Source organism: Achroia grisella, unplaced genomic scaffold (genome assembly GCF_030625045.1).
Source record: "Achroia grisella isolate CSIRO2021 unplaced genomic scaffold, CSIRO_AGI_Agris_v1 utg1186, whole genome shotgun sequence".
In the NCBI taxonomy this organism is placed as follows: Eukaryota; Metazoa; Arthropoda; class Insecta; order Lepidoptera; family Pyralidae; genus Achroia; species Achroia grisella.
Window position 1 is genome coordinate 1,479,864 of NW_026712592.1, and position 235,541 is coordinate 1,715,404.

General features: G+C 31.1%; 3 protein-coding genes and 1 pseudogene across 11 annotated transcripts; 2 read left to right on the plus strand and 2 right to left on the minus strand.

Annotated features, from left to right (window-relative positions):
• Positions 1-10,779: 10,779 nt before the first annotated feature.
• On the minus strand, positions 10,780-204,157 carry LOC131853636 (furin-like protease 1). 7 transcript variants are annotated; one of them, XM_059204632.1, is made up of 15 exons: positions 204,023-204,157; positions 198,583-198,796; positions 43,944-44,121; positions 43,539-43,699; positions 41,668-41,796; positions 37,503-37,668; positions 34,482-34,654; positions 31,258-31,467; positions 29,803-29,941; positions 28,399-28,622; positions 27,825-27,964; positions 26,538-26,656; positions 23,040-23,221; positions 18,287-18,389; positions 10,780-12,262 (listed from the first exon to the last, which is right to left on the minus strand). In XM_059204632.1, exons 2-15 carry the CDS (start codon positions 198,736-198,738, stop codon positions 11,613-11,615), a joined length of 2,730 nt encoding a protein of 909 aa, XP_059060615.1. In that variant the 5' UTR covers positions 198,739-198,796; positions 204,023-204,157; the 3' UTR covers positions 10,780-11,612. The 7 variants fall into 7 exon arrangements, with proteins under 7 accessions (XP_059060615.1, XP_059060623.1, XP_059060608.1 ...); XM_059204640.1 differs by having other exon boundaries at positions 198,583-198,817; XM_059204625.1 differs by having other exon boundaries at positions 198,583-198,866.
• LOC131853694 (uncharacterized) lies at positions 81,227-82,364 on the plus strand (annotated as a pseudogene).
• LOC131853685 (putative nuclease HARBI1) lies at positions 83,713-85,247 on the minus strand. The gene is made up of 5 exons (XM_059204689.1): positions 84,978-85,247; positions 84,616-84,884; positions 84,294-84,449; positions 84,051-84,207; positions 83,713-83,975 (listed from the first exon to the last, which is right to left on the minus strand). The coding sequence occupies exons 1-5, from the start codon at positions 85,226-85,228 to the stop codon at positions 83,723-83,725; spliced, it is 1,086 nt and encodes a 361-aa protein (XP_059060672.1). The 5' UTR covers positions 85,229-85,247; the 3' UTR covers positions 83,713-83,722.
• Positions 204,158-210,296: 6,139 nt separating the features above from the next.
• LOC131853669 (uncharacterized) lies at positions 210,297-230,594 on the plus strand. 3 transcript variants are annotated; one of them, XM_059204662.1, is made up of 8 exons: positions 210,297-210,623; positions 215,066-215,280; positions 218,791-219,032; positions 220,602-221,048; positions 222,669-222,933; positions 226,455-226,554; positions 227,711-227,897; positions 228,621-230,594. In XM_059204662.1, exons 1-8 carry the CDS (start codon positions 210,510-210,512, stop codon positions 229,124-229,126), a joined length of 2,076 nt encoding a protein of 691 aa, XP_059060645.1. In that variant the 5' UTR covers positions 210,297-210,509; the 3' UTR covers positions 229,127-230,594. The 3 variants fall into 3 exon arrangements, with proteins under 3 accessions (XP_059060645.1, XP_059060653.1, XP_059060662.1); XM_059204670.1 differs by lacking the exon at positions 210,297-210,623 and adding an exon at positions 210,834-211,247; XM_059204679.1 differs by lacking the exons at positions 210,297-210,623; positions 215,066-215,280 and adding an exon at positions 218,346-218,553.
• The last annotated feature ends 4,947 nt before the right edge of the window (positions 230,595-235,541 follow it).

The following is a 235,541-nucleotide window of genomic DNA, read 5'->3' on the forward strand; positions in this document are numbered from 1 at the left end:
CCTCTACAACGAAATACCATGAAAGTAAACTTCTTGTATATAGTCATGACATCTTTAAAATTTATCGACATTTTAAAAAGTTGTCAGCGTTTGTAAGTCTTTCTATTTATTTCAGTTTACATACTATATTTCTGTTTAAGGGTAACATAAGGTAGTAAAATTACAGATTAAGAGGCGTAACATTTTAGTCTTCCTGAAATGGCGGGCGTCACATGATAATTTGATATTATTGTGTTCCTCTTATAGTCGTATATAACAATTCGTCATAACAACTAAAAAAAATCTGTCAAGCCAAAAAAAATCAAGAAATTTATATGTAATAATACTCTCAGGATAATTCACATAGTGCCTAGACCCAAGTTAAGATAGCTAAAGCTTGTGTTATGGGTACTAGATAACTGGTACAAATACATAGGTATATTATTATGTTGTATATGATAACATAGAAACGATACAAACAATCATACTAATGTACACAAATGTTTGCACCCTGCAGAGGAATCGAACCCGCGACGATCGGAAGTAAAGCGGTGTGCTAGACCGTTAGACCAACGAGGCGGTCATAGGTACTTTAAATTTTCATATCTTTAGTGTAAGCTGTACTCTAATAGGCAATCTATTTATAGATTAAGTAAAGTATTTCTATTAAAATATCAATGCTGCTCAAATCAGGTAATTAAGTTTATACCTGATGAAGCAGATATAGCATAACATTATTTACAATTAAATTAGCTTTTAAACTAGTTGAAACTTACGTAGAGAGCAGGCAGGTAATTACTTATAAAGTTCAAAATCAGCGGTAAATGTTGCATCGATAAGCGAAACTATACAACTTGTTGGTTTTAAGTTTCGTTTACTAACAACTTAGTTTTGCTATATCCTCTATTTTATACATGGTAAACTATTTCCGTATTACTACTACTTCTAAATATATACATTTATAATTATATCTATGTATCTATCTATACAAAGTTCATCGTCGTATCTGTCTGTACATTAACGATAGTCTTAAACTACTAAACAGATTCTCAAGTGGGATTTATATATCTATACTATATAAAGTGATTTTTGAGGTAAGATTAGGTTGCTAAGGTTTGGTGTAATTTAAATACCCATTCGAAGTCAAGGTGTGTCTCTAGTAGATTTATTTTTTAACGTAAGGAGCATTAGTATAATCATTAATTCTAAGTCTTGGAATTTATTTATTAGAGATATTTATATACAAAATGAAACTTGATAGCACTCCAAAAGGCAGAAATTTTATAAAGTAAATCTAGAACATCTCAAAAGAAAATTAACTAACGAAAATTTTCATCGTTATAATTAATTACATACTAAAATATTGTTTTGGTTTAATTTAGTCCAAAATATGTTAAGTTCTTTTTTTTCGTATCACAGATTCGTATTCGTATTACAAAGTCCGTATAATAATAATATATAGATATTTGATCCTTTTGAACATTGATCTGAAAAGCGTAATCTCAGCCTCCTCAGTAGCTAGTTAAATACAAACTTAATAAACGCAAGCCTGAGAGATTTCCTTTTTCGGGACAATTATTTACATAACCCACAATTTTAATATTCCATTTTTACTTTTATGCCAAGCTTACATTTCATCTTTACCTTCAAGATACCTACCATAATTTTTTATCTAAAATTGTAATAAAAATATGATATGTGTTGTAAAAAGTGTAAAAGTAGTAATAAATGTTAAGTCACAAATATTTATTTTTAATGTTGTATTACAACTTAGCCTACTTGTTGTTATTTCGGTATTAGCTGCCCCGCTACTTATATATATATATAGGCATATTTTATATATTTATATTATTTTATTAAAATCAAATTTCATTAATTTTGCCATTAGTCGAAACTGACACACTATTGAATTTACGAGTATAATATTACTATGTAAGTATGGATGAATTGTTTTTGAAAGAAGAAAAGATTTTAATTCATAGAATTGCCTCGTCAAACAAACTGAACTGAAAACTATATTAAATTTAATGTTAACTTATACTTTTATAGCTATACTGAGGTGTCAATGATGTCTTAAGTTCTATTGCTTTTCATTTGAGCTAAAACTTGTTATCTGTCGAAGTTTGCAGTGAGTTCACAACTTATCTTTCATTCATTCGTATTATAGAATGAATGAACAGATAAAATATTTATTTAACTAAAAATAGTAGCTACGAATAAATGTTCTGTTCTTTTTTTTTATTCTTTCTCTTATATATATACGTAAATACTTACTTATTCCTGTAAAATAGGATAAACAATAAAATTGATAGATGAAAAATATAACAATGAGAAAGATATACAATTTAAATACCATATAGGATTAAATCATTAACTGAAATACACCAATTTGATGATAGTTTCAATAAAGATGCAGTTTTAGCATTCGAAACAATTGTAGTGCTCAGAACTGTAACTAATTCATTACATACATATTTTTTTAATTCATATAAAACCAACAGTAACTGTTTACATTATTAGGTTAACTTTTAAAAATTATAAGAGTATCGTGATTGTCCCTAATATTCTTTTGAACATTTTGCGTATCATACTTTTAATAGGGATATACTTACTGATTACATTCTTTGCCTTTTCCTCTCTTCGACAACGACTCCCAACTCTGTCCTTTCTTATACTTCTCATTAAAAATAAGTAAATATTTCAGTTAAAGAAGCTATTAGACCTGAACAGAATGGTCTTCGATAGTAGGGTATTTGTAAGTAGGTTGCATAAAATCTATATAATAGAATTCAGTATTTCTGTCTGTAATATGTTTGGACAGGTTTAGTTGTCGACGACATCGTAAATTTGACCCCTGTCGAATATATATCACTGACAAAACGTGCTCGAGTTTATAAAGCTGCAAAAAGAGAACATAAATAATTAACCTCTTATAGACAAAGAGGTCAGGGTCTCAAAGAACCAATTTTAATCAATGGACAAATTATGATTCATCAGAGCAGGTACCCTTTTGGCAAAATTATTATAAATACCTACTTCATGGACATGTACTACTATTATAACAAATTGGGTATGCTTTCAGCATTAAAAGCCGCTGCTTATTCAAAATTTTAGGGAACCTCTGGTACTTCTACCAACCCTAGGAATTTTTGGTAATCTCTCATGGTAATCTTCAATAATATAATAGAAGTATGGGGTACAAGTTGGCATCCAAGTCAATGTGTTTTCTATGCAGTCGTAGTTATCTCATCGCATAATTGTTAGGTACACTATGTACAATATGTATCCATAGTACAAGCTCAGCTTAGTTTGAAGCTAGATATATCTGTATGAAAAAAAAAACAATCGGTGCGGTGTGCATCGAGTACTCTCAGGAAATGACGAAAAAACTATATAACAAAATTAGTACGAAACCAACACGGATGTAGTCTAATCTTAGAAAACAGTCATCAAAAACGGCTCAGTATTGGCAAAATTATCTTGGACACAAAAAAAAACACACGCACACACACATATACTCACAATATATTGTAACCCATATATGTACATATAGATCACAATATACATAAAAATATAGGATAAGTAATTTACTAATACAATATGTTAGATGTGAATTTAAAAAGAGAGAAATAAAACAATTATATCTCAATAAACAACAATATATTACATGCGAAACACACGAAGTCCTTTATAAACCTTTTCTGCTTTTTTAACAATCCTACATTTCATTTATTAAGTGGATCGAAGCTTTTCCTTCGCATTCGCTTTCTGTATGATTGCTTTTTATAATAATTTTAAAAGCTTGCTATTCCCTGTACCTACATATCAAACGGATATTTTTTATTTACTAAAAAGGGCTGTCTACATAGCTTTCTGTTTTCTTTTTTTATTTTATGAGAGTAAACTTTTGAAAATCGAATACATAATCGATTGTTGGCAATATTTTATATTTAAAAAATGTGTATAAAAATTCTTCAGTTCTTTGACGTTCACATTTGAGTTTTTATGGGTTTTGAAATAATATTTTACATTGCATATATGTAAATATCTAAAGATGTTGCAATCATGAATAGGATGTATTTTTTTTTATCGTTGTGTTAGGATCTTGAAAAAATATACAATGAAAATACAGGAATCCCGTCCAAGCCTTCCTTCCAACTTATAAAATAACTTTCGAACTTTATCTGCACATACATATCGTGATAACGGAAGATTAGATCGGTGGGCATTCTCCCGGTTGACCAGCCAAGCGGGTTATAAAAACCTTCAGTCGATAAAAGACTTCAAGATAGGCTTATACGAGTTGTTTTATATCTCAACCTCGTTGGTACGTGGACAGATATCTTTTATGATCTGTTAAATCGTACATAAGGCGAAAAAGTGATTTATGAATGACAGATATGCTCTCTTGTGTGTGATAGAAATACGCTGCGCTCAGTATCGGATCTTTGGATTAGGCGGCGCATTATATAAAAAGGTTTTCATTGCAAATTTATAAAATCTCAACGGTATTAAGCAACGTCAGCCGTTCGAAATTTTGTTTCTAAATTTAATTCAACATTTTCATTTTTACAATTTAACGTGACCTTTCTTAAAAACATAAATGCTTTCCCTGTTAAATTAGATACCCCGTATTTAATCTTGAATTATTTTGTATTTATAAGTACCTTATTCTAAGTTTATTTAAGTATTTATTTTATTAATCATTATCATTACATAGTATAAAATTCGCTGTCGCTGTCTGTCCATCCCTATGTATGCTATAAATCTTTAAAACTACACAACACGGATCTTGAATTTGGATCGGTTTTAATAGATAGAGTGATTCAAGCGGAAGGTTTATGTGTATACATGTACATCCTAGTACAATTTAAACTTACAACTAATTGCTATATTTCAAAATAATCAGAATATTACTTCAAATTAAATATTACTTAAAATTATTGAATATAAATAACAATGTACAAGACTTACATTGTTATTTCTATTCAATAACTTTTAGAAGTTCCTTTTTAAACTAGCAATCCAGATAGCTAAAGTTGCAAATGTATTTTCTCCTAATTTAGTTAGTACAGTAGGTAACAATACTATTGATATATATATATATATATATATATATATATATGTAAAGTAAAATAAACACAGTCTTATATATATGCATGACTGTAGAATTCATGTCTTAATTGTTTATTTTTAATTTAGATACAAAGCTGACTTAGCAATATTCTTATTGATTCTCAAAATAATCTTTGAATTTGACGAACAAATAGATATATGGCTTATTTTGTATAAAGAATATACCTACACAAAAAATGCAATCCTTTTCTGAAACTGTTTAAACTGAAATATACAAGGGACCTGGTGTGTGGTGAGGTAGTAGGTAGATAAGCTAGGAATTAGGTCACGTGTTATAGAGCATGAGGGACATTAGAGAATTTAAAGCATCCGGAGTCTATTACCAATAACTAATGAATTGGAAATGAGTTTTAGTACTATTAAATTAAATTTATTTAACACCCAATACATTAACGAGTGTGTGACGGTTTATTTGTTATATTCAAATGAACCGCCAACGAAATCGTTTTTAGGGAAAACAAATTGTTGACCGGCATATAACTCTTTTATTTGGAATACATACCGTCGTGTTCCAGCGGTCATGCGGCTACAGAAATACAAGGAGCATAATTTTACCGAGGAAGATTATTAAATCTACCTCGGGAAAATTATGCACCTTAAAGTGAAAGTAGTCTGAGTGGGTACTTCTGTCACCTATTTCAACCACTACACAGTTTACTTTATACGCTGTGTTTTGATTTGAAGGATGAGATATGGCAGTGAAATTACGCCTTAGGAGTACAAAACGCCGACATTACAAAATAACGTGATGTTCGTACTTTACGGTTACTTACGGTTGTCCTCATCCGATTTTAAAAAATCTTTAACTGTTGGAAATTGTCTCCGAGTGCTATAGGTTATAACATTACGCTACGACCAATAGGAGCGGAGTAGCAATGAAAAATGTGGCAAACTTATTCAGTTTGAGTACTTCTGCTGCTAAAGTTACGCATAAAATATGTATGACAGAATTGTTCCCATTTAGTAGTCCTAAAAAAGTCCACGTTTCAATATTTGTGTGATTTTTTACATCTATCTAAGGTATAGGCGAAAAATCTTTTAAGTATTGAATTTTTATTTTTTTTTAAGCTACCAGGGTGGCAAAAACATCGTCCATACATTGTCAACTCCTTTTTTTAGTATAACCGATGTAACAACTTACATCGGTTTTCATAATAAAGTTTTCCAAATAATTTTGATAAATCTATCTATCTTTTAAAGTTAACTCATTATAACTTTTTTTTGGTAATTAAATTTCTTCTAAAACAATAAATATTTGCGAAGCTCTATTTATAAACATGATGTTAATCCTTATCCAAATAAATACGTTATTTATAATAAATAATACATGTACACTCGTGCGAAACCGGGACGAGCAGCTAGTTCTGTGTATGTATAGGCGACGGTTGCTTCATACCATTAGGTGGATCTGTGTTTGCCATTCCAGTCCCAAAAAAAGAGATAGTAGTATGCATGCACTAACATGTTCCCTATGTGTACTATGCCGCCCGCATAGGTTGCGCGTGTTCATTTATCGCATGTTATGCAGTTACTTGACGCATTACAACTGATAACACTGAATACATAATTACTGCAGGTAATTATACACACAGTCATATGTCATATGTAAACATTTAACTACCTAGCCGTGTGATGTTATGGACAATTCCAAATATTTTAAAGTTTCATACGTTATCGAGACTAGATACCAATATTTATTGAAGTAGGCTAAGTACTGATTCCATGGTATAATTGAAATCATTCAGCCCAGATATCTGCTAAATATTAGGTAAAATACTTTGAACTGAGGCGAGCTGCGTCAGCATCTTTCTTGCAACATGTTTTCTAGTCTGAAAGGTAATAAATTATGGTAGTAAAATTACTATGTACCTACGTTACTACTGGTACTCACCTATTACATTTTATGAGTTTGGAATGACAAACTATGAGGTTAACACGTAATGTGTGTGTTTCCTGTATAATGCTCATGGTTTTATCGACTATATACACATATAGACATAAGTTTGCAAAGGTGCTCCCTCAAATATGGTTGAGAGCAATGATGTCTAACTCATCAGTCATACTCGTAAATGGGTACTGTTTGTAGGAACTGGTTTGTTCGGGTTACGGCCATGAATAGGTATATGAATAAAGATATTGTGATTTAATTTGATAAAGGTCTGTAATATTTAAAAAAACATTCTTTAATTAACATTTTATCAATTATTCCATTTCCTCATCTTACAAAAACAATATATCTAATATTACTAAAATAATTCAAATGACTACAAAAGAAAATAGGAAAATATACTAGGAAATAATTTTAGATATTTTTTTATTCTATTCCCGGTAAATTATATAGAACGATTTTAAGTTTTGTCTACAATATTCCACGTAAAGAAACATAGAAATATTTATAGGTCAATATTATTACGTCATTATAGACTACACTAATTATGCAGTAAGTAGGTATACATAGACTTTTTTTATAATAAATGATTAAAGAATGGTCCATCCGTCTACGCGCTCACCCCTCCCCAGGGCTAAGGATGAGGCGTATTAAGGAAGAGGAGGAGACATTTGGTATAGTATTCATACTACGATATTATCAATTTAAAACTATATTTGATTGGTCTTATAGGTATATATAACTTAGGTATTGTTGCTTTCAATAAGTTGGTACATTAACTATAGTTACATACATATTTTTTTTGTACACTGTACAGTGAATACGTTAGGGGAGCAAGAAAGTAAATATTTTCTCCCCCTCGTAATTATTGGTATTTTTGAGAGGAATCCCGAGTTTCGAAGGTGACATTAATATGGGGGACCGGGGGAACTTTGCTAAAACACGATTCTAGAACGGACAGTAACTCGCAAACATTTGTAATCATGAGTACGATTATTTGCATTGGCCTGAGTATTTTCTATATATTTACAGTAAAAAATATATTTAAGTAATTCTACCAGTTGTTTAGGACCCAGAAGACAAGCTCTGCTTAGGTTGGAACTAGATGCTGTGTGAATTGTTCAGGTGTATTATTTTTACCTTATTAACTTAAATCTTAACTAATGTCTAAAATGTGAATAAGAAATAAAAAAATATAAAAGATAACCAAAAATGACCTAAGAAATAATGTCTAAAATTCGATGACCTCAGTAGTCAGCGGTAGGTATTAATGAAAATAATAAACATCATCTATATCATGATGTTTATTATTAACGATGGTGATACCGCCGCAACTGAATCCACCATGGCGAAAATTTAACACGATATTTTCAAACTGTCATGTAGATAAGCTAACAGGGTACTGTACAAAAAATTATTTGTTAGTACGAGCAAATCTTCAGTAATTATTATAGAAGAACATATTAACATATATACCTACTTACTAACAGCCTCACCAGGTGCGGTAAATTGAAAATATATATTGTGTTTTTTTAGGGAGAAATATTGGGGATCCGTTGTCATTCATAATCAAACTTAACTACAATTTGTTAACGACATATAAGACTAATATAAAAGTAGTTAAGAATTAGAAGTAAAACAAAATGTAATGTAATGTTAGATATACACAAAACATACAGTATAATTGAGAACCTATTCCTTTTTAAAGTTAGTATCAAGTAGTATTCAATGACTGAACTGATGGCCTTTCTAGTAACTTTATGCCCATAAGAAGGGCTTTCGTTTCCCAATACATTAGCTTTATTGATCGCTCCACGCGAACGCATTTATTTCAATAGATTCAGCTTAATAATTGCGTTAGAGTGTAATATATTATATTAACATAAATATTGCTTTACCTGAGAATAAGATATAATTACTCATTTGTTCCTCGAAATATATTTTAAATTCTATTCAGAAATGAATGATGTAATATGTACCTAATAACCTTGTGCCAAGAATTTTTATTTATTTAATGTAGGGATTTACACCTATAGACACAGGAAATAGAATGAAACAGTGAAATTGTATTATAGAATATTTTAACTAAGTATCTAACTCAATTCAATAAAGTTATTTTTATTTCCATTATATATAATAGAAGGTAGCACTTATTTTTTAAAACTATACCAATTACTAAGAAAGCAGTCTCATCAATAGAGGAACGAGCAATAAACGTGTTGTTCTTTTAACCCCAATGTCCTATTTTTAGGACACTACCTTTGATATTTTTTTTTCAAAAATCTATGCATTTATACTATAGGTACTAATGAAATTCGTATTTCTAAACGTTTTTTCTATTAAAATATTTTTTTTTGGTAGTAAAATATATTTACGTCATTTTAATACATATTTTTAAAGTTGATCAATTTTGGTTACATTTGATCACTTTAGTTTTTTATTTTACATATTGTATAACGAAAAAAAATACTTAGTTTAAAGTACATAAAAATAACTTTATTACCTTTACTAAACATGTAATAACTAAAATCAGAAACAAAAAAATTATGGAAACATGTTATATATTTTCAAAATGAACTGTACTATAAATATGACAATGGGAACATGTGTTTACTATTTGGCGCGCAAACATGATCAACAGTGTAATATGTCTTTTGACTAATTTCGATACTATTGAGCCTTTTGTGAAAACTAATAGATATTTTAAGACAGAAAAGTCTAAAGTGGCCGTAAATCAGGCAAGACTAATCCACAATTACACTAAAAATATGGAGGGAGTTGATAAACAAGATTGTTTGATTTCTAATTAAGTATGTGTGAATAGAAACTGAAGACATTAATTTGGCATATGCTATGTTGTTATATATTTTATTGAATCAATCAAGAAATCAATCTATCACTCAAAAATCGAACCAACGTGCTGATTTAACCCATGAGTTACCCAAGATAAAGAGAGCCCAAATTTATTTATAATATAATAAATAAATTATTACACACGGATGTGTGAGGTATGTGGATACATACCTCTATAATAAGCACATAACCATTTGAATAAAAAACTGATTCAAAATAGGAACTCATTTATTTACATACAAATATTTACATCATACAATCTGTGTTGAATATACTTACAACGAATTAATGGCAACTTGAGTCAATGTAGGTACTTACGTAATATTTATACCTATTTTTCATTTATTCATACTCATAATTACATATATATATGAATATAAAATATGTAAATTCATAAACATATGTTGAAATTATTTTAGAAGAGTAAAATTTTGACTTTGCCTATATGGCCTAAGAAATATATTTTCGAACATGTAATGTAATTTTAAATGTTCTTTAATTATATCCATTATTAAATTGATAAAATTTATATTTAACAGCAGTCCAGTCAATCTGCAGGGATGATCTAAAGCCGTATATCTTACCAAGCCAGGGCGAGACCGTTCTTAATTTCACACCAAACGGAATGTTGTCAGATGGAAAATTTCTCAATCATATTATTGTAGCATCATTAAGTAATTATAAAGGCACTCGGGAATCTTCGAATATTGAAAAGTTATTAAACAGCTGAGTGTTCTCATCATTCATCCTAATAATATATTTCTTTAAGATTACCTAATCCAGAGTTACGCATTTAGAAAAAAATAAATTTCCATCAATTAATATTACTCCGCTGAAAGCTTAGTCATTGTATTCTTTGCAATTATGACTTAAATATCTTTGGATGAAAATGAGATAAAATTTAGGTAAACAGAGAAATAGTATCTACCTTATTAAGAATGTACTAAGATCACGGAGGAATTTATTGTTCATGCTAGAGCGTCTTGGCGACATATAAATTACATCATCTTCCATAACAAATGACCCTCTGCTTAAAGAAGTAACAGCCTTATATATTTATTAACGTACTGATCAAAGTTATGTTACATTCAAATCCTTTATCATATTATTACAACTACTTACTTTTCTTGTTATAAATTGGTTAATAATAATCATATTAATGATTTACATTGAGCAACTCTGTAAATTATATTATTAAGCATTATTTATAATGTCTTCATGTTAATTCATCCATCATCTCATCCATCTTTTTCTTAAAATTATCAATTCTTGATACTTACCAGAAAGTCTAAATTAACCTATTTATCTAAAACCTATACATATGGAATGTCATTCTGAAAAAGAGTTGTAAGAAATAAGGAGATCAATTTATAATTAGAACCTCAAAAATATAAGATTTGCATAAATCAAAATAACTTTATCAAGATATCGAAGGAAATTAGTCATTATGATTGTTAGGTTATACATATCTTAGAATTTGAAACAAAATAGCTCTTTGGATTATTGAGTGCTAATCTAATAAATCAACTAAAAGAGAGTTTTGTACGAAAATATTTTGCAGTCATTTTTCTACTCCTTTTTCTTACAACAGTAAATAACTATCAAACGAAATCTATTAGAATTGTGACAATCGATTCTATAATATCACGATGTTAGGCCCTGCATTTTGTGTTCATAAACGTTATTAATCGCTAACATAATGTTGATCGACTATTTCGTAATATTCACGACGAAAACTAGCAAATTGCGAGTATCGCTATAAATTCAAATCGTCTTCTGATTCACTTTCAGTATACTCGTGAAGAGCTTTTTTAATCTCATCCTCAATTTCTAAAGCGCTTTGATTTTTATCGTCATTTGATAGTCTATCGTACGCTACATTAATATTTGAATTGTAGTGAGAACCACAACCGTATTTTCTTAGAATACAAGCAATTAAAAAGTATAAAGAAATAAAACTAATAATAAAAAGAACAATGGAAAGAGTAATATTCAGCCTATAGTGCCAGTTAGCACTGTACAGCTGTGGTACAATCGTATTAGGATAGCAGTAAACCTTCAGTTCAACGTCAGTTAAGTTGTAAATTTGAGCGTCTTCGGAGCACGATGTACATTGATTCTCATGAGGACCAGAACAAGTGGCGCAGGTGTAATGACACGGAAGACAAACTGAAGGAAACGTATCTGGACTAGCCACAGGTTCCATATCTAAAGCCTCGAATGCAGTTGGCTTTGGAGCGTTAGTGCCCTGACGTTTCATGACACTGGCACCAGTGGAGCCCTCAAAAAAGTAAGTAAGATTGCGTCTTCTTGAGCTTCGTTCAGTTAGAACTTCGCTGGCATATGTACCGGCCGGACAATGCTTGTAACACCGCCCGTCGTACAAGTGCAAACCCTTCGCGCATTCTAGTGAAAGAAAGAGAACAAAGATGTTTAATTACATAAACAAAGAGAAACTCCGCCACCACCCAGCACCTTTTTGAGTCCATGCAGCTTACGATCTCTTGCCAGCAGACCAAATGATGCAGATACGCCTCGCACGATGTAGGTACATTATGAAAATTTCGAAGTAAGTATAAGAAAAGGAAATTACGGGGGAGGATCGTAGAATCTTGTCACTGATCTCAAATAATTTTGTTTGTGAACTAATACAAATATAACAATAAGTACAGGACATGCACAAACGAAAAACGTGCTCAAAATTAAATGAAATCAGAGAGGGTTTATGTGTATTTTTACGTTAAAAAGATAATTAATGAAAGTTAATTGAAGTTATTCGTGCAAGAAGTGTGAACTAAATTATAAAGGTGGTGAAGCGTGAATAGCAAATAAATAAACATTAGAGGAAGCCTGTAAAAAGCTAAGCAAACATGCAACAATGAGAGCTAAAAACTAAATTACTCTAGTGAAATACAATCATGTGTAAACAAACAAAATAACAATATCAAATCGAGTTGCGACTAACTGCTACGTTTATAAAACGATAGTTTGATATCAGAGACAAGACTCATAATTACATTATAATACAATGAAAATAAAAATCTGTATAAATTTTGTAATAAAAGATTGTTTTTATTATTATTTTCCGTCACACCAGGTTCCATATATACAAATTATGCATAAACATTTACAATACGATTTGATTGATTGCTAATTAATGCCAATGTAGGTGAACAATTTTACATTTATACAACCAAAATGTTATAAAAATGATAGATTTCTATAGCATCGAAAGATAGTTAAGATTCGTTTTAGTTTTCTCCTAGCTCATACCGATACAACGCAATTAGGCTCAAAAGCGCTTCAATGATCCCTTAAATCTTGACAAGTTATGCAGAATAATACAATTATAGTCGGACGCTGACAATATGACTTCCTTAAATGTCGAGTTGTATCTAGTCGTGCTATGAGGAACCTGCTGTACTAAGGTTATACTATAAATTAATAGTTACGAATTTGAACATGCAAAATGCAAGTTAGAAAGTTATACCAAGCTGCCTAATTAGTATACAATTACTTAGGTTAACTATCAATCGATGAGAAATCACGATCGTTCAGTCGTTTTCATTTACATGTTTCTGAGCAAATTTGTACAAGTTTCCAAATACTTATACCGATACATACTTATTATATACATTAAATATTTATATGTAGTTTATTCTAGATGGATTGGCAATCTCTGCTATCATCACAACCACAATACGCAATTGTTTTAATATCTACATTTTACGTCGAATATATCTAGGTTCAAAGTGTCTATTGACGGCACCATTTGACACCCTACCAGTAAGTCAATTGGTCGAGCGATCTCTACATTAACCCGCCTGATGTATAGAACGTCAGTTAGCAGTGATGGTTCCAATTGGCTTTACTGATCGTGTGCTAAATCGCATCGTCTGTAGACTCTTTTACACGTCCCAATCATAACAGCATGACTAGTTTGACAACAGTCAGTTTGAATCTCATCATTGTCACGGTCAACAGTCTTCTATACAATTTTATTCTTATTGCCGAATATATCCCATAGCATAGAACATTCAACACGCATTTCTTTATTACAATAACCGTACACACTATCACATCTACAGGCGATTCCTTTAACCCTAATACCGTGACATTAATTTGGTTTAAAATAATAATTAACAATAAAAATGCTTAATATCCTGTTTCTATAAACATATACAAATAAGAACACAATAACTGCTTTATTACTTTAGAATAATAAGTTTATTTCAAATTTATAATTGGAATATAATTTTCTAATCAAATTTTTCTATGCATCCGTTAATTTTAAAATATTTGAAAGCTGTCACGCGTACAACAGTCATGCTGCTATAATCTACCGAATCTTCATTATTCATGTTTAACAGACGGTTCGAAAGCCTTCGGTACTATCTGACAACTGACAGGAACGCCGATGTCACATGGGTGTAGTTCCTTCACTCTTTGACACATCAATCCAATTGCACATCAATGACGCATCCACCTAGTGTGAGATCGGCGTAACTGAATGCGAATAAGCGAATTGCTTCCTAACAACCTCATAACTAGTAAGTTAGAAGACAGTTCGTTTATACAAACACTTAAAAACAGAGACTTTTATAAAAATAATATTTTTTTATATTGTTAGCATTCAGTGCCAGTAACAACAACTGTACACATAATAAAAATGTATCAGAATTATCTGTATATGGAAGATGTATGATGAAAACTATTATTGGAAGACTTCTACATACATAGTACTCAAAACAATGATTTTCAGAATTTCTATCTATTTGTCTGTCCGCCAATCTCAGAAAAAGCTTAACCGATTTGCTATTTTGCTGCGATTTTCATTAAATTAACATTTTATTACTTTTATTCTAACGGTTTACAAACATAATTGTTATACGGGCACCAGGTCGTCTAGGAAATATTAGATTTAATTTCGTATTGCAAATAGTAGTCTATTCAATTGTATGTTTGCTAGAAGTAAATGTGGAAAATATATGCTATTTTAATGCCCGCCACACTGAATATTTTGTGATGTTATAGACGGCACGTCTATCACAACATTGCAATATTCTCTGTATTATTATACTTGCTCCCCTACATCATTCAATCTAACTTGCACTACATTATGTAAAACTTTTTTGAAATCAAATAAAGTGTGAATTTTTTAAGTTTCATCAAAGTAAAATGAGGTTTCTGAAACTTATTTAAAAAGAATAGAAATATTTTTTTGCTTACATCTTCATACCCTTTTTTTATATATAAAACTGAAAGTATTCGTACAACAAAAATGTTATAAGAATATAAATCATGTATACCTACATATATAAATAGTGAAAGTACTAATGATATATAAATTAAACATCAACATTTACCTAATTACGCTGTCAAATAATAGATATCGTATTACCAGTAGGTATTATATTTGTCTGGGATATTACAAACATTATGCCAGATGTTTCAGGTATTAGGATATGTAAGTAAATGGGAGCGTACATAAATATTTCAATTTAAAGGAATCTTTTGTATATTTCAAATATATGAACATTAAATATATTTATTAATTATTCATGAAATGCGTTGTTATAATCCGGAGCTGTATAATTTTATAAATAGGCACTAGTCTTTAGCAGTGAGTTGAGTTCCAACTTAGGTTATAAATAGCCTCTATTAGAAAAAACTAAAATTACAAGGAACTTTTCTTTCTGTAATTTTAATACTAACTGTATTAAAATCTTGTCACTTTCGTTTATTTTTATACATAATATATTATAGAATAACTTAAAATGTATTTAATTTACGTATATTTTTAAATAGAACTGTCAAGATCGTTTAAATTATACTGCCAGCTCTAAGCTACTTGCTTAGAGCTGACTGATCACTGAGTTTTTTCTGCACTTGAATGCTAGAAAACATAGAATGAGAACAAATCGAGATTTCCTTATTATTATTATTTATATAAAAGTCTCTGAATAACTAACTACAATTAACAAATTAATATAATTTTGAAACTTATTGTAACAGATATGTGTTTTCGTAATAATTTTATGCAATTATTACTTTCTTTAATTTATATCATAATAAACTATAAAAATGTTTCAAATAATATCTAATTTGTATTACATAGCCAGAACGCCCACTACATCATAAATCAATATGAGAATCATAATTCACAATTAAAATAATTGTCCTATCTATGTCTGTATACATGGAATAAAATAAATAAATTAATAACTTAACGACATATGTTATTATACCCTTAAATGCTTTTACATATTTTGGTATCATTGTGCATTTAAAATATAGTTAATGTTAAAAATCTATACCAACTCATTAATTGTTTGCAATAAAAAAATATGTAAAGTAAAATTTTAATTATATACTTATACATAAAGCTCTTATAAAAGTCAAAAGTTCAGCGAAACAAACAACATATTGATGTTTTTATTGTGAATAGGTGAATCTTTTGACTAGAATATAGTCTATTAAGTACATGTAATTTTCTGGGCTTTATTTGACGGAAATTTATACTTTTAATATTTTGTTATACATACATAATTAAATCCGGTAATCACCTTTTTACACTCTTTATATAATGCATTACTTTACTTTCTAATACCAATGCTGACATCAAGCTACCCGTATGTACGTATTTAACATTTGCAATTACTCGATCAAAATGGACGTTATTATCTTCAAACCGTAAATATACATTAATTTAGTATTTAATTGCACTTGGTCACTAGCTCTTCGATATTATTTTTTGCCAACGCACTGTTGTATTTAACAAGTTACTTATTTATTATATATAAATAGATATAGATAATAAAATCGATCTTAATGTTCTTGGATTGGTTTTGAATATGCAAACTTATTATTATTTTATAAAACAACGATTAATAAACAGGTTACCGAGAGATTCACTGAATTTAATGCACAGCAAATACTAAAATATTTTCATATACAATTTTGTATTCAAACTAAACGTACAATGTATAAAAAAAAATGTTTCAGTATGTCTTTAGAAATAATCCATACAATAGGTATTTACATCTAAATATGAGTTTCTAAAAAGATAATAAATTAATAGACTTTATGTTCAAATAGCCTTTGGTTGTATGTAGCTCACAAAAAGTATATACCTATATAAAACAACATATTCGACATAGCTACCATAACTAATACCGAGCAATATTATAATTAATAAATTTATTAAAAAAAATCACTTATGTGTTCAATATCATTCAACTTATTAAGTCTTACAGTATGGCTTAAAATAGACTTCGAAGTCCTTTTGAACTATTTTTTTGAGTAGCTGCATGCATTTCATTGCTAATGAAAATATTGATTGACAAAAATGCGTTGAAATAAATATAAACATTTAGGAAAATATTCGATTAAAAATATTCAAATAAGATCGCTATGAGATTTATCAGTATATATGTTATCTAATAATTAATATAAATATCATAATAATATAGCAACCATGAAGTAAAATTATATAGAATAACAGCTTGTACTTATTCTTAACATGGTATATTTAACTAAAATCACATGCCGCAAGTCCGGCCAGTACAAAACATAATTCTTGTAAACGATATCATTCATATCAAAATTGTTTAAATATCCAAATACTATACATTGTTATATTTTACACTGTAATGTATTAATATCATGCATTCCATTCGTACGTAATGACAATAATAATATATAATGCCTCATGATAATTTAAATGATTTTAATATATTTAGGTACCTACAAAGAAATCCAAACGGGTTGGTATACTAACTGAATACAATGTTTAAAAACTGAACAAAGATTAATAAAAATGACCACATCACAGATATTGGATTAAATTGATAATTTAAATAAATTTGGAACGCTCTGATTTAGACTACTCTCATAAAAAGTTATTCGAATATAATATATACCAGTAAAATGATGCTTATGATAGTAATAATTATGGTGTATATTATAACTAATGGAAAATAGTACAATATTATTATGCTGTATCTTTTGTTTTATAAACGGAAGTTATCTATTTAATTCAATATCTGTGAAAAAGAAACGTTTAAACCTGTTCAGAAATTAGAAACACTGCACTCTCCGAAAACACACAACGTTGAACATACATCCATGTAAACATTATTTTTACAATTTTGACAATTTGATATAACTAGAATTGTCGTAGGTACTAGGGCACCGCCTTTGCGATCCGATGTAAGCACGGCGCTCGAGGTGGTCTAACATCTTGCCCTCTTACCTCTAAACTTAGACTAGCAGTTAGTACACAGTCGCGCTTAATTTCACAGGACACATTGCTGGAGCCCTGTGCATGTTGAGAATCTTTTCTCTCTGTGCACAAGACTCGGGTTTGCTGAGTTATAAAGGGGAATTTTATGCTGGGGGATAGTAATAGGATGAGGAATAGGCACAAACCTAGGCAGCGATGCAGCGGTGGTGTAGAGTATGACGCGCAGCCGCTGCTCGCGTGTTTTTGACCGGAAACGGCGTCCGGCACCGGTGTATTGTCATCAGGACCCTAAATTATAATATATTTATTATTTCTCTATGTAATTAGAATAGCTAATTAAGTGATGGAATAGTTTATTTGATAGAACATGGTAATTGCCTACATATATACGAATATCACAAATATTAATTGTGACGAATCAAGCACAGTCATTCTTGAAGACTTAGATACTATGCCCATTTGCCTAACTTGTAATTTTACTATCTCTTTCAGTGTATATCGCCTCTCAAACACAAAACTCAGTTTGTAAAGCAAGCTACTTGGCGGTAAAGATAGATAAGACACCTGTGGAGAAGACTTTATAAATAAAATTTACTAAAGCTAACAAAACGTATACAAGTATATATTAAATTGTTAATTAGATTTCTATTTTATATTTCACATATTTAATCTATGTATTAGATACTCGTTACATGTTAAATCTACGAAGTTTGTATCTAAACAGGAAACTGAAGAACAAGAAATATATAATTTATTAATGACGAATAACGAGATATGTAGCTAAATACAATACACTGAATGAATAAAATACAAAATTGCTTAGTTACAATTACGATTTCTTTATCATACCACATCCTAATGAGTGGTGTCCTGTTTCAACGGAATCGATGGATCTAATCGGAATATCATAATTCGCATTATTACGTGATAAAATTGTACAAAGTGTAAAGTCTTAATATAAATATTACAGTACTTAATTATACATATTATTAGCCTTTGATGAGTATTCTGAAGTAAATGGGGATACCTGAACAGTTATTTTAATGCTTTAGATATAGTTTCTCTCATCGCTTTGCATTTTTTATTATTTTCAAATCCAGAGATAACCGCCGGAGCCGAAAGAAGAGAAAAAAAATGCAGAGACAAATTAATTCTTTTAATTATCCAAGTCATGTAAAATCTTGGGTTAAAAAATTAAAAATGAAATTAATCTCTCGCCCCTCTCTCGCGAGTATATGCATTTCTATCAAACATGACTATCTTTACTGCTTTCATATAGTCATCCTTAAAACCTTAAACCTAACCTAACCAAAAAGAAAGAAGACTCTAATGATTTCTCTATGTTTATAATTCTATAAAAAAACAAGTAAACATTTACTTCCCTATCTAAATACATTGGAATATTTTCATTGTAATATTATTGAATAACAGACTATGTGATCTGACAACCTTTGTCTGCCTATACGAGTCGTAAATTGAAAAATAACAACCCATTTCTACTAGACAATATTGTTATATAATTGTCAGCTGTAAAATAAAATAAATCATAATTAGATATATTTTGGGACTATTATCGGTACATAATATATTAAGAGAGGATTACCGAAATTTCTTTCTCTCTCTTTTACGAAGGAATATATAATAAAAATAATAATAATATCTCAGGACAATTCACACAGCGTCATCTAGTCCCAAGCTAAGCAGTTTGTGTTATGGGTACTAGACAACTGATATAAATACATGGATATATTTTTTTTTTGTAAACTAAATATATTATACATAGAAAATGCCCAGACCGATACAAACAATCATTCTCATGAATACAAATGTTTGTACCGTGCGAGGAATCGAACCCACGACTATCGCATAGTAAAGCAGTGTACTAAACCACTAGACCACCGAGACTGTCAAATATTCTATAACATTTTTCGACTCGGAAAAAATAGGCTATCAAATTGTATGATTTAGATATGAATTATTAGAATATCTATGATTTAATTATGAAAAGCCACATTTTTATATATTTGGTAGTTATTACTTTGAGTTAATTGGTTATACGAGCAAAAGACGCCACGTTCAAAACGAGTTCCGCGTGAAGTGATGCCGAGTGATGCCTATATTTGCGAAAGTTACAATATTATGCGTAAAAAGTATTATCCCCTACTTTCGTAACAAAAAAACGAACACTGAAGTAATGAAAACCTTTTTATATAGACTCGTACTGAGACACCCGCTTGATAAAACGTTTCGCGTCGTCTTAAGGGTGATATGTATCATGTCGTGGCGAATTCTCCTCACAATACGGGAGTGTCATGAGTGGTAATCTCGGTTATTATTCATCCGTGGTCACAGCTGAGTGCTGTTAAGATTATTTACCTCATTATCTAAGGATATGTATCTGTCTATCACAATCCGTCAGGCAGAGTCAGATTGTAACCGATTAAAAGAACTGTTATTTAAACATAGGGTTGTTAGATGATATTTACTGTTTTTTGACATTACCTTTAGGCGATATTTTATATAATCTTGGTTTTGAGTTTTGGTTATTGGAATGATAATAATAGCTATTATCATTAGAATAGAATAGAAAACCATTTATTCAAATAAACTTACATTGAAGCACTTTTGAATAGTCATTACATTTTTTAATCTACCGCTATTGACGTACTTAACTACTTCTAGCTAGCATAGAGTTGGTAGTATTCCTTGCCATCAGATATTTAAAACTGTAAATCCAATATAAGAACATTATAGTATAAATATATGTATACTTCGATATACATGTACGTAGGTCGACGATTATATCGACAGGAGTTTACCTGGATGACATCAAAGCGACATCATAACAATAATACCTACACGGTGTGCAATGTGCATACCACTTAATATAGAGTTTTGAGCTGGTATAATTTTAGTTTGCTTCTAACTAGTATGTATATGAGTATAGCAGTCAAAAATAATATTGTCATTTTTAAAAACCTTTAAACAACAATAAATAAGGTTTAGTTGACTGACTGTATCATGATTTAATAAAATTTATGTGAAAACTTGTTTATATATTTACCAATATTCTTTAATAATTGAACTCCAGAAACACAATATTTAGCGTAATTTATAGTACAGAAAAATATTTTGTAGGTTTCCCATTGAATATTAATTTTCATTAAAATTATTTTTTCATTAATATTAATTTTGCCTGGAAACTGTACGGGCTAACAGTCAATCATAGATTATTTTTTGAACTACAATAATGCCATGGGAGATATACATTACAATGTACGAAACTGTAAATTAAACGAATTAGCAGGAAACTAAGTTATATTTTGTGATCATCTTTTTTATAATTTTGAATATAATGTATAAGTTACTTAGGACCACATTTTTTTTATCTTTTATATAACAAAAATGGTACTGATTGTTACATTGAAATTTATTTAACTATTTTTGGAAGCTAACACGCAATTTACCCCTAGTTTTATTTATAAAAATGTTCCTAAAAGAATCTCTTTCTAAATTTAATATTACCTCTATGAAATTCTCAGGACGGAGGTTATCTTAAATCAACTACCTATACTTTTATACAAGACTTTCAGTCACAAGATGTGAAATATGTTTCAAACATTAAGTCTTGTGAAAATTTCATTATTTTCTGTCTTATCCTTATTCTGCGTTCTCATTAAATTCGGCGGCCACAGATTTCCCATGAGGTTGCATGAGCTCTACCGATCTATTTGTCAATCTGCTAGGTAGGTATCATTGTACAATACGTCCACAGGGCTGATTACATATAAATTGGCAATTAGCGATCACGGCGCGATTGATTGCTCATTGTTAAAAACAGTCCATACTATTACTAAAACTGCGAGAGTTTGTTATCTGTTTGTTACTCCTTTTACTATTAAACAGTTGATAGCATCTTCCCGAAATGTATCGTTCAGATAGATTGGACCATAACACTGTATAGGCTATATAGTTATATATAAGTTAAAAAAGAAACTAGAACGTGACGAAACAGGGTATGAAATTTCATGCAGACGAAATCGCAGGCACCGAACAACACACTTTTGCATTTATAATATATAAATGCAAAAGTGTGTTGTTCGTTTGTAACCTTTACAAGACTAAACGGCTTTTTTAAATTAAACAAAAATATTTTTTTTAATTTAAAATGTAAATATTATCAAGAGAACTGATATAGGCTATATATTACCTAAAAAAATAAAAGATGTCGCGGGTAACAGCTAGTGTTTAAAATAGTGTGAAGATTTCTTGTTAAAGTAAATATACATGTTGTTTATGATCCAGATTTACGTGGGCGACCTATTCTTCGGCCTCAAAGCAGCTTAAGCATGGAGGGCCGTCTGTAGCACATAATGAACCACATCATTATTTTAAGACAATTAAACATTTGTACTAATGAATACCTACCTTTATGTTGATCTCTGATTTCTATTTAAATTTTATTTATTTATTTAAAATGATATTTATGTTGCCTAGTATCAATAGCGAAATTTGATAAACTTACTACTACGCGTTTGAATGTCTAAAGCTTTTTAGGAAACGTATATAACGTGTACCGTTAGGTGGGTGATAGGAATATCAGAAATTGTATTATTTCTGATCCTCCCCTAGCCCCCTAACCAAGACCACATATATTTTCTTTTAACATTCTATTTGAATAAAATTACTCACATTTCTTGATAACTAGGTGAAAACTAGTTTTAGGTCCTAGTTCAGGGTCTTAACATAAACTATGAGTGGTTAATGAGGGGAACTGAGCGCTAAAAAGTCAAGTAATATGAATGTACGAAAAATTTCCAATATTCTATCTAATCATGTATAGATTGAGTTAATTGACATATATCCCTACTCGTATATATAATTACTAAAAAGCATTCATATCTTAGCAGTAGGATATAAAATATAAAATCAACATACCACGTGAGAATCGTGCCACACTAAAGCGATGTCTTCATCAATATCGTTGGATCTGCTCCAAGCGGTGACCGGTGGTCCTGCGTTAGTTCCTATAGAATTGGTCTCCGATGATGCATCAAACTCCTGCGCCGGGGATTCTGTTCCGTAGAATATGAGTTCCCATTGTGTCAGTGGACCTGCTACTGAATAAAAGCAGTGATTAAAAAACATCCCTAAAATGGTAGTAGATATTATGTAATGGATTATTACATGAATTTACAAAGAGTGTAGTAAATTGTATATAAGTTATTTAATTTTTAAGTATAAAAACAAGAATGAAATATTTACGCCAAGCAAATTAAAAATAACAATTCAGTATTAAAAACGTAATTGCAGAACTGAAACAATGAAGGTTATATAGCGCATTGTGCAAAAAAAAAACTATAATAAATAAGTGATGTCACTAGATTATAAAGCGGTTTAACAAAATTAAAAAAATTAGGAATAAAGTTATGGTCCCTGCCTGTTACATGTTAATTACTCAACTGAACAAATTAAATTCAAAACGAAACACTTTCTACAAAATAAATTTGCGCTACTACGAGATACAATTTTAACAATGCAAACACAACACATGCAAAGAACGGCGGACTCTGGAACAAAGGTAATTGACGTGCAGGCGCAAACTAGGCGGCCAAATAAAACGCTCTCGACAAAACGAATCAACGGATACAACACATGCATTGGTAGTACCGTTGGCTCGAAGCGGGGCCGGGTATATCCGCTGGATTTTCGGGTATTGCTCGAAGAGACTAGACATCTTTCGCCCCCTGACATCTGCCAGGGGATCTGTTAAGTCCCCTCGCAAATTGAGGCTCAAATCCGGGGCCGATGATGTTGTCACTCTCGTTGTACTCTCGATAGGCGAGCGTGTCGCGGGTCTACCCTGTTTAGATTTCTGCGAATTTCTATTCGGATTTTTGGAATTCTTATTCTTCTTCCTTTTCACCAATCCGACAGTGTACGTAGGCACAATCGAGACCGCTTTTCCCTTATTTTTACGGCCAGCTTGCACCATTACGGGTCGCGTTGCGTTACTCTTGTTCCGTGTAATCGGATTTCGGAACGGTATTGGGTCGTTTTTAGCAGCCGGTGTACTAGTTCCGTACAATGTTAAAGACCAATCTTGCAATGTTGCCCGACCTATGGTGTCGAAATTCAATACAATATAAATAGCTCTTTTCGTTGCATACTTAAATAAATTTCGTTATATTATTCGCTTTTTATTATCAGATAAAAACAGATTAAGAAATATTAGAAGTTAGACGAACGACATTACTTCATAATATGCTTAATTCTATAGAGGGGCACATCCAATTTATATTAAATTACCTCATTACCCAATTAAGGATCCATTAACCATTAGCTACCACATCTACATTCTATATATGACATAAACATTTTCGATAATAATTAGTAAACGGAAGGCTGCGAAATTCAAGTATTGAGGTATTATATACTCGGTCCCCCAGTGCTCAATAGCTCAACAGATTGAGGCAATTTATCTATGAAAGGACTAATTGGCAGAATGGTAATACTCTAATGAATCATGAATCTTATTGAGATGTATTCATAGTCAATAACTTGGAAGTTCCCTACAAACAATACAAGATTAAGACACGTATTTGTACTACGAATTATACATTATATAAAAGAGTTTTTAAACGGTTGTAGGTACACATATCTGAGTAAAATTAGTAAGTTAGCTATTATGGTTGTCTCACGGTACAAACATGAGGGAGAGTTGTCCACGGATGAAAAAATATACATTTATGTTAGCTGTGTACTTGTAGATAAAACACAAACTTACATGTGTATGTTTATTTACAAGTTTTATGTAATTAAAATGGCAAGCATACTAACGGTAATAATAAATGTCACCTATATACATGGACAGTGTGTCTTGCTATTCAGAACTGAAGTTGTGCAATAGTATGTTGTAATTTTACACCATATCTCATCTTTCGCCTGAAATACACTTTATAACACTCCAACTCCGTTTGATCAATTTAGAAAACTACAATGTTAATCTTTTTTAGACAAAGAAATAGCTCTATCTGTTGAATTTGCCGCGTGTCTTGGATGGTATAGTTATATCACTGCCTATAATACTATATGTTACAGTATTTCATGGGAGACAAAAATATAGCAATCTCCCTCGTCTATAAAAAAAGCCTTTAAAATGAAAGTCGGATATCATAAATTCATTATAATAATGTATTCTCTACAATTCTACTGCAGCGTGCCCAACCTACATCATTCCCTGATTTATATTCATATATGAATATTTGCTCTAAAAGTCTTACATAACTAGTGTGTACTTATTACCACATTATATTATAATGTGATATTAAATAACTATTAAATGACATAGTCGGTTATTCTTGTAGAAGCATGGCTACAGTAGTCTTTTTAGCACTTGCGATAACAGTGTGATGTGACATTATTGAAATCAAAATAATAATCGACTTTTCCCAATATAAACTATTAATAATATATAACTATGTACATATATTTTAAATCCCATGACAACTAAAGCCAACCAGGTTTGTTTTCTAAGTAATAATTTAGTTACTTAGTTCTAAGCCACATAAAGCTTTAACTTGGCAAGTGTTTCTTAATGAAACCTTTAAACTTACTGAAAGGTAGTTCCATTTAACACAAAATGGAATCTGAACTACCTACTATAGATATATTACTAAATTTGCGTCTGACTTTAAGTATAATATTTAATTTATTCGAAAGAAATAGTGTTACATATATACTAACGGCATAGTAATTTAAACCCTCTTTATTTTCCGAGATCATGCTTCAATCTGACCACAGCAATAACATTTATATTCTTGAAAATATATGTTAGTCAGTCTGGGTTCTTTCTATTTATATTATATATGTATTAACAAAAAAAAAAATATTCAAGTATTGCGATATATTTAAATACATAATAACCAATAAAATTTACACAGCGCCATATGATCCCAGATTACTAAGGGCTTGCACTATGGTAACCAACCAACCCAACAACTAAATATATGTATTTACAAAGAAAATTGTATTTAAGTATATATATCTACTATATGTAGTGTATACATAAAATACCCAAACACAAACAACCATACACATAAAGACAAACATTTGTATCATCCGAGAATCCAATTCGCGACCATCGGATGTAAACCGCTGTGCTATACCGCTAGACAATCGAATCGAATCGACTAGAGGTGGTCGTGATATCGTCCTCGTATATATTTCTAAACGCTAGTAATTTAAATGACAAAAAATACGTAGAGCTTTAATACAACACCATCTATCATTTTGATAGTAAAACTAACTAAAATTGACTAGCGTATAACATATTCTGTAAAATATATTTTTTATTACTTCAGCCGATACATACAAATTATCAATTTTCGCCTAATCACGATTATGCTATTTTATTATATGTAAACATGGTCTTACCTAAATAGCGTCCTTCGTTGGAAACCTCGAGTTGCCAGATGCCCAGAGGCGACTCGCCCCACATGTGCACAGACATAAATGGCCACGAGGTGAAACCCGACCGCGAGGAGTCGTGAGCTCTGCCGGAAAATTAACTCCAATTACATTTAAGTTGTTTGTGTTACAAATTAACTTTTGTGTAATTGAGTTAGTATAAACATATCTACCAATATGTATTTTGTATATATACCTATATTAACATCAATTCACATTATATAATTGTTACACCTCGACCAGAAGTAAATCTAATCACTGATCTCTATCTTAAGGTTGACTGGGTCACATTGCTTTTTAACGATAAGTAACTTTTTTGCTCAATGTTATAATATGATTTTTTAAAATTAGTATGTAACATATTTTCTGTGAAGGGAAAAATAAAGAGTTTTCATTTGAATTGAATTATCATTGATAACGTTTATTTACTCTATTATTTTTCCTTTTTATGAGGATACAGACTATCTTATTAGAATAAATTTATAATAATGTAGAGTGACTACATGCATACTGCATGTACATGTTACTGTACAACATGTACAGTAACCAATAATTTGTATAAATAAATAAAATAATTTTAAGAAATTCCTATTGTATGTATATATATAATAGATTGAAACAATCTTTCGGTCGTAAGACAAGACATTTTAAGTGAGATATTAAAATACCGCCACTAAAGGAATGACGCCTCAGAAACACTGGTTCTAATAAAATTTATATTTATTTTCTCGAGACACTAAAGAGTTTACCGAGAAAAAATTGCCATTTTATCACAGCACAGAACAGGGCCTTTATTTATTTTTAAAAGGAGTTATTATTTTATGTACTGACATTTCATTTAGTCACAGTAATTACATTCTTTAGGCTTTTATTTTGAAATCATGGTTTGCTAGAACTATTTAGTTTGTTTTCGTAATGATTACGTAATTGCATAAATTTCCTACCGACCAGTAATGACAACGAATCTAAGGTACTTTAGAATGTTTATTTTAAAAGAAAAAGATTCTAAAGTTAACGTTTTTTTTTCTGTATTCATTATGTCTTGGGCATAATAATAAGACTTTATTCCGGAAAATAAAGTACTTCAAATTAACGAGGGAATTAGTCTTAAACTAATTAAAAAGTAAACCTTATAAATTGCAGAATCATAATACCGAATTTTTGCTTTTGCAATTTATAAGGTTTACTTTTTAATTAATTTAAGCTCTCGCTAGATGACACAACAGTCATGATGGTATAGTATATATTATTTACCTTGGTGCGAGTAGGGTGACATTAGTGCCCGCTGGCGAAGACAACGTGATACGCAGATCTCCACGACGTGACGCCGATAGTGTCACTCTTGCTTGTACATGTTCTAGGTAGTTGACGCCGGGACATGACGCGACGTCAAGCTGTACCAGTAATATTACATATTAAATAAATCAGATTGCTAAGTATGAATTTTATAAACTACCTATATGTTTATTTTTTAAACCAAAAATTTCTATTTTCTAAAACAAATCAATTTCAACTTTATTAAGGCATTTTGTCACCATCATGAATTCATACAATAGAAGGCATTAACTAGATTGAAAATAACATAATTAAATAGTTGAATACTAGTAAATATATAATTTAACGATTGACATTTTCATGGATAGAAGCATAATTAAGTCGATAACCTTAGTAAGACTTGTACATAAGATTAACTAATCAATACATATAAATAAAATTGGAGTATCTATATGAATATAAATACGATACATACACCAAAATAAGATATTAACAACAATATTAGGCTAAATTGACACAGTTTAATCAAGTATGCAATGTGTAAGTAGCTCACCTGCAAAGTAACTGTGGACCTCGGTGGCACGGTTCTCTGTACTCTAGGTGCAGCCAATTCGCATCTCCTCTGTGGTGGGACAGTTCTCCAAGTCCTGGCTAGTCTGACCATTCCTGCAGCATCAAGTAGACCATAGCCGAAAGAGTGCGACACATTCCGACCAACTCCATTAACTCTCCACTCGCCTCCTAGACTTAGGCGCTCGGGTCTTGCTGTTCTAACCACTGAAAATGAGAGTTGACTTAAGTAGGTGTCCTGCAATTATTTAGTAATATACTGACATTCTGCTTTAAAGATAATTAATATTTACGATACAAATTTTGTAGACCTGTATTCAGTCAGAACAATACACCCTGTATAAATTAATCATTGAAGGACTGGTAGCATCCACTGTACTAAACTGGTTCAGCAAATAGGCGTAATAGTTTATACATTCTGTGATATTATGTTTACGGATAAGCAATGATGCTTATACAAAATATTATCTTTTATTAGTTAGGTGTTTCACAATTTTGAGGAGGCATATAAGTTTGTATTTTTCATAGTGTAATATAGAATAAATGGTCAAATAACTAATGTATTTGTGTTCTAAAGAGACATGAAAGTAATCTCATAACACAACATATAGTAGGACGAAGTAATGAAACTTTTCTTACTTCGCAAATTCACCTTTTTTACGAGTATGTACTTAGCCGCCATTATCTTATTTTTCTTATTATCCCAAAATATATAGGTAATAATATCAGAAGTATGTTTTGTATTTGTTCTGAACAATCTGATTATAATTAGGGAGTATCATATATGACATGACACAGGATTTCACTATTTATATGTGTATTTTGCGAGTATATATTTATAAGTACTATTTCCTAGTACTGAAGATTAATAATAAATAATATCATTAATTTCAATAGTAAAATATCGTATTCCTTCTTTATTTATAAAACATTGTATTTTTAGAACTATTGTTTGAATTGTTTGAATAATTAAGATCTCTAAGGTTCAATATTCCAAAAGAAAATTATAGGCATGTTACTTCTTAGTGTATTATAATACAACATAAAATTGTACTGTAGTACACAATGTTGTATTATAATACACTACGAAGTAACAAGTGTGAATAAGAATGTAAATTACTATATCACACTAAAGAAACAATATACGAGTAATTATAGAATTTAATTATTTCTTTAGTGTAATAATTTACATCTGGTAATACTTGTTATTTTTTATAATTATATAACAAATTATTTTTAATATCATATCATAAGATGTAGTAGATTATGAAGCGTTGCGACAGAACTTGTTAATTTAGGGCATTCGAATAATAACTTTAGTGGAGGATTTAGACCTCTATCATCGAATGATGATGAAGTTGACGTCACTAAGGAGAATATAACATACCAATATGCTGCATGTCCCTCCATGTTAGGTCTCTGTTTGCTTGTAGTGCTAGAGCACAGATACCAGCCGCGAGAGGTGCAGACGCCGAAGTACCCGTGTGTCCCGCGGTACACGAATGTCGTAAGTCCGTAGTTATTACCTGGTAAAAAAATTGACACTGTATTGATTCCTTCTAAAAAATTAGCAATGCACCTTACTAAGATGTTAGTTAAAAAGTAATACTAATATTTTACGATATTTTTTTATGTAAAATGGCAAACAAACTGACTACCTGATGGCAAGTGAATAGTAGACATTATTTTTTGCTCTTACAACATCTACGAGTATAAACTTTCAATAAAGTTACGCAACTTTAGTAAACACCAATTGAAAAATACACTTTAAAATAAATTATTATCATCGTTATCTTTACCCGACTACTCTATCTAATACATAAAATAACCGTTAAGAAAAATATATACATATATGAGAGTATTATTTAAGTTGCCAAGTCTTATAAAATATAATATCAATAAAGTAAAAAGCTGGCAACTTCTTTTAGAATGAAAATCATGCATATCTATCAAGATATGCCTCATTTTCATTCAAAAAGGATCTCGCTAAAGTTGATGTATCAAATTTTGTTTGACCCAAAAGTTGCCAACTTTCTTTTGTAGGTCGGTCCTTTCAGGAATCAAATAAAGGCAAAGATGTCATTATATTGAACTATAACAGATAAGAGTGACCGTTCTATTTTATAAACTATAAGTAGATACAACCTATTTTTTTACGTAAGTGGAATCAAACTCATTGACTGTGTCATGGTAAGTAGTACTAAGTCCTCATGCTTCCTTACCCACTTGCCCTTATGTGAAGCGAATTAAAAAACGGTGAAAATATTTTTTTAATTTAAAGTATTCCGTAGAATGTATTGAATATTTTTTTTATTTGGTATCCTCATAAAAAACGTAGTAAATATTTTTTATTCTATTATTATAGATGTAGGATCTATACAACACACTTTTTTAAGTATAGCAGCCAACAGAATATCAGCGCTGTAGGTTTATCTGTGCTAGCTTTATGCTGAGTTTATTACCCGTTCCGTTTAATCACCATTGCGACATATAAAGCTAACCCACTTCTTCTATTTCTATATTTATTTTTACTGTGCATTAATAGGCTATGTGTATGTAATTTGTGAATAAAGAATTTATCCATCTATGTTTGTAAATACATACACAATACCTATATCTAGAAAACACCTGGATCGATACAAAGAATTATTTATACTCAAGAATATAAATATATGTGTCACGCGAGGAATAGAACCCGCGACCATCGGAAGTATGGCGATGTGCTATACAGTACGCTAGACCACCGAGGCCGTCATTTATAGAAATATAGTATCCTTATCTCTAATATGTTTAGAGAGAATTTGTATAGGTTATATTAGTAGAATATGAACGAAAATGTTACCTGTTTCTCATTGATAGCACCGCTGCTGTACGTGGCAGCTAAAGTGGAACTACACATCTCGGAGTACCAGGGCACCTCGCCTCGCTCAGTCGCCGAAGAGATGGACAGCGTCCAAATTGAATTGGTATACCCGTCGCAATTGCAGTTGTCATGTTCGCGGCCTCCATTTCCCGATGCCCAAACAAATATGGACCCTTTGCCGTTACGACCCTATTATGGATATAGAATATATTATTTGCATGTTGATATAATAGTTTTTCTTAGTCAAAAAGTAAAAAAAACTACTGTAATATTTTCGGGAATATAATCTATCTATCTATAACAAAGTCTTAGGCTAGGTCAAATCTACCGTAAGGGACCTGTGATATATATATTAGAGTATAAAAGTGTTATTCTCTAAACCTAATATTTACATGTAAAATTAGTTGAAGATTTGAGGTAGCGACTAATAAACAAACAAATAAACCTACAAAATTGTTAAAAATAATGCAGATAACAGCGTGTATTATATAAATTAGACAAACCGACTCTATTTGTACATTACAATCATGAGTTAAACGATGAATATACAGGAATAAATTTGGACACAACTTTCTAAAATTAAATTAACAAAATTTGCATATTTCGGTAAACGGTTGTGTCGTTTTGCAGCAGCGTGTACGTCTCCACTCCCACGTGTGCCATTAATTTGCTAAGTCTTACCGTCGTCAGACAAATTTACAAAATGTTTGAAATTATTAAGATACTATTATTATAACGTTTACGATCCTTTTTACCCTTCAGATTACATAAAATCTCACAATCATTATATAAAATGTCTTACGTTAAATATTACTGTTGATCTAATATTATAAAAAATAGATTACTTAGTGTGTAATTATATTTGTGCAGTCACACATTATTCGAGTCAGGACGATTGATGTATACAACTATGTTCCCGATTAGCGCATTTCCAAAATGGGCGGATCGTAGCAATCAAATTCGCCAATCAGACAGGACTCGCATAGGAGAATAGTACGACGAACCGAATGTGTGACCGTACTTATTTCGAGTTAAAAAAAAGCGGAAATAAAATATTTTCCAGTCTTAAAGGCAAGTACTCTACTTTTATCCTTCTTTATAGAACAAGATATATCCGTAGTGGGATCCGCTATTATGTACCTTTCCTGCTCCATCTAGATTCATATTACAGACACGGACCGAAAGAAACTGCATACGCAGGTACGATTTTTTAGTCGAGCCGATACAATTAGACCATATGTCAGGCCTCCATTCATTCGGAATCTAAACTGATTTTAAAAATAGTTGGATAGCCCATTTACCATATAGTATCACGATAGGAACAAATAAGAGAGGAGCTGCAATAAAATTTGTTGCCAAAACGGGAAAAATGTGACGCAGACGAAGTTACGCAGGTCAACTAGTTCCATTAAGTCATATTTCATAATAGCGTTTTTCAGTACAAAAGCAAATAGTAAGAAATTTACTCTTGAATTTCTTATACATTGCACATTTCGACAGGATGAGTAAGCTATGAATATCTTTTTCATGTTAAGTTTTTAAGTTTTAGTATGTTATATGGAATCAATTCTATATAAGATACTAAAATTTAACTCAATCGATGCATTTCAAAATGCTTCGACTTATAACTGTTAAGTAGTAACTACACTTGACGGGAGTTGCGCTTACAATAGTAATTATCTATAAAAACTCTTACCAGAAACGTTTTATAATCGCGGTCAATTATTTCAAAAATTTTATTATATTCGAAAACCTACATAAAAACATTAAAAAATCCAACGTACAAGAAGCCAATAAAATTTCATTCGCTAAATGAACAGTAAAGTAAACTCTATTTAGCTGAAAAGGCATACGACGTTATGTAAATTTTACGGCCGCCGAACGCTTGACCATATAGTGCAGAAAATAGAGAGAAAGTAATTGCACCATTACAGAAATTACCGGAGCGAAGTGTCGCCTCGCTAGCTGCCATGTGCACCCTTCACTAACTTAGTTATAAAATCGGCCTTTATTTATAAACTAAAAACGATCTTAGTGTCCAATAAACAAAGACGAAATTTCGTTGGGGACAGGAATAGGACAAATTAAACTTGCGAATTTAATGCAGCTGCTGTTGTATATTGGACTTTATGTACCATGACCGCACAGTCAGACTTTCATATATTTTTAAATGATATTCGCATTCTCGTTTATATGCTAAATAAAAAGAATATATTTGTATGAGTCTTTTCCCTGGGTTGGATTAACATTTGCAATTTCGTATAGTTATAATACTTAGGGGATATAAAAGGATTTTATGTAATATATAAGGATCAGTCTTGTTAGTTATTTGAATATGTATCTTGCTTTTAATTCTAAAACTCCCAGTGCAGGTGTTCCATACACCTACGCATTCCGTACACATCTGTTGTGGTATGTTCCAAAATTTAAGGTAATTATAGACTTTACAGGACATCCTTTGAAATGGTCCTTCTGTAATACTAAATAACATACTTAGCATATTTAGTATAAAAATAGGCACCTTCTTTGTTATTATGGTATAGAATAAAAATAGAAGATAATGATAACTAACACCCAGCCAAAGATAAAATAATGTACATATAACTTATGAAATGTATGTATAATAAGTACTATTATACATATTATACATACATTTCATAAGTTCACATTTCTATTATCAAAATGTACTTAATTTGGTTTATTATTTATACTCTCAGAGTTACAGAGTTTTAATTATATTATTTTTGTGTCCCTGTTTCTAAACAACTGCAAACGGTCTACTTCAAAGGACTGCAATTACACCCCTAAAACTTTGTATACAACATATAACAGAATTAACGCCTCCCAGTAGTTTGTTCAGAATCAACTTCTGACTCGAATATCATATATACTTATATATTAGTTGATTATACAGAACGCCATTTTGCTTTCGCTATAATTGAATTAAATATAATACTTTGACACGAATTTGTCAACGTGACAAGAAAATATAGCGATGACTATTCTCATCTAAATTCTAAATGCAAGTATGCAAGTATCTTTCAAGACTAACATGGCAGTGTTTACGGTATTTCATTAAGATAGATATTGTTGTTCTCAAAATCTAAATTTTTGGGATATTTTGCCCAAAATTTCGAGAAAAATCAAGGCAACAGTATCCTTGCTTAATGGAGATACTAAAACCCCTTTATAAACTCACGTACCTTTGTCACACCTTCAATAAATGCTCTAGTGGCTAATTCCCCAGGACCGTCTACTGTCTTGCCATCATCATCTGGTCCCCATGAAGCACTGTAGATGTCAACATGCTGGGGGTTAAGACTTAGAGAGCGAGCTTCCACTGCATCTGTCACGTCTCCATCCAGCATTCTTACACCTGATATAAAAACAAGCTATATTAATATGGATTAAAATAAATTGCATGCAAAAAATGTATTATTAACTGTTAGAATATGTATTTTTAACCTGGACGGTTCACACAAAAACCTATATATTTTAAAAATTGCTGCATTAAAAATGCGATGATTTTGTTTCAGTGTCCTAAATCTAACATAAAAAAAAATCCACAATACCTTGGACGGTGTGAAGGAGGATTTACGTTACAAAGCTTCTGTAGTCAGTAATTCTTTATAATTTTAATCTAAATAATTGATATCAAACAAGAATGCTATCATTAAATAACAGTAACAGTATCTGAAAATTTACAAAGTTAATGGGTCGCTCAATCGATTAAATATCATCCAAAGATAACTTGGTAATTGGATTTTCGTAAACCGAAGATACTAGGTAGGTAAATTAATATTTGACGGGCAACAACTTGATCCGCACGGGTAACTCGACTTACAGTCACTTACAATTATAATTAATAGGGCTTTGAAGTGAAATATCGTAAACTTGAGATAAAATAATCTATAATTCATCTAGTTTCCTTGATAATAAACCATTAATTTTTTAAGACGCTTACTCTGCAATGCTGGAAATGTCCAGCATTTGATAAAGTGCGATCAGTGAACTACTGCACTTCCATATACAGTTTTTGGACGTATAACCCGTCACGTAGGCGGCCTACGATTTATTAGAGACCACCACCTAGTATTTTAGATTCATTAAATATAGATTGCTATACAAATCGCTGAACTAGTCGGTCTAGACGAGGAAAATTTACTGCCCTTTCTCTACAGCCTGTCAATGTTATTTGATTTATTAAAATATCAAAAGGCACGATAATCTGTTTACTTCTTCAAGCATAAATCTGTAATTACGCAATAGATTGTTGTTGCTGATTAGATATGATAAATAAATTATATAAAGCACTCATTAAACATTAGGAAAGTATCCAAATAGATATATATATATATATATGTTTAAATTCATTTCATTTCCCTTGAGATCAGATTTCCACCCGATCCAAGCGGTGGGTAAAAAGCAATCGCGTATAGAATAATAATGATAGCAATAAATGGATCCAATAAAATATATATCAATGTTTCATAAATGCATATCATATTTTTCGTTCAGTCTATTGAAATCAACAATCATTGATTCAGAGAAATTGAACATTCGAGAATTTCAAGGCATTATTACCATTTATGAATTATTATTAAAATGAATGTTGGTTTTATCTGATAGAAATATTTGTATTCATAAATTAATAAAAATTACAAGTTTTGGGAAACCTACTTCTAAAGTTTTAATTTTAAAGTTTAGTTACAACAAAATGTAATTTTCTGTTAATACAGTATTGTTTTAATTCTGCAACAAACAAAATGTCAAACATTTCATATTCGGTAATTCACTATTCAATATTATTCATTTTGAAAAGTGTAATAAGATGACAACACATTTTATTTTCAACAAACAATTTGAATAAAGAACTACATATATTTAGAATATTCAAATCTTTTATAATATCTTCCTAACTATACTATAGTTAGGAAGATATTATAAAAGAACCAACTCATCAGTGCTATTTCTGAATATTAGTTAGTTCATTTACCAACAGAACTAAAAGCAATGTCTCATATTAGCCAACTTCCATACGGCATGCCGCCGAGCGTAATAACTCAGTGCCCTGAAGGTATTTTCATATCTGCACAGCTGGTAAATTCAGAAAATTTCACAGTTCTTATACATATATATTTACAGACACTGCAGACAGCTTCACGTATTGTATGGTTATATTTAAAGAGATACGAGTGTAATAAAAACGTATTACAACATAAAGAGGACCGAGAGAGAGAGACCAACTCAACATAGAGAGAGACCAGTAAATGTAGACATATTTTGTTGTTACTTTTTACGTGTTACCATATAGACCTTCAATGTGTTACATCGTGCGAAGCTTTTATGGCGTTTCATGAGTTTTAGATGATTTTTGGACTTAAGTAATGACTGACAATTGATTGCATATATATTTTCACTGTATACGTAAGTGCTACGTTTTTGTTATATTAAGCTAAATTTTGTTTTCAATATGTTATTATTTTGGTTTGTCATTTTACGTATAAATACATTATAGAAATACCATAAAACTAAAAACTGTTGTAGTAATATCGGAATACAGAATTACTTTGTACATATTCCTACAGTTGCAGTGGGAATAGATGATAGGTAGATATCACGTGCCAAAATTTAATCAATGATGCAGCTACAAATCTAGTTGGTTTCAGCTGCCGGCCCGGAAAGTAACAATATGAAAATAGGAAATTTTACCATCCGACCTGCTCTGACAGTTCGTCTGGCTCAATTTAATATTTTCAATTCCAGAAGGCATTTTAAATTGCTTAAAATAAATCTGTGATTATTTTGCTACAAATACATGCCCAAAAATCACAAATTCGGTAACCATTTTCCATCACTTGGCCGTATGCTTGACAGCAAAAGAATTAGTCAAATATGTAGATAACAGCTGCAGTTTGTATTATGCAGTTACTCTGTAACAGTTATGAATGTAATTAATGTATTCCTACATTATACGACATATGTACATTCAATATTAGTTTTTTTTATATTAATATTACAAATAGGAAGACATTTTGTATGTAATTGATAAAATCAAATATTACTTAAAACAAAAAAAAAACATTTATTCCTGTAGGCCTTGCTCAAGTTTTTTGGATTAATATCTTTTCTCTACCTTACATATAAAATATATTAAAAAAAGTGTCCTACAAAAAATGTTACCGTGCAAAGTCGAGACAGATTGCTAGTATTTATATAATTACCTCCAACACTAGCACCGAATGCAACACCTACTGCACATAATGAATTGTTAGCAGTCGCTGCTACTTCACCAGCACACCTGGTCCCGTGGCGGTTAGAGTCGATTGTGTCGTACCGTGGCTGCGGGTTCGAATCATGGGAGTTCACATCGTACGATGCCATTGGATCCTGTTAAATGAAAGTTATTTGAAACACTGACTATTAAAAGGCAATATGGGATTCTAAGTCAACATTATGTATGTATGTACAATTGATTGCTTGTTCGCGGTATAGTGGTATAAAAAATATCATTCAAAATTATGTTTCATGAATTTAAGGCTACGTAACAATTTCTTTTTAAAAGAAACATCATAATTTCTGACACTTTTTCTCGGCTGAAACTCCATTATAAACTAGCGCTAGATTTGACTTTTCACACTGTCTGGAAACCGTTTTGTTTCTGCAGTTCATTTCAAATCATAGAAAAAGTTGACATTGCATCTGACTACTAGATCTGTGTATTATTTTTGTAATCATATATTAAGTACTTAGTTATTATTAGTATTGAATCAAGTTACATCATGTAGAAATATGCATAATAAAAAATATAGTAGGAAATTAATTTATTGTACAAAATTATTTTAGAAAAAAAAATTGTTATTACTATTCAAAAGTGTTTAAATTAAATTTATTTGAATAATTGATTATCTATATTTACAAAAATAAAAGATAATACAGCAAAAAATATAATAGAAAGTAAAAAAATATTCAGAGGCCGTTTTATTTAAATGCTAGGTATAAAAACATTATACAGCTTCATCGTGTTATGACGTTAAATATGATTAATATTTTACAATTACAAGTATGACTCTAAACAAATATAAAAATAAAATTAAATGTAAATGAATTTCATATAAAGTTTCACAAGGATCAGATTCACTTCCACGAGTTATGATGTTATGACATCGGGCAGATAGCTATATAAATGACACATTTATTAACAAATTACAAAAGTTCCCGAAAATTTACGGGCTTTCAATTTCAAATGCATAAATTTCAATTTACAAATGGTTTGAGCTGTGCAATTGATATGTCAATCAGATTATGTACCTAACTATAAACCACAACGTATTCGCGTTCATGTTGTACTAAAATTTCATATCTACATAATTAGTGATGTCACAGCATGTCTGTGCTGTACGGACAGAAGTAATATTTAAATTGGGAACTTGAGAGCAGACCCATTAAAAATCTCTGTAAAGGTACCTTTCTTCGTTTTATCTTTGGATTCTTGAACTTATTCTTTTGTACTTTGTGCATTTGTACTCATTTGTGATAATCCTTATATATATATATAAAGAAAAGTGCGAAACAGTGAATTCTATATTTAACTTTTCAAACCATTTAAAAATAATAAGTGATAATCATTCGTTTTCTTAAAACAATATCTACTAAGGAAATGAAACAATATAATCATTATCTACGCTACTCCTAACTTGACAAATGAAATCTCGAACGTTGATCGACAATATAAATTTACTTAATTAATGGTAGACGGTGACAAACGGATGATATCTAGTGTCGGTAGCTAAGATAGAAGATCTCAATTAAAGGAGATGCGGAAAGAAGTGGCTCTGAGAGGACTTATCAGATCTCTTGGTACTGTTATTTGGTTTTATAATTTTGATTAAACTAATTTTATTTTATTTAAGTCACCTACACACATATAAAGAACATTTATAAATATATATAAATTTTTGGATTAACAAATTATTACTTTTTTAGTTTTAATCATTCATTAAATTTTGTTTAAAATATCATAGTAACCGGTTCTTATTGTGTTTATTTTTTATGGATTATAAAATTCGTCGTCAGATGCGTAATTATTAAAAAAAATAGAGATCTCTACATTAACTGGAAATAAATCTAAATTATTTCGTACATTATTCCAGAGTAAGATAGGCTATATTTTATATATTAACATAATTATACGAAACTCAGAAAGTTATGGTATAAGAACCCTATCGATGCCTGGGTGGGCCACTAATGGCCGCTATTAATTATCTACAAGTTTTGTTATGCCAGAATAATTTATGTATTTATTGTTCACTAATTGAGTGAACTAGTAAAGCGGTATTTTATTATTGAAGTATGTAAAGAAGTACACTCACCTTAAATATACAATACATTCAAAAGCAACCCGCTATAGTAATGATGAAAATTTTCTCAATATTAAATTGCGAAAACTTACTACACTTTTAATACACTGTATAATAATTAAATTCCTTTTGTGTCTGTATAAAATCCTTTCTCAAGGTCCAACTCAAAGCTTATTATACAACCGTAATTAAATTATGTAAAATATAAGTATGTCGAGATACCTACTAGGTCCCACTTAAAGATGAAAGGAAAGCGCCAACTCTGTTTCGCAATACAGTAAAGGAGGGTAGCCCGCGAAAAGGCTACCCAAATCTTAGAACAAATTTTTCGGGATGTCATTCGAATAGGAATTTCGGATTTTAAAAAACGTTACTAATATTTTTGTGACTTTACGAATCTATACTAGTAAGGTTACTCAGTAAGTTCAATCGTATAATAACCCAGAATCTAATCTAAGCATGTATTATAGATACTAAATAACTGTACTATATAGCTATGGTATGTATGTATATGGGTATGTATGTATTTAGAAACATCTGAGGTATTTACACCTCAGATATTTCTAAATATATACATACCCAGAAATACAAACTACTATACTGAATACCTGAAATATGAATGCTAAACAAATAATTGTATCGTGCGAGTATCAAAATCGCGACCATACGAAGAAAAGCGTTATACTTAACCACTAAAGCACCGAGTCCGACATCCGAATATAAAAATGTATATGTTGCAGATTGTGACTATTGGCGTCCCGCCAGTCTCTTTGCTAGGACACGGCACGCAGTTTTAAAATCGGGACACCCCGATTAAATCGAAACACTTGGCAACCCTAACCGCGACCCAATTACCCATTTTTCCGAACATCAACAGTGAAAATTAAAGGCTGCAAAAGTGAATCGTGTAATCTGAAGCTCGCTTTTATTCGTAGATGTCGCTACGAGGTTTCAACACATACTATCCATTCAACCACTCGGCCCAGTTCGTTTATCGTTGTTTCCCGAGATAATGTATGCGATTCCATTAAGTGTTCCATTAAACCGTGCTTAGCGAAACGTTTTGCCAAAATTACTCATGACACATACAAAGAGATGATCACATATAGAATTTATATTTATTTATTCATTTACTTTCATGACTCAGTAGTTTACAACTTTAACTTGGATCCATTAGACCTATGTGTCCAAAACAATTTCTGACTAATTTGCCGGTAATGGAAACACTAATATCAAACCAAATTAATCCGAGAGACGGCGATTCATTTGTCCCATTCCACTTTATATTCAAATGTATGGTACATTGGATATGGCATGGGACCTAGCGAAATGTGAACATAGCACACTTGCTTGTCGCGTTCTCTATAATATAATATCGACACAGCTGACAATGCCTCTGACTACCCCATCAGGGATTAACAGTCGTGAAGGTATATTATTATTATTAATTAGTCGATCAGAATTAGGTCTGAGATAGATAGATCATCTATCTCAGACCTAATTCTCATCTATCTAATATAGATAGTAGGATTTTTAAAAATCTTTATCTATCATACTTGTTTGGTAATATGATAAAGTGGTATAAACTAATAGTATCAATGTTGCAGTAAAATAATCTTTAAAATCTAATATTGGCGTAATAATATGTATTAGAAACGTATTAGATTGAATTTAGATATACGAGTACGTAAGCAAATGGATATTTGGTGCTATGAGAACTAATACGAGTATAATCTAAGTAACCTATTAAAAACAACGGATTGAAAGGGGTATTCTTTCTTGTATGTGGGTGAATGAGTTACCATAGCATATAATAATTAATTATTTGATAGTTACATTGACGCAACCACGACATATATCTCATCTTAGATTCACATTTAGGATACTTTCTATCCGAACTCACATAGTCAGTACTAATAAATATGTAATTCAACGAAGCAATACTGTCAGTCTCTTGAACATTCACCGGTTTGGTGCGATTTTAAAATTTAAGTCTTTGTTATGTAAATAGTACTTTTTGTATACTCACATAATTTGCGACTAAGTCCGGATGGTCAGTCTCTAATCCGTCATCCAGGATGGTGACGACCACACCACGACCTGTGATGCCTTCCCGCCACGCCGGTATCACGTTCATGTCTAAACCGCCACCACGATTCTGAAAATCAATTCTTATCAGTAATTTTTATCTTTAATTGATGAAATACAAAATCACATTGCTAACATTATAGATTATTTTTGGTATAAATATATTCAGAGGTATATATATATATATATATATTATTGAAAGAATTTGTAGAAAATTATTTCGATCTACGGATACCTATTTCAGCACTAGTTTTAATAAAATTGGACCCCTTTTGTAATGAAAGGTATATGAAAATTGCAAAAATATTTGCTACGCCAGCGAAACGAAATGAAATAACGGCAACAACGTCGACATGAAATTGCTTTGTGTAATATATATGGTTGCTGAAATCGGACAATTGATTTCAAAGTAAATTGGTTATGAATAATAAATTTTACTAAAAACTTCTGGCAATATTCATAGATAGCTGGGCCCTATCAATAGTAAAAAGAATCATAAAAAATATTTGCCTTAGATAAATTATTATTTGTCGCCAGGTTTACTTTCTTTGACCGAGTGCGTACATGATATGAGGCAGCACATTTTTTTTGCTTTAAATTGTAGAAGGTCGTCGTAAACTTCGATGCCTCAATGAAAAAACTTCTTCAAAGTCCTTGTAATTTTTTTTGTTCTGGAATCCACTGATCAACCTACCCTACCTCATCTGATGGTAATGGATTAAATCCCCTCAAAATAAAACACTCTTGTTTATAATTAAGCATACGGGCTTAATTATTAATTAATGCGGTTGTTTTCAACATTTATAAATATCAGTTTAAAAATAAATTTATTTAAATTTGTACGCATTCGAATGACTGTAATTATTTTTATCACGTGTGAGTTAAATGCCATGAAAAGGTCACAGCAAATTAAGGGTTCCAGAAACTTGTCAGTCAAATCATTATCCCAATTACCTGATACTAAACTAGGTTTGCCGGATTTGTCCCCTTTTATGAGAAACAAACAACCCACAAATTAGTTTAAATTAATTTACGCTTTATAATTTTATAAATATTTGCGCTAAATTAATTACTATAAACACAGATGTATAAACTTAATATAAATATAGCTAAAAATACCGCCTCTTTTCCAAAGTCACTTAAAAATATGATATCAGAATTTTCAGACTAATTTACGAACAAGCCTTCGGGTTCTAACTTAATTTACGAAACAAAACTTTAACAAGCAAAATATCAATTCTAATGAAAAATTCAAGAATTTTCACTTGACTACTAAAAGCGACTGGAAAATTAACATTCGAGAAAATTACGTAATATTCCGAGTGAAAAGAAAATTTTTGGCTTTACTCTCGTCAATATTTTACGAGGAGCAAGATGAACTTTTCGAAAAGAAAATTAAACTTCAGGAGGGTTTAGATGAAACCATTAAAAGAAAACAAAGCGATCTAAAATGAGTGCTTACATTGTATTACTTTATCCCTCTTCATAAACGCCTGTTTCATATTTTTTTTATGAAAATTAAAATTGGATGTCAGAGAAATCAAGAAACCAATTTGTTTTTTTCTTTATTCTAATAATTTAAATTGTCCATGTAATTGGAATAAGCAAGTAGGTAAGCCGCTATATATATATTTTTAGTAGCAATTGTGTTTATATATATTTAATGAATGCACTATATAACTATTTGAAATATATATTAATAGCAATAATATATGGCAAAAAATTTATTATTATAATTTAAACATCTTCCTTTTTTCAGGTATACTTATGGACTAATACTTTCAAACTATTATCATAATTATATATACTTACCAAATACCACATATGGGGCCATTTGGGGTCATTAAGTAGGAACTTTGAGTCAGCAAGTCGCGGCCGCCCTTTAACACGCGACTGTAGAAGATCTCTTTTGGAGCCAGCGTCGCGTTTGGTAGCAGACGATGGCGAAGGCACGTCAGATGTTTTTGTTTCAGCTGTTAAAATTATTCAGTAATGTTAAAAAGGATTAAAATTGATTTGGTTATGTAGCAATGAATTGCCGCTGTTTCATGTATACAAAAAGTAAAATAAAAAAAACAGATACATATTACAAGTATTATACTATAATTGACAAACAAGAATTATCACAATGATAATATTATCATAATATCAAATATGTATATTTTACATACTAGATATTTAATTTAGTATTTATTATAAAATGAATCCTAATATTACCTGTGGAAGAAAAATCGTGTAAAGGTATAAAATCTCTTTTTTTTCTAGAGAGAGCGCGCTGTTGTTTCGCCCACCGCACTCTTGTGTCTCCCTCCAGCCTGTCATGATGTTCGTGGGCGGCTGAGATGGACCGCTTGGCTACAGAGTTGTGATGAAAGTGATAGTGGTTGTCAAATATCTGAAACAATAATAAAAAATATTATTAATTTTTAAAGAAAAACACTTAGTATGCATTAATTTATTATGCTAATTAGTTTGTATATACTATAGATTATATAATTCACAAAACAGAGAGTAAAATCATAAATATATTTTATGTTTAAATAAATGTTGCAGTGGTAATCGGCTAAGGTGTTCCTCTTGCGGGGAAGTAATGGGGTTGTAAATGCTATCAAATATAGGCAAATCTAATAATTTTTCAGTACAAATAAATCCTCCATCTAATTATCCATAATTATTTTGATACAATTCATGCAAAAACTACTGGACCGATTCGCATAAATTTTAGTCCATATCCTAGATTAACACGTACAATACTTTTATCCAAATTCACCCATACCACACGGCGATATCCGCATAACCTTTTGGAACCAAAAATGGAATACCGCTCGTTGGTTGGTTGGTTAGTCATAAATACAACATTAAATCAAATTTAATTTTAGTACATAACTATCAATTTCAATCCATAATTAATTCCTCCACTCATTTTGCAGCATGTACCTGCTATATCACAGAGCACCACAATGTAACCGACCGCATTAAATTACCCTGTGGTTTTACTTTAACAATACAGAATGCGATTTTACGGTCATAAAATTTGTAAAGTGGTATTTAGCTTAACTTTATTTTGTGAATACGCTTATATTTTGTTTACATACGCAAAATAATTCGTATATGTCCAGCGATTTTCAATAATGTATTTAGGCAACGTTAATATGGTTAATAAAGGTTCATTATCGAGGTACCTACTACATACACGAATTGTTAAATCTTGTCGATGTTCTTATAATGATCAGTATTGTTCATGAGAAAAATAGTTGTATTATTATTTGAAATAAGAAAAACCTAGACGACTGCCTAGAAAGAATATGTCGTAAGTTCTATTCTGGTCGGAGTTTTTGTGTGTTAAGGATATCGATGGATTTGATTTTCTCCACCTACTGTGTATACCTGCCTACTAATGATGTATAGATTTAAGCCAATCTTAATTGAAATAAATATATAAAAACAATGTATTTATTGCTTGTATGTATCATCTATACTAAATTGGAGTGTCTATTTGTAATAATGAAATAACCGTTTTTTACTACGTGCATGTGAATATAAATACGGTACATACACCAAAATAACATTTTTTACAATTTTTGTGTGTCTGTCTTTCAGTCTGTTTGTTCCGGCTAATCTTTGAAATGGCTGGACCGATTTTGACGGGATTTTTTTGGCAGGTAGCTGATGTAATAAGGAGTGACTTAAACTACTTTTATTTTAGAAAAATAAAGCTAAATTCCACGCAGATGTGACACGTAAGTCGCGGGAACAGCTAGTGATAAATAAAGTTAGTATAACGATAACTAGAGAATAATAATAATACTAATCCATTGATTTAAAAAAAATCGCATAAAAAGTAAAAGTAACTTAAAATATACAATCCAATTGAGCATTTTTTGTATTAAAAGCTAATTAAAAATTCAGTGTCTTGTCTTAGATCTTTTAATATATTAATGTAGCATTGTAGAGTTGTTTACAATTGTGAATTTCCATTAATATTTAACTGTGAGAGATGTTATGTAATTTAGAATGATATCTTCACTAAGTCTGTGTTGTTATTAATAATATATATTTTTCTGTTTTGATAATAAACAACCATTTCAAGGTTATTAGGTAATAACCTATTAGGGTAAAAATACGATACTGTTATTTATAATTATCTATTAGATACTCTTATTTTCGAGCAATGTTTCAGAACAATCCAACAAACATTATGATACTGTACCATATTGACAGTCAGACATCTTTCGTTGAAATTGGTTTAAGGGTTGCGTTTTTTGCCATCTGGATACTGAACCATAATAAATTGATTGCGCGTGACTTAACTCCCTATATACTACTTATCTATGAAAACAAAAGAAGCAACGGTCATAAGTAGATACATAAATGTATGTATAATCTAACATTTCCACGAAAATACACGTCGCTTTGTATGTCCTATCTCTTACTAGGTTTGGTAAGTACACTTGTGACATAATAACGGATATAAATGATATTTTATTTGTACGCAAGTATGTATATTTTACTTGTTCAAATGAATGACTGTTTTGTAATATATCAACAGTTTTTTTGTGTTTATCTGCATGAACAAAAAAAGATACAAAACATTAGAATTTCCTCTTTACAATATTAGTATTGTATAGATATTCTATTGACGAACGTGACTAGAATATCAAAATGTTGCCATTTTTAAGATTAAAAAATGTATTTTATTTAATTTAAGACACGAGAAGTATAACTGGTAATTAACATCATTTCTTTAATGTAATGATTATAAATAGTACATTTTACTGAAAAATTACTTAAAACGTAAAAACGTTATTACGTAAAAACGAAAAAGTATAGAATCATCGATCACGTTAAATGAAAATTCTTTCAAAAAAGAAACTTAGATATATCATAATTTGCCAAGACACCAAAATATAGTCGATTTAAGAACTGATTCCTTTTCGCTCGGTTTCTAAGCCACAGCCAACTGCTTTATAATATTTTAAAGATAATAATTATTATAACCAAATTTCATCTAAAATTATCATTATAATATTAAAAGTCTCAATTGTACTTTCTGGCACGTCTTTGCGATAAAGCAAGCTTAAATAAATTTATCGAACAAAGTGGCAGAATTATTATAGTACCTGAAAATGTACTACGTTATATTTAAAATCCATGAAGAAATTTATGCGCAATATAATGTAACTTTATAGTCGTTCTTTGCGGAACATAAACTTATGTTTATAGCGAGGTGGGACCATCTTTCTCTCCTACGGATAATGTCTTTAGTCAACGGACTATTGTGCATATTCGTTATCAATTTTATTCCTTTGGGTATATTCTATTTGATATGTATTGTTGCGGATTATATGGTGAACTCTTTCATTTAATTTGTATAGGATCAATTTATAAGAGTTACATAATAGGGTAATGTATACTATCATAAAATCCATTAACACTCCATTGTTGGTTTGATATTTGATAATAGCTAATTATGTTTATGTAGGTCATCCTTTCATCATTGACCGTTTCCGCCCATAAAGTCCGTATTATATTACACAAAGTTTTATAATAAGTAGAATTGGAAAAATAAAGAATACATATTTAATAAGTCTTATGCCTAATTAAAAAATACTATGATATTAATAATAATATAACTTCGTGACTGCTATCCTAGATAGGTATCTAGATTAGACCTAGGTGGTGTACCTGACCTAGGTAAGTCAGAGGCAAAAACTGACTCTCCGCTAAAGGAAATACGGATAACAAAGTCAAAAATTAATTCAAGAGACGGCCGTAGGGTTGGCCATTGCTACTTTGGATTCAAATATACGCAGCGAAATGTCAAGTGCCGCGTTCACCAATATTCGGGATAATTAAAAATGCTCTGACTATAGAAATATTAAGTTACACCGCTTCAAATCTTCAGTGTGATATTATCAACTTATTGTACTAGCAAATGCACAATTAAAAATTTAAGATAATATCTTACCATTCATTTTGTAGAACCACAGAGCATGTTATTACTACGTTTTTGTGCAACAGTAGGTAAGCTATATAAGATCGATAGATAAAATAAATATTAACTGAGAACAAAAAGATCTTTAAAAATAAGCTTTCAACAGCAATCAAGGGAGCGCTCTGCTCTGGTTACTGCCATTATCTGCATTGCGGAGTCGTACATATGAATAATTTTATTATCCACTTCTCTCTTACGATGATGTCTTTTATGTCCCATTCTGTACTAAAATGAAGATATTACAAACATAGCCTTTTATTTCTTTTGTATATTATATACCTTTACGGTAAGGTGTCACGAAAGTGGGTAAAGTTATGATGGGAAGATTCGCTTTTTATGAAATGTAATGTAACGAAATACTCGCTCATCATAGAATACTGAAGAAGTTAAGTAAGTTCGTAATAGAAAAACAAATAAACAATTTTTATTAAATTCAGATAAAATAGAATACCCATCTACGTTTAAAAATGAGAGAAATCTGTGAAAATTAATTCGTCAAACATCGGATACGTTTCTTGTTGACTGATTATATAAAGTATGTAATATATGTATAAAATTTGCCTGATAAAAAAGTCATACACAAAATAACAAGATTTTATGCGTTACTAATATAGTTAATCGAGTCTTTATACGAATATCTTTGTAGTGGACGGGTATTTACCTCTCGACGTTTCGACTAGGTGGCACGAGTCGTAGTCTCGAGATATCTGCAGTACAGTGTGATTACCAGCTGTTTTTTCCTACTATGATCACTAAAGTATAAAATATCGCAATCTCAGTACAATTGGATTCACATCTACTTTTTGTAAACGCTTTCTTATTGACAAAGTTCAGTACCAAAATTATTAAAACTGATTTGAAATTATAGATTAATAAGTAACATTGTTATTAAGCTGTTACAAGAAATATTTCTATATTAAATCAGCTGTTATTTGAATTTCCGATTAAGTGATTCCCATTTTACCCTATTCTTCACCATTGATTATTATCTATCAGCCATCTGCTCATTATGACGGATCTAACGAGTTTAAACTCGACGGATTTACATTAACTACAGAGGAAATCCTGTGATTATCATCTGATGCTTTCTTCAAAATTGCTTCAATCGTAATAATACCGAATTTCAGGCGGTTCTAATGACGGCAATTGTTACAAAATTTACTATTAAATTTTGAACCAAAAATGTTAAAAATCGTATTAAAACAAAGTAAATTTTAGAACATATATAATAGTGTACAAATGTGTGTAATAATTGTAACATACAATTGTAATTAATTTATTTTTTTAATTTTAAATTTTCCAATTTCAAGATGGCTCCTAAACTAGTATAAGTGGTTCGTCCAAAAATTTCTTATACATAATTCATGTGCCAGACAAATTTACTTTATAATTTAATACATACAGTATTTATTTATTTATATATATCATATTCCTTAACATAACATCCTGGTCAACATTTTTAAAAAGGGAGAAATATGAATTAATATCCGATAAAAATAAAAGTTTAAATACCGAACATGCATGAATTTACAGGGCAAATATGCAATAATTTACTACAAAGCCTTACATTCAACGGCATTGATTTATTTTGTCACCAATCAAAACGTTAGCCGCACTGAAAATAGTTGAAGCTCGAAGCTGAAAGTTTTGATTGAAATATGTAATAGCAAGGCGTACTGTGCACAATACAAAAGGTTCAGGGAAAACGCCGGCCACCGCTGTTTAATTATTCTGTGAATTTCAAAGTGAAGCATTCGTTCCTGTGCATTTTGTTGTTTACCCCGGAAAATAAATTGGGAGAAAATGGCTACATTGAATTTCGACTATAGGAATAAAATAATAAAGAGACTAAATCAACAGCTAACATAGAACTAGGTAAATGTTAGAGCAAGAACAATGTATAAAATTTTAGGTGAACTCAGTAGCACAATGAAAGAATGTACTCCAAATCTTAGGATATCACGTTTCCACTCTCCATATTGGAGTTTTATGGAAAAGCAAGATGTGTATTTTGTTTCAATAATTTGACCTTACTATGGTTTATCTAAAGGCACAAAAAAGCCAAATTGGCGAATAAAAATAATATATAATAATGAAGGAATTCTTCACTAGATAGTTAAGTACTCGTAGCATAATAAGTCTTTATTTATGACTCTAAATTATACATACGTGATGCATACAATACGAGTATACCGTTAAAGGGAGCGGTAAGCTAACTGATAACCATGGCTAGGGCTACGTGAGCCACCGATCTGGTAATACGAGAATATGTAGTTCTGTTGTGTTCACCGCTTACTATAAGACAAGCCGAAACTAAAACTCCTGAGGAATTAGATTATACTATATGGATGCTACAATTTCAAATCTCGTGGCCATGAACTATGAGTTCTTTCCCAAGATTAAGTGACATACGCTTTTCCTCTGTGTCATAAGTTTGTCAATTAGTTTAAACAATTAACTAAAATCAAGCAAAAAGGCGTATGGATTACATTAATCGGGGATTAAAGTATAATTACTACTTTTATTACTTACGTCCATTGTGTATTTGTTACTCAGTTTGTAATAATGTTTTGTACGAAACGGCAGGATATACATGCTCCTACATAAAAGGAAAATAATCACAATGGCGAGCACAGGGCGACTTATTCCTTTCATGTAAGTCATCTCTCCAAGAAATTGTTCTTATAGGATAGGCTTCATATTATTTGATTGAACACAACTGCGAAACATATACATATATCCATAGCAAAATTAACATATGAAGATATATTTTTAATACATATAGTGTACCGGCCACGACAAAAAATTCTATCTTATCAATCGCACTTTAAAAGGTAAACCATCATATTAAAGCCAAACATATTAAATAAATTAATTGCGTTTTCAACCGACTTAGAAATGGATGAGGTTCCCAAGTCGACAGTATTTTAATTCTGTCGTATTAAGAACCGTAGTCATATATTTGCATATACTATATTTATTTACTTTAAAACAGACATTATAACAACAGTTCTGATTCGACGAGGTTGAATATTATCTATATGTTGCTTACGTCTAATCAGATTATTGAAGCAATTTTCCAAATAGTGTTATTTGGAAAATTGCTTCAATATTTTAATCGGTACCAAAATGAAGAATATAGAAGAACTCACAAATTTTGCAGATTTGCTTTATAATATTACTATAAATATAAATGCATATCACATTCATAAACTAAGACATGTGTAAGTGTAAATGTAATTGCACCTAATATAGGAAAAATATATTTATATTTTTTTGTATCAAACTTTCATATTATATGCAGAGCGAATATGTATTCATTTTAAAATCAGTACGATACACAGACATTGCCAATTGGATGTTAATTAACTATGTCATGCACAGGATTTCAATTGTAATTAGTACCTACATTTTCAGACTGTACGGCATTCATATGTATGCATACATTAATTATTTCTCACTCTAACTCTATAAAGTTAGGTTCGTAATTATATTTACTGTTAGCTCATCCCTTAGTAGAGGTATCATCGCAGTAATGTTAGGTACATTACTATTATGTCTAGCCAACCTACACGCGATCTCTGAAAACCATCGTGTTTCATTCCTAGTGAATTCATCACCATGTAGTAATTGCCCTGACTGATTCCATCTCGCTTTTTCCACGTATGTTTTGACAAAGCAGATGAGTGTACTATTCCAACAAAATCAATTAAAAAAATATTTTATATTCACACATAATACTGTATTTTGTATTGGGATATCTATAGAAACAGAATGTAACGGATTTGATAACTGTGGATTCACCAGCGTAAGGTACCTAAATCCGCAGTTATCAAATAGTTTGAATCTGTACACTAAAAGTACTATACACTACTAGGTAGAAATGCTTTCAAATAAAATTTTCTCGTGACATAGATCGATTCATTTTATAGCAGGCTTTCCGTCAGTGGCAGTTTGAAGTGCACCGAGTCCTGGCTTATCCCGGGAGCCATTAGGAAGTGTATACACAAGCCCATACCACAGAATACGCCAATACACTAGTGGTTTAGAAATAAATGAGTCCGTACGTGCTTCGAGGCGATTAACAATTTGTAAAGTTCGGTTTGCTTCTGTAATTGCACTATTAAGAAAATGGTTTCCTCTTGTCCATAAGTTTTTTTTACCATATTAGGTATTACTAATTTGCGAGATACAGATACCTAATTGTAATAGGTAACTTTCAATAATTTTATTGTTAAATTTTTGCTATATTTTAATATAAAAAGACTACCTCAACATTCTTTTTCTCCTTCAAAAATACATAAAGCTTATAAAGCGTCATGGGCGAAGCTTATGGGATTTTATCCTGGGACAGAAGAAAAACTGACTTGACCTCCTTCCCCAAGCCAAAGGCAAACGTACATATAAATGATTACTATTAATATTATCAGTTTAATTTGTTTTATTAATTTTACTACGGGTCAGTGCTTGAATTCACAGTTACGGGTTATTCAAAGCGCGAACATCTAACGAAACTTACCCGGGCCGCTCGCTCGCGCATCGTGCACGCACCGTTACCCGGCCCATGTTTATGAACCGGCCCGGAAAAAGGATTAATGCAGTCAAGCCGATACAATGTGCACGGCGCTTTTGAAATCGGAAAGTTAACTTGAAGTAAGTAAGGTAAGACCTTTTTATTTAACACAGTCGCCAAGGCAACTGAAACTTTGAAGAAATATACATGTATATATATTACGAATATCAAGTTTATCTATTCATCCGTGTTTGTTACCTTTTTACGATTACTCGACAGAATGGGTTTATTATGGAATATCCAAAAAAGCAAACCAAGTGCGATTAATCAAGAAAAGAGCTACTAAATATGTACTTGTTTGTATCGGTCCGAGTATTTTCTGTGTATATTACATGAAAAACCCCATACTACACAGTACCGAGATAGTACGATATATAGTTAAACAACTTTATCTTTTCAATTTTTACATAGTTTACAATTACTGTCCCGCAAAACTCCTGTCGGGATTTGCCTGCAGGCACGTAGTTCTGCTTATCTAGTAAATATGTACAAATTTATATATATTATTTTAGACACTGTTTTAACGTAAACATAAAATACAGTATTCCGCTTTTACAATATTTATATACTTTACGATAAGGAAATGTGTTTTAGGTTATTATATGTTTTAATAAATGGTTTTTACAATTTATGCAAAAGGATATCTATTTTTATTTCTAATATTTAAGGAAATATGAAACCAAACTATACATATACTAATTATTTAGATGTAAGGGTGATGTTTCATATTTCCTAATAGGTATTTATGTTTTTTTAATACAGGTAGAATGTTAAGTTTTTTTATATGTGTATAGTAGTGACGGAATGTAATTGTTTTGATTAAACGTCAGAAATATAATATTCCATTAAGATTTCGAAGCTGGCAATTTATCACATATGTGTCGCTCTACTTTCGTTCGCCATAATGTGTCCCTTATAATCAAATAGTCGCTTCTGCTTCCGCGGTACCTGCTTACTCTTCTCGTCCCAGATAAACTAACATTTGCGGTCAAAGGGTCTTTCCTACACAGGTCACGCTTTGCCTGGAGCGGTCACCATACACAGTGGCGTGTATCTACACTCTCTTAGGCATTGATTACACCTACAAGGCAACTTTTGTGGAAATAGGCACTTATAATAACTTTTCTGGAAATGGGCTCTAATAATAAATAACAAATATTATGAAGAAGAAAGTTGGCCTCGATGGCTTAGCGATTTAATACATAGCATTAGTTACATCTGATAGTCTCGGGTTCGATACCTCACATGATGTAAATATTTGTATTGATAAATATGATTGGTTGTGTCCACATACTTTATAACATAGACATACTATATACATACTTCCACGTAGGAATGGTAAAATCATAAAAAAAATTAAACAAAAATACTAATAGAATATAATATTAGATAATTTTAAATATCTTTGGATAATATAATTATTATTATAAAGATAATCTGTAGGTGAATTTTAAGACTTCTAAGTATAATAATACAATACTCAGAATTCTTAAAATTCACCTACAGATAGCTGCTTATTATTCAGCAAGTAACGTGGGCCTTTCAATCAATAATCACTTTATATAGGTATGAATACCTATATGAAGTCCATTTTCTATTGCCTGCTATATTAACTACTAGCTATTAACACAAGCACAGGTCGATCTCCACGCAGTCAACAAAAGCTATCTATTCCCTGCCACATATAGATATAAGATATGGGAGATGTGAGAGATACACACACATCTGACATATCTTACAAAACCACTCTTACTGTAAGAGAAGATTACAAAACATATAATTCAGAATGTTTATGTTAGTTTATTAGAAAAAAAAACCACTTCTTCTCCTTTACAGTAATTTAAAAATGTAAAGAAATACCCTGATATAAATATCAAAGACGATAAGTTTACTGAGGTGCTCCGTTGCTACCTGACTCCCATATCGGGTTCCGTACGGGGTTGCCATAACAACCGGGTAGGGTACACCTAAAATTGATCTCCCTTACACCATAACAGTAAATATTCGCCCTCGAAGCTATTCTGCTTCAAATTATGATATGAAAAAATAACATGATATTAATGTAATTTATATGTTACATTAGTATATTTAGAAGCGTCTTTTTTATTATAAATACTATGTTGTATAGAATAAAAAATAAGGATATTTATTCATTATAACCGCTAATTCGTTCACTTGACCACGATTTAGTAATTGACCGGACAAAAAATATGTAAGATGTAATATGTATCATCGAACTGATACAATTTAAAAACTACTTATTCAATTTTGTAGGTCAGAAAAAAAGACGACATAAATCACAAATACATCTTGGCATATAATTTCGTCGAATTAAAATTTAAAAAAAATTATAATAATCTCGACTTCGTCGCCGTATTAAATATTTCTTAAGAATTTAGTCTATATCACTCTCATTTAACAACATATTCTGTGAACATTTCATCCTAATTAATCAGTCAGTTTTCACCTGAAATGTAAACACACCAACATACAAACAAGTAAACAGCGAAAGAGATAATTTTCGCCTTGTCACGACTTTATGATTTTATTATAATGTTAAATAATATAGACGTAACAGTAAAATGAAATGACGTTAAAGGACAAACATTTGTTTGTCGTCACTCAAAAACAGTTTCAGAATATGCTATACCCGGAAACGGGCAGCAGTCGTCATGGCAACAAGCGGGAGTGCCTGAAAGGTAAACAGAAAAGTTCGCGTAATCCAAACGTAAATTGGAATGGGGCTTTTGTATAAAAATTTGCCAACTGATAATACCCCTTTCTGTAGCGTAATTGAAAATGCAGTCAAGCCTATTAGATTGATACGATTTTTATCTTGTCATGGGATTTTTAGGAATAAAAGTCCGTACAGTACATATAATGTATTTTGACCTTAGTTAAACTATATTAGTTTTTCCATCAATATATTTTTTTTTAATTTACTATAATTTACCTATATATCTAACTACATTGATATTTGATAAATATATAGTTAAATTATCTAACTATAGTTAAAAAGATACATGGGAACAAATTTACCACTATGCGTTGGTTATTGAAGTGATCTGAGGCAAGAAAAATCGATACAAAAAAGTAAATATGTATACCAAAAAATATTTTTTGCACTTACAATTTTAATAATAATTTATACTTACATAATTTCAAGTTTGACTTAATTATTTTCCATACAATCCTATCTTTATTACACTTTTGAGGGTAGACTATATCCTACCTCATTTAGACCTTTTCTCCCGGGATCGGGGTCTTTTGTGCTTTACCTTGCCTTATACCATATATTAGTATATTGTTTTGGTCTATTAACTCTATAGTGATAACATCAGTAAATGAAAAGAATATAGCCATTTACTTCGACATCTTAAACATAAATTAGTATACTTAGACATAGTAAACTAGATTTAGAGTAAGGACTAAATTCCATTAAATAAAAAATTTAATGGAATTAGACCAAAGACAGCTCTAATTATTGCTCAAAGTTTTATATAATTATCATATTTTATAATTATTATATAATTATCATTTCATATAATTATGTCTATGTTTATACATATCGCTCTTTTTTATTATATATTTCTTGTTTACAGTATTTTTATCACTGTATTTTATCGTGTTTCAACCATAACGATGAATATGATAACCACAGCTCTTGAATTTCATTTATTGAAATTCAAGAGCTTATTTATTATTTTACATTGAAGAACATCACTCTCATTTGTATACTGAAAAGCAAAAAGGTTATTACAAAAATTGTAATGCTAAAACAATAATTAGTAAATATATTATTTGACATTATAAGCAGACACTGCAATATATAGAAAAAAAAATCATGTAAATAAAAGTTGAAAATAAAACGGTGATGATATAAATAAAATAATACGTAAAATATGTGAATTTATTTATATACGCAAAATATATTAAATAAAGCTCATTAAACTCGTGTTGGAGCTAAAATAAGCTTAGAGCCAAGAGGATTAGGTATGTCTTGTATCAGAGTCATGTATCAAACAAAGAGTACTCAAAACAACGCTCTCATTTATTTAATGATCATATTATCTATTTATTTAAGGTATTTTTTTCATCAATATGATTGAACATATTATTGGAACTCTTTAAAAGAAATAATGCTACTTATCATAATAATAAACAATAACGAGATACATGTTTCAAGGTTTTTGTTATTTTTGGTACAATAAACTTAACATTCCTTTTACTAATAATAACTGTCTGTTTCTTATACATATCTACTAAATATGGATATAGAAGTGATATAAAGATTAATCGTAGATTAAAAACCTAATTATAACTTAAATTTGATCTTAGAATAACAAGAAACATTAAGAACAATAATAAATTTAATTTCTCAAAATTTATGAAGCGTGAAATCGTACACGAACATACAGCCGTTCAAATTCATTTCAATCTAATCAATTTTCAACCAACTTCAAAAAGAGTCTTAAGGATTATTTTTTATTTGAAAGCTTTCTCTTCCAGTTTTGTTCCATATAAATTTTATCAAGATTTGAATTAGTAGTTTTTTTATTTATTGCTATTTTTAATGAATAAAAGACTATATATATATATATATAAACGTAGCCTGTAATTTTATAATACGCATTTATAATATCGCTAGCTATTATCAGTAGAATGACTACATTCATGGTAATATTTCATCATAAATATAATTTTAAAATTGTCTTCCTCTGTGTACAATAATTCAGTAATAATAGCAATAAATAGGATAAGGTTTTGCAACTACCAACTTCATAATGCTGTCAAACATTCGCAAGAGTAATTCATGTTTGTTCCCAAAATAATGAGTGTTGTTAGTTTTAATGGATAATGACTACAGTGTATGTACCTAACGTATTATGCGGCAAAAGTTCGTAAAGTTAATCTACTAGAAATGTGTGGGTTACTCTATTTCCCCTTATGGTGGGATCTTTAATACGGTTTGAGATTACTTCTGTCAAATTGTAATTAAGGCACTACTAGCAATTCCACACACAGTCGGTAATAGTTACGATAATAATTACATTATGTAAGTGTGTGTTACATATATATATGTATGTGTGTTTCGCTATATATATACATATACCAATACAGGCTTTGTATGTATTGTGTATATGGGATCTCAGTCTCACCCTTTTTTAAATAAAATATATAGTATATTAGGCAATCAATTGCTTTGTCTGTAGTCATTCAGTACAAAACAGTGAAATTAATTACAGATGATCACCTTAGTAATACTGTGTTCATGTATATAAACGACAGTTACCACTTATCATCAGATGGGTCGTCAGCTTGCTTACAATTTCAATGATATAAAAAACTATAGGCCTCTCATGGTTCTTTTCTTTTGAAAAAAATTTTTTATGCATTAATATTACTAGTAGTTTGCATATTTGTGTGCTATTCTGCAGGATATTTACTTACTAAACCTATAATTATCCCATAAGTTCAGAATGGTGTCATATAAGGCAACATTCGCACTTTGTACTAATTATAAAATTTTTGTTTTCTACGTCTTTTATAGCCATATTACATTTTCTATTGCTCAACGCCCTGTGAATATACAGTGTAGGTTCTTTGTACTACTTTTTTTATTTTCGTTATTAATCCAGATGAACCAAGACATGGACATTTCGTTATCATTATTTTTACAATCCGTAGGTTTTCCGATTGAAGTTTTTTGTGCATTAAAATGGTTTTCAATACAGATTCAATTGAAACCACTTTTTCAATAGAAAACTTTTCAACACTTAACTAATTTATTAACAACAATATAAACAATAATAAATTGTGATCAATGCCAGAAAATTGCCGGTTACAAAATGTACATGGAGCAAAGAAATAGATTTATGGTACAATTTATTTACTCTCAAGGGCTTTTCCCTGAGTATTACTAAGGCATGTCATGGTCTTTGATAACAAAGTATACTCCCATAGGATTGAAGACTACGAGGAAAGAATCAAGTATGAAACTTTCTGGAGCGAGATTTACGTTCGAAATGGAAGTGTTTTTATGGTTTTATAGTGGATAAGTTTCTCTTTGTATAGAGTCTTTGATAAAAGAAATGTATAAAATAAATACTAGGTTTTATTTCTATTTTTCTGTTGTCCTCCTGTACCGGCAACTTGTTGCTTATTATACATACAATATTTAATAAAATCATTAGAAAAAACAAAGTTATGAAGTATTTTTCTTTTTCCAAGTGACTTTTTTTTGCAATTACGACTGTTTTTTTTTTAATGTTCTGCAAAATAAATTCTTTTTGATCTCATCGGTGGATATCAAACCTAGATATTCATTATTAGCAGAACTGCTGTCTCTCCTATATTATACAGCGTCTAGAGACATATTAGCCTTTAGCCTTCTTATAAATTTAATTTTCTATCGACGAAGTAGTCGATCTATATGTGTAAAAGTGAGTTCTATTAGTCTCAGTGGTAATAGTTCATCAGAAGTAAAGCTGCGGGCTCAACATAGCTTTCCTTCTGATGGTCACGGGTTCGATTCCTCGCACGGTAAAAACATTTGTATTCATGACTATAATTGTTTATTTTTTTGGTATGCAGTATGATTGGTCTGGATCTTCTCTGGGCGTTCTAAGTTAATTATTTTACTGAGAATATACACGTATATTCTTAGTCATGCATATCCTCTAATTATATTTATTACGTGTAATAAACATAATTAGAGGATATGCGTGACTAAGAATATTCGAAAAATAAGGGACAGCCTTATATTTGCATACATACTGGATATGCTATTCACAAACCATAGTAACTAAATAGAGATCAGTGTCAACAATACAAGTACTAGTAGCTTTCGAAACCAATTCGTGTAACAGTTACCCCGGAGCCAACTCCAACAAGTTGAGCAAGGATTCATGGACAGTTTGCAGATGTTTTGAAGTGTACTCCCGAGCGACGGTCCATTGATTTTCATGCGATCAAATTTGTACCATTTAGGTGAAAGTTTCTTGATAAGAATCTACAATTTAATTTTACCGATTAGACAATTATACGTAGCTGTATAGGCTACGTTATTTTTACATTTTATGCACGTGATTGTAAAATAAAAAAAAATAACATTACTGAATGGTCTGAAACACAATAATGTCTGAATTTAATTACAAATATTATCGTGTATCGTTTTGGAAGATGAAAGTAGCCATTTTCTTTGTAAACACAGTAGACAATTAATTTTATATTTCGACTGTATTTCTTATAATAAATGTACAGTTTAAGGCATTCAATCACTGTATTTTTCCTAATATTGCTTATTCGTTCCACCTTACTATAATATGCAGATGCTTATTATAATATAATATACTCGTATACAAAATATATATTTCACACAAGAGTAAAACCCATATAAATATTTAATTTCGTCACAGTCGAAACTTTAAGTAGGTAAATACATGGGTCGTGTTTATTCAAAAGGCCACGGATGAAATCCTTCAGAATCCATTACTTTTTTAAGCCGTATCAAGTTCCAGTCACAGAAGAGGATTCAAACCTTTACTACTTTGTTTGAGTACTCAGAGGCTTTGTGAAACCGTCCAATATAATCCGATGTTGTTGATTTAAAACTTTTTTATTTCTACTATTTATTTATTACTAGCGACCCGCAAGCGAAAATGTAGGACAGTGTGGAGTAATTAAGAATATACGATTAAATATAAAAACATCCTAACATCACAATATCTATTGCTAAAAAGTGCATTCATATTTGTTGCGCAGTTTTAATGATAAGGTAAAGAAATACTTATATAAGGCTCGCTGATTTTTTGCGTCCGATGTAAATCAGCGCTGTAACTGCGGCTGCAGCAATATGATGAGCGGAATTTTTAGCAAATATTCTTTATTAGTACATTGTTTTTTTTACTATGTGTTGTGTGTCATGTATACATATATATGCTGCCACTTTAATTTAATCCTTATCCTTACTAATATTATAAATGCGGAAGTAACTCTGTCTATCTGTCTGTCTGTCTGTCTCGCTTTTACGCCAATACTATTGAACCGATTTAAATGAAATTTGGTACGCAGATAGTCTAGACTCCGAGAAAGGACATAGGCTACTTTTTAATGCGAAAAAGGGTTGTAAGTGGTTGAAAATGGAAATGCAAGGGTGTAACATTTATGTCATTTGTATAAGCAGCGCGCATGCAAATTGCGCGCGCAACTGATTATTGTCAATCCGTTGTCTCCTTATAAATTTAAATATATAAACGTTTGCTCTGCAGTTTTATTTCATAAATACATAAATATATTTCTGGTGCAGCCTATAACTAGTGACTGCGCTCTTAGACAAGAACGTAAGAACATATTATTAATATTTTTGAAGAAGAATAAAACGACATATAATCTTAACAATTTTGTCGATATATATGAATATGTCCTTGGAGGAAACAACACCTACCGTAGGTGTTGTTTCCTCCAAGGATGTTCACATTCCCATCCGAGCTATTCAGGGTCGGAATACGCGTTCCTCCCTTCTAGCCAGAAAAGTCGGAGATATGGTTCGCGCAAGTAGAGGGACAGTTTGCAATTTCTAAAATCACATCTATTCATTTAACAAAATGTTATTATGTTATTGGCCAACTGGACCACCAAATTTCAAAAGAACATAAAGGATTTTTTAGACTCTTTATTAAATATAAATAAATATGACATTTAAAACATTTACCATTCAAGGGTTAAAATAAAATAGCAGATAAAAGTTTTTATGGAAATTCGTCATATTTGAAGCTAGAACGATGAAACTTTTTTCTTTCGTTTTTTTGGGTTAATTTAATAAATGTCTTACTAATATTATGAATGTGAAAGTAACACTATCTGTCTGTCTGTCTCACTTACATGCCAAAACAACTGAACTGATATAAATAAAATTTTGCACACAGATAGTCTAGATCCTGAGAAAGGACATAGGTTACTTTTTAATGCGAAAAAAGGTTGTAAGAGATTGAAGGATTGAAGGAAATTTGAGGATATTATATAGAAGTATCGTCATTTTTAAAGGTTCAAGCTAAAATCTTATTTTTTGGCTATTAAATATAATTAAGGAAACTGGAAGTTGAAATGTTGTATGCAAGTGTCGTCATTTTTAAAGCTAGAAGCTTCAAATTTATTTTTTAGGCTGTTGATTAAATATAAATAGATATGACATTCAAAGTTTGTAGAAATCTAAATATATATAACTCAAAGGTGACTAACTGACATAGTGATCTATCAACGCACAGCCTAAACCACTGGACGGATTGGGCTGAAATTTAGCATCCAGGTAGATGTTATGACGTAGGCATCCGCTAAGAAATTTTTTGATTAATTCTACCCCCAACGGAATAAAATAGGGGATAAATCTTTGTCAATTTGAAATTGATCGGACTGAGACTTTGCATGCATAAAGCTACTATGACGTATGCATCCCCTAAGAAAGGATTTTGATAAATTCCACCCCTAAAGGGATAAAATAGGGGATGAAAGTTTGTATAAATCTTCTTAGATTTTCCACTGATTGAACTGAAATTAAACATTGGAGCTACTATGATGAAGACGTTCGCTTAAATAGGATTGTGATAAATTCAACCCCCATGGGGATAATATAAGGGATGATGCAGGATGTAAATGTATTAGTTTGAACCTATCAGTACCAAATGGAACGAATAAATTAAGATTAACAAAATAATTTTTAGTTCTTTAGGCAACTTTTATTTTAGAAAAATAAAGTTTAATTCCACGTGGACGAAGTCGCGGGAATAGCTAGTGTATGCTATAAATGTTAATGTCAACAATGTCTGTTAAATAAATGTATACTATTCTTATATAGATAGATAAAGCGTATAAACAACCGGATCAACAAAACGGAGTGCATAACCCTTAGTTACATACAATTAAAGATCGGTAATGGAATTGTGTATTGTACAAAGTGAATTGAGCCGTTATTTTCTCATCTTCTGTTGAAATAATTAAATGCAGCTAACTACGTCTATTTATCTATCGTGCTACAGAATTATAAACTTATTTTATACAATAGTAGTTGTAACCCGCAACTTCGCATGTTTTACTTTCTAAAGACGGCCTATGTCCTCGTGATACTAACTATCATATGAATATATCATTATGATCCTAATTAACCGTTTTCATTCAGCCGTTTAGACGTGAAAAGGTTTTAAAGAAACAAACAGATAGACACACTTTCTTATTTATAATATTAGTGTCGTATTAACTGATTATACAGTTAATACGTGAAATTTGTAATTCTGCGTAACTCGCGACTCAAAATAATGACATTTGGCAATACTGAAACTGTATTTTTATCAAATTTTGTTTTAAAATATTATGACATTTTTTATTTTAATTGTGGATTGTTTCAATTATTTTGAATAACTGTTTATAATACAATTATTTGACATACTGGAACTCTTTTTGAATGCATAATGGTATTTGTAAAGCCAAACTAATTATTAGATAAGTTATAATTATCACAGGAGACACTGCTGGGAAGGTATCATTCGATTAAAAATTCGCAAGTAATTATAATACAAATTCTTAGTTTTCATAGGTACATATATATTATAAAAACCTATTACATTTAAGGAATATTATTAAATTACATTTTAGAATTTAAAACTCATGAATCACTAGTGCATCGATATCAAGAAGCACATAAGCGCACTGGAGCAGGTAGATATCTACAACTGAAATTCATTGGAAATAAGATCCGGAGCGGAAGCAATGTAGTGAAAACGTGCCCTATTGTAACAGGCGAGGCTTTTACGGCTGCAGCTACTTCCCTCCCTCCCCCCTGTTATACCCCAAGTCCCATCGCACGCCCACCTAGGGCTATCAGATGAGATAACATAAATATTGGAGAATTAATAAATTCGCAGGGATTTCTCATGCCCATAATTATGTCTTCATAAAAATAGGAGTATAGGTATTTTATTTAAATTTGCAATAATTTCACCCGTAACATGATATAGAAACGACTATGTTAAATATTAATTTACGTATGAAATTTTCCTTTGGGTTTTTAGATTTCAGATAACTTTATCCATTTCAAAAATGTGGACATATACAGTTTGTACCAAAATTTATGCAATATGTGTATTTATCTACTACAGAACTACTTATTTAAAAACCAATAAGGCTTTATTTTTATTTATAAAAATACTAATTATATTAATTCGTATACTTTCAATTTGGTCCCATGGAAGTTTTAGTACGATCGTTAAGTTTTTGGGTTTGGAAATAAAAATAAATGGGAATAACGTCGTTGACGAAATGATCGATTATGTTCACTAGAATAGTCTCAATTAACTGCTTACAATTAAACGTGGTTGTTTTTGGTGTCAAATTGCTTTTATATTCCTTTATTTCCTGTTTCTTTATTTATATGTACTTATATGATATAAAGATAAACCTATATTCTTATATATATCATCATGACATTTACCTTAAGTAAAAGGCACTGTGAACCTAGTGTCAAAGATCTCAATCCTTACCCACTTACATACTTTGCATAACTAATGCATACACACATACATAAAAATTTAACGCGTTGGTTCAGGAGAATCCTACAAGTTTACATTCTAAACTACAGTATTAAATTTAATAGGCGATGTTATTATCAAACATCAGAGTAAGCCATTGGTAAGTAAACTCTACTCACCGTAGCTTAATTCTGGTCCTAAATCAATAAGTAATCTACATAATGTGAACTAAGTTTCATCGTCATCGTTTATGAAAACATAATACATATGGGATCACAATAGGTCAATTTGTCAATTTAGTTTTAAATTTACTAATGAATTTTTGCAGTAAAACTACGGAAGATAGCTCAGCTTAAATCAATAATATCCTGAGAACTAATATTCATTTCTGCTACAGATATATGTAGCAGACGGTACATCTTTCAATTTGTACGTTAACTTAGCGTGGCACTAAACTAAAAGTATGCTAGGAAAAGATTGATAGTAAATTCTCTACTATGATGATGATGTATTACAGAGGGTATTTTGTACCCTCTATAATATTATCTTTAACATTGCTGCAAAACTTCATTTTAATCAAAATTCTTATTTTAGTTGTGTTTAAATCAAAATCAAATTTGTTTCTACAATATCTAATTCAATGTGAAAATTTTATAATTAAAGTATATATAGTTGTTTCATCAATTTAAATCAATACATGTTGCATTAAGAAATTGAAGTATAAATGTAAAATAATCCTGGACAATTCATACAGCAGCATAGAGTCCTTAACTTAGCAGTTTTACAAATACACTTTTTTTTTTTAATTTGTATATACTCAATATATGCGCATAGAATATTCCCAAGACTGTTTATACTGGACAAACAGTCATACTCAGAAATAAAAATATTTGTATCGTGTTGCGATAATACCGATGAAATACATAATAATGTCCTCACAGAAAATAAAGCGTCCGACACATTTATACAATGTAAGTATCTCGAGGTGTGCAAGCGCCCGTTTCAGCAACCCTATTACCACCCACTCCACGTAGACAGCGTGGCGGCTTCATAGTATTCAATGTCCTTACTATTTTGTTTCGTCTTCTCGGTGCAGGTCTCAGATCAGACTCTTTAATTACAACTTTTGTCTTTTTAATGTAAATTATCAGAAGCAAAAATGAGTAAACGACTGCGTAAAAAGAATTATAAAATAAAATAAAGAATTATATGGAATCATTCTTCCTTATTACAAATATTTAACTAGCATAAAATTAAATACTTATGATAAGGAACTGATTGCATGATGCAGGAATGATAAACTAGATGACGACGTTTATACTAGGAATTACTAATCATGAACAGCACTAGCCATATAACTTTGTGAGGTGACGTCCGTGATAGATTATAATGTATATGTATTCTGTAATTTCGCTACTATATCTCACCCATCAAGCCAAAACATAGAAACATATAATTACAAAGCAATCTGCTTGGAGAAATGGCGGAAACGTAGTAGTTAGATATATGTATACATATATTGTTACTTGAAATTAACGAAGTCCTCCGAATCTGATTAAAGCTAATTTAATTTAAGATCTTGCAACCGAATTGCTTCATAACATTATTGACATCCTAATGAAAGTCGCTACATGAGGTAAATATTGTTAATTAACTACATGCATCTCGAACAGTAAATTAATGAACCAAGGAACGCCAACTCAATAGAAGGTAATTTAATATCCTTCATTCATCCCCTTTGTGGCATAGGTATGTTGTTACGTACGTACAAATTCTACAAACAAAGCTTAATCAAAGATTAATGGTATTGCTCTGGAACTCAGTACTACAGTTGTAATACTAAATGTTTCGCCAAAGATTTCGCATGGTTTGAAACTAAATGTAGGCTATTTTCGCATTATACTCCTACATGCGGGCTTGCAAACGAATTCGGATAAAAAGCATATTCTTTTTATCCGAATTCGTTTGGTAATCTGGAATATGATCTAGTTGTGTACCTACCATATTTAATTTCAAATCTTTCCAGTAGTTTTTTGTAAAAGAGTAACAAATATCCTTACATCTGATGATACAAACGTTTGCGTTTATAATATTAATAGGAATTTACTTAATTGTAAAGGTTTTAAATACTATAAATTATAAATAATAGAATTATCTTTATTGCATAGTATAAAACAAAGTCGCGCCGCCATCTGCATAGACAAATATAGAGAATATATATATCAAATATAGAGTTGTGTTGATAAATTGACAAGTAAAAAGTTGTGTCAGAGACAACATTTAGTTTTGTGTATACCACCATATATATAACTGACAATCTTATGAAGAATGACACGAGTTTCTTTGAAAAACAGACAATAAAAATTATATATAAGACATTTTTAACAGAAACTATAGGCCCTAAAGACCCTAACCTACAAACAGTAGTTACAAAATGAGATTAGTGGACTTTAGCATGTCCATTGTGACGGACTGTAACTTATTACAACAACAACAGCAAAATAAATAAAATAAGGAATCACTATCTTCAGCCGTCCTAATGGACGTAGATAGTAGGTAAATAGTCTTATTAAATCAAATCCTAATTCGCAAAATAACATAGGTATAAGGTACTACGAGTGTATGTAAGCTTACAAGGGACGAGATTAGCTCCAACATCTCATCGAGACATAAGAACAAGACAAATCACTGTAATCCTCAGGAGGTGCGTAAGATGAGGCATTACTTGATGTTATTTGACAATCTTATCGCGTTGTTTGTCAACTTTGTGCTAGAATTTTTAAGACAAACTTATTTCATTTTTCCATTTTATGTTATGACGTGCAGAAATCCGACTTTCATTTATTTCAGACATTTATTTTGTCGCAAACTTTTGAAATAATATCTGATTAGAAATTATTAATATTATAATAATGTTAGTATCTCTTTTTGACGGCCTGAGTTCACGAATATGATTGTTATGTATCGGTCTGAGTGTTAATTATTTATATTATTTATGTATTTAAAAAAAATCTAAGTATTTATATTCGTTGCCTAGTACGCATAACAGAAACTCTGCGTACCGAGGCACTAGGTGGCGCTGTGTAAATTTTTCAGGGATGTTTTTTTCTCTCTATATTATAAAAACAGTTCAAGTAATTAGAAATGCAAGCCCATCTGATGGTAGTAGTAAACCATCGTCTATATACATGAACACTTACTAAGCAAGCTGGGCCGCTGCAATAGGTGAGTCTGAGGTGCCCAATCAAATGATTTTTTTATAAAGTCTACCTCTACCAGAGTAAACGCAATAGAAACGTATCTACCAGAATTGTAGAGATATCATTATCATATACATATTTATACTTGATTCCTGCATTATATTTGAAGTAATTCAGCTAATAAATAATATTTTCCTAAAAGAAGCTTCCACCGTTCAACATTTTATATTAAGACACAATTAAAGAGGGATTCTCTACAAAAATAATGAATTTTACGTCTAAGTAAGCATAATATTAAGGGAGGACATTTAATTAACGCTACAGGAAAAAAGGGAGGGCCTTGTCATTCATTTGTGTAACTAAAAACGTCTTTTCTTTTTTTGATGTTATTAAGCATGATATTATACAAAAGTCTCTCTCTAAACCTGCAATAGGCAAATACTGTATAGAGAAATAAACGACCAAATAAAGTGATAACTTTAGATGGGTGCAGGAGGAAAAAAAGGAAGAAGGTAGCGTATGTACTTCCTCTTGATACAATTTATTATAGTGTCAAAATTCATTTAGATTCGTTCAGCCATTTAATCGTGAAAAGGTAACAGATAGATAGACAATTTTAGCATTTATAAAATTAGCTTTCATTCAGGATTAGTCTCTGAATGATCGAAAAGGATATGATAGGGTTTTCGATGTCTATACGTATAACACAAATTGTATCTCCTAGTAGTTCAGGACGGATAGCCCGTCGGTCCCGAGAAATTGACATGTGAGGAGGTTAGTTAGATTATTCCGTCCAAAATATTGATAAACCCAATATTTGGAACATGTACTACTACATACTATCCCGACATAGAATTACCAAAATTGTTAGTTGAGTAGGTATTATGTTTATTTTTGGAAAAAAAAAATGTTTTTATCGGCAAGGTTTTTCTCATGTCAGTCTTTAATTAATAAAAAAAGAACAGAGAATATTGACCCTCGTCTGTGGACTCCCTATGTTTGTCTGTGATATAAGTAATCATAACAGTTATGTACTTTCGGTCCATTGTTGGTACTCAGACATGTATCATTTTCTTATTAGCACATAAGCATAACAAAAACGTGATGAACCTTTTAGAAGCAATTTCGCATTTCTTAGTGCTTGGGATATTTACCAAAAACATTCACATAAATAAATATGAGTAAATCGTTGAGAACAAGTTTTGTTCAAGTAACTATTTCTTGGAAAATGAACTCACGACCTCTTGGAGGTTTATGACTCGGGGCATTTCACAAAAATATATCTACAATGATTGTTAAATATTTATCGTTTGAAATATTTTTCTATTTCAAGTTTAAACTTATAATACAAAGTAATTAAATTAATTAATCGCAACCGAAGTTGTAATACAAACAAAAGTTGACTGCAAAAACATCGATAAGGTGGACCGTAAAACATATCAGGATGGTTACTTATATTAGGACGAAAAGTCTATGGCTCAAATGTTCATGATGATAATGAAACCAAAGACAATATCATTTGTACCATATACAATGAGATCATAAAACAAAATTAAATGCTGCCCCATAGAGAAATAATGGCATCAAAATAAAATGGAGCACATTTGTTACTTTAATAGACACCCCCAGTGGAGCCAGGAGGTACTAAATGTTCTGAATTTACGAAATATTAGCAAACAGACTGAAATTTCATCCATAGCGTTAATTTTACAATGTCAGATGTCAAGCACTGAATTCATTATATATATTAAGTAGTTAAATTTTATCTTTTATTATGTAATACATCTTACACACAGCTTCGTCTGCACAAACTTCATCTTCATTCTCAATTTCACGCATTCCCGTGTTTTATTAAGATTAGGCAGTGAGTTAATCATGACAAGTTAATAAACAGACAGATGCACTTACTTATTTATATTATATTGTAATATTAGTATGGACATATGTTACACGCACCTTCGTGTTTAAAAGGACAAACTTAAAATGTAGCATCAGAAAATTCGTTTTTTTTATTGCAGAGTAAAAGTTGCAGTGTCAACGACACTAACAATCCTTATCTTTACAGACAAAATTACATTCACATAACTCGAGCACATTCATTTTCAGTACGATCCATCACAGTAACAAGATTTTGCAACCACAGCACTGACTAATGCAGCTGTAATAAATTAATCTGATACGCGACACGATCGTACGCCATTTTGATTTACGACAGTGGATACTGTATTCTGATTTGCTGGTTTGCAACATCTAAACAACAGTACACTACTGTCAGGGACAGTATTAAAAGTCTATGAGCAAAAATATCTGCAAATTGTATACGATAAATATTTGTGTGGATTGTTGCGCATAATATTAGAACCAGATCAAGAGCAATAACAGATTTGAGAATTTTGAAGCGCATTAGTGACGCATGCTATAGATATAAGTATATGACGGCCTCGGTGGTCCAGCGTTTTAGGACATCATCTTATGGCTGTAGGTATGACTGTTATCATGATGCTTTCGATGTATTATAAACGTATTTACGAAAAATATTAAGTATTCTTATCAGTTATTTAGTACAAGCTTTACTTTGGGACTAGACGCCATTTAGTCCCAAACCAAGAAAAGCTGGGTTATTATCCAGGATTATTATTATATAAAGCATCTGATCATTGACTGTAATGACGATAGGTCAGAAACTTAGTAATCTGTGCCCTTACTTAAGGCTGTTACATACAACCCTTATGTAATTACCAGTAGGCAATCGTTACAATGATCCTGCAGAATTTGTATTGGGATCGTAAACCCCATAGGGACTTAACCCAGGACATTAATAAGACGTGAGGGTCTAGTGGCTTACTATTTTAAATCAAAAAGGGATCAGTGGTCGCAAGCTCCAATCAGTTGGCCAACACAAAAACATTGTAAGTAAAATTAAATTCTTTAAAATTTTTGTTACAGGAATTCATAGTTATCAGTCACAATGTATGTTGAGCATAGTTCTCCTGTAGACTTCAATTTCTTATGTCCTTGGCTGAAAATTTTATAGAAGCATCCGATGTCGTCCCACGTGGTGAACTAAGCTCTTTTTGCCTTTGTGTAATTAAGAAGGTACCAGTTGAGTTTATAGCAAGATCTCAATTGAAGTAATTAACCAATTTCTCTAACCGATAGGATAAAAAATGTTTCTATATAGGTACAAAATTTCACATGTTTTACATATGTTATGCTTAGTCCTATTTATATCTTGCCGATATATTATGCGTTGCTACCGTTAACAAACCGGAGACGGTGAAATATTTAAATCGACCGTAGCTTACGTTGAATTCAAATATTGTACGGCAAAATGCTACGAACTGGAATTCAGTTGAGTATTATGTTCACTAATACAAAAAATTGGACAAATATCTATAAATAAATTAATATTATAGTCATTAGTATTTTAAACAGACATCACCATCATCATCATCATCTCGGTATCACTGCTGAACAACGGCAGTAACAGACATTATTTTTGTAAATTTCTTATTAAAACTATATACTAATAAATAATATAGTATAATAAAGTCAGTGCTCTCCGCACTGACTATGATTATATTACTTGATTACGAATGATCTCACAAGCAGCTTAAGGCAGCGCAAGATACAACTATTTCTTTACTATACTTCGTTCCAATATATAACTTAATAAATAAGCAAACAAAGAGGTCACTAACCATCACGTTTACTAAAAATCAATAAAGTGATTGATCTATTGAAGGTTTCGTTTATTTTCACTGTATCTTATTATTAATATTAAAAGGCGAAAGTTTGTGAAAGAGTTTTTTATAAAACAAATGACTTTTTCATAGTGTCATATATTATTTAGCTGATTGTAAGAAAAAAATGTTGGTTTGTAGATTAATACTGTAAAAATTACTATTTGAAACATTCATCCATACGGATGTTTGATACTCTTTTATGCAAAAACTACTGAACAGATTTTGATGAATCTTTACAGTAATAGATCCTATATATCAGAATTGCATATAGGCTATAATTTAAAAGTCAGCTAATTAATTATACTTTATTACAATTATAATTGGTATACCTGACAAATTACAGATGAAGTAAAAAATATATTATAAAATGTTATAATATAAGTTGTAGTATACGACTATGTTATAATATATGTTAAAAGATTATTTATAACATATTCGTATTATTTGTTATCATTATTATTATTATTATTTATATTGAGCATTGTACGTTGAAGAAGAAGCGATGTCCCAATTGTACAAAAAAATACATATTTGTTTCCTTGTCTTCATGAACTCCTACTATTTATCTAAATCTCAAATCTCTCAAAATTAATAACTAGGTATTGCTCTATCGAAAACTCAAATAAGCCATATCCAGAGAGTACCGTACTGGAAATGTAATTAGCATATACTCGAGAGTTAACCCCGAGAAGACGATAATTACATTGTGACGTACCGACAGACCGTTGTGACAACTTTATATTAGCATTGCAATAGTAATTTCGTTGTAGAGTTCAACGTTTTGTTAGTAATTCGTAAATACCAACACCTAGATGGGTCGGTTTATTAAAACTTTTATTGTTGCGAAAATAAAGTCGAAAGGAACCTATTGCTTGAATAACTTAACTCAATAAATACACAATAAAGTTGGAGAGAGGTCTCTATCATTGACGTTATATTATAGCTATCAATAATGAATAAGTACAACATTTTAATTGTTTATTATTATAACATTATTTTTATTTTAAACGAAACGTTATTTACGCTGAATTTTTGAGAAACATTATGAATTTCGTGCCTCCGAGGTATACTTTGTAAAGTCTGTGTGGATTTTTGAATTAAGACTGAGGTAAAATGGATGAAATCATGGGTGATGACATGATAACGTAATATCAGTCACTCTGTGGCGGTTAGCTCGTTTACCATTCACTAAATAAAAAACATTTTCAGATTCGTTTGTGAATTGTTAACGTAATCATGATAAGTAATCATAAATTTATGCACTTAATTAATATCGACGTTTTGAAGTGGGATTTGGAAAATACCGTATTCCGTGATTCTGAATGACGAGATTGATTTAAAGGATCTATATGAATACAATAACATCATCTTTGTAGTCACAGAAAATAAAATTGTGAATTAATGCGTACAATCCGTGTTTCATTCAATTCCAAATCTTGAACGTCTAGACAGATAAATTCTGCATATTCAGTACGCCATATCAATTTGTATATTATACACATTTCCTCTCATACATACATTCAATATGTTTTGGTACTGTTTTTTCGGTCATTTCAATACTAAAGGAAAATATTTGACGCAATATTATGGCTTCTTTTTCCTGGACCAAAAAAAATATTACAGTTATTTGTTTTTATGTAATTAGAAATACTAGCAACCTGATAGCCTATCTGATTAAAAGTGTGATGGTATGGTGACCTGCACACACTTTATGTGTTGCCATTCCTGTCGCCTAAAAGTCATGCCTCTTTTCTTCTTATTTTCTTGCCTGATCTCACCACTCAACCGAAACTCTTATAAAGCAAGCTGTTAAGTGGCTGAAGTAGCTAAGACAGAGCTACGCACAAAAACGACTTTGTACAAAGTCAGTTTTATCGTTATATTGTAATAGTTACGGTATATATATATATATATATGGTTATTGTACAATGACTATCTAATTACTAGCTTGCCTTAATTACAATTTGATCTTACGCCATAAACCATATGTTATCTTTCAATATTTAGGACATCATGTAGTCCATATTTTAGTATGAATTTTATTCGTAGTTAAACTAATAAGTCTTCAAAATCACAAAATTACAAATGGTAACAGAAAAAGCGAATTCTCCCAAAGACCGGCCGGATCATTCTTCTACTTGAATAAATATTATAAAAGCGAAAGCGAGTCCCTCTGTTTGTTTATGTTTTGACGAATAACAAATCTACTGGATCGATTTGAATGAAATTGGGCAGAGAGCCACAGATAGCAGACGTAAATGTAGCGAATAAGTTCAGTCTCGGCCCTAGAAGATAAATCAATCACTGGTGAAGGTCGCAAGAATGGTGCTACGATTAATAGTGCTTATAAATGTGAAAGCCTTTACGCCGAGAGAAGAAACACCCATATATCACAATTACAGGTATTATCATACATTAATACAAATTCATATTTGGCAATACGGTTTTACCAATAGTTTTATCCATAAAATGTCTATTTAGAAACCAATAGGAAATAATGTGAATATGAAACAATATTTTTATAAACAGTTATCATATTTAGGTCATTCCATTTATGTAAGTTCAATATAAATGGGTATTTCTATTTGATTTCTACAGTTGACTTATTTTTAAACGTACCTTGAACCTTTTGTAACACTACGGACGATACATATAGCCCCTATCTTTAGGTATCAGACACTGTAGCTATTTGTATTTTACAATTAATGAATACGGAAATAATTTATTCTCAACCTTAATAATACTTGTTATGCTGAATATAACACATCTGAAAGACTTTCAGATCTAAAGAAAACAAAATATTCCACTGCTAGGGAACAAAAGAATAAAAGCAATGATATAAAGGTAGATTTAATTCAACAAAATACACCTTCTTTTCTTCAGGCTACAATCTCGGCGTCTGCTTCTTACTTCTCTTTAATGTTATTTGTCCCGCTAACAATGCTCCGCGTGATTTTATGTAACAAAATCACTTTGTCAAATTGGGTATTGTGTTTAAATTGTTTACTGTATAAGGAAGGAAATTTTCTTTGCCATTTTAATAGAATGACATGCATAATTAATACCAAAGAAACCAAACATTAATTAATTCGATGTACACTAAATCTTAATTACAAATGTAAATCAAAAATACAATGTATTTTCAGTTGTATTACCTACTAACATAAACTAAAACAAGTGTTCAGATCATGAAAAAATCGATAGACTTCAATCGTTTTGGATTAAACTACGACAATTAATATATCACATTATTAAGGATAACTTACAGAACTTTTCTACACAGGACGACAGGAGAGGTACCAGCATTCAAATCAAAAACGAATCATTCATATCGATTCGCTTAAAGATAAAGCTCCAAGGTAACACATAAACAATACAAAGAAATTGAGAACCTCTCCGCCGCTATAAGATGAGATTCTTAAAAAAGCGTTATTATACTTTAACCCATTGAACGGATATAGCATTGTAGGCGAAAATCCAATTATAAACATTGATGGCCGGCACACTCCTGGGGTTCTGAACGGCTATTTAGCACGATTCGTATGTTGCAATTCATGGAATTAACTGCTCGACGATTTGCAAATTGGACCTGTTGATATGAATTACTAACAATTGTCAAATCGCAGAATTGCTAAAAGATGTGGATTAATGTTAAAACTGTCTTACCACTTGTGGTGTAAATTATTGCATCGGTATAGACTACCCCAGCCTCCTTCTCACCCTCATATTACCAATATAATATGCTACTAATAATGTGCGTGCGAAGGCAAATTATTGGTAGCACATTATATTATACAACTAAGCCTGCGTGAACACTGACAGTGTTGGTAAAACCGTATGAAAATCCGTTCAGTAATTTTGATATTTCGCGAACATACAAACAAAAAACTGGAACTGTGCTTTAAAGTGCGATGCTAAAACTGTAAGCAGAAGCACAGATAACATAATATTACATAACAGAGGTAAGAAATAATAGGTTATCAATTTAAATAACTTCGAAATAGATGTTCAATATCTTATTTTACCGACGACTACAGCTTTGGAAAGTATTCTTATAATCAAATCAAATAAATATAAAATGACATTACAAGTGCTCAAAATATCTAATTAATTGTAATGATTAATAATGATAATCTTATAAAAAAAAATTACTTAAACAAATAAGTCTTTTGTAATCACTTCGATTCAGAAGAATACTAAGTAGGAAACATTTTTAGAGATAATGTATGTTTTCATAACTTTGTATACGAGATAATATATTTGGTTTTCTAGTGTGTATTATTTTCATTACATCCGTCATCATCAAGGACCTCAAAACGCGAAACAAAACTAACAATATTATTGCAACTAACTTTCGTAACATCGTTAGTTATAGGCCAGGTAATAGCACCATGCATGGAGGATCTACAGCGTTGAAGCTTTTGCGAAACTAATTGGAGTTAGCGAGTTATGCCCCGACTTCTATAAAGTTTATATTAATGAAAGCAAAAGTGGAAATATATTTACTTCAGAGGCTTCATCTGAAGTATGATGTTGTTAGTAACTCGCCTTTAAAGTCAAGGCTTCAAACTTTGATATTGTAGATTATTTTGAATACCACTTGTGATGTTTAGAAATATTTTTATTTTTGGATTCGTAGAAAAACTTTATATAAACGTTTTGGTTTTAACCAAATAGTTGGCTTTCAAACAGGATTATATTTATATATATTATATATAATATTCACCATTAGTGTAACGATATTAAACGACGACATGGATGATACTGAAATGGTGCACCCTCCTGTGCTAATAGTATACTCTATCGGGGCACAGTGGACAATATAAGGATGAAGTCACAATGGTTCGCAGTGGGAACCGCTTGAAGTTAGACTTGATGTATATTGCTAGCAATGTCTCCATTATTAATGATCCCTTCCCATTATGTCGAGTATTATTTCCGTATAATATAAACATATAAAACTTTTAAACATTAATATGAAATAACGTCGTGTCTGACAGTAGGCGTTGATGCGTAACAAGTTATACATCATTAAAATGTGCACGCTCCATGCATTTCACATGCATGTTACAATTGCTCAACTTTCGATTCAAACCAGCAACAAAAATAACAAAAACAGAAACTTTAACTTGTTTCAAAGGAAAATTTCTGATGTAGACATTGTTAGCTCGTTTTGACTTGGACGCCAAATTTTAATTTCGGTGAAACCACATGTGTGTATACAGGCATATACGCACAACTTAAGAGAAATTCCTCTTTTCAAGCTAGATAAAAATATTTTAATATGTTTTCCGTATATTATCTTTATATGTTTATTATAATTTGAAAGTATTCTAATTAATGTTTCGGAAAATCCAATGAATATTTATGATTTCATAGTCTAGTCTAATATATTTTTTTCAATTTTAAGTATTTACAAATTGATAATTGTAATTAATGGCAAGATAGTCCCGAATCGTTATTAATGCGTAAAACATGCCGATCTCTAAAAATGACTCGAGAATTTCGTTCTGAGATACCAATAATTAAAAGATAATAATTCTTCCCTCGCAGAGTGATAACACCAGTTATTTGACGTAAATCGATTATGGATAACAAAGGATTACATTTGTCAACAACCTGTCTTTTATGTGGGATGTAATAATAGGTATATTGTTAGGTTGGGGACGACCCTTGCTAGGCATATGTGAATAATACAATTTTATTAAATCAGTTTGTATACCTACATACAAAACGATGTTTTGTAGCACCTCTTAATATTTATGAATGATATCAGTTTAAAGTGTTTCAAATATAGAAAATAAATTCTTAGCTGCCTCTTGCGTCGATGTGGGTCTTTTTTCAACCCTTAGGATGATAAAAGAAACTTCTCTAGTTATACATAAAAAATGAGAATTAGTTGAGGCAACAAATAAACATACAAACTCAGTTATAAACCCGACTTATATCTTCTTATTAATATGTATATTTGATGTTGTATATAGAGGAATAAATACATATGCAAAAGTGCTAATAAATCTAATATTGTACGTGGTATTGTTAATTCCTTAAATGAAGCGTGTATTTTATCGACTATATTCGCGTGGGTAGGTAACCGCAATTAGTGTAGCGTATAACTGAGCTGTATATTTATTGGTTGTATGCATAGGTTTTATTCTACTGCATTTGAAACGCGTTGTATTGAAAGATGTACTCGTATTTGTGGCGGGTTTTTAGATCATAAAGATAAATAAAATTTTTGACTAAGATTTTATGCTAAAATTCATTATTCCATACCTTTTATGCTAAAACTGTATCAACTGCAGCTCAAATGTAAAAAAAGGTAAATCGCTTCGCTTATAAACAGCTTTTCAGCTATTACAAAATATACTATAACGTATATTGTGTTACGATTTTGTGCCCGATAATTCTACTTCGCAACTATTAATAAAAATAGTAAGTACTTTATTTGATCGGAATCGATTAAGAAAAGACTCATTCAAATATGTTCAGGATTGGTGAGGATATCTCGTACCCCGTACGAAAATATGGTGGAAATGACTGCCTCTACTTTTTTGAAGTCGATTGAAATTCTAAAATCATTCGACCAATTTTCCAGTGAATCATAAAAATCAATTCGGACTAATTTGTTGGACGGAGTGTGAACTAGTTGTTAATACCGCTCACTGCCATTTTATCAATGAAAGTATGTTTTATAAAAACTTTCTTCAGCACCGCACGATTTGCAGTCGACAACGATCACTATTCAATGTAAAAAAACACTTAGAGACGTCGCATTTTATTTCTTTTAAGAATCCATTTTCATCTAGTTCTCTGTGAATTCTCTTCGATCTTTCGCTTTTATTGCTTTTAAACATTGTATCTATTTGTTAAATCATTTCTATGTATAACTTTTTCAAATAACCTGACGATATTTAAAGAAAAGTATTTATTTTATTATATTTAGAAAGTATTTTATTATTTAAATTGTTTGTTATAGTACATTTTCTATAACAAACAATTTAAATAAATTGGATACTAAATGTACCTACATCATTTTCGCATACATAAACACAAAACTTTGTTATTTTTTTACGAATAGTTACGTCACTTGAAACAGTAATATAATGATAAAAATAAAGTAATGATAACAATAAAATTCTGAAAAATACAAGAATAATCGTTATATCTGTCTATACTATCTCAAATATCGTTTATTATAGTAAACAACAACTTGATTTACTCCAAAATACTTTAATTAAATCCCATAAAGCACGAATATTTCAAAATGTATAAAATAATTACCGTCTTCATTCAATATGGATTTTAACGAATATCTTTGCATATCTATTATACAACTTGGCACAAGTTTCCGTCGTTCAACTAAATTCTAATCTTGTATTTATCCTATACAGATTGAAACACAAGAACATTACTTTGGATTCGTCCTAAATTAGAATGGGCCAAGATCCACTTTTTGCAATCAAAGTTTCATTGCTGAGAAATTTGAATTTGAAATATCGCTGTCTAGCGTTAAGATTAATTCATAAAGTCGGTCTTACTCAAACGAGCACAATTGCCAAACTTTTTGACAAGTAAAGCGTTTGAAATTAACGTTCCTCTAAGTTCCGTCCAACTTACGGATTGTTAGCAATTTTGTGACATAAGGTAGGATGTGACTATAAAAAGTCAAATGCATCTATTAAAATTAGTGATCACTCTGCAAATTTAAGATGTACTTGTCTCTTGTAAAGTTCAGGTACAAAATTATAGGGGTGAAATAAAAAGGAATTACTAAATTATTTTAAATTAACACATTATTTGTGTGAATTTAGTATAATATAGTGATTATAGCCTTAAATTTCAATCTCTTTAACAGCTGTACAACATCATATTTTTATATACTTGTGTAGATATAAGAAAAGGACAATTTTTAAATGATCTAATTTAACAGAACAATATGTATTAAGGACAATAATAATTCTTTTACATATTTTTCCTACGATGAAATGATACTAAATACGTTTGAAGAACGACAGAAACAAACACACGCATTCCTATAACAAAACTAGAGATGTTCTGACAAACTAATTGGCTATAAAGTGGTACGATTTATCGACATGAAATCCAAGTTTACATTTCACGCAGCTTTTGAGAACACCGTTTGATGTAGAGCGGCTTAATTGTCTCGAGAGCTGATTTTTATAGATGCATATTAGTAATTCTGTGAATTTTTCCCTCCAACTGTTTATAACATAGTTGTCTATCTCATCACATGATTCACGTCACATCATTATCTCTATTGTGATCATATGATAATTATTTATATATTGAGACATTTTCGGTGCAAATGATATTTTTACTGAAATAGTGAATTCTAGTGAGTTGTAATAAATCACAAAAACACGTCTATTGAATTGTCTGAATGGCGTTTTAAACATCGTTTTAATAATTGGTACATATTTGGAAAATATGAGAAAAATTTTATATAAAATTTAATATTCATATAAACTTAAAATGTGTGAATGTGAATTCGATTGTAACTTTTTTATTAATGAACTGAATTTTTTATTTTTTCATCATAATTGAAAAACATACCATAAAAACCCATTAACATCGCACTGCAGAGTAACCTTACCACAACATAAGGAGAGGTAGCATACAATTTCCATACAGCCAAGCGTGTAAGGGCTTCATTTCGAGTTTTGCTTCTATTGCACTGATATTTAGTGCGAATGACGTGACATTGCATTGTTACTTTTTTACTATATACTATTGTGTCACACGTGGCCACTTAACATATTCATGTCATATGTTTATAGTATATATGAGGCATATATATCACGCCAAATTTCAATAACAATTAATGCCATTTTAATGTAAATCAGGCTCATTATTCCGCATTAAACCGCGAATAGTAATCACATTAACACAGTACATTACAATAATGGTTCACATAAGTCATATAAACGAAATATTTTAAAGAGAATAAATAAATTTTACTCTAATATAATAATTACTTATTATACATACTTTTATTATTATACATACATCGACAAAAATATCTAGATAGAAAACTATACATTAGTAAGTAACTTATTGTCTACTACATAAAAAATTCAAATACACATCAGTTCAACCATTTAAAAAAAAGGGAATTTCAATTTTCCTTAATTTTCTTCATTTGTTATATCTTTGCTAATTATAACCAAATTTTAATAAATTATTCTTATAAGCTATATATTTACTGTCATTGCCATCAAATTTAGAGAAGGAAATATGTTAAGATTTTAAAGGTATGTAGTATTGCCATAACAATTTGATAAAAGGAAATAATGTAGAGAACATACAAAATCTTCGAATAAGCAGCTGGTAACAATGTATAACGAATATACAAATTCCTTTCACGTAAAATGAATAAGCATATTTTTATATTATTGCAACTGCAGCAGTAAAAGATATAAGTATTTGAATTATATTCCGCATTCCCAATTATAAAACAATTTCGTTTAGATAAGACGTTACGAAGAGGGGAATCCCTCTTCGTAACTTCCTGAAAAAGTAAAACTTATCGTGAATTTTAGTTTTAGCTTTAAAAGGAAACTTATTTAATTTATTTATCTATATAAATTAACAACAAAAGTTTTTTACAGGTACAGTAATTTCAAGTAAATAGAAAATGAAAATGAAAACGTCATATTAATAACGCCATAACTGTGTTATTTATAAATTTACTAATTTGAGGTTCTATGGTTTTTATAATAACTATTAGAGTAAGATTTCAAGGGCAATTCTTAGATTAAATCATTCCTAAAGATATTAGAAACCATTAAGAGTTTCTTTACGAAAAAATTGTATGTTATACATAAAAATCGTTTAACAAATAACACGTAAAATCTTTATCTATAAGTATAAAGTTTTTTACGTGTTATTTGTTCATGTACCAAAAATATAAGTATAAATTACAATTTTGCTTTACGAATCTAAAGCTAACTTAAAGCTACGTTTTTACTAGAATTAAATAAAATCCAGTAAAAACGTAATAGGAAATTAAGTAAAGGTTCACCCAAATAGATTAACGCCCGAAATTAATAACGTATCCACAATCCAAGATCGCTACCAATCTTAGATTGATCCCTATCTCCAGATCGATCTCCAATCTGCGTCCCAAAATGACAACTCTATTTTTTTTGACACTCGATAGGCATCGATCCTTGGATCGACCGTTCCCTCCCGCCGTTCTGTGTTACGCAAAATGTATGCCGCTACTCACATTTCTGTATTTAGAATTTCGAAGTATATAATTTGATATTAATATACAATGTAATGTTAATATATTACATATAATAAAATACTGTGTTTATTATTTGTTATGTTAATTACAAAATTTCAATTCACCATTTTTGTGTTTAATCATTTATTGGTTCGTGTGAAACGTATCGTGATTTATACTTTGACTACGATTGATATTTGACAGCAGTGCAAACTATTTCCAGTTACAGTCTGTTACAGTACCGACTCTCAATATTTAATTGTTATTATTTTTGATTTTCTGAATTAAATTAACATGGATACAGTAATGGTAAGTCAAATCGTTTTTATTTTACGTATTGTAACTAAATTGATGCGTGCGCACATGTAATGCTGCGTAGCGTGAGTTTTTTTAATGACGCTTACAATTTCCCGCTAATTTTGTAAAAACAAACTAACATGAATTTAACAATTATAGGCGAAGGGCAAACCATTATCTAAAGATGAAACTAAGGCTTTGCTGCAACTTATTGAAAATAGTCGCATTATAACTACTAAATGTACCAACACCACCAACAACAAATTAAAAATAGAGGAGTGGACCAAAATAACGGAACAATTCAACGCAACGGCTACAACTTGTCGCAGAACGCCTCAGCAGCTTAGGTTAAAATGGGAAAACCTTAAAAAAACTCCCGTAAACGAGCACCGAAAATAAGAATGAACAACATACAGGTACATACTACGTTTTCTAATATAAATAAATATTTCACATACATATAACTTTTTACATACATTGTAGTGGTGTTTTTGTTTACATAAATTTTATTTTGCAGACTGGTGGAGGTGCTCCTGATTACATACCCCCAGATGATATATTGGACCGTGTCGCTAGTGTCCTGGGGAGTACAGTTAGCGGGTTCACAGTACCCTTTGGAGGCGACAAGGAAGATATTGGTGATGGTATCTGTGTTGGTGATGGAGTTGGTGGTGGTGTTGGTGATGGTGTTAGTGGTGGTGTTGGTGATGGTATTGTTGGTGCTAGCGATAGTGAGGGTCGGGATATGTTGATCTTGCCTGATGAAATAGTTACAGTTGTATCCTTGTCTGAGGATATAGCTGTCTCTGGTGCCCCGGTCATGCTGCCAACTCCAGAGAGACCAAAGCCATTTACATTTAATTCTTTTCAGACTCCTAGAAGGGCTGGTAATGATTTTTTTATTTTAAATAATTCTATATAATCGTATCTTATAGTATTCAGTCCTTTGGCAACATGGCAGGCTTTCCATTGATAACAGGATCTGTTTGCATTTCATATGATTACAAATTGTGTACACAATAATACAATCCCCTATACTATATTTTATGTTTTGCACTGTGGTATTGTTTAACTTTAATGTTATGGAACAAATACAATTAATATAGTATTAATGCTGTCTTTTGATATTATTATAGGTGGTGGGTTTTATGAATATAAAGTTCTTTATGGAATGTACTAGAGAAAATAATCATTAATATTATTCATTAATTATTTTGTGTATTTTCAGGGAAAAGGCAAATACAAGGAGATAGCAATAGATCTGCAAGAAATACGGCAATTGCAGAATACTTCACAGTTAAAAAAAAAGTTGATAGAGGAGAAATTAACCAATAGTACAATAGCAAATGAAAAATTAAAATTAGAATATGAAAAATTAAAATTAGAATATGAAAAATTAAAATTAGAATATGAAAAAGTAAAACCAGAATTAGAAAATAACAGATTAGAAACTGAATATTACAAATTAGAAAATGAAAAATTAAAATTAGAAATTGCTAATTTAAAGAAATAGGACTTAAACATTAGTTAGACTTAATCATTAGTTGTAATTAATTAATTTCACAATATCTTTTTAATTTTTATTGTAATTAATGTACTCTTTTTAAATAATTAGGAACTTTGTAAGATATAGGTTTAACTGGCTAATTTAATTGCTTGTAGTGATTTTAAGTATAGGTTTTTAATAAAAATAGTTTTTAAATTACACTTTCTTTTTATTTTCTATAACATTACATGTTTCCCAAACTATTGTTTTTTCTGTTATTTCTGTACATCATAAAGGTTGGTAGAAAAGGCATAATATTAAATATTTTTTACAATATAGCACAGCTATTTTAAATTTGTCCTTATATATAAATACTATTATGATATTAATCAAATCTCAACAGTAGAATAGAAAAAGAATAGAATAGAAAATCATTAGAAAATTTTATTCAGATAAACTTACATTGAAGCACTTTTGAATAGTCATTACATTTTTTAATCTACCGCTCGTTCGGAAAGCTGTCTCATCACAAGAAGAACGAGCAAGAAACTTGCGTGTTGCTCTTTTAAATAATTTTATTATTACTTTACATTTTTAAGTTTAAGTGTGTGAATACAAACCACCAATTAGCACTAATTCTATGGCCGGTACACTATTTTGATGTCGATTTTTGCAAATAATACACTACCAAATTGTACACAAACAATAATCAACACTTATTGCACTATTATATCACTAATAACGATGTTGAAAATATAATATTCGTGCGATAGACTATTAAAAATTATTTATTTATTACGGCCAGCTGAAAATGACAACTGTCGTTGGTGTTGCTAATCAAAGAAAAAAAAATTACACATATATATTAACAGTAACTTACTTAATAAAATTATTACAATATTCTAATTACTAGTCTTCATCTGTTCTCTTAAATTGTAAAATAATTATTTATAAGATCTGCTCGATGTTGCATGTCTAGCATAATCATGTTTTGTGCACCACTGTTTTCTATATTGTCAGCAGGTGGCAGCTCAACTTCTGGTGGGATTTCTTGTAGGTTCAGGTTTCTACACATGTTGTGCAAAACTGCTGTAGCTACTATTATAGCGTGCACATTTGATATTGACACTCTTAATGTCAGTGCTACCACTGGGAAGCGGCGTTTCCAAACTCCAAATGTGCTGTAATAAAATATTTTAATTAAAAGCCATATTTCTACCAATGTATATAAAATATGTTACTGGTTAGTTCATTACCGTTCAATAGTATTCCTAGTTTTAATATGTGATTCATTGTAACGAATCTCTGCTTCTGTAACTGGGTTTAATAGTGGAGTCAACAAATATGATCTGTTTGGATAAGCACTGTCACCAAGCAACCATCTGTTTCCAAAATCACCAGCATCACATTGAGCTATAAAGATTGATAATAATTATTATTAGGATCTCAAAAACAAAATCAATTTTATAAAAATAGTATAATTTAGAAAAACCTGTTACCTCTCAGTATAGAATTATTGAATATTGTTGCATCATGAGTGGAACCTGGCCAACGAGCTACAACATTCATCAACCTCAGTTCAGCATCACAAACAGCTTGAACATTTAAAGAAAAGTAACCTTTACGATTCCTGAACTCTTCACCTATTGTTTGACCTTAAAAGAAAATAAATAGTATTTATCTCAAAGAAATAAATTAATAACATATTAAACATGTTCTAATACAAAGATGGAGATTGTATGTGAAAGTATGTAAAGAAAAGAAATAGCATGTATCTCAAAGGAACAGTTAATAACATATTAAACATCTTTTAATACAAACATGGAGATTGTATGCGAATGTGTGTACAGTCAATTGCACCCAGGACACGAGGAAAGCCAGCAATCCTATAAAAATTTTCTGCACCTTCCTGATGTACAAAAATATACTTGTCATACAATCGGGCTATGGCTCTTGACATGTCTCTCATGATTCTACCAGCAGTCGATTTTGAGACTCCAACAAAGTCTGCCACAGAAATTAACATAGTGCCGAGAGCATAAAACCGGAGTGTCAAGAGAAGTTGATGTAGAGGAGACACGCCATAATTTCTGCAAAAAAATAGTTGATTGTGGATATGTTACATCTTACTAATGTTATTTTAAAAGCGGCACGAGGCAATAGTATTGATATATTTTACTTACTTTTTTGAGGTTACCCGAACAAAGGGCATTAATTCAGTCAATAACAATTGGAAGGCAGGTTTTGTAAGTCGAAACCTGAAGGTGAACTCTGCATCATCTAGCGTCTGCATGTAATTAACCCTTCTTATTATCCGTGAACTAACGCGTTGTCTGTCACTATCATCGTCACTAGAATTAGTATCCCAGTCGGATAACTGAATTAAATGTTCCAAATCACTGTCACTATCACTAGACGACATTTCAAAAGACATTTTGGTAAAAATCTATGAATTCAATCTGTACACACAAGTAGCAATCCCAAGTATTTCTAGGATAGCAAATTTAGATTGTTTACTTCGATCGATAGAAACGTCAAAACGCACAGATTGGTTATTAATACGCCACAAACGTCACTTTCATACAAATGTCAATCCAAGGATTGCGATCCGTCCTCCTAAAGATAGACTGCATTGAAAGATTGCAATGTCAATCCATAGATAGATTATTGGCACGCGTTTTACAAAAATAGATTGAAATTTCAATCTTAGATTGCTAAAAATGGATTAGGATTGAATATTAATTTCGGGCGTAAGTGTGGATTGGTGGTTTAGATTAAGGTTTGGCCGAGGATACCCCAGAGCTTTCAGTACTCTTAGTAGTCTTTTCCTATGTATGTTACTTTAATTGCTTGTAATAAAATTGCTCCATTAGATTATGATTAACGTGTCGCATAAAAGAAGTCAAGTATAATATGTGAATTTAACTCAATGTCATTTCGTTAAGTTTTCAACAGATAATATTACTGTTAGCTATTACCTATTATTATTACACACTTTTTCAAAGTTTCTCTAAAAATTAACAAAGTTATATATGCGTGACTTTACTATAAAATTTATTTATATTGTTCAGAACAATTATTTTCTACTACTAATCTGGGAATCAGCTTTGTAGAATAAATAGATGAACACTACTTAACTACCTACAGTTATTTATTTAATAGTTAAATATTTAGTAGGTATAGAAACATTAAATTTTTAGACGTATTTCATTATCTATATTGGAAGAATTCATCTTTCTTAAAGATATTAATTTAAAGTGTATATACTGAAAATCTTATAAAGTCTATTCATTTCATGGGTAAATAGTCTCATATACAATATTACATGTCAAGAAATTGGTTTGAATCAGAAATACATTTTCAACTTTTAAAAGTTCTACAGCTGTAATACCCGTATGTCTAGGTTGCAGATGGTATCATACCCATTCAAAAATGATAAGTTTTATTGAATAGGTATAACAATAGCCCGTGTTCATATAAGAGGTTTAACTATATATCCCACGGGATTCTGGACCTCGTCCAGACCACCGCTGCGCTGCTGTGGTCGTGTAGATAGCAACATGAATTATGACCCGGGCATTTATTATATTGTAAGTTAATTAAATAATTTTATGATAACAAATACAAAGACATTTTAAGGCGTTGTTATTAACAACACTCTAAATACCGCTGCTAATAAGTACTACTGCTGTGACACTTTTAGATTGAAATTGTCTATATCAAATTATATTTTATCTATAGTTATATTATAAAGAATAAAAATTTTATTTCTTGTAATGAACTTGTAACAAAAAGTAAAAATTATTTCAGAGTTTGAAACGTACATTAGTACAAAATGACAGTGATAATATACCTATTATGTTATATATATATAGTATACAAAACTCACAAGATTATGAGTATCGAGGTAAAGCCATATCAGGGCACTAGTAAATTATATAATAATTGCGTGAACTTGTATTGTGCAATACACTAAATTATTATTTAAAAATAGTCCTAACCTAGAAACCACTCCATTCAATTTGATAAAACGGTTTTTCAAACTTTTAACAAACATCTTAATCTTCTGTGTTGCATATTTTGCAGTTTATTATGTTTATATATCGTCATTATTGCCAGGACAAGAAAGCGAACGACTGGCTGCCTTTTAACTTCTTCCAACATCCGTAGTACTGGCATCATTCCAAAATTTATCGACCATACTCTCCCCTCCCTCCCCTCGTCCTACACTATTGCTCTGCCTACACAGCTTCCTTGCAACTGCAATTTCCAATTTCATAAATGTTTAGTCAAGCGACGGAACTCGGTAGGACAAACTATAGGTGGTCGTAATTAAATAATGAGTACTAGTACCAGTTTGGGATTATTACGAATACACATATTTACTGCTGTGTTAGTATTCTAAAAAATTCTAAAGTTTTACTAATTTTAGAAACATTGGTCCATACCAAATGCTTTTTGAAATTTTAATGATTTGCACATTAGATGAACTCGAATAGCCCTTTTCTTAAACCATACTAGTCAATACACATTACTTATTGATAGAAAAGCAAACAAAATGATTTTCAATTTATTAAAAAAAAAAATTAAAATTGTCAATGCCGCTGTCTATGTGTGCTACGTGATATGTAAAATAATTAACCATTTTAGATGTTAATTTATACGAACTATTTCCGATGTTTTTAATCGTAGGATTTTCTGAAAACCACTATTGATGATTTTCAAAGAAAGCCACAAGAGATGCTTCTATAACCACTTATCATTTTTATATATAAAGATTGAGCTAATATTTTTTAATAAAAATTCAACTAAAAATAAGTCATATTATTAATAAAAGGTCTGCTCTGGAGCGCTAATCTCAATGTAGATTTCATTCCAATACTTTTTTGTACACCATTCTGTTGAAACGGAAGAAAAACAATATCAATCAATCCATATATATAATAAGAAGGTGCGAAATAGTTAATTTCGGTAGATTTAATCAGATATACAATCAAAGGTGTAGGCGTTTTATGTAATAAACAGGATAAGTCACGAAATTTCCAAAATTATAAAAATATGATATCAACTGGAATTTATCCCCATAAGTTCCTCATATGAGTATGCGACCTTAAGATTTGGAAATACCACTAGAATATAAAGTTTTCCTCAATATTTAAGATGTTAATTAATTTTATATATGAAGATGCATTTAAAATGAAAATAAAAATTATTCAAAAATCAATTATTCATATAGGACATTTTAGCCGTTTATGAACGTCATATTGTTTGTATTATATTTTTTTCACTATCATCCAGTTCAGTGTACAGATTAAGTTGAGAAGTATTGGCAAGAAAATTAATTGATTTTCTTTTTTATTTAAATGCCTATTTGTTATTTCGATCTTTTAATACTATAATCTAAAATCTTTAATGAGTCAGTTACTGAAATTGTTATTGACAAATATATCTTTAAGTATTATATAAATTACACTTAGGAAACTGAGGTTTTAAGACCAATGGAACTAACAAATCCTTCTTCCCTTCAGTATAATTAGTTGCCGCTCTATCATTATTGCTGCAATGCTATTGACGTAGATAAGTAATTAATAATATATACAATATCTCAGATCAGAGACGGGTTATCGTAATTGTAATAAAGTGCACGCGGTCTACGCCCAACAAATGACTTTTAAACAGCCGCTTTGTTCATCGCGGAAAATATTCCGCTTCAGAACGGGCTGTTTTTTCGCAATTTGCATCTGTTTTGAATGTAAATGACGGCTAAATTAAAAAAAGGATTACCGGAAATTCCGTTTTGGTGGTATAAAAAGATTCATTATGAATTGATTGACCATTATTACGTTTAGGTACTTATTGACGTTTCGTTAAATGAGTTATCAACCGATAATTAATGCGTTAAAGGGTCCGGTTGCGATTCTGGGTCTTAACCGTGACAATTTTAAAATCAAACTTATTGAATTTGTGACAATTATATTATTTCGTTTTTTATTTAACTGGAAAAGCAACAAGTAACTAGCAAACAAGATGGCGCATTTTCAGTAAAATTCCGTTTTGTTAATAGGGATTGCTTTTTGTTTTATTTACGGTTACTTGTTCACCTTACGAGCGTTCTACACTAAATGGCTTCTCTTCCTAGCAACCGCCATTACCTCCCCACCACATTTATTTAACAAAGGTAGTGTGGAAAAGGTGGTACTACTGATTCCTGAGCGTAATACAGTGGCGTCACCAATTAACTTTCCTAGAATAGCGGCGACAACCGACAACGTTTTCTGTTAATAAAACAATATTTAAGAAAACATAACTACTAAATAGTTTGCCATGTGGAATCTCTGCTTCCTCTAATTAGAGGCATTTCATTAGTATAATTATACTAATGAAATGTTAGAAATACTTAATTACATTTTTTTGTATATAGGTACATACACACATACATGAGTGGTACCACGTGCGTTACAGGTGTCCAAATCTCATATGGTACTTATAGGTGACAGCAATCACTTGCCATCTAGGAAGCCTGTAAGTCCGCTTATCTGGCATCTACTAAAAAATACATAAAAAAATAAAGAAATCTACCGTAACCATATATGTCACAAACATACAATAATAACTTATAATAGTGTTATATCACGTTACATTGATTTAAACCATTTTTCCCTTTTATGCGATATCATCTTTGGAAATATACAATGGAATTTAAATTTTAACGCGAAGAATTAAAGTACATGTTTGAGCAATCAGATCGCGGATGACAAGGTAACTCGATAATAGGGGTTTCAACTTTTGTTATGTGTAGAAGAGATTTTTTTATTTATTAAACATGTGATATCTGTCTCTGTTTATATGTCACATATATAAGATAAATAGATTAAAACATAAAATATATATATTTCTATAGTTTTACAATGCAAATAAAACCAGAGTGTGAATTCTCGTTCTATTTTAGCCGCTAAATTACTTGCTTTGTTTGTTGTTATAGTTGTGGGGTGTATTAGGCAGTAAAATGAATCGATAATATGCATGACATCTTACTCCTCTGAAGTAGCAACGTATAACCGAAACCATTCCTTTTATAAAGGGTCTGTGGAATTAACAAAGACTACTCCGGTGTGCTCAATACGGAGGCGCGAGTCCTTATTTGTCAAATAAACTTGACAACCCTATTGAAGAGTAAGTGACCCGGAAGCTTTTAAATTACGCTCGCTGAATATTTTATTTGGCACCGACCGATGTTGTACGGATATTTCCGCCGCGTATTAAATATATGAGATTTTTTGCATCATTCATTTTGTGGCTTTTCCACCTTCGTGAGTCTGGAACGAACGTACCTCTTCTGGATGCCGTCAAGTGTGATATTTACCTGGAACAGAAATTATTATTGAATAATAAATAAACCAAATTGATATATTTTGTAACGGTATTACAAGATATGTAACCGTGACATTATAATCAGGCCACGGGAATTCTACCATATTAATACCACAATTGACGAAATTCATTTTTTTATATTTGTTGTACTGTTCACGTCTATAGACGAAGATTACATCTGTGTGTTGCCAGATTGTTGGCCATCTAAGTTAGGTACATAAAAAAGAGAATATAATTATGAATAATTCATAAACTAAGACAAATTCTTATTGCGTGAAAAATTCAATTAAGTTGTATCTAGAATAAAATACGGAGTCACTGAATTCTGAAATGACACAAAAAATGATACATTTTCTATTTAAATAAACGTTTTTATACTACTATCCATTAGTAGATGAATGGAGTTAAACAGAGCAGAGTTGAATCCATTACGCAAATTTTTATTAAATGCAAGAAAATGTATTTTTTTCTTATTTACTATCAATATAAACAGCGAATTCGGCCAAGTGAATAAATAACTCAACTGAATTATTTATATCACTTCTAAATATAAATTACCGCAACTACGAGTTTAACTTTCTGTATAAATAAATTATTTTGATATGGAATTTAGTTTGTCTCACAATTCTTTTATATTTATTTGGAATGGCAAATAAACTAACGGCCAATCTGATGGTAAGTGGTAACCATCAACTATATTCAAGAACAGTATTACGGACCTCATATTAGTAGTAGGTATACCTAATGCTCGTGATATCGCTCCATTACCTAAGTGATTAAGATTCCTGCCCCTTATTCTAGTTGGCAAATCACATTAATAGTGAAATAGGTATATTAAAGTTAAGGAAAAGGCTTAAAATAAATAAAAAATTTTAACTTTTTATATGCCTACAATCTAATGGAAATGGAATGAACTAACGGAAAATACCTGTATATTAATTACTAAAGAACATCCGATCAACTGCCTAAAGAGTCTGATTCTCATTTTGTGCTTTATTAGAAATCAAAACTACAGTAATAAATAAAAAAAACTATTGTGTATTGGGAACTCAACAAAAATAAAACGTGGTAAGATTCTGTGATTTACTAATTATACTTATAAATAATGACCGCGTCAAACTTAAAACAGTATATTGTGTATTAAACGTAATATATTAAACAACGGTGGGAAGTGGATTGTTAATAATGTGGACTGTTGACCCTATCCTACCAGCAATCTAGCAATGTATTGGACATCAGGTTGACGCAGTTCCCTTTGGAAACCATCATGAGACATTCTTGGAGAATTTGCCAACATTGGCTAACCGATATGACTTTATGCTTATTTTATCATCCTCCACTGGTACCTCGCCAGTGTAAACCGTTATCGCAGCGAATCCATAAAAAATATATTAAACAAAGACGGAAACTATCTTGCCACGTTTTATTAGTATTATTGCGTTCCTCATATCTCGGCAGTTTTGCAACCGACATGATCGTGGGTAAACAGAAAGGCAGATGATAAATTATGGGAAGATATTTTCGTCTACCTTCACACGTCTTCATTTGTTTCTACTACCGAAACTCGCTAGATACTTATTTAATAGATTACACCGTATTAGAGTACATGTAAGACATTCAGCGATTCTGGTTTTTGTTAAATAAACTCAATTGCTGTATTATGAAAATTAACACCATATTCTCGGTTAATTTTTTTGTATTTCAATAGCCTTCCATTTCCTTGTAATGGTAAACACAGCCGATATATATAGAATAATTCTTGGTAAGGGTTCTATATTAAGTATACTTAGTGACTACGTCTACTTTGAATAAAAATCTAGATTATTTGTCATATTGACCACTAATTATTCAAATTTTTTACTAACAGATGATGATGATGATAATACAAGTTATTAACTTATATTATCTTATAACATACACAATTCCTGAGTAAATTTATAAATATAATACATTATATTCTTATCGAAAGAGAAATATATTTGTGCAGACGAAACCATGTTACATTTGTTATACATATGGTGAAATACTTACAAAAGTACGTTATGGTCTATAAAATCTCATTATTACAGAGATTATCTGACGTTAGTAGGATCGTAGTGCGGTTTATTACTGAACTCTCAGCATAGTGAAACTTAGAAATGACTTGCCCCGACTCGACCGACTATTGCTACGTGACAACGTGACATCGGCATATGGCGAGAACTATCTGATTCGGAACTGCTGATTCGATTTTTAGTTTTGCAATTTCAGATATTAATTATCACGTTCGTTTGAAGTGAAGAAAATTAAATAAGTTTTAAATATCTGCGAAATGCCAGATATAACTACCATACAAGTATGAAGTACACAATGTGTACTTTATACTTGTATGGCAGTTATGACAGTACATATTGTTACATAGGTAAGAAAAGTTATTTATATATGTAGTACACATACAAATAAATTTTCTAAACTATATTAGACTATTGAGATACATAAGAAAGCTTTTCCTCCGCTTTAATATAAAAGAAAAGGCGGCCACTTTTGTTCCCCAAATTGCCGTATAGCTTCGCATTATCCTATAACCTTCTTCAAGAATTGGGAAGATTGGGGTAGACTTTGTAAAAAGACGTTTTTGTAAAATCTCAGGCTCGCTAATTTCGGCCGCCAAGTAGCTTGCTCTATATGATGTGTTTCAGTTGAAGAGTGAAATTATAGGGTAAAAGGGATCACATCACTTGATATCTTGATGTCCGTAGTGCTGTACATATGTGTATATTGGGGACTAGTACAACTTATTATCAGTTGACCTGTCAGCTTCTTAGCCATTCCAATAACAATAAAAAAATTGACTAAGATATGCAAATAGGTTTTCTCCAATTCATCTCGTAATAAATTAGAACAGTAAACAAACCTTGAAGTTACATATTAGTATTGATAAAATTTAAGAGAAACAAATACTAAAAACCCTTTTTACCAAAGAGAAAAAGTAGCAGTATTCAAATTAGAAACAAAGAAATAAATACTGAAATGTGAACACGAAAACTATCAGAGAGAGAAGCAATTTAAGATAGGGTGTTAAAGGTCTCAGGAATGTGCAATCTTAATAGCAAGTATCCGGAACTAAGGCAAATGAAGGACCAAGTTGGGAGCTACGTAACTTGGACTAGAAATACTGGAGTACTGAGATAGGCAAACTTAAATAGGCGACTATCGGGCGAGCGGCACGGCAAAGCTGATAATCTGTTTTCTGAAGACTTAAATTCAACTTATGTAACTTTAAAATGAGGTAGCTAGTTGAATGGTCCCGGTTGATGCTTAGGGAAACATTGGAATTTATGTTATACCTACGCAAAATTAAAAAAAAAGATTACTCCACTTTACTGCAATAAGCTCTCAATAATGTGCAAAAATACTTTATAGTCAGTTTATTTAATTTAATAGAAATAGAAAAAGACCGATTAATTTGCAGGTATAGATTATTTTTTTAATGAAATTAAGTACAGCTAAATATAGGATTATAAGATACAAACCAAGTCTCAATTCTAAATTACAATATAACTCAATATTACCTAAAATTACAACTTTGAGAGAATGTATAAACTTCATTAATATCTGTCGGAGATTATGTGATTTTGCCTCGGGAAATTATTGAGAATTGAAACGAGGTTCCTGATGATTTAAGCTATACACTTGAATGGATGCGATTGGAACACAAACGGTAACTAACTAAATTAAAACTAAGAAATCATAAGTAATGATCTAAAACATATTTGAAATATAAAATGATCGAAAGAGATACAAATTTGAAATAAACAATCAATTATTCATATTCATAATCATCAGTCTTTTACTGACCATTCAGATTAGCCTCACTGGTAAATAATGTTATAGTTGAATCTACATAATTTATTTTCATGTTTATTTTATTTTATTTACACTTTATTGCACCAGCTATATTACAGAAATAATAATTAACTGGTTAAGGTAGGTACAAAAGGTGGTGGCAGGTTATCGCTTATGCAATTGATGAATGAACTGAACTGAACTGAATAATGAAATGAACATATTTTAGTATGAGTGAATTTTGTATAGAATTAAATTTCATAAATTACTTATACAACATATTATCACAGAAATCAATAAAATAAAAATATATAGCCTTCTCAATGATAATATCGTGGTCTAGTGGTTTATTACAGTGCCTCAACCCCAAAATTCGAAATTCGCCGAAATAGAAATATGCGTGTCAATTTATACTTCTGAGTTTAATGCCATTGACTACTACTTATCTGGGATTACAGTCGCTTAAGGAAAGTTTACATTCATCGCCATTTCCAATCGAACAGTGACCAAGATGTTTCTTAAGTCGAAATATAGAAACTTTTAAATAATGTGTATAATTGTAATAAAAAATAAACCGTGAAAAAGTTTTAAACCAGTGGAGTAAGGAAATGTATTATTATAATTTGAACAAGGTCTAAAAATGTTTTCCAAGTTAACATTAATACTCAAGATGTAAAAATTTGTAGTAACTACAGTCACAACGCTCACTAAAGCTCTCGGGAGAGCGTACAAGACTATTTATTATTCCTTTACCATTTAGAATACAACTGACGTCAACAATTTCAATAATAATAAGATAAAACATTTGTCTATTTCTATTTACACTAATCTTATATTTTCTTTTGAATAAGAAACCAAATTAATCTGAGAGGTGAATTCGCTCAGTGGCATGTTGTATCAAATATGTATGCATGTGTTGCATTCACCATAGACGGTGATATGGCTGACTATGGCATCGAGGTTAATAATCATGAAACTATATTATAATTGTAGTTACAACATAGGTGATATTATGATCATTCTTAAAATATGAACAAATAATAAATATATCCACTGGGAACGCAAGAATAAATATTAAACGTTTAATTCTGTCTGCAATAGCGTGACACTGCAGTATCGCCCCTTCAGCCTTCAGTCATGCAACTAATTGAATTTTAAAATAGACCACCTCTATAAAACGGAACTTGATGAAATAGCTCGCATAGGTATTCCACACGTCTTTTCCCACATTCTCTAAGCCTACATTTACATTAATTTATTGTTACGAACTTTAAGAGACTTGAAATATTAACTCGTCAATAATTCTACCAAGTATCTCATGAAGCTACTAAACCTAGCGTTGTCACTTTTTTCCAGCAAGGAATCAGAATGTGTGAAATAGATTAATAACTCCACAGAAAAATATATTTAAGTGATGTGATCTAGATAAAAATATGACACAAATAGTGGAATGAGAAGAATAAAGAAGTTTTCTATCGTACCGGAAGACTTTAATAAAATAGAATAGAAATAATAATATAGAAAAGCTGTTTGAAATAACAGTGTATATTTACACACATTAAATCCTTAGTAATTAAAGTATTAATCAAGTCGGTATATAAGCTTAATATTATTTTTAAATTTCAATCATGAGTTAACCGGTAATATTTAAAAATCAATAACGTCAGTAGTTTCTTACATTATAATGCATGACGGCTGCACAAATAAATTCACAGACGGACAAAGTTGATAATAATGCGGTACACTTTTGGCAGGACTTTGTTTCGTTTTTACCTTGTTGGTTTACTATATATATGTATGTGTGTGTGTGTGTATATGCTAGTTTTAACTTTATATATGCAATATCGCTGCGGACAACTTGAGAGTGGTACGATGCGATCGCATCTGTTCTCAGGAGGCTCAAATTGGGTCACAGTCGAGCTGAACTAAGCGTTGCATAATTAATAGTTCCATTCCCCATCTCTTAAACCTCTCGGATCTCGCTTACAATCGGTACGGAGAGCATAAATCCCTGATTCTGTCGTCGCTTGCGCTTATATAAAGCCGCCGCTGTATTTACGATTGACACAATCAACCTTAATTGCGATCGTCAATCTTCTTTTGTAAATATAATACCAAGCGATTATGGTGCTGTGTTTATAGGCACACGATTGAGTCTATTTTGATTAAGATTCTAAAATACCTGATAAATACTGAAGAATCTCTGCATCATTACATCTATCTCACGCATTTGAACCGCTAAGCAGTTATTCTTACACAAACGTTGAACGAGTACGATGTGACACCAAATTTGTTGAGTATACTATTGCAGAAAACTTTGACAGTGCAGCCGTTTCTTTTAATATGAGCAACAAACAACTAAACGTTTTCACAAACTTTCATGCTTATTAGAGGTTGGGTGCAACATCCAAGTTGAAAGTAATATATTTAGGTTTGGGTAATTTGGTTACTAGTGTAGGAAGTATGAAATTAATGGAAAGAACATAAAACTAAGTAAACTTGGCATAATATTGGATTATACTAAGTTTACTTTGTTTTATGTTCTTAGTTCTTTGCACTTTTGACTCATGAATTGATGTACCTAATGTACCTATAGCAAGTTCTGGAATATATATTTATATATAAATATATATATTCTGATTGATTCAGCTGATTTATGAGAATATATATTATACATATAATATATATTTAGCGGCAAGGGATTTGTCGAAGTTCAGACCAGAATTTTATTATTGAAATTAATGTTTCGATTTTGGTTCGATCCAATTTGAAGACAAGATCACTTGGCTACATTATTTTGGGTTAGTTTGTTGACTAGTTTCTCGTAGTATTTGTAGAGAGCAACGATTTTGAGGGTAATTCTAAGGTGTTTAAAGGTGTCTCGGGAATTTCTTGTCACGTCGGCCGTAGTGATAAATGTTAGGAATTAATTCGGGCAAAGGAAAGCTACAGGGCTACTTGGATAATGGGTTTGTGAATTTATGGACTTGTACAGACGAATAACCACGTACAACAAAATTGCCTAAAGTAACAATAGTACTCGTCTTTGAAGGAATAATTATGTTGTTTTGTTCTTAATATTTAAAATTATCTATATTATGTAGAGAGTTATCAATCAATTCTTTGCTTAAAAGAATTTGTTTCATCATTCATCGCTTACCCTATACCTTTGGTTTTACAGTCTCTAACTCGTAACAACTGAAGAAATTAGAAAATTTACCATTTTAAACATCTATATCATGTATAAAAAATTACAGCAAAAATATTTTAATACAATTTATGTAAAAACAGATGTTTGAATGACAGGTTAATAAATCAAATATACTGATAATTCGAAGTGCTAGTACATGTCCGTAATATAATTATCTTTATTATTCATTTTTGGTCACTAAAGTATACTGCAAAAATAAACTCAATAGTCTCTGGAAGCGGCTTGTCTACATGAATGAATTTATAAAAGTGGCCGACGTATAACACATGAGCTGGATCCATGCCTTCCTCAGCTCCGACTGCAAACTCCGTAAGAGACCGGACTAGAACATAAATAAAACATTTCAAATGCTAGTGCTTACTAACGTTGTCAGATACATATACACTGAAAAAGAGAACTAAAATTCCGCTGCTTTCGAAATATCCAAGCCGTTTATGATAAACGACAGGAAAGTGTTTACATGACACAGTTTAGTGAAACGTTACCGATATGAAGCGCATTCTGTGTATTATAATTCCATGGCGAGTCCCATATTTACAAGTTGGCAACAGCTCGCGTGTTTACCTTATAAAGTGGCACAGATGCTGAACATAATATAGTTATGTTGCATAATATTTATTAAGCATGCATCAACTCTATAATAGATGGGTTATTGATAGCAAGGATGTGACTTTATACACTGTGGGTAGTGTGACGAAATGAAAATAAAATGTGTCGCCAATGTTTTTCCAGGATGCTTTCTAACTTCATAACCTAGCACATAGCATGAAATATTATAAATCAACATGCAATATTGTATTACAATAAAACCTAATTATAAGTAAATCAAGTTCATTATCATTTATAAAAAAATCGCACAAATATTGTTGTATATACACCAAAGAAACATGTGTATATATTATATATATCTACAAAATACTATGATTTATGTTAATACACGCGTAACATATCAATATTTTGGTCAAAGGAGTCAAAAAAGCAAACCAAATAGACTTTTAGTTGATTTGAGAATCAATAATTGAAATTTAGGTAACTACTCATAACTACATATAATAGTAACGGTAGGTACGTGCTAAAAGACAACAATATCCCCAGGTTTAAAAGAACTAAATAGGTACATTTTTTGCTGACAAATAAACAATTGGAACACAAATTAAGCACTTTGTAAATTACTAAAGAATTTCAATAAAATTTTGTAATTATCCCAATAATATAAAATCTAATATGTTTTCTGATACACGAACATAGTGAATAGTCAGATAAAAGTAAAACAACCCATTCGGCCAGCTCCGTAGTAAAAATATAATTATTATTATAACACCAAAAGATATTGTACTCGAACTTCTATAAGATTTTATAAGTAATAATTACTTTTAAAACAACAGTGACAGATTTGAACGGACCAGCTGTGTTCTCCTTACGAAGAATTTACAATTGATTTAGACAATCATGCAAAAGGAGTTTCAAACACAACTTTATTTGCTTAATCAAATTGAAATTGTAAAGAGCACTCTACTGTAAATAACAAAAGAAACCAACTTAGTAGTAAGTTGAGTATGAATCTCGGCGGAACTAAAAGACCACGCCTAGCTGATCTTTTCACGCTCGAACTCTGCAACTTTAACAAAATTCATTTGCAACTACTTCTGCAGATAATTTGAAAAAAAAGAGCGCCATGTTATTTATTTTATTCAAAACAATAATTTAAGATTCACAAAACACAAAACGTGAGGCAAAGTGATAAAGAAACTCCTACTGACGGTGAAATGTTGGGTGTTCTTGCTCAATATAACACACAATACGATATCTAACGGAACAGGAAAATATTAATATTATAAGTAATAGAAAACATTTTTATTTTCAATTCAGATTTATTATTCCTGAAGGACGTTCCAAATCTTCGCGCGGTCGCTATTTAAGTCGAATATCTTGGGAAGTTTACACAACTACAGATCCAATGAACTCTCACATATATATTAAAATAATATTTTATACACACATGTATATCTTATACATTCATTACCACTGCCAACCCAGACGGTGTAGTCTCACCTCTGGATATTTTACTGGATATATTATATTGATACAATTTTATAGCACATTAGAAACAAAAATATAATAAAAAATCTTTTAATAGATGTTATATCGCGTCCTCTTATTTCATCGTAACGATAAACCCCTTAAAACCCACAATTAATCATTTAAGATCACTAAAAGAATGTGTCCTAATTTAGAAAACCCTCATTATATCAGTCAACGTAAGGTGGACCATAAATAAAAGTGTTCACTTTTATTTATAGGCTATATTATTTATTTTTACTTATTTTAAGATCTTAATCTTATATAGTAATATTCATAAGTAAGAAATATTTAATAGAATGCTTTGGAATTTTGAAACAACTATAAATATTCCAACATAACAATTTAAAAAAGCATTAGCATTGGCAACGTCAAATTCAGGGTCACTTTATGTTTTAATTGAAGAAAATTAAATGAAATAATTCATAAAAAAAATTAATAGTAATTAATGAATAATAATTTAAAATAATAGTACCCAATAGTCGTACTTTTTTATTACTGAAATATACAGTTGTGACTAACTTTTTTTCAGAAGAATCTAGAGAACGTTAAGCACGCTTTTTATCTTTATTTGTGGGCAAAGTTGATAATTGGAATTTCTTTGCATTGTTATTGAAAAAGTTGCACATTTACAATACCTCTATAGTGAACGAAGAAACGATGGACATTTCATTCGCTAAGAAAAGTTTTCTATGGTATCCTAAAACAAAATGGTATCCTAAAATGAAATTAATAATAAAGAAGCATGAAACAAAGGTTTACAAATACTATCTTTTACACCTCATTTAAAATCTAATAGGCCTATTATAAAATTTAGTTAATTATAATGTTTCCTTTTTATTTTCAATAATATTGAGTGACGATTATTCGTACATACAAAACAAATTAAATGGAATATATTTATTTATTAATTAACAGAGTGATATGTACACAATATTACACATTTTCTTTCTATAGTCAAAGATTATATCTTTATTAAATGGATTATATCTTTTGCAGAATGTCAATGTCGATTTATTAAATTTCATAATTTCAAATTTCATCACATTTGGCACTCAGGTCAGCCCAATTAAGATTCGTCTATTTTCCACTTTCGTGTCTCAGACTAATTTCGCAGTGATTTAAGCAACCGTCTAGTTTCCTCGCAGTCTGTGGGGTGTTGTAATTTGGCTATCCTCTACTCCTATAGTCTGGAGCTTTACTCGTAAACCCCCCAGAAATATTACAAGGTGACCGATCTCTGGGATGAGGAAACTAGTTTGGAAATGTCCTTTGATTAGGTTAGGTTGAATTTATTTTATAATTCATTAGAAATGCTGTAAGTATTGTATATATTATTATGACATAGCCCATTGAACTCAATATTGAGTGTCTTATTGCTGGATAAAAGATTGAAATAAATATACAAGAATCGTTAATGAAATCATTAGTAACTAATCTATATCTATTACATTAATATGAAATATTGTGACGTGCCATGATTTTTTTGAAAACCTCTTTCAAAGCCTATCTCTACTCCACAAGAAAGTATTTAAAATATATCTACATGATGCATTTTAATAACAAGTGTAAGGTCAAGTGTTTTTATTACAAGTATCTCTCAACTGCATACATGTATGATACACAAACAATAAAAACAAAATTGCAATTAAAAGAACTTAACCGAAATTTACCAACAATCATTCAAATTAATTATATTCTGTGGTTTCAGCTCTATTATAAAATCTACTATATACATATACATGGTATACATAATTATAGTGAATAAAGTGAAATAATGTGTTATAGAGTTAATTATCTAACGTTAAAACAGTAAAGATAATTAACCCAATTTACAACGTTTACTAAATTATTTTGGCCACTAACAAATAATATGAAAATGTATTTCACTAATGAACCAACTTTGTTGGTAGCGAAAACTTCTGTTTATGAATTTCTGTGCTTCTATATTAGTTACATTTCGAATAAATTTTATGAATTAATTATGCACAGTATCTAGTTTATCGCCTGTATCTTTACGCCAGATCTCTGGTGCAAATAGTTCCAAAATCAAATATCCACATTATTATTAAACTAGTAGCACGCTCCGACTTCGCCTTAAATCAGAACTTTTTATATATAGTTATATATTAACATAATATATAGCCTGCCACATTGAATTAATGTAAATTTTAAACAGTGAAAGAATTTTTCAAATTGGTGCAATGGTTCCATATACTACTTTCCTTATAACAAAATAAGAACTCTCTTTTCATAGTATTAAGATAAAAAAGGATCTATTCTAAATTTCAATACAAAGGTATTCACAATATACTTTCATATAAAAGTATATTGTGAAAGAAATCACAGTACATATCAGTATTACTGTGATAGAATTTTTTGTGAATATATTTTTTTTAATGTTCTTTTCTACTTTATTAGATAATCTGTCAAAAATTTGACAAAACAAACAGCAACATCAAGCGATTAAAATTGTCTAATACGCTATAAAATAAAACCTTAAAAATCACACACATAGTGTATAAATAACATTTTTAATATAACGACATCAATAAAATAAATAACGCTTGCAATCGGATTAATAATAAACAACATAAAACGGATTGTATCTCATAATCGAGAATGCCCAATATATTTTTAGTGTGTTCCAAAGCCGCTTCAAAACAACATACGTCTAGTAATTAAAAAATTCCAATACAGAGTGAACCAATATATCTTGTTTTGTACCATTTATCAACGAACTGCAATAAAATGTGCCCTCACTGTGTTAAATATCTACGAGATCCAATAATGTTTAAATTGTGCTTCTCGTCGACCCTCACGCCAGGCACGCAGGGTCCATACAAACATTTATTTTGTCGTGGCAAAACGTCGCCGAAACAATATTACCGCTATAAAGAAAGGGATGGAGGAAAGGGGGATATCTGAAGACTAATGAAAAATCTTCCCCCTCACATAAAACTTGCACCTCATAGATTTTAAAAACATATTTCTTGCCAGTTACCGAGGGTTTTGGGGAGCGGTTACTATAAAGTTTGCACGTATCGATTACTCGGCGGTATTTTATCGTTCGTTTTATTTGATATAGGTACTCGTACGTATGAATTTGGTATCCATTTTTTCAAACAATTACCTGCTTTTATACTTTTTGACAAATTCACATGTAAGGCGTACAATAGAATTGATATAGATAAAAACGGTAAAAGTGCTTGAAATAAAAACAATGTTTGCATAAACGCGACTGATGCTGCCGTTTACTTACCACTAGGTAAGTGGTATATATGTTAATGGTGTTTAATTATATCCAATCAAGGAAATATAACTATTAGAATTTTAAAGTTACAAGTAAAAACTATTGCTAAGGACAACTATGTATTTTCTACTTATTTATTTTTTGACACCTACGTACATTGTTAATCATCAATGTATAGTAGTTTGAATATTAAATTGTATACTATTCCTATTAAATCCTTAAATGTATCTTATTTATGTTCCGTAAATATATCGAATATTATTATTATTACAGATATTCTATTTATATATATAAATAGAATATCTGTAAATAATATAAATCCACAAAAGTAAGCATTCGATATATTTACGGAACATAAATAAGATACATTTAAAACTAGTAAAATAAAATAAAACCGAACAAGTTGCATGATATAAATATCACTCAATAGAATTCAGTTCCGGATGTGCAACCAAAGTTGATATTTTAATATTCTCGAACAACTTTCAGGGATCCGTAATCAATTGAAAATCTATATATTTTCAAACAATAAAAACAAACTGTTTTTATTGTATTCTTTTGCGCTTTTCTCTATTTCAACTTCTGTTAGGTAATTTTTTGGAAATATATATATGTGTTATAGTTTTTGTAACGCAATTAGAAAAATACTAACTACAAACACGAGATAAAATTTACGTAACGGAGATTATCAATATAGTATTACATACATAAATTATAGAAGCACAGGCATTTTATATAGAAAAATCAGTCACGCATACCTGGAAATGGTTGAATAGATCTTCACCGAAACGTAAGCTAAAAACAACCTGGATTAAAACAGCTTTCAAACAAAATCACATTGAAATCTGTTCACTCGTTTTTGAGTTACGGTGTCCATGACATACATTGACAAGGGCTTGGAAGTCATAAGACTCATCCTTTTGCGAGGGATTCTAATATTCAGATGGCATTAATTTTGTAATTATATTATATATACTAATTTTAATATTATAAACTACGACAATAATACTTACTTTTTTTATGATTTAGAATGAAAATACAGAATAGTACAAATGTATCTAGTACTTATAAGACAGAGTCAATTATGGTTACATTAAAAAATATATGTACATACATATATAGGTATTCCCTTTTGTGAGCCAGTTATTGTATCAACAACACCACCAAAATCTTTAATTATTGCTAATTTACGGAAACTCATACGATTATTCTATAGTTATTTTCCAATACTATGAAGTTTCTAAAAACAAATATTGGAATAAATTGAAAGGATATTAACGGATCCGCCCGCATAATACATCCCTATTTCATTGTTAGAGGTATTTGCCGAAAGCCCCTATTTAAAAAGCAAAAATGGATGTCTTATTCATATATCGAACAAAAGTGTTAAATTTCAACATCTTCAGATAATTCAAAAACTCATCATTATGTTACAACAAAGGTGCCGGTTACGGAACCCTGGACTCCACATACGTTCTACCAGACTGTTTTGTTTGGTTTATTTAATACTACGGTATAACACAAATGCTCCAGTCACATGAATATTTGAAATATTATTTTGTTTTGCCATTCGTACACCATGCAGTGACTTGTGCATTTATTATTTGGTTTTTATACTCAAAGACCCAATGCGTAAAAAATAAGTGTTCGTTTTTCTTTGTTTCATGATTCTGGAGTTTTCTACAATACATTTAGATTTTAAACGTCATGAACTAACATGCATGTATAGATTTTTATTTTTAATACATAACGTAACATTTTACGTTTATACCAATTCTATTAACCTTTGAGTAATTGTTTACAGGGAGATACTTGCTGGAAAAAGTTTTTATTTGGTAGTTCATAGAAAACAAAGTAATTCGCTTGTCGTATAGCGCAATGTTGTTATACTTATGTATGTGTACGTAAGTGTCGCACCAATTTAGTCAGTCAGTCAACAGACATTTCATTTATTTTAAGATATTTTTGAGCTACAGCTATTTCCTATGAAAAAGTGGCAAACTACAATGAGAAACAAGTGCCATTTCTTGGTAGATTTATTAAGATATGGCAACCCCAAGCGGTCAACGTACTAACTGCTATTTATATCGACGGCGACATCTCGGGCATATCGTATATCAAATCGCTGGACACCCCTGATCTTTCATCTCATCACAACGGTCACGCTAATGCTGTTCGCTCGTGATTTTGTTTTGATTATCTACGGAGCTGCAAAATAATAAAACTGCCTTAAATTTAAATTTACTTCAACTAATATCATAAAGATATTTTATTTTAACAAATCTCCAAAAATTTAATTCTCAATTCATGAATATGGAATTATGCACCCGCCTGCGCTAAACGGTGTGCGCTGCCGAGCACCGATTCAGGTGATAGGTTGAGCATAAAGTTCGCTCATCATGCCAAATTCGCTAATAATTAATAACAATGGTTTCCAGGTGGAATCGCATGGCGGTCGATTTGTCAATATGCATTAGTAGAATTGGGTCACTAGTCTCCATTCTCACCGCCAGCAAAAAAGTTACAGAACTACATTATATGCACCCTCACAAAACAGGGACGAGTCACTAGTGTTAACTTTAAGAACATAGATATGAATAAAATAGTAAAAAACAAATCCACGTCAATTCCAAACCGTATTGATTTCTGATGTTGCAGTGCATGCACTAACCGTAAAATTCTAGTAACTAATAACCACGTGCGCTCACAGTTATTGCAGTTTCAGTATAAATTCTGCGTCTACATATTTATTATATTTTTTTCTACTTTTAATGCCCACAACGAAATATTAGTAATGTATATTCAGTTGTCTGTAAACGAATGTGTTGACATCTAGAAGTTCAAATTGATAACAGATTTTTGACCGCATGAGTCTTTATTGAATATTCAGATAAACAATATATAAACTGATATGTTGTGGTAATTGATACTGAGTTTAACAAAATTCTTGTTTTTTTTATTACTATTTACTTGCTGAACCAGGCCATAGTTTGGTCAAAGCTCAGGATCGAGAAGTTTGCAGACGTAAGGTTAGTTGACTTTTCCTCAGCAGTGGGACATAAATAAAGCTATTAATACTATCCGTATCCCGGGGCGCTGTTTACCTATACAGTGTTATAATATTAGCGAATAATGTAGCTATATGTAAAAGTATTTTAAGATCTGTATGTTTGGTAGTTTGTTTGTAACTTTAAAAATGTATGCAGAATCTTATGCTACAAACTGATTTAAGTGATGTCTTAGGTCAGAAAACTTCTCAATTAATCTCAATTGATCTCTACAACAATCTACTGGTACGTTTCTCTTTAAAATGTACTCATATAATTTTGTTTTAGTACCCATATAAATCAAGTTTACTAAGATAATATCGCTGGTGTCTCTAGTAAATAATAAATAATGGAATACCTTGGTCCGCAATTAAATGTAGATACACAAATAACAACTAAGGAGCGCACGACACGCTCGAGCGGTTGCATGACTGGCTGACCCCACATGTAGGCTGGAGATTTCTCTTATTGCACTAGATTGTTTACGAGGAAAGCTTTGAATCTATATTGTAGATCATGGTACAAAAATAGGCAACAGGACAGAGAAACTTCACTTACAAACTGCAAATGAGAATAATCGAACCGGTTGTTTGCATAATAATGTTATTCCATATTACTATTACTAAGTACTATCCATATTAATATTAATAAATGGTAATATAATTACATATACAAATCAGAATTGAAATTAGCTTTGATAGACAATTTTGACAATACCACGTATTACTTGTTCTCATTAAGTACTTCAATTAAAAAATAAATTCGATTTTGTTTCTCTTAATCAAATGTGTCATGGGGGAATAAAAAAAACGTATTGTGTGTGTCGTATTGTTTCTATTGCACCCTGGGGACGATGAGAGCAGTGTAGAACCGTCAGCGAATCATATTCGAACATGTCTGTTCATTATTTATTAACACAATACGAGTAGGTATGTTATATTTTTATTGTCATCTGTCCGCTTGCATCCATAGTATTAGCTTTATCGCTATCGATATGAATTCGAGTCAAAGTATCAGTATCTGTTAATTTAGAATTGTCTAATATTGTACTAAATTTCATTCAAATCCATCCAGCAGTTAAGCATGATTGAGTAATAAACATCCTAATTTACAAACTTTTATGTTACTGAGATAATATTATTAGCATTTACTCGTATTTGACATTTCCAGCTTTATTAAACCGGATTATCAACGCCCACGGATAATCCGCTAACTTAAGGTGCTGGGTAAACACAGGCGGACACTTTTAGTGCCATATTTACGTGCCTAGTCACTGTGTGACCAATTGCAAATATTGTATATCTATTTTGTTAATTATTAACAACCTCATGGTCCAGTAGTTTAATACTCGGACGCAGATCGCAAGACATGTTTTTTTTTCATTCATGCTTTACAATCATTTTATTTTTTTATGTTCTTGATTGCTCTTTCTTCATTATAGTACGAGCATCCTTTGCTACGTTGGATTCAAATACACCCAACGAAAAGCGGACATGTCAAATGCAACATTCATCATAACGCAATATCTGTCTATCCCATCATAACTTTCGTGGCAGTATACTATTATTTTGTTAATTATCTAGCAATCCACATCACTGTTTCCAGTAGCTTCTGTTTGTTTAATTTATATTAATTGTTTGCTAACTTGTCCGATGACTACATACTGTCCGACTCTAGTCATTGTCAACATTTACACTACAATTATAACTTTGAGGCGCTGAGTAGATGTACCACTTAAAATGATCTAGTTAATAATAAACAATATATACTTACGTTAATATTTGCCAATACATTATAATACTAAAGAAATAATAAATTCGGTAGGTTTATTTTAACCGTAATACTTCGGATTCTGTTTTATATGTTACTTTTTTATTTTCTTCTGTTACGTGTAGACTCGCATGTATTAATGAATAAAATTAAGTACTTAATTAAAAAAAAAAACATTTTTCAACAACTATTTCGAGTATTCGACTAATAATTAGAATTGACAATAATTGTCAACAAAAAGTCACCAATCAGCTCCTACGAAAAATAAAATTAAAACTAGTAAATTGAAATGTTGTATTTTATATTAATTGCAAGTAAAAATATCAATATTAATGTCAATACACTTGCCTATAATTAAGTTTGCGCTAAGTATAATAATTATACTTGTATTGAAATATGTTATATACAATGTAATTGTGTTGGTAACCTAATAAATGCTTTATTTATTATTGTTATTGATTATCGTCGTTAAATAGCATCTACAAATGTACAGGCAAACAAAACGGGCACCACTAGTTGTTAATGATGTTTTTATTGACACAGCAGAAACATATCTATGTGGAATCAAAAGAATATAGATATGGTTTACCATATCTATAACTTTAGTTAGTTTCGAATATTGGCGCAATTTATATTAACTTCTGTTAAGTTTTGATGTTATGTAAATACAATTATATATTCTATTGAATCCCACACACACCCCACATAGACCCCAAAGAGTTAGCAAAATTATTATGTACCCTTGTTGTGACTGTTACAATTTTTATATATAGATATATAGTAGTATAATAACAAAGCCTGATTACACACAGCAAAAAAAATGGAAGTTACACCAAAAAAATCTTTATACAAAATTATCAATATACCTAGACATCTCACAAACACTTGCTTGACAGTGAGGATTGCTTTTTATAGTACATGAATTACTAGGTATTCAGATTCAGTGAAACAGCTTAACTTTGGTATAGTATTCAATGAAATACCACAATCTGGGGATATAATAATTAGTAGACCCTCAGAGTCAGAAAAAAATATCAACTAATATAGAAATACGAACTAATCCTAAACAGACAAATCTTTGTAAAGCTACTTTCAATCATCATTGTAACATCATAAAAAGAAAAGGTTGTGAATTTGGATCTTCAGGGTAATCTGCGGTACTGCTGATGCGATTTTAAAAATTCTTATAGTGTTGGATAGTCCATTAATCATGGAACGCTATAGGCTATACAACATGACCCTACGTATAATAGGAGCGAAGCTGAAATAAAAGATTACAAAAATGGGGAAAATGAGTCGCGTTAATTAATATTACTACAATTATGTGTAATACATATATAAGTACCTTGAAATGGCTCGTGATGTTTAAGTTCCACTGTAAAGTAACATTATAGAAAGTTACAATGATAAAATGATGTGGCTCCAGAAACATTAGACGGAAACTAAAATTAAACACCAATTAGGTGGCTTATGTTAAAATCAGTATTCGCTTTGAGTGTTCAACTTAGTGTGTACGAATTTAAATCTTCTTATAATAAGATTAAAGTCGACTGCAAAAGGTCGTTTATTAATAAATTTTCTACACATAATCTACCACATTTTAGTACTCATTTCTTAATCTGTACATCGCTACAATAATATAATAGAACATTTAGGAAATTACTCTTAGAAATATTTTTTAAACCGTGTTACACTCTGCAAACTAGAAACATCGAGCGAGCATTGCTTAGTTTAGTACTAGTACTATATGCATTTTACTTTAGTTTCCATGAAGATTTACATTATTGTGTTTAGTATCAGTACCCATTAAATTCACTGTCACCTCTCACCCATCAAAATAATATGTTGTTTAGCGGCAGAAATGGGAGAAACAGAAGTATGATTGTATTGAATTGAAGTAATGTATCACTATTTTTTAATTTTTTGTGAGTATAATAATGTATATCAAAATAGAAGAAATATCGTGCAAAATAATGCGGCATTTTATTGTAACTGTGAACGAAGGACTGTATATATATGGGGCTGGTAAATATAATTATGCAAACACGGGTTTAAGGAAGCAATAATATAATTTTATGTACAAAAGTAAAAATAGTTAGTTGAACAAGAATGACAATGTCATATATATTTTTCTACATAAAATAATAGACAAAATACATAAATAATATACAAAGAGGTGCGTCGTGCACATAGTCTAAAGATCAAAAGAACAAGAGTCTTCAATTTAGTGAACTAAACTAAACTCAGCTTTTATACTGGAACAATGACAAAACAATAATACTAAAAGAAAAGTAAATGAATATATACATAAAGAAAAATTATATGAAGTACGAACTATGACATCAATATCGGCACTAACTTATTTAAAGAACGTTTTAGTGTTTCTTCAACTGCTTGAACATCCTTGTTTGAACATCAGCCAATTCTTCAGGGAAAAAGTAACCACACGTCAGCGGGGCCATCTACCTCGGGGAAAGTTTCCATCGGCTATTATAAGAATGTCTCCAATAGTGGTAGTTCAATCTGAGTTTGAGTTTGAATGACGAGATAATAGTCTTGGCAAGCACTCTCTCACCCATCAACTCCAAAGCTTAAGCATACTATAATCCTCCAGTTACCGTGTGAAATGAAACATCTCAGTTGGACTGACAAGAAACTCCTTCAAAAATTTAAGTGCATGGACAAAAATCTGTTGATAAGGCTGTCCACCTCCGCATGTAATGATCTCTACCTTTGGACTTCCTTATCGCTCTCTCACCTTCATAACTCAGAGAACCATCTGTATGTACTAATATGTTCTCTATCTAAAACAAGAGGAAACTTGACTTCGTCGCTGACATCTAAGACAAATACCATACGAGCAGTGTAGTTTGTCAGGACCATTCTGTGGAGATAATACAGTTAACTTTGAGGTTTATGAAGCCAGTGGTCAGCAACATAAGCAATCTTATCACTAAAGGCATCTTCTTGAATATTGAATATGACGTATATCTCAGATATATTGAAATCTTCAACCAGCAGGATATTTCAAATATAAGACGTTAACGCGCGAAGTTAGTGCCGTTACATTAATAAAAATATCTATAAAACACAGAAAATACAATAATTTAATTTAATTAATTTAGAAATATCAAGTATTTTAAATGTATAAATTGTAAATATAAACTACGCAGTCGCAATATAAAAAAAATCAATTTATACGCAATTGCGGTTATAATTAATGTTGTAAACTATCAACTAAAATGTTCTGGCACAGATGAGTGACAAATGTAAATGTGAAAAATTGATGAACGTTGGCTTTAATACAGCAGTGTACTTTAATTTTAGTACAAACAGTTCTATCAAAGTAATGAAGATAGGTAGTGTCAGTCAATAAACTCGTCCCTGGGAGTCATAATAAACCAAGTGCATGTACTGGTGCGCTAACTACTTCTACATGAAACTCATCTAATGATTGATTAAAGCACAAATACTTTGATATCAGTGACAGCACGCTTGGTTCATCAAATATCTCAAAATTAACCTCCCAATATGTATGAATAACAGCTAGTAAACGAGTAAATCTCTCAACGTCTCTATACCTATGTAATGTAGTTGTCTATATAATGATATGAAAGATGACGTGTGTGACTCTAGGAAACTGATAACGAGATTTATTATTAATTAACAAATCCGTGAACGGAGTCGATGCAGCGCCATATATCATTGAAGACATAAGATATGTTTTCAATGGTTCTTTAGAACTGTCTCTCCAAGTAAAACGTTGCGCATCACAATATACGTTGTGGATTTTAACATGAGGATATATTGCTTTAATGTCATCGTTAATTATGACACTCTCCTCGTAAAAACGATTTACAATATTAGAAAAGATTTCAAGAGATTGGTTCACGCAAAGGTAACTTATTTGAACTAACTCCTAATTTGGCAACTGCATTATTGACAACTCGTAACTTGTCACTACCTAAACCGTAATCACATACATTATTTACAAAATGAACAGTATTTGTTCATTCGCTACAAAGAAAATGAACCCACCCTAGTACCGTAAGAATGGCAACAGGTTGAGAACTAGTTCCCTGTCTTACTGTCATGGGAACAGACAAATTCCAATTATCTATACGAATTATAATGGTAGGTTTGGCATTATAACATAATTCGTTAGCTATATCTAACAAATATGGAAATGCAAGAACATCATATTATCGATTTCTAGGTTACTAATAGATCTAGCTTGTTTGATGACAAAGGAATCAGCAATCTCTTTCCTTTTATTTGAAAGTCAACATATTCGACTTGCGACTGTTTTGATAAGCCACCAACACACTGCAGTTCAATTTGTTCTACTGTACCTGTTATAATGATTTCTGAGTCAATGAAGGTAGCCGTGGACCCGTCATCCAGTAACGCGAAAGTATCAACAGAACCCGCGGGACCAGATACAGTGACAGCGACAATCTTAAGTAATGGCTTACAAGAAGTAGTGGTACTAACAGAAGACGTCTGTGATACCAATTCCGACGGAGACTGCTCTGCATTACCATTACCTGCATGTGACATTGGCCGACTTGACTCTTCAGATACCTGTATATTAGCAGCTGAATTAATAAAATTTGGATTAAAGTAACTTGTGATGTTTATGTGTGCAACCGGCTTTATTGCAAAGTCCTTTAGTACGACAAGTATTATTATTATGTGAACCTCTTTTTAAACATTTCTGGCATAATTTATTTTCTTTGAAATGCCATTTATTATGAACTGTCAATGCCAAAAACTTATTACAATTGACTAATGTGTCTTTACAATATGTACAAATTTGTTTTGATGAATTTTTTAATGAATTTTCAGCCGTTGTAAAAGATGTTTCTATACAGAAACCCTTCTCGGATGTTTGTGATGACTGCTCCAGCAAATCATATATTTCTGCGGCATTTACACGTTCCGGTTTTTTATGCTTGTCAATATTGGAAGTTGTGTTAAAACTAAAGTAATCCGTGACACCAAATTTACTGAATCTCAACCTCACGACATAAAAATTCAGCGAGCATTTCTAGCTTGTTTTGACCACTATATTCATGAGAAATAGCAAAATCATACCATCTACTTTTTAACACAAAAGTTTTAATAATAATGTATTAAATAATTCAGGTGATTTTATATAGTCACCGCCATCTAATAAGCGTAGAGTCTCTACACAATTAGACTTTACTAGCAAATGTTGATAGATCTTTATCGTTACCTAACCTCGGCAACGATCTCACTGAATAAAGTTCTTGTAATATAATTAAATCTGGTCGTCCAAATGACCTTGACAATATTTGGGTCTAGTCACTAAGAGCTTGTCAACAGACTCGCGCGATACCTCGTAATGCGTAGCTCAGACGAGCTAAGTTCTCTGTTGGTGAATAACCAGACTGTGTGTCCTGAAACAACGTTTGTTACTTTCCATCATAATGAGGAAGTTTTATATTTCCTTTCGGAGCGGTAATTTTATCTGTCAACTTATCTTGCCGATACTAAGGCAGCGGGTTCCTGACAGTAGGGGGATGTGTGTTTAAGGAATCTGCGGATTATTAAGAAATTGAGACGAAATGGGATAATTATTGTTATCTAACCATTTGTCCACAACTTCCGAGCAGCTACGATGAACACTAGCACGACTACCAGATCGGCTGCCCCGGGAACTGATTGCTTCAATTTTTGCTTTATTCCTTCCTCGCCGCCTCCAACTTAGCACGACGAGCTTCTGCCGTCTCCATTTCAATTTGTGCAAGGCGGTGTGCATGCTGTGTTTGAGCTGCTTTTTTAGCACGTACCGTGGCAGATGAGCGGCTGCAACGATGTACTGTGAGTACTAACCGCGATCGGTGGTACGGTCGACACCAGCGCCGTGGCGCGGGCATCGTCGTTTCCTCTGCCGGTAATGACAACGCTTTTGCCGTACGAGGGATTGCCGATCCGTTTAACCCGACCGTGTTTCCATATTTATAAAATTGTGAATTTAAAATTTAGAAATTTGTTAATAAATTATGGGAGAAGGACCAAAAATGTGAACGAAGGACTGTATATATATGGGGCTGGTAAATATAATTATGCAAACACGGGTTTTAGGAAGCAATAATATAATATTATGTACAAAAGTATAATAATAATTAACAGAACAAGAATTGACAATGTCATATACATTTTTCTATATAAAATAATAGACAAAATACATAAATAATATACAAAGAGGTGCGTCGTGCACAGTAACAATGAGGAAAATAAATATTTTTTTCGAATCCATTCTCTGGACAGTACAAAGTACTATTCTTTGTGTACGGTCGAAAAGCACTACATGAATTGGAGCATCTCTGAATCCTCACCAAGGCTTCATAAGCGATAAATAATGGCACCATTTTTCCTGGAGTATTTCGTATTACAACACACTTCCTTGCGAAGCGCGCTCGCACGCCTCTACTTCCCCTCAAGTTTCCTTGAGTGTGTAATAAATAATTTCCTTCGTTAGTTATTGAAACCAGTGGTAGTAAAGCTCATTTATTTTTGTTCCATATTTTGTATAGTGAGACATCGTAGTCGTCGAACGTGTTAAGGTCATATCTGGTCACGTCTTAAGGTAATATGAACATATCTGGCACATCAGAAAACTTTGTATCGATTCAAATTTCAGACTCTGTCTGAGGTGATAAACATCGATAACAAACCAAATCGATCCGAGAGGTGGTAGTTTAGCGTTCTGTGAGACTCAAATATACCCAGCGAAATGTTATGTGTATATTACGTGTTGCTTTAGCAATTGACATAAACAATGGACTACATAAGTAGTATATTTATGGTAGCAGTCGTCAAGATATTACTAAATTTATTAAAGTTTTTGCGTTTACAGATACATGTACCTATACCTACGTCATGCGTGTTTTTCATTCCGGTATGCAGAAAATGGAACACCAAATGCTCCAGCTTCTTTCACACTTCGCATAAACATATTTACTGCAAACAAACACATATATCTTTCTACTTAGTGTTTCAGATTAATTTATGTATTGATTTATGTATGTACAAGCTCACCGATTATAATGATACATGTCAAGTGAGAATAAAAATTTTCATCTAGTTGGTATAATAATCGAAATGAACCATAGGGAAAAAAGATTTTTCTTTTGATGTCATTATAAAGTCGTATAAACTCTGTGAGAACTGTATTGGCCACAAACAGCTTATATTGTGTTGTGTTCTGCTATATCATGGTCAAATATGACAGGGTACAGACGCATAAGTCCTCTAGTATAACCCACAAACAACTACAACCAAATATGAACTTAATGTTGCAAAAGATATAGATTTGGGTACTGTCTACTAAGTAGAACAAAATGGGCGGCTAGCCAAATCAATTTATCTATGATTCAAATACCTACTGAACTAATCAAGTTAGTTAACCTCAAAATGTTAATCGCTATTTTCCCACCATTGCGCCCTTTTGACACGGGGCCTCAAAAATATTTCTTATGACTCCAGAAATGTCATTTTCACTATCAACCAGCCCCAGTTCCCTCGGATGCAATTATTGCAGAGGTACCTGTCTATACATCTTGATATTGTCTTTATTGTTAGTGCTACAACTTCTGTCTGTTCGTCTCTTCGTTTATGCACGATAAGATCTCAGAATCGACTGAACTCATTTGGGTGCAGTTTCTACTAAAATATTGTGTTAAGTGGTACTTAAAATTTATAGTTGTATTTATAGTTGTACTTAAGCTTTATTATTACAATTGGGAACTAAGTCACATGATCGGGTAGTTTTTAAATAAAATACTATCTTACTAATTCTTTTATAACGTAATTTTTAAATAACTTTCAATAATATTAGTTTAGAATACATGTTGACGCGATGTGCCTAAGGCCGAAGGATACTCCATCAAACTTTACATTGTCAACCTCAAAACTGTCAGTCTAATCAAAATTGATTACTTACGTTGCCTTTTTAATTCTGCACATTTCCCAAAAATTCGTCTCAAATTAAGCAGATCTTATATTAAACAACTGATAAAAAATGTTCAATACTGTTTTTTATTATAATAGTAATAACCCTGGATAGTTCCCAAGGTATCTACTAGACAATTTATAGCGACCATCGGAATTAAAGCGATGTACTAAACCGCTAGACCACCAATAGAAACACCGGTATCGATAAAACACTTTAAACATTACCACACATACAAATTGTACGAAAATGAAACCAAACGATAATTTTACTGTAGCTAAAATCAACTGCTGTTTCATTATAGTTAATTTGATACAAAACTGAATATATATTCTATTAATATCAGAAATGTAAAAGTTTTTCAATATGTTTGTTCATGAATCATCCACAAACGGCTAACATGAACAACTTACATAAACTTTATAAGTTTGTTCTATGTTATATTGTATTTTTTCATAATATTTAATTTTTCATTCAGCACAGAATTTTATATATTCTATAACTGAAACAATATGTCAATTTATCTCTGGTCACGTTAATGTCCAATTTCCTTTCAGTAACCAAGTTTAATCAACGTCTAATACAAATTATTGAAAACACAAGAAAAATTGTAATATACTTCTAACACAATGATTATTTTTTAGAATACTGTATTTATATACATAATAATAATAATAATAATCTCAGGACAATTCACACAGCGCCATCTAGACCCAAGTTAAGCTAGCTAAAGCTTGTGTTATGGGTACTAGACAACTGATACAAATACATAGATATTTTTTTTTTTGTAAATACATACATATTATACATAGAAAACACCCAGACCGACACAAACAATCATACTCATGAATACAAATATACTTTAAAAATTAAATTGTGCCGTGCGAGGAATCGAACCCGCGACCATCGGTAAAGCGGTGTGCTAGACCGCTACACCACCGAGGTCTACACCACCGTCATATATACATATACTGTAGTTGTGTTCCACGGTACTGTTTACCTGGGTTTCAACCACAGCAATTACTTGCTGAAATTTTACAAAAAATCTTTGCATTCATCTTGTCATTACATTACTTTGATTGGCAAAATCATGATATAAAGAAAAGATACTTTCGAATTTACAAATATGTATATAAACAAATTAACAACTAAACAACTCACATCATCATCCAAACTAAGCAGAACTTTTACTATGAGTTACTAGACAACTTGTACATGCATATTGTAAATACTTGCATTATATACAAATTAATATTTTATATAATTATCATATTAATATTTTATATAGATTTAAATTGCACGGAATCTAATCCGCGACCATCGATAGGTCAGGCAGTGTGTTTGTTTAACCACTAAACCCCCGCGGCTGTCACAACACACAACAAACTTTACAAATTTAAAAAAGTTCATAATGAAAATGCAATCTAAGTTTGGGAGTACCCATTAATATAAGTAATTCACATGTTAATTCCTCAAAGCCATTCTCTTTTGATCCGAATTCAAACAATTTCGCGTCATGGCAATAATTTGATGAAGTTAGGCCGAAGAAATAATTAATTTTCCTCAACAATCAACTCATGACTCGTAACAAGTCTGACGACGACAAACAGCCGGCAGCGACGAGTATTCGAATTAAAAAATCAGGTGGTGTTGCCACGGTAGCAAACGACCCTCGTGCAACTGAAGTGCTCTTATGAGAAAAACCGAGATTTACCGGCTAAACAACGTGAGTGCTACGAATAAACTAAATTGTTAACTTGGAACTTGTACCATTTTCCGGTACCACATACCTAAACTTGAAAACTGAACAGTCTACGTGAAATATCCTATATATTATTTTAATATATACAACACTTACAAAGTTTTTAGCACCCGTATGAAACGGGGATGAACCATCATTACTTATAAATGTACTTATAATGTAAAGAAAAGACGTAGTATTTAGTACTAGCCTCTCTATTTCTACGCTTACCTCATCTAAACTATGGAACGGATTTGATACTTTTTTCACGAATTTCTTCCGGAAGCTTTATACGTATTGAATTAATTTTAAAGAACAGTATACCAAGGTCTTTAAGGGTCGGCAACGTAAATGTGACAGGAGTTTCAGGCGTCCATAGTTTACAGTAACCGTTTACTATCAGATGGGCCGTATGCTTGTTGGCCACCATTGTGATATTAAAAAAATACATATAAAGCTAATGAAATAATATAGTTTAGACGACCTCCGTCCCATACCTACACGGTACATTTGTGGGAATCCTCGTGGAATCTCTAGTTTCCTTTTAATTATCTGTAGTTAACGACTCCTTACTAGTTATTACTGTAAATTATATAGATTTCAGCACAACACTCACAATGACATATTGTGTTTCTTGGTACTAATAGAAAATAAACGGTTAAGGTTTACTTTACTTCTTTTTCATTTCTGCAAACCGATAAGTAGCTCAAACGATCTTTTATTGTCAGCGCTTTAGAATGAATTCTCTTTTTTATTATACTGAGACATATTAGCAGGTCTGTTCAGAAATCGTTTTTCGTGAGCACATAATCGGATAATATTTAAAAGCAATCGCGAAGTCTGTAACGCGATGATAAAATTCTCTATGAAAAAGGTTTGACGTTTTAATAAAAACTTTTGGAGAGCTGAGTCCGCGGTCTCGTCCGTGCGTGTACTTTTGTTTTTCATAGACAAAAAACAACTTATAATTTTCATTCCAATTAATTTTATAAAGATTGATTAAGGCATTCAGGTGTTAAAGAAGTAACAAACTCACTTTCATATCTTACCACCTTACTGTGAAAATACTTTTTATATTTTTTGAATACACAAGTAGTCACGTTAATATCTGCAAGAGAGGAATTCAAATAAGAATATCATACTTTCAACAGTTGATTAAAAATGTAGCAATAAAAATGTAATAATACGCTCTTTCCTATATCTACAATATAATAAAAAAAAGAGAAGCCGGCTTAGCAAAATTAGAGACAACTACTTCCTAAATCCATCCGAACGAGCATCGAACCCGGAACCGCGATCGCGGCCATTCGGTAGCAAAAAACCAATTTTATTTTAACGGTAGTCGGATACTCCCCAATTCTATAACACAGTGTTCTATATACATTTTAAGCTGTAATTTAATGTCCTTTTTCTTTCAATAAATTTATTAAAATAAATAAATGCTAACTAATTTTTATCTTCCCTGTTTATACAAATTTATATAATATATTTTATTGTAAAACAAACATTACCGTTTTACCAACCAATTTGTAATCAAAACTAGCTTTAAATCTACCTGGAGGAGTTTATATGTACACATAAACTCCTCCACATTAGAACTTATTTTCAGTATGAATGAAAATCAGACGGAAGGCCTATCATAACAGCAGTTCATTGTAACGAACGTGGCGTCCACAGATTTCTTAAAAAAAATTGTTAATATAAAAATAAACCACTATATTTTCAATAAAATTGAACAGTACCTACCTACCTACTTACTATAATGGAGGTCCTAATTTAAACTAAGTGCAACTGCAATCGGAACGAAGTAAATTATATTTACAACTGTATACCTAATCCACTGAATATCTCTATCACTAATTCGAGGATAAAGGTACATATGTACTAAGTACGTACCTATGTAGCGGGAAAGTTTTGTCCATAATATATTGCTCTCCCATTATTTATTCATACAATGTACGCAAAGAAAACGTAAGTAGCGTAGAAAATCACAATCACAAATTTGTAATCCGAATGTCGTCGTTTATTTTCATTTAAAGACGCTCGAATCCCGGAACGGTGTTGCAAAGCCTGGGGGAACAAGAATTACAATGTACGAACATACCGTAAATTCTAATTATAATACAAATACTAGCATTTTAGGTCCTGCTTTCTTTTAAAAGACTGTACTTGTTGACATCGGCTGTAGCCATAAATCAGTCACATTAAATATTTCATTTTTAATATTCGATTAAGTAACAGAGTCTGATTTATTATATTCAATTAATGCTACGATAGATTGAGGATAGTAATGTCAACGAATGTCATTTATTATTGTGTTAATCATGGTTTGCCACTACTCTCGGAAGTAAAATTCAATTTTATATGACGGGATATGGGCAACACAAAAAAATAATACTAAGTAATAATAAAATTACAATAACAACTAAAATTACTTTTACAAATTGTTAGGCACTTGAATGTTATTGATATGTATTCTCATATACATTCGTGTACCCTACTACAGACACATAAGGTCATTCATCGATTTTAAAATTATATAGGTAAACATTTCAAAAAGTCATAATATTCTCTTTTAAATTATTTACCATACTGAAAATGCATACGGCTATTACTTTCTCTTTGTTACATTTATTGAGCAGACACGTTAGAACAGACCGTTGTATTAAGGAAAGTGTAAATGTTCCGCACAAACTTGATAACCCCTTAACAATTACTAAGAATTCAAAGAAGTAACATGGCCAGAGGTATAAAAAGCTCATAGAGCAACAACAAAAGTAATCGCTACGCTATACAAATTATAATCGCTAAAAGCCTTCAAATTCGGGCACAGGCATGCTTAACAGCCACAGACTAAACACAAAATATCCAACATGCCCGAACAGCACGTAACCTCAACAATACCTAATTAATTGTTCAAGGAAATAATCAGTCCGAAGAACTAACAAGCAAACTTGGGTGATTGGGATAGACAAATGAAACTCGCAAAAGGCCAGCACTCCGGAGAGAATAGCGGGACAAAGTCGGAATTATAAACAAGGGAGCCACTCACGGGAGAACTGAACTTGTTGAACACGACGGAACTTGACTGTATTATGGTATACTTAGGCCATTGAGATATTACGTACTAACTCAGTAGGTTAGCTCACGAGTGTAATACTAAATCACAGCATATAAACAAAGAACGCCATAGACGGCGGTAAAGATTAACAGATATTCCTTAACACATATTTGCGTACGTTTCTTGAATTATTTTTGATATTATTACTACAGGCCTATGTCCAGCAGTGGACGTCTTCCGGGCTGCGATGATGATGATGATTATTACTACAAAACATATCTTAACTTTCGTGACAAAAATGTAAAACAATAAAATATTATTTTACCAATAAACGTGAGTACTATCAGGCATCAAATATATAACACAGAGAATTGCGGCGATCACCGCAATTGATTGGAAGCGCGTCTTCTGTAATTGCACGTTATCTAACACGTAATGTCTCTTGACTCATTGATTTAGTGCGTGCTTATTGAATTAATGAATCCGTAGAGATAATGTTACTTTACAAGGTAGTACATACAAAGATAGCTAGATCAGATTTTTTTAATCGTTTGAAATAAACCTATTTGCATATAAATAATTATTATTACTATTATAGTATTATGAGGGGAGAAAAGACTTAAATTTTTCTTTGTAATGCATTATATACATATGTATATGTTGATTGCCATTAACGCCGCAGAATACATTTAGTAGAATATATTGATAGATTCAGTGATCTAGTGCTTTTTTTGCACACCGCACCGCTTTACTTCCTATGGTAACAGGTTCGATTCCTTGCACGGTTAAAACTGCTCTTAACATATAAAACGTAGCTTAAACCTAACAGCGACATTAATACTTAAATTTACAATGAAACTAATCTTAGTTTCATTGTAAATTTAAGTATAAGTATAATTCTATATACAGAACTAACTTTATCTGTAACAGTAGTGTCATTATATAGAAACAGCTGTTTGTACACAATAAGGTGATTGAAAAGGTTTAATCAACTGCACATCATTTCAACAGATAGCTGTTCAGCGACATCTATCCAACACATTGGTTCAACTCGGGATATCCTAGTTTCAGGTCACGAACGCGGCGTAACCAATTGGTCTGAATTACACTAACTAATTTGTCCCACAACGAAGCGTTTGTAACAATAACTTGTTAAAAGAATAGTGTGTGAATATCAAATGACTTGTGCGCATCTGTTTTGCAATGTGTTTAATAATAATTTTAATTGACGTATATCAATTGATCTACAGGTACGGATATGAAAGGTCGGCAATACGCACATCATATCTATGGCGTTTTAGGTGTGTGTAGGCTACAGCAACTATTTACCATTAGATAGGCCATATGCCTGTTTGCCACCACAATAGTAAAAACAAAATAGGGTATTCCACATAAACAATTTTGTACATTTATTTTTATTTAGCAGCTGAATCCAGCGACCTACGTTAGTAGCTGGTAATGTGGTTTGAATTTAAAAATGGGTATTTTAATGTTTACTTATGAAACTTTGGTTGACAAAAACAAATTATGCCTCTTCGTAATATTAGTGCATAGAATACATGAACAAAACACGAATACATTATAACCTAACACTTGTGTACAATTTTTGTTCCCATTCCATAGGTTATTTAAAAATGATTGAATAAATATAAACAAAATTAGGAATAAAAACATATTCAATAATAGTTTCATAGTCATATTTATAGATACTATTCATAATATTTACCTGATCAATCTAATCATCGTATCAATCTAAGTTAAAAAACAGATTAATTTAATATTCTTACTTTCAATGTATGCAGGCAATCGTTACTAAGAAATAAAATGAAACATTCCACGTATTACTATACGTAGCTGCCAAAAAACAGTTTAATAAGAGTCTAAATGGAATTTAAATGATAATGCGGCAATTTCAGTGTGACTTTCGAGTTTGGCTTTCGAGAAACTGCAATGCAGAGCATAAAGAAAACCCTATTAATTTCTACGGTGAATAAAGAATAACGCTCTGAAGTGGGTATCTCTATTTCGCTTATATCAGCCGCCAATCAACATTATTTGGAAGATGTATTGTGGTTGAAGGATGAGCTAAGGCAGTGTCTATAGAACGATATAGTATAGGTACAACGGATACATTTAAAAACATTATTAAGTACATATTTTCATCTTAATCAATGGTATGAGATAAATTCAGATGGGTTAAATAAATGCGAAGATTTGTTTGTCACCGGTATACCCCACTCCTTTCATTCGCAGTCCTTATAACGTAAAAAACTAAGTTCTTTGTCTATATCCCTATGTCTCGTTCAGGTGGAAGACAAAAAGTTTAAGAGCAGTGAAGATATGGCCGCGCCATATACCTACTATGCTTTAATACTTTGAGCTCTCTGGTAAATACGCGCTTAAACCGGTAGGGTCTCCACTATATAGGGCGTAAATGAGAACTTATTAAATAGTTATATAATGTATTCTAACAGAAAAATAATACGAAACCTTTTAAAATGTACAAAACTGATTCCTTTCTTTAATTATAGTATTAAGTATAAGTAAGTACTTTTAGATACGATTGTCTGTCCTCGTACTACAATCTCTTGTTACGCCAAATTTGATCAAATTTCTTTCAGCAGTTACTCGTGAATAGGTAACAAACAGACAGACATACTTATGAATTTATAATTTTATTCTGGAGTATATCCTAACGGAAGTTCAAAATTAACATGTTTTTTTCCCTCTATAAAAACTGTATTGTCATGGCCGTCTAAAAAATATACACGAATACATTCAATCCACAACACAGACAGACATACTTATGAATTTATAATTTTATTCTGGAGTATATCCTAACGGAAGTTCAAAATTAACATCAAGTTATTACAATATATGTATACCTTATGAATAAAGTATTGTTTTAGTTTCTCTACTGTGTTTAATACTCCAAAATGTAAAATATATAGTATTTTGTAATATAACACCTCCTGCTTTAAACTCGTCTCTTTAATGTATACAATGCGAGCTGTCCACGTATTCAGTAGTCACAAATATCCATTAGTCAAATGCCATAAATGGGGGAAATAACAATTTATAGTTCCAGGTTTCATAGCAGCAGTAATAGAGCCATTATATTACGTAGTTGATACATTAGTTTGTGTCAGACTGTACAATACAATTTCCAATTTCGGTCCCCTATTGATAATATTAAATATATGAACATTTAGGTTTATGACTGTTTTCAAAATAGCGATGTTACTGTAAAATTTAATTATTGTAACTAATTGATTAAAGAAAATTGAACTTACTTTGTTTAGGTTTTATAGACAATTGACACGATTTCACATTGCAGTCGGAGTATATATGACCACAATTCACATTAAAAATAGATTTATTTTAGTTTGGTAATTCTACAGAAACTATTTCATAGTTACAAGCCGACTAGTGCGCTTTGCTATTGCAACTATGCTCACATCCATAATCACAAATCCATGTCAGCCTGTTTCAAATGAAAATTGTTACTAAGCGAATTACACCTACATAATAAAACCTCAAAAATAAATTGAAAAAGGAACATAATAGATGCTGATTAGCCAAAATATTCTGTTTTTTTTTAAACCGCATCTAATCTAAATATGAAAAGTAACATGCGTAACAAGCCCATAAATAATAGCTGTGGAACACAACTTCTATTTGACAGTGGGTTTAAAAAGTAAAGCCAGCGACAAATAAACTGTGATACCTACTGATGCGACGTTTACATATTTTATGTTATTGGGGCTATACCCATTCAGAGTGGGGAATATATTGGCACTAGCGGGTTTACCGATCGTCAAACAAATGGGAAAAGCTTACCCGTAGTCGACTGTCTCTCAAATTGGGTAGTCGTACGTATTTTGTAGATTGTTGCAATGCCTTTGTGGCGAATGTAAACGTGATCTGCCTACATATAAGAGTATCTTCCCTCCGCCGGATTAATTAGTCTTATTAATGGTATCTACGCCGGAAACCTAAACCAGATAGCAATAAACTGGTATATATATACTTAGGGTATTTTTTTCTTATATTAACTTACTTTTAACACACAACGGTTGGATAGTAAACGTGTGTATATATTAATCGATGAAACTTTTATCACACAATGAATAAAATGAAACTTTTCAGAAAATTTACATCGTGTTCGACCGACAGGAAGTTACGTAAGTATTAGATATTCTGTGGAGAAGTATTGTATTATAATATATTTATTGTGTCCAAATTTACATTATTTATTGTATAAATAACTAGCTGTTATCCACGACTACGCCTGCATGTACTTTATTCCCTGTTTTCCCCCGGACATTTTGTTTTTTGTTATAAAAAACAATGTATGTCTGTGTTGTGGTACAATTTATCTTCATGTTAAATTTTAGTAGTTAAAACAAACTGACAGACAAACCCACTTTCACATTTATAACACTGATATAGATTGAATAAATATTAAAATAACAATAACCGTATGTAATCTACATGCTATTGTTACGGACATAAAAAATAACAAAGATACAAACTAGGTCAGATTAAGTTTGGATGAAACGGCAAAATAATAGACCTTGACAATATACAATACAAACAAATAGAATAAAGTTGAGCATTTGCTTGTTTATACATATCTAAAATAGATGAATCGTGAATCAGTAACATTGTCATGAATATATAAAACATCAAAGTAAAACGTATATTTTTATAGCAATTTGTATAAAAAAAATACCTATAGATGTTAAAAAGCAACCTAACGCAAATCAGTTATTTTTAGAATATTTCTCCTTATTTTGTCTTTCATATTTTATAATTTCGTAGAATTTTGTTTTTACTTCCTTGTCAATGCATTAATAGGCTATATAAATAAGATTTTCGTGAATAAATACTTATTATATACGTACTTATAAAACAAATATAGCAAACTCTATTAAAAACATTGTAATTAGTTTTTAGACTTACATAGGTATAGTAAAAATAATATCCATTCTTTTTCAAAACGGTGGACACATTAAACTCTTGGAAGAGTTAAGACAGCGTCGAGTGCTCTCTATCGCCCGCAAAGGATTTAATGACGCGTGCTCAAACAGCTGGAATTTTTTTTATTAGTTTTTGTATGAAAGACAGTTTTAGTCGAAAGACTAGTCAGCAATCGACACATTTAAAAATATAAACTATACCTCTATATTCAATATTATTTGATTATTCTCACAACATATAAAAGTTATATTGTAATAAAATCAAAATTAAAATAGGCATTATTCCATCATTTTGATATCGGACTTAGCACTATATCCTGAAACGATGATGGTAAGCACCGTAAAAAGTAATTCAAGATTTGTATTTTTTTACCGATCTTCACCATCACCGAAAGTATATACGAAATATAATTTGCACAAAGCCTAAGCTTATACGTAATACAACTTCTGAGGTTATCAAAATGTATATAATAAATCAATAAGTCGATGTGCCGCATAAAATGTCAAGTTAAATTCCAACAAGTACTCACCCAGTTGACACAAGGCCACGCGGAACTCGCAAGTGACATTCAATACAAAATTGCCGATTACCTTCATTACCTACACTTCTCATTACTATTATTTTTGTTACCAGACATTCAACCAAACCAGGAAGACAGAGATCACTTGCTTTATGCTCTCTTAATACCTGAAACAAAACAAATCACTTTTAATAAATATTTCAATGCGATATCAACAACTACATAAATTCCATTATTTACAACTCCTTATATGATGCAGGATTGCCCACCTTAATAAGTGTAAACAATAAATGTGATCAGGGGCCATAAGATTCATCACACGTTAACGGATGGTCAACAAAGTGTGGGTGAGTCATAAAATTTGTGTAAAAATCATGAAATCTAGGAATCCCCACCCTTCTATTAGGAGCAAGGTCTTAGATTTTGTAACCTTACGTGAATGTTTTAATATTAAAATGTAACCAGCTATGACAGAGAGCAGAGAGGGAACAGTAGAAGTTGCTGATATTCATGTGATGTATTTTTAAATAGGTCCTCATCTAGAATATAGTTGTATCTGTGTGCCCTTCGAAACCGGCCAGTAGTTTTTGCGTGTCACAAACATTCATTCTCACAAAATTTCTTCATTTATTATATTAGTAGTAAAGAATTAGAAATATTAAGTAAATAAAATTTTATTAACAGTAAAGAAGTTACTTGGCTGAAGTTTTAAAAGTGACGATTGTTCTACAGTAGTTAGTAGTCTCAATACTCATCTAGGATTATAGACGTGATGGTATATATGTACGTTCGGATTCTATGTAGTATGTACATTCGCGCAGTCGTGCATTAATGTTGATACACTGCAATTATACACATACGTATATAATCTAATCAGCCTGCTCGTGTAGTATATACGAAATTTATACAGCAAACAGTTCCAATCATGCAAATGCCGTGAGTATAATTATTAGCCTACGCCTATTTTACATTACAAACTTATTAACAAGGCTGTGACCCTGAGTGTAATATATTATGCAGTCCCTTGCTTATAGGACGGAGAAAGGGGATATGTTTTTACGCGTGACTTTGGTTGTAATGATAATATACACTCACTATAATGAGTGTGGATACCTCTAGGTAACTGGCAACTCTTACATTAAATTTCAGTTTTACATATTCATTTTACAAATAGTAAAATTATAAAATTCTACTCTGAAATAAAAGGGAAATGGGTGGCAACACCATTGAAAATTCTCACCATAGTCGTCGATAAAAATGGAATCCGAAAAGATAACGAACCTAAATACATTAATATATTTTTTACTAAGGTAGACTTTTATGTGCATTTATTAAATCATCTGATCCTCTTTCTTACTTTTTTATTTCTGCCACTAGGCTTCACTTCACTTCAACTTCTGCTTATTTATAGGCTGATATCCAGTTTGAAACGTACGATATTGTAGTAAAATTATACATAAATTATGCAGATATTATTCGTACATATCAATCCTCTGTAAAGAGGCATAAAGAGTTCCATGGCATCACGTGACGACATGATTTTCGTGGTGCTTTTTATATATAATCGATGTATATAAGCAACACTTGCTATTGCCATCAGCTGTGTCATCAGCTGTTTGCCATTTCATTTATATAAAACGAAATATCCTAACAACTAAATATTGACCAGAAGTTATAACAACCTATAAAGATTTTCTCATCTAAAACTTTCCTCGGCGGAATTCGTTAATTTGGTGAGATTTCAATTGTCATTCTAACCGGGGCTTTCTGCGACTAGAAGTGTAATTATTTGTCACAATAACGAACGTTGGTAATTGTCTTGGGGTTAACCAGAGTTGTAAGTATTGTTTCAAGGTCGGATAATGTACAAACGTGAACGGGATGATAATAATACTTTATTGCGCACCAAAATTGTATAAAAAAGACATAAGATGTTTTGTTTTCTAGTTTTACTACAAGCTAGTTAACAAAAGATGCCCTTATCGATAAAACAATCTCAAAACAACAGACGACCTGGGAAATCAAATACTACTTTCACTTTTAGTAAATATTTTTTAAAGACAGCTAAAATATTATTACGAATACGTAGATAATTCTTCAGTCAAACAAAACACCCTTTGTTTGCAATTTCTACCATTATTTATAATTATGACTGTTTAAATATTGTCATAATACAATCTTCGTAAATTCTGTACTAATTAAAAGCATCCTATTTTTTATATAAATAGTTTCGTCCAGTGTTAATTAATATTAAATCTGTTTATACATGAAGCAACTTTATTTTTAAACTTTTATGTGGATAACATAATCAATTCATACCTCTGGACAGCCCTTCGTACATTATAATGGTCCTTCATCCATCCGGTCTACGTGGGACATTCTGCTTACATTATGCACATGCTTGTAAATAATTAATAAACCACATAAACGGGGCAGGTTAGTAATTGTTCCCTCGCTGTTTATTAAGTAAAAGTGAGAACGATTTGTCACCCGATCGATCGAGCCAATCAGTCTGATTCTGACAATTATTTATTGTTTACGTGCGACTTAATTATTGTTTACGTGTACCTATATGTACTTATGTGTAGAAACAACTCACTATCTTGGCCGCTGGATAGGTTACCAAACTTTCAAGATGCTAGGCAGTAATTCATTCACGGTATAAATACGTACATAAAAATCCTATATTTATTTACTACATTGTCTATTAATGTAAGAAACAAAAACTCAACAGTCAGTGTTACATCATATCATTTTGATTGACTTGCTATAGTCGAGAAAGGTTCATAACGTCTTTTATCGTCTACAATAACCCAGCATTCTCAGACCGAATAGCCTAGAAGGTCGTCTAAACGTACAAAAAATGACGGACAGACAACCCGACCGCGCATGATCTCGGCAAAAATGTTTTTACATCAAAGGACATTTTACAAAAACAATGGTAGCTACGTAGAAAAAGTTCAATTTATTTTTCAGAAACACATCTCTGTATGTACTATGTTTGCAAATATTTTGTACCGTTAAATTTCTACCAAAGGTTTTTTTATTTATCATATATTTTATATGAGAAATGTAATGCATATTTATTTTTTCCTTACTATGAAATAGAATCACGTTAAAGAATTATTTACACAGTTCCAAAAACCGGGCGACTGCGATTGCAGAGCAATTTATGAGTAAAGTCATACATCGCCCCTTAATATTTTTCATCTGTTCAATGACGTTATTAAACAGCATACCACATCATTGATATGGGACTCGTTTACACAATATGATAACGACTCGATTTATATTCGTTTATTTTTAAGAGCCGGGAAAAATCATATATTTTTTTATCCGAATTTTCGGGTCATGAACAGAAGAGTTTGATCAGCAAAAGAATTATATTAAAACAATGACCTAAATAAACTTACCCCATTTTCATCCTACATCAAAAAAAGGGAATTTTTCGTTAGTCTTTTTATGCCAGTGTTCAATGTACGGTAATGAATGTTTTTAATTGAAAAATAAACACACTAATTAGTTAAAGATGTAAATATCAACAATATTGACTTTGTACAGTATCAGCTGTGTAGGTAACTTTGTCTCATCTATTTGTGCCAAATAACTTCCTTTGTAAGTCATGTTTCTGTTTTATGTTTTTCTAGGAACTAGGCAGACTTGCTTTTATATATACACTAGCTATCCACCCCGGGTTCGCACGGGTGTACATGTATTATATATATAAACCTTCCTCTTCTATCACTCTATCTATTAAAAAAAACTGCTTCAAAATCCGTTGCGTAGTGTTAAAGATTTAAGCATATATAGGGACGGACAGACAGCAACAGCGACTTTATTTTATACTATGTAACGATACATATATTATTTAAAAATTACACCATTAAAGTTTATCGCTCTTATCTTCAGTGTGATATGTTTATATCTACATTATTTGAAATTAAAGAGTGGCAAAGTATGCACTTGACAATAACTACCATAAGAAATTTAACCATAGAACCCCGTCGAAAATTAAATGTCTTTGGAAAAACATATTGCTTTTCAAACCCCATATTATAATTCTCATCACGAGCGTCGCTCTTTTGATAAGGGTAAACGAATTACTCAGAAAATGATTCGAATAAATTCCCGAGCTGTCTTTCGGTAACATACTATGAGTGAGAGATTAACATTTTAGGCCCGAAACCAACAATCGAATCGGGTTTGAAGAAAGTAATAAATATTATGATATATAAAAGATATTAAATATTTATGAAATTATCTTTTTGCGTACCAATTTTCTTTTTAATATATATGTTATATTGAATAATACGAAATAAGAATTGATCGTTATTTCCAGCCAGCCAGCTGAAAATTGGTCGCAATGGGGTGGTAAATCGTAATAGTTGAAATAATTGAATAAAAAGCATTACGTACATGTAATCTTGTGACGCCCGAGATATCTCTCATGCAATGTCATTCCAGAGAAATAAGATATCATGCCTCTATTTCTGTTTCGGGAGCAGGACATCCTTCTGATGTGAAGAGCACCATAAATAATATATCCTATAACTTTACTACCCTATAACCGAAACATATCTTACAAAGCCAGTTACGAGACGGCTGCAATAGTTGAGACCAAGGCAGCAGCAAGCAGACGGATTTTTACAGCCGACGTAGGTATTTTTGATTATTTAGGTACAAAAGTTACTAACCACAATACCAATAGCAAGTGACGTCTACAAATTCTAGAATACTAAGACGTCATTTCTTAGTCACTTTTGGGTTGGTGAGTCAAATGTCACAGTGACGAATAGCGGATACTTGGGAATCGATCGATATGTTTAAACATGTTAACAGCCATATGACGTCTACAACTACGATAATAATATTTTTGTCGTTCCATGATACTTACGACTTTTGTTTTCTTTTTTTCATATAATAAAATCGTAAATCGTGTATTAACGTTTCAGAATATTTGATAAATATGTTCATATCATATCAAATAATACAATTTCAATTTATATCAAGTAATCTAATAATTAATTGCATCGTATAGATGCCTTATTTATTGTTGTAAAACGTATAGCAAGTTGGAACACCACTAGTCATCGAATATGACCAGAAGTGGATGCGCTTTAATACCTCTCTACTGGCTTGAATTACGATACCACCAAAGGGAGAATTTGTACAAAGTCGACTTCGTAAATACCTTTGTGACTGCTATTTCTATTACCAGCAGCTTGCTTTGTAAGTTAGAAGTATTTTGGTTTGAAAGGTGAGATAATTACAGTGAAGTTACAATGTGGAGGCGTATAACTAAGTCTAGAGTTATAGGAACGCAATACAGTAAATGCACCACGGATGTAACAATGTGATTTATGACGTCCATAGTGCCAATCATGTAATTATACGGCGATCCCTACCAGTTTTCATCAGGTGGACTGTCCGCTTATTTATTGTATATTCCCGTCACTAAAAACGTACACAGTAAACTACATTAATATAATTGGATAGGACAAAATTATAAAAGACTAATACATCTACGTGTGTATAGAAAACAAACTAACTGTAACTAGTAAAGGCCGAACTGATTATCATGTGATGACACTACTTAGGCGTAGCCATTCTGGAGATAGGCGAGACTAAGACACCCAAGAAAATGACGTTCTATAGTAAACTTTGGCAAATAAATAGGTAGGTCTGGTATAAAATATACTATTTCAAATTAAAACCTATATAAAAAGCACCGTAGCTTATTTTAAAAGTATTCAGAAATAACTGTAAATTCGTGTTTCACTAATAAGTACTTCGCCTTTGGTGAACTATTTGAAAACCAATTCAATGTAAAGGAAACTGAAGTATTTCATAAAGTCTACGGCAACTGATTATTAAATTGATTTTCAATACTACTGCAGCTCTATCTAGATATTGAAAATAATTTATTTGCTTGTAATTAACTCGGCTATATACAAAATTAATATTTCAGGTGAAATCTACATAGCAAATCTGTGATTGGATCAAGCGTGAAAGGGTCGAGCAATAATTTAATTAATATATAATTAATCACAATTACTTCCATCGAGTCAAATAAATAACTACTAAAATGGATTTTTCTGAAATGAATTTCGTAAGGCTTCCAATATAATTATATTACAAGCTATTCTATAACGTTTGATGAGAAATAATTTCTTGTCGTCTGAATAATAACCCCCAATTTCGATTGTCATTGTCCGTTATTTTGTTCAATCATTCGTTCATTCGGTGTCCAGTCTGGTGACCAGACGATATTTTCTATACTAATATAATAATATTATATAAGGTAAAGTTTGTGACTTTGGATTTTCGGGGTAATCTGCGTTGCTAGGAATCCTATTATGAAATTATTTTAGTACAGGAGAGCACATTTATCCAGAAAGGCTTTATAACATCAAGCTACGACCAATAGGTACAGAGCTGCAATGAGAAATGGTGCACAAAAGGAAAAAAATGTGAAGTGGTTGAAGTTGAGCGGATCAACTTGTACCTACGTCGAATAAAAATGTAATTAATCGCTAACTGTACTTGAAAGATATATAAGAAAAACTGTTATTACCATTATAACTTCATCGACGTAATAGACTCCAAGGATTATTACATTTTTTTCAGAATATCTGTATGTTTCTGCGATAATCTCCGAAACCAATAAATTGTGAACACACTTAAAAATTTTATTTTGTTTTATACCAATCATTTTAAAATATGGTTATTGTATGGGTACAGAATCATGGGCTCATATAGTTTATACTTAGGTGATAGATTATACTTGAACCGTATTCACAAGTACACGATAACAAATATCTACTAGCTGGTATTCGTCTAATCTTTTTATTAAGATCCATTCAGCCGTAAACAGGTAACAAATATATTGATATTAATAGAAATAAAAAGACTTAAATTTATAACATTAAATTGGATTGTATCGCAAATTTTCTACGGTAAATCAACACGTATACTGATGGCGTATTTAATTTCCGAGGTACAAACGTGTTTATCCCTGTATATAATAAAGTCACTTTAGTTTGCATATGTCCCATTTAGTTAGTATTCATTCAGTAAATCCAGCTTTCGCGAGTATGACAGGCGACAGTATTTCAGAAAAGTTAGGCGGCCGACCCGCCAATTTACACATTTATTGAAGTAAAGATATGAATGTAAGTGCAAGGGGGAGAGGGGTTTGTTAGTAATGTGGACTCAGTCGATTTAATAATATAATAATTTATCCGAATGGCCTGAGTGAGTTCTTAAGTATATTTTTAGTAACGTTAATTAAAATTAACATAAAATAAACATTAGAAATATTGAATGGGACACTTCTAAAGGAACTCATTTTAAAAATAAATAATTTCAAACTATAACAGAAGTTCATTAATTAAGTTGTTCATTCTTTGTCGTCGACTCCAAATACACAATAGGTAAATAAATCATTCGGGTGCCTTTGATTTTATGGTAAACAGCCGGCGGCCTAATAAAATTACAAGCGCCCAATTTATGACAGAAAATTACTTTAAAGGTTGATTAAAAATGCTGCTGTCCTTACTAGATTTCCAAATACTTTATACTTGTTTGAATTCTTGTTCCGTGTATCGTACATTTCATTTTAATTAATTAAACATTGTATCAAGCTATACTAAAATTATAAATGAGAAAATGTGTGATGTCTTTGACGACTTTGTTTAGTCATCAAAGAATCTTAATAAATTTCGACTTAAAGATAGATTTTTTTACCAGACCGGTCGATGTAGATATTCTTAATAATAATGCTATTTCATGACAATTCACACAGTACCATTTAGGCCCAAGCTACTCTGCTTAGCTTGTAATATGTATTGTGTACTATACAATTGATATAAGTACATAGAAACTTTTTTTTGTAAATATATACATAATACAAATAAAATACTCAAATCAATACAAATAATGATAAAAATACTCATGAATACAAACAAAATAGTAACAAATATCCATCCATCTACACTCACAAACTTTCGTGTTTATAATGTTAGTAAGATTCTCATTCTATTTAATGTCTTTAATCTGTTTTATAAAACACAATCCGCAAACATTGTAATTCAATATTAGTAGATTTATTTCAAATTTATATTAAATTTAACGATTATCTCTAACTAAAGAAATTCACTGTGCAACTAATATTGGATGTAAAATCACATTTATAATAGGTTTAAAATTAAAAAAAAAATTATGATTATATCCATACCATCTGAACTCATGCAAGCTGCTCCGTGTGGTATAGCTGGTAGATTATTTTTTATTTACTGGTATATATCTTTTTCATTAAATTTCCTTTGGCATATTTATATTTTAAATTTATTTTCTTGACTTCTATTCTCTTTGGAGCAAATATATCGAGTAACACAAAACAATTTAGTTAGCAGGAATATCCTATTACTGGACATTTAGCATAATTATCACTAAGATCATAAATATCACGCCATTATGTAAATATTTAACACGTATGTGGTATTATATACAGTATATATATCTTATATATTCATCGCAAAAGAAGGTTAATAAAGAATTAAATTGTAACCAATTAGCCAAATTCAAGCACATTTATTTATATTTACAGGTAAACAATAAATTGATAAATTATAAATACGCAACAATGAGGATGATTGTTGTACATTGTTTCCACTGGTGTTAATTGACAATTTTCTGGCGATAGTTATGTAAATTTCAATTATTACTAATATACATAAATTATACACTTATTTTATTCCAGATAGACGAAACCACATTATAAAATTTAATAATGACCATATACGTGATCAGTTCTACTGCATTTAACTTCATTGTAATAACTATTATTCGCAAATTATATATTACTAGTTGCGCCCGCGACTTCGTCCGCGTAAAATGATGATAGTTCCATATAACCTTTCAACCCCTTGCAACCCTTTTTTCGCATTAATAAGTAGCTTATGTCCTTTGTCAGGGTCTAGAATATCTGTGTACCAAATTTCATTTAAATCGGTTCAATGGTTTCGGCGTGAAAGCGAGACAGACAGACATACAGACAGAATTACTTTCGCATTTATAATATTAGTAAGGATTATTCGCAATTGTTGAATTGCCGGATGTCAAATAATGTCTAAATGTTCGAAATTACACTTAAAAGGCACAAGTCTTAGTTCTTGCCGACCCTAAATAACAGAATGAAGGCAAGACAATATTCTAAACTAAAATTCTAGACTTTGACATAACGGATTCTATTGCTACATTGATGACATTCATAAGTCGAAAATTAAATTCATTCTAAATAACAAAGCTATAACAATAATCACACGTCGCATTACTGCTGCCCTTAAAAGTAACAGCCACGAACGTAAGCCCGATCTAAATTTCAAACGTTACCCGCCCATACCAATGGTTGGATTTTTTTTTCATGCATACATAATGAAGTAATTACGGTCAGCAAAATTATTTAGATTCCAATTCCGTTATATTAAGGTATATACTTGCAGGAACTGTAGAAAAGCTGCTTTATTTAGTTACCTGTAGTTTTAATAAAATATATATTGCAAAGTATGGTGTTTCCGATATGTGTTGAGACACGATAAACATATATACCGTTTGAGACTTGACAAAAACACACCGAATACTAAATTTAAATATATTTTAATCTTGTATAGTATTAAATGTTTTAAATGGTGTATAGAAACGAAATTATGCATGTACATATGTTCCGAAAAACTGATATGTAACTTCATATCAGTTTTTTTATTTGCTCATGTCAAAAATACACACTGATCAGCTGATAAACGTTGTTTCCGTTTATCAACTGATATCAACTCATATCTCCTCAATCTTTTGTGGATGTTGCTAGTTAATCCTAGTGGTAATTACCTATCATAATTCTTGAACATTTCACACAGTGTCATCTAGTCCCAAGTAAAGAGTTTATATTATGGGTACTAGAAAACTGATATAAACACATAGGTAAGTTCTTGACGTAATTACAGCTGCGTGCTAAACCACTAGATCACCTAGGCCGTCCAGCCGTACGACTTATAGCTGATTAACAGTTCTATAGTAATTAAATTATTTTAGTTACTAATTTAAATTAATTTAATCGATGACAACTAAATTGCTAGAAGTATCTATAATTTAGAAGAATCCTGTCTACGGAATGTGATCAGAATTTATTTAAATTATGTCATAACCAAAATCGCCTATAATATTTTAGATGTGACAATATAAACAATAGATTCTCATCGTCATTTATAATATTTCCAAGAGTATCGGTAGCAGAGATATGGAATTTGATTTGCTAGGGACACCCAAATTCTAACAAGAATTTGGGGCAATCCTCTAATTTATTTTATGGTGCCAACTGAATATAAATATTTTGTTTTTGTTTGTAAATGTGACATGTTTGTTTTCATATTATTTGACAAGCCATGTTATTTATTCAAATTTATATCCGAAATGCCTGAATAGTAAAACTAAAAAATAAACATGAAATTATTCATTTTCCTCGGTACTTTTATGTCGAGAATATATATAAATAATAGGTACTAGTAACTATTCGAATTAATAACATGAGAAGATAGTATAAATTACTAATCTCCTTAATAACCATTAACAGTGGTATAATATTTTATTACTTTATCTATCCGCTAATGAGTAAAGTTACTTATTGAAAATTCCAATCAGTCTCTGACTTGTCGCTTTGTCAGCATGAAAATCCGATATTAGATACTAAAGAAATTTAATGAATTCGTCCGATTGAGAAGGGAAAAACGAAAAGGAAATAGTATTTTTTCTTTATCCGTCCTTCATTCAATCAATGAAGCAGTTAGTGTTCTGCGGGGAAAGATTCTTCCTAATAAAATACCTAATCGGAGAGGAAATCGATTATAGGTTTGTAAATGAGGTATGCTCGGAAAATTGGAACAAAATGTTTTGAGTTAAAATTTTGTCTCTGTTACTTTTTACTCAACTGCAGTGAAGCATGAGAGGTTTATTAAGGAGGAGGATTATTACGAATTATCATCAAATTATTTACGAAAATAATTTTCAATAACTTATTTGATTTTCTTCAAAGAATTATGATAAGCCTAACAATAACGTTACACCAAAATTAAAATGTTATTTAACAAATAAATTAAATAAGAATTAGATCTTTTATTATTGAAACATATAACAAAAGAACACTGTGTACGCAAGTGCAACCTATCGTCCGTCCGTTTATCATCGTAATTATTTATGACAAAGCCTATGTAAAATCCAATCTAATATCAGATAGTACCATCCGAAGTTCACAATAGAATTAAACTACGATTGTTTCTCTAACAAGACTGTCTTGCATTGTTCGTCAACATGGTAATTGTTTATTCAACACTGTCAATGCAATTCATAGAACATAATATGTAGCTAGAAATCATCGGTTTTCATCACTTGTATGAATAAAAGTGAATCCCGTCAGACCAGTAAGCATACTTCTAATATTATTAGAAATAGTCATCATAACAATAACAAACCAGAACAATTTACACAGCTATCTAATTCCAAACTAAGCAGAGATGACAACTGAATGAAATTACATATTTTATTTCTAAACTAGCTATACCCGCGACTGATATACTCGTCCGCGTGAATTTCAACTTTATTTTTCTGAAATAAAAGATTCTTTCTAAAATAAAAGTAGCATAGGTTACTCCTTATTACATCAGTCAATAAAAGTCCCGTCAAAATAGGTTCAGGCATTTCAGAGATTAGCCAGAACAAACAGACAGATAGCCAGACAAAAATTTTATTTTGGTGTATGTACCGTATTTATATTCATATGCATATAGTAAAAAACGGTTATTTCAATATTACAAACAGACACTCCAATTTTATTTGTATGTATAGATGGATACATAATGTAAAATATTACAACCGACAGAAATAATCGTTATGAGTAAATGTTTGTGAAGTTAAAATTTTTATTCATTAATTAAGAAGAAAATCTGTATCATATTTTGATGGAATATGTTCGTAATGCATCTAAAAGAGAATATATCATCCAATCTCTAAAGTTGAATAAGTTAGACATAGGAGTATTTTGTGAAATATTGGCCAGCTTCTGATGAAGCCAAGTTATTGTTCTGGATGGTATCACATTAGTTTAAATTTTTAAGTTGATTTTTTATTTTATTTAATATAGGTACGATGGAGTTGTCATCGTCACATTTTGTGTACAAAAATTCCAAAAAAAATAATAATAAAAAAATAATTCATTAATCTCACGACCATCGACATTACGATCCCATGACCATGACATGAGAGTGTGCTAACCTACTATGTATAGGTATATCACCGAATTCATCATAAGTTCTTACCGTACCACCAATTGATACAGTATCTTTTGTAAACATGTATTCTTGTGCTGACCTGATGGTATATGATAACTGTCGCCTATATATACATATGTATATATATATAAATATCACGTGACACCCGTGATGCGACTCATGACATTATGTCATGACTCTGATCCTGTTATTTCACATACAGAGAACTTAACTTACAACATTCTATGGACTGTTGCTACCAAATATTTTTTTTATTTAACCCTAACATAATAGTGAACACTAAACGTATCACCTTTTAAAAAATAGTCGGCTTCATATAAGAATACGCAAAATAAACAAAGATCTAAACGACGGCTAAAAACCCTACTATATAATTATATGGCAAAATGTACTTGTCATTTATTATGGATAATGAGGTTACTTTGGATCATACTGATATTATATAATTACAATGCTGCTAATAAGCCTAATTGTGAAAAACTCAATGGTTTTCACCCCAATATGAGATTGCAACCCAGATACATTTATTGCATGCAGGTGCTGTTTATTTTAAGGGTTGCTTCTACTGTACATAAATAATTACCTATAATATAATTATTTTTCTCTGTTTAAATATATCATACGCCCGATGTCGCCTACGGTTTGTTCATTATTTGGTATATAAATTCTAAAGAAAAAAACTGTATTAAAATGTAACTAAAACTAATTTACCTACTTATTCCTACCTACCTACCTATATATTCTTAAATAGATAAAAGTTATGGAGAAACCTAATTTATACAATCAACTGCCTCGCTCTTTTCTGTTTTAGGTACTATTTTCTTCATTTGATAGAAAGTTTTATAATAAAAGAGTAATAATTAATGTACATTCATAGGTTTTAATTTTAGTAAGTTAATAAATAGATAACTGTTAATTAGCTACTAGATTGTGGAAACCCTGTAATGGACAAAGTATTAACGTCCATTGTGCGAGGGCGCGAGATTGGACCGTGCGGTTTGCATCCGGGACGGCACAATGGCCTTTCCGATTAGAATCGCGATGTGATCTGTGAATGCACAGTAACGTGTTCATTATACATCCTGGCAATGCTGATGGCCTGGTATCTACGTGGGGCTCCCATGGCTATTGCAAGTCAATTCGTTTCTATTTGATTTCAAAATACTCTATAATTTGACATCCGATAACTATGTTCACGAAAATCAGAGGATAGTGACGGCTATAGTGTAATCGCATCGCAATTCAAATCTTTTACTACTGCGTGTTATTCAAAAATAGAATTTATCGAATGTACTTACTAAAAATAAATAAATATAATGAAACTAAATTTTATAATACAACCTGAAATATTCCTATATATACATATTACATATATAGGGAGTACATTTTAAAAATATTAATATCAGATATTGCAGAATCTTCAAGATGCCTCCTGCGGAATGGCTAAGACGGGATTACCTTATGCCTCGCATACTAAACAATTCCAACATTGTAACAGATTAAAAAACCTCTAAGTAATCCTTACATACAATTTTCATTTGGTATAGACATTATTATGTACTATGTAGTAAGTATTTACTTGCTGAAAACCTGTACTTTCTGTTATCTTTATTTTGCTATACTGTTTAGATAAAGCTTTTGAAGTCTTTTAAGTAGGTATATTTGTTTATTTTTATATTTGTATATAAATAGATTTAACTGGTTTACAAATAAGTTACAAGAAGCCTGAAGGTTAGGAAAATGTATAATACCCTGATAAAACCAGATCGTGTCTCTATTCTGTTTTGAAATAATTAATTAATCCTGTTTTCAGACTACTCAAATAACAGTCCGTTAACTAAAATAATCGTAAGATTTTAACGAGTTGTGAGAACATGGTTATTTATACATATACGACTATTTGGTGATAGATATGAAGATAGAACTGTCATAATACATTGCATTGATTTTTAATACAAACGGAACTAAATAAAATGTAAAAAATACAGTCAAAGTTTAAAATGTCCAACAAGTGTGTTTCACAGTATGAAAATTACAGTATGTAACTAAATCTATAAAAACGAAATTAAGATAATGTGTGAATAGCTTCATTATGCAAAGACAACCTTTACATACATTTTTACCGAAGTGGACTATACAAATTCATCTCTGTGTACTCTGTCTCGCCTATTTCAGCCACCAAGCAGCTTGCATTGTATGATGCTTCTATTGAATCTTGAAGAAGAACAACGTCGTAGTCTGAAATGACAACGAATGCAGATCCCACGGGTGCCACAAGATGATCTCCATGATAATGTTCATATATATATAGGCACAATACTAATTGTTAAGAATTAATAAATAAAAATAAACAAATAGGCGACTATTACTACTTAACACCAGGTGGACCGTCAACTTATTTGGCATTCGACAAAAAAAACATTTCCAAAAATTCGGTAACAACAATAGATGTACGAGTATAAAACAAGCACATCGTCTAAAGAATGCGAACTGCGGTAGGTAAAAGCTTGATCTTCACACTCGTAATGGCATTCAGCGGTCTCACTTTGATCTGTTTGGGTACACAAACATCATTCGAAGAAATAACATTTCATTTTTATGCGATCTGAAGAATAGTGTTGGAAATTGTCTTACCAACGTCGTTTCCTTAGATCTAGTTAAAATCATAAACTTTCATATGTAAAATATGAGATTGAATGACTAAATGATCTATCAACTTACAGTTTAAACCACTTGTGGTAAACAATAGATTTTTTTAAAATACCTCCTGTAGAATTTCGCATGTAGAAAGTAGAAAGCAATGTATTGTACATTACAACAAGAAGCACATTGATGTTGCTAGATCATTCTTTGATCTTTACATAACAAATTCCATTTTGATTACCAAGTTAGATGCTACACTTTTATTAACTATGTTTATAAGAATTGCATATAAACAGACTTTGGGAAAATAACCATATTGTAAAAAGTCACCTCCATTGACCCCTCGAACGATGTGATAAAACAAAACTTCTTGAAATCGAGTTGCGGCAAGATCCACTCCGTTTTTACAGGCTATTGTCGACGATTCCCTTATATTATTTCCCTTATAAACAAACAAATAAACAAAGTTTCTTACGTATTATAACTCTTCGTGACCAAATGACACTTATATAGTTTTAAGCAACAGAATTTGGTAAAATAATAAACGAGAATAAGATATACAATACAACAAAAATGTAGGGCGCTGAAGGCTCCCCTAGGCGCTTAGAGAGGTCAAGACTGACAGATCATGATCAGATAAATCATGTGTTGGCTGATTCACAAGATAAGTATATTCGAAAACGACATATTTTTTTATGAAAAAGCAAGTCTTGTAATAAAATTTTACGCAGATTATCTTTTTTAATTTCTAAATTCTAATGAATGTTATATACTGTTTTAGAAAATTTTAGTGTTATAATAATTAATTTATTATTTTATAATCATTAATTGAATTGATACCATTTTTAGTTTCCCAAGCAAAGCATTTTTTCTTATTTAGTTTTTTCCCTATCCCACCCATCCGGACCGAACCTACTACAGATTGGTCTAAGGATAGTATCCAATAAACTGAGGACCTATAATTACAATAATGAAGTAATAATATCTACAATATGTATGTTTTGTTCAAAGTAATTAAAATAAAAATTAAAAAACTGCAATTCTGGCCAGATTCGCAGCTACTCAAACGCAACAAAGTTTCTAAACCATAGGAAGTACTCCTTAAATCAAAATATAACTATTCCACGAGTTCTTGCAAGTTTAGTTTCCTTTCTCTGATTGTCTGATGCTACACTTAAGAGTTGCAATAAACCGGAACAACTCTATAAAAGTTCGTCTCATATAACCAAACATGTTCTCCATTTCAAGTCCTGTAGTCGAATATTGTGATATATTTAGGAAACTATCCTCGCCTATTCTATTTGTACTTATGATAAAATTTAAATACATACAAATACTTAATACTTATTATAACATTATTCGGTCAATTTAACACAGAATCAAAAATTAAAAACACTACTATCCTACTGCGAGAAATAAATCAAATGCCTATCAAAATATCAGACTGAGTCATTCTAAATTAAGTATACTAAGTTTATGAAAATACCACGAATAGTTTCATATGTGTAATTATAATATACTAATTTAGTAATGTTTAAAATTAGTTTCACAAAATTTTAATAGTTGTGCATCTAATTTCATCTAGTAAACGTGACGTTAAACTAAAACTAAAATTGTGAACATTTAAATGATGATTTTAATATCAAAGATTCTAAATTTCACTAAAACCTTACAGCACTAGTTGCATAAATTCATTATACATGACGAAACTAATTTCAGGTTAACATTGTTGGGATTAATTTATCGATAATTTTTAACCATCTTAATTTTATAAATTCCATGCCTATCAAAGAATTCAGCGTAGTTTTTATCTATTTAATTCTTCTACATACCATTAATTTAATGAATCTAATAATATATAAAAGACATTACTAAATTGCTCAATTGTTGAAATACTGAATCCGCTTCTTCATTTTCACTACAATGCTAACATTAATGAAATTGAAACATAAAATAAAATTTATTGCACACATTGCTATTAAATCAGACTTGACCCTTTTTAATCATAAAATATTGTTAATCAATTTCAATGGTTTATCAAACCGTAATGCATCTTCTATTATGTTTGAAATTGACGGCATAATTGTAATAATAGTCAGATAACGGATTTCAACACTTTGTACAAATCTTTGAATTTGATATATATATATATATATATGAATTATACATATACCTTCCCCTTGAATCACTTTATCTAATGTTGAAAAATCTAAGAAAACACAGTACAGACAGAATGAAAACTAAAATACAGGAGTGAACAAGAAAAATACTTACACTTAATTTAATAATGCAAATCAGTCGTTAGAGACATATTTGGCACTGCGTCAACTTTTTCCCAACGCGACTCTTTTGGGTTAAGTTACAAATTCCATGTGACTTTTATACGTGGTCGGGATAAATTACATTTTTAATGTAACACTTCCGAGTGTACGAGTCAACCCAAAACTTTCAAAGAACCTATCCATTTTGTACTGTAAAAATCTACATATTATTACAAAGTAGGTATTACACTGAAAGGACAATAACTTAAGAAAAAATAGAACAGAATCAAGCTTAGCACGAATATGGGCTTCTCAGAAGATTTACTGTTTCAGAGGAAAAATATACTTTTGTTAACGTGTCTTTTTTGTCACACAATCCTCCCACAGTCTATGTGTATAAGATCTAATTTAAAAAAACAATGTGTCGTACATGTATCTATAGAATTGCTTCGGTTCGGTATAACAAGTCGAAATGAAGGATCGAGGGAAACATGGCTAAAGTATCATCACGTAGTTAACAAGATAATTGAACACCAATGAAAAGATGATTGAAAATCCTCCTGAGCATTGCAAGACGTGACAATAAGATAATTTCACGAACGATTAATATCTGATTATATAACGAAATTATAATAATGCTGTCTAAATATTTATTTTTCTTCTAAACACATGCTAATTCTAACAATAAAGAATTTAATTACAAAATTCCTCTCGCGAGTAGTCATACGTAAAATCAAGTATTTTTGGCAGGGATTTTGTTTGCTTATTACACATAGTATTCATTCAAATGGAGTTGGGCCGAGCTTGACATATTAAAATACATAAAACGACCAAATAAAAAAAAGAAAACGATATACTATGTACTCAAGTGACCACGATATGTCGTGGTTACTTGAGTACATAGTCACACACCCAATTAGTTTCTGTGCCGTTATTGTTTTCTAGCAAATAACAATTGTAATATAACTAATTCATTTTCGATTGCTTGTACGTGAAATAAAATTTCATATAATAAAACATAATAATATTTTGACATATCTTGACGCACTTAATAAAATCAATTTAATGTAGTTTAGTTTAAATGTTCGAACACTTTTAACACATGCCATATTGTAATTTAAATAATGTAAATTAAATATTGTAATGGGTGAAAACTGTGATTGGTATAGTTTATGCTGTAAATAATATAAATGACGTAGTGGAGTAACTTGAAACAGTCATGCTCGCTATAAAGTTCAAACTTGTGGCGGTGTGGTGGGCCGGGTCGATGTGCTCCCTCTAATATGATTGAGTGCAATGATGGCTGGCTCATCCCTCATAGTCGTGAACGGGTTCTGCTTGTGGGGACTGGTCTGTTCAGGTTGCGAACACTGATCACTCTATTCACACTGATGGTGGTCACTCTATTCTCCCAAATTTCAATTTAAATGAAATAATACTATTGTAAATATGTACAACATTAAAAAAAAATTACGAGCTGAGTTTCTTGTCAGTTCGTCTCATCTCGAAATCATTCCGAACTGACGGTAGATTTGACATATCATAAGAGTCTGTAATATACCTACATGAATAAAGATATTTTGAATTTTGAATGAAACGTTTTGATAAAATGTGAAGAAATTTTACTGTAACTTCACAGTTATCCATCAAACAGAAACGCACATCAACTTAACAAATCAGGCTGTTTGGTGGCTGAAATAGGTGAGACAGATGTACCCACGCAGACTACTTTTTGTACTAAGAAAAGGTCATCTATGACGAATGTATCAAATTGTATGTCGGTATGATTATTGCTGTTTATCCTATTCAAGAGTCGAAGTCTGTATTGTGAATGTATTGAAGTGATTCGGAGTCAAGGACTGGGTTTTGCTGTTGTTATTCAATTAAGGCGCACCTATCTCGTAAATATCGATGCAAAATATAGTCGAATTTATTTACAATTTGCGTGACACCAGACAGTTATTTCATTCTATTGGAAATATTTAACGGAAATGACTGGTCACTGACCTTGTCTGTCACATTAATTTCTATTGTAATTACTCAATGAACTTTAACTTTGATATCTCTAATTAAGTGTTTATTTTCATGCGTTAAGTACGGCAATTATTGGTAAATTAATCATATTTTAGGCTGTGACTAAAATAATATGGTTCATATACATATGTACAAACAAACATAAATAAAAGCCACTTACGACTTACCAACAATATTTAATGACGGAAATATCAATAATACTTTTTCTTTCATTTTATATTTTTAACAAGGAAAGTTGTTGACACATTGTGAGATTAATAAAACGTAAAGCCCAAAAACGGAAAATACAATATCAATAAAAGTATCTAAATAAAAACGTATATTTTACCCGTTTTTATTTGGTTAACCACTAATACGGTCAATTTGCCTAAAGCGCTTAATTCTACCTATCGTCTAGCGATAAGTTTCACGAATCAAGAGAGAAATATTGGAAAACGATCAAGTAAACACCTTACACGTGTTGTACTTTCCGTATGTTTCTTCACGGCTAATTTATATACGTATTTGGGATAGAACGGTAAGTTTAAGATGCTCGTATCCAGGAATACGTAATACAGAGCAATAAACCAGAATATTTGTGGTTGCAGCGAATCGTTGTTTAACTCTTTCGAACTGTTTACGATAGCCATAAAAGAAGTAAATTTACCGTCCCACCAATAAAATCTATTCTTGTAGGAGGTGCAAGGGACGATGGAACACCCCACCCATAAAGTGACATTAAAGTTTAATATTTTGGTTGTTTTGAATAGTTTAGTGTGATTTATTGTTTCAAACAAGTGCTGTTACCGTAATGAAGTACGCCTCTTAAACGGAATTGAGCAGAACCCGAGTATTTTACTAAGTATTTGGTGTCTTTTTAAAAGGTAAAAGATAGCTTTAACAAATTTTATAATAAAGTAATTTAAAATTTAATGAAATAAATAACGTTTTAAGCAATATTCTCAATATGGCAATTGAAATTTAAACAGGTCTTAACAATTAATTATAAGTTTTTCCGTAGATTACAAGAACTGTTACAAAATAAGAACGATTGCTCTGAGAATGCCACTAAATATACAAATATTCCTTCATTTTGTGTAAGTGTAGTCGGATAAAAATAAATAATGTCAGTTCAAATGGAAGTAAGTAAATCATAATATTAATGCGTCAACTACAATCTGCAAATTATAAAAATTTAATACAAGCGTTATTTCTATATATGTAATATTATCTCTATATAATACTTTTGAATAAATACTTCTTTGCAAGTGTGATATCCACTTCCAAAGTTTATTTCCACTATATACTATATAAAAAACTGTTTCCTTGAAAGTCCAACTGCGGTTCAACTACAGTTGATTTGTTTTATGTTCAGTACAAAAAGCTATATAACTCAAAAACGCGGTTGACTGGAAGAAATCCCATTCAGAGATAGCTCCGCCTTTGTGCTTATTTTGTATCAAAGTAACTATGTATTTTATCTCTCTGTTTATTACTGCAATAAAGCTTTACCCCAATAAAGTGTTACAAACAAACAAACAAACAAACGCAATTCTTGAGGAAAAATATTTTAGTGCTGAAACGAACAAATTAGCAATAAATATTAAGGTGGATTTCAGTTAAACAATATACACAATTGCGGGTCAAACAAAAACTGTTATAATAAAGTTTTATTGAGTATTTTAAAAAAATACCTTAATCTACCTTATACTAAATTAGTATCGCTTTCAATAACGTATAAACCCTATCAATAATATAATAATAATAATCTCAGGACAATTCACATAGCGCCATCTAGTCCCAAGTTAAGCTATCTAAAGCTAGTGTTACGGGTACTAGATAACTGATACAAGTACATAGATATTTTTTTTTCGTAAATACATACATATTATATATAGAAAACACACAGACCGATACAAAAAATCATAATCATGAATACAAATGTTTGTGCCGTGCGAGGAATTGAACCCGCGACAAACCCGCGTAAAGCGGTGTGCTAGACCGCTAGACCACCGAGGTCATCTATCAAATATGAAAAGAATCATCGAAACTACTATAAAAACTGACATATTAGCTAACAATGTTCTACAGCAAATAATAATAACTTTTAACTAATAAAAATGCAGTCGATTTTCATACCGACTTCTGTTTGAAGTATGTTGGAAAATACATAAAATCCGACGTGTTTTACAGTGTTGGACAAATAAGAGAAACTCACAACACGATGTCACTCGTCTGTATGCGACGACGTACGGATAGAAACGAATTCAGGCATGAATTTCGATCACACGCCATCACTTGTTTGTAATAGAGGAACAGGTGTACAGCGCTTTGAGTTATTGCACACTCAATATGTGAATAATGGTGGAGACAGCACGTTACAATTTTTCTGGGCATCACTCAACTTGTACTATTCAATTTCCATCATTGATGAGCAACCTGGGACTTTGAGATTTACCTTACCTTGGCAACTGTTGTTTGTAGCAACTGTGTTATTTATTACCTACCTTTGCGAACTTCTTTTGTATTTAATTTTATTTTACATTTCTATAAAATGTATATTTCATTCATATTATTCACAACTTTTTATATATTACGATATATAAAATGTTTAATACAGCTTAAAATTAAATTACATTTTTTTGCCAACATTTATTTAGTTCATACTAGAACAATTAATTTTAACTTAAAATTTTAGCTTCTCTAAAATGTATACTAATTTAATGAAATTTAGTATATTTTATGTTTTTGATAGTTATCATTTTTCTTTGGTACGTAAATAACTGTTATTGTTGTATAATATTATAAAATACTAGCTGTTAGGCACGACTGGATTCGCTTTTTTTTTAAATAAAAGATAGCATTATATTCGTTCAGCCAGGTAGTCGTAAAAAGGTAACAAACGGACAGACAAACAGATACTCTTTCTTAATATATGTATATATTATTATTAACTATAATACATATAGTACACAAACCCATTCCATAAGTATTCTAATTATGACTTTTCAGGCAACAACTTGCACGGACAATTAATAGAGCAATAATTGGTCGGCAATAGTTGTAGAGCAATTTATCTAACAATTACAGTAAACTTTTATTACATGTGTCATAAAGTTTAGTTTGAGTAATAGTGTATTCACTAAGTTCATAATCTCTATCTCTAGCTCATAGTAAACCATATGTATATATTGTTTCTCAAAACAATTAATCACCGCAATTTCAGCCGACCCTTGCTTGAGCCTGGATTTTCTAACGGAAATGCTTTGGAAATGTAAAGAGTACTTTTGACATAAAACGATTGTATAAACTAAAATAAAGATCAAGCAGTCACAAAAGTACTTTTTTCCTGATAAGTGGCAGAAAATTTATGAACAATAAATAAAAATATTTGTTTTTGAACTACTTGATAATGAAGTTGGCCGCAATTTACATATATATTAAGAATTTTTTTTTATTAGCTGAGCTCGCGACTTTGTACATGTATCAGTACATCTTTAAAGAGAAGTTTACCACAATATATTGGTGAAAACCGAACAAATTGGTAGTCGTTTCTGAGATGAGCGTGTATAAATGCACAAACTGACAAAAATACCATTTTTGGATTCTGTTGTGTTCATAAAGTCGCGCAATAATAATTTTTCCCTTTTTCTCCTACGTAGGTATAGATAGCGATCAAATTATATCCATACATATAAATTAGTCAGTTATCTACAACAAATTTGAACTAAGAGACTAACAATAAAGACGTAGCAGCAAGGAAAAGTGGACACTAATACGATCACGTGACGAGTCACTTACTTTTATTCGATTCCGATAGTTCGAAACTGTTTTTATCGATGTCCACTGCACCAATAAAATGTAATTGGTGTTCCGAACTTCGGGAACTTTAATCGAAAGCGGCGTACAGATTTTCGCTGCGGTAAACTATAACAATTGGTTACTAACTATAACATTTTATTGGTTACATTGCAGGCAATTTGTTGAATCTTTCAATAAATAAATTTCTCTAATGAGAAATTGATTGGTGCATTCGTCTGCGCTAACTTTATACGCTGGCGGTGCCTAAAAATCTCCTTCCCATTAAATAGGTTATAAACTTGATAAATTTAAACCCTCTCATAAAATCCTACCTATCTACTGTTTTTTGTATCAAGTATATCGCATATCGTTTTTCACGTTTTTGTTGAATGAATTATATCTATTAGGTACATACATATATATATAGCTAATATAATATATTCCAAGGCAGAAAATACAGAGACGGTCTCTCTCCTCAATGACAGAAAATGAACTCTAAATGTGATAAAATGGAATGAGTCTTCGTAAATCAAGATAGGCAGACTAACCACGAAAAATGAACGGACGACATTGTAATAAAGACAGAAAAGTTAGGATCAAAAATAAAAGAAGTTGCTGGAAGTCGCTTATATGTACCTAATAAGTAGTCCTCTATACGTACATAGTCATAAATAATAATATATTAACAAAACCTACTAACAAAAAAATGCTAATTGTAACTTATATGACATTAAATATAGTCAATAAAATCTCCATTGTTCTTATTAATTTTAATTTTGCGTTTTTCTATTATATGATATTACTTATCCCAAAGACTAGATAAGAAATATTATGTATAAAGGACAATCTATCTAGATTTTCAAGTAAAAGTGTAAGAATATTGCTTTCTACGAACTTTATTTATGTGTCAATTATGGATGTCTTTGTCTATATAAGTATTTTTAATAATATAATATAGTTAAATTTAATAAACATTTTGGAAATAAATATATTGAAGACATGTTGATTTTTATAAAATTTTAATTCTCTTATGTACATAAATACAACTGATAAATGGCACATGTTGTCTATTGCATGTCAGAAATCAATAATGTGTAGAACTAGATATGTTAAACCGTCACTGTAAAACCACATTTAAACAATAAATTTAACTTCATTACAAGTCTGTACACTGCTTTATCTGAACCATATGAACAAAAAATACATTTATTATTGGTTGTGTCCGTCTGCACGTCACTCTGTCAACACAATCAAGCTGCTTTTGACAGCGGATATCAAATAAAGGTCAATAAAGGTAGTAAAATATATATTTGTAATATTGTGAAAGTGAATAATGAAGTAGATAAATTATTATAAGTATACAATCTTCATCCTTCTTTTTATATAATCCTCTGTATCATGTGTTTGTCATGATGATTTATTAATGGAATAAAATGGCGCATTTCGCCACTATCGTAAGAAAATTTATTGGCCACTAAATTTTGAATAATAATAATATAATAAATAGAACCTATAAAAAACATTGACCACACTATATTATACATAATGCAATTTCAGTGAATCTCTATACGCGTTTTATTTTTTAATTATTTGTAGTAGCTACGGCATTATTATAAGCGTAATTTATGTAATTTTAATTAATTAGATTAAGACGCCAATTAAAGATACTGACAATGTGAACTAAGTCATATTGTATCATTATGATGTCAATATCATAGTATATTCTATAACTGCACGCAATTGAAAAAAATTAACTTTTAATACCTGATTATTCTAGACGGATATAGGACATTTGTCAAAACAGATTGAAACCAGACGAATTAGAGATAAGACGAAATGTATACTACTAAATTAGGAACAAAAATTAAAGAAAATGCAGGCAGATGCTTGTATGTACCCTACAAGAGGTCTCTATATCTATAACCTCAAGCGGTAAAAAAAAATATACCTACAAATAAAAAAGCATATACCTAAGTGACTGAATTATAATAATAATATACATTTACAACTATAAATGTTTATTATTGATATATGACATGACTTGGTCAAAGGCATTCTCAGCTGTTGACAAATATCATGGTCACCTGACATACCCACAATTCACTAAATACACATATAATAGGCAACCGTATCGCCGTGGAATTAATTTGATTTATTATAAATATTTACCATCACCGGTGAGTCAAGTAGATATTTTCTTACTATCTTACTCGTACTCTTACTTACTATAATAATATTATAAATGCGAAAGTTTGCGAGTATGGATGGATAGATGGACGGATATTTGTTATTCTTTCATTATCAGGATACTGAATGAATTTTAATAAAACTTCACAATAATATAGCTTATACATCAGAACAATAAATAGGCTATACAATTCACGCGGGTGAAACCACGGGCACACTTGTTATATGTTTTTTTTTTGTTTAGACGTCGTAGTAATAAGTCACCAAGCCACGTCATTATCGCGTTAAATAAAATATGACTACTTATGTAGGTTAAAAAAAATTGCAGTAATTTTACTGATTACAGCAAAGTTGGTATTAATTTACTAGCAGGGTTGGAATAACGGAAACCAAAATACGCTTGCTCGCCGAATACGATATCCGGCAAGCATGCGGCGGCGACAGCGAAGCGACGCGACGCCGCCCTGCGCCACTGCTTTTGACAACGAATTCCGAAATGCGGAAATAGATTTTACATAATACACATCCGCTCTATTGACGTAGCTGCTTATCAATTTCAAATATTTAACCCTATATTATGTCCCTTACTAAATTTTACCTCTTAAATATACCTTACATATACCTACCAAATTTTACCTATACATATAATCATCTTTACATGTAATAAATTAATATTGTAAGTCTTTATTGACCACAGATAAATATTTTCAAAAACAGAACTTCATATAAATATGCTAAAAATGGCAACCTTATCGCATAAAGCATTCTCTTACAAATAAATTAGTGGCCTTTTTGTGTCAATTTAAAACGGGCTGGAGGAATATGATGAAATTGGCACAGACATTCTTTACTATGGGTCAACGGTCAGAAAGTTAAGAAAATCCTGTCCAAAAAGAGCACTAATTATTTCTTCTTTTGTCATAATCTTTTTATCTGCGTGCAACCTAATCTCAGAAACGGTTTAACCAATTTGAATACGATTTTGTAGTGAAAATTTTATTCAAATTGATAAAATCATATTTTTTATTTCTAGTATTTTATATGCTGATATTTTGTAGCAAGAATCCCAGTGTATTTGTTTCGTTCCAATCTGTTTACGAACAAAAAGTTTCGTCATTATTCCAAATCTCTATTTTTATTTCAAATACTACGCATGTGAAGTCACGGAAAGAGCTAGTCCTCATATCAGATATGAATAATAAAAAATGTAATGAGGATAAAAGTATATACTTCATACTTGTGCCATGTTTATTTTTCTTATCTGCATCGGTTAGTCATTTGCGAAGTGTGGGTTTGGAAGTAATGATAAAATGATATAAATTCATTCATATTGTTAGAAACTTGCATGAATAATCTTTACAAGTACTTAACCTGTGTACTAAACAATTGAGAAGCAATTTTTTTTTAAATAACAAACCATAATTTAACTTGAAGTATGTAGTGACTACATAATAACACTGTGCAAAGAATCAAACGTGCTACCATTGGATTGAGGCATACGCAGTGTACTACGAAATCACTGCAGTATCGAGGTCTCATATTTTATTTATTGGATATATAATACTTATTATCTTTACTATATTTTTCTGTCTTATTAATAACTAACACATTTAAAAAAGTACTCTACTAAAATTGTTTACAAAAATACCTTATTAAACTTACTACTACGCAAACCTTGTAATTAACTGTAGTGAAGCAGTATGTATTTTGTTGGTGGAGTAATAAATAACGACCATTACCTGAAACAATGTAATATGCACTAGTTAATTAAATGAGACAAACAAGTATAATAAAATCTTATTATAATTACACGAAGTTGCAACCATATCATAATATTTTAAACAATCTAGATACAAGATGTTGTTTCAACTCATCGTGTATATTATGTGTTTTCATAACTCTGTGTATATAGGTATATTTAAATTAGTTAGATTAGGCTGGTTAATATTAATGTATTATAATTATTTATGAAGTGATTATGTATATGTATGTATGTAAAATATTTTATTTTCCCATTGTATATATAATATATTTTTTTGATGAATGTGTGTATCGTGCTCGGTCGCGACCATCGGAAGTAATGGGATGTGTAAATACATTTGTTATTTTATGTTACCAGTGTAATAAAAAGTATATTACAAAATACTAGATTCTGTCCACAAGTTTATGTAACCATCATTGACTGGAATAACAAATAGCCGTTTTTCCCATTTTAAAAACTACGCATATGGTGAGTTTCATGTTAGTTGGTTGTTATAGCATAAAAGGATATCAAATGAAGAACTAATATTCATAATTATAAGATACGGTAATTTATTTTATGCGTTTAAATTATCAATATGGAAACGAAAGCTCATTATGAACTGCATTAACTTAAAAATATATATATAATACCTTAAATTTTTTAATTTCGAAGCTTATATATTTAAGCTCGCGAAATGTTCAATTTATATCTATATTAACTTATATCAATATCTATTATACGAGAAGATGTCTATAATCTAAAATCTAAAGAAACAATTGTAGCAATTTGACAACATAAAACGGTTTACAGGTTCTAAAAAGACCATCCAATGTATTTGCACATATAATATAGGTATCTTTATAAAATTCCATACACCTAACTGAATTGCATGACTCATTTCCTTACAAATTGTGTAATGACTCATAGAACTCGCACATTTTGCGGACAACCGTATTATTGACTGTTTTCTTTATTGCCGATACAGAATGTACCAAAAAAGAAGTCAAGACTCGTGACCTCGTGATAAATTATTATAAAGAAACAATTTTTTAGTATGGAACCGGTAGGTACTTTTTCAAGGATTTTTTAAAATAATTTAATATGGTATAGTTCACTCGCTCTAATGGTGCACCAATGGAGGAGGACAGAATGAGCCCAAATGAGGAATGATGATGAAAGCGGAAATAGAGACCAACATATGATAGAATAAGCACGAATTCAGATATTAAGGTAATATCAATAGTTTCCAGAGAGGACGAAATAAAGGTACACTGGACACAGCGTTAAGAAAAAGTTCCGAGTAGTGACCTAGTATATACAAGCTTACGCATCTATATGAGTGGATTCTACTAATAGGGTAAATAGTATCCAAAAGAAAAGGTCATCAGTAACACAAGAATAATATACTGAAAGAAGTTATTTGTCACACCGCCTTACTTTCGATGGTCACGGGTTCGATACTTGGCACTATGCAAATATTTGTATTAATGAGTCTGATTATTATTAATCTGGGTGTTTTCTATGTAATCTATTATGTATTTATTTATAAAAATAAATATGTAAGTACCTACTTCTATCAGATGTTTAGTACCCATGATACAATGTCAACTTACCTTGGGATTAGATGACGCTGTGTGAAGAGTAAAAAAACTGACGGACTTTTAATACAAATTATCAGACACAATACTTGATAATTAATAGATAACATATCTACATCAGCGTTAGGAGACTGCTAATGATCTTATATAGGGGATGACAATTTATCCCTAATAAATTTAATATAACATGTGAATTCAAAATTGATATTGCGTTTAAAGTAGAAAATAATTCCGGGACTCAGATATAGTGTTTCTTAAACATGAAACTGTCACGCCCCAAAGGGTGCGATAGATTCAATGATCCATTATAATCCCACATCATAAGGCTACTCCCAAATACATGTAGCAGTACAGTTATTTATGCCCGATGATGGATAACATTGTTTGGTACTAACAAGGGCTGTAACAAACTGGGTATTTTGTCCAATTTATAGCTGCAAAATACAATATTTCTCTCCTTACATACTCGAATATTCGGATTTCTACGTTAATCCCGTTGATATATTATTATTTATACGAACACGAAAATATGACATATAGTATATTGGCGAAATATATTGTTATTTATAACAATATAAATCATTTCGAACCGAGATTAATAACAGAAATGTCATCATTTGGAGAGTTTATAAAATAAATCCTTGCTTAGGTATTATACTATGTCATCTTTCTTATATTATATTTCTAACTTTTATATAATCCTAACCTAAATACTGATTAATACGAAATAATAAGAGTATAAAAAATATATAGCTGTTGTGTTTCTTGCCATTTCTTCACAACTGAAGTAGCTAGCTGAACAGGACGGCAGAGATAGTGATAAAAAATATGAGGTGAGAGCAAAGGTGCTATGTTAATAAATAATTTTGAGTTCGATTTGTGTAAAATCGTGACTATGCGAAACTGTATGTTTGATCCGCTTATTTGTTTATTTGATAATGAAATTTTCACAGAATATATTATTAAACATGCATCAATATATAGACTAAAGAAAGTTGAGATAAAAATGCATAAATTAATATTGTGATTTTTTTATTACGTCACCTACTACTGTATTAATTTAATAATGGATAATGTTGTATACATATTTCATTTATTATTGTTGTTTAATTGCGATCAGGAGATGGTTATCTACAATTTTGTACGTAGGTATAGAATCACGGGCACCACTAGTACAGTAATAAAAATAGAAAGTTAAAGAATAGAATAGAATAGAAAATCATTTATTCAAATAAACTTACATTGAAGCACTTTTGAATAGTCATTACATTTTTTTAATCTACCGCTCGTTCAGAAAGCTGTCTCATCACAAGAAGAACGAGCAAGAAACTTGCGTGTTGCTCTTTTAAATAATTTTATTATTACTTTACATTTTTAAGTTTAAGTGTGTTAAAACAAATCACCAAGTAGCACTAATTCAATTAAATACTCAAATAGAAAAAATATTGAATATATAACCAACTGGTTAAACAATTAATAAGAGGAAATCAGTCATAGTGATTAGAGCAGACCAGTCCCTACAAGTAGCACCCGTTCCGAGTATGACGGATGAGCCATCCATCACTGCGCTCGACCATATTTTAGGGAGCCGAATGACCCGGCCCACCACGCTGCCACAAGTTTAGACATTTTAGTGAGCATGACTACTCAAAACACTAGCAATAAGTAAGAACCATAATCGTAGACAATTTATATAGCGCCATCTCACATAAATACATTATTTGTAAATACATACATAATATATATAGAAAATACCCGGACAAATACAAACAATCATAAATATGAATACAATTACTTGAATCATGCGAGAAATCGATGACCACGGAGGCCGTAAAAGTTAAAGTTATTCAAATTGATAAAATATTTAACAAAAGTAAAACAAAACCAATATTTACAAATTCATAGTAATGCTAAAAAAGAGTATAACACTTAAATCCTTTTGATGTTTCAATAGAAGTGCGGTGACATGCAAGTTTTTTTTACAATGCGAGTAACAATAATAAAATTACTAACTCATAAAAAATACGATCAAAGCGAGGTGTTCCCGGGACCAAATGCGATACAAGGAGTAAAAAAGGAAACATCCCTTTAATGACATCATTCATCATCTCGAGGCCGACAACTACAATCCCGATGTTGGTTTAACTACAGGAAAATTACGTGTTTTTTTAGTTGCACTCTTTTACGAATAGAGAATGAACATCCGCTGTCTGCATTATAAAATACTAGCTGTTTCACATGACTGCGTCTACTTTTTTGAGATATCCATCCGTTTGATACAAACTATCTTCCTATTTTTCATTACTTTCCGTTCAACCAATAGTGAAAATGTAGCACATAATATAATTTATAATGTCAATACGGTTTTAGTAAAAAATATAATAATTATAATATAACTCTAAATATATTTCAGCATGAGTCTAATTTCTTGATTTGTACAATAATAGTAGCTATTTCAATATATCTCGCAAGAACTGAACAAAATATTTATTTAACAAAAATATTAATTAGAAATATTGTCTTAATTATTAAATTCAGATACAATCGCGTTAGAGAATCATCCTTATATGAAAGTGTTTAAAAAATATCATATATGGCGTGATATTTCTATACATTACCATCAATATATTTAAACTTGTCAAATTGAAACTACCTAAATATAATATACTAAAATTGAAACTCAACCAACATATTATTGATCTATCTGATATATTTATGAAGTCGACTGTAGAGGTACGTCCATGTTGCGGCTTATTATAATGCTATGAATATTTTTCGCCATTATATGTTAATCTTGCGGTCCATGCAAATGGATCGATGACGCACTGACAGCTATTCTTGGAGGTACAACAAAAAGTATATAAAACGTGGAAATCCAATACGCATTATCGATAAACATGTACATGAATATTATATATAATATTATATAGACTAAGGTCGACATACTACATATTATGTATGTCAAGCTTAGTCTATACTCCAACAGTTAGTTGGATGTACATATTTACTATTAGTACCTGAAATACATTGCAAAATCCTCAAATTCCTGTTATATCTATAGTTTACTAACTGTCCCGGCAAACGTTGATTTGACTTAAAATAAAAAAAAAACCCCTAACATTTAGGGGGATTAAAAATAGATGTTGGCCGATTCTCAGACCTACTCAATGCGCTCACAAAATTTCATGAGAATCGGTCACGCCGTTTCGGAGGAGTATGGGAACGAAAACTGTGACACGAGAATTTTAAATATAAGATTTTACATAAAAGTCACTAACATCTACTGTGTATTTGCTGCGCATATCTATGATCTTTCTAGTGTTGAAAGGTCAATCGAATATTTTTTTTAAGTAACAACTGTGTATTCTATGTTTTTCATGGTGGTATAACATAGTGGATTGATTGTTTACACAACCGTATTAAGATTGTTTAGTTATTTGACAGACACCTTATTGGTTGTTATTGTAGAGAATAAATTATATTTTTCAATCGTCATTGTTCTACGTATTTTATCAGGAAAAAAACTAATTTAGAATGACATATAACATAAGTCTAACTTTTATAAAAATTAAAATTTTATATCTACGTACATAAATTGAAATAAAAGAAATTCACACAGAAACCGTGTTGACAGATTTGTTATGTGTACACAATAATTTTGCACAATATCTGAAGATATATGTAAAAGCCGTCTTCCCAAGGGGTTCGTTTGAAAGCAACGTCGCCTGCGTACCTTCACGTTCTTTGACAATGTTACTTGAGAGCACTTCGTTAGTTCTCCGCAATACATAGCAATGTTATGATCCTGCACGTCTCAGCTTCTCCTCAAGTAGCTCATTCAAGGAGAAAAAGACAAAAACGGACCAGACCTGATGGAAAATTGACGTCAAATTCAAGTGTACTTGACGAAAAGTAAATTATTGATGATAAAAATCCATAACTGACATTACATAAATAATGAGAATGGAGTACAAGTGTTTCTGACAAAAAAATAAACCCTAAGATATATTGTACTTTGTTCCTTTAAACGCCTCTTATGATATACTGAAATGAAAAGGCATAATGCCACATGGTTGACACCCTATTACCGGTCGACATCAAAGCGGACCTTCTGGAAATCATCGTAGTTTCGATTGGCCTCGACAAGTTATATTTTCCCCTCAAGTACAAGCATCTAAATAGTAAATATTATTATTTTAAATAACATAAAAATACATAATTATCACATAGTGTACGTGTGCCCTAATAACAAACACCAAATAGAGAACCAATTTAGTAAATGATATATGGTTACATTGTTTACCCTGAAAATACTTAGTTTGCCATTACGTCAGTGATAAGCATTTCATACAGTGATTTATGTTAGGTATAGAGATAGCCGTAAACTAAAGTGGGCGCCGCTCAGTCGAGTCTGAATCCAAGGAGGTAGGCTCAGAAACAGAAATACAATAAGTTCTGTTCATTAGACACAAAATATACGTAATTTACATTTATATGTGTATACAGTCACAAATGGACTATATTTAAATTAAATCTTAGTTTAGACGTGAAACTAATTCCCAGATATGTTAATTTTTATCAACGTTAACAACCAAACATTTTTGCCACGTTGTAATAATGTAAAAAACAAATTACGTTTTCAGTAAAAACTATAAACCAATTATTATGTGCTAGTTATAGGAATTATCAAAGTAGGCAAAATTTGTATTACGTTAAATAACATGGGTAGTTAACGAAACGATGACTACTAATTCTTCTTATTGTAGATTTATTAGAAATAAAGCATAATAAAATTTTAATTTCATTTATTTTAACTTCAGAAAAGTAACAATTCGATTGTAGTTAGACAATTCGGTTGTATTTTCGTGTTTATGAGTAACTGGGATATATGTCTGTACGCTTTATAAACCGTTTTATTATTTTATTTAAAGATATTCGACTCATACTACATTGATGAAAAATCCTTCGTAAATATTAAAGTAAATATATCAATATATACTCTAAGAAAAATGAAATTCAAATTTTATTTTTACCCAGTATATCTATGTTAAACTATAAAACAGTAGGTACATGCCTTCAAATATAGTAGGTATATCATTAGGAATGGCAGAGGTTGATAAAAGCTTCCAGCAGCAAACTCAGTCAAAAGAAGGATTCAACACCCTCGGCTTATGGACAGAATTGTGTTAAAAGACCCAACGCCCTAAATCCGATATCCCAACATTTCCTTTTGAATTTAAAACAAATCTCTGGAGTGTTGCGATCTAGGAATAAGATTTCAGCTTTTTCACATTGCGAAAATAGCAACATTGTAGGTATATACCTAGTTAAAACAAAAAGGAAATAGAGTATGCCATAGCTCTCTTAGTTTCGCATTTAATACATAGTTGTATGAAATATAAAAAACACATATAAGACGACAATTGTAACCCGGGATGCTGCCCGTATGATTTCGAGACAAAAGTGTTAGTATATTTATAGTATTTGTATCTTTAAGAAATTTATTGGTTGGTGGAAATAGACATTGATTATTTATATTATTTTCTATTATATGCATTGATTATTAGTAGAATTATTCGCCTTTAAAAGTGAATATGAGATTTTGAATTCACTTTAGTTCATTTTTGTTCTACTAAGTAAAGAGTTCGGTGTCACAAGATATAAATTTATTGTCTATAGTCTATCTATTGTTAATAGATAAATAAATACAATTTACACCCCTATATATAACATCGAAATCATATCAATGAATTTTGTACTATATATTAACAATGTTTTAATAAATAATAAAAATCACCAACAGTCTAACTCACAGTCGTAGTTTACTGAGTCAAGATAGTGATCTAAGTTCACAACTCGCTGAATATTCTACCGTAAATTAAATTACCCCAAAATTTTGGTGTATACTCGACATTTCCTTTATGTTTACGAATTGTCTGTAATCTGTCTGGAGGTTAAACCTCTTGAATTATTTGACTTAGTTCAGTTTAACTATTAACATCTCATTAATGCTCTTGCTTTACTTAGATCGTATTATCACTCGTTAATTACTATTCTACCACTTAAAAGCTGTGTAAATTCAGTGACTGAGTTAATATTGAATTTTAGATTTGTCTGCAACGTTGTCTAGGTGTACTTAATTGATTTTAATTATCGTAGGAAACCATTACAAAAATGAAGGCTAAAGCTGCTTTTAACATATTATATATATTCGGAAAAATTATACCAGAGAATAATTTACATTGTGTGTACCAGCAAATCATATTATGTTAAACTTTGATATATAAACTCCTTTATTCAGAAAATATTAAAAAAAAAACATTTAAAAAGTTGAAGAGGCATTGCCTAAAATCGAATCTGGCCAACATAAAAAAATTTGCAGCTCTTACTCCGGTGATGGTCATATGGATAAGTCACACACAGTCTTCTATAAGTGTAATTGTAGATTACTGAATTGCATGCTTGAAATGACGTACAGAACGTAACGTAACGGTACATTTCATTTCTCTCCGACAGTCAGAAAACAAACAATAGTTAGTGAAAGATCTAAAGGATCTCTTTCTCTTTTTTGAAAGAGCATCCTTTGAACAAATGTACCTACCTTCAATATTTAAAAAATCGTATGCAAACGCCGCACTCAGATCTAATCAAATCGAAATACGAGTATCTATAATTTGGAGGTCTATTACAAACATTTGTGACAGAACTAGCGTCTATAGAAAAATCAGTTGGCAATTCACAAAATGGTAAATTCCATACGCGTCCTGAAATGACCTAATAAACATAATATTGCAGCTCATTTGTTTGCAATAATTTATGCCTGCGGTACCTAAGTAATGGAGCGACGAGTTGGAAATCCATGAAAGAATTATCTGTAACACCATAACGACAGGAACTTAATTAATATTTCAGTACCAGGAAAGCTTTGAAAATGTTTCAAAACATGCGTTGAATTTAATTATAATTTTTCAAGAGCGAACTTATATTTATGAGAGGAGGATGGATACACAGGATACACAAATAATATAATACTAATGGATACACAGACTTTTATAAATTGTAAGTATTTAACATGTTTATTGTCTATCTGAATACTATTATAATAAAATTAAAATGTATAATGTTTACTAAAAAAACTTAATTTTAAACAATGTTGAATAGTTACATATTCATTGTACAATACTATTACTATACTATCTATAGATATATATTGTACCTAGAAACGAATAGAGTCAAAAGAGTCCTTACAGACTAGAGAGCGGTCCCGGGTGTGGTCAATTAATTTACACAAAACCTTATAGAATTATACCTAAACCTTCCTCAGAAATCACTCTATTGGTGGATGAAAACCTGTTTAGTAGTTTTTGATATTATCACAAACATATAGATAGATGTGGCGGGGGATTGTGTTTTGTAATACGTATAAATAAATATTACAAACTCTCAAATCGTATAATGTAATCATTGCTCAATAATAATTCAAATAAGCTACTTAACATTGTAATTCTTATCTCATAATTGCATGATAGATATGGCCTTTGCCAGAAGTCTCATTCTTAATTAGGTTAAATAACGCGCGTGTCGCAGTTATCATAGTTAATTAAAATTTAAATTAAACAGGACCCTGCTGTGTAGTACACAGTATTCAACGCGATTAACGTATGGTTTGACTAAGTTAATTTCAAATTACCATCGCTGATATAATTAAAACGTTACTTGAGTTTTAGCAAATTAAAAACATTTAATAATGTTCTTTTAAAGAATGTACTAATAAAAATAAAACGAGTTTCATATAATACAAGTATCAAAATGTATATAAATATGTAAAAATACATATAAAACGTGATTTATCTAATTGTTACGATAAAAATAACGGAGTATAGTATTCACATAGCACCACCTAGTCACTAGCTAACCAGAGTTTGCGTTGCATTTGGGTAGTAGACAACAGATAGAAATACTTGCATACATTTTTTAGTCAATACGTACATAATATACATAGAATATTGCCAGACCGATACAAAAAGTCATACTCATGAATACGAACAATTGCATCGTGCGAGTACTCGAACCCGCAACCATCGGATGTAAGACGGTGTGCTAAACGCTAGACCACCGAATCCGTCAACATTTTTACAATGACTACAATTTCTTAATTGATTAATTAATAATTGTTATTAGAGACTAATACTAAAGTAGTCTTGTTATACTTATCAATGACAATTCTGAACCAGCTGATATAAAACGAGCAATCCTACTTTTAGGGATTTATACGATTTGTGATGTCGTTACTCGTATTATTATTAAATTACAAAGAGGGATGAAAAAGGGTTTTAATTCTAAATGTAACAGTACTCCGATTTCCCGGAACAACTCTTTTTTTACGCATTGCTGTACGGGCTGAGAACGTGATGACAGCCGACTGGTCAACATTTTAAGCTGGATATTCACGGTCCGTTCATTATGTGAAATAGTGTAGAACTGTAGAATATATATACAGAAATTTTATTCAATAAAAAAATAAAATCGAATAATTTTATACAGGTTATGCGATTTTAAGTAACGTATATATATAGTTATTGATATATTGCCAGATAGGGCAAAATTGAGGAAGAGGACATATTACTTCGAATCTAAAGCATAGGCATGGGATACATACCAAAAGTGGTGACGACAATGATGTCAAGTTGTTTACCAGAGATTGTAAAAAGTCGTTTGTGTGGGCTCCTCAGTCTCGCCTTGCCTATTTAAGCCAAACAGCCTGCTCTGTAATCTGGGTTTTGGATATAGGGTGCATAATGGACAGTGGAATAAGTGCATGTCATCTTAGCATTCAGATATGGCAATGCGTGGGCGGTAGGACTGGTGTCTCACCAAAATATAATATAGTGCATGTAGCTTGGTAGCCATTTCAAGTACCATAAAAAAATATTAATAGAAATAAAAGTATCTACTGTCGTCCAAAAGTTACTAAGCATAGTAAATAAGTATTAAGTATATTTATCTGATGCTATAAGAAAGAAGTGAACAGAAATATTTCTAAAAAAAATCTCCAATATCCTTAAAAAATGGCATATTCTCCATATTAATCTATAGTGGAGAATTTGCCTGATTTGAATTCTATCATCCTACACTCTTGCGGCGTCCATGTATATCAATAGCACATATCATGGTGATCCATTAAAAAAAACACACACAGTCGAATTTAATACATCCTGTGAAGTATATAATACGAACTTATTGATTAATAGAACCATTTGTGGCAATTCAATTTTCTAGCTTTTAGATTCCGATTAGATACAATTCTATATCACGCAGGCCTTTAGACGTAATTTAGTTTCGCTCGAAATAGAGATGTCACCGTACCGTAAGATTTTGAACTCCGTTTAGCATAATCTATCTCTTGAGATTGTAAACTATCTATAAATTGTGAATTTGCTTATAATATAACAAGTTTATCTTAATAATATTATAAACGCGAAAGACGCTTACTCTTTCAAGCAAAATATACTATACGGATTTTGATGAAACATTACAGCTTAAGCTTCAGAATAACACATAGGCGTAATATACATTTATACGTACTACATTTTAAGCGGCTGAAACCGCGGGCACACCTAACATGAAATATATCCATATGAGACCGTCAAACTGTGAATCGTCTGTGATTGTATCGCTCAAGTTTACATAAAAAATACGAAAAGTAATTTAGAGCAATTTATATGTTCATCGTCACGTTCACGATTTGTCTTATTTATACTTGTTTTTATAATCGAATGAGAAACATAAATAAAGAACAAATGCGAAATTAGTTCACAATTCGATAGTTTCACATAAATAATGTAAACTACGGATAATTAACGTTATATTGTTTGCAGATTGGCACAATTCACATTTTATCGACTATTTACAACTTTATAGATTGTAACGGAGTTATTTCACAAATATATGGTGACAGAGATTTACGGTCAAATGGTTCTACATAAAATCACCTTAGTAACGAGTAATGAATATTAGTAGCCACAGTTACGGTCATCCGAATATATATGGGCGAGAATTGCAGGAATCCGATTACACCATTCACAGTGGTAAATTGAACATGGACCCTTCGCGTTGCTAGGTAACAAGACACTGAGTGGAGAGATGAGCGGTCACCATTGTGACGATGGAAATTGACGTCTATATCTAGTACTAGTGAAACAGTGTTATTATAATATATGACATAAATTAGTATAAGTAATAATAATAATAGATCTTAATGAATACAATCGCAGATAAAGAAAATAGAGACATTCACAGACAGACACAACACCTGTCATGTTTAGGGGCAAACCTAATGTCATGTTTAATATAGGTATTTACATCACTGGAGACTGAGTCAGAAATATAAATTGACACATATTTTTATGTTTTAATTGAAAACGTAGGTAAAATTTTACTGATTATCTACTTGCTATATTTTCCCGTTTTATGTCTAACTGAAAATTACCTACATTTTCTCGTATGTTCTCGTATATTAGATATAGTGTTCGCAATCGCGAAACTAATCATAGTTTACTATTTATGCGCAGGTGCTTCTAAATCGAAATATTGATATTATATAAATATTATAAAATGTGAAAAAGTTATTGAAAGTCAAAATACGCTTTATTTATACGACCAAGCCAATCAACGTAACAGGATTTTTAACGAAGTCTATTCCACAGTTATTGAATTGGCATTTCAGATTTTTGTAAACCAACTGTATTAGGTTTCATGGACTGTTTAACCAATAACGTCTGTGTGTTTTACGTTTATTTTATTCGTAACTAGCTCTTACCTACGACTTCGTCCGTGTAGAAATACTATTTATTATTATTGAAATTAATAAAATATAAGTAGCCTAAGTTACTTCTTATGACATTAGCCATCTGCGTGTGATAGTCTTGTCAAAATCGGTCCAGCTGTTTCATAGATTAGCAAGAATATAGCCTTAAAGCACAATTTGAGAATAAGTAGGTACTACCACAACTTTCAAGGCTGTAAAATAACTCGTTTAAATTTTGTAGAATATTATCGCGACATCATGACTTCTGCAATGACGGGTTGGATTTATGTGGTTTTTAGTGCAGTATTAGTCCCACTTTCTCCACGTGCCATGGAAGGCCGTCGTCATGAATCATCTCTTAAAGATATTTCACATGTTAAAAAAGAGATTTCCTATATTGGGGTTGTAGTTCATTCCAGCAAGCAACTTTTATCCTAAAAATATTCAAATGTTTTTAGGATAAAAATTGCTTGCTGAAATTATTGTAGATCATAGACAAAAAGATCAAAAAATATTTGGAAATCATGAATAATAAGCCTGATGATAAAATGATTAATTGTTCTGACGGAGTTTTTATTATAACGTTATGCACATTACCTATGTAGATACGCTAATATACGTCGTTTGCATAGTTATGCTTGTGTATGTTGTAGATACTTTTAATGGCAATTTAATACTGGTTACACCATAGGTGTTAATATTCTGTACAGCCCATACAATATCATGTCAAACTCGCGCCGGTAACCACATAAAGCTACAATAAAGATTTTCCATAAAACATACATATTTTAATAAAAATATTAACGATAAAAATATGCAAGCAAGTCTTATTGATTGTAATAACATTCATCACGTGAGTGTCGGCGAATATGAGTATATATATAAATAAATACAGTTGTGCTGACAACCTATTCCTTTTTAAATCGATTGAAATGGGGCCAACGCCATTGACAAGGCAATGGTACAATAATCGAATGGTACGAATTAGCCATTAGAAATTATAATGTAGGTATATGTTACTGTAGGTTAACTGTAGGTGTATTTGACACAGTGATACGTCAGTGCGCACACTGGAACTATCTCTTCAAAGCGAAGATAATTAATTAACGGCAGTACAGCACTCTGTCATGAACACGTGCGGTGACAACCGACTCTGAGGGTATATTAAGTTCACTCACTTTAACCCTCGGTGCACCATTTGGTCACCTTGTAATATCAGATTTAGAACATTTATAGAATGGGTAGACTATAACTCTTATTATATATCTCTATACAATAAGAATTCCTATTTTGGTTAATCCCACTATAACTCGACGATTTAATTTCATTAATATTATTTTATTTTAAGGCTATTTGCCAAGGCTATTTTCACAGTGCCACTTGATTCCAAACTAAGTTGTTATCTTGAGAGGAATCGAATCCGAGACCAAAGACAGTGTGTTGAACCAAGAGATCACCGAGGCCTTCATTTGATTTTTAATTGGTAAATACTAGCGTATGTAAAAATCTATATTATATGCGTTACACGTAATATTGTATGTATTGTGAGTCTTCGATTGCGTTACTCGGAAGTAGACGTGTCACTCAGTTTATTTATTCATAATAAAATCAATACAGAACTTTGAGTCTTAACGCTATAGCAATAGCGTTCATTACTGTGAGATTATAATATTGTGTTTTAAGTCACAAATAGTGTTCTAATAAACATAGTGCGTTCAAGAGTACAGTTTGTCCCTTTCCGACCTGGCTAAGTTATTGTAGGCAGAACAAACACAACATTAGTGCTGTCTCACTAAGTATTGGGTCTCACACTCACAACCAACCATAATGAAGATTTGCGCTGCCTGCCGTGATTACATTAAAAATGACATCTATGTCAAATGCATAAGGTGCTACGAATTATTTCATCATTGCTGCTTAAACTTATCGGAAAAAGAGTGTTTGTCGAAGGAATACTCTGCGGGTTGGATTTGTCCGAACTGTTTATGCAAACAACCGAAAGGAGATAACTCCAACGCTCCGGTTCGCCCTTCCACACCAACAAATACAGCCGACGTAACTTTTAACGTAACCCGCCGCAAAATTAATACCAAGCAAGACTCGTCGCAATCACATATTCCCTCCGATTACGTTTCTCTCACAACTATCAGAGAAATAATTCGTGCAGAAGTACGTGATGCAATTAAGGAATCTATGAATACAGTGAATTCTACTATAGAATCGAAACTAAATGATATTAAATCTGACATAAGTGACTTCCATAAATCTTTGAATTTCTTAAGTGATCAATTTGATTTATTAAAAATAGATGCGGGTAATTTCAACTCCGAGTTGACAACATTGAGGAAAGAAAATTCTGAACTTCGTTCAGATTTAAATATCATAACAAGCCGTGTTAAGCAAATGGACCAAATGTCCAGGTCTTGTAATTTGGAAATTCAGTGCGTACCCGAACATAAAACAGAAAATCTTATATCGATAGTTCAACAACTAGGTCGCACTGTGAATTGTCCTGTCAATGATAATGAAATATTTTATTGTTCACGCATAGCTAAAAAAAATAACAACAGTAACCGCCCTCGGGCTATACTGGTGAAATTCAACACACCTCGCACCCGCGACTGTCTGCTGGCAGCTGCGTACCAGTATAATAAAAGCCACCCACAGGATAAAATAAATTCCAGTACCCTCGGCATTGACGATAAAAAATCTCCAGTATATGTAGCCGAAAACCTATCACCGGACAACAAAATGTTACATGCAACTGCTCGCTTACGAGCTAAAGAACTTAAATATAAATTCGTATGGGTTCGAGCTGGACGAATTTACATTCGAAAATCTGAAACCTCTGAACTAGTTTATGTCCATAACTTAGAAGTTTTAAATAAACTGAAAACTTAAATTTAGTCATCTCAGCATTGTATTAAAGGTATATATAATTGAAAGTGATAAATAAAATTAAAAAAAAAAAAAAAAAATTCTCAGATAAATTGAATATATATTTTCAGAATGTAAGAGGTCTAAGGACTAAAACTACGGATTTATTCATTAATACTGCGACATGTTCCTATGATATAATTGTTTTATGTGAGACATGGTTAAATGATAGTATTTTCAACTCAGAACTATTTTGTGACCATTTTGTTGTGTACAGACGAGATCGAGTATCCTCGGGCTTCCATAACAACAAATCTGGCGGAGGAGTTTTAATTGCGGTCTCTAAGCGATTATCTTCTTGCCGCCTGTCGAACCTAGAGAGTAAATGTGAGGATATTTGGATATCTATAGATATCTGTATTAACAACAAACCTTCTAAACTTTACATATGTTGTGTATACCTGCCTCCGCCTCTACAAAAACATATCTTGGAACACTTTCTGAACAATACTACTACAGTTCTTAGTAATTACACCAACACACTAATATTAGGTGACTTTAATTTAAGTAATATGGTATGGTCTGGAAAGCCCAATAGTCCTCTGCGTGGCTCGTCCAAAAGCCACAGTCTGTTTTCGAATATGCTGTTGGACTTTATTTCATACAATAATTTAAATCAATATAATAATATTTTAAATCACAAAAATGGAATACTCGATCTTGTCTTAACTAATGTACCGGTGGAGAACGTATTAAAGTGTGCCTCACCATTAAGTATTATAGATCAATATCATCCACCTCTGGAATTTGCATTGTCATGTACATCAGGACCGAATTATTTAAGCGCTAACAATAGCATTAGATTAAAATTTCATAAAGCTAACTATGTGCAAATAATTGATCATTTACACAAAATATGTTGGACAGAGCAGCTGGCAGATTGTGACAATGTAGATCAGATGGTTGGGAGATTCTATGCGATTTTGAATTACACTATCCGGCAATATGTTCCCAAATATGCACCTAAATCACAAAAATATCCAATATGGTATAACAGTGTAATTATTCGACTTCTAAAAGAAAAAAATAAATACCGCTTATTATTTATAAAATATAAAAACCCACTAGATAGAATATCTTATCAGATTTTAAAAGAACGATGTAATAGATATTCGAAATCGTGCTATAAAAACTATTTGTCTGGAATAGAATCGTCCATTAAAAATAATCCTAAATTATTTTGGTCCTTTTTAAAACAAAAACGTGATTCTAAAAGTTCATACCCATCCAAAATGTACTTTAATAATATTATTGCAAATAATGGTATTGATATTTGTAACTCGTTTGCCTCTAATTTTTCTTCTGTTTATAAACCTCAAAATGACAAAACAAATAATTACGACCCACCCCAGTACTTAGATCACAATAACAATTGCCTAAACTCCATTTCTTTTTCTGAATTAGACCTGAAACGTGCACTAAAAAGACTTGATCACCGCAAAGGAGCCGGCAGTGATGGCATACCTTCATTGTTTGTCACAAAATGTGCAACAGTTTTAGCTTATCCCCTCTCCCTAATTTTCAATAAGTCTCTTGCAACCGGTATTTTCCCTGCAATATGGAAAGAAGCTCTAATCATTCCTATTTTCAAATCTGGTGATAAATCTGATATAAAAAATTATAGACCCATATCCATTTTACCTGTCTTTGGAAAGGTGTTTGAGTCCCTGATCGGCCCTATAATCTCCTGGCATGTAAAAAACGTCATTCTGCGTCAGCAACATGGGTTTATAAAGGCCCGTTCTACATTGACAAATCTGGCATGCTTTGTATCGGATGTAGTGAACGCTGTCGACTCTCGTGCATCTGCTGACGTCATCTATACTGATTTCAGCACGGCTTTCGACACCGTAAACCACGACATTCTGGTAAAAAAATTATCCGCTTATGGTTTTTCCGGAAATTTTCTTGATTGGTGTTCATCTTACCTCACCAATCGTAAATCTCGAGTAGTGGTAAATGGATTTACTTCAGAAGAGTATATAGCATCCTCAGGAGTCCCACAGGGATCCCACATCTCCCCTATCTTATTTAATCTCTTCATTAATGATGTCGCGGATTGTTTCACAAATTCACATATTTATTTATATGCTGATGACTTGAAAATTATGAAAATTATTAATAATTCATCTGACTGTGACGAACTACAAAAAGACTTAGACAGATTCTCCACATGGTGTATAAAGAACAAACTATCTTTGAATTTAAAAAAATGCAACTTTATTCATTTCTCACGTTCAAAAAAAAACTATTTTAATTCATACAAGTTATGTAACAGTACATTAACAGAGGCTGAAGTTGTACGAGATTTGGGAATTTACATTGATAATAGGCTACATTTCAACACTCATATTAATCATTTGGTAACTAAAAGCTTTAAATTGTTGGGTTTTATGTTGCGGAATTGTAAACAGTTCAAATTGGCGTCCACTAAAATCTCCATATTTAACGCGCTTATTAGATCTGGTCTAGAATACTGTTGTCAGGTATGGACCCCTTATTATATGGTACATAGAAATCGCATAGAATCCATACTTAAACGTTTTGTCTGGCACCTTTCTTATCATAGCGGAATGGCAAAGGAACTAAAATCATTTAATAAACGTTTGAAATATTTCAAACTAATGAGTCTCGAAGACAGGAGACAGTTGCTTGACGGTGCATTTTTCCATAAAATTATAAATGGTGTTCTTGATTGCCCTGCATTGCTAGAACAAATAACTATAAACGCACCCTATAAATTACCTCGCAGTAAAAAGTATTCCTTATTTGCAAAAAAGCGATTCAGAAGCAATTTGGGACACTTCTCCACCATTAATAGATTAGAAATTAACTATAATATTGTAGCGAGGAGTTCGGATATTGACGTGTTTTCTGGTTTCTCCAAGTTCAAGTCAACCACTCAAGAACACATATTGAGACAAAAGTCAAACCCGTTTCATTAACACAATTAAATTAAAACTTTAATATTTATACACATATAAATATATAAATATAATATAAATACATATATAAATATAGTATATATAAAAAACAAAAAATATAATAATTAAAAAAAAAAAAAAAAAAATAAAAAAAATAATAATAATTGTATACATATATATATATATATATATAAACTTCTGTAACCAATATCGCGTGCCGTGGCAACCAGTAATTAAGTCAACACTATATACCTGAACTCTTCGCAAGTTATAATAATTGTAACCTCATAGTGTATGTCTTGTTGGTAGCTCAAATAAATAAATAAATAAATTTGTATCAACGCCGGGGATTAGGCGCAATAGGCAGAGAGCCCATCAAAATGACAAATGGATTTAGATTAATTGATTGAGATAAGTGAACAATGCTGTCAAAATTCCCCAATTTGATAGACATTTCAGAATTTCATATTTTTCAATACAAACAAGAGTGCCGACTAATTGCAATATGAATTAATAACTTATTGAAATATTCTCCAATTCTATCAGCTAACCTAATAATTTATTTATTTTATTGTTACTATCTTATTTGATAGTATGGTATGTATACGTATGATGTATACATACCATACTAGGAAGGACTGGTCCATTTGCTAACAATATATCGTATCAGATCGTACTAGTGGACTGGTTCGCCCTGGAAGCCATCGTGTTTAATTCTTAGTGAATTCACTACGATGGGCTAACTGACTTCATCTTCATTCCATTTTCCTCCACTGGTGTTATGGCAACATATACCTATAGCATAGACGAGTGCAATTATCGGTAACCATTGTCATCCAACAAAAATATTTTTAGCCTGAAATGGGAAGACAAATATCTAAATGCCCTATAAAAAACACTATCAAGAGTTTTAAACAAAATTAAACGTGAATTCCATATACTCACTGAGTGCCAACAATCACCACTTCATATTACAGGTCTTTTTTTCAATTCTTTCCCCTGGGTTATAACTCAACGTAATTAATTTGGGTACCTATTCATTCCACTGTCACTTTAATGTTGCCGACACGTGCGGTGATATCCGACACTCTTCTCTCCGTGTTTATTATATTAATTAATGTTAAAGATCTAATACATGGTTTTGTTTATATAAATTATAGTGTAATCTATTTATAATCCATAAGTGTCTTTTTTCAATACTCTTCACTATGCCATTGAAAGATCATTTTAAAATGAAAACTGCATGCAAAATAAAAAAGAATAGTAATGTAATTACAATATGAAAATCTTATAGCTAACTAGGAATGAATAGGATGTTAGCCGTTTATTATTTATGTTCCCAGTTAAAACCGTTCATTTTTTAAAACACTGTTCAGTTATATAACATACTATAAAATATAATGTCGCTTCTCATATAGCATTAAACTAGTTGTAACAAAAATTAACAATTATTAACGACATTTTATTCCTATACTAAAATAAAAGTAAAAATAGGATTAAAGAAAATTCAAATCAGATCGACTTGTATTTTGTTTCATAGTTCGTTAAATACGGAACAAAATACCGATACAAAAAAGGCGCAAATAAAACGATAGCAAAAGAAAACTAATAATTTATTTGAGACGACAAACCCGAGCATTTTCCAGTCAGCAATGTCGCAAGTTCCCTTCATAAAGTTGGGGACTGAACAAACGCCACCCATGATGAAAATGCAATCCTATCTAAAGCCGGCAGTCGCTGTTTATACTCTTTTGTCTACTGTCTATCCTAGTTATTATTAGTCTGTAAGTTATCTATATTACTCCAACAATAGTTGACACCGTTACAACTGGAATAGTGAGCAGACCTATTAATAATATTCCTTTAGTCTATATTAATATTACAGAGATGAAAGACTTCTTTGCATTATATAATCTTCAAAACTTCCAGTAGTTTCGAAGATTATTTAATAAATAGGAAGGCTAGTTTATACTAAAATATATGCTTATTTTTTGGCGCCATGTCACTCGGATGAAACGCCTAAGACACAGTATCTTAAATTTGACTCAATTATGAAAAAAAAATATATATCAGAAAATATAAAATTATAATAAATAATAAGCAACCCTATCGCTAACAATTTACCCTCTCAGATCATATCCCCGTATAAAAAACGTGTGAATAAAATCCAGAAAACCACGGTGGTTAATTCGTAAAAAGTCATTATGGGCTCATTGACCTGATTTCATCCCCTTTGTATTATCTGGTGCACTGTCAGAGTAAACCGTTATAAAAATATAATTGTGAATTCACCACGATCGGCTAACTGATCTGATTTTATACTCAAAATTGCATCCTTCCATTAATGCATACACGAGTTTACCATTACATTATCACTAACATTACATTATCCACACAAAGAAAATATTATAATGTAACTATTAATATAGTCACTGAAGAAATTCAATTTAATAATAAAATAAAATAAAATAAAGTTGAAGTTTAAAGCGATCTCCTAGTTTACAAGACTTCTACGAGTACGAGGAACCAACTTTTAACTGATTGAACTAACTTTCTATTAGCAAATGCAATGAAATTAAAGTTAAAAAATTCTTTTGTAAATGTTATCGTAGTATGTTTAACAGATAAGACTGTTGAAAAGCATAAAACATATATGGGTAAAACAATTAAAGCATTAGTCATACATTGCCTTTCTTAGAATTTTGTTAGGTCAAATAACATGCCAAAACGTATCGAAAATGTTGAACAATTTCAGATATTGTTTCACAAAGAAACATACCGAAGTACACTTTGTAGAAAGTCGTCTGCGTCTCCTTTGTCTCGCCTATTTAAATAAATTACTAATGAGCTTGCATTATAAGCTGTGTTTTAGTATAAATATAAGACTGTAGCATCTTATTCCTTTATTTATGTATGTAAATTATTCTTGGTGAAACGTCATTCACACAAAAAATACAGGGACATAATCAGTAATCAATTTTGTTATTATGGCATAAAAATGTAATGGCCGTCACGTTGAAAATGTAATTTTATTATTAGGAATGAATAAGCCAATGAATAATTATTAGGAATAATAATAAATAATAAGTGCACCCGTTCAGCGATAATCGTGTACAACGAAAGGACACTAGTCAAAATGATAACATGAGGATGAAATCAGGTCAACCCAAGCAACTTGATGAATTCATTCAAGGATATCACAATGACCACACCACATACCACAACAGGATACGTGAAGGTTGACCTAATTGCTGGTAATGTGTGTACTAGTCCCCATTACTAAAAATTCCGACCTTTCCAACTTTATAATTTTATGCATTCACATACCACTGCCTGTTATTATTATCATGTATATATAATATATACACCATGACCTGCTTGAATTTGTTGACGTAGATAGTTTAACTGAGGCACAGTTACAATCAGTTAACGATCCGTCTTTGACTTCGGAAACTACACGAACTATCAAAAGAAATAAAGAGAATCAAAGACGGAGAAAAATCACAAGATAACTATCAGCGTCTTGTTATTTTATTTTCTAGTTCTCTAACCCGAAAAGGTAACAAAGAAAAATATCCATATATAGAATGAACTTTATTTCTATAAACATTTATTTTCACGTACATGCCACAAGCGTATATGTTGGCAGGGCACCAGTTGAGAATGATAGGATGACGATGAAGCCAGATCGACTGGCCCATCTTACGGTATTCATCAGAAATTAACCAAGATGGTTTGTACAGGGGATTTTGAATTATTAACAATGGGACCACAAATTCCCATTATTAACAATTTCATAATCAGATCTAAGGGTGGGGATTACCTTTACATCGACCAGCTTACTCTTTAACTAGACACACGGAACACAACAAGACACGACTATGACGGGACAAATAGGTAAACAAAGGCTAGAGAGTCTGTAGTAAACCACAGATATAGAAATCCAACTCTGTGGTTACAAACCGCGACATTGTTTCTTGTAATCTACACATTACTACGGATTATGATAAGGAATTTTTATTGTTCGTAAAGCTAAAAAGTGCACATTGGGAATGACTAGACACGGATTTGTCCGTATTTTTTTAGATATCATAGACCCTATAACTAAACCTTACCTAATATATTACAACAACGCACTAAAGTTGTGTATCCAGAGCCAAATTAACAACAAGAAAAAAAAGATAAAATCTAACAAAAATAAACCTGGGAGGCGGTCAAGAAATAAAAGATAAAAAGAATGAGACAACAGATGGGAGCGCAAATGCAAAAAAAAGAGATAGAGGTAGATTGTTTCAAATGGCCTTATTATGAAGTCAGCATTACGACCTACCGCGAACACAAAACCGTTGAATACCATTCTCTAAACCTTTTTTTACTCTGATATTTTAATCATTATGTTATCATCATGTGATTTAAAATGACAATATATACTTAAGACAAACCTAAACAAATTATTACATTTTTATGGGATGTCTTTTTAAATTACGTTATAGAATCTTTAATGATGGTTAAGTCATATGAAGGACATATGAACGTTTATAAAATTATTGAGTGCGTTTTCCTTCTAGATATAAATATATAAACATATTATTATTATTATATTGAAATATTCGTTTAATACAGCCCTTTTCTAATATTCTCAAAGACAATTGTTATTCTACATGTACTTATAAGATATGAAATTCTTCACAAAAAAATTTCATTAAAAACTTGTGCTTCGTAATATAACATATTATTAATATCTACTATCAAAAGGTTTTCAATTACAAAAGGGATATTAAGTATATAACTATAAATTAATAGAAATAAATTAAAGGAGTGTTTTGACATAGGTGCACTGAAATGTCAATCTGTTCAATCGTGATAGACATTGAATTAGAGAAAATAAGTTAGTGTTTGTTTAATTAAACATAGTACAAGTTTGAATGGGATATAAGGGCAAATACCACAGATTATATATAAATATACAAAATGAAAGGTTTCCAATAATCATTCTGGAAAGTTGAAACCGTTGTTAGAAACATGATAACTATATACTGTCGATATTACCGCGTAGTATTCACAAGTCATAAGATTTTTCAAATAAATAAATACATATAAGTATTTATTTATTTAAAAATTACCATTTACCAAATTAATAATTGCCCTGGACAATTCATACAGCGGCATCTAGTCCCAAGTTAAGTAGACCTTGGATACTAGACAAGTGATAGAAATATGTAAGATACATTATTTTTTATTAATACATACATACATAATATATGTATATAGAAAACACCCAATACACACAATCGTACTCCTGAATAGAAATGTTTGTTTCGTGCGAGGAATCAAAGTCAAGACTATCGGAAATAAGGCTGCCTGCTAAACCGCTAGAGCACAGAGACAGTCGTGATTGAAATTGAGCTATTAATACTTGTATTCAAGTTAACACTCTGCATACACAATGAAGTTATCTATGCTAGCACCACAGAACACATAAATTAATAATATTGTTAACAAATAAGCACTAACCAATGTAATGACATGGCTTGAAAATACCTAATCACAGTTCGAGCATTATTGCAATGAGCGGACATATGTAGAATAATTAAATCCGTAGGTGTTCATTTATGATCCTTTATAACATTGAACAATATCACTGATTGTTGATAAATTACACTTACGACTATTACAATGACTTTTACTTCAGAAATCTCACTAAATAAAAATCTCTTATGGTAAAAAATGGCACTTACCATTTGCATCGTACAACAAAGTGTAAGGCCATAGATAGGAATTAGTAAATCGATAATAATATAAAAACATTAGTAGATAAAACAGGGAGTATTGATCAGGGAGCCCGGGTGTTTATTATGTATATACATATATGTATTTTTAAAAAATCTATACAAATATTTTTTTTAACTCTGCTTAGTTTGGGACTAGATGGCTAGATGAATTGTCCTAGGTCCTTAATTCGTTCGCAAAAATTGAATATATATTAGAAATGTGAAGTTATTAAATATTTCAATAGTGTGATATTTTCTTATCATATTATTTTAACATCGCATCGCATAGCACCTTATATATTATGACTTATGTTTTTGAATAAACCATTTTGAATTATGTTTATGGAATCATCGGAATCTTCTTATTTGACTCCTCTCATTCACAACTTTATTGTACTTCTCGATTTTGCCAACCACTCTCGTCTGTAAGATGCAATGGATATTTCTTTTTATACACCCACGAAGACGCATTATCTCAGTTAGCTATAGAAATACAGCTATAGGTAAGTCTGTCGTTCCGTTGTCCTTAGAACGGGCAGCTTTTATCTCAAGCCACTTTTGTATATGTACCGCAGTAGACCGTTGGGCATAATTTGTTCGGTCGACCTTCATTAGTATAGGACCAGGTACGAGTTTTTTTCAACCCACGTCAATATCCGACTACCTTATTATCAGGTTGTAATCGTCCCAAACATGACTAACTTTTTATTTCTTTAGTTCTCAACGATAATGGCTTGTTACTGTAGAGACGAAAATAAGAAGAGCACAGACAGATCGTAACGACCGGTGTGCCAATTTAGTTCGACTAACAAAAAAGATTTGCCATATATGATTTTTTGTTCTAAATAATAAATATTAAGAACAGTTTGCTACTAAAAAAATACATAAGAAAGGCGTACAAATTTTATTGTTAAGTTGAGCATTGGAATAAAGCACTTAGCATACTAATATCACAAACGCGTGTGTCCATCTGTTGGTTTGCTCGCTAACGACTATACGACAGAATGGATCGTAATGAAATTTGACGGCAAGACTGATTGTATACTATTTTACTTTTATTTCAAATACACAATAGTCTCTTATAGCACATTTACACTAAACAAAAGTAGAAGACAGAAAGTACGTTTACACCGTTTAAATCCTTTCTCAAAGACTATTAAGCTCGTATTATCTATACCTATATTATAGCCAGGATTTCACTCACGATGATTTTTGAAATATAACTTCTCTCCGATACGGTAATAATTCTCTAATCATGAAAATTAACAATAAATTAGTCTAGAATTTGGAAAATGATGGCGAGACCTAGGAATATCTTGAAGAGACCGGGGTTGTAGTGTCCGGATTCTTTAATATTCAATCACATAAGTTGCCTTCCATTAACTACTTAACACAAGTCAAACTCTTTTGTCTGCCAAATGATTACTGATTCAAATTTGAATTTCTTGAAATCGTATTAATTAACTTAGTAGAAGACTAATGTTACTACCAATATAGCCAGGAGCAACTGTCTCTCGAGACTATCAGCGTCCTGTCTCTGTTTGAATGTTGCCCTTCTAAGGTTATTGGTTTGTGTATTACAAACACAAACTGTTTGTTCATTTACTGTATAACGTACGAGAATTATCAGCTACAGTCGACAGTAGTTCTCCAGACTGAAAATTGCTATCTACAAATGAACAGCTACTATGGACATGTCAAATCAAAGTTCGACAAAGCCTTTGTCACTATCTGCGATGACGTCGTCCCTTTGCCACACAGGGGAAGTGATGTCAGAGTTTATGCAGACGATGTCTGTCCTCTGTATCGACTTCCGTCCATAGAATATAGGATTTTGAGGTCACCAAATCGAAAAGTACCTAGTTAATGCAAAAATAATATTAAATAACTTAAAATAAACAAGTACTATTAAAAGGAAGTAATTTATCAGTTAGGTATATTAACTAACATTTATTTTTGTTAGTCAGTAAAATGTTTATTTTAACTAACAAAGACCTAGCTAATTAGAGTAAATAAGTATAATTAGGTTTGTTGTTGGCGTATCAATTTTCCTTCCTACAAAATAAAGTGGTAGGAAATTCTGTTCCTGACAGCTGAGTTAAATAATATTAAAGCTCTTCCGATCCCATTAAGGGTCTTTTGAAGGCACCTCCAGCTAACCCGAACAACATATTTACTGGGATCACGCCTTTCTTTGAGCCTGTTACAATATTTAATATAAATAGGAATGATATATCATGTTGATTTTATATTTACAACGGAAGCAGAAAATCAACATTAGTATAAAAATAAAGTCATACTTATTATTTCTATTTGTACAATTGCAAGTACATCAAATTGAATTTTTAAACTAGTATTTATAATTCATTATAATAATTTAATCAAATAGCTTATACTATATATAAAATAATATAATCCTAAGATGAATATCATGGGCAAATTAAAAAGGTGTTTTTATTATTTTACTATTCTTATAGCTATAATATATATGCATAAAGAAATAAATTCCATTCCAAGAATATAATATTTAGAATATATGTACGATTTAAAATATAACCTGCTCTGATAACAATAAATTTCAATCCATTTGATCCACTGCGATATTTCATTAATAATAATTTTAATTAAAAACCGAAAATAACTTCTAATATTCACTTCACCGAGAGTAATCTTACAAAGTAATTACAACTCAATTACAAAATTTAATTAGTTAAAGATTAAAGTACGTCAAAGTCATAATGACTAAAAATTACAAGTTCTCGTCATAATAAATTGAAACTTTCTGATATCATAATAAATGTTTACTAATGATTAACAGTCTAAGACCTAATTAACTTTGTGTTGTGTGTTTGACAGCCTATTAAATAAAATCAAGTAAAAGTTCAACAACAAAATAGTAATGAGAAAGTACTTATAAAGTCAATTAAATTGCTGAAAGCGCTCGGCCTAGTTCAATAGTTCGTATTATAGAAACTTAACATCAAAATTACTTTATAAGACTCGTTATTACGATGTTAAAATATATTATCAGGAATGGATATATATGGATATTTATATATACTGACTCAACTTTTTGAATACCTTAGATTACGACCATTAGACTTGATTGGTTTGTATGATTTGTATATACAAAGACGCAAAGGTAAGACGAGAGACCAATAGTAGAAACGAAACTGAAAAACTCTCGAAGCAGCAAAGTCTCAAATTCAAAATAACGTATGAAAAATCCATATTTATTCCTTTAATATTCACTTTGTTTCTTAGTAAAAAAAGGTTCAATTTTATGAGTGTTCTACAATTCTACACGGCTTCTGCTTTGCTATATTTTATATCCTTTACGACTGACCCATTTTTTATATTATATTAACACTAAGTTAATATTCTCGACATTTTATCAATCATTTAATCAATTTGGAGTACAGTAGCCGAAATTCAAATTTTAATATTATCTATTTATGACAGGAGGACATTTTAGTTATTTACACATATTAACCTTTATAGATCGATAGAATATATTTGAAATATTTTATTTAACATACAGTAAGGAAAGGGCATAAGTTTATTATTTTATTTTTTTTACTCTACCGTTTAAAGATTTTCTGTGAATGATATCTTTCAGTAAAATTGTACACATGTGTCCCTTTCAAATAAATATTTATTATTATGATTTAATGTCATGAATACTAAATAGTAAATATGAATAATCGGTTTGGGATTGTGATACCCTTTCTGTGACGGCCTATATTCAAACCATTATCTCCGTAAAACCTCAAATGTGAAATGTATCTTAGAATTTTAGGATCCATTCAGAAAGGGTATTCAAGGGGCTTATCAAAATCGGCCAATGTACCCTGAATATGTCGTGTCAATATATTTATATATGGCCAAACGGATGCATCACACTCCACTGCCTTTTGCTAAATATTTCATGTGGTGGTTATGACATTTCAATGACGAAGTGACGATGTCTCAAGATTCGGAGCTTTTCATATTAATGGTTCTGTTTTAAGGTGTTATTTACACAACCATATAAATATAGGGAAAAAAGTACGCACCACAAAAGTAAAACCTGAAATAGAATACTATACCAAGCCGTTGCTAGTGTCATATAATTCTCCATTTATGGAGATAGTAGATAGACTTCTATGTCACATGAAGAGTATGACCGAAGAAAGAATGAATGGACTGAATGAAAGACACTTACTATAAAATAGTAGTAAGTCACGTAATATAATATTTAGTTTTAGTTGTACATTTCTGTATCGCAATAGTCCTCACAGATTTACCACATTTTTTTTAGTTATTTCATTTTAAGAAGACACATATTAAACACAACTTATATTAAAAGATACTAATAAAGTAGTGACTAAATTTAAATGTCATGTTATGGTAGAGTGGCATGTCATAGTACACTTTCCGATAGTCACACATATCAATAAAAACTTGTAGTTATCTGATTATGTAATGTTACCTATAAATTCAGTTAGGGGTAACGGCTTTACCTAGAAAAAAGTACCTAAAATCCTGTGTATCAATGGTCAGATAGGTAGGCGTTTACTAAGATCACAAGAGAAACACAGCTACATATTGTATTCTTGAGCGTACTGCTTTATTTTCTCACCATTCCGTGATAATTGATTAAATTAGATAAGCATGCATACATATTCTGTAATATTAAAGCAATTTGAAGAGATGAGAACACGGTAGATATTAAGTAATAATTTACGAAGCCATACATTAAGTAGAATGTAATATCACAAAGCGCAAACCTGAAATTGGTTATTAGCATAATTAAGATATAGAATGTTATAATATGGTTTCAATGCGATAATATATGCGTATAAATATGATAACATTTTTGTAAAATTTATATAAGTATATATCAATGAGTATATGTCACAATAAAATAGCAAGTATAAAATAGTTATGTTTAAGTGTAATGATGACTTTGTATGTAAACAAAAGTATTTCATAAACATCCAAAATACAAATGAAATAACTAACTAATCATAAATGCGTGTGCTAATTTATTAGTTACGGTTGTATTCCTTAACGGCTTAGTCAATCGTCATGAAATTTAGAATTAAGGATGGGAAAGGACACAAGTTGTTTTACATATTTTTGACCGAAGTCAATCACGGTCAAGAGAATTAAATAGAAAAGATAAATATAATATATATTTATCATTTGTTTTCTATTTAATACAGTTTATTTAAAAATATTTATTTATCTGTTGCAGGTGGAGAAACTAGAAACGTCAGATTTTATGTGAGAACATACTGAACACTTTTTTGCTTACTTCAATAGCCGATCAATCATTTTCTCGTACATGCTATATTTTGCGATAGGTGGGTAATACCGCAAATAGTATGAAAGGAAAAATACACCCGAAACTCTATCAAACCCTTTTGATTCGACTGTGGGGTGAGATTGCGTCGGAAGGTTCGCATTCTCGTCCCAAGCCCCGTGCCCGAATGAAAACTCGTTTGCATAATATAAGACAAGCCTAGTATCGGAGACTAAACGCAAATAAATGGTTCCCTCAAGTTAAGACGACAATTTCCCGGGTCAACGGAGCCAAGATAAATTTGAAAGCAGACCGTCCCGAATACAAAATCTGGCGAGCTTCTTTGATATACGATCATATAAAAAAATAGGATCTGATCAATCAAAAGATTGTAGCATTCGATATTGTGACCTAGTCTTTCCAATTTTTTCTAGTGATAATCTTTAAATGGTTGAAGTAATGGTACGACTTCGTAATAAATTAAAAAAAATATAATTATTCCAAAAACAAGTATCAATAAAGATCATTATAAAACATGAATATGTAGACCTATGCAGATTACTGAGTGCACAAATTTTGAAAAGAAAACTATTCAATTATACTGTACCTGTTGCCGTCAACAAATGGAACTCTAACAATTTAGCGTCATCTTAGTTAAGTTTAATTTTAAGCTATATCTGTATGTATACATATATACACATGTATAATTAATTGTGTAGGCTTTTATAGTTATTAAAGTAAAACAATAATATTGCCAGTTTTCCGTCACCATAACTCATTTTGTTTATACCAAAAGGTAAGCTAACAACGAATGTCATACATGCACTGACTTTATAAAGAGGAAATACATAATTTTATATTTGTATGTTTGCAACGAAAAAACTCATAAACTACCGGGACGATTTGAAAAATCTTTTACCATTACAATGCTTAATTATCCGTGCTATGTTACATAGCTAAATTTATAACTACTATAGAATAAATTAGGGATCCATACTAGAACTTTAATAAAGTAACTTAAAGAATGAAAACTGTCCAACACCGAACTAGTCACTAGTATAAAATAACGACTGTTTTTATGTCTGTTCCCAGCTAACATTTTTTCGAGTAAGTTATTTTACTATTTTCACTATCATCTCAGAATTACCTGTCTAATATATATGAGTATAATACGTACTTACAAATAATAATATAACGTCCAATACATATGTACATATTGTACACCCGTGCGAAACCCATCTGGGTGGTTAGTGTACAAGAACGAATGAAATAAAGAAATAAATACAATGCTATATTTGTTATTATATTCATTAATTCTATATTTTATTTTTCGGGATCGCTGCCGACAATTTATTTCTGAGCAAAATAGGTTCTGTTAGCATAAATAAAGTTGAAATGAGTAGAGTCGTCAGAAATCAAGCCACAAAAGTGAGGAGCTATCCGTCTCGTCCTCGATTTTATATTCAAAAAGTTTTTATTCAGTAACACGTTCGGTACTCGACGCTTTTAAAAAAAACGAGGTCTCGGGTCATCGCAGAAATATTACTTTATAAATTACCCGTGACTCCGTCTACTTTTTAAAGTATAAGATATGAATATGTTTTCCTAATACAATCCTTTTATAAATCTTTATTTAATTAGGATCTATTAAGTCGTTTAATGATGAAAAGGGTATATATATATATTTATATATTCTTTTTTTGATTCCATCACAATTATAATTTTAGTATGAATTATCGCTAACCATGCCGTAGCTTTGTTAGTAAAGTAAACTAGAATATTTTTCTTGCACAAATAATTGTATTTCTAACAAAAAAAAATATTTTACTGACTTCACTATACTGGGGGCTCTGTCAGCGATTAACGCAGACGGAAGCATCATTCCATAAGCATCCAATGAAATCATATACGCTGAAGAATTTTGTCTAGGTATATCTTTCATCAAATTTCATATCTTGTTCTTTTTGGTCAAGTCTGTATTGGCCGGATGCTAGCTGAGAACGCCAGTGAAATACCAGTAAGAACCGCCATATTTGAAATATGGGCTGTAAAAATGTCGTCGTGAAACTAATTGAGATTTTTATAACTTTTATGATATTGTATAGAAAAAATAATAAAAACTGATTAGAAACAGTTGATGACATAGTAGTTTGATTAAGAATTACTCAAAAAAAGATTATTGGAGTTTATAACTACTTAGGGTATTCGAGTTAATTCAAATTATAACTGGTATTATTTCACCACATCACTGTACCTACATTATTTTTTAAACAATCATACTGAAATGAATATAATACTAATTGTATTGAAAAAGAAAATACGTTATATTAAATGTTAGTTATTTTTTAAAATTAAATATCCATAAGAATTTTTTACAATACTTATCATTCTTGAAATTGCGATAATAAGTGATTTTATATGTATGTCAAATTAGCATTTGTGTGTCCTTAAAATCCAATAAAAATATTAATGACTACTAATACAAAAGGCATAGGCCGCGGTACCTTCAAAAATGCTTGCCAAAAGTGAGCAAGTAATCAAGTCAAGACTTAGCTACATCCATCCCAATCACTCATCATCACAAAATCATCAACATGGTCTAACACAGAACCATCTTCATGAATACAAAGATAAAAATCATAGAAATAGCAAAAGCAAGCAAATTTTTGTTTATTCATTGTCAGAAATGAAATACTCTTACTTGATTTATAGCCTATACAACCAATAAATTCAAATTTCCACCACATTGAACCCATATCGAGTGTCTAGGGTAAAATTTAACGTTATTAATCTAAACAGAAGACACAAGCCTATCAGATTGGGTGTATACCCACATCAACGCTATTCTATAATGGACTGATAGGCTTTATCTTGTTTACATGTTCTTATTATACTAGTTATCTTATTATAAAGTGCTTTAGAACACCAAAATACGATCCATCAAAATTAGTACCTAGTGCATTATTATTAGTATACCTACTAGTATTATTAGAAAAATGTCCCTGTAAATCAGATTAAATTGCTAGTTACCATAAATACTGCGACTGCAAGCAGCTACAAGAACCTATAGGTGTAATTGAATTTGTACTCCAGCTCAGTTTTTATTTTATATTTTCATATTATTTGTAAATGTACAGAAGTCTCTATTGTGTAGACCTTATTCTTTTTTATGTATTCTTTTTGATGTCAAATACTTAACCTATTATTTTATTTCTATATATTTTAGGTATATTGTATTTTTGTGTATAGTGTAAATATATACATGTTAGTATACATATATAATGATTTGTTCATCACTGTACACGTATAACCGCACTCGCAATAGATATTGCGAATGTCATAAATATCGTCCTGGCAGAGTCATTATCGGTAATGTATGATAATAATGTATTTCATATTATGGGTGCATCACCGACGTACCTTCGATAAATATTTTTTTGAAAAATCAAGAATTAAATGAAAATATTGATTGAGACTCCTGTTATTCAATGCACAATGTGAGGAGTCAGCAAGGTTGAACCTATGTTACGACCAATTGTTTAATTCAGTTAGTGCAAAGCAAAATGAGTGTTGTAAGCAGCGTCTAACTTTGAAATTGAATACAGCTTGAAATAATAGGTAGGTATTGACATCACATCACATGACGATGACATGATGTTTCAACTGGCATTTCAACAGCTTCATATGACAAGCTATTGATATGTCATTTGAAATCTCGTCGTTTTGATTTGACAGTACGTTAGTCATTTCATCCATACAAATATTATGAATGTGAAGATGAAAATGTGTCTGTCTATTTGTTACCTTTACATGATTAAACTCGATGAACTTTGACGTAAAGATAATGTAGAATATATCATGAGGTAGGACATGTTTTATCTCAAAAAAGCTAACGAAGTAAGAAATAGGTACGAAGTCAGTATAAGTATAAATTAAACATAAAAGCTTCAACGTATGTAAGTTGTTTAGCGTTCGTTATATTTTAATTGGATAAGATAAGACTTATTTTCCAGGTTATAGAGGTTGAACGGATTAGATTCGCCATTCAATACTGCCGATGAGTTTTTCTGTAGTTAATGCAATCGGTTTTGCGGGCGCTCCGCTGGACAGCGTGTTTGTGGTTCGCCGGAGATAAAGGCGCACACACAAAAGCCCGTCTCATGTCTACAGTGCCCCTTCCCTTCGCCCCTCTGGCCTCCGGCAGAGCGTTTAAGCCAACGATTGCCCCTTAGAACAGGCAGACAACCCCACCCTCTTCGTATACGACTGCAGAATGGATTCGAAAGAAAACGGAATCTCATTCCGTTCGAACGCTCATTGTTTGGAAATTTGAGAATCGTCCACAATTGCTTTTCCAATTTCACAAATCTCTTCCAACTGCATCTAGACGTGGATTTGTCAGAAGTAGGTGCTAACTGTCTTACTAATCTAGAATTTCATTACGAATGATTCATTGATTTTTTTTAATACAGTTACAGATGAACATAATATTATAACATATGCTTCAGAAAATTAGAAGCATATTTAGTGTCAATATGAAATTTAAGTAGGAACTAAATATATAAAACGCAGTGTTATGGTTAAGAACTCCGTAATTTATAAGCTAATTTTATCATACTAGTCCCCTATACCGCATCCACGTAAAAACTAATGAAAAATACTCTAACTAAGTACTGTTTCTTATATTACATTCAATTATATATATATATTGTCATACATGTAAACAGAACAGATATTTTGCAGGTATGCTAGCAGTTTTGCAACCTTTCGATACATATTTGTAATTACCAAAAAAACTAGAGCTATTTAAAACCCTTGATGTGAATGACTCGTTTATAAAGGCGACACACTTCCTTGCTGCGAATGACGCTTTGTACCAGCAATGGCGCCAACGCATTTTGGCAAGGCGCCTAAACAGTCCAGGGTAGTAGGAGAAGCGAGCAGATTCGCGATTCTGAACAAGTCTCAATTTTTACAGGTACTTCATTATCAAAATTGTTCCTCAACCCATGGACATTATTATCAAGGCATATGACTTTTTAAGTAAAGAATATTATCATAAAGGAGGATTATTATGGCACTAGTATTAATATTGTACTTTAAACAGACTTCAAAAAAGCAGTTGATTCAGAATTCGAGTGTATTTTCTTCTATGTTTGTTACATCAAAACTTTTTTATCCGATAAACGGTTTGCATATTTTTTTAGAAGCTGGTGCTTCTCGTTTTGTCCCATATAAATTTAAACAACTGTAGTCTTTTAGCTCTCCTTAATAGTGTGATTAAGTAAATTTTTTGGTGGCCTTAAAATTATGTAACGTTAAAAAAGCACAAAGTTACAAAGAACATTCAGTAGGAACTCTCAAATTCCTGAAGAAGTTTAGTCAACAACAAAAGTTTACAAACAAAATTGTGTATGTAAACAACATAGAATATTTAACTAGAAGCAAAATAGGTTTATCCCAAATGCCAATGAACGTGTTTGACAGCCTTCAATGGAATTTCGGCATACCATAACACGTTTCGGTGTCCTTATACCTCTAATCTTAGCACAGGTCATTGCCATTTCCTGTCGAATACAAACATAGCTGAAATCTATCAAAATATACCTAAAAAAGTACCTAAAGAGTCATTGCGATACACACTGTAGAAATTAGTAAAACCAAATGAGTCTGAAAATAATTAACATCATTAAATAAACCAACTTATTAATAAAGATGTGAAATTTATAAGTACCTAACCTATTTAAGAATGAACTTATTTGCCTTTTCTATCAAGCTATTCTCCTCATTTTATAAAATATGACGAAACACTGCAACATAACATTAGTTTTTAGCATAGAGAGATTAATTATCGTGACCGAGGGGAAGTTTCTTTATAAGTACCTTCTACGCGAAATCCTTTGGAATTCAAATATAAATTTTATGCACGAATTCTACATAATAGCCGGATTCCGATTCTTTAAGTAGAAATTGACGATTTCTTTTAATTACTTACAGCAAAAATCACATAAGCAAAGTAATTCAATAATAGTTGTCGTATCTATTTATAGGCTATTGTAAAACAAAACAGTAATCGTTGTAATATCATGACAACATTTTGACCAAAAATAAAAATAACATGTACGCTGCAGTCTCATTACTATGTGTGAGGCGCAGGCGACCACAATTTACAACCCGTCTACGTCAACTGTAAAGTAGGTACATTAATGTAAACAGTCCGCACGAGCACAGCACGACTGCACTGTACACAGACGGTATGGACTATACTATGAGTGCTCTTAAGTTGAATAAAATCCAATAACAGTGTCCGTTCAATCTGGCCGACACTGTAAAAAAGTTTGTATGTCAATTTATATTTATGGTCTGACTCTCCAGTGATGGAGATATTGTTAGCAAACCATTACCATGTTAGTAATGGGGACTAGCGCCCATTGACTAGAATTGATAGTCCAGTAATTTTGGGTACAATACTGAGGTCGATCTTCAGGTGGATATTCTAGATACTCTACATATTGGATTCAGATCATATTTAAGACCACCTATGGGATTACAGTCATGAAGAAATAATATTTGTAATAGTGCCTTGACTAGTCTTGGCAACCCTTTCTACACGTGGTCTGGAATCCAAAATTCCTGTTGAAATCGGCACGATAAACTGACTTCATGCTTGTCACGGGTTTAAACTGGTGTCCTGTTTACGCGCATACCGCTATACACCCACCATTGCCAAAATAAAGATAAAATGCACAGGGACAAATAAAAATTGCTAAAATACATATAATTCATTTTATGAACTAATTCACATAACTCCATGTCTAACATACTTTTTCTGGTGTGTAGATTCTTAGCTAAACACGTGCCATTAGAGCTAGACTATATCTTACATCTTGTCACGTTTTGTCACATTTATCTATATCGTCATAGTTTTCTATGTTAACGAATGTAATACAATCAAAACCAACTGAAACTACATTTAAACATTACATTAAATTACAGTTAACATTACTCGCAAAAAACTATAAGACGTAACCGAATGAAAATAAGTACACAGATATTTTATATTATCCTATATTAACATATAGAATACTATTAAGCCTAATTCTCGTGGGCAGCACCGTGAGAGACATATATACATATATATAATAAAACAAAGTCGCCGCCACTGTCGCTTCAGATATTAGATAGCGATGACGAGTAGCCAATATCTCTGCGTTAATAAAAAAAAACTACGTAAATGCTGTGGGTACCGTATATCTCGTAATTAGCAAAGATAGCTAAGGAAAATTTTTACATAATTTCAAACTCTATCTCTAGCCAATACTGACTGTAGTTATCACCACGTTTATATTATGTCAGTCAGTCAAAAGTTCAGTTATAAATATTCAGATATCAGTACACGAGATTAGCAATCGGGAAGATTAACAGACAGTCTGATAAACAGTGCCGAATAAACTGGTAAAATGCTGTTCATTTTTAATTATAATTTGTTAATACGACCTTAAACTCAACCATCCTTAAGACTGCGACGCTCTAATTATAATAAAAATAAAATAATGTATGTACTTAATTATCGTTCAAAAATTAAATAGAAACCCATGTGATGTTAATAAAAATCGTCATGTTTTTTTAAATAGTTATATATTTTGTGACTTGACGACTTTATCCTCATTATATTTTGTTTATTATTGTCACCAGAATATGCCAAGCGACGACTGAGACAGAGTTTCCACTAGTTTTTATACGAACACATGTGCATGTAACTTCATTATTACGTTACAAAAATAAATAGGTAACCAAATCTCAGTTGCTCCGACAATACTTCTGTGTCACTCAAAATAGTAGTTCAGGGAGCGGATTCTCCTGACTTACAAATGTTTCACAAAAACAGTGTCAATGGTGTGTACAATTTAGAGCGGTTTCACAAAGATGTACATGTATACACTATTCTATTGACTCTGTATAGCTTTACATATACTGAAGTACAAAAGCTATTCTATTTTGTGGACTAGGTGTTATTTTGCAAATGTCATTCAGATTAATCAATGTAAAGAACTGTGTTAGTGATTAGGTCAATATATACCTACAAACCTACAACATACATAAAAATAAAGATAAACGCGTAGCAAAAACTGTATATATACATATGCCTTTTATAAGTTAATTACACAGACAGAGGAGTATGAAATTTGGTGTTGTTAAAGTTTATTTATAAAGAGAAGTGCAGAAACCCAATTTTTTTTATACATATATATAAATACATTACACATGCTACACAAACACTAACCTGACTGTGCTAATAAATAGATAACTAACAGTATCGTCTGTGCTTTGTACTGTCACTACAAACTCTGCTTATGTTGAGCATAGATAGCGCTTTGTGATATTTTGATTTGTCTACTTAAGATTACTTAAACTTATATATATACAATATTATACAACATAAATAAATAAAATAAAGCTCAAGAGTTTGATTGGTTGAACGCGTAAATTAAGTACGTAGTGAACGCGTAAGTATAATTACTTAATTGAATTGAAATTATATTGTAGGTAGTATATAGCCAATGTATAGAGGTAAGCTATACAGCATCACATTATGGCAAATAGGTACGTACCGTTAAAAACAAATATTACAAAAAGGGGTATCTTATTGACGCATATGAAGTTGCGTGGTTTAGCTAGTATAATTATAATAATAGAGTTCATATTTGGCCTTATCATTGGTTGAAGAGTTAGTATATATTTATTGATAAGGAAATAGGTTATTATAAAAAACAAATCAATCTTATCGAGCTAATATTAAAATATGTCTCTATATTTTATTATTACCTCTATAAGATTGATTTGACATAAAAAAATGTTTAATAGTGTAATTACAATCATGAGTATCGTATTGTGCAAACACATGGACTTTATTTTTTAGTTTTTACTTATTATAACTTAGCCGTAGATTATACATTATTTCAATTATCAATGTCTTCAAACACATCTCAGATTGTATAAATAATTATAAAATAAAAAAAGTAACATCCGAATAAAAAAAATATATAGTTAAAGACCAGCTCGACCACGGCAACTTTCAAACAATTTACGCGTCAACTTTCAGGAGCTATGATATCACTGACATTCACACAGAAGCACAGACACGTTAAACTTATAACATGGCTCTTTTTTACGTCGGAGGTTAAAAAAGATACCTTAATACAAATATAAGATTTCTTTCATTAACAGGCGGCCTGTAACCAGTATCAAATAGCCGTAACAAAGAGCCTATGATATAATAAATACTTAAAGAAATTGAGGGTGTGAATCATTGCGAGTGTAAAAATTTTATTTACTGGTACACAATTTCTAATAATGTGCAATCAGATTTACATACACATTCAGGTAAATAACAACAGGGATGTAACGTGATGTCGCCACAGTTATTACGTTTACCATGATCAGTGAAGCAGAATAAACCCTCTTATGAAATACGCCTATTTGGCCTTTACGTAAAAATAAATTGTATAGTTACAAAGTGTTACGGAAACAATCTAAAAGACATTGACCCATTGACGTATTTATCTAAGTTTATAAAGGAACTGACCGGCTGATCTATCAACCCACATCCTTCACGGTTAGAGCTAGATATTTTTAATTTTGAACAATGTGAAGTCGGCATCGATTAATAGGGTAATTTCCGGTATTTCCACGGAAATTGGAGATTATGTGATTGACGCATGAAAAACAACTCATTAATATACAACGGAAACTTTTTGGAAATCGTCATAGGTTTTTTGAGACGGGAAATATTAAGTAGACATGCGAATCTATGTTACATATATTATAGTGTATTGATAAGACAAGAACAAGCCACAACAAGTCTTGAATTATTGCGTTTAACTGAATAAATCGTGATAAGCGTAATTAATATACACATGGCCTTCGACCTAGGTATCATCCAGTACCTATTTTATGCTCGTATTTTATTAATTTTATTGTACTTATTTATATTACTACTGGGAACAATCACCTACTAACATCTACATAAATATCTTCAACAATATTATGAGGTCGTCGATTATTGTCACTATCGCAAAAGACAATCTATACGTAAGTCTAAAAATATCTATTAAGTTTACCTTATTCTGAGCATTACGCATTCAATTTGTAGGACACCAAAAATATATGTACAATATATTCCAAAATTTATGATGCTAATTACCAAGTGACACTAATGATAGGAACCACGTACATCACAAACACATGGCGACAAGGGCACGTAATTGGTGACCCCAAAGCTAGCAATGTATGTTCAGGTTGGCCTTCATGTGGTTCCGTTTGGAAACCATCGTTATAAATTCCTGGTGAATTTGTCACGATTGGCTATCTAATTTAGATAACTATACCTCATGCTCACATTATCATCCTTCACTAGTACCCTCCAGCTTAAACTGTTAGCGCAGGCGGGTCACTATTCCATTATCATTCATAAAAAAACCGCTGATGGATGGAAACACTCCATGGGCGTCCGTTTTCAATAGAATACTTAGGAAATCTAGTTCTTAAAGGCTGTCGTTGGCAATCGCGAACCAATTTGTTTAACCAGTTTTAAATATTATTTAGTAAGTACTATTGGTATTTCAAGACTATAAAAAAGTTATTGATCGATCAACGACGTCAAATGAATTTGAAGGTTACATATTTATACTTCACATTCCAGAATTTCCACAACAATAATTAGTGACTTATAACATTCTAATGATTTTACGATTCTAACAATTATTGTTCTACATATGAATAAATAGAAGTATCTTTTTCTTTATACAAATACAGTATTAAGTTTATGCACTTATAGACCTAAATATGTAGGTAGTTAATTAGCGATGTTTCTAAAAATAAATTTTCAGTTATTATTACAAATTATCTGGACTTTGACGTCATCCAAGTCAATAAAAAATTCTTCTAAAGGTAAGTAGGCGGGTGGTAGCTAATTGTGTTAATCAATTATTAACTCCATCCTACTTTTATTACGCTTTATTCAATCGTTTTAATCGCTACTAACTAATATATTGACAATGTTAAGAATAAACAATTCCTATCCTTTTTTAAAGGCTAAATCATCAATAGTATCTATCAAATTGTCAACTAATACAATACTTTCAATGAAACACATGGTACCCATTACCACGTGTTTCTTATATTAACCACTAACTCTCTTGTTCAAAAACTATGCTCGTAGTGAACTCTATAAAGAATAGAATAGAATAGAATAGAAATCATTTATTCAAATAAACTTACATTGAAGCACTTTTGAATAGTCATTACATTTTTTTAATATACCGCTCATTCGGAAAGCTGCAGCTGAAAAGATGAAAACTTTGCAGTCTCCTGTGTAAATTGACGGTTAAAACCTAGTGAATCTGCTACCATTGTTTACTCTAGCAAAGTACTAGTGGAAGATGTAGAAATGAGGATGGCGGATATTCACCAGGAATCAACCACGATGGTTTACAGAACAGAGCGCGACGAGGTCCACCATCTAGCCTAGTAGCAGATAGCCTGTTTTCTTCGACATACTCTAATCAAATAAAGAACAACAGCAAAAGCAATAGAATAGCAACTGCAACTAAGCGTAAGCAAGACGCATGTAAAATGAAATATACTTGTTTACAGTCCGATTAAAGGTAATAATCGCATTTAATTATGTTTTGTCGTAATATGTAATTTCGTTTTAGTTAACTCCTGAAATGTCGTTAGCAGTATGCTAGCACGTAACAAAAGTCGGTATAAGTGTAAGTATATTCTGATACGTTGTATCTTAAATATAGTATAATTAGAGCTACACTAAAAAAAGAGAAAATTCCAACACTAAACAATAAAGAAGCGCGCATGATCGCCCAAGCACAGAGAATGGGACCACCATCACACATATTTACATTCCCAAATTTCAGCTGTATCTTTGCACCATAAGATGCAGTTTCGCATGACTAGTGAGACTATTAAGCTACATTTATCTCGTGTACACGTGACGTCAGTAGATAGTCAGAGAACAACGAAACAAACATTTTGTTATCGAATAGCAACCAATGGGTCGAGTGACAGACACCTTTTGTGCTCATCAGACTAAAGCTTCAAAGCATCCTATCTTCTCTCTTGGGCATTACGTTAAATGTACAAATAAATAATAGTCGTACATTATATAGGTCTATACAAGTAATTACAGTTAGAATTAATATTATTACTGTTTTAATTAACTAAGAAATCAAGATCGAAGTTCTTTTGAAATGAGAATATTGGGAAAAAAGTTGGATATGCAAACGTGTAAAGAGTTTTAACCAACTGGAGATAGGCCAAGAAACATAATTATACAAAGTAATGTAATTATTAACTTATTTATACGATATGATTTATATAACTTTGATACAGATTTTTCTTTCAGACCATTAAATCACACCTATACGCAGGCATACATGCTACAACTTAGTTGAGATCATGATAATTTAATCATGTATTTATTTAAACCTTATTTACCTATGACTAATGCATTAGTATTTTGAAAAGTAAAATCATATTATAATATGCAAGGGAACCGCTGCTCTAATGCGTCGGTGACAGATCCAGAAATAGAAATCTCAAAGCAAATTAAATGCTTGCCACTTTAAATAAAACCCACTTAAATTTCTCGCTTATTTTCGTCTCCCTTCTCAGGACGAAGTTTTCTATAATGTTGGACTATTTAGGAAGATTTAAGGGAATAGAAGCTATTTATTTTAACCCACAGATAGCAAAGAAACTTGCTCATAATTTTGTAATTCATTATTATTGGCGGTTTGGTTTCCGTTTATTTATAATTCGATATTCGAATATTTGGGTCTTTGTGACCACAGTAAAAATACTGTAATATTTGTGTCGAAAATGTAGGCGAATGGGTATAATAAAAGGGAAGTAGGAGATACTATACAAAGTCCACCGGGTTCCCATTACTCCAATAATTCTGCCGCCAGCAGCCAACATTGCATGTCAGTGAATTTACGAAATATAACATGCATGAGATTATACGTCACGATATTGTTTGTGACTACTTCTCATCACATCGATTACAGTCTAACAAACTAATGTAAATGCAATGGAAAATATTTTATGAGTGCATTAATAAAATATTTCATTTTCTTCAATAATATAATAATTGTAATATACGGCAAAAATACGTACACAGTGCGGTAAAATGCAATGTCAAAATTTTCAGGCTTGGAATATTTCCAGTTTTCAGGACCGCGGCCTGTCATCCAGTGAAAACAATAAATAAACACCCGCGGCGTAATATAATTTTCACAGTGAAAACTCTAGTTAAACTATCATAGCTGTGATACTTTATTCTTTAATAAACTAAGTATATTATTTATGTAGCTATAATACACCAAGGTTCGTGAGTTCGAATAACGAATGTCAATTTATATATCATACTGCCTCTCCGATGATTGATACACCTATAACAATAAATATAATCCGAATATGAGATGAAGATGATGTAGATGGCACTCGGCTAGATACCACGTTGGATTCGGATGAACCCAGCGAAATGTTAGCATGTCTAATGTCACATTCGCCACGACAACAAACTTTAACAATGCTTCAGACTGTACCATCTAGGATAACTGTCGTGAAAGAAAGAGGTAACAACAACTTACGAATAGACCAACATTATTCAGCCAATCAAATAATAACAAATAACCAAGCGATTTATTAAGATGTTGAAAGCAATACAACTATAAGTGGGTACACTAAATGGAACATTTCCTCAAATCTGTTATTACGCCACACAATTTTGCATCTCACTTGAAATAACCCGCTAATTTTATAACATGTATTTTGCTGCACCCGGGTATAATGTTGTCTGAGTAAACGCAATGATAAAGCTGCTGAACTTTTGAATATAAATGTTGGGATTATGCACTTTTTATGCAATGGAAACGGCAAATAAGCTACCTGATAAGCGTTTGGTCGCGAGACCGCGACGTCGTTTGTTTTTTTTTCTGATAAAATAGATAATTATAGGTCAAATTTGATTAAGATTCGTTCAGCTCTATTCTCGTAGGTAACAAACAGGCAGATTTTCAAATTTATAATCATTGTATGGATAATATTATGGATGATATCAGATGATGATGATGATATCATTGATCGGAGTCCACGGAAACTAACAGTATCAGATTACTGAAGAAAATATATATATATTTTTAACAGTATGCCTGTTACAAAATATAAATTACACAAAGCACAATAAATTACAGTTCGTAAATTATAAAACTCACTATTGAATTGATATTACTATGTCTCTTGCACTAGGTTAAATTAATATTAATACATTACTAACAATATTGGTTTAGTTCCATTTGAAACCTGTCTATTTCCCACACGCTATTCACTGCCTAGATCTAACATAAACCCATTATAACGATAATAAGTAAACAAAGTGACTTGGTATGAATCCAAAGCCAATAGTCTAGTGATTAATATTTCGCAAGTCGGAGCCCTCAATTCAGTTCGCTGCTCTTACACTATTGTAGATTACATATATTTCGTTCTTTTAGTTCTTTCACTCCCGACTTGAGTTAAAGGAAGGCAATAAGAAGTTTGACCAATCTCTCGTACTATTAATCATGTCACAAAATATTGTATTCTTATTAATTTTAGTAGCTGAAGCATTAATTACAATCACTCGGTAGATACAGTTTATTTGTTTTACAACACCTATACACTCATTGTTCTCAAATTATTATTTAATTTAAAATAATCAAAATATTTATGTAGGTCTATTACAGACACCTAATTGATCAGTCAAATTTATCGTCAGTTATATATTATTATTGTATATAATATATTATACTTAGTATTGTATCATACGAACTAAAAAGCTCACATACTTATCAGATCTGCGAACAAGTTGGTTTGGAACTACATACACAAAAAATAGTAGCCAATCTAGAATGAGTTTTACTGAAAGTAAACAATAGTCCCTAATGGTGTTGGCAACCTAAATTTCGCTCTCTTACAATCAACATCTAATTCTAATTCCCATTTAATTTATAACCTACTTGTAACCATGGCAATATGAAGGTAAAACTATTAGAAAACAATAGTAATGGTACATAGTTGTAGCATCGTTTCAAGTAAATTGCTTCCGTTAAAGGAAATTCTAAAGCGGTCAATGTAACGTTTAGTCAATTATTACACTTGAATAGAATTGATTAGTTATCCTTCAATGATTAGTCCAAGAGTTAATAGGGAACTTCAGTACGTAACGATATAATTAGTACCTGATTACATATTATAATATATAGTAACAAACTCACAGTAATCAAGCTCATATTATAGAATTATGTTGGTAAACGGTATTAATAGTCATGATTTTATTACAGGAAAACGGACGACATACTCAAAAAAATTCCGTGTTATTCATATCATGGTATTTATGTACATGAAATAATTGTCTTTATTACCTTATATTTTAAAGTGTTAAAAATGTTAGAGTAGATTTTAGAAAGTTTGTAATTCTTGAGTCTACACTAGGTGTGCGATATGTGTAAATATATATATACCTACTATATACTAGTCATTATGAAATTAAAATAGAAGATGGAATACTACTACCTACCTACACATCCAACAAAAACAAGTATGTGAATTAAGTGTATTGACTTTTTTATATTAATTTATATACGCTTTGGTTAAGAGGTAAACAAACATAATTCTTACTAGTAATTATTTATCAAGGTAGAAGAGTAACTAATGAAGTTATTAGACGATGAAATAAAAGAGTACTAGTGTGACGTCTTGATTTAATAAGTTATACAAAATATAGTTTTTTATTCAGTTATCATACTGAGTTCAGTTATCATACTGAATAAAAAACTATATTTTGTATTACTTAGTAATTAGCGATCATTTAATCTTTTCATAATAAGGATTATCAAAAACAATAATAATATAACCGTATTATATGTTTTCTTTAATATATTGTTTATGTTTTTTCTTTAATGTATGTTACAAATATATAATACACATTAAATAATATCTATATATTTATCTAAAAAATATTAGATATTAACAAAATTATATATTAGGTAGGTAATATGTGTTGGTAGTTTAGGCGCACCGCGTGTGAGAACGACAGAAATGTTTAAGCTTATTTACTTTGAGCATGTGTTTGTAGTTTTTATTGTACGTAGTGTTCCGTCTATAATTTTTTGTTGGTCTGTCTCAATATTGCCTGAATGTTACAATGGGAAACGATACTGGGTACTCATCTCGCCAAGAATGATGAAATCATTGTTTGGCTATTGACGTCTAGTTGTAATTAAAAAATAAGAAAAACCATTATTAAATTAATCTTATCGAAAACAATTTCCCAACAGTTAAAAATAATATGAAAAGTGTGTAATATAATAAAAATAATATATTTTTTACTACATTACATAAATCTGATACACGCAAGTCTTTATAGTTTTTAAACTGTTTTAAGAATGAAATGTTCAGTTACTTGAATATGGATTTACAATTAATATTTTAAGTTACAAGTAGTGTTTCGTGTATATTTTCTTGTTGGTCTATCTTCCAAATGTGACATTAAAAAAGGACTCAATAAGGACTCACCTCGCCAAGATTGATAAAACCATGATCGCTGGCTACAGCATCTGCCGCCTGCTTTCCCGCTGGCACGTGGACAGCCCATGTCGGCGTGTAATGTGCATACGCAGTCTCCACTACCAACAAGAGTATGGCCGAAGACACCACAGCACCTCGCGCCATCGCACACACACACACACACACACACTCAAGGGCTAGTACTTGTCAGCATTTCACACAACTAAAGTTTAGAAATTAAATTCTATAATAATTTCTTTGAAGCTTTTCGTCATACAATAGTGTTCATTGCTCTATTTATATTATAACTAAATCTATTTAAATAACTGTAAATACAAAAATGTATTATAATCACCATAAATAATACCTATATTAGTTAAAATTTCTTAAGTTTCAAATTTCATTTTTTTATACAAAGTGCCACATAAATCTTAATCCTTCACTTTTTGTTATAATTTTTATCTAAGGTTATAGAACAATCTTAACGCATTCATTGACTCTACTCTCAAATGACATATTTTTCCTAAACACTTTAGACCGTGACATTTTTATTTTTAACTTTATTTTACGATCAAATAAGTCAATATCGGCGTATACACCTTTGTAAAATAAAAAGAAATATTGAGATTTTTATACAAATTGTAAACAAACATTATGGACACACCCAACGACAAAATATTACCGCGATCTGTGGCTTCATTAAGCAACTCTGTTAATAATAATTCTCAATTGATGAAATTATGATCATCTATGAACCATTTGAGAGATGCAAATAAGAAATTAGATGTACAGTTCACTAATGCAAAAATAGTCACCTGATTGAAACCCGCAATACCAAGTTAGTCATTATATTATACAAATGAGATGATTATCTTTATAGTTTCTTTTTTTCTATTCATAAGCTATTAATTGATTATGATATTTCGTTGTCATCCTTCGATGACTCATAGTAAGTTTCAGGCTTTAAAGGTCAGTACACTAAAACCAAAACTATAAACCCATAATTATCACAAATTGATAAAATTTTCTAAGTATTTACCTAAAATATTAATCCATTTTGATTGGAACATTTTGGTTTAAAAGCATTAGAAAAAACGGTACCTAATATTACAGTACCTACCTGCTGAAACTAATATATGCATGGTATAACCGGGAAACAATCCGGTCAGGACTGCTAAAAATGCGAGGTTTAAACCTGTCAAATCCCGTCGAAATATTAAAAATCAATCTTATATTTCCATATAAAATTCGTAAATACAAAGTCAGTCTCAGCATATTATAAAGTTTGTAATTAAATTCTTAGTTTCGAAATTGGCTACATCTATATGAGGTACGCTACGTATACAGTCGCCTGTATTAACATATAAAAAGTACTTTTGTAGCTCGTTATATGATTTTAATTGATAATTGCTTATCAAAATCACTTATATAACGAAACCATTCTATGTACTAAATTAATCTTTTCGTTATCAGTTCCAATAGTTTGCAAATTTAAGATTTACTTCCTTATTAGCGATCTTATCGCTAGACATCGCAAGATCGCTTTTTATAATGCACTGTCTATTACAAAGAAAAGTTCATTATAAAGAGCCCTACTGTCTCTTTTTATCTGTTCTTCGTGAAAAATCTACTAAACCATATCACAGAATATTATTGAATTATTAATTTTTCAGTTTTCTCGATCAAATTAAGGGACCCTTAATTTAATTTCAAGATACTCTTTACCCTACCCTAGAGAGAATTTATGAAATCGTAATATACTAATAATATTTATTATATACTATTACTTAATATTTTTTATTACAACCTTATTTACTGAAACTATTTTTTCAACTGTTGGTAGCTATATTATTGAAATTATTTATACAAGACAACATTAATTTGTAACTATTGTCATGTTGGATGGCTCGCGTTTAATGAAACAACAATATATCCGTTAAAACTAACCGCATTGTGTAAACACATTTATGTCAATCTGCTGTGACGTTGCTTTTATGAGTAAATGTGTCTATCGAGCTTTATCTTTATTTTTACGTGACTTCAAAAGAAGTTCTATGTTCGATATCTATGCATGCATCTATACCTATCATGAAAAATATTTTGTTTTGTTTTGAAAGATATACTCAAGGCTTCCGTGGTCGTACCATTGTCACTAAGTCAGGATTTGATCATGTAAACCCAGCAGGGTAATTGAAAGTAATCCTTAAATATAGTAGGCAGGTATTTGATGTTTCAGGTATATTGTTAAGTTGTGCATGTGTTTGTGTCTACGAATTGTTATATAGATAAATCGGTAACTATTGAAGTCGAGTTTATCGTGGCCTGAACTCGATATTCTCATTAAGCGCTTTTATCAAGCGATAAAAATTGATCATGAAGTTTTCACCAATGAGGTTGTTTGTCGTTAGGCCTTTGTAATACACTCGTCGGCTTTGTTTTCCGACAGATTAAAACTTTGACTGTGAGAATGTTGCCAACTCCATCATAATTGGGTCAAGTATACAAACGAAGGGCAATGTTCGATAGAGCCAGAGGGAAGTCCGTTATAGTATAACTATATTGGCATATCACCAGATAGCTATTAATCACAGTGCTATTCCGTCCACATACTTCCTCACTGCATACTCTCGTCTAAAAGTATCGCTTTCTGTTACCCGATGTTTGACCTTATTCTTGATAAACAAGATAATTATGGAACTTATTCCGAGTTCTCTTAATGATACCCTGTTCTGTATGAATAAATCATACATTACTTGATAAAATATAGGCAATTGGATCCTGCTTTTCTGATATTGATATGTATGATAAGTAGTATTTTTATTGTGTAATTATTAGGTACTTACAAAGTAAAAACTTGTATTGTTTAAGATATCCTCGTCATCAATCAAATACCTAAGTAATAAGTAGATTTATTTCTTCAAAATTATTGACTGCAGAAATAGTAATTAAAATTTGTAAAATAGAGGACTATTTAAGAGTCTTGATTTAGCAGTTGATTTTGTTAAAATGTTTATAAACCGTTGACAATCATTTTTATATTCATTTGCGATTTATCCACAAGAATTATTATGTCACTCGTCTGGACGAGTGACTTTTATTCCTCATTAAATTCGCCAGAGATCGGTACAAATTTGTGTTTACGTTTATACAATACGGAAATAAGTCTACTATTTTAACAACAAACAGTGCGCCAAGAATTATTCCTTTGGAAGTCATAAGATCTTTTTAACCAATTTCAAAAAGAAAATGCTGTCTTTGATTGTATTTTTTGGATGTATATTACACGGTACTCTAGTAACACTATTGATAAATTCTTTCCTGTTCATAATATTACATTAGATGTAAGATCTACCTATGTTATAATTCTAAAGCATGAAGTCAGGTATATCATATATGTATTAGATACCATTAATTCCTTTGATCTGTCAAGGGACAACCGATCGATTCCATTAATAGTTAACCAAACCAATCTCCTCATTTATACAAGTGGCAAATTAAATAAATAAAACATATTTATATATTCATTATCAACAACAATAGCACCTACATTGTGACAATCTTAAGATAATTAAAAATATATTGTATTAATGTACATTTATAGGTATTAATGGTATTCACAGTATTTACCTTAAAACCAATAATATTTAAATAGGTAGAAGATTGATTTGGTTACTGATTTTCGCACGTGTTGCCTCATTGGTTTTTCCGATGGAAAATATTTAAGGCGACATCGCGCCATATAAATTCTAAATATCTCGATTTAAATTTCCCTGCGTTTTGTACGGATGCCAATTAGTTTTTCTGCACAGCGCGCTCATTAAAACATTAACCTGATTTAACAATAATTTCGTAATTGAATTGGGTTGTTTAAACCTAAATCAATTCTGTTTATACCGTAAATTATTATTATTATTTTGTGTATGTATTCATTTTTCAATTTGATTGTTAATTTATTTTGTAACTTTTTTTATTTATTTAACTGCACCCTCTAGGCGTGTTCTTTTAACCAAATAATCTCTATCTATCTATACACATATGGTAGTACTAGTAATTCTCGTAATTTAATAATTTTAATGGTATTTGCATAAATTTCTGATACACCTCCTGAAGGATATTTACGAGAATATTGATATTATATGTATATTATATATAAATATATATTTATATTACAAATTTTAGCATCTTTTAACCGAATTTTAAAATGGAGGATGATACCATTTTATTCGGTATCTTTATGATACGCGATATACTCGCCACTTTCTATCCAATGTTTTAGTGGTTTAAAAATTGGATGATCCTATAATCTGCCCGACCAAGGAATCAAACCTACGACTTCTACTAGTATTATACCATTTTAGACCGAATAATCTATATATTAGTATGTGAAGCAAAAATTAGTACCCATTTTTGCACACACATAAATAAATACTCTTTTGTTTATTGTTAAAGTCTGTGGTCAAATTGAGAATAGATTAATATTGTTTATCTTTAATATTATTTGTCTATAGTCTTAATGAATGTTAAATTAATTGTGGTCGAATTTTGACCACTGGGCTATCACTAGTTATATTATTAAACTGTATAGGTAAATGGTACACATGTCACTATTTATATTAATAGCACACTAACTAATATGTATTTATATTATACTAATAGTAGGTAGGTCACATCAGTTTTCAAATGTTTATACCTTTGTTTTGTTAATTAACGCCGGACCTAGTATGTTATATTATAATAAAATTCATATAGATAAATACCTTTATAAATATGTAGGTAGGTAGGTCCCTGTACTAGAGAAAGTTCACATAATTACTCTACTTTAGTATGCTTTGCCATTTGTTTGATGTTTTTTTGCAAGAAGAAAGAAATGTCTGAACAAGTGGGACAAACATATAGACGTAGACATAATAATATGATAAGTAAAGTTTGTTAAAAGTAGGTAAGTAGTGACTAATACAATTTATTTACACTTAACATATTCTCAGATTTAATATTATACAAAAATAAACGTATAAAAAATATTTGATCAACATGAAAGTAAACGATAATTTTGCAAAAAAATATATCAAAATTTATTCAATCTAATCTCCTTTCTAAAGTTTATTTAAAATGTATTACTGTTATGACTATCGACTGTTTAGTTATTAACAATAAAAAATAACATGTATGAATGTAAATAGGTATATAAAGTTTTGTCTTATCTGTTTATATAGCTGATAATGTAAACATCATTGGTAATCAAACGCTAGTGTTTCGCGTGCGATCCACGTCAAGGAACGGATGTTTCATCGATGGAATCCGATAGGAAGAACCAAGATTCCGTGGCACTTAGACAATAGTGGACGGTGAGAGTCGGCGCCGCTGTGACGAGCATTCACCTCTCGCATCCCGCCTCACTGTTATCATTTTCAGTATTTTAAATAGATTTATGTATAAATTCCTCACGTACAAGTATACAGCAACAATCACTACGTTACACAGTGTCGGTCTATAATCATTATTCAGTACGGTACAACTGTCAAGTGACGCGTGAATAATACAACAGAACAACGCGACACACACCCGTCACGTTCGCGCACGTGATGCTGACTGGTTCGTTTGCCAGTCTGCTCCCAGTCGCACGCTGCGATTGGAGCCTGAGAGGATACCAGTATTGCCAGCCTTCGAATATGTACTGTAAATTGGAGAAAATGGAAAGTGCGTGAAAATTCAGTGAAAGAATTTTTTTTTTATTCTCAAAGACTAATAAAGCTGTGTTGTATTTTTAAATTTTGTATTTAACAATAGTAATTTTGCTATTTATTATTATTATTTTTAATTATTAGATATAAAGTATACATTACTTTGTCATTATTGTACTGCCTACATACATACTAAATTGTAATTATTATTATATCACGACCAAATGCTAAAGTTAATAACTCCTCGACATCCTAAGTTCGCCGGGAAGAAATCGCTATTATTTAATATGAAAAAAATGAGAGATGAGTTTTCATTTCAGGTCATATCTTAAGAATATTATGTACATTGAAGAATATATTTATTTGACTCGAAAATAAAATGAAATTAATTGAAAATGAATTTAATGTTGAATGATAACTGCAAATAGAACTATCAAACTCAGTTTTCAAGAGTAGTTTGGATTAGTCTGTTTCAATTTTCGAAAACTTACAAATTATTTAAACAAATTATATATGTGTATATGTACTTATACCTAGAATTAATTTATTACAAGATTGCGATATTTTATAAATACTCATGTTTACTCCATAACACTCATATTTATACATTTTTTTTCTAGGATTTATTAATTCTATACAATGCCACTTAGGTAAGGTATACATGAAGCCTCTCATTAATAAAAGTTAGGCCATTTACAATTTTCTCATAATTTTTTTTACTTAAAAAGAGTCCTAGGTTATAATATGAATATATTACAAAATTCCTTTGTAGTATCTTGTGAAGTTAGAATTACAGAAGTTTTGAACATAGTCCATGTTCGAAACTTCTGTAATTCCATGGAGTTTTTATTATTCAACACTAGAATAATTGCTCAATGTCAATAATAACATGAACTAAGTGTCATGATAACAGAATAAAAATAATAAACTCCACTCCTTTTATTCCCCAGGCTTAGTTCTAAAAATAGATTTCCCAAAAATTCTGATTAGAACGGGAACTTAACAACAAGTGCTGGCAACGTCACGGCAAACAACTTGTCTATTTAACTATCTGCAGTCCAAATCTTTTAAAGGGTAGACAGAACTATCGGTTTAAATAGAACAATATAAATTGGAATTACAACGATAATATGTTACAAGAACCTTGTCTTAAACTTCGTAATTAATATACCTACCAAAATTGTTAATTTCCTTTAGTTTTATTAGGTGAGTGAATACTTAAAATGGTATTGAATATTGTTCATTATAAATATGTACTTATGTATATTATAATGGAAATAAATAATCTTGGACGGAGGTTTGTATACCTACACTCTACAGGTTATAATAAAATAATATTAACTATATTTTTATGCTATTTAATAGTTGAATACAAGTTAAATTTTAAGAGATAGGTAGTAGTAGTTTTATAGGATCAATGTAATCTTGTATAAGAATATGCATATAATAATGTGTATGTATATATAAATGATGTCATATGGTAAACAAGATATTTATTTTTTAAGGAATGAATATTATAGTCATGATGGTCTCGGAGATACCTACATTAAATTTATGTTTCAAATGGTTTGGGAATGATGATAAAAGAATTGAAATCATAACAAACCGTGCAGACTACTTCGAGGTATTAAAAACAGGTACTAAACGTGTAAGTGGAAGTGTGGTTCTATTTACCCTCACATAAGATGATAACATTTTTAATAAGTAGATCCGCTTATTTAGTGGATCCTTATTAAGACAGAATAATACACACCAGGATAATCAATGATGAGAGGAAAGAAGGATTATAATATTCGCCTTCATTGAAGAGAAATCCTTTTTTAATTGCCTATTCCACAATTAATATAAGTAACATAATATTATTACAGTATCGTTACACCTACGCGTTATAAATTATTAACGTGGAAAATATCAGGTTTCTAAATATCCTGTTAGTTCTATATCATTCATAACATAGAATGTTATGTGTATATGACGATTAAAAGACATACTGTTAGAGTTATGTACACTTTCGAGTCATGAAAACATGACGAAAACAAAATCAAAAGAGCAACAGCCGAATTTCTTTGCGGTGAATCACAGAAAACAAACATACAATAGGTACTATTTATACTAAATAGGCTAGTAGATATTTGAATTAATATTATTATTATTATATTGTAAGTGTTCTGCTTTAACAATATGGTTTCAAAGAAATAATTGAACGCGCTCTACATTCTGGAATCAGTGAATTTAAAGAAGTGATTTCGAGTAAAAGTGAGTGGCCCAATTGCTAGCAACGTACTACAGGTCAGGTCTACGTCCAGACAGTATCCCAAGAAAACCATCATCGTTAATTCCTTAAGAATTTGCCTCCACTCCACTTTGCACGCCTCGACTCCGCCCTCGTCCCAGCGCTGTAGGATTATACTGGCGCTCCACTAGCTTATACCAACTACGCAAGCGGGTGCACCATGTCTTATCATCCTTTTTAAAATAAACAGTATTGTTTAGGAATCTAAAATTTCAACAATAGCATTATAAATACAGTAAGTGTAAATATCCTGTATTGAAAACAATAAATTCCGCACGAGCGAAGTCTTGACAACGTATAGTTCAGTAAAAAATATTGTTTTGTGATTGTCGCAAATCCGTTCAGGTCGTGATTATTTTATTGAACATAATATATTATGCATTCATTCTGAAGCAGACTGAGGTTTGTCAGTTCTAAATCGGTGCGATAACGAAGGAGTGGGTAGACTGTCCTGTCACTAATGACGTTTTCGTGTTCGAAGGGCAGATTTAGTCCCGACAAGCAATCCGTGACCGGACTTGACATGACCGCGCAACATTTCTGCCCAAATTTGTATCATCTTCTCCAAATAATTACTATGAAAATTTTTTCAGTCATATTTTCACAGCTATTACAGATTGTTACTTGGTGTCAAAATTATTTCTGAGAAATTACATAGATGTTTGCATGATTAATTATTACTATTTGGTAGATTCAGTAACATGTAATCTCACATCAATAATTATAATACCAAGTAGCAATCAGTGGGTAATACGTGTGATAATATTATACATTACTGATTTTTGCATCAAGATAAAATGCAAAATAATAAATCTTTCGCTATTATTTTAGTATATTACGTATTGTATCAATATTATACCTATAGGTTTACTATATTGAAGCATACAATTTGCTTTAAGCATGAAATCTAAATATACATTATTCAAATTAAATATATTGAAAACGGACCACAATGGATACATTCTTGACAGTTGCTTTTTTAAAAAAACACTAGTCAGTAAAAATATTAATTATGTTTAATATTTTGTGTGATTACAAATTATATGATACCACCATTTCACAAGACTAAGATAGTTATTTGAGGAACAGTTTCGGTCGAAGGATGTGATTTTGCAGTGTAACTACGGGATATAGACGGGATTCGGGATTGAAAAGCATGAGGGGTATCACGTCGTATGATCCACGTTATACCCCCGTCACGTTTACACCTCTGGAGTTTCAGGAGTTCATAGACTGCGATAACCTTTTACCATCAGATGGCTTGTCTGCCACCACATAGTATCTATAAAAAACGTCATCATGATATACCTCTGGTACCTGCTCGTGTTGAGGTTCATGTAAACTCCCCATTAGGAGAGCCGTCAGCTTGTTTGCAACAAAAACATTGGCATGAAAGTTTCCAAAGTTCTCTTAACATGTTGCCCTTTTTTAATCCATCGAAATAAGTTGTTAAGTTCATGAATGCCTACTGTCTCGAAAGTTTCGGCTTGGAATACACTTTACGACCTTTTATATCTACGGTATGTTCCTCTAAAAAAAGGACTGGATATATTAAATGGACAACACGTGTGGGTTCCTTTTGCGGTTCAATAAGTTTGAGGTTTCAGCTGTAACAACGAAAATAGTTTCTCTCTAATTCACTGTCCATTTGTACTAGTTATTCTATTATTTAACTATAATAATTATCCACAAAATAATCTGTATTAAATTACATATCTATTATTTAACTATAGGATTTTTTTTAATGGACAACTAACACAAAGCTATCTAATCCCACTGTAAGCAGAGCTTGTGTTATGATTATTAGACAACCGATATAAGCACCGTTCAAGGAATCGAACCCGCGACCATCGGAAATAAAGCAGTATGCTTAACCGCTAGATCACTGAGGCCGTCAAATTGCCTTAGCAACTACTTGTAACAGAATACCTACTTTTGACCAGACTTAAAAAACAAATTATAACTCATTATATCTATTTGTAAGTATAATTTGATTGTCTTTATTATTTACAAGTTGAGTTTAATTATTCTTTTTAAATTAATCGGTACCAAAATAAGTTTTTATATATTTGCTCTATAATTTTGGGCAGCATGTGTATGCCTACTTAATACTAGAGAATCACCGAATACTAAACAGTCGATTATTACCTCTCCTTGCCATGAGGGTAATAACCTTCGAAATCTCATTTCCTTGAAAATGCTCACAAAAACCCATCATAAAAACACCAACGCTATCATCAACTGATGCCGTCAAGTTTTCTAGTATATAGAAGTTTAGGAATTTAAAATCTATATTCATACTCTTAGAGCTGATAAGGTTTTGCTGTGATATTTCACGCACCGTTGACGACAATTGAATCATCTGCAGAACGAAATGTTCTTACGATTTCAAGGTGGGTGTAACTTGTGGCGGAAAAACCGAGTGGGCTTGAAGGAAATGATAACTTACATTTCTTATATGTTCGTTTCATATTGATGGTTCTAAACCAATAAGGTATCATTGAAAGTCTGTATTCCGACATTGTCTAATTGCATTCAAGATTGTCTGTTGACTACATATGAACCCAAGTTTTGAAAATATATTTGTAAAGAATAATTTCTTTATTTCTAATTTTTGTTGCTAGTTTCATTAACGAATTTATTTTTTTTATTTAATTATGTCGCCATACATTTTCATCTTCTAATGAAAATTGTTCAGTAACAGGTAATTATAGCAAATGCAATGTATAATAGTGTACATAAAAGATGATATTAAGTTTAATACTGCGTGGGAAACTGTAGTACCATTCTTTAGGGTTCTTTACTTGATACCGTATGTTACAAAACGAAATCGCATATTGTTTTCACAATCCCTCGGTTTCTTCAATTCTAATAGAAGATACAAAACCCGTTCAAAACATCCCCAACCCAAAGTACAAGTCTCCGAGGAAAAATTTTGAACAACTTCCTCGTTTTCCCGAGTACAAGGATTTTCTTCTCGGCACAGTCTTGTCTCCCCGCGATTACGGGATATTTGTTAAAATATAGATGAATACATAAGTACGTATGTGCTTTCATAATGTTTGTTATAAAATAAGAATGTAATAGAAGAACTGTACAAAAATGTCCATTACCGGAGAGTAAGGGTCATATTATAAAATTCAGGATATTATGACTGACAATTTTATCCCTTATTTATTTATTTATAAATTTAAATTTAAGTCTTGTAATCGTTATTGAAGTAGGTAAATAAATAATATAATAATAATAAAAATACTATGTGCCGTTCTTTGCCAGAAATTCTAACTATGCATAGCCAAAATGTTATAGGTAAATATATAAGAATAAATCGCAAAATAGGTTAGCGCTATATTCATCGACGGAAGCGTATGAAATATGAAACCTACATATTGTCACAATGAAACTGTCTGTTCAATGTAACATTGTAAATTATAAGTACACTTAATTATTCTCTTATTAAAAAATACCATATATAAAGTACTTGGTATCTCTTTAACTAATGAGATGTATATATATCAATGTTAAAAATTTAAAAGCCCTATAGTGAAGTACCCATTTATTTCCGACCCTGACCAAAAATAAATTGAAGCAAACTACGCGTATAACGGAACGTCATAAGCAATGTCACTGGTCTGTCAGTCTCAGAATAGTTAATAGTGTTATGAGTTACCAATAGATGGTGCTTGCATGCAGTCATGAATTTTTCTGTACTTTGTAAACACCAATCGCGTAGCTCGGAGTGTCCTACTTTCATGACGTCATTATTTCCACGTTGGAAGTTCTAAAGAAATGTCATGTTCATAAAACTATTTGTGAAGTAGGAAAAATCATAATATTATTTTACTCAAGTTGTACACAAGTGTTTCTAACCTATCGTGACTAATTAATAAACGAAAATCTTGTGAATTTGTTTTTAAAGTGACTTATAATGTTGACCCTAATTTGGAACATTGCAAATCAAGATGAGTGTTGTTAACGATGATATGAACCGGATTTTGGATTATCTTACAAGAAATGACCAAGAATTAGACGGAATAAACCCTAAAATGGACGGCTTTCAACAAGACGCCTTAATGGTTAGTATGAGTCGCATCTCGGTTCTTTAATTTGTTTATTGATAAGGTATCACCTCAATGACATTGCAGCGTACTTTCGGTCTGAGTAGCGAGCGTTTTTGGAGACGCATGGTGAAGTAATAAGTGAAGTGATCGTCGACCGCGAATCTTGTCCAACAGCTTTCGTGCTTACGCTCCTACTTTTACCGTTATACATTCATTTCGCTTAGTGTTCGGTTGTTTGTCGCTCGTCAATACACGGCGTCTCATTCCTGAGTCATTAATAATCCAATTTGTGAATTACCAATTGTAACGAGGATTTACCCTAACGAGCATTGTTATTTATTTGTCGACATTGTCAGTATTTGCTAACCCGGCGTGCCGCGAGCCCGGCTTAGTAAACAAGTTACGTCAATAGACTGCCACCTAGGCACCATGCGGTCGGCACTACCATATGCCATCTGATATCTCACCGGTATACACTAAAATCATTCAAAAATACTATTCTGAACAATCAAGTGAATATTTGAAAGTGTTACCAATTTACTGTTGTGAATTACTAGTGTCTAAATGTTAATATAAAATAGATGCAACTTGAAAGTGTCTAAAATGGATAAAAGAGTGGATCTTTTGTCTTTATTGGAGGTAAAGTATTATTTTTATTTTTACTACTATATTACTTGCATGGATGATGTATAGATGATGTAAATTTTGAGACTGCTCTAAATTTTTTTTATATCATATTATTGTGCAAGGCTCGTGATAATACATTGCTGTCCTATTTATATGTAGATTATTTAGCACATATTTATGTAGTACATAATTGTGATAACAGAAGAATAAAAAGAATATTTTAACATAAAATTATCAAATTGTTGTCCTCTTTAACACAATTCTAATATGTTTTAATTGAAAATAATTAATCCTTTATATTATTTGAAGTAAAAGTTTTGGAGACTGAAAATATATTTTTCAAGTTATAACCAAAGTTGCTTAAGACATATATTTATTTTTGTTCCTTTAGTAGTCTTAAGATTTTATGTAGTATTATACAAATAACTACTGTATTTATATTGCAATACTGTTTTAAGACATACACATATTTGTTTAATTTCAATGTATTTATTTTATGGACAATGCAAAATTTTCAATTAAGGTTAAGTAACAATTTACATTGAGTGTAATTGTGCATATTTAGCATTAATTTTATTTCATTGCATCATTAACATGCCATTGTCTATTCGGCATAAGTTCATTCATGCTCTGCTCATGTTCCCTTTATTAATCTTCACTAATATTACAAAGAGTAAGGATGGAATTATTTTTTATTTTTGTTTGTTTGTAAGGAATAATTGCAATAACATCTGGATCCTTTTAATGATATTCTTTCAACATTTCAGTACTGTATAACATCAGAATGCTATATTATACAGTACCAGACCTGAGTAACATAGGTTAAATTTATACAAAAATTAGGATCCCTACTAAAACTTCAATAATGTAACCCAAGGTATGTGAAGCTAATACAGGCAGCTACTGTTCAATACAGTAGACAATTTACTTAATATAATCTATTACACACAGAAAGTTTCAAGTTTTCGACATGTTAATAAATAATGATCTACAGTGTAGTTGAAAATAATATTTCAATTATCTATAATGGAGGATAATCTCTGATATTTTATAGATATTCAACTAATCAAATTTTGGCTGTAGACAAGACATTATACATTGATTGAATCCATACAACAATAATAAATAAAATATGTGGCAATATAAAGACACATACAAATGTTTCTTCTGTTTAGGAATGTACCTCAGATATTAGGAATATGGACCATTGTGTCAAACTGCTTTACCAGAAAGATCATTAAAATATTAAGTATTGCATGTGGAAATGTAAACCATGCCCAACTTTTCAGTCATTATGAAAGTACCACTACTGATCACTGTAGTGCTAAACCTAGTGAAGCTACTTTCATCTGTTTATCTTAAAAAAACATTGAATAAAATACATTCTTTCCACATTAAAGTTGCATATATTATATTTCATTTGAATAATAATATATCAAAATTCATCCATTAATTAATTGTTACTACATACATAATGAATTGTAATATCATTACCACTATTATTTTTAAGAACCTAATTCCAAAGTTGTCATTATATTACAATGAATCAGCTAATTGTAATATATGAAATATTTACTGCTCACTAATAAATTTGTTACCTCATTTGGTAAGCATTATGTCAGTTTTTAATAACATGATTTCTAAAAATTAGCAACTAATTAGAGCTTCCTAATTATAATTAATATAATTGTCTTTAATATATGTTAAATATCATTTATGTTATCTACTAGTAGGAGATTTTACACAAAGTCTGCCTCCTATATTTCCGTCGCCAAATAAGTTTTATTTGTGTCATGAGGAAATGAAGTTACTGCATATGATGGCATAACAAGTTAGTTCTCAGGAATTACATTCTCAGGAGTCACAGTGTATTTTATGTGTATGTCTATGTTGTATGTGTCTAGGTCATAGTTATATTTATGAGTAATGTTTATTGCTTTTAACCACATGTTTCTTAAATCTCAATAGCATGTTTCCAATTCCAGTCATATCATCATCATCATCATCATGTTTCCAGTCATTTACAGTATATTTATTTTTGTTTACTATTCCATAAGTATATCTCTATATTTCTAAAAGTATATGTAATCATATTATTAAATTACTACCTGTAGAAAGTAACTACTTACTTACATATATTTCTTTCAAGTTCAATTTTCAAGACTATATTTTGTAATCTTGTTTTGTAGGGTTTGTGTATTACCTCCCATAGGTATCTGATATATTTTAATATAAACTTTTAATACAAAGCATTTATACTTATCACAAAGTCAAATTGATGATAACATGAGTATTATGAAATCAAGGTCTTTAAGTTGTTATATTAAGAATGTAATTATTTATTTATTGTAGCACAATATAAAAAGAACAATTTCTTTTGTGTACCTCACTGGAAGGGATCCCATTTCATGGAAAGTGGCAATTTTTTTAAATAGATGATGTAGAAAATTGTCTACGCCTGCACTAACGGTATACACTAGCGGGATTCCAATAAAGGAAGATCAGATAAGCATGAGTTCATGTTAGTTCGCCTATCATGGCGAATTCACCAGGAATTTACCATGAGGGCTTCCAGGGGTAATCACGTGACAGTACATTGTTATCAATGAAGTCATTACTGTAAATGTTGCCTTTATACATAAAACACCATGGATATCACTTCCACCAGATTCATACCGCCAATGGTACAACTAACGTATAGCGGAGGGAAGAAGATTGTTAGTAATGTCGACTTGTAATAATAGCCTTATTGCTAGCAATGTATCATGTCAGGATGACCTTTACGTATGTACTTCGTACGTACTTCCATCATAACCATCAAGGAAACCATCGTAGTAAATTTCCATTTGCCAAGATGGGCAACTGACCTGACTTTATGTTTATCGCAAGCAGGTGTATCTTTCCAGCATCTATAAAAAACACATAAGTAGCCATGTCTGAGGACAAAAGTGTAATGCCATGGAATACTAATATTTAAATTATTGTCTGTGAAATTACACTTTAAAACTTGTCATGTAATGACAAGTTTTAAAGTGTATTTCACTTATCATATTATAGTGTACAGTTATAGTTGTCACTACGTAAATGGGCTTTAAATTAGTGTAAATTACCATAATCATATTTATTTGAATGTAAATTATCATTATGTAATTAGCCTTTTCTTCGAAACCTAATTAGTACTTGATTATATGAATGTATGTAAAATACAAATTATTTCATAGAAATTACGTATATAATAAAAATGTGATGTCGGTGTGGGTACAAAGTATAAACATGTATAAGAACCATAACCAATACTATCAACCTAGTAGAACCCAAAACAATGTTTTTTAGAATTTTTATCTGATAGTGTATGCATTTGTGCGCGCTAATCTTGGAAACTGCTTAACCGATTTGAGGGCGGTTTCCACTAATATATTGTTGTTTCGCGTAGGTATATCGGCGACGGGTATCATATACCATCAGCTTGTTTGCCATCTCAATTACATATAAAAATTAAATTAATTAGGTTTGCAAAGGAAAGTCGTTATTATTCTAAACAGATTTAAATTACAAAATTATTACCTTAGTCTGAAATTTAAACAATGTCCAAATATTCATAAATTAATAGTAATATCTAAAGTGAGCTACATTAAAAAACTCATCAATGCAGTAGAATATTTTTTTCAATAAATAAGTTTTAAGCTTCGTTTTAAATTTTTTTATAAAGCACACCCTTTAAATTACTCGGTTATATATTAAATAGATTTACAGACGGTATATATTTAATACTAACTACTCGCCCGTATTACATTAACGTACGTTTTATTTACAAAATTCTTTCTTTGCAGTCGGACACATGGCCGAGCTCTGACGACTTCCTGGAAAATATATTTTCCTTGGAACAGGGCTCGTTGAACTTCCTCGAGGAGTCTATGCCTGATTTTAGCCTATGTCCGGACAATGTGCCTGATAATGTATCAGACAACGTGTCGCAGTCGCAGCCTTCAGAAGCACTGAGCAGCTCCTGTTCAGACAGTGGACTGTCCAGTGATCAGGCCGAATTGTGAGTTTTTTTTTTAATTTATTCATTAAAATACTATGTCTTCACCAACTTAGATGGATGGAAAGGGAGGGGACGCCCTAAAAAATGATAGATGTATTTTGTGAAAGATGATATGAATAAAAGAAGAGTATACTCAGATATTACGGCCAATAGAGAACAGTGGAAGAGAATGATATGCGACGACCTCAAATAATGGGATAAAAGCAAGGCAACGATAATGATGATTATGCCTTCACAACTAATCTCAGATGAGGTCATAAGCATTTGTTCTATAAGAAAGTTGATAATGGAATCGTGCACCGCGAATAGCGGTATACGCTGGCGAGGGACCAGTGGAGGATGATAAGATAGGCATCAGGTCAGTTAGTCCATCGTGGCAAAGTCACAATAAATTTATGGTACATGGCTTAACATAGGGTTATTAGTCATTAGCATTGTCAACTGTTGATATTATAGTGAACGCAAATATTGAAATGCTCACACTTCGCTACATTTGAATTCAATGTAGCAGGGGGCGAGTCTACCACCGTTTCAAATCCTTAATCATTACAATCACTTTCATTTTCTTGTATTAGTGGCAAGTATTAGCAACTTTAGTACATGGTTATGCTGAATTGTCTGACATTGAGTTCGCTTTGATTACCTCGCGTATTTTCTGTAAAACAGGCATATAAATTTAGGCCTCTACTTCTCGTATATTTACTGGATAGGAATTCGTTACGAAGCCTCTTCTATTAAAAGACAGATTACTAATAATATTTAACTACCTAATCTGTAGTAACACAGAAAATCATGTGATTCAAAGTTTTCTACTTTGTGGAAAATCGGTTACGTCGACGGTTGTTACTTAAATAAAGTACGTGGGCTGTAAATTTGTTAACAATTGTTATATATTATCTAAAAAATAATCCCTATTCATTTGAGTAAATACATTAGATACTATTATATATGGTTTATGTTCTTATAAGTACATATATAGATAGGTAGCAAAAAATCTAAGTTCGTTACACTCACAAGAATTTGTTTACGCTTATTTTTCTTATAGCCTATGGCGTTGAATCATTTTGAAGTTATAACTGTTTCCTATACACATATAATATTAATAGATGTTTACAATTCTGTTACTTTGTTTCTTTGTACTATTATATTATTTAGTAAGAAACCTTAATGTAGTTACGGTATTGAGACAGGCCGAATATTTATTTTATTCGTGTACTATGTTTTGATGTATTCGGCGGTTTTGTACAACGCTATACTATTAATGGCCGCGGGTTCGACTCCTCGCAGGATGCAAATATGATTGTTTGTATTGGTATATTGTGTGTATACTTTTAGCAAAGAGAAAATATGTAAATTATTATATCAGTTGTCCAGTACCCTCAACAAGCTCTGCTTAGCTTGGGACTAGATGATGTGAAATGTCCTAGGTTATTATTAATAGTAACGGTCCACCTCCATCCGATTTACACCCATAATGGTTATATTAATGACGAAATCAGTGGTTACCCCAGATACGTCAGCGGTCATTGTAACTGGTTCCTATCCGTGACTCACATTGATATGATGCAATTGTCATGCATCTTAAGTATCTTAGTTAGTCGACGTGCTATGTTCCGATGCCGTGATTGCGTTACTAAATATTCTAGTCGACAATACAATTGGCAACGCAGTGTAACCGATTTTGAAGCAAATAGGTATCATTAGATCGTTTATGTACGTGGATTCGTAATCTGTACGTAATAGAATAAATGTCCTCACTTGGGGTAACACTTGTTCTAGTTGAGAATTATTTAATTGTTATACCTATTGATTCATCCCGCACCGGCCTCCTGTCCTATTCTAACGGGATTCGACATTATGATGCTTCAGCCGGTCCACAAGTCCTGCGGGTTTTGACTGCTCTTTGTACTCGCCCCTATTTTCATCCAGTGAAGCTATAAAGGCCACATTAGGATAGAATAAAAAATTTTGTCGTGTGAAAGGATCTTATAACAAAGTTTTTGTTGTTCAATTTTGTATTATTAGACTGACGTGAGATAAACCAATGTAGGGGACCCTACAATGAACTAAAGCGTAGTAAATAAAGTATCCACAGAAAATTCTTCATATGTTATCATGAACTATGATTTTCTACAAATTAACTACGAATAGTACAGACTTTAATATCTAATGCGCAGTGAGTTCACCGTCATGCACAACGCTATATCTACGCTTCAGATAATAGTGCGTGCTTAATAAATTTAAATGAAATTATAAGTAGGCAACGGACTATAGTTTGCACTTCGATTTACAGTAGGTACCTAAAAACAATACATTCGTTTAGGGTAAATTAGTATTGGTTTTGCTTCTCTTATTTATAGTATGTATTAGTAGGTGGCAAATAAGCCTACAGCCCATCTGATGGTAAATTGTTTCCCAACTTTGGACGCCTGAAACACCAGGGGTGTCACGTGCGCGTTGCCGACCTTTAAGAAATCTTATTATATAGATATATCCTTCCTAAAAACCTGGTAATAATATATTGACAATCATGCATGTAAAAACTGTTTGTAATAATAATATACTGTCACGACTATTTAACCAAATAGTGTAGACAGAAGTGTTGTCAACTATCGGTGAACGCAAGACTTCACATAACTATTAAATATGATTTAGACAGATTTTTAAAGACGTTCTAATTCGGCTCGAAATCGTGTACCTAATTATCAGGTCACGATGCTCTCAAATTATAAACATGTATGTAGAAATCTAGAGATACATATGTATATCAATAATCGGCTCTCTAATAATTCAAACATACTTTGTAGTAAGTACTTGGTTATTTAGGGATCTATATAGTAACTAATAATATTAATACAATTTAAGTAATCGAGGATACTTGATAATATTCTGTGCAAACTATTTCTACTGATTACGTTGGTTCAATTAGATGTTGTATAAGTGGCATTGGTCTTATCGCGAGAAATAAACAGGTTATTACAATTCGCTATCATTCTTATCGTCTAGCATGAAGGACCTATTGTTAAAACCAATTAAATACATCAATAAATTATAGTAAAGTCACAGAAAAGTAATATGTTTTATGTGCAGGAGTGTAGTTATATTATACGCTTAAGATTTATTGCCATTTTAGGAACAGATTATTTTATAAAATGGTGATGTGGCAGATTTACGAAAACTGGAAAGGTAGTGAGTTCCAATGTGTCTACTACCACTATGTTATCATGATAAATAATGAAATGCATTACAAAATACTACAAACCGTAAATTAAGGTAAAAACTTTACTACCAAAGGTTTTGTTAATATATCTAATATTATAATATTCTTGTGATGGAAAACTATGAACAATCTAAATTAAACCGAAAGGCGGTAGACGCAATGAGCGAAATGATTGTGAAAGCATGTCGATTGTTGCGTTCACAACATCAACAGTTAACATTACTTCTGGCTGCACCAATTCGAATTTCAGTCTTGAAAATATATTTAATTATTGAAATGATTATTTGTAGTGATTTCGAGCAACAGTTATCACCATTCCTCATACAAAACTCGTGTGATGAAGACATGAACGCCACTGCGGGCCTGGAGCCTACCAGCCCGGGCGATGCTCAAGATGTGGTCATCCAAGATACGTGTGATACCTCAAACAGCTCCACCGAGCTTGTTGAAGAGACATTTGACATGTTGGACTTCGAGCAAAATGTAGTACCTGGATTTATTAACAGCAATAGTAATACATTCCAAAGCGCTGGTAAGTTAATAGTTTTATATTTATAGCATAAGGATGACATACTCACGCAACTATAAATATCAAATGCAGAGTTATTATTATATGAAGCCGACAGCATGAAGGATTGTTGTTAGAAGAAAAATTTGTTTAGGTTCCTACGCTTTCAGAATTACCATTGTATACAACTAAAGTTGACGATTATGTCTTATTCTAATTTTATCTTACTTAATTTGTCTCTCTTTTTTATTAAACTATGAATTTTCTGTAATTTTGTATTTTATGAAGTTGAAGAATTAATACCGAAACAGACTTTGTAAAAATCTTAAAATGGTTGGATATCTCAAACTCATTTATTTCAGCAGCCACGCTGCCAGTCTTATAAACTTTTTCGGTTAAAGACCAGTGAAATTACAGAATAAGAGGCATGACATCTTAGTACTAAGAATGCCAATGCATGAGCCGTATCACGTGCATATAATATTGTGGATATCTTTTAATGTTGTATATTGGCGACTAGCTATACCTCTTGCCATCAGGTGAGCCGTCAGCCTGTTTTCCATTTCAATTACATAATGTAATATATATAATTTCGGACAATCAATTTTTTATCTTACATGGAAATTCAGGCCAGACATTGTACAAAGTGCGTAATTGCGTGCTCCATCTCCAGTAACTTGTACTGCATATGTTACGGTCTGTGGACCTATTCATGCATGTAGGCAATGAATACCGTCAACCACACTGCTGCGTGTCTGACATTTCAGTCGCATAAAAATCATATGTAACAAAATTTGTTAATCGTTTTTAAGGTTATCAATACGTTTCATATTAATAAAAAATGTGGTATTGTATCTAGGTGAATTATTTATATTATTATCGCCATTATCAGTGTTATAGTTGCTGATATTTCAATACTTTTAAATGTAGTATAGTAATGAGTGACCTTCGGCATGTTTGACTTAAAAGTGAATCATTATCATTCTCACTTGAGTACATAATTCAAACAAATATAAATTGTTGGAATATATCTTGTAGGTATAATATTAATATGTTCGAGTAATGTTAGCACAAATGGTAGTTATGTTAATATTATACATTTCATATAATACGTAAACAAGTTTAGAAGGACAGTTGGTACTGAATTAATAATGACATTGAGCCTACTCTTCCCATAGGAGTTGTTAAGCAATACATACTAATAATTTGCATGTAAAATACGAAATGTATTCAACTATATGTATTGTAGATATATACGCGGTATGTATATTACGCAATGTGTGTCATGACTTATAAGAGCCCATTTTAGTATATACCTCCAAACCAACTCAAGTCTAGCATACTCACAAAGTTTAATTAATGTAAATTTAAAACTTGTTAATATGATTCTTTGATCACGACGTTAATCATTCTTGCTATAGTGAGACACTTTGTAGGTTGTCCCAGATGAACACACTTGACATTTCGCCGAGCATGATTTTAGTTGCTAGGGCCAAACATCCGCCGTGTCTCGAATTAATACATGAATGAATTAAAACTAGTTATTAAGCTACAAATGATTGAATCGAAAATTGTATAACAAACTATTTTTAGGTAAACCCGGTAGGAAACGCCGGCTGTCTCAACCACAGGTGGTAGTACAATCCAAAGTACAAAGGCCTCCAATAAAGGTGTCTGCGGCGCCGCAGAAGCCTCAACTAGTTGTTAAGGCGCAGCCCCAGAAGCCTTTGAAAGTTGCCAACATTCAAGTGCTTAATCCACAAACTAAGGTGTACTCTAAACCAGTAGAAACTGTGGCACCACAACGGAGAGTTATAAGGGTAGCTCCGATGGCAGGGAATCCTCGGTCCATACTCCTCCCCGTTACAATTAAAGATATGAAAGACCTGAAGTCGATTAAAATCATCAACGCTGCAGATTTAAAGAATGCCTCAAACATTAAACTGGCGGCAGCTAATTTGTTGTCGCAAAGTAAACTGCAAGATCTTAAAGTGGAGTCCCGCAATGAATACGAGTATAGGCACAACGTCAGCCATTGTGGTGGGTACCGTTCACTTTCAGCTCTACGTAGTTGAGATTCAATCTGTTTAATTTATATTATTGAAGGCAATTGTACGAATTTAGAAGCGTCTACGTTTTGTTAAATAGATATTCGGTCAATGTACTCGTAAATTGATGATTTTGGGTTATAATAAGACTATTAAAGTCTATTGTCTATTGTAATAACAAACACTGTGTACGAAATGAATAAAATTTACTATTAGGATTTTGTGTCGGTCAGCAACTACTCGACTTCCGTTATTAATATCATTATCGTTCGTATAGAAAGAGTAGTATCCGATTGCCAAAAAAGGAGGATAATGATTTTCGAGCTTATATGAATGTGATCTTTAGTGTATAGCCTAAACAAAGTAATAGTTTATTAATATATTTGTCAATACAAATGTATTTATAAAGAAATGGATAATTTCATACATCCATTCATAATGCAGTGAATATCTGTTAGGGGTTTTTTTTACAAAAAAATCATTGATAAGAAAATAACGCGAAAAGAAACACATTTTAAATAAGACAATTAAATATAAATCAACAGAATAGTTCCATATAATAAAAATTTACGGCTGACCAAATTTTTTTATATATATTCGATATTTCATTAAATTAGTATTCCCGTCTTATTAACTTATTAATTACATCAATTGATATATTAAATTTAGTTCTCCAGTAGATATTTTTATTTTTAAATATTCATAAAAAGAGGTTTTATTCACATTTCGTTTGTAGATTATTGTTCTAACTTGTTTATCTGCTGCATAGCACGTAACGATATCAATTCCATTTGAAGTATTTTGTAACAAATCCGGTTATCAAACACGGACAGTTATAGCAATTTATGACATTATTTTGGCATCGCTATATATGCCACACCACCACCTCGGTTTTGCACGTGTGGACAGCGTATTTCAAGTCGTATATATTATATTTATTTAATTTACTTTATTAACCAAATAAAATCATAGTATTATTAGACTTAATACTCGAAAGCAAGCAGTAAATCACTAATGCGGTACTTAATTAAATAATACCAAAAAATAATAAGCATATAGTCATTACAAGAAATATATAACTATAACATACATGTATTATACATGAACACTTTCCAAATTTCTTAATTATAGTGAAAACCAGATCAATATGAGTTTATAACAAGTAAGAACAGCAAGTAGACAGACGAAAACAGCGATAATTTATACTATTTATTATAGATAATAGTTTATTTAGACATAATACGAAATTTGTTTTAATATTATCACGTTATAGTGCAAATGAGAAGAGTTTCATCGTCTCTTGATTACGTAAATCAAGTAAAGTATTCTATGTACGTTCTAATACATATAAATTACAGCAGTTGTTTACTGCAATATGCTTATCTCGTTTTTATGATAAGAACATTTGTACAGATTATATGATATACATATGTACCTATACTATTCTCACTACTTGGACTGTAATCTAACAATAGCAAAATGGTCTACTTTTACTAATAGGTCCTATATTTTTTAAAATCGGCGTATGCCTACAGGAATAGTGTTTTATTCTGTTCTCCATATAGCTGTAATTGTTTTGAAAAAGGAAATCTGACTCATATTTTATTTTTAGATGATTCCGGAAGTGATCGCAGTGATGATGACGAACCGGAACAAAGTCAAATGGGTGACGGTAGGAACGGTTATCCTCGCCTCGTTTTAACAGCCGAAGAGAGGCGTTTGTTAGCAAAGGAGGGCATCACCTTGCCTAGTAGTTACCCGTTGACGAAACACGAAGAAAGGGAATTGAAACGAATCCGACGCAAGATCAGAAACAAAATTTCCGCCCAGGACTCTAGGAAACGCAAGAAGGAATATGTTGACGGGCTTGAAGATAGGTAAGCATGTTTAATTTTAATCTTATATACTTTATATTTTATTTATCGTCGTCTATCACCTGCAATCTTACGCACGAGAGAACGAGAGAGCAACGTTCGGCAATTCGTTCTTTCTCATGCGTTCACACAATACAAAGAACTATCAGTTTATTCGTGTAGCAGTTTATACAAATTACATAATTAAGTATGTGACTAAAATGTCTCCAAAGTAAATAATTCTTACAAGTAGTTTCTTATCTTTCTACGTGATACTATCGTTACGAAGCCAATTTTTCTCGGCTTGTGTGTTTCGGTTTGTCTGTTTATCTTAGTGCTTCACATAAAAACTGCATGACTGATTATGATGAAACTTTTACATTGTATTAAGCTGAATATGGGTCAACATTTAGAGTATAGAAAGCTTAACCCGTCATATCAATCATAGTGACAAGAGGTTAATGAGGCTACGGATCACGTTTTCGAGGTTATCTAATTACTTTTTTAAACTTTATTTAAATATATCGAAATACTTTTAATAACCTATATATTTTACTAGTTGAGCCCGAGATTTCTAACCCGTAGTATTCACAGTAACAATATTTTGTTTATTGTCGTAAGTTTTTTGTTTATTGAATAAAAGAATCACTATTTTTTATCAAAACAGAAATCAAATAAAGTTGTTTCTAAAATTGGCGGCACAGACACACAAACCAAAAATTCTAACTATAATTGTATTTTGTTCTACTGCGTTGATAAACCTTTCGAATGTCCGTCGTCTGTCGCAGCGACCGGGAGTGAAGAGGCGGTAGGCGCGCGCCAGCTGTATTTTTTCAAATGCGTTTCAATATTGTTTTGTTTTTCATGGTTTTGCTGTGCTGTGCCCACAGCTCTCGTTAAAACGTTATATATTTTTTTTTCATATATCGTCCATATTGACTATATGTATAAATATGATGTCATCCATACATATCTATGCATATAAATAAAACTGGGGTGTCTGTTTGTAATATTGAAATAACATTTTTTACTATTTTTGTATGTTTGTTTGTCTGTCTGTCTTTTTGTTCTGACTACTCTGAAAGGGCTGGATCGATTTTGACGAGACTTTTATTGGCAGGTATCTGATGTAATAAGGAGTCATTTAGGCTACTTTTATTTTAGAAAATGAAAGTTAAATTCCGGACGTGGACAAAGTTGCTGTGAACAGCTAATTGTTATGTTTTTTAAACCATCTGTTTTCAACGCATATAAAGGAAGCGATTTAACCAGATTGTACACGCGAACAAAATTACATCCTAAAGTAGTGATAAAATAATAAAGTAGGTTTATTAAATACCAACGAAATGTTGACGGCATAGATAGAAATCTAAAATGAAAGTATAATCTACAGTCATCTTATACTTTAGGTGAAGTATAATAGTTATCACGAATAAGAGCAGACTGCTATCTACTGCCAAATAACGCAACATTTTGCAGCGTTCTATTCTTGTAGTAAGGTGATAAAGCTCGCTCTAGACCTACTTACTATCAGACGGGCAGATGTCTGTGGTCTGTAAATACAATGAAAACTAAAATGTGTATTAATGTTTTGATCTGTTATAACTACTATTCTAATATATAGAACTATTTCATTATAAAACTGATGGTAAAACTTACATTCGGTAGTTATTTGATATGAACAGTAAATATATTAATATATTGTGTAACTGGAATAGCGAACTACCTAACGGCACAGTAATGTAGGCACAGTAGCAACACTCGCGTATATGAACTGCACCATGAACATACAGTGCTACTAAAATTGTATGCCTTCATATCCTGTAATTTATTGCAATTTCATTGTCATATCCCTTCTTAAAAATAGGAACACTTCAAATTCTTCTTGGAAAATAATAATCCTTTTGGTATAAAGTTAGACTTAGACAGTTAGGTTATAAGCACCAATCTTTTCTCTGAGTCTATAATTGGTAATTATTGACTCAGAGAGAATATTGGTGCATTACATTACAGATTCATGTTACTGTAACGTCTTTAATCCATAAACAGGGCCAGACATCTAAAAACTCTCTTTTTCTAATTCAACTATTATGCACGGGAACGTTCTAGATCTTTTCTCAATTATAAAGAAAAAATATAAATAGAGTTCAACTGGCTTTTGTAATATGTATATAATATATTCGTAGAGTTTTTATATGAAACATAGGTTTTTTATTTTGATTATCGATGCAAAAGCTGCAACGAATAAAGCTCCACGTCGGCAATGCCACGTGTACAGAAGTTTCTCAACAAACCCGGCTAATGTGTGTATAATAGGTGGATCGAAAAGAAGTAAATTTATAATGATACTTAGGTTTCTTTATTTTGTATCGATACAAAAGCTTCAACGAATAAAGCTCCACGTCAGCAATGCCACGTGTACAAAAATTTCACAACAAACCCGGCTAATGTGTGTATCATCAATGTCAGAATAGCAGCGTCCATGAGTCACCTGTATATCCCGCCACGTAGCCTTACGTCATATCGGTCGAATACCTGCACATTTACATTATCTAACTGTAAATCACGTAAACTATTTCATCGAATTCACACAATGCTTTCACTTTTATTTTTTTATTTTAAGAGTTGATGGCTTATAGGAGTTGGAAGTATATGTTGATAAGCTATGAAAATATGTCTCCATCTAAAAAGATAAGATAAAGAGAAATATCTATGTGTTAGATAAATAAAAAAACAATCTTTTGTATTTATACATACTAGACGCGTACGAACATCTTTCTAACCTAATTCTACCACAACATGCTTTGTAAGCTGAACAATATGAAGGGTGTAATATATCAGTGTATTTCACAATTAAGCATATTTTTGTTTTGCAATCACCTACCTAATGACTAGTATTAAATAAAATTATATTTATTAATTAAGCAATGAATAGGTACAATTTAGAACACAATATCATAATTTCATTTTGGATTATTAATTTTTTAATCTTTGAATGTTGACTCATGGTTAGATGTAGCGAAATTTTTATCACAATATTATTTGCAAGAATCGCTATCAAATGAACGATAAATAAACAAATTGACAAACAAAAACATACTCAAAAACCATTCAATATTTCCTTTGAAAAAATGTAGTCATAGACTCTAAAATTTTCTACTTAGAATAGACTTACTATAACAGCATTATCTGTCTTTCAAATTAAGAAAATTGCTTGAAACAGGAAAAAGTAGTCTCATTGCAAAAATAATTTACCGTTTGATGTTTTTGGAACTAATAAATAGCAACCTCTTTTTGTATGATTGTTGTAAAGGTTTAAACTTGACCGATTAAAAATAATTCGTGGTTCTATAGATTACACTATCAATGAGTAAGAAAGGCTATATTAGTTATACAACTACCTATTTACGTTATGGATTAAAAATTATAATCTATGTTCATAGAAATTTTATTTTGTTCGGGTTTGTAATATGAAAAATATTAATGTTTTTTGAGATGATGCGGCAAAGTGTACCAATTTAACATGATGAATCATTGTATCGCAGAGTCAAACAATGTACAGCGGAAAATCAGACACTAATAAGAAGAATAAAAATGCTGCAATCACAAAACCAGTCTTTGTCAGCACAGCTCAAGCGGTTACAGGTAAGATTTCTAATCAACGACTTTTTATTTATGCTACTCTAACAGAGGTAGTATATAAAAAGTCGTCTGAGTACCTCAGTTACGCCTATTTCAGCCGCCAAACAGCTTCCTTGTAACCTGTATTTCGGTTTAGTGACAGATTAGGCAGTGAAATTACTGGGTAAGAGGCATGACAACTTAGTTCTCTGGAATGGCAATGTATGAGTCTTATAACGGGTGTGACATTATAAAGTAAGGTTCCTGATGCTTGTACATAGGTGATAGTTACCACATATTATCAGGTGGGCCGTCTGCTTGTTTGTATAGGTAGTTTGTATGGATTCTTATTCCATTGCCATATGGGCTACAATATTTGTGTGCTTCATTTATAATTTTACAGGTAAGTATGCTTATTAATATTATTTATTATAATTACGGGACTACTCAAAAACTATATGTAATATAATTGAATTGCATATAGGTATACCATGTTAAGGAAATCGTTGCATTTACGAATAAATAAACAAGTATTTCTCTTAACAGATATTTCCTTATGGACCTTATATCTTGTAGGGAAAACCTCTTTTATAATTGTGCTCGCCGTCTGTGGATTTGCTTTCGAACATTTTTTTTTGAGTATAATAAAATATCGATAAATGGATGATACCTACCTACATAACTATATGTATCTACTGCACATTGCACAATATTAAGGTCTTTTGAAACAGGTTTTCAGAATTATTCAGTATTCATGGTTGCATGACGACTATAATGAAATGTCGTGAACTTATGCATCGACATAAATGGTTACTTCAACAGTTACTTACTTTTCAAGGTGTTTACGATTAATCGAAATTTCTCTGGTGGTCATATGAATGTGTCGAATTTGTGTTTTTACTAAAGGTACATTTTGTAGGAAGTCGTCTGAGTGGCATTGACCAGTTGACTCGCGCAATTTCCTCTGCATGACACTTACTTTACATTTATCATTTATTTGACCAATTTACTTACAATTTTTTAAAATTGTTATTCTGATGTATAAACTATTTTACTACAAAATTTCGTCAAGATCCGTTCAGTAGTTTTTGCGTGAAAGAGTAACAAACATCCATCCATACTCATAAACTTTATAATAATAAGATTATGATGTTTTGATGATTTTTATTTGTTTCTGTAGAGCGTGTTAACGGGCGTAACCGGCGGCACAAGTGGCAAATCCGCGCAGCCGGCCACGTGTCTGCTGGTGTTACTACTGTCAGTAGCGCTGGTGGCGTTACCGTCCATGCGAGATGAGATACGGCCACGGAACGAACAGGTGCCCACCTCACCCGCAATCACACGAGCACTGCTCTCAGCGACCAACAGTAAGTTCACTATTAAATACTTCCTATTTACCATACATACAATCATATGGGCCGTAAGCTTGTTTGCCACCATCATAGTATAACAATACATACATATATTAATATTTTTGTCTCCTGATACTCCGTAGAAGCTTCTATAGAATATTGGAAAATTTCGGAAACTTAGTTACTTTATATTGGTACTTAATTTATTTATAGTATGTATGTATAAATAAAAATAACTTTCTACAATATCTTGTAGTTTCATAAATATTTATTTATTTTTTGAAAACGACTTAGTATATGTAGTCTTAATTTTAAAAACAACACTAAATGTTGCCTATTGTATTAGAATTATCAATAAAATTAATCTTGCACCAGACCGGAGCTAGAAACTAGTTGACATTTTATTACCATTTGCAATTATACAACTATTGCTCCATAGTTGATGAGCTTGACTGCACAATCGACTTTCTCTTATGTAACATTATCAAGTTTTAGACTATTCAAAATTAGTTGTGTGATGTCATGCTCCAGTTTCTTAATTCATTTCATTCTTTGAATTCTGTCGGTTAAGTTTAACATGGATTTTGTCTTAGTCTCAACTTATTTAATTGTCTATATTTGTTTAGTTTGAAATTGCTGAAAACATTTTTATTACTAACTTTAGCAGGAATTTTTCAACCGTTTTCAACACGAATGTATTTGTGGCAAATTTATGCTAATAAGACAATGTGTTTACAGAACTGGCGCTCGATGAGACCGTCATTGACGACGGGGAATTCAATATGGAGGAACTTATTACGTTCAACCGACCACACTCGGATCACGATTATCAAGTTATCAAGAATTTGGATACACATAAGGCACTACCTGTAGGTTACGTTGACTTGCCAATAGACGAGGACTGGCCGCCTAATTTAAAGAAACGCATGAAAAAGCTGGAATTCGATTACGATAATGGAAAGGATTACTTGCCACCCATTGTCAAAGAGGAAAACTATGAAAACTTCCACAAATTAGATTCAAAGCTGCGCACCGAGGATGACGATTTTAAAATGGAAAACAATGCATTTTTAACTAATACCCTAATCTCGACAGGAAGGAAACTAGGGGAGCTACTAGACGCGTTTCCCCCGATACCTGTTAAAAATGAAGACCTCGTCATCGAGGAGATCTCAGATTACGACACGAGGAATATCACTGAAGTGAAAAGTTTTGTCGTGGAAGGAACATTAAATGAGTTTTAAATAACCGTTTCGCATAGATTCTATAATTTTTAGTTCTTTATATTTTTTATTGTTATATATTCCTTTGAGATGACTATTTTATTATTACTTTACAAATGACAATTTTAATATAATCATAAAATTATTCATGCAATTTTATTTATATAAAATGCATCATGGAAATCTACTACTGGCACATAAATGCAATATGTATAGATTTTATTTTGGTGTTGTTAGTGAGATAGATGATGAATGTTTTTATATTAAATTAGGTTAGATATTATTTCCAGATACATTATTATGAGTCGTCAGAGATTGCATGTATTGTTGAGTATTTATTTGGAACAATCAAAGTAATAATATATATAATAATAATAATAATCAAAAAAGTTTATTTTGCAATGCTTTGTTACGATAGTTTAGGTTAATATTATTTTAGGCAGTTTCGTGTTACGACTTACGGTGCAATTATTTTGTAAGTGCTGATATATTAATTGTTAAGTTCATTAAATAATATATTGAACATTTTAAATTAGTTCCACTTCCAACAAAGAAAGATTTATATTTGTCATTTGTTAGGTTCGGAACAATTGACCTCTGGTACAGATATCAATCAGTTCGAATACACTTTATAAGTAAACATTGGTTTTTTAATTAACCCCACTGAATCCTTTGGCAAAAAACATGCCTTAGCAAAATTGTCTTACAAATATTTTGAACTTCCAAAATAAATAGATACATGCAATAGCATTTCGCGTACATTGAAATCCGAATACAACTATTTCATCTTTTGTACCAGAACAATAGGTAAATAGGCTAAGTCAAAAAGAATAAAACGAATATCTTATAGTAAGCTTTATTTATGTAATTATGAGTTAACAATTTTTTCGATTTCCGACAGGTTGTGACCTTAACTGAATATAACTCGAATTGCGTATGCAAAATTTTTACAACTCTTACAGAAAAAAATAAACACTGAGAACTGTTTCTAAGAATATTAATATTTATACTTACAATAAGAATTCAATTCAGTTTTCAAAGCATCATGTATGTATGATACATAAAGTTAATTATATATATTGAAAAACTTCCTCGTGCGTCCACAAGCCCACCGACTGAACATGACTTACTTAGTAAGTGAAATTTTAAATTATAATTTAAATTAACTATAGGGCAATACACCCATGAGTGTCAGACATCGCTGCTCGGAGGCTTCGCGCTTGACATTCTACACACCTGAAGCCTTCCCAGTTGATATAACATCCTTTCTAGTTGAAGTTGAAAAAACAAAACAATAGGTGCATTATAACGTTAATAGTGACATATCTACAATGCTTGTTACAAATCAATGCTGATTGATATGAATGCCATCTGATAGTTTTGATCTATAGGTACACTTATCCATTTTTACAATGATCATGCCAGACCGATCAACACGATTTGTATAGACATAACTTTAGACAACAATTTACTTGTTATATATAATAAACACACACGGAGAACAACGTCCGCGGTTGCAGATCACACAATTTCTCATTACTCAATCTAATTTGATTATTCTATCTAGCAAATAGAAAGTAACAATTAGGTACAACTATGGTAGTTATTATTCACGTTTTATAGACTTACATGGTTATTACAGCTGTGATTGTATTAATATTAACGATTCATTTAATGCGGATTATACATAATTCAAACAGTTCACAATAATTTATCAAAAAATCTTTACTATTTCTTTCACATACATTACTCGCATTATCTATTTTTTTTTTTCACTAAAAATATGTAAACGACACAACAAGATGATATATGTTAAAAACACATTCATACTTAGCCAAAATGAATTTCTAATGCTGGGGACACATCTGTGTTGACTACGTAACCGTGACTAATCCAAAATAGCTTATCATATGCCAATGCGATCAGCATAATGCTCTAGCTATATTACTATTTTAAATATATAACGAGACATGACGTACTTAACATTTTCGAATTTAAAACGAGGCATAAACTTTGGTGCTACGTCAGTCGTCCAATTCTGACGCCATAATGCGTTCATAAACAGCGAAAAACGCCTCATTATTCATAACAATATAACCCTCAGCACATCGGTTACAATTCTATAATAACTAGAACAGCATCACGCTGATTGTAATGACATCTAAAATCTTAATTATACACAAATCACGCTTGTGAATCCATGCCACCAGTCCAAGCAAAAATATACAAATGTGTTTCCCTAAGCTGTACAATTTATACACCAACGTTTCAACCACAACTAAGTGGCCGTTGAAATAACACGTCTTGCAGAGTGGCGTGTGGCATTTGTAACTCAGTCTATTCGCAATCCGACTCCAATCTTAAAAATAAATTAGAAAAATCAGCCCCAATAGTCAAGAATGCACCGTGATCACCACCACCAGGGCCGCCGTCTGAGCAACAAATGACTAAACAAATATCGTCGTACAAACGTAAACAGACGTAATACTTTGGAATGACTGCGCCGACGACGGCCATGATCGCAGCAGTTACATGTTACATTTAGAAAATGATAATTCAGTCCCAAAGCCGGCCCTACCGTTAGCCAAACGTAACTTGTTTATTTTATTAATAGTGTTAATAATTCAAAGAATGAATATCAGGCGCCTAACTGACGCAGGGCCGGCTCTGATATATCACTACACTAAAAGTGAAACAAGTGAGTAGTGACATCAAACTGACATGAGCCCATAAATGTTTGTACACAAGGTGAAGTGTTACATTCAGTCTTGTAGGAATACCTATTTAGAAGTCAGTTCACTCGGGACTCGATGGCTTACATCGATTGAAACACATATTAACACATTTTTGTATTGAATTTCTACACAAATTATTGCACGTTATACATAACATTTACATATGTCATAATGATCAACGAACCCTTCACTTTCATACTGGAAAACGATTGTTCGTCACAAAATAAGTATTGAAATGAGACGCTTGTATCTCTACTTATTGCGTGGAATTACCAGTTGTTATCTCATTTATTAAAACTATAATTATAATATAGGCATAAATAAAGATAGGAAATTTAGCATCGCTATAATAAGGGGGACTTTAAATAATTATCGTAATAGTAGGCATATGTATATCGCGCAAACGGAACTTATTAAACAATGACTAAATAAAGTTAAAATCTAAAGTACGCATACAACCGGTGTGTTGAATATTACTTGTATCATAAATATTAGTTACAAATTATGAAAAATGAGCCATATTTCATCAATCACTTGTGGTTACTGTAGCGATTCAAATATAGTGGAATCACTTTTATTATCAACATTGTTACATTTCCAATAAATTACTCGATCAAAAGCTCAGGAGCAATAAAAACATTTTACACACCAATTATTTGTGTTGTGTTGTCATACTTTCTATTGCTATTAATTAAAAATAAATTGCTTTTTTGCAATCGACCTAGTAAAGATTCAACATACATCACAACCTATATTAGCATTAGATAGTTTCCACTTGTTCGCAATATTCAACGCACCGCGCACGACATAGACTCAACAACACACATAAACTTATGATGTAGTCACGACATTCTCTAGGGTATGGTATGGTAGTAAACTTATGTAACAAAATCATATACATTCATGTGAACGAATGACGTACAAAAATAACATTTCATTGCTTCATTAATAAATGAGACAAAGCGATACACGACTACTAAGTATATTATAACTACAGCTGAATAATAATGTAATGAACTAGTGTACAAATCCATAGATTTGTTCGAGCTATGTGTTGGAATGGATACCATAGAAGGGGACGCCACACGATGAGGTAAAATGCCGCGTCCCACGTTCAAACATGAGTCAGGATATCGTGATTTCGATGAGAATGAACTATTTCGCTAAGGACGGGAACACAAAACATAAATTTTGCCAACCGCACCCAACCAACTTTCGCATTGGCTATAAATAAATTACGTTAATTTGCCACGACCCTTTTTGTTGTAATCCGACTTATAAAATGCATTTATACCTAAGTGTCGCACATATCTGCAGTACCTGCTAACTTTCAAAAACAAACAATTTTTTATACTTCCGAATGATTTCTTACAAAATATTTTGTTGCAATGTTTTATGTTTATCACTCAATAATTTGCTAGAAACTAGAAATGTATAAATTTAAGTCCATTTCGAGTTTTCAAACACTTTTTTTTATTATATTTCGTTTTAGAACTATTTGAATGCTTCATTATATTTTTAAAATAGAAACAGAGTTTTTCTGCCCTTCTTTCTATTTCATAGGAACAACGATAAAACATTACTATTTGCAGAAGTAGTCGATAATATAATGAAATTATTTTGACTTTGAATTGTATTTCATTGCATGACAATTTAATACGCTACAAGAGTTCTTAAAAAAAAAGATATTAAAATGCAATTTTTGAAAATTAACAGACAATAAATATTGGGACACTTCGGTGTGCTACGACTTAATATAAAATACAGCCCACAAAAACAAACCACAACACTCGATTACAGATTCTACGAGTCACCGACAACATTGTAAATCTGTATGCAAAATAATTGACATCCGATAATTAGATCTGACTCCGGCGATTGGTTTTTCAGAGTGGAATTACTTAACACGGCAGAGAACAAAACCGTGAATGACAATTACACATTATATCTATTGATAACAATCGAAAATACTATGAACCGCACATTTGCAATAATTTGCCCATTTGTCTTTGTGTGGATATGGCAACACTGAAGCGATAATTTATGCCATTTACTCAATTTGTGGACAATAAAGTCCTCTATCTATACGTTTTATTTCATGTTCTAATTTTGCCATCAATCGTTTCAATTAAGACTGTACAACATTATAGTTTTTATAGTATTTGTATGCAAAACTTTGTAAACAGTTAATTTTTATATAGTTTTTTACATAACATTCTTTAAAAAATTTGATATTGCGAATGATATATAATATAAATAATAATAGTCAATATCATTTCAAAACAGTTACTAAAAATGTGATATTTATGTTTTGCGAAACTTTTTTTTTACTATAAAAATTATAACGCATAGAAAACAGGTCAAAATCCTGTTTTAAATGAATTCATTTACTATCAATAATTAGGTATTAGTATATTTCAATAATAATATAAATATTCTTTACAAAACAAAATTTCAATTGGAATTATTCAGTTCAAATCTTATGCGGAAAAAAATTGTTGCAACATTGATTAAGATACTTCTTTGGTTCGCAATAAACTATCAAAAGTATACAAAACAATTTATTAATAGATAATTAATTATATATTAATAAGATGTCTGCAAACATTACATGTTAATTACAATGGAGATAAAACTTGACTGTATACAACTTGATATAAACTGCGATACTTTGAACTTGCTAATTATTATTATTATATATATATATACAATTTATTAAAACGATTTACAAATTGAAAACGATTGAAACTCATTTGCTAATCCAAACAAAATAGGACCTAATTCCGGTAATCTCAAAATTCTAAGTCGACTGGCTACTAACATCTCTAAACTTACTAGAGTTGTTAGTAAGAAATTATAATTTATTTTTTATAGAATTGAACGAGATTCCCTACATACCTTTCATTTGGTTCAAGACTACACATCAATCAATACCATTTCAAGTTCATACAAGACTTTCTCCCCCCTTACACAACTTTATCTTATAGGAAAGTATTTTTATATTACTTGACGGTAGAAAAGTTCAACTATATAACAACATAAAGAGTAGGTCCTTATTAAATTTTATATATTTTTGTAAAAGTGCAAATTTAATATTTTTACTAGACAAAACTTTACAGGGGGATTATTATTAACATATATGAATTTGAAACGGCCCATAAAAATTTATTTCACGCGTAACAAAGACACATCAACCAATTCATAACATTTACGCTTTTTTATAGGGAATATTAAACCGATTGAAAAGTAAAGTCGCGTATTTATCTAAGTTTCTTTATCAGGTCGTTGTTACGCTTTAATATTATACTTGACTCAATTTATACATCGTAGTTTATTGAAAAGTCTTCACAGACTTCAAGTTAGGCAGATGTTTACTTCAACAATACATAAATAAATTAGCTACTTCGACGCTGAGGCAACTTCATAGTCAAATATCGCATTTCAATGACCCATGACAATTTTTAATAAATTTTCATTAATATGACCTACAAAATCATGGGTTTCATACGTTGATAAACAGATTTAGTTTAGCGAATGTGTCAGAATAAACGCTTGTTATAAAATTCCACACTTTACTGTCTACCTAAATGGTATACAAATAGTTGTTAAGGCCTCACTAGACGATCAAGTGTGCTTGCACATTTTTTGTACTTGACCAGTAAACTCTGCCATAGTCTTCATGGTAGTTTATGTCTTTACAT

What these genes read in the sequence shown, in the direction of transcription:
- LOC131853685 (XM_059204689.1), bottom strand. Translation starts at nt 85,228, where the DNA reads ATGTCTTTTGAAATGTCGTCTAGTGATAGTGACAGTGATTTGGAACAT. An exon ending in GTTCGGGTAACCTCAAAAAA is followed by an intron (nt 84,885 to 84,977) that starts GTAAGTAAAATA and finishes ATTTTTTTGCAG; the next exon opens with AAATTATGGCGTGTCTCCTC. An exon ending in CAATAATTCTATACTGAGAG is followed by an intron (nt 84,208 to 84,293) that starts GTAACAGGTTTT and finishes CAATCTTTATAG; the next exon opens with CTCAATGTGATGCTGGTGAT.
- LOC131853636 (XM_059204632.1), bottom strand. Translation starts at nt 198,738, where the DNA reads ATGGCGCGAGGTGCTGTGGTGTCTTCGGCCATACTCTTGTTGGTAGTG. An exon ending in CAACGAAGGACGCTATTTAG is followed by an intron (nt 23,222 to 26,537) that starts GTAAGACCATGT and finishes GCTTTTATTCAG; the next exon opens with TAGCAGGTCCACTGACACAA. An exon ending in TGTGGCACGATTCTCACGTG is followed by an intron (nt 18,390 to 23,039) that starts GTATGTTGATTT and finishes ATTATAATTTAG; the next exon opens with GGTCCTGATGACAATACACC.
- LOC131853669 (XM_059204662.1), top strand. Translation starts at nt 210,510, where the DNA reads ATGAGTGTTGTTAACGATGATATGAACCGGATTTTGGATTATCTTACA. An exon ending in TCCAGTGATCAGGCCGAATT is followed by an intron (nt 215,281 to 218,790) that starts GTGAGTTTTTTT and finishes GATTATTTGTAG; the next exon opens with TGATTTCGAGCAACAGTTAT. An exon ending in GTTGACGGGCTTGAAGATAG is followed by an intron (nt 222,934 to 226,454) that starts GTAAGCATGTTT and finishes ATTGTATCGCAG; the next exon opens with AGTCAAACAATGTACAGCGG.